At 38.2% G+C, this 288,358-nt stretch overlaps 1 protein-coding gene across 7 annotated transcripts; it reads left to right on the forward strand.

The window, feature by feature from the left end:
* Positions 1-55,165: 55,165 nt before the first annotated feature.
* Positions 55,166-195,276, forward strand: ADGRG6 (adhesion G protein-coupled receptor G6). 7 transcript variants are annotated; one of them, XM_066247791.1, is made up of 26 exons: positions 55,166-55,527; positions 63,407-63,507; positions 120,867-121,208; positions 123,482-124,108; positions 131,460-131,528; positions 133,859-133,945; positions 140,365-140,450; positions 143,546-143,598; positions 144,492-144,554; positions 147,710-147,852; positions 150,880-150,991; positions 152,058-152,122; positions 152,721-152,931; positions 153,917-154,088; positions 155,451-155,615; positions 157,756-157,875; positions 160,323-160,368; positions 161,697-161,803; positions 165,826-165,953; positions 167,061-167,329; positions 168,664-168,757; positions 172,537-172,820; positions 185,910-186,011; positions 186,618-186,770; positions 189,148-189,193; positions 192,019-192,144. In XM_066247791.1, coding segments are annotated over exons 1-25 (3,615 nt in total). In that variant the 5' UTR covers positions 55,166-55,525; the 3' UTR covers positions 189,162-189,193; positions 192,019-192,144. The 7 variants fall into 7 exon arrangements, with proteins under 7 accessions (XP_066103888.1, XP_066103889.1, XP_066103882.1 ...); XM_066247792.1 differs by having other exon boundaries at positions 133,862-133,945; XM_066247785.1 differs by lacking the exon at positions 189,148-189,193 and having other exon boundaries at positions 192,019-195,276.
* The last annotated feature ends 93,082 nt before the right edge of the window (positions 195,277-288,358 follow it).

The following is a 288,358-nucleotide window of genomic DNA, read 5'->3' on the forward strand; positions in this document are numbered from 1 at the left end:
CCTTTGCCTTAGTGTATCCCAAGGTTCTCTTTACCACGCCACAGTCGCAGAGCTCCAGGGAAAAGCAACCTGGTCTCATCTCTCCAGGCAGAGGAGAACAGAAGCTCCATCTCCACACATGCTGCAGATGGCTTTTCCATTCTACCTGAATCATTACCAGCTAGAAGCAGTGGTCATTGGGACTTGGACGTGAGCTGCAAAGTATAGAATTGTGACAACAATTCCAGTGCCATGAGGACTTTTCCTGGATGTGGACTTTTCCTGGACTCCTGCTCCTTGTGACAGCTCCTAACAGACTGACCTGGGGTTGGGTTGCATTTGCAGGGATTTGGAATGGTGTTGGTGCCAACTTGGACTTGGTGAACATGTTAAGGACACTACTCTTTTATGGATTCTTGCTATATTGGCCAAGAGTTTGCTTAAAGGCTTTAATCACTGTAAAAAAAAATAGAAGACTGGATATAGAAGATGTGGCACATATACACTATGGTATACTAATCAGCCATAAGAAATGATGACATCGGATCATTTACAACAAAATGGTGGGATCTTGATAACATTATACGGAGTGAAATAAGTAAATCAGAAAAAACCAAGAACTGAATGATTCCATACATTGGTGGGACATAAAAATGAGACTAAGAGACATGGACAAGAGTGTGGTGGTTATGGGGGGGGGGAGGACCAGGGGGAGGGGGAGGGGCACAAAGAAAACTAGATAGAAGGTGACAAAGGACAATCTGACTTTAGGTGAGGGGTATGCAACATAATTGAATGACAAGATAACCTGGACATGTTTTCTTTGAACATATGTACCCTGATTTATTGATTTCACCCCATTAAAATTAATAAAAATTTATTTACTAAAAAAAAAAAATGCTGTGCTTTCTGAGGCAGCCCAGAGACTAGATGCTAATAGATTGCCTTTAAACAAAGTCTAATATGAGAGCTAAATTTATTTAGTCAAAGAATTCAGTTAAATTCGATCTCCTTAAAGGAAGTGATCTTTAGTCACTTACACGTTAGTGTAGCCATGTCCAACAGACGAATTTTCTGTGGTGTAGGAAGTGTTTTGCATATAGTGAGACATCTGATTTGATAGCCTACTAGGTACATGTGGCTTTTGAGCACTTGAAATGGAGCTAGAAAAACCGAGCCACTGAATTTTAAATTGTATCTTATTTTACTTAATTTGAATTTAAATAGCTACGTGTGACTAGTAGCTCCCATGTTACAGGTCAGTGCAGTTGTGTGGGAATGGCTGATGAGTAAAAGGACAGCAGACAGGGTACTGACCTCACAGGAAAGGAGTGAGAGGTAACCCTGTGGATGAAAAGACAGGAGAGAATGTGTTTAGGACTCACTGTGAAAACTCATTCCCTAGAAAAAGTGGAAGGAGATTCTATGGCAACAGGTGGTTTTAGGAATGTCTGTCACTCTTAGGGACATGTTAAATGATGCTGAAGAAGGAATTTCTCAGGTGGTGACTGGCTATCAGGTGTCCTACCTCTCTTCTACAGGCCAGCAGACCTACAAATAGAAAAGCTCCTTTCTATTCAGGAGCCCTTGCCTTGTGTCATTACTAGGAAGGCAGCAAAGGGTAGTAGAAAGAATAAAGTCCCTGGAACCAGGCAACCTGGCTCTGCATCTCAGCTCTGCTCTTACAAGCTAAAAAAGTCACCTGGTAAGTCACTGTTTTTTCATTTATAAAGCACAAGTGATAATACACAAGGTTCTACTTGGCACCATTTACCATATCTGATTTTGTAAGACTAAATACACAACTGTAAATGGACTCTTTGACCCAGTGAAATATTATCATTGCAGTGCAGTGATCTGATCCCACTTAAATACCTCCCTTCCAAAGATATTTCATAAAGAACTTCCAGAGACACAAAGGGTATGGTGCTTAACAACATCAAGACCCCCCAAAAAAATATTCAAAGTATAAATTTGGGTCTTACAAGAGGCCAGTCAACCACACCCCACTACTTTTTTAACCCCTTTTTTTTCTCACACCAATAGAATTATTGAGACAAGTTTTATATACAAGTCCAACCCAGAGGGGATGGGGCGTATAAATGGGGATCTGGGAGAGGGCTTGATGGTACAAGTAGAACCCCCAAAAAGAGAGTGAAATAAATAAAGGAAGAGAGTGGAGGTTGGGGAAAGGACCCTAATAGGCTATCACTCAGTGATGATGTAATTGGAAACAGGGCTCAATTAAAATCCTAATTATTTATAGAGATATACAGGAAGTTACACGGGACCCAGGGAGGCCCACTCCACTATCCATGCTCCAAACAAGGGCAAAAAAAAAAAAAAAAAAGCCATATTTCCCTATGGGTGTTGGAGGAAGGTGAAGGTAGGTGCCTCCTGTTATGTTAATTTTTAAAACTGTGTTCTTTGCCTTCAGTCCAGAACTGGGGAGTTGACCACATCTGTCTCTTAACAAGAATTTTTTTTTAAGTTGACAATGTTCACAACAAATGGGTTCATCTAGTTAAACAATTCTGAGTTAAATAACTAGGTGGGAATATTTAGGTCTTATATCTAACCTCAAATCAATTTTATATTTTAATCATACCATTAAAAGATAGGCAAATTGAATATTTTTATGTTTTATTTGGTTAATGGTTCCAGAGAACCCTGGCATGCATTTTGACAGGAGAGTGAAAGAGATTCAGGAAAAATTAAAAACAGAGAAAAAAAAAGGTAAAAGTAACAATAAGACTTGAATAGAAGTGACAGTGTGACCATCTGCTACACAGAGTCTATATGACTGCCATTGACAATGCATCATAAAGCATTGTAAACACATCCTGAACTGTGGCTTGACCTCTAATTTATTCCTTCTAACTGTGACTGCATAGCAGTCCTTCTCTGCTTAGTCTCGCCAGCCTCGCCTTGTATGTGTAAGGCTGAGATAGAGACCAAGGATCTATGGAACTTCACACAGATTTCTAAAGTCCTTCATACAGGCAGTACCTTCTCACTTGTTCCTTCTGATTCTAGCCTCGTCCACAGCTTAGAACCCCCATCTCTGCTTCCTCAGCTCAGTGGGGCCAGAGTATTCCTCTTGTTTACATTCCACATCCTCATACCCTGGTCAGAAGTTTCATCAGGCACAGAGCCATGATGAAATAATGCTTATCTGGTGGTTCCCTTTTCTCTGAAATAGTTGACTCATATATTTTGTCTGGTTTTTTGAGTTTTATGTTTTTAATGGGTGGAATTAGAAGCCATTTTTGTATTCTGCTATCTTTAACAAACCATTGAAATGTTGTTTATAATAGGCATCAAAATATAATGAATGCATATAAATAAAGAAATAGAAAAAGATAGAACTGGAAAATACTACCAAGGAAAGCTAATGTAGCCTTTTTGATAAAATAGACATTCAAACAGCATAATAATGAAAAAAGAGGATTATTTATATGTTGCTAACAGGAAAAGTTTATGAGAAAATAGAGCAAAATTGAATGTGTGTGTACTTAAAAACATAGCATCCAAATGCAAAAACAATTTTTTGTGTGTATGTGTGAGACAGACAGCTAGAGACAGAGAGAGGAACAGATAAGAACAGACAGGAAGGGAGAGAGATTATAAGCATCAGTTCTTCATTGAGGCACCTTAGTTGTTCATTAATTACTTTCTCATATGTGCCTTGATAAGGGGGCTACAGGAGACCAAGTGATCCCTTACTCAAGCCAGCAACCTTGGACTCAAGCTACTGAGCTTTGCTCAAACCAGATGATCCCACACTCAAGCGGGCAACCTCAGGGTTTTGAACCTGGGTCCTCCGTGTCCCAGTCCAATGCTCTATCCAGTGCGCCACCACCTGGTCAGGCAAAAACAAAATATTTAATTAAATTAATTAAATACATAGAAAAAGTTATAAATATGTTGTCATTGTAAGACATTTTAGCTCGTCACTCAAGAAATGATTGATAAAGTAGACAATTGATTGATAAGAATATATATTTTTGAAGTACACAGTTGTTTTAGCTTTTTTATTTATTGATTAGTAAAAAGGAAATAAGAGAGAAAGAGAGAGAGAGAGAGAGAGAGAGAGAGAGAGAGAGAGAGGAACATTGTTCTGCTCCTGCATGTGCCCTGACCGGGAATCAAACAAACAACCTCTTTGCTTCCAAACGATGCTCTAACCAATTGAACTATTCAACCTGGGCTGTACACAATTAAATAGCTTTATCTAATAGACAGATGCAGAACTCTGTACCCAGCAATTGAGAATATACATCTTTATAAACACATGTGGAATGTAAATATTGAACATATAGTTCACAAAACAAGTTTTAGAAAATAATGAAGTTATGTATATGCAGTATTAATTATATACATAACAGTACTTTTAAAAGTTTAAAAACCTCTTCTAGATAATTTTGACTCTAAGAAAACACCATAATGTAAATCAGGAATTATTTAGAACAAAGCAACAATAATGGTACTATATTTGAAACTAAAAAATGCAGCTATAGTAGTATCCATAGATGAAGACATAGTCTTCAATACTAGCATGAACAGAAAGGTTGAAAACAATAAACAGTGAGTAACCAACACTTATATTTTAAGATAAAATTAAACTCAAAGTAGAAGAAAATATTGATGAGAGCAAAAAGTTATACTAGAAAACAAAATACTTAGGATTAACAAAACCAAAAATTATCTACTAAAATTAACAAACCTCTGTTCAGAATGGTCAGGAGGTAATAACCATTAATATACATGCTATTCAAAAAGCTAAAATTATACTAAATTTTTACAAGAAAATATCAGGCAGGTCTATAGAATATCCAACAGCATAGTCTAAGAGTAACTAAATGCAGAATAATCTAAATTGGCAAGAAATACTTGAAAGAAATGCTTATTTGAAAAAAAGAGTGCTTTAAAAAGCAGAATGATAACACTTTGTATCCATCAGACTAGTAAAACTGAATACAAGCTATAAAAATTTTTGTTGGCAGAATGAGGGGAAAGACCACATTGATGTATTTTTCAGTGGAAATATAGTATGTTAAAATTTTTCAAGGCAATCTGTCAAGATACACTAAAATTAAAAATAAATACATCCTTTTACCTAGCCATCCCTCTTTTGGGACCCTCTCCCAATGAAATAAAAGCACCAACATGTAGGAACAGATGTGTAAAGCTATTTGTTGTAATCATGTTTTAGTGGCAAGAAAATGTTAATAGAGGATCAGATGAATAAATTATGGAACACTTTTCCTTGTTCATGAATCATATGTATAAAATATTATTCAGTCATTAAAGAAGTATTGCTAGTCTACTTTACTTGGAGATATTCCTATGAAATAGTCTTCAACAGAAAAAATAAAAACCAAGATAAATATTGATATATATAATATATAATATGGTCTCAGTTTTCTAAAACAATTATTTTTTGAACCCTCTGCCTATATGTGCTTATATTATTTATAAAGAGAAAAGGAAAGTTGAGTTCTTCAGTTTATTCTTTTAGTCCAATAGTCTAGTTTAAATGAGAACTTGACATATTACAGATCAGAGGAGTGTTTCAGTAAGCATCACAGATCACTAGGAAAATGATAAATATTTAATTAATAGTTTTGGGACAATTAACTGTGGAGAAAAAGATGACATTTGACCTTTAGTTATCAAATATTAATAAAAATCCTGGAAAAAATCAGGACCAATAAAATATAAATAAAATTTATCTTGCATGAGCATGGAAAACATTGTTGTTAAATTGGATGAAAGATTTCCTCTTCAACAAAATGCACAATTTATACAGGAAAATAACAAAAATGTCTATTTGGAACTAGTAATTTCTATACACCAAGAGATAACAAAGAGTGGGTTAAAACAGGTCAAAGACTGGGAGAAAATATTTAAAACTTTATAAATTCATCAAATATAAGAAAACTACTAAATATTAATATAAAAAGATAACCTAACAGAAAAATAGGTAAAATATTTGTATTAGTCAAGGCAATGCTGCTAACTTCTCTAACAATACACCTCCAAATTTTATTGGATTAACATAAAAGTTAAATTTGCATTTATATAACAGTGTAAAGATGAGTATTGCTAGCTGATGGCCTCCTTTCCTCCACATGGTGACTCTGGGAACCAGACTCCTTCCATCTTGGAAAACTTTCTCTTTTCTTGGGTTTCAGAGACTTCTACATACCGAAAAAAGGGGGAAAATGAGTAGAAAATGCACACTCACTTTTTATCCATCTTGACCTTGGTGTAACATGTCATTTCTGCTCATATTTCATTGGGAAGAGCAAATCATATGGTCCTATCTTGATACCAGGGGTGTCTGAAAATATGATTTCTGGCTGATGTCACTTATCAGTAACAGGTTCAAAAAATCTTAGGGGAGCACAGGTCTTTGGCAACACTCCCTGCCACATGTCATGAACTAAAAAGTGACAGAAGAAAAAGAAAAGGTTTAGAAATAAATGAAAGAGGCTTAACCTCAGAATTCATAAAAAAAATTACTAATTAAAATAACAAGATACATAGAATTATTTTATCAAATGTAGGTAAATTTTAATAAATGCATAAATAAACCAGAGAATATAGAATTAACAAGGTTGGTGGGAACCCAATTTTTAACCACGTGGTTGACAGTTGCAAATGGTAGAAAGCACTTTGGAAAGAAACTTTTCTATCAAGTAAAAATTAAGATACCATTTCCTGTGGCACAGTAATTCCACATCTAAATGGGCTCTTACATTTACACAAGTGAACAATAGGAAGATGTCCATTTGCTGCACAGTTTACAGTATCCAAACTCTGTGAAAACTCAATAGGAAACTAGATATATAAATGGTGCTCTGCTTCATTCAGTATTTTGTATGCTAAATTAATTAAACAAGCATCTATATCGATCAATGTGAATAAACTAAAAAAACATATAGTGCTGATCAAGTTGCAAAAAATTGTGTTTGGCATGTCACCATTTACTCAACATTTTAAAGTATAAAAATCAATAGTACAGCCTGACCTGTGGTGGCGCAGTGGATAAAGCGTCAACCTGGAAACACTGAGGTTGCCGGTTCAAAACCCTGGGCTTTCCTGGTCAAGGCGCATATGGGAGTTGATGCTTCCTGCTCCTCCCCCTTCTCTCTCTCTCTCTCTCTCTCCTCTCTATAATGAATAAATAAAGTCTAAAAAAAAAAAAAAAAAAAAAAAAACAAAACAAAAATCAATAGTACATATTGTGTGTGAAGACATACAAATGCACTAAATGTATAAAAATGTTCATAGACTAAACATAAAAGTCCCAATTTTAAGATAGTGATTATCTCAGGCAAGTACGCTGGAAAAACAAATGTGGGTGGAAAAAATTATAGTTCACAGATCTGAAACAGATATGTCAAAATATTTATGTTTAGTATCAGTGCTCAGCATATTCATGTCATATTATTTTTTATGCTCTTCTTTGTGTTAGCGATTTAAATTACATTTTCAAAATTGAAAATTTACTTATAGTTAATGAAATAAAAGATTGGTCATCAGTCTATGGCAGACTTTTCAAAAGAGTTGTTAGGCAAAATTTTTGTAGTCCAAAGTCAGACAATAAAATACCAGATATCTTTAGAAACTTTTACAGGTAATTGGAAAAAATCGATATTTTGTAATGGAAGGTATTTCATATTTATTGTTTTTAAATAGCATACTCTTCCACTTATACTATACTACTTCATTGTAGAACAAATTACACTAATTTGCCACATATGCCCGTACTTGGAAGTTTAGATGCAAGAATCTCTGCTCATTAAATAGAAAATATTGAGAACAAAAATGCACGTTCTTTTAAAATACAAGACCATGAATTAAAAAAAAGGAAATTATTACTGCAACTGATTAACAAAATTGTTCATATCTATACTTACATTTTCATCTCTAAATATAACTTGATAAAATCTATAGTTTTAGCAAAAATATAAGATAGCAATCTCATTTTTACAACTAAAACTTAAATAACCAGAGGATTTAAGCAACAATGAATAAATGCTGAAATTGACTTGAATTTAGGTTTATCTTGTTTCTAATTCTTACACTTAAATACTAAACTACACTCTTGCTTTCCAGAGCTCTAACATAAAGATTAAATTGGAAAACCATTGAGAAAACGCATCACAAGTTTTCAAAGCAGGTGACTACCTTTGTTCTCTTTGACCAATTTATAGGGATTGTTCTTGTTCATAGTCTTGATAGAAGTGCACAAGCATGGACTCACTTCAATCTAATTTGGGCTGTTGGGCTGTTGAACAGAAAGATGAGCACATTCAAAGATACCAGTTTGTTATTGAAATTTTGTACTCAAGCTTTTTGTGTGTGAATGTAAAGTTTTTAGGTTAACTTCACTTCTTGAATACTAATAAGAGTATGATAAATTTCTTTAAAAGAGTTATTACAGAATGGAAGGTAGAAAACACTCCCTTATAAAACTTTAAATAATTCAGCTATATTCTCTCTTGTTTAATTGATTGAGAAGACCCACTCTCCACCTCCCATCTTGGCACACTTCATGTATAAGAATGTTGGATCTTGCAAATAGCTTTCTATTTTTCCATGAAGCACATCTGTCAAGGAGAACAGTTAATCTAAATTTAGAAAAAATTATGATTAATAAAATAAGACAGAGCAGTCAGAAAATTGTTATAAGAAAACAATATCAATGTATGGACTTTATACCAGATATTTCTCATATTTAAAAAGAGACAACAATTCACTGCCCCATTTTACTTCATAGTTTCATGTAAATAGTAATAAGCTGAACTTTGCAAAATTCTAGATTAAACAAATTTAAATTTTTACTACAGGACTTCTCAGAGCCTTTATTTTGTTAATCTGGTTTACTCTTCTTCAAGGAAGGAGTTTACAGGGCATGACTGAGTGATCCTCCATTTTATTCAGACTCTTAATTCATGGTTCCAGAAACATACTTTGAGGACTGCTGTCCCTGCAAGCTATGTCTTCCAATGTGCTGTCTTGCTTTTTATTCAGTAGACATTTGTTTATTGGATTGCTTCTCTGTTTGTTGTACTATGTTGGAGGCTGGAGTATTCATGAGGGTTAAAGTCTAGTTGGAAAAGCAGATATGCAAACGAATTTTAATATACTAAGCTTATTTCAAGTTTGGCTCTGGGTTAGAAATATACTAGAAGCTAGGGAGGAACAAACTTTTGCCTTAACATTGCAATAGGGAGTAAAGCATCCCAAGCACAGGTGGTCAGAGAAGTAAAAGTAGGATGGCTCCCCCACCAGACTGAGAAGTAGGGAGTTTACCTTTAGCATCTGCCATGACACTGAAACTTCATCAGGAAGGAATCTTGATTTTGCATTCTTTACAGCAAAATATTCAAAGAATCTAGTACAAACACTCAAATATTTGCTGAATTAATTACTGCATTAATGATTGTTCCCCACCTTAAGCCTACATCCCTGCTAGAACTCACCTACAATTCTCTTCTCTGGAGCTTGTGGTTCTAATCCTTTGTTTTCAGACTCAGTCTTCATATTCCAGGCTGGATAGTTCCTGAAGCTCTGTTTTTTCCATCTATGGTTGAAGATCTCTTTGCTGAATCAATTGAAAAAATGACTTCCTTTATTTTCTCCAGAAATTCATTTTTTATTCTATCTTTCAAAACCAGATTTCTTCTACCTTCCAAAGAAACAGTTACTAAGTATATATCTGATGTACTAATTCTTACTGATGTGCTAATGGAAGTGTGTGTTAGTTTTAGAACTCCAAGACACAGATGGGAATAGCAGTGCTGGAGATTTTGGGGTGAAATGCTTATGAAAGTTAACGGGAAGAAAATAGGAGAAGACAGGAGAAGCTTCAGTCCCAGTCCAGTCTGACATCTGTGAAGGAGAAGATGAACAAAACAGGACTGGAGAGAAGGGGTCTCCCATCCTAATTTCTTATATTTAATATGCACAACTCACAGAACACTCTCAGAATAACCACTCTCATCTTGACCACCAAAGTATAATTACTGAAAGAACTAAACGTTTTAGCAGCTCTTCTACCCCTTAATACCTCACTAAAACAACATGAATTCCTGTGTTTTAAAGTAATTTGAAATAATTGTACTTGATGTAGTTGTGGCACAATGCATATAAAGTATTGTAGATTCATATATTATTATTATTATTATTATGGGTATTTAAAAATTCTTTTTTAATTTAAATTTGTTTTATAATTATGTAAAATACATATATGCTTTAAATGCAAATCTACAAAAAGAAGACATATTCTTTTTTTTTTTTTCAGAGACAGAGAGAGAGAGTCAGAGAGAGGGATAGACAGGGACAGACAGAGAGGAATGGAGAGATGAGAAGCATCAATCATTAGTGTGTTTTTTTTTCGTTGCGCATTGCAACACCTTAGCTGTTCATTGATTGCTTTCTCATATGTGCCTTGACTGTGGACCTTCAGCAGACCGAGTAACCCCTTTGCTTGAGCCAGCGACCTTGGGCTTAAGCTGGTGAGCTTTTTGCTCAAACCAGATGAGTCCGTGCTCAAGCTGGGGACCTCAGGGTCTCGAACCTGGGTCTTCTGCATCCCAGTCCGGCGCTCTATCCACTGCGCTACCCCCTGGTCAGGCAAGAAGACATATTCTTAAAAATCTAGTTCCTATCCCTTTCCCTTTTATAGTATTCTTTATTTATTCTGTATTTATTGGGAATCATTTAAAATCCTTAAGGATATCCTTTTATTTTTCTTATTTCAGATAAGACATGAATATATATCTGTAGTCTCTCTCGTCTTTGCTAGATAAACAATAACAATCTATACTCATTTAACTTTGCTTTTTTGGCTTAAAACTTAGAGATTATTCCATAGTAGTATATATAGGTATGCTTCATTTATTTTTACATATGCATAATATATCATAGTGTTCTATGCTTTTTCCAACCACTCCCTTTGGATGGAAATTTAAGGTGTTTCCAGGATCTTGCTGTAACAACAGCTTGGAAAAAATTGCCTTGAACACAGAGTCCTTTTACATTTTTGACAATGTAGTTGTTGTATAAGTGCTGAAAGTTAGAGTTGCTAATTTAAATGATATATGCATATGTAAGCTTGTTAAGCTGCAAAATTGTCCTACATTGTAATTGTACTATTTTGCAATCCCACCAGAAGTGCATGAGAAGTTGCTCTTTCCCCATCTCCAGTCTACATGACAAACATTTGGAATTTCTAGTATAGTAGATGAGAACTTATGTCTCAGTATAGTTTTAATTTGCATGTCTCTTATAATGAAAAAGATCCTGTGTCTTTTTATATAGTTAAGAACCATTTTCTTTTTTTTTTTTTTTTTGGTGTAAGCTGTTCCTTTTATGAATCTCTTTGTCTATAGCAGCAGTCTTTTTCTTCTCTACTTTTAGAAACACTCTATATATTGGTAAACTTTTTTTATTGTATGAATGGAGCAAGAGGGGGATTCAGAGATATAAAGGAATATGAAGCAAATTATACTTTCGCTGTAAATGATGAATAAAGCCAAGAACAACTTTTTCAGTGTGGCCGGGGACTTCCATCAGACTATCTGCCAACCTAACACAAACAAATACTGAATTCTAAGCATTTGTCATTTTCTGAGTCCTATTGATGTCACTGATGTTTTTACTTAAATGGTGCAAATATTGAATTGAGTTTATTCTTATATTCCTCTTATTTTTATTATTTTATACCAGCTGGATAGACTATTTCCTACCAGGTTTCCTTCTCAACCTTTTCTAATCATCGCTCAAATAAACAATTACAATATTTCATAGCACTTTCAGGTAAATTGCAGGTATTTTGGGAATGTTTATATGGGTCTTGCTGAAATTATCTTTATATTATTAGTTATTATAAAAGCCAAATTATTAGAGATACTGTTAACTTGAAGTGATTTCATTCCTTCAATATGAGTTGAAGTGATAAAAATAGTATGACCTCTTGTTTTACTCATTAAAAAATTTACAGAAGTGGGCTTTTATTGGAGAAAATAATGTCTTTTCTTTCATTGATAAATGCAGTGTAAAAATTTGTTATGCTTAGTGACCAAAGAAGTTCAGTGCTGACACCTGGTGCTGCTCTTGCCTGTGGACATAGCTAAGCTTCCTTGGACAGACTAACTTCGATCTACAAGCCTTTGCCCGTGCACCGGGGATGTGAGTTCCTCCATGGCTCCCCAGTGGAGAAACTCAGTGGGCAGCACCATTCTCTGAGTCCAGGTACTAAGGGAGTTGTGCAGGCAGTAGATCACCCCTTTGATCATCTTAGTTCCCCAATCACATCCCTGAGGAAAGGCGAGTGCTAGGTGTGGCTCAACATGCTTGTCACCTGCAGGGTTAGCAAGATGCAGCATTGGAGCCTGTGCCGCTCATTAACCTCTTTAGAGCTCCGGACAAACCTGCTCTGGGCCAGCCACTCTGAAGGCTGAAAGGACCACTGTCCCCTGAGACACAGGTAACCCACACCAATTGAGAAAAACTGCTATCACGCATTCTGAGTAAAACACATAGGTTCAAATAGCTGGTTTTAAATGAAATGTTTGTGAAAATTTTTAAAAATTCAGAGGAAATCTTACTGTAGATTTATACTTACTCATTTAGGTGGAAAAGAGAGTTTTTGGGTAGAAAAAAAATGTATGTAAGAATTGTATTTCCTGGATTACTTTTCACATGGTCAACCAAGTGTACTTAAGTGGTTAGGGCCATCCCAATTGCCACCCTCAGATTGTGAAACTCATTGCTGCCTTGCCTAACATTCCATTCACTATAACTAAAACAGTGAAATATAAAAATGATAGACAAAGAGCATTACCTACGATGTTATAACCTTTGAAGAAGATATCTTATATAATCTTCAATTACATATATATTAAATTTAGCCTATAGTCATCCAAATTCTGACCATTGATTGAGGATTGCATGATATTATTCTTTTGCTTCTCTGGACAGATCTAAATAATGGTGCACAATAATGTAATAATTGTGTGTGTGCACACGCACACATGCACACTAAAGGGGGGCCACGTACTAAAGTGGGGCACAACGGGAGGAAAGGGGAAGTAAAGACACAGGGAAGGCTTGAGAGGCATTGAGAGGATAGAGATCGTTGTAGGCACAGAAGTCCCCATATTATGTCATCTTCCGTTAATTCCATAAACATTTCTCAAATGCCTACAATAATGGGAGCTAGATTACAACACTGGGCAAAACCATAAAACCCCTGCCATTCACAGTTTATATTCTAGCAGATTCTGTGGCACTGCTAAACCTAAGTGAGTAACCATTTTATAATATAGTCAGAAAAAGTTCCTATTCATAGAGCTTCTTGAGGGAAAGATGTACATTCTGTTTGGTTTCTAATCTCGATAAACATAAAAGAGGGTAAAGTATTACACAACCGTCTTAATTTCAGGAAATATGCTGATGTATTAAGTGTTTAAAAGAAACAAATCATTTGGTGAGAAGTTTTTAAAAGCAAAGTTGTACATTTCATTATTTCATGTATTTCCCTTTCTATATATTTTTTATTTTATTTATTCACTTTAGAAAGGAGAGAGAGAGAGGAGAGAGAGAGAGAGAGAGACAGAGAGAGAGAAGGGGGAGGAGCAGGAAGCATCAACTCCCATATGTGCCTTGACCAGGCAAGCCCAGGGTTTCGAACTGGCAACCTCAGCATTTCCAGGTCGATGCTTTATCTACTGCGCCACCACAGGTCAGGCCCCTTTCTGTATTTTAACAAGAGTTTTGTAAAGTCTGCATTTTTCTGGAATGGCTTTTTAGAGTGCTTATTGATCCCAATATGTGAAATCCTTTTGTAAGTTATAATGTTGTATGCAAAGGGGTCAGGACAGATTTTATTCCCTACTCGTCATATGTCAGGGAGCTCCCTACTCCCGAGGCCCTTACCCGCACCGATTAAGTAAAGAGAGCTGTCTTGTCACCCATAGTAAGCGGAGCAGCAGAGCTAGAGGGCTGTCGGCTTCGTGGCGGAAGCATCAGAGAAGCGCGCGGGCAAGGGAGAGGTCTGTGTGAAGCTGTTTTACAGAGTATTTCAGGATCAGTTTCTCTCGCTCTTTCCAGATACACACGAGACCTGGAAACACCTCTGACACACTCTTACAGCCTCATCAAAGGGAAAACCAGGTGGACCTGCCCAACGGTTAGCTCAAACTTAGAGGAAAAAGTGCAGCCCTGGGAAGAAGAAGGAAAAGAGAGTGGCTAGAGGAAAGGAGGACACTCTGAGGCCCACATACATTTACCAGTTTGCCCCAAGCTCTGGACTTCAGAAATAAAACTACTTTCTTACTGCTTTCAGCCAATAAGAACACGGTTAAGGAGTTTCTCAAATACTTAATAATAGTAATGATTATTACTGCTGTTGTAGTTGTTATGCAGACCGACTCTAAGCCCGCCTCTCTCTCACCTCACTCATACTGTCAGTGCCACCCCCAAGATGCCGACAGTAAGGGTCAGAGTGGATGTTGTATAGAAGGAGCCCATTCCCACCTTTGGGAATGAGAGGGGAACAGCAAAGCTGTGAGTGTCCAAGGATCCAACCCTTGTCTCTCTCGTCCCCTTGGGATTCTCAGCATGTCGCTTTACTTTGGTCCCACAGCCAGATTACAACAAAACTGGAGTAAAATAAGAACTACTGAAAGGACAAGGACAGAGTCATTGAAAAAGTACTCCATACCAGACTTTTCGCATTTAATCCTAACAGTAATCTGCATATTATTTTTTATTACCATGTCTTTACAAATGAGCAACGGAAGGCTGCGAAAAGTTAACTGAATTGTACCATGTCACATTGGCCAATAAGTAATGAAAACAAAACCTAGCACTAATTCTATCCAATTCTACAAACTATATATTTTGTACTATCTATCTTTAACATGCTGATTTAAAGGGCTCTGCGAAAACCCTCCATGTGCCTATAGCCGCCCTGCGTGCTGTGGGGGCCACAGGGAGTCACTGTTTTGTGTGCTTCGTAAACAGCTCTGACTTCTGGGTCACAGCTTAGCCATGCTCGTTTCACGCAAAGCAGGCACTGGACCAGCTGAGGTGAGGAGGTCTAAGCACTTACCTCCTGTGATGCTCTGAAGATTGTTGCTTGGAAAAGTATTTTTGGGCTTCTTCTTTTTTCCAGAACCTGGGGTTATTTTGAGGGGTATACTACAATATCAAAGTATATGAATCAAACTATGCCCTTTGAAGTCAGGCAGGATGTGGGTTCAAAATCTGGCTCTACCACTTTTCAACTATGTGATCTTAGCCTTGATTTTCTTATCTGTACAATGGGGATAATAACAATATCTACTCACAGAATAATTGAGGATTAATGAAATAATGTGCCTGAAATCATGACACAGTGTGGTACATAGTAACCAATGTAGCTGAGTAAGTCTACTTGGAACTGCATAGGCCTAAGCAAAAAAAAACAAAAAACATTATTTAAATCTTATTACTAAAGGCAGTCATAAAAACAAAAACTGTTTCCTACTCCTCTCTCTGTTTAAAAGGTCATAATCTCCCATAATTTTCCCATAATATTTTCTGTCTCTTCGGGGAAAAAATATTTCCTCACAAATAACAGCCATGCAAAGACTTGGTGCCATTCTAATCTTAGCCACGCTTATGCACACACACAACATATTTTTAGACAGTATAATAACTCTCCATCTCAATTTTCTGTAGTAAAAATTTTTGTTCCTTTTCTTCTTCAGCCAGGCCACCAAAACATAAAAGCTCTTAGATATATTTGTGGATCAATATGTGTCAGACACCCCTATAAAATATATTTGTCGAAAAAGTGTGACCCCCCTCCCGAATGCCAATGCGGAGGGAGAACTTCATTTTTAGTCAAGACAGTGTTTGGGGTGATGTTTTAAAACCGGCCACATCCTTCTTCTCTAAACATTTTGGCAAGCACGAAAGGATTTGTATGCAATTTCACTTAATTAAGAGATTTTTCACTGATAAATGGCAAAGTTTAGCTCTAAAGATGCCTTTTTGGGGTGGGAATTGGGACCCAGACATCAGTATTTCCGTGTGCTGTATAGAGACCTGAAGTAAGAAGGTGGTTGCCAGATGTTTAGAAAGTCAGCCTGCTGTGGGAGGGAAGCAAATCAGAGGTCTGCCTGCAACTCTTTTGCTCTAAAAAGCCAGAGGCGTCCCCTTTAAGAAGTTTCTAAGTCATATTTTTCATGTGTTGAATTCTAACAAGCGTATCTTTCTTCAACTCTTTTTTTTTTTTTTTTTGACAGAGACAGAGAGAGGGACAGATAGGGACAGACAGACAAGGGAGAGAGATGAGAAACATCAATTCTTCATTGCGGCACCTTAGTTGTTCATTGATTGCTTTCTCATATGTGTCTTGACTGGTGGACTCCAGCAGACCAAATGACCCCTTGCTCAAGCCAGCGACCTTGGGGTCAAGCTGGTGAGCTTTGCTCAAACCAGATGAGCCCCACACTCAAGCTGGTGACCTCAGGGTTTTGAACCTGGGTCCTCTGCGTTCTAGTTCAATACTCCACAGCACCACCACCTGGTCAGGCTCTTCCTTCAAATCTTTAGGTGGCAGAAAGAAGTCTATAATGTACACAGATATTTTATTGTTTGTCCTTGACTATTAGGGGTTTGGGAGGCCACATAGAAAGAGCAGGGGAAGGTAAGGATCTTTACTTCTTTTAATGAGGAAATTCCCAGGTAGGGCAAATTAGAGCATGACCCCTTGACCCAGAGGTGGACACAAAATAATCCCAACAGAACAAAACATCAATGGGGATCATGGATTTCATGTCCTTGTATCCAACTAGAACTAGACTTGGATGATTATCTAAATACAGATCATCATTCTTATTTTTAAAAGCAAATACATCCTTCTTTTTTCATCAGTATTTCATTCATTTGCCTGATTTACAAATTTAGCTCAATGACATTTTATGCTTTCTTCTACAATCTTTTGTTATTATTGTTTACATTTTAAGCAATACCACTAAAATCTCTGTTCTGTGGGAATGTTAAATTTAGTTTATTTTTGCAGTAGAAGCTCTCTGCTCAACAGGGTCTTTACATATTGTTATCTTTAAACATACACATAGTGTTTACCACAAGGAGCTTTCTAGGTTGCTCGAGTTCCCATTGTGAACACCGCATTGTACTCACCACCCACCAGTTCCTTGTTTTTCATGCATAATAAATTTTAAAACCACATTTCAGCCAGCATTTCTGGTAGAAACTCCTACTACAAGGGAGGAAAATTAGGTAGCTTTTTGATTTATTAAGCATAGGCATTTGAATACATGCAGAGAAACAAGAGCTGTGGTGAAGTCCAGGTGGCCAAAGAATAAAGTTTCCTGTAAACAAATAAAATGGAACAAAAAGATACCCAGAGGAGTCACATTTAGGGAAGGTGCAGTGGGTATATCTTCATTAGTCTCAAGTACAGAGACAGTACACAAATTTCTCTTGAAATTCTGGGCACTTATCAAAATATTTTCCTCACTTGGCATAAGCTAATTATGCATCTGCTGATATTCTGTGCCATTTGTTGAGGATTCTTACACATGTTGTAATTCTGTAGACAAGAAGAGTTGTAAAATAGCAGCTATATGAAAAGCTAGAGTATATGGCAGAATAGAGTGTTTATTAGCTTTATCACAATATCCACAATGAAGAATTATATTATATTATATAGGAACAGAAGTAGGCATTTCTACATGTTGCTTTTATTTTAGCTCAAATTAAAATATCTATATAAGGTCATAAAAAAATCCATCCATACCTTTCAAAATAAAATAAAATTTTCCCTCACTCAACCAATGGGATATTTTATGGAGGAATTTAATGATGACTTGGCAATGAGAACAATGCTGGACAGTTGTTGATTTAATATTCAGGTTTTTCAACAGTTCAAGATTCAAGTGTCCATGATTTACATTTGTACACACCTGAGGGGTACATAAATGATATTTTTCTTTGATGAAGTGTTTCCTGCAGTCACATTCCAAAGAAATCCATCTCAAGTAATTTTTTGACATCCTCTTAAAAATTATTGAGTTCTTATTGACATTAACATTGCACAATAATAAAGTGCTGCTCTGTTTTGATCTTTAAAAAGATGATCCCCCTACAAAACACATTCCAATGGCCACCATGATATTTTTCTAATTCTTGAACAATACTTAAATGTAGCTGTAAATTATGGGCTATGTAACACTAATAGAGCTGACTTCCCAGTTGCTGGCAAACCCCTTCTCCTAAAACTTACCTTTGCTAGTATTGTAAATTCTTGAAATTCTACCATTAGGTATTTATTATTTTTTTCTCCACATAATAAGCTACAAATTCCCATGGGGAAAGGTAGCTGTTGAGGAATAGAGGGAATATATAAAATGGATTCAATTTCAATAAGTTGCTAAAATCATGAATATTATGAAGCATGAGGCATGAGGAAATTATTCTGTTCTTGTTCTGACTAGCCTGTGAACTTCATCTTTTGAACTTTCCGGTCTTGCGTCAATGCCTGGATATATATCAGTTCATTGTGTCTCAATACTTGGACATAGACCAGACCTCCAGATAACCCTCTGATTGTTCCCTAAAGGACTGACATATGCAGACCAACTGGCATCCATTATCTAGACCACTGGACGTGACCAGACCTCCAGGTGCTCATCTTCCAAATCACCTGGCATCGATCACCCAGACACCTGACATGTGACTGATAACCCTGAACCAACTCTGCGGCTAAGAATAGAAGACTGACAATTCTAAAGTGCACTATTTAATACAAGAACTCTTAACTTTCCTTTCTTCTTTGGAACACATATGAATTTTTGCCTAGCTATGTTCCCAGGCTGTAAACTCTAAGACCCTTGAATAAATCTTTATCATTTGTATCTAGCCAAAGTCTCCAAGCTCTTTTTGAGTTCATTAGACACTGTAAAGCTGGTAGTTCTAACACTTATTTACAGATTGCTCAACATTTCAGTTGGCAGCAGATTTTTTTATGGGAGTAGAGAGCAAACAGAAAGACCATGAGGGAGCCCATGCCTGAGGGAGTGGGGGAGATGTTATAAGAGAAAGAAGAGGGAAAAAGAAGGAGGGTGCTTTATGGGGAGTAAGACCTGAAGGTTCACGTTTTTAAGAACCCATTCAATGTCACTTTCTGATGTCTTCCCCACTCGTCCCAGCAAGAAGCAAGAGGATGTCTCATTCCTATCAAATCTAGGATTTTTCAGCAGCAGTGTCATCATAGTCCCACCTACTCCCTTGTACTGTAGTTGTTTTTTACAAATATTTAATCTCTTGTTTTGTGTAAAGATGTATTTTATAAATTTCTTTTCCACTTTTTTATTTCTAATCCGTAATTGGGTTTGCCTAAACCTGGGTGGGACAAGTCACTCTATGCACGAGCTAATTCTGGAGTAAGGAAATGAAGAACAAAGACTATCTTTTTTTATGAGAACCAATGACAGTCACCTAATAACCTCAGCACCCTGTGGACAGATAGAGGTTGCCTTTGACTACAGAAAAAGCATGTTTTAAATCAGATAAGGCCCAGCTTAAGCAAATACTCTATGTGTGATTAGATTACATGCTGTTTGAATTACAAATTGCTTTTGCATAGGTCTTAATCTTCACTGTATTACAGCAATTTGGTAATCATATCAGGCATTTGTTAGCTTCCCCCTTTCTGTTTCAAATAGAGATGAGTGATCTAAAGCAAAGAGAAGTTAAATGACTTGCCTAAAGAGCAGAAAGTTCCAGTGGGCGCAGAGCACACTATATCGAGAAGGAAGAGTCGATCACATTAATAACATAAATGCCCACTGATCTTTATCTAGAGAAGAATACCTACACTTTTTTTTCTACCTCATTTTGGAGTTACTGTGCTTCTATTCATCCAGATACAAGCCTCAGAACCATTTCATCTCCTGCTTGACCCCCAGATTTCAAGAACTCTCCATTCTACTTTGGCAATGAACAATACATTCATTTTCTTGGAAAATATCTTAATATTGGTTTAACTGCCTATACTATTACAACGAAGATATAAATATTTTAAATAAATAACTATCCTATTTTCTACACTGCCAGAATGCTTTTCTTAAAGTATTGGATATTTGGCTACCTGATTCAACTATTCACTGATGGGTGTACAAGAAAATCCACATTATATTTAGCATGACCTTCAAAATGTGCATTTGAATAATTGATTCTCTTATTTCACATCTGATCATTCAGGAAAAGAAGAATCATGTTTTTCCCAAAACCTGTCTATTCTTTTCTAATTCTGTGCTTTCCCTCATTTTTTTCTCAACATAATATCTGTATCTAAAATTTTACTGATCTTGTTCCGTGTCCTGGGTTCTGTTTTAAGTAATGTGAATACATAATTTCACTTACTCCTCACAATACACCCATGAGATCAATTTCCTTTTTCCATTTTACACTTGTTGCTCAGATTTAAAAACCTTTCGGAGTTATAAAGTGAAAGCAGATTGTGAATACACATCTGACTTTAAAGTTGTACTCTTAATCTTTCTTGAACCCACTTACATGTTTCATCTCATATGCAAGCATTTTGTCCCCTTTCTTATATTCTTTGTGTCATGTTGTACTCAATTTGCTAATGTCATGAAGAATTTTTGCAACTAAGCGTATGAGTTTATAAGCATATGAGGAATATTTGTCTATAGTTTTTGGTCTTGTAATTTGTTTTCTTTATAATTTTTGTAGCAAAGGAATAACATCCTCATAAAATGAATTGTAAACATTCCCCTTTTTTTCTATTTTCTGATAGAATTTGTGTAGACGTGACATTTTTTTCTCTAATGTTTGATAACATTTACTGATCACACCACCCAGCTTGGAATTTTCTTTGTAGAAAGCATTATAATTAGAACATCAGCATTTTAATTGACATGAGGCAATTCAAATTTTGTTTCTTCTTCAGTCATATTTTTACGGTTTCTTTTAAAGTTTTCAATTTAATCTAAGTATTAAATTCGTTAGCATAAAGGTTTTCATAATATCCTTTCAATATCTACAGAATCCTCTCTTCCATTTTGTTATTTCTTTCTGAAGCTGGAAATGGGGAGAGATAGTCAGACAGACTCCCGCATGCGCCCCACCGGGATCCACCCAGCACGCCCACCAGGGGTGACGCTCTGCCCACCAGGGGGCGATGCTCTGCCCCTCCGGGGCGTTGCCCTGCCTCGACCAGAGCCACTCTAGCGCCTGGGGCAGAGGCCAAGGAGCCATCCCCAGCGTCCGGGCCATCCCCGCTCCAACGGAGCCCCGGCTGCAGGAGGGGAAGAGAGAGACAGAGAGACAGAGAGAAGCAAATGGGCGCTTCTCCTATGTGCCCTGGCCGGGAATCGAACCTGGGTCCCCCGCACACCAGGCCGACGCTCCACCGCTGAGCCAACCGGCCAGGGCCGATTTTGTTATTTCTGATATTGATAATTTGTATGTTTTCTTTTTTTTTATTGATCAGACTAGCAGGAGTTTTATCAATTTTATCAAACTTTTTAAGAAGCACCTTGTTTGTTTTATTGTCTCTACCGCTTTAGTCCTTGCTATTTCATTGATTTCCACTTTTTTTATTGGTTCATTCACTCTACTAAAATAAGGTTTTTGTAAGCTTCTCTCTTTAGTTTCTTAAATTGAAAGCTAGTATCATTGATTATAGATCTTTCTTCTTTTTTATGTAAGCACCAAATGCTATAAATTTTATTTTAAGCACCGCTTAAGTTTTATTTAACAAATTTTGATGTGTTCATTTTCATTCATCTCAAAATATTTTCTTATTCTTCTTTTAATTTCTTCTTTGGCCAGTGGGTTAATTTAATTTCCAAATATTTAACTTCAAAATTGTTTCATTTTTAAATATTTGGGAGAATGCCCAGAAATCTTTCTGTTTAAATTCTAGTTTAATTTTTTTTTTGTCAGAGAGCACACTTTGGGTCATTTCCATCTTTTACATTTATTTAGAATCTCTGTAAGACCAATGGTCTATATTGGCAAATGCTACATCTGCTTGAAAAGATTTTGTATCATGTTGTTATATGGTGTCTCCTATACATATATATTGGTTGGTTGATAGTGTTGTTCAAGTTTATTATACTATTTCTAATTTTCTGTCTACTTTTTCTACCAAATACTGAGAGAGGAGTATTGACATCTTCTACTATGATTTCAAATTTATCTCTTTCTGTTCTTCTAATTTGAAGAGCTTGCTATTAGGTGCAGACACATTTCTTCTTGTATTTCTTTGTATAGACTCTTTTAATTTCATGAAATGCTTTGATTTTATGAGAGTAATTTTCCTTGGCTAGAAGTTTACTTTGTATTGTGTTAATTTAACAACTCCAGTTGTCTTATGCTTACTGTGTGCATGTACTTTGTTTCTTACCCTTTTACTTTCAACCTACTTGTTTCTTTGTTAAAAGTACCTCTCTTTTAGGCAGCACAGAATAGTTTTGCTTTTTAAATGCAATTTCAGATTCTCTGCCTTTTATTTTGTGTGTTTAGTTAATTTGCATTTAATGAAATTATTTACACTGTGGATTTTAACTCTGCCATTTTGCTGTCATTTTTTTTCTTATTTCTGTTTTGTTCTTCTCTTTTCTTATTTTCTTTTTTGTTAAGTGAACCTATTGCATTATATTATTGTAAATCCTGTATTGACTTTTTAATATATATTTTTATAACATTAATGGTTGCCATTAGGATTATAGTTTAATGTTTCAAAATCTACTTAATTGGCATTGAATGACTTTCAGTTCAATATAGGTCATTTTCAATCTATATTGAAAGTTCAACAGTGTAATTTGTTTAATCTTCCCTTCTTTGACTGGCTGTCATAGATATGTGTGTATATATATTATAATTTCTATAATATAGTAGTATGAGTTTGAGTTTAATAGTCATACAGTTTTTCAAGAAGTCAATTAAAAAAGTGTGTGTGTGTATATATATATATACACTCACATATTATATATATATGTGTGTGTGTGTGTGTGTGTGTGTGTGTGTGTGTGTTCATTAATCCTTATAAATCTGAATTACCATTCGGTACAGTGTTCTTTCAGTCTGAAAAAAATTTCTATAGTATTTTTTTTTATTCAGTGAGAGGAGACTCCCACATGTGCCACACAAGATACACCAAGCAAGCCCACTAGGGGACGATGCTTTGCCCATCTGGGGCATTGCTCCATTGCTCAGCAACTGGGTTCTTCTTAGGGCCTGAGGTGAAGGCCATGGAGCCATTTTCAGCATCTGGGGCCAACTTACTCTAATTGAGCCATGGCTGCAAGAGGGGGAGAGAGAAAGAAAGAGAGGAAGAGAAGCGAGAGGGGGAGAGGAAGAGCAGCAGATTGGCACTTCTTCTGTGTGCCCTAACCAGCGAGGGCATCCACACACTGGGCCGATGCTCTATCACTGAGCCTACTGCCAGGGCTATATCTCATTTTAAATAGTATTATTCTAATAGCATTAATTTCTTTCAAGTATGTTACTTTAAAAATGTCTTTAGCATTAGTTTTGAAGAATAATTTCTCTGACAATAAATATCTTGACTAATATTTTATTTTTCTTTCCACATATTACCTACATAATTTTTAATATCTTTTAGCTTCCATTGCTTGTGATAAAAGTTCAAACATTAATCATACTATTATCTCTCTATATACTATCTAATGCAGGGGTCTCAAACTCGAGGCCCGCGGGCCGCATGCGGCCTGCCGAACAATTTTGTGCAGCCCACAGACTAATCCACGAAGTTCAAAATATTTTGGACAAAATTAAGTAAGCCTAGGGGCCTACTTGTATTTTTCATTTCTCTAGCATCCTAGCTAGATATTAGCTTAGTTAACAGCAGTTGTGATGCGAACTACAGTTTCTGGTCGTTTTGTGACACTGAGTAAACTGCATGTACGATTGTGCTTGTTGTACTGATTTTTTTTTGTTTTCAACTGCAGTGAGAAAAGTGTTGCGTAACAGTTGCCTTTTGTAGACCTAGTGCGGCCCGCCGAACGGCTGTGATCTTGCTCTGCGGCCCACATGTTGAGTTGAGTTTGAGACCCCTGATCTAATGTGTCATTTTTCTCTTGCTGCTCTGGTGAACCTTTAAAATAAAATAGCCAGTTATTTTACCAACAAAATTGAGTTTTCAAAAATGGCAGAAGAATTGTAATTGTAGACACGCAAGCTATGACAAACCATAGACAAGTCCCAAGAACAAAGGTAAAGATATTATAAAGAAAAATGAGAGAATTTGGAGGAGCTATTATAAACAAGATGCCCATTGGGGGGAAAAAATGAAATGTATTGGCTTCCTATTGACTTAGTCATGGCAGATTCTCATCGGTTAGATCTGTTTCCAGGAAAAGAGAAAATCTTTCTTACAATTAGGTAGTAGAATAAGCTTCTTTCTGCTTAGAAATATAAGGATATGCTTCTTCTTGTTGGAATCTTCACAGTGTGGTGAACTTTCTGACTCAGACTTTAAATAAGGTTTTTTCTATTCATTTTAAAGTTTACAAACTTTCTACTTATTTTTAGCTTTCATGAGATTGAATCTAATATATTTAAATATGATATCTTCTGTTTCTATTTTACTTACATTTCATAGGACTTCTTGTATTTGTAAGTTTAAGTTATTCAACAAATTTAGGAAACTTTAAGCCATTATTTCTTTAAACGTTTTTGGTTTACTCTCCATTTATTTCAGTCTTCTCCTCTGGAACTCTAATTACATGTGTACTGCACCACTTCATATTATGGCAAAATGTTTGCATTTTCTATAATCTTTTCATTTGTCAGATGGGATAATTTTTATTAATCTATAGGCAGTTTATTCTTGTGTCATCTAAGATTTTTAAGTTTATTGTCAGTTTTTCATTTCCTTGGTGTATGTTTTTGATCTAGAATTTTTAGTTACTTAAAATAATTTTCTTTTCTGTTTGTATCCCTAAATGTCTACTCAATAACATGATGGTTTTTTAAAAATTATCTGAGAACATTTTCTTTCATTATTTAAATGTATTTATAGTACTGTTTTAAAGTTTATAGATGTTAAATTTAACCCTTGGGCCAATTTTAAATGAGTTTCTATCTATAGCTTTGTTTCTTGTTATTTTTTTATATAACTTTTAAAATACACGTAATAAACTCTAGTTGAAAAGTATACAATAGTAGTGACTATGTAATTTGCTGCTCTGATGGTTATTAAGGTTTTTGTTTGTTATTTGTTTTCTAGTAGTTTGAAACTTGTTTGTGCTCAGGTTTTTGGTTGGAATTTGGCTTTGAGTTTTTTGTTTGATTACTTTTTTTTTTTGCTGGCATCTTGGAAGTCTCCCTAGCTCTAGAAGAAAAATTCATATGACAAAAAGGGGTGTGTATGTGACACGTCTTGATTTTGCTTGATGAAAATTCACAGTTGTAGGTCTATTACACACTAAGAATTTCTCCACCACTCTGCCATATCCATGCTCTGTTTCTTGCCAAGGTGCCATGTTTTTGCATATTCTCATTCGTTCTTGCCTCCCTTTCCAACACATGATGCTTTAGAGACCATCCAGTCTACCCCAGTCTAGTTGTCCCAAATAAACAAGTTGTTCATTTGACTTTTTAGTATTTTACTTACTTTGAAGAACTAAAATCTGCCAACATTGCCGTAGGTGTTCTCTTTCTGTTCTCTCCTACATGGTGGAGACTTTACTACACTTGGGGCCCTTCTTTATTCATTATAGTTCAACATCATAAGTACTTCCTACAATCATCAAAGACAAAATTGTTGAATTTCTTTTGACATCCTAAAACCAGAAATCCGAAAACAATGATAATCACATGAAAAAGATTAAAATAACAAATGTTGGTCCAACACTTTGCAATTTTTAAAGCATTGTCCCATTATTATCTAATGTGAAACATACACTATATTGAATATATATGTTTATAATTCCAATTTTACCAAAATTAGGCTAAAAATTCAGTGTCTTAAATAGCTGTTATGACACATAGCAGTTATGATGCATATTCACAAAATGCATTAGACAATCGCATTTTAATGTTTTCATAGACCAAACCATATTCTATTCAGGTTAGTTTTCCTGGACCTATGGCAAAAATCCATATTCATTTCCACTTCTTTTATTTATATACTGTTTCCAGGGGTGTACTATTCTTAAACCAATACAGATGATATAGAAAATGTTAATTTTAGAATTCAATTAACAATCCATTTTAAAAGTCAAACAATGAGAATATTCTTATACTGTAAACTTAGATTAAATTCAAAGCAGATGTTTACATATAATTACAAAGATAAAAATCACACTTATATTTATGTATTATATAATCAAGTTTAAGCCAAATTGTTCATTTTAGTCTATCCTTATTTGACATGTGAATATTAATGACAACATAGAAATAATTATGTTTTATAATACAGATAAAATAAAATATGAACAAAAAGGAAAAATATGTTATAAGTATATTAATAAATTACCTATAATGTCAGAAATTTAAGGTTAAGTTTGATTTGAAGGCAAAAAGCTTACCTTTTTAGTAAGAAATATAAATGTGTAAAAGTATAAATAATAAATTTATGGAGAGATTCAAGATGGTAGCAGAGTAGGTGGATGTTACATTCACCGCCTCCCACAACCAAACTGTAATTACATAGAAAAAATATAGAGCAATCAACCTGAATAACCAACTGAAGATTAGCTAAAGAGAAGTCTTATACTAGGATTTACAGGGGAAACCACATTGAGACTGGTAGGAAGGACAGAAAAGCAAAAAGGGCTGGCTATGTTCCCATGGGCTAAAGCTGAAATTCCTGAGGGATACCTCAGCAACAAATGTTCCCCCCTGAGGAGTGGTGGGTCTCAACCTCAAGCTGGGATCCCAGACCAGAGTGTCAAAGCCAGGAACAGGCGCCCACATGACATCTGGCTGTGAAAATCAGTGGGATTTCCATCCACCAGGGAGAGACAGAGGTTTTCTGGAGACACAGACATCCTCTTAAAAGACCAAAGCACAAAATCTTGTTCAAAGCCATTCACCCTGGGTTCAGGCAGAAAGAAAGCAGAGTGGACTAGAGTTGTGCAAGGAGACTCTGAGGTTTGTGGTTTTGGAGAAAGAGCTGAAGGAACAGACACTGGGGCTGCAGTGCTGAGTCACTCTTCATCACAGCAGATGCCAACTTTCTTGGATAGAGCACTTCTTCCCTCTGATATCATCAGCCTGGAGGAGTAAAATAGCCCCACCCTCTGGACTCTTTGTCACCTCTCACTGTGGAGCTTGTGCCCTGATGAGGATCAGTTTCCTGGAGCCAGCAGGGTGTCAGTGACAGAACTGTGTGGCTTTGGGGCATGAGTCATTCTTCCCACTTTCTCAGGAAAGCCACTGGAGCCTCATAGTCATGGGAGATCTTCTAGTCCTACTCCTGGTGGCTCTGCCCTATTGAGGTCTGTGCAGAATCCAGAACAGACTGAGTTGTGTGGCTCTGGGACAGAAGTCATCCCCCATCATCCTACAAACCTGTCCACCATCACTTGCTTTCCTGAATCCTGACACTCCTGCCCTGATGGGATCAAGCTACTGGAAGTATTTAAGATAAACTGAGGTATGTGGCTCTAGGACAGGAGAAAAGTTTCATTGTACACACAGCTAATACAGAGCTTTCTATTCACACTGCCAAATTTTGGTCTGTTTGGGTCTGATAAACTCTTCTGGCTTCACTTTGGCAACTCTCTGAGACCCTGACCCTTCACAAAGGCATGAGGGCACCTAGCAGGTGGCAGCTAGATTTGGTATACCCTGGAACATTTACTGAGTAGCTTATCCAGAACTGGCATTGAGTTTGAACCTGTGTAGATCTGGTGAACATTATTCACCCCTACTTGGAGTCACTGAGAACCTACCTTATGCAACTTGCATACTACCAGAGGCTCTTTCAATGACTGAGCTTAACAGACATTGATAGGTGGAGGCAGGTAGATGCGGATGTTGAGGTTCTGTGGGACATTTACTAACTTGCTCTTGGTCTCATTGCTGGTAAAAGCTAGCTTTGGTGCACAGCTTGATCCTTTCTTTCTTTCTTTCTTTCTTTCTTTCTTTCTTTCTTTCTTTCTTTCTTTAATTATTTATTTATTATTACTTTTATTTCTCTGAAGTGAGAAGTAGGGAGGCAGAGAGACAGACTCTCGTATGTACCTGACCAGGATCCACCCGGCATACCCATCAGGGGATGATGATGCTTGGTCCCTCTGGGGCATTGCTCTGCTGCAACCAGAGCCATTCTAGTGCCTGAGGTGGGGACCATGGAGCCATCCTCAACACCCAGGCCAACTTTGCTCCAATAGAGCTTTGGCTGCAAGAAGGAAAGAAAGAGATAGAAAGGAGAGGGGGAAGAGTGGAGAAGTAGATGGGCGCTTCCTCTGTGTGCCCTGGCAAGGACTTGAATCCAGGACTTTCACACTCTGGGCCAATCCTCTACCATTGAGCCAACTGGCCAGGGCCAGCTTGATCCTTCTTGTGCACACCCAGGCACAGCAGAGGCAGCTGCAAACTGTGAATCACTTTGTATTTTCAAACATGTTGCTAAGGGCCAGTCACAAGTAGAGTCTGATATTGGCCAGCACCAGAGGCCCTTCCAAGAGGCTTCAGAACCTGCAAACCAAGTGACCAGCTTCAGACAACATCTGACCAGGACTAAGTTAGGTTCTGAAGGAGCACATCCAAAGGGAGATCTCAGCAGGCACAAGACCCTGCTAAGACAAATTTCACTGTGTGAAACCCTACATAGCAGTTCATATACTCTGCTAGAAATTAATTCGCACAGTTAGTCAGACAGAGAAGGTTGACACCATGCACAGATAGATCAATGCAAGTCAAGATTCCATTTCAACAGAAAAGCCCTCATATGCACACAAGGAACATTCCTAGAGTGCCCAACTCAAGTGATTAAGGAGACAATGCCACTGGGTCCCACAGAACACCTGCTACATAAAGCCACCCTACCAAGACTGGGAGTCATAGAAAATCTACCTAATACGTAGAAACAAACCAAAAAAAGTAGTCAAAATGGGGAGACAAAAATACTTGCCCCAAATAAAAGAATAAGAGAAAGCTCTGAGAAAGAGGCAAATAAAATGAAAGCAAGCAGATATAAAGTTCAAAAGAACAGTAATAACAATGCTCAAGGAACTTAATGAGGACTACAAAAATTTTAGTAAGAACTACAACAGAATGAACAATTACATAGAAATCATAGAAAGAAACCAGTCAGAAATGAAGAATACACCAAAAGAAATCATCGGTAGGTTGGATGGAGCAGAAGATAAAAACAGTAATTTGGAAAACAAGGTAGCAGACCACCCCCAATCAGAGCAAAAAAACCACACAAAAAACCAAAAAATATTTAAATGTGGATAGTATAAGGGACCTTTGGAACAACATGAAGCACACCAACATACATATTATAGGGTTACCAGAAAGAGAAGAGAAAGAGCAAAGTATTAAGAATCTATTTAAAGAAATAATGACTGAAAACTTCCCTACCTGATGAAGGAAAATGACGATAAGTCCAGGAAGCACCAAGAGTCTCAAACAAAATGAACCCAAAAAAGGACCACACCAAGACACATCACAATTAAAATGCAAAGGTTAAAGACAAAGAGAGATTCTTAAAAGCAGTAAGAGAAAGACTGTTTGTCACCTACAAGTGAGTTCCTGTAAGACTGTCAGCTGACTTCTCAAGAGAAAGATTTCAAGCCAGAGGGATTGACGTGAAATATTCAAATTAATGAAAAGCAAGGATCTCAAACCAAGAATACTTTATTTAGCAAGACAATGATTTAAGATTGAAAAAGAAATAAAGAGTTTCCCAGACAAGAAAAAGCTAAAGGAATTTGTTACCACCAAACCAATATTCCAAGAAATATTAAAGGGCCTGCTTGAAGAAGATAAAGAAGAAATAGGAGGAGAGGACGAGGAGGAGGAAGAGGAAGAGGAGGAGAAGGCAGCAAAAGAACATAGTTAAAAGAATGAAATGACAACAAATACATACATATAACTAGTCACTTTAAATATAAATGATTTAAATATTTCAATTAAAAGGCATAGGGTAGCTGAATGAATAAGAAAACAAGACCCATATATATGCTATCTACATAAGACCCACATCAGAATGAAAGATACACATGGACTAAAAGTAAAGGGATGAGAAAAGATATTTCATGCAAATGGAAATGAAAAAAAAGGTGGGCTAGCAATACTTATATCTGACAAAATATACTTTAAAAGAAAGTCTATAGTAGGAGACAAAGTACACTACATAATAATAAAGGGAACAATCCAACAAGGGGATATAACCCTTGTAAACATTTACTCACCCTATGTAGAAGCACCTAAATATGTAAAGCAAATCTTGATGGACATAAAGGGAGAGATAGACAGCAATACAGTCATAGTAGGGCATTTTAACACCCCACTGACATTAATGAATAGATTGTCTAGAGAGAAAACAAACAAGGAAATGGCAGCCTTAAATGACACATTAGATCAGCTGGATCAGAGCATTTCTCTTCAAAGCAGCAGAATATATGTTCTTTTCAAGTGCACATGGCACATTTTCTAGGATAGACCACATGTTAGGACACAAAATAAGTCTCAATAAATTTAAGAAAATTGAAATTATATCAAGTATCTTTTCTGACCATAATGGTGTGATACTAGAAATCAATCACAAGAAAACAAATGGAAAGCACAATGAATGGGATAGCAATGAAATCAAGGAAGAAATCAAAATATACCCTGGTACGAACAGAAATGAGAATACAACAACACAAAATCTGTGAGACATGGTGAAAGCAGTCCTAAGAATAAAATTTATAACATTACAGGCTACCTCAACAAACAAGAAAAATCTTAAATAAACAATCAAACTTTACACTTAATAAAACTAGAAAAAAACAACAAATAAAGCCCAAAGTGAGTAGAAGGGAAAAAATACAGTGTGTCCGTAAAGTCATGGTGCACTTTTGACCGGTCACAGGAAAGCAACAAAAAACAATAGAAATGTGAAATCTGCACCAAATGAAAGGAAAACCCTCCCAGTTTCTGTAGGATGATGTGGCAGCATGTGCGCATGCGCAGATGACGAGTAACACCGTGTATACAGCAGAGCAGCCCACGGCCATGCCAGTCGAGATGTGGACGGCACAGAGGAAAGTTCAGTGTGTTCTGTGGCTCGCTAAATTCGAATCCATGACCAAAGTGCAACGTGAATATCGGTGCATTTATAACGAAGTGCCACCACATAGGAGTAACATTACTCGGTGGGATAAGCAGTTGAAGAAAACCGGCAGTTTGGTGGAGAAACCCCATTCTGGTAGGCCATTAGTAAGTGATGAATCTGTAGAGGCTATATGGGATAGCTACCTAAGGAGCCCTAAAAAATCTGTGCATGAGCCCACATCGAACTGCACTGAATAGGTATGAAACTGGGAGAGTTTTCCTTTTATTTGGTGCAGATTTCACATTTTTATCGTCTTTTGTTGCTTTCCTGACACCTGTCAGAAGTGCACCATGACTTTATGGACACACTGTAATAAATTACAGAGTAGAAATAAATAAATAAAAAGTCTACAAAAAATACAAAAGAACAATAAAACCTAGACCTGGTTCTTTGAAAAAAAGATTAACAGCATTGACAAATCTTTAACCAGACTCATAAAAAAAAATAGAACCCAAATAAATAATATCAACAATGAAAGAGGAGAAAGAAGAACTGACGCTACAGAGATGAAAAGGATGATGAGAAAATATATCATGAACAACTATATGCCAACAAATTGGACAACCTGGAGGAAATAGATAAATTTCTAGAAACATGTAACTTCCAAAACCAAATTAGAAGGAATCAGAAAATCTGAATAAACTGATTATAAGTAATGATATTGAAACAGTAATCAAAAACTTCCAACAAACAAAATTCATGTACCAGATAGCTTCACAGGTAAATTTTATCCAATATACTGTTCAGAAAAATTAGGGGATATTTCAAAATGAATATGAAGCTATAAAATATCCTCTAATTTTTGTGAGCAGTATATTTAAAAGAGAACTAACATCTATCTTTCTGAAGCTATTACAAAATTTCAAGAAGAGAGAAGACTCTCAAGCTTATTTGACAAGGTCAGCATTATTCTAATTGCAAACCCAGAAAAGGACACTACAAAGAAAGAAAATTATAGGCCAATATCCCTGATGAATATAGATGTTAAAGTCCTCAGCCCTGCCTGGTTAGCTCAGTCAGTTAAGAATGTCATCACAAAACAACACGTTTGCAGGTTCTAACCCCACTCAAGGCACACACAGGAAGCAACTAAAAAATGCATGACTAGGTGGAACAATATATGTTTCCTTTCCCCCTCCTCTCTCTCTCTCTTCTTCTCTCTATATCTCTAAAAATCAATAAAAATTGAGCTCTGACCAGATAGCTCAGTTGATTAGAGCATCATCCTGCGGCATGCAGGTTGCTGGGTTTGATTCTCTGGTCAGGACACATACAGTATCAGTTCAATGTTACTGTCTCTCTCTCTCCTTGCCCCTCTCTCCAAAAATAATCCTCAAAAAAATATTAGAAAACCACATCTAGCAATATAATTTTTAAAAAAGCATACACCATTATTGAGTGTGAATTATTCCTAGGATACAAGTTTGGTACAATATCTGCAAATCAAATAATGTGATATACCACATAAATGAAATGAAGAATAAAAATCACATAATCATATCAATAGATGAAGAAAAAGCATTTGATGAAATCCAGCACCCATTTATGATAAAAACTCTCAGCCAAGTTGAAATAGAGGAAACATACCTCAACATAATAAAAACCATATATGACAAACTCACAGCCAACATCATACTCAATAAAAAAAATTAAAAGCATTTCTTCTAATATCAGGAACGAGTCAGGGATACTGTATCTGTTTTCACCACACTTATTCAACATAGTAGAAGTCCTAGCCACAGCAACAAAATGAGAAAAGAAATAAAAAGACATCCCAATTAGAAAGGAGATTTAAAACTGTCATTATTTGCAGATAACATGCTATCGTATGTAGAAAACCAAAAACCTACTAAAATTGATAAATGAATTCAGTAAAGTAGCAGGATACAATATAAATATCCAGAAATCAGTTTCATACTTATACATTAATAATGAACTATCAGAAAGGGAAATTAAGAAACAATTCCTTTTATAATTGCATAAAAAATACCCAGGAATAAATTTAACCAAGGATGCTGGACTCAGAAAATTATAAGGCACTGACAAAAGAAATTGAAAAAATACAAATAAGTGGAGGCATATACCATGTTAGGAAGAATTAACATCATTAAAATGTTCACACTATCCACTACTCAAAGCAATCTATAGAGTCAATAAAATTTCTATCAAAATACCAATGGTGTATTTCACAAAACTAGAACAAGTAATCCAAAAAGTTATATGCAACCTCTAAAGACTCCAAATAAAAAACTGATCTTGAGAAAGAAGAACAAATTTGGAGGAATCACAGTAACAGATATCAAACTGTACTACAAGGCCATAGTAATCAAAACAGCATGGCACTGGCATAAAACATAAAGATCAATGGAGCAGAATAGAGAGCCCAGAAATAAATCCACACTTTTATGGTCAATTAATATTTGACAAAGGAAGCAAGAACATGCAGTGGGGTAAAGCCAGTCTACTTAATACATGGTGTTGGAAAAAATTGGGCAAATACTTGCAAAAGAAAGAAAGAAAGAAAGAAAGAAAGAAAGAAAGAAAGAAAGAAAGAAAGAAAGAAAGAAAGAAAGAAAGAAAGAAACTAGACCAACTTTTAATACAAGAATAACTCAAAATAGATTAAAGACTCAAATGTTAGATTCAAAACTGTTAAAAATCCCAGAAAAAAGAAACCATAGACAATAAGATCACGGACATTTCTCATAGCAGTATTTTTTTTCTGGTATCTTGGGCAAGAGAAACAAAAATAAATAAACAATGTGAATACATCAAACTAAAAATTTTTTGTACAGCAAAGGAAACCATTAACAAAATGAAAAGACAAACCACTGAATGGAAGAACATATTCACTAATGGTACATCTAATGAGAGGTTAAATCCAAAATTTATAAAGTACTGATTCAATTCAACACCCTCCCCAAAAATAATCCAAGTAAAAAATGGACAAGGATCTGAATAGACACTTCTGCAAAAAGGACAGACAGATGATCAATACATATATAAAAAGATGATTAATGTCACTAATCAGGAAAGAAATGCAAATTAAAAACACAATGAGTATCAACTCACACCTGTCAGAATGGTTATCATCAATAAATCTACAAACAACAAATGCTGGTGAGAATGTGGAGAAAGGGAACCCTTGTGCATTCTTGGTGGGAAAGCAGACTCGTGCAGCCACTCTAGAAAATAGTATGGAGTTTATTCAAAATATTAAAAATGTAACTGCCATATTATCCATCAATTTCACTTCTGGGAATATATCTCAAGAAATCTGAAACACTAATCTGAAAGAAATATGTACCTCTATGTTCATTGCAGTGCTATTTACAATAGCTAAGATTTGAAAGCAACCCAAGTGCTCATCAGGAGATGAGTGTATAAAAATGTTGTGATATAGTTACCCAGTGGAGTACTATTTGACTATATAAAAAAAAAATCTTACCTTTTGCAATAGCATAGATGGACCTGCAGAGTATTATTCTCAGTGAAATAAGCCAGTCAGAATACAACAAATACCATATGATTCCACTTACATGAGAAATCTAATGAATAAAATAAACCGACAAACAAAAATAGATGCATGGATACAGAGAACATCTGTCAGAGGGGAGGAGATTGGGGGTGGGGTAAAAAAAGAAAAGGGATTAATAAAAATGGAAAAGAAATGTATGAAAACATACTAGCCTATTTTTTATTTTGATGACAGGCACTTGAAATTGTTTTAATGACAAATGAATACTACAAAAAGAAAAAGAATACTTTTGTTAACAATAATAGTTACTGTAATTTGTTGAATACATGCTCTGTAATAGGCTGCACAATTAGTAGATGTTTTATATTTACTACTCCTTTGGGGTGAATTAAAAAAACTTTATAGCATTGTTCAAATTATGATTAATACATTTAAAAATTGGCTATAAATATGAGCACACATATAAAAAGCTGAATTTATTGTATCTGACAACTGCATGGAAACTTTTAGTTTGTTCATGTTCCTGGCATCTCAAATATAAAATACAATTTTGTTCCTCAATTAAAAACCTATACTCTGAAAAGTGATTATGTAACTTTTTAATAATTTAACCATCGTATGTAGGATATCTTAAAAATCTTTACCAAGTAAGATACTAGCTTTATATTTTTAAATCTCTGCATAAAAATGAAAAAAAAAACACAAATTAAGGCATACCAATTTTATTTTGTTCTATATTTTTAAATACCATTCTATGTTTCCTTTAAAAGATTTTTATCTATTGCAATTTATTTTGAAGTTCAATTCCCCATTTAAGACATTATCTTTTCTACTTTTATAATGATCCATTGAAAGGGTGAATGTCTGCTTTAAGAAACAGTGCCAGCCCTGGCCAGTTGGCTCAGTGGTAGAGTGTTGGCCTGATGTGTGGAAGCCTTGGGTGCAATTCCTGGCCAGGGCACACAGGAGAAGCACTCATATGCTTCTCCACCCTTCACCCTCTCCTTTCTATCTCTCTCTTCTCCTCTTGCAGGGAAGGCTTCATTGGAACAAAGTTGGCCCAGGCACTGAGGATGGCTCCATAGCTTCCACCTCAGGCACTAGAATGGCTCCAGTTGCAATTGAGCAAGGGCCCTAAATGGGCAGAGCATCGCCCCATAGTGGGCATGCTGGGTGGATTCTGGTTCGGCGCATGCAGGAGTCTGTCTCTCTGCCTCTCGCTTCTCACTTCAGAAAAATTTTTTTAAAAATTAAATAAATAGAAAAGAAAAGAAAGAAACAGTGCCAATTCAAGTAGTCTGAAGAGCAAATTTAGTTATTTTAAAATACAACTCTGTAATGTGTTCATCTGTGTTAATGTGATGAAAAAGACTGAAGACGAAACAATGTCTAACAGGAATAGATTAATAGTTCTCTTGAGCTCCATTGAAATCAGTTCCTACCCAAAGCAATGACCTATGCCTTAATTATAAGAGTAAAAGTTTGTTGAGTCTAACTGAGCTAGGAAAGCAAGAACCATGATTCAGGTTCACTTAGGGAAACCATAAAAACGAGCATGTGCTCACAGATATGACTCATTAATTTTGGCAGTGTTTCCAATAAAATCAATGGCCATATATAAAAATAGCAATATGTACACTAACAGTGCAACTCCATAGATCGTAGGTAGCATTTGGCATTTGAACTGTAGCTACATTAAATTTAACATACTCATTTGGGGATGCTGATAAAAACAAGAAAATAATTGTGATATGAATGATAATATTTTTTGTTACCAGCCATACTTTCTTAAATGGACAAGAAGAAATTAATAATAAATATCTTAATATGGTACAGAAATTATTAAGAAAAAATCATTGTGGCAATGGTTGAGTGTAGTCATTAAAATATTTTCAATGAAATTCATTTTTAAAAATATTTTATTGGTTGAATCAGTTTGGATTCTAGACCTAGTTGCCCATGCCCAAATGTACTAGCATTTTCCATGTCAAAATATTTTTTTTCCCCAAACTACCTAACTATTAGCAGCTGTCTATGTGAGAATAGAGGGAGGATTGTTTTCACTTCACTCAAAGATTAATGATATTTTACAGCTTCAAAAGAAGTTTTCAATTCTGGAGTTAAGACAGGAACCTCCTTCTTGTCTTTTTAAATTTTATTGACACTTTTTTTTCGACATAATTATTTATCCTGTGGCATATCATAGCAGTCTACAAAGCAAAAGTTTTTATTGGAAATAAGATTTTGCTTGCTGTTAAATCTGCAGAAGTACACTGCTCTCTTTCTCTCATTTACCAGGTAGCATTGTAATTATTTCAATCATTTCTTTTTGATTTTGCTAAATATTTAATGCTGGTTAATAGAGACATGGAAAGTGGCTGAAAGAAAGGAGTTGAATTTGTTTTATTTTCTTCCTAGTTGTATATATATATTTTGATTCTCAAAAAAAAAATGTAGCAAAATTTCAATGATATAAACTAAGTTGTCAAACAGTGAAATTATTGCCCACATCCACAGTACTCTGGTCTGTTATCAGTGCTGGAACTAGGGTTGTGTGAAGTTCATAAAGCTTTGTGGGAAATCAACATGACTTTCACCAGGACGGTCACTCACTTTCATTCCACTTCAAAATTCTTGTGTTTACTCATCACTTTTTAAAAAATGTTTATTTATTAATTTTAACAAGAAAGGAGGGGAAAGAGAGAGAGAGAGATACAGGAACATCAATCTATTCCTGTATGTACCCTGACCAGGGACTGAACTGGCAACCTTTGCACTTCTGGACAGTGCTCTAACCAACAGGGTTATCCAGCCAGTGTGACTGGTCACTTTTTAACCTTGTGTGTAAATCCAGCAGAACAACCTCCAAATCCTGAAAATTAAATTTTAAAAAATATGTGTAACACCCAATCAAAATATCAGCAAATTATTTTGTGAATATTGAAAAACCCATTCTAAAATTATGGAGAGGCAGAATTCCCTATCTAGCTAACACAATATTGAAGGAGAAGACAGTCAGAGGTCTGACACTATCTAACTTCAAGACATCCTTTAACATTCCAGTAATTAAGATAATGTGGTTTTAGCAAAAGAACAGATGAATAAGTCAATGGAATAAAATAGAGAGTCCAGAAATATAGTAACTGAACTTTGACAAAGTTCAGTTTTCAATGAATGGTGCTGGAACAAATGGACATCCACATACAAAGGAAAGTAAGGAAGGAAGGAAGGCAGGAAGGAAAAAAGAAAGAAAGAATCTAGACACAGACCTTACATCTTTCACAGAAATTAATCGATTAAAGACCTAAATGTAAACTGCAAGACATCAAACTCCTAGAGTATAATACAAGAGTGCCTAGGTCACCTTGGACATGGTGATGACATTTCAGACATAACACCAAAGACACAACCCAGGTTACAAGTAATTGATAAGATGGATTTCATTAAATTAAAATTTTTTACTCTGCAAAAGACAATGCCAAGAAAATGAGAAGACAAGTCATAGACTAGAAGAAAATACGTGCCAAAGATATATCTGATAAAGGACAGTTATCCAAAATAGTCAAAGAACTCTTAAAACTCAATAATAAAAAAACAAACAACAAAATTAAAAAATGGGCCAAAGTCACCTCACCAAAGAAGATATACAGATATCAAATAAGCTTATGAAGAGATACTTCATATCATATTTTATCAGGGAAATGCAGATCAAAACAGTGAGATACCACTGCACACCTATTATAATGACTAAAACATGGAACACTGATAACACCAGATCTGGCGAGAATGTAGAAAAACAGGGAATCTTACTCAGTTTGGTGGGACTGAAAAATGGTATAGCCACTTTGGAAGACAGTTGGCTGGTTCCTTACAAAAAAACTCTTACTATACAACTCTGCAATTCCATTCTTGGTTTTTTTCAAAAGAAGTTACAAACTTATGTCTATCCCCAAACTGCACACAGATATGTATAGCCATTTTATTGATATTAGCCAAAACCTAGAAGCCACCAAGATACCTATCAGTATGTGAATGGGTAAACAAACTGTGGTACATTCAGACAATGGATTAGTAGTCAATGCTGGAAAGAAATGAGCAATCAAGTCATGAAAGGATATGGAGGAACCTTAATGCATGTTATTGAGTGAAAGAAGCTAATATGAAAAAGAATCATATACTGTATGATTCCAACTATATGACATTCCGGAAAAGACAAAACTATGGCGACTATAAAAATATTAGTATTTGTTAGGGATTGTAAGAAGGAAGGGTTAAATAGGCAGAAACCAGAGGATTTTTAGGGCAATGAACATATTCTGCATAATACTCTAACGGTGGATACATGCCTACACATTTGTCCAAACTCATGCAAAGTATAACACCAAGAGTGAACCTTAACAGAAGCTATGGACTTTGAGTGATTATTACGTGTTAACGTAGGTTTATTAATTGCAACAAATGTACCACTGTGATGGAGGATGTTGGTAATGGTAGAGGCTTCATAGGTGTAGGGGCAGGGGTTATATGGGAGATCACTTCACCTTCTGCCCAATTTTGCTATGAAATGAACTAAAACTCCTCTAAAAAATAAAGTTTATTTTAAAAGTTTAACAAAAATAAATTATTTCTTTGGAAGAAAAAAAGGTGACACGACCTTAAAAAGAAATGAAATTATTATATATTACAACATAGATGAAACTTGACATTATGCTAAATGAAATAAGCCAGACACAAAAGGAAAAACATATGAGTTATGTAGACTAGTTGAATTCATAGAAATAAAAACAATAAATCATACCAGAGGCTGGAGTGGGGTGGAAGAGGAGAGTGGGGGGTTTTATGTCGTGTGTATAGAATTTTAGTTTGGGAAGACGGACAAATTCTGGAAATGAAGATGAAGATGGAAAAGTTGCATAACAATGTGAATGTGGTTAATGCTATGGCACTGTATCCCTAAAAATTGTTAAAATGGTAAGTTTATGTTATTTATATTTGACTAAAATTTAAAAAGTAGGTCCTTGTTGGTTGCTCAGTATATAGAGTATTGGCTCAGCGTATGGACGTCCTGGGTTCAATTTCCAGTCAGGGCATACAAAAGAAGCAACCATTTGCTTCTCTCCCCCTCTGTCTCCCTCTTTTCTCTCTCATCCCCTCCTGCAGCCAATGGCTCGATTGGTTTTGAGCATTAGCCCAAGGTGCTGAGAATAGCTGTTAGTCCTAACATGTCAGCCTCAAGCACTAAAAATAACTCAGTACTCAAACATCGGCCTCAGACAGGGTTGCAGGATGTATCCTGAGTGGTTGCATGCAGAAGTCTGCCTCAGTATCTCCCCTCCTCTCACGTAAGAAAAAAAAAAGTCAATAAAGAGCAATACATTATTTTAACTGAAATTTAGAAAAGTATTTTGGAATGCAACTAATATGAAATTACAAAAATTCTATGTAATACTAAAAATTCTAAGCAAACATATACAAATGGCACTTTAGAGACATTACAAGAACAAGTCTTATTGTAATTCTCTTATCAATTAGAAAATAGGACTCATTTATACAGAACTCAAAAATGGTAGTTTTTGGTGACAGTATATTGTGCACACTGTTACTCTATTTTAAAAGTTTTATTCTTCTGGGCTGAATACAAGAGCTTACCTGGCTTGCATATTTGCACTATAAATATGAAACACCAAGCAGTCTTCAGTGATCACATTATTCCTCCACAATCTATAATCTGTGCCCTTACTCCATGGGGGGTCAGCCAGACCATGAACATTTGAGATGGCAGAAACTATTATACCGCAATTCAAGGAATGTAGATTACAAAGTATATCCAAGATAAGAACACACAGACACTAGACAGTCACAGAATCCAATATGGAATGGATTAACAATCAATTTTGGCTATTTATTCTGTTAGTGAATCTTGCCTTCTTCATGAGGGGATCATACACACATACACACACACACAGAGAAAAAATCTGATTCTACTGTGGAATTAATATTAATAATAATAGCTTCTCTCATCTTTAAGCTCCAACTCTGCGAGACATTTTACAAATACTATCTCTAAGCAAGTAACAATTAACTAAGCTAGGCATCATTGATTCCCACTTTTGAGTGTGAAATGAGGCTTAGAAGTCAATCTTTGCTGAAGGTTACCTCATGAGTGAACAGCAGAGCCTGGGTTTGCATCCCTGCTTTTGTGGCTCCCAAGTGAGTGTTTTTCCCTTGTGCTCTGCCTTCTACTAAAGCCCCAAGTTCATTGCTCCTTCTGTGGGATTCAGGGTCTAGAACCTGATGGTTACTTACTCTTTGAGAGCTTTGTTCCAAGGTTAAGTTCCATCAGTAGCTATTCTCTGTGATCCACTTTAAACAAACGTAATTCCCCATTCCTTTTCCAACAGTTCTCATTTATAGTCTAACAGGCACATCTTAGTTTTAGCTGTATCTTTTGGTCTGGGATTGTGTTTTTCTTTGTTCCTAATTGTTCTGACTCTACTACACAATTTCTAACAATGAAATTAACTTTTTCAAGACCAGCAGAGAGAAGACGATTAAACTCTGGCAATATTTTATACCAAATGGCATAACAAATATCAAATGACTAACCAATAACCCAGCTGGAATTTAGGCATAACCTCTTAGAAAGAAATACGTGCAAGAATTTACCACATGTGAATAGATATCTTTGCCTAAAAAGTAATTTATATAAATTTATATGATGTCAACTCGGTCCTTTCAAAGAGTTAAAAAAAACTAGCCAACATTCTGCTGAAGATGATATGGATTTAAAAATCTTGTCAACTTCTTTTCTTAAAAACTGAACAAAGCTGACTACATATGCAGTCTAATACCTGTACTAATTGTTTTTTCATCTGTGATATTTGTAAGTGTTTCTAGAAACATAAGAGTTATGCTGGTTTTGTTTGTTGTTTGTTTTACATTTTCTGGAGTAAAACTCAGCACAAGACTTGGTTATTTCAGAATCATTTAGTAGTAATACAATAAGACTTATTTTGTAAAAGCTAGAATCAGAAATGCTGGCTAGGCAAAAGCCAAGAAGGGACTAAATGAAACTAGGTAAGGGATTATCCCCAAATTATATATACATAACTCATAGACACAGTCAACACTGTGTTAACAGCCAGAGGGAAGGGGAGGGTGAGGGCTAGGTGGAAGTGGGCCAAAGGGGAGAAGGGGACAGAAAGAGACATTATTACAGGCAGAGGATACATGATGCAGTGGACAGATGTTGAATTGTTCATTTGAAAACTGCATGGCTTTGCAAACCAATGTCATCCCAATAAATTATATTTAAAAAGAGAAAGAAAGAAAATGAAAATGGAGCATCGGCCTGGCGTGCAGAAGTCCCGGGTTCGATTCCCGGCCAGGGCACATAGGAGAAGCGTCCATCTGCTTCTCCACCCCTCCCCCTCTCCTTCCTCTCTGTCTCTCTCTTCCCCTCCCGCAGCCAAGGCTCCATTGGAGCAAAGATGGCCCGGGCGCTGGGGATGGCTCCTTGGCCTCTGCCCCAGGCGCTAGAGTGGCTCTGGTCACAACAGAGCGACGCCCCGGAGGGGCAGAGCATCACCCCCTGGTGGGCAGAGCGTCGCCCCCTGGTGGGCAGAGCGTTACCGCCTGGTGAGTGTGCCGGGTGGACCCCGGTCGGGCGCATGCGGGAGTCTGTCTGACTGTCTCTCCCCGTTTCCAGCTTCAGAAAAATTAAAAAAAAAAAAAAAAAAAAGAAAGAAAATGAAAATGGAAGCAGGATGACAGAGAGAGAGAGAGAGAGAGAGACATTTTCCCATAAGAAGATATTTCTGCTCCCCCTTTGGGGACCTTGAAAACTACACAGGAGGAACACACTCAGTGCCAGCCTTTTCCCAAAGAAAGACAAGGTGACTGGCTAGGCATTGGCCTTTCTCATTTTTGTATCTTCATCTAAGGCTGCTAATATCTCAAGTTAGCTGTTTAATTTTTTCATATTTGCATTTAAATAAAAAGTAAAATTCTGACATAGTTGTCTTACTGTAGAAAAAAAAAGAAATGGTGGCTACCATCACAACGGACATCTCATATATTTGTGTATAAACTGGGACAAGATTATAGTATACAGATATTCTAAGAAAAATTGGAATTAAATCCACCAATGGTAAGAAGTTACACTTAATTTAAAGTTATTGTATGGTAAAGACATTTGTTTAAGAATATACTGTAAGTTCAATTAGCTCAAAATAATAAGATGACAGATTTTGAAAATTCAATTGTAACTCGGTTTTTAAGCATTGTCTTTGGAAAACCAGAACAAACGCACTTAAGCTCCAACAGTCCTATCAATTTATTCTTAATAAATGTGCTCAAGGTTAAAAGTATTCTTCAATTCTTAAGTGATTATTTTCACCAGTTAATCCACCATTTGTTTTTCATGATCTATTGATCTAGCTTCAAACACACTGCCTTTTCAATGAGAGTTGGAGCTATCTATAACTCTGAAGATCAGTACATGAACCTGGAAAGCTAATGGATGAAAGGGTAATACTTTAGCACATGGAAGTCAAGCCTAAATGTTTACCCAGCCTGCGGTGGCACAGTGGATAGAGTGTTGACCTGGAATGTTGATGTCTCTGGTTTGAAACCTGGGCTTTCCTGGTCAAGGCATGTACAACAAACAAGCAATGAACAACTAAAATAAAGCAAATATGAATTGATACTTCTTGCTCCACCCTCCTTTCTTTAAATTCAATGAATAAAAGCTTAAAAAAAATACCAAAACCTAATATTTGCTGAGATGGAGACCAAAGATAAGCAAGTAGAATGGACCTTATCTAAAAATGTTCAAAATTGAAGGCATGAAATTGCTCTGGTGTCAGAGGTGAGATGGGCAACTGCTTGGGAATCTACATAAGGAGTAAGTAGGCCTGAGGACCTGTGCTCACAAGTTAGGCAATCACCCTTCTCACCTGGCAGGTGGAGGATATTCTCTGGACAAACTAAATCAAAGAGGCTCTGGGCATCAGCCTCCAGGCCCAGGGGAGGGCAGGGGAACTGAAAATAATAGAATACCAGAAAAAATTTGAATTATAGTGAAAAATTCTTCAGGCCATTTCCTCTACCTCCCAGTTCCTGAAAGCCCAATATAAGATTATTTTAAAAGATCAACAATAACAACAAAAACTATTCAGGCAATTAGTGTATTTGATATTCATAACAAAGTAAATGAATACTCGGGATTCCTGTTTGGTGCTCAACATAATAAGAACCTGAGAAAGTCTAACCTGAGTAAAAGTTCCCTTAATGAATTATCAGTGAAGAATATTTGTGAAGGCATTAATTATCCCGGGATTCTTTCGTAGTGTACTGCAAAGTTGTCCCTAGATTTGATTCTCAGGTGCATTTTAACTAGAATTGCTACGGTGACATGGGAAAGACTCTGCCTTCTTTGCCATTTTCATAGGTCATTTCGAACATCTTACTTTATAGTCATCGTGTCATTCCCAATCAGGCTAGGAAACAAATGGTCACTGATTAAGGTCACATGGATAAAATCTGAAACCAATGTTTATTATATACTTCCTGCACTTCCATCTCACTTGCTTTTTCATATGAATTCTAACAATTTTTTTAAATGATGACTGATTTTTAACAGACTATTCCAGACTGTTGGACTGGAGCCTGTCAGTTCCACTAAGCATTCACTTTCTTACTTGGTGTTGGTGATCCATCAATATAATCACTATCATGAAGATCCCATTCTTGGATAGTGTGGTGGGATCTATTAGGTCAAGTTCTTCACATGCATTCTGTATTTTTCCACTATTTCCTTCTGTTTCTCAAGGACATCATTTCTGCAATGACCCTCCACCCTTACTGTCATCAGTTTCCTTTTTCTTGAATCATTTATATCAACCTACAAACATACTTTGGCATCTTCATTTGGAGGGAAAAACATGTTTGCCATACTCTTTTTCAAGAACACCATGTCCCATTGTTCTGCTCCACTTCAGAACAAAATTACTTGAAAAATTTGAATAGTGCCAATGACTCATTTTCTATTCTTCTTCCAGGCCCTTTCATTATGGTTTCTGATCTCACCAGTCGACTAATACTACCCCTGTGAGTTACTGGGGAATTCTATATTGCCACTTACAAGAATCTCACTTTCATCAACTATGTTTACATATCTGAGCTCTTCTTCCTTCTTGAAACATGTTCTTCTTTTGGTTTCTCTGAAAACACATTTTCCTGCCTTTGTTTTATATTATTAGCCACGCCTTCTTTGTCTTCTTGGTTGGTCCCTCTTTCTCTTTAAACTGTGGTGTGTCCCAGGACATGGTTTCAGATCCCTTTTCTTCTCTGTGTGTCTCCCTAGATAGTACTCTGACTCATTCTAAGACTGTGAAATGCCACTAGTTTGTTGAAGATTCTCAAATATGTCCCTTAAATTCCAGATATATATGCCAATGTCTATGTGATATCACTACAGTGTATCTACAGACATCTCAAACTTACTATGTTCCCTTTCCTCCAGAACTATTCCTTCTACAGTGTCAACCTTCACCCACCACCATCCATGCAGCTGTTCAAGCCTACAACTGAGGTGTCTCCTTCATCCTCAGCTTCTTGTATATAAATCATTATAAGTCATGTGACCTCAATCTCCAACATTTGTCCTGAATCTGTCTACTTCTATCCCCATCTTTACTTACCAACACCCCAGTCCAAGCCAACATTACCTCCCACTGCAGACTACAGCAATACTCTCCTAAGGAGTCACCAAGCTTCTATGATTGTCCTCTTTAATCTAGTCTCAACCAATTGGCAAGTCCTTCATCTAAATCCCTTAATAGCATACCATAGTACTTAAAAAAAAAGTCCCACTCTGTACCCTGACTTACAAGACTTTATTATCTGGCCCCTGCTTAAATCTCTGTCCTCATTTCCTGTTCTCCCCACCTTACCAGCTATACCTGCTTTGTTTTCCCCCCTTACACATGTTAAATGGTTACTTTCTTAGACTTTTTTTTTCTTTTTTTCATTTTTCCAAAGCTGGAAACGGGGAGGCAGTCAGACTCCCGCATGCGCCTAACCAGGATTCACCCGGCACGCCCACCAGGGGGCGATGCTTTGCCCCTCTGGGGGGTCGCTCTGTTGCATCCAGAGCCATTCTAGCACCTGAGGCAGAGGCCACAGAGCCATCCTCAGCGCCCGGGGCCATCTTTGCTCCAATGGAGCCTTGGCTGAGGGAGGGAAGAGAGAGACAGAGAGGAAGGAGAGGGGGAGGGGTGGAGAAGAAAATGGGCCCCTCTCCTGTGTGCCCTGGCTGGGAATCAAACCCGGGACTCCTGCATGCCAGGCCGACACTCTACCACTGAGCCAACCGGCCAGGGCCCTTTCTTAGACTTTTGAGGTCGCTATACCCCTTTGCTGTGCCTAGCATAGCTGGCTCACTAGCTTGCTCCATTTTGTCAATCAGGTCTTGTCTTTTCTTTTTATTCTTAGTTTTTTTTTACTGTGTTGTGTGGTCACCACCCAAAGCCAAGTTCCACTCTACCAACATCCATCCATCCTCCAACCTCTGCAATTTCTCCCCACCCCCATTTCCCTCTTGTAATCACCATACTGTTATTTGTGTCTATGAGTCTTTTTGTCTATGAGTCTTTTTTTCATCTTAAATTTCACCTTCTCTGAGGTGCCTTCTATGGGCGCCCAATCTAAATTAGATCATCTTATTCCCAGAATTATTTCTTCATTTTTAAAATAATAGCAGCTGCTTAGGTTATACCTCTGTGAGTTCCCACTACATTTTCCTTATAAGAAAATAATTGAAATGTGTTCTGTCAAAAAATAAAAAGATAAAAGTAAAAAAAGGAAAAGAAATACAGAGTTGGGCAGTAAAATGGTAAAAGCGGATTTTAAAGAAGAATTACTATAATAAGGGACAAAGAGATCTCAGTATAGATCTGAACCCAATTCCTAATGCAGCAAGAAAAAGTGGAGATTTTTCCTAGGCAAGGAGCAGAGCTGGTGGGGGGAGAGGTAGATGAAAAATTACTAGGAGGAAACATCTGGGTTAAAGAGAGATATCCAATTAACCAACTTGACAGGATCCTTGCTGACGTTACTCTAGGAAGGTGAGATATCACCTGAGACATGGTGGGGATGAGGCATTAGTTCAGATATCAAGGGTAAGGAGTCTGGCTACTGACTTGGCAGGATTCTTGCTAAAGTTGAGATCTTCAGGCATAAGGACGGGGCCTAGTCAGACTCAGAGGAGCCTGTATAGAGTTTGGCTAGTGGAGAGTCGTTGTCAGTTGTAATACAGTTGACTCTTGAACAATTTCAGCACAGCTGAACATCTCCATATTTTAGATTCCAAAAAGCTAACTATAATCATTCCTCAGTATTCACAGGAGATTGGTTCCAGGACTCCCACAGTTACCCAAATCTGCAGATGTTCACGTTTCTTATATAAAATGGTGTGGAACAGCACAATGAGTCAGCCCTCTGCATCCACGATTCCTATCCATAGACTGAACAGAATGTTTGATGAGAGACCCAGGGATATGGAGGGCTGATAGTATATTTATCGAAATAAATCTGCATATAAGTAGACCCGTACAGTTCAAGCCCATGTTGCTCAAGGGTCAACTGTATATCTATAATGTAAAATTGGTTGTTTGTTTACCTCTATAATTATTTTGGCTGTGTAGTTCTAAATGAAATTACATGATGTTCTTTGTGTTAAGGAACATGGTCATTCCTTGAATTAATTTGCTTTTTAAATTAATAAACTTTTTCTCTAATTATAGACTAGTGTCTTAGATATTAAACCTGACCAATAAAGGGAGATGTTAACATCGGTTTAACAACATGTGGACTTCTAGTCCCTTTTTGTCCTCCCATGGAAAATTTAATTTTTTCCCCCTCTTATGCACATACTTTCCACTTTGTATTTTTTAAAAGCAGATCACAAAACTTGTATAGAGTCAATTCATGAAAGCAAAACATAATGAAAACTAATTACTGCTTGTTTATGTTTATCTCTTTTTGGTGAGACTTATAAGTAACACTATACTTCAAGTGATGTACTTGTTGTTCAATACTTTGAAATGGAAAAATAAGATACCCCATAAAGTAGGTCCCTTTTAATTTATTTAAAGATCTCTAATTTAGTTTCATTGTATATTGTTTTCTCAATTCTTTAGATAAGTTATTGTATCAGTCAGAATCAGCTAGATTATATCCTGATAACAAATAACCCCAAATCTTGGTGACATTAGGAGCAAAGCTTATCTGTCCCTCCAACTCCGTCCTGCAGGGGCGCCAGAGTAGCTGCCCCGCATCATCCTTTTTATCTGGAACCCAGGTTGATGGACTCTCCATTGTTTTATAATATTGCCAGTTGCTGTGTCAGGAGGAAGAAACAGTGACACATTGCCTCTACTTTTTTTTTTTTTTTTTTGTATCTTTCCGAAGCCGGAAACGGGGAGAGACAGACAGACTCCCGCATGCGCCAGTCCGGGATCCACCCGGCACGCCCACCAGGGGGCGACGCTCTGCACCCCGGGGCATCACTCTGTTGCGACCAGAGCCACACTAGCGCCTGGGGCAGAGGCCAAGGAGCCATCCCCAGCGCCCGGGCCATCTTTGCTCCAATGGAGCCTTGGCTGCGGGAGGGGAAGAGAGAGACAGAGAGGAAGGAGGGGGGTGGGGGGTGGAGAAGCAAATGGGCGCTTCTCCTGTGTGCCCTGGCCAGGAATCGAACCCGGGACTTTTGCACGCCAGGCCGACACTCTACCACTGAGCCAACCGGCCAGGGCTGCCTCTACTTTTTAAAAACTTCTTCCCTGAAGTGACACACATGTTTTAACCACATCTCATTTCCCAAAGTGAGTATCATGGCAGCGCTCAATATTCAAGGAAAAGGAAACCAACCACCCTAGTACACAGCCCTAACGACACCTACAACAATAGCATATATGATACAATTAGCAAAGGATTGAGTATAGTAGTATAAATTAGCAATACTCCAGGCAATCATACTTTGCCTGCATGATCTCAAACATCAAAGAGCTTAAATATCTGTTATGTAGGTTTAGACTAAGTGTAGTAGATCAAAATATAAAACTATGTGAATTTTTTCTGTGATAATTTGGGGGCTCCAGTTGGAGATAGTGTACTGGATGAAAGTTAGGCAACGTAGACTAATTGGTTCAAAATGTGTGCCTTCCAATGTTGATCATCAGCAGACCCACATTACTAGGAAGCAGATCCCACAGGAATTCCACAGGGGCTTTGTTTGGGTCAATAATTATCATATATTATATACAGTGTGTTCGTAAAGTCATGGTGCACTTTTTACCGGTCACAGGAAAGCAACAAAAGATGATAGAAATGTGAAATCTGCACCAAATAAAAGGAAAACTCTCCCAGTTTTATACCTATTCAGTGCAGTTTGATGTGGGCTCACGCACAGATTCTTTAGGGCTCCTTAGGTAGCTATCCCGTATAGCCTCTACAGACTCGTCACTGACTGATGGCCTACCAGAACGGGGTTTCTCCACCAAACTGCCGGTTTCCTTCAACTGCTTATCCCATCGAGTAATGTTATTCCTATGTGGTGGCGCTTTGTTATAAACGTGCTGATATTCACGTTTCACTTTGGTCATGGATTCGAATTTAGCGAGCCACAGAACACACTGAACTTTCCTCTGTGTCGTCCACATCTCGACTGGCATGGCCGTGGGCTGCTCCGCTGTATACATGGTGTTATGTCATCATCTGTGCATGCGCACATGCTGCTACATCATCCTATAGAAACTGGGAGGGTTCTCCTTTTATTTGGTGCAGATTTCACATTTCTATTGTCTTTTGTTGCTTTCCTGTGACCGGTCAGAAGTGCACCCTGACTTCACGGACACACTGTATGTATATATATATTTAAATATACAAAACAGAATTATTAATTTGGCATGTGGCAAACACATGCAAAAGATCAGCAAGATTAATGAAGGTATCAACTTTCAAGCTGGATTTCTACAAACAGATATACTGGTTTGACTGCAACAGAATAAAATGTGCTGGGCTCCCTGATCAGGGATTCAGGACAGGCAAGATGGGCTTTCTGACTTGGTGACTGCTCATGTGAAAAGACTTGAGGCCAACAGTGAGGAAAACACCTGTGGGAAAAGTATAATATCAGAAGTCACTCTGACTGGGGTGTGGGTGCAGCTTCCCCTTACTGCATGATCTTGAGGAAGTTGCTTCACCATTTTGAACTTCTTATTTTTAAATGGGTATAATAATCAATTGCAAAAAAAAAAAGTAAATTTGTAAAGGCATATGGCTCTGTGAAATTTATTTTTATTTTTCTTTTCCTCTCTATTCAGTTTTTTTTATTCATTTTTAGAGAGGAGAGGGAAAGACAGAGAGAGAGAGAGAGAGAGACAGAGAGAGACAGAGAGAGAGAGACAGAGAAGAGGGGGAGGAGCTGGAAGCATCAACTCCCATATGTGCCTTGACCAGGCAAGCCCAGGGTTTCGAACTGGCGACCTCAGCATTTCCAGGTCGACGCTTTATCCACTGCGCCACCACAAGTCAGGCTCTATTCAGTTCTTTTCCTTCCTATTCAAGCATCTAGCTGATGTATGTTGATAGTTTCTGGAAACTATGGGTCAGAGGAAAAAAGACAAAAGGCTTCAGGATGTCTGGATTTGTTTTTCATAACCTTAGCAATAAAAATACTGATGGGAGTTGGGGTACAGATAAAATACTGAGACACAGCAGAGAAAGAGAAGCTATTGCAATATATCTTCTTTCTCAAGATAGAAGGGAAGGAAGAGAGATGGGTGTTGGGGGAGGCGATACATTGAAAGCAAGAGCTGAATGGTCTCCCTTACCCTACCTTCCAGATAGACGTTCAGACAGGAGTCAAGGTCCCTCAGAGAGACCTGTTTGGGACTAGGCTGAAGGACAATGATGGTCCCTCCACGAGTCAATAGAGAGCCATGAACCTGGAGAAGCCTTATGACAAGACTGAGAACTCCTGTGTGGACCAATAACCAGAGACCAGACAGCTTGCTAGCTACAGACACATTTAAGTCAAGGACCACAGTTTTACCCTCCCGTCCCCCCCCCCCCACTATCCCTCACTGCTGAAGAAAGCAGCAAGCCTGATGAGAGACAAGGAACTGAATTGATTAAAGCAGAATGAGAGGCTGAAACAGAAATTGGGTTTAAATATTTACAAATTAAGATATATGTCCTGAACAACTTGATTTGTAGAATAAAAATTATACACTCCTTGGCACATAGTAGAAGATCAATATAACAAAAGCTACTCTTATTTCTACTATAAATATTTTATGTGGCTGTTCAAAAGGTCCATATTAACTATTATGTACACAAGAGTAATATCTAGTTTAGGAAAGGTAAGGATCCCACTGTTACCAGGGAAGAGGTGTGGAATTCACTTTGAGTATATTGTCAAGAGGGCTGATAATGACTCATGTTGACACGAAAGGGTGAATCATATGTGTGGAGAGGAGCCAGGCACTGAATAGTTAAAATAATTAGGGCTGTGAAAACTGAATCAGGAAAGGCTGAGAAGAGAGATGATAGCTGTCTTCGGATATCTGAAAGGCTTTTTGTGGAAGATAGAATGTCCTTGTTCTGAATAGAAGTGGATGGCATGAATGTCTGATTCAATCAACAGAAAAAGGAAGTTTCTCATAGTTGAGGGTTCATCAATGTTAAGGATTCAAACAGATGTTCAATATTCGTTTTGTCTGGAATGCTGTCAGAGGATTCCTGTATGTAGAGGAATGTGGTCCTGGCACTTTCAGTTTTAGAATGATGTATGGGGCAGGCGGAGGCAACCAACAGTACCAAATTCCAGGAAATATGTTGAGAGCTCTGTATCATTAGCTCATCGGGTGGCCCTATGAGTTGAACATTAGTAAGAATTATTACAAATCAGATTATATGGTTTACATAGTAAAATGCCAGCATGCATAGTGCTGGTTAATTATAGGAACAAGTTTTGAGCCCAGGTTGTTGCATTAAAGAACCATGTAGTTTTCTCCGTACACTCTATTTCCCTAACATACTCTTTCAAAGAAATAGCACAAATCCTTAGTTCAAAAACAGAAGTCTCAAAATACATAGGTTTTTACTAATGTAACGATCAATGACAATGCTGACCCCTTGAAATATTTTAGCTACGACTTTTGGAATTGTATAGAAACATCAATCCATAAACTTATGAACATTTAAAATACAATAACATAGGTAAGTATATTATACTTATCTTCTAGATAGATGTACATTTATTTCAATTACTGTGATGGCTACCTTTATGTGTCCACTTGGCTGGGCCAGTGTCCAGATATTCAGTCAAACATTATTCTGGATGTCTCCATGAAAGTGTTTCTGAATGAGATTAACATTTAAATTGGTGGACTCTGAATGAAGCAGATTGCTTTCCATTATGTGGTTAGCTTCATTCAATCAATTGAAGATCTTAATAGAACAAAGAGTGACTTCCTTCAAGCAGGAAGGAATTCTGCCAGCTGACTGCCTTTGGACTTGGACTACAGCTCTTCCCTAGGTTTCCAGCCTGCCGGCCCACTCTGCAGATTTTGGACTTGCACTCTCGTGAGTCGATTCCTTCAAGCTTTCTCACCACATATAAATATACACACACCCCATTGGTTCTGTTTCTTTGGAGAACCTTGAATGATACGGTATTTCTATTTCTTTGTTACTTGTAAGTTTCCTGGTATCTCCCATTATTAAAATTTTGTGAGTGGAACAGACTACACTATGAACTTGGAAGCAGATGACTCCCCAGTCAAGCTTTCAGATAAGACCACAGAATTGGCCGACACCTGCTTTGCAGTCTTGTGAGAGACACTGCCCTAAGCTGTGCCCAGATTCCTGAACCTAAGTACTGTGAAATAATAAATGTGTTTGCTTTAAAAACAGTTCTATGAGTGGCACTTAAATTTTCTTGAGACAATAGAGACTGGTTTGAATTGCAAGTTTTAAGTAGTCTGTGCAGATCTCACTTCTTTGAGTCTCATTTCCCTCTCTGTAATATGAGAGGGCTGGACACAGGAATTTCAGTTTCCCTTAAGTGCTACAATTCAATGTCTCTATTAATTATACCAAGGGTAGTCAACCTTTTTATACCTACCGCCCACTTTTGTATCTCTGTTAGTAGTAAAATTTTCTAACCGCCCACCAGTTCCACAGTAATGGTGATTTATAAAGTAGGGAAGTAACTTTATAAAATTTATAAAAGAGTTACAGCAAGTTAAAGTATTCAATATATAATGATAATTACTTACCAAGTACTTTATGTCGGATTTTCGCTAAGTTTGGCAGAATAAATCTTTATAAAACAACTTACTATAGTTAAATCTTTTTATTTATACTTTGGTTGCTCCACTACCACCCACCATGAAAGCTGGAACGCCCACTAGTGGGCGGTAGGGACCAGGTTGACTACCACTGAATTATACTGTATACCGATAAAAGTCATAAGAAGAACACACCCTGGATTTTCAAGGCTCTCGATTGGTGGCAATGTTCCAGCTTCCTTTCTGCCCAAAGCTGTCTGTGCTCAAGTCCTGCTCTACCTCTTCTGTTCCACCCCAACAGTTCTGTCACTAGCCTATCAATGTTATATCATTTTTGGCAATTTTGTGCGCGGCCTGTTTGTGGATGCGTGTGCACATGTTCCCAGTTAAAGCGAGGTTGCTCTGGCTCTGAATGTGCAAGCTGTTCTGGCATTCGAAGTCATATCTGTAGCATTTTGTGGATGAACTGGAGCAGCACGCAAGGGGAGAAGAACTTCTCTCCAAGCGCGCGTTCTTTTTCTCCCTTCTCATCTTCAGGGAGGTGTGTCCAGATCCCTCTGCCAAACAGCTAATTTAGACGAGCTCTGGAGTCAGGCAGTGGACTTTCCTCAATGAGTAACTAGATTTGCATTTGCAAATCAATCGTGCTGAATAAAATATTACAGGAACATCTTTCCAGCCCCTTGTTAATATCCCTTCATTTTTTTTATGATGCAAATTTTAAAAGAAAGTATGACTTATGGAGCCTTATCCTCGAGTCCCAGAGAAGCAGCAGAGTGTGCAGGCAGTAGGGTCCCAGGCCAAAGTGTGGCCCCGGCAGTGTGTCACTGGTCCTGCCAAGTTTGGCTTTCCCACTCTCAGACCCTTGTCCTTGCGGCTGTTTCCACATCACCGCCCGTCTCCCGCCCAGCCCCACAAATAGTTCTTTCTAGCAGGGATTTCAATAAGTCAAACCAAGGGCAATGGCAATTACTTAAAGCATTTCCACTCTCTGGGGGGATTTAGATGCGTTTAAACAGAAGACATCATTATAAACCAAAAGTATGAACCTTTCTTTGCGCAACTATCAATACATATAGGTGTCAGTCAACAAATCAGTGGGTCTATTTCTGTGGTGGGCACGGTGGTGGGCGCAGATTTACTGAAACTGCCGCCTGCTCAGCCACCTCTGAAAGCTGGTCTTGGTCTTTGGTTGGCAAAGGGCGTGTTGGGGTTTTTAACCCCTCTGTCCCCTGTCCCCACCTATCCCTGAGAGACCAAGGGATGTGGTTATGGTATAGGGTGGCTGAGTGTATTCTGAGGACAGATGGACTCTTAGGTCTGATTATGAGGTGCGGGGGGGGGGGGACGAGAAGGAGGGGGAGTAAGAAAGAGGGGGAGAGAGAAAAGCAAAAGGAAGAAAAGGGAAGGGAAGGAAAGGCAGAAAAATAAAAGAGAAGAAAAGAGAAACAGTGGAATGGCCTGGGGTTTGACGGAGGGGTTCCACGCCGGCCCGGGTGGGCTAGTTGCTCGGAGCCCCAGCGAGCAGGGAGGAGATGCACCCCTCGCCGCCTGCACAGTTTTCGGGGCCCACCGGGTCCCCTCCCGCGCCTGGGAGCTGAGCCTGGAGCCCCTCTCCCAGCCCTACGGCCCCGCAGCGCTCTCCTCGCCCCCGTCCGGGGAGCGCCCTCCCACCCCGGAGCGAGACTCGTCGCTTTCGGGCGCTCCCGGGGTCTGGCAGCTGCGCCTGGGGCCGCCCCGGGGTGGGGGGCTCGGCCAGACGCCGCGCCGCGCCCGGGCAGCCGCACCTGAGCCCCCGCGCCCGCCGAGCCCCGGCGCCGGAAGCGCGGGCGGAGCGGCTCTGCCCGGGGAGCTGCGAGAGCAGCCCGCCCGCCCGCGGGGGGTGGGGGCCGCGAGCCACGGCCGGGTGACCACGTGCCGCCTCACGCCGGCGGGGGCGAGGACCTGCCGGGCGCGCCCCTCCGCCCACCCGCCCACCTCCGCCCACCTCCGCGGGCCAGCGCACGCAGCGCCCGCCGCCTCCACCTTCTCGCCCAAACTTTCCTGCAACTTCTCGGTGCGGAGGAACCTGCCGCGCCGCCCGCCCCCTGGCCGCGCCGCACCGAGCCGCACTTGAACTCTGCCGCGCGGCCTTCCACCTTGCGCCGCCCCGAGCCAGCGCGGGCGAGGAGCTGCTGCCCGGGGCCCCGATGAACTCCCCGGAAAAAGTGTGAACAGGGGTCCGATCGCCAGGCGCGGCCCGGGCGCTAGGGGTCTCCTTTGGGGAACTGAGAACAGCAGAGCCAGGGAAAGACCGGAGTATGACCGTGCGGCCCTTGGGGACCTCAGCGCAGTAATGCCAACATGTAAGTCTCACCTTTCCGCTCAGAATTCCGTCACACCTTTACCTGTATACCCCCACCCAGACCCCCTCACCTAAATGATTTTGTAAGGACTTCGTCTGTATTGACAAAATAAACCGGTTTGCCTTCAGTTTGCCCCCAGGCACTGAGGAATGAGCTGGTACTGCCAGACGGAGCTGTGACATGTGTGTGTGTGTGCCTTGCTTTTTTTTCCAGGGAGAGGTAAACCTCACATTTGGGCGGCGTAAAGCATAATAAAAAAGGGCAGGGCTTCAAGAATGGGGAAACCGTGTTTTCGATTCAAATTAAACAAGGAATAACAGGCCAGGCTCCTGCATCCAGGGGCCTTGTCCTGCCAAGAAAGAGCTCTCCCGGATCAGCACCTGGGGGCTTGGAAGGTACTGGTATGCTGAGAAAATGTTGACTTTACACATTGTCACCCTTGACTGTAGAAGTTGTTCTTGGATCTTTGGGTTATTAGAATGGTTTGAAATAAAAGCAGGCAGAAGAGGTTCTTGGTCATTTATGTGATGGAACCTATGAGGTGGGGAACTTTATAGGATTAGAAGTGAAGGAAGGGTATATAGGACAAAGTTTAGGAAAACCTAATAATAGGTTTTGCTTCTATGCAATTGTCATGTAAGTGGTGAGGTGCCTCAGAGCAACCCCGCAAAAGGGCCACCGAGTACCACCTGGCCTTCCAGAATGGAAAAAAAAAAAAAAAAAAAGAAGTTTGTTTTCAAAAGAGCCAAAGCTATTTTTGTGGCCAACTCTGAAGTTACTTTTTCTTGTAATATGTAATTTTACCTCTGGTGTTTTATTTATTGTTGGGCAGACACCCTGATAGACATTTCTCTCCCTTCCACTGACTAATATACAAGAGTTTCTGGAAATTGATAGTCACCCTCTCTCTCCCAACTACTGAATCCTTACGTTTCTATTTAAATTCCCTCTTTCATTTACTACCTGGGAAAAGACAGACATACCCCTCCGGCCCTGTCTTTCCCTTCCTTGTGCTTATACCCCCCCCCCCCCCATGCCACCAGTACATGTTTTTTAAAAAGGAAGAAGAGTAATGCCCACAAGCCTAGGACGCTGTACCTCTGTTCCTGGTAGTGACCAGTATAATTGGAAAGGAACCACTTATTTTTATTAAAACTGCATGTGAAGTCATTCCACACCTGTGAGTTTTAAAGTTTCATTTCTGCCAGTGGACTCCTTAAGGTAGAGCCCGAAATCATTTATTTTGGGATATAGCCAACAGTCCCATATACGAGTTCTCCTAAAAACCAACACGTTTTTAATGATTATGTATTTGTTTCAAATTTCAGTTTTTCCTGAAAAAATAGTCGGGTTTTTAATAGCAGATATTTGTCTAGCTTATTTTCAGCTTTCTTAAGTAAATACTTCTGTCTTCTTGAAAAAGTTATAATGAATAACATAAACTATATTACCTTTTATATTTTAATAGATTCAGGTATACACACAAAGTGTATTTTCTGCCTACTGCTTGCGCAGAAAGAGTGTTTATATGTCATTGCACTCAAGTTCTGAAATTACAGACTTTTATAAATATATTTTGCAGTTGTAGTGACTGTGTATATTTCATACCCTAAGATATTTAGTAGGTTTAACAAGACTTGCATTAATTGGTCTCAAGCTGCATGAAGCTACTGTTCCATTTATGGCTTATATAAATTACATGACATTGTGCTTTTCCAGTGTGAATGGTGAATGAGGCTATTGTCTCTTGGTTTATGGGAAATATTAGAAGCTTGTAGTTTTACTGCCTAACTGAACACGTCACTCTGATTTCTGGAAATAATGATTTCTAAGAGAATCAGTTTATATATTAAAAATAAACTTATAACCACTTCCTTAAACCTGACCATTTTTTTTTAACTCCCCATACCCTCCAGAGTTTATATTTCTGGTGTGATGATTTAAAGCTTCTAAAGAGTATTTAGATTTTAGACTAAATATAAAAAGGCTTTGTCCAATGTATGTGGTATGCTTGGGCCAAAATGATCTTTTTATTTTCATTTCTAATGTTACATTATCTACATTGGATGCATACTGAGGCTATAACATTTAAAAAACATTAATATTATAACTAAAAATGCCAATAAAACTTGAGTGGAGCTACCTGAATATCATCCTACTTTCTTTTATAAGCATCACTCTGGATGGTATTATTCAGTTTTCTTCAAGGAAATCAAGATTACTTCAAAATGATTGTATTTAAAACATTAATAGCAAGTATGACAAAGGTTTAACATTTAATATAGAATTGTTTAAAAAGTCACAAATCAGTAAGAAAGCCATCTATATTGTAATAGAACACTCCACAAATAACTTGAACATGCCAGTCTAAATAAAGGAAATCCAAATGAGACACTACTTCTATCAAACTGGCAATTATTAAAGCAATAACACTCAACAACAATGAATGTATCATAAGATGAACAATGTTGCATTTCAGTGTAAATGCATACCTGTGTATTTAACTTCATTTAGAGATAATTTTAAATGTACAGAAAAGTTGCAAGAATAGTACAGAGAACACCTGTACACTCATATACAAAATCACTTACTATAAATATTTATGTCATTTATTAAATAATTTTTTCCCTCTTTTTTTTTCCTTCACCCTGTACACATGTGTGTGCGCACACAGAGACAATTTTTTTTCTGGAACATCTGAGAGAAGTTACATAAATCAGAGATTTAGTGTTTACTTTTATAATTGAACAGTTTATTGAGATATTTGTAGATTCACATGCAGCTATAAAAAACAGTGCAAAGAGATCCTGGGTACCCTTTACCCAGTTTCTCCCAATGGTAACATTTTTTCAAAACTCTAGCCTAGTATCCCAACTGCATGTACTTGTGTATGTCTGTGTGTATGTGTACTCAAAGTTGCCCACTTAGAGTACAAGCCAGTTACACGTTATAGCTCAAGTATGGGTCAAGATTTGTGCAGATTAAGACTCTGGTTGGGTTTCTCAGTTGGCTAGAGAGCATCATCCAAGGTTGTGGGTTTAATCACTGGACAGAGCACATACAAGAATCAGCCAATTAATACATAAATAACTGGAACAACAAATAGATGTCTCTCTACCGCTCTCTCTAAAATCAGTAGATTAAAGAAAGATTTATACGGATATGAAGAATAAACCTTTCTGACTTTTTTTTTAACTCTGGTGATCTCAACTTAATAAAAGAACTCGAGTGATAGAATAGCACTTTCCCTTTTCATTCATTCCTGAAGCTCCATAACATGATCTTTAACCAGAAGAGATATTCGATTATAAGCCGACTTGAATAAACCAACTTGCTATTGTTTTCACTCTGGAAGAATTAAGGTATACTCTGTGCCACGCCTCATGTCACTTTGTGAAAGTTTGCCACAGAAATGCAGTGGGGACATGGAGAACGAAGTTATTTCTAATAATTACTGGCATTACTTGAACTGATAGCATATCAATTTTTCCACTAATTTAAAATTTTCTTCACTAATTTCTCTTTAAACTGATGTTTAGGGGAGCCAGTGGAAGGAAAGAGATGAGAGATGATAGATTTTTCAGATTATTGCAGGGATGCGTTTGGATCAAATCATACCCATAAAGGGTTATAACCACATTTTAAACAATTCCTATAAAAGGGTTGTGTTTTCAAGCTTCTGGAGCCAAGACTCAAGCATATTTATTTTTAGCCTGTACAGATTGAGAAGGAGAAGTGAGTTTGCAATCCAGCTAGCTTGAGTCTCAAAAGGACAGGTGAGTTGGAAGCCAGGTGACAGAGAGGGAGAAGGTCTTTTGGCTCTGTCTCCCCTGATTATATGCTCTTGGGCAAGTGATTTAGCATCATGGGTTTTTCATCTGTGAGGTGATAGGTTTTATTATGTAATTTTTAGATTCTTTTCAAACTATAAAGTCTGTGATTATGTTTTACTGAAAAATATTCTTGCTCTCTTCAATAGAACTTTGAAGCCACAGCCCAAGTGACACAAGACTGTACTATCCTTTTTTGTAGTTCTTGCTTAGACCCCTAGTAACCCTGCTCAGGATTTTCCATTCTTGTGAGAAAGTTGTTTTAAATCTCAAGGATGAGTCTTTTCTAAGCAATCCCCTGAGAAGTCACACAGTGCTTTCCTTCCTCTGTTCTATTCTTAATTTATTTGTTTCTGTTCTTCAGTAAACAGTAAAGTGGATGAAAGTTGGCGTGTCATATGGCTTATGTTTGGTTACACGTGCTTGCCCTGTCCTGCATTCATTTTCTGTGCAAACTGATGGAGTCTTCAGGACTGGAATGCATCAAGCCCTCGGGCTGTCTGATAGGACTGCCAGCAGCTTTTGTAAAACAGCTCCAGGTTTGGGTATGAAATCTGTAAAATATCAGAACTTTTTATACCTAAAGAGAGTGGTGTGAGCCCATGAAATAAACAGTATTAAGTGTTGCCATGCTAATGAATGTCATTCACTGAAAACAGTTTAGACAGCTTGTGAACTTAAAAGAGAGCCAATTAGTCACATATTGAAAAAGAAGAATTGTCAAGTGCCACAAAGATTAAGAAGCTGGGTGTTCTCTTGGGTTGATCTTTCCTTCTGTTAATGTCTGTAAGGCTGGTGGGTCAGGTTTGATTGGTCTGCTGCTTTATTTCTCTGAGAGGAGGCTTCAGTCTCCTCCTATGTGGAATGAGGAGATTAGGCTTCATCTTTGGTCTTCTCAGATATTATAAACATTTTTGACTGTATAATAGTGCTTCTGTCTTAGAAACATACTTATTTATCTTCAGCATGAATGGGAAACACCTCCTTCATCCAGCATTATTGGGAAATGGACGCATTCATACAAATGAGTGACTTTTCCATGGGACAGAAGTTTGTTGTTTACCCTTTTTAAAGTCCTTTACTAAAGTAGCAGGCTGTGTCATCTCTAGTTCTTTTTAGTGGATAATATCTTATTTACAGAAGAGAAAAATACACTTATACTTTTGCTTCCCACGTCACACAGCAGAGGCACCTGAACGTCCCTGCTACTCCAGAGTTCACATACATTATTTTGATGATGACTGACTATAGCAGATGCTTCTCATAAGCTGCAACACTGCTCTTAATTTAAAATATTTTGGATGGACATATTTGTAAACATACCTTTTATACAAAAAAAAAATATATATATATATATATCGCTTCAGACTTTAACATTTCCCTGGTTTAGCATTTCCATTAGGAGTTTCATGATGCTGGAACTCCTATTTTGGTGAATATAAAAACATGGAATGAATATTAAGTACTACTTTGTCAAACACATGATTTATTCTCTGTCTGTTCCCAGGTGATCCCAGAAGTGGCCGCAAAGTCAGTTCATTGGTTTTGGCTTCTGACATTAATCCTGTCGTCCATTCTTGTTTAAGACCGTTATTTGATTTCACTGTTGACAGAATAACCACACTTATATTAGAATGCCTGGGCTGATGGTAATAGTAATAACTAATATTTATTAAGTGCTTACTGAGTGGCTGTCACTGTTCTTAAAAAATGTGGTCCTATTTAATAATCCAACAACTCTGTGAACCAGGTCCCATCGCTGCTCTTAATGTACAGGTGAAAAATAGAAATCACAAGGTGGTCAAGTAAATTTCCCATGGGTTGCAGAGTTTATAAATAGCAAGCCCAGTACTTCTGACTCTAGGGTATGTTCTCTTTGCTACTCAGATGAGCTCTAACAGTAAAATACAGATTGAAAATGCAGGCTTGAGGCAAGCACAGCAATCATTCGATGTCTGTTTTTGCTTGAGTATTTCCCTTCCCACTTTTCTGGTTTTCTGTTTAGTATTATATATTTTACTCTAGATGAGTCATCCTCAGGTAAGAAAGGTGTTACAGTTGACCTTTGAATAACACAGGTTTGAACTGCTCTGGCCCACTTATATGTGGGAATTTTTTTTTTATATTTTTTATAATTATTTATTTTAGAGAGGGGTGAGTGAGAGAGAGAAAGAGAGAGAGAAGGGGAAAGGAGCAGAAAGCATCAACTCCAACATGTGCCGTGACCAAGCAAGCCTGGGGTTTTAAACTGGCGCCCTCACTGTTCTTAGGTCCACACTTGATCCACTACACCATCACAGGTGGGGCCTTTTTTTTTTTTTTTTTTTTTTTAAATAAACTAGCCCTTTGTATCCCTGGGTTTCCCATCTGAGGATGCACCCAACTTCAGATCCAAAAGTATATTCGATCTAAGGTTGGGTATCCGAAAATGCAGAAGGCCAACTACAGGCATTGTTCTGCACCAATTTGTATAAGGAACTTGAGCATCTGTGGATGTTTGTATCCTTACAGGGTCCTGGAACCAATTCCCTGCAGATACGAAGAGACAACTGTAGTTTAAGGGTTTTTGGAGTCTTACAGTATGCATGGATTTTCAACTGCACAGCAAGCAGCATCCTTAACCCCTGGGTTGTTCAAGGATCAACTGTACTGTGACCCTAAAGTATCTTATTACAATAGTTGCCCCTCTTTTTAGAAGTGAAGTGACCCTCAGTTTCCATTTATAACCAAAGTAACTAACTCCCTTTGGGGATTTAAGGTCTGGAGATTTCTTACTGATACTATTGCTTTGTGACTCTCTTGTCACCAGTCCATTTAGGGTCCAAGGTGACTGACTTTTATACTTGCTGCCTCTTCACTGGCTGGCCTCTTGCTAGCGTTGAGTCAATGAAAGGTACCAAATCACTGTTTTGAGCCAAGCTAATATGGCTGTCCTGTCTAAATCATTATTAAGTATGATTTTGAGTTTAAGGATAAGACTGTTAGTTATACAGAGAATTATTTGAAAGTTTTCAAAGCACCATCCCTCTCATTCCATTTACTAATTTCTATAATATTTGGTGTTTATTAGCCATATAAAATCTTTGATAGCTAGATAAAGAAATTAATCTTTTTTTTTTTTTTTTGCATTTTTCTGAAGCTGGAAACAGGGAGAGACAGTCAGACAGACTCCCGCATGCTCCCGACCGGGATCCACCCGGCACGCCCACCATGGGGCCACACTCTGCCCACCAGGGGGCGATGCTCTGCCCATCCTGGGCGTCGCCATGTTGCGACCAGAGCCACTCTAGCGCCTGAGGCAGAGGCCACAGAGCCATCCCCAGCGCCCGGGCCATCTTTGCTCCAATGGAGCCTTGGCTGTGGGAGGGGAAGAGAGAGACAGAGAGGAAGGCGCGGCGGAGGGGTGGAGAAGCAAATGGGTGCTTCTCCTGTGTGCCCTGGCCAGGAATCGAACCCGGGTCCTCCGCACGCTAGGCCGACGCTCTACCGCTGAGCCAACCGGCCAGAGCGAAATTAATCTTTTTGGATGTTAATGCTTCAATGCGTAAGTTTAGGGGTCATTTAATTTAATTTTAATTATCTCCATTTGTGAAGCAGCAGATGTTATAAAATGAAAATAGTTCCTTAAAGTCTAAATTGCTAGAAGGTTATAAGGGATGTTCATATAATCATTCTCTGGCCACCCACATGGGCATTGGAGTGGTGATGCTAAACGCTGAAGCTGAAATTGCTTTATTTTTTTTAATAAAAAACAATCCTTGAATTATATGAATTATTTCCCCATCTTCTTGCAGAGATCACCTATTATATACTCTCTGATAAGGAATGTGCCACCAGGTGGCAAGTAAGATGAATGAATTGTTTTTTGTGTTTTTTTTGCCTAATTAGCCTAAAGGAGGTGATAGTTCATCCTTTTTTTTTAGGAGCAAGACTGAAAGAGCGCTCTACTTCCAGGCTGCTGCTGGAAGCCTATACACCTGCCGTTGCTGTCCTAATGGTGTACTGTATTGAGTTCTAAGTGTCCTGATTGTTGCTTTCTTCCATTGCAGGATGTTTCATTCAGGTCGAATGTGGAGCTGTCATTGGAAGTGGAAGCCAAGTTCCCTTTTGTTCTTATTTGCTTTATGTATTGTCTGTGTTCCACACTCAGGTAAGACTTTTTTTCTTTTTGAAGCCTCCAAGTTAATAATGATTATACTGTCTTCAGTTTAAGTGTGTTATTTGTGTAAGGAACCTCAAATTTACTTGTGGTCATTCTTCTCTGCTTCTGTCCTTACAGACTTTTTCTGTCCATGGCCTCTCATTCCTCGCTGAATTCTGTTTGAATACTGTTGCTTTGATCATTGTTTTATCTTCTGATGAGTACATTTCTTTAATCTTTGCTGCATTTCTTTTAGCTTTATTTATTTATCTAGCTTGTGTTGAGTGATGAGATAGCTACGTATCTGACATAAAAAAATGTACTAGCTGTTCTTCTACTATTGAATAAATATACAGTACTAAATTTTTCTCTTTTCAGTTTTTATATGCTTATTTATGAAAAGGAAAATACAGACTTTGCTGGTTTTATTTATCTTGATTTATTGCGATGTATAAGGCAGGGATTTGAAACTAAATTTTTAGACTGTGAAATTTATTTAAATTCAGTGAAAATGGTATTAAAAAGTTAATATTAATTGTAGCATTTTTGGAATTAAAATAGCTAATTTTTACAATTACCATTCTTTCCCTTAAATTTGAAAAAAAAGATTCTTTTAGTTATTAGTGAAAACTAAATTTTTCATAAACAGCTAATTATATGAATAAACTAATCAGGACCTGAGGAATGTGAGTAATGTTTAAGAGTAAACTTCTTTATTATTTGGTTTTGTTACTGAGCGAATTGCATTTCTTTTATGTTCATTTTAAGTTTACTGCTTTATTCAGTTTATATTTTCCTTTAGAATAAAATCATTACTCATGAAGTTTTATGTATTTATTACTTGGGATTTAACCAAAATTTTATACATTCCATATTTATAGTACATCTGTATGTTGTTAGAAAGAATGCATTTAATGAAGCACAGAAATAGAGTATCTGCTAAGACTGCTTATTTATGGATCAAGAAATGCAACTTGTATTTAATATATAAATGCTGATTTCCCAAGCCATCAGGTATTTTAAGAGTTTCAACTACTTACTTGGAAAATCCCTGGCACTTATCTAATGGCTTCAAAACAAAACTGATCTTTGAGTGACTATTTTGTGTATTTGTTTCAATTTCATTATAAAGTCATTCCTCGGTTGCTTGTCTTGGCAGAAAGAGGAAGCAAACTTATAAAGGGCTGTGAAAATGACATATACATTGGATTCTTTTGATGGACAGTGTTGGAAAATTTCTTAACTTTCTAAAGTGATACGCTACATGATAGAAGATTGTGAGATTAAAATTAGTTGAGGTTTGTTTAGTTTCATTTTTGTTAAGTCATGGCGTTTGTAAATTTCCAAGCCCTCTTCACACTTCAAATTGGGATATTTTTATTTCATATGTTAAAATGTTAATTGATATATGTACATTCATTATTTTAATTATTTGAATTAATGAAGTAAAATACATCATTTTAGACTAATAATCAAGAAAAGTCAACTGTGCTGGAACCGGGAGAGAAGGAAAGAGACAGAAGGAAGAAAGGGTTCAGAATTTAAGGAGGCACTCATTCTCAAGGTCATAGGAATCAAAGTACTTGTGCATGCTTTTAAGTTACTGTTTCACACAATAAACTTCTCTTTAAAAATTTCTTTCATTACCCAACACTTTATGTGCTCCCAGTAATAAGGCTTTGTGACAGGTGCTATCTTTACTCGTGAAGTTAGAACGTTTTGTATAAATCTATCTGTAAGTATGATTTATTTGCTATGCCACCACCTCATGCATGAATATCCCAACTCAAAAAATATCTTAGGGGGTCATTATTGCAATTTTAATATACATTTTTGTCTTAAAAGTAACTCAATATAGTTAAAATGTAACAGATTAAAACTTTAGATATATCTAATTCTCAAAGGCCTATCTTTAAATCATAGTGTGATGCCACTATATATTTGAGAACATTTAGTGCTTAACTGTGATGGTATATCTCTATATGCACTCTGACTTTCTTCACTTCTCCAGATGACCCCTAGGTGATTTTACTGTGCCTCGTGGCTATAAATGGCATCTTGATGTCAATGTCTACCAAATCCATATCATTAGCCCTGGCCCCTTCCTAGACTCTGCAGTCACCTCTTGGGTTGCTTAACCTCATCTATACTTGAATATATAATAGGCTTCAAACTTCACATGTGTGAACAAATTTCTTGATTCTCACCTCTTATCTGCTTCATTCTCAATTATTACAATCCATTCTACTATCATGCAATTGTCTCCTACCCTCACTATTTTCTAGACACGTTGGCCTTTCTATTCCTTAACCATGACTTCTAGTATCCTCTTCTTCCTAATCTACACACACCTGAGTTCTTTTTTATTCTTTTTGATACTCAGATCCTAATTATTATTTGTTCAGATAAGCCTTCCTATCCCCTAATTTAAAGTAGACCAATTATCACTATTGTATTATTCTTTAGTGATAGTCTGCAGATTTTGATTGTTTCCCTGATTGTTAGAGTTTTGTTAATTTGACTGTGATATCTAGGTTGGAAGATTCACAAAACTTTTTTGAATTGTTAAGATGGATACTTAGTTCAGGTGATTAAAAATTAGAATCCTGTTGTTTAATTCGGATAATATCCATAGTTTATTTCATAGGACACAACTGCAGTGTTAACTCTCCTGGTAGGTAAGTTAACATTTGTACTTTCACAAGGCATTTACAGAGCAAATAGTATTCAAGGTTTATGTCCTATTTTAAAGAGAACTGTAGAAAAAGTATGTGGTGTTCTTGACAAGTGATTACTATAATTTTTAGTGAGAGCTACAATAAAATAACAGCTGAGTATTTCAGCTGGCCCCATGGAAGTGCAAATTACACAACCTGGTTGTTTTGTTTCCCAATAGCGTAACAATATTTAGAAAGCATCTAGTATCATCAGAGTTGCTGGGAAAAGGGCACACACTAACACTGTTGATTTTGTCTTTTGGGAAAGTAATTGGACAGCAATTTTTAAAAAAATAAGAGTATGTTTCTCTTTGACATCCCGCATGTGGGTCTCTATCCTATAGAAATAAAAAGACACAATAATTAGGTAGAGAAAGATGTGCTGGTATTTTAATTGTAGCATTGTAGTAGCAAGCCATTGATAAACACTAATTATTTATCAACAAGGACATGGTTATATAAAATTTTGTACATTAATAGCATGATATGCTGTGCAGCCATTCAAGCCAGTGTGGTCAAATTGTGTATATTGGCTTGGAAAGATGTTTATAATAATGTTAAGTTAAAAAGAAAATTGCAAAATAGTATGAGACTAACCCAGATTTTTCACGGGTTATGTTACAAAACGGATATGTTTTGCATATATATGCTTCAATAAGACATAAATATATTAATAAAGCATGGTATAATACACAACAGGCTTTAATATGGGTTATGTCATGGACATAAGATGGGTGAGCTCAGGATTAGAGTGAGAAGGGGGAAGGTAATGGAATGTTGTGCAACTCTGAGTTATTTGCCCTGTAACAGTGAGCATGCATCACTTCAGTACTTTGGAGAACCAAAAAAAAAAAAAAGAAGAATAAAATTCTTGGATTTAAAGAAAGAAGCTACATTAAAAAAAAATGGCCAGAGAGATTATTGAAGTATATGCGTATTATACTTTCCTGTTAGTCACTGAACCATTTCTCTGGCTATGTCTTCACTTGATAAGAATGTTTAAAAGGTGTTTCAAATAATAACCACTTTTTATGTAGCATGACACTCCATGACTTTGAAGATGAATGACGATATCTCAAGCAGACAGAGGTTGTGGCTTCAAGTAGAGTGGGAAACAAGGAGCCAGGAGCCAATGAATTCCTAAGCAACCAGGAGCCTGTTTCCACACAGATAACCTTAGTCATGAGTACTGAGGGGAGGAACTGCCTTTCTCGCCTGCAAAGTGATGAGCTCAGCAGATTATTTCAAAGCTCAGTGTTCTTCTGATATCTGTGGTACATAACTAAAAGGGGAAATGTTTCCTGAAAGTACAATCTGGCTTGAATCGTGACCTTCTTCACCCAGAGCACAGCACAGTTCTGGAAGACACTTAATTGGGCAATAGGAATCTTGTGTTTTTATTTTCTCTCTATTATAAAATGAGCAGTTATACTGTAGTATCAATTCCATTGCAATCTGTAAGTATTAGACATATCATTTTATACATGTTTATATTTGATCAAAAAGCTTTCAAATGCATGGAAAAATTATCCTTTTATCAATATACTGGTTTTTAAAACCATTTTAGTTTTTAGGTGTGCTTAAATTAATAAATAAATGCACCTGAAAGGTCAGAAGTAAGATATAGTTATGCAAACTATTCTTATCAACTGAAAAAAGAACCAGAATAATGATTGACTAACAGAAAATTTTAATATATACTAATAATTATTTTTTTCAGTCAGGGTCAAAGTGCTCCAGATTTTACTGTCTGAAGGTTTCAGCTGAAGAGCTGTTGTACATGTGTTTGAATAAACAATTCCTAGAAAGTTGTAGTAAAAGTTTTGTGGGCATCTTCCCCATAACAGTATATCTTTGAGATGCCCTGAATTTGATGTAAGGAAATATTAAGTTCTCTACCATGTTCACCAACTCAAGTACATCACAGTGGATTAGGGATGACGGATCTAGTTTACCACAGTGACAATTTCTAGTGACTAAGCAGTATGATGGGGTTACAGGTGAAGCTGAAACCCTCACATGGGATTAGGAAGAGAGGGTATCAGCACAGAGCCCTAGCTTTCACTGGTCAGGTCACATGCAACTTCAGCATGGCTGTCAAGCTCTAGAGGTTTCATGACAGAGCAGATCTTGGCAGGTGGATGGGCAGGTTATGGGCGTCGAGTAACCTGAGGACTGTTTCAGGACAGCTCTGTCTACACTGTGTTATGTGAAGCCTCTTGGGTGGACGGGCTGCAGCTGTGGGCGCATGTCCTTTGTGTCAGCCACAACCCTGTTGCTTTTGCGTACAGTTTTATTTTTCTTTTTAAGAGTAAAGATCCTGCTGAATCAAAAAAAAAAATTAGAGAAATAGTATATTTCGGAGTAGCGAAGTCAGTAGGAATAACATAGTGGTCGTTAGAAATGTGAAGAGTGGTCATTTGGAAGAACAGACTTATCCTGAGTACCTCAAAGAACAGAGAGATAAAACAATTGAGTCAATGCTGCGAGTAGCTAGTGACTCTCCTGTAACTGGTTGCCAATAAAATAAAACCAGCTGTTCTTTAAATTCCTCCTCATCACTGCGCTCAGGACATGAAATGGAATCTTAATAATGAAGAGGAATTTGTACTAAAACGGTTGAAGCCTTTCTTAGCCTACAGTTAAATCATAGAGTGTGTGTGTGTTATATTGTGTTTTTCAGTGTATACAGAATGCCATGTTATGTATATTTTACTCAATAATTTTACCTTAAAAGATTCTTCTTTGTTCATTTTCTTTCAATTTTGGCAGATAGTTTTTATACTTAATTAGGGATTGGGCAGGTAACTTTCTTGGACAAGATACATCTGAGGAACTATAGTATTTGGCAGGTATAAAATTTTCTGCCACTTTCAAACTAATAAGGAATTGTTCTTTTATTTTCAGCAAGTAGAATATGTGGTGACAAGAAAACAAGATCATTTGTCAGTAGATGGGTGGGGCTAACACCAGGTCAGCTTAACTGTTTTAACCATTTTCTGAAAAAAAAAGCAAAAACCCCAAAATTTTAGAAAAAGAATAAAGTAGTTCAATGGGGACTGTGTTGCCACCATATTTCCATTGTTAAAACTATCTTGATTAAAAAAAATTAAAATATTTATAGCCAATTAAAACTTTTAGATAAGTTTCTTTCTCAGGAAAATAGTTTGAATTATGATGGATTGTCTATTAAAATATCTTAGTGTACAGTCATTCGTAAACCAGCTTCACCCTTAACTTGTGGTTTACAAATGATACACTTTTTTAAAAATTACAAAATTTTCAATAAATCAACTGTTGTGAATCAGAAAAGAGGTCTCCTGCTAATATATTCTGCTCCAAGCTTGATGTTGCTAGTTTAGATAAAGAAAGAAAGTGCTCACACTAGGTCTCAGATAATGGGTTGTGTTAACACACTTAAAATTCAGAATTGTTTTTCTCTTTATTTTTAAAATTACACTAATTACTATTATTAGTCTGGGCAAATCTACCAGAATGAGCTAATGCTTATAATTTTAGCAAGTCCCCAAGCAGAAGGATCTTTTTAGAAGATTCTTTACCTGGTCAAAGTTTTAAAGAATATTGTTAAAAGTAAAATCAGATCCAAAGAAAGAAAATACTCTCAATGAGAATATTAATCACTGCTTTTAAACACATTCACAATTCCTTCCTTCATTTATTTTTTTCTTTAAATATATGCATGGAAATATGGCATAAAAAGTATGGATACTGGCCCCTAATGAGCATCAATAACAGTTTTGCTGGATTTTTTTGCTTAATTACTGGTTTTATTAATCAGAATTGTAAGTCAAAGGATGAGAATTTTCTGGTCATAGTGATTTCAATGGCTTCAGTCATAGTAAAAAGGGAGAAAACGCTGGATTTTTGGAGATATTTTGTCCAGTGCTCAAGTGTTTAAGAGAGAATGAGCTCCAGTATACCCACTAAGGCACGGTGGAACATGGCCTCCCCTCTTCCTGACCTCTCTTGTACAGACTGTGCACAGCAATTGTGTCCTAGATGGCTCATCAGAGGTCAATACTAGCTTTTTACTTAGACTGCTAATCACACTTCTTTTTAGAATGGTAGCCTGATAATCTGTTATTTGTAGGAAGTTCATGACCACAAATACTGTTACAGTACTGATGAGGTACAAATATTTCAGTGAATGATAGGGTTCGTGGTTCTTTTCTTAGAGCCTTTCCTATCTGGACATGGGACTTTTTCCTTCCAGTTCAGTAGTCCTGATATTTTCCATGGTGTTTGGTTAGGAATCTCATTATTTCTCATCATCTGACATGTTTACATCTGTCTCTTCCTCTCTCTCTCTCTCTCTTTCTCTCTCTCTCACACACACACACACCAATGCTACAGAGTTTGTCTCTTTTAATAACTATTTCCGAAAGAAGTTCTTTTTGAATTTGTATGCATTTTTTAAAATTTGAGATAAAATTGACGTATAGCATTATAGTATGCAACCATTTCTTTTCTTTTCTTTTTTTTCTCAAGTGAGAGTCAGGGAGGCAGACAAACTCCCACGAGCACCCCGACCGGGATCCACTTGGCAACCCTCGTCTGGGGCTGATGTTCTGCCCATCTGGGACCGCTGCTCTGTTGCTCAACAACTGAACTATTTTATTGCCTGAGGGAGGCCATGGAGCCATTTTAGCACCTGGGGCCAACTTGCTCATTCGAGCCATAGCTGCAGGGGAGGAAACAGGGAGGCGGTGGAGAAGCAGATGGTAAATTCTCCTGTGTTCCCTGACCAGAAATTGAACCTGGGACTTTCACATGCTGGGCCAACACTCTACCACTGAGCCAACCAGCCAGGGTCACAATCATTTTTTATATTTAAAGTGGTGTTTATTTCCAACATGATACTATTGATGATTGTGCTAACACAGAAGAGGTTTTCAGTAAATGTTTAGTGAATTAATTAAATTGCTTGCCTTCTGTGGCTTTGGGTTTTCTTTAGCCAGATAAATCTAGCAGATCTGAGGGTTAGGTAATCTTAATCAAAACTTTCCCCCCAATATTATTAAAGTAAGTTAAACATTTGTGGAAGGCTTATAATACCTAAAGGAGTTACAGAGAACATAGAGTTAGCATTGCTACTCTTAGACACATTTAAAAGCTTAGGCTATGTCATAACAATATAGTAATGTTTGAGCATTGTGCGTGTATTAAATTTTTCACATCCATGTCAGCTTCTTTTCCGAGTCTTGGCTATGCAGAGCTAAGTCATGGTCCTTAGTGCAAGGAAACTGACAGGAGAGACATAGGAAGCACTGCGACATGTGGTCTGGTAGAATTGCAGAGGGGTTATCAAGGGATAGCAAGCACTCTCAGAAAAGTTTTCATGGAGGAGATGATGTTTAAACTGCATTTTCTAGCAGAGGTGATGAGAAAACACAGAATGGTATGGCTGTAGCATTGACCATTTGGAGAGATGTTCCTGCAATCAGATTCAATTTAAAAACTAACGCAGCCTGACCTGTGGTGGTGCGGTGGATAAGCGTCGACCTGGAATACTGAGGTTGCTGGTTCAAAACCCTGGACTTCCCTGGTTCAGGCACAAATGAGAAGCAAGTACTACGAGTTGATGGGTACCGCTCTTCCTTCCCTCTCCTCTCTCTCTCTCTCTCCTTTCTCTAAAATCAATGAATAAAATCATAAAAAACAAAAACAAAAAAAACGAATGCAGCTGTGAGAGTAGTTTGTACCCACAGAGTGTCAGCCTTGATAATAACAGAAAGCAAGAAGATGGAACATGGGATTGGAAATGAAAAAGGGCAAACTAGGCCGAAGAGGAGGCAAGGGCAAGTGCACAAATACATTGAAAATGGTTTTGTGGACGGATAAATATAGAAGCATAATGTCATTTCCTCCAATGTCTCTGTGTTAGGATGTTGATGAGCTGCCGTAGGAACTGAACTCTCTTTCATATCAATTAGACTGTGGTAAAATTGGTTTTGCTATGCATCCCTTCACTTAAAGTCACAGAACTATGAACGATGTTAAGTGAAGACTTCCTGTACTTCCTGTTATGAGAATGAAAGGTCTCTGCAGAAGAGAGTAAGGAATGAAGTTAGACAAGTAAGTGGGAGGCCAGACTGGGGAGGATGTTACCTGAGGAACTACGCTAACAAGACCTACCGAATAGGCTTGTCCCCTGCTAGAGCTACATACAGTTCAGTAAGATACCTGCCTTCAGAAATACACGCTGAAGAGAACAGTAAGAACTTCCCCAGGGTCATAGTTAGGGAAATAAGGGGCAGAATGGCTTTTTGTTAATTGAACCTGTAGTTTGTGCTTTCCCCTGTCATACCATTTTGCCTTGGAAATGGCAGACTTACCGGCGTCATTGGTGAACAGCTTTGGTGTATATATTGAAAAGCTGAAGATATTAATAGAACTTCAGGCACCCATAAAGCCTCCTCTTTCTTGCTCAAATCCGTATTTAGATGTGACCAAAAGTTGCTGAATCTAGATCGGAAATGTCTTCTTAATCTTTACACCTCAGAGTGTCATCTCTACCAGGCGCATTGTACGCACTCTTTACTCATCTCCCTGCATCCATTGTTTCTGTTGGAATCATGCCTCTGCCTGTGTAAGTTCCCTTGAAGATTCTCATTGACCAAGGCAGCCCTGAATTTCTGTAATGTCATTGCTACCTATCTTTGTAATGCCTTATCAAGTACCTGCCAAATAGTAGAATAGATATTAAATATTGAGTAAACACAGAAATGAAAGAATCAGTGTATTTCTGCTAAATAAAACTAAGATTTGGCCATGGGTGTTCAATTATTTAACTGAAGAAATTTATACTTAGCATAAATCTAGGTTGAGTTTTAAAAACTATGAGTTTGACATTCTTATCTTTGTGAAAGGCCAGCTATTTGAGAGAGGACATTTCATAAAATTTTACAATAATTATTTGTGCCAAAAGAAGAAAACAGTCACCCTAAATGAGTAAAATAACAAGAATAATACATTTATCTTTACTTATTCCAAGGGCTGAGTTTCTCATGGCAACACATTGTATAAGTGCCGAACTAATCCCAACAACAGTTAAAAAAATAACTAGTTTGTTGAAAATATAAAAAAGTGATTCTTTTGTAAATTTTTTTCAGTTATTACTCTCTTTCCTCCTAAGAGACCATCCTCCAAATTATCTTCACTTTCACCTACCTATATCTTAAACTTTTCATCTTGGTCTACACCTTCCCCAGCTCAGTTTACAAACATATTCAGAACAAAAATTATTTTCAAAACTAACAAAAATTTTCCACCTCCTCCAAATGCATTTGTTCATCGAGGCAAATTTTCATTAGCCTTTCCTTTTGTTTCTGAGTGTCTTGAAAAGTATAGCCTACATTTGGATTTTTTATTTCACCATCCTTAAAAAATAGGTTATTCTATTTGGATGATGCACTGATAAGTATCAACGTATTTGTGTGTGTGTGTGTGTGTGTGTGTGTAAACAATTATGTTAGTTTTCCAAAGATCTCCCAAGCAGCCTGAACTTCTCCAAAGACTTTTATTAAAAACTTTAATAGACAGAAAACATTTGCTATAATAATTTGTTATTAAGTGGGCAAGAAAACACTTTGTTCATAATTTGTTTTAGAATAAGAATTTAGTGTATTCACATTTCACTTTTAGAATATATCTTTTTGTACCAAGATTTTTGTATTCTTCAAATTGTTCCTGTAGCTGCCTCTGACTTCTTAGAAGCTTATATCACTTCTTTGGTTTTTTTTACTTCTCATTTAAATCAGATTTGCATACAAATTTCCCTAGTGGGATCTATTTCCCGTTTCTATTTCTTTCCTTTTGAATACTTTTTAATATTCATATCATATCTTACAAATTTCTATAAGACAGTTGTTAGGATATTTATTTCAAAGTGGTTGGTTGAAGCAAAACGGAAAGATTTCTCTTTGTTGCCTCTCTAGTGTTTGTGCTGGCTTGACTGTACAACAGCTGTTATCTTTGCTATTATTATATTTGAAAACAACCTAGAACTGGGGATTTTTGGAAAATTTACATTTAGAACCCACATTGGTGGGAAGCAGAGATACATAAGATATAAAAATTTAGTGCTGTAAGTCACAAGTTATCACTGTTTGGTCAGAACATACATTTAACAAGCTTTGTTAAAATGGATGTCTTTTAGCTTTTAGGACAGAATATATAAACTAAACCAAATTTGTTATTGATATAGAAGCCAAAAGTTAGATTTAAAATTAATAATAAAATTGATCATGTATAATTTTGTTTTCGCCATTACTAAGGAAATTTAACATTTTTAAAAATGTAAGACCATAGTTACTTCCAAGTAGTTTAAATTTTAGTAATCCTAGTCAGAAATGAGATCAGAAAGTATATTATGGGCTATTTAAGGTTAAAAACACAAGTGAATCCTGTATTGTTTGAAAAGTATTTAAAACAACTTAAACCTCTGTTGAATTTTATTTACACTTTAACTGCACATAAGAGGATCCAGGAATTTTTGATGCATTTGCACTAAGGATGAGGGTGAAAAAGTTGGTTTGATATGAGGGTTGCTGCCAACTTGACTCTGAGTAACTTGATCCATTAATAAACTGAGTTAAATGCTGACTCCGAAATAAAATTTCTCAAAAACATTCTTTTACCATCAGAAATACCTTCTCAGTGTATATTGGAGCTTTGTTCCTTGTGGGCTCCAGGAAGAGACAGTTAATGCACCTGGTGAAAGCTGTTTGCCTGATCTTTTAGATCCTATTTCTGGCAAAACCAGGTAGAGGATGGTTAGAAGTGGTTACACTAGAGAGATGATTTCTATATTTTCTGATCAGAAATTAACTTCAGTTCTCATTTATTCAATAGATGAATGTGGCGTATCTCCATTTGAAATTTTTTAATAAACTGAGAAAGGCTCTTGTAAATTTGATCTGTTACTCTGTATTCTTTTCTTTCTGTAAATTTAATATATAGATTTATATCATATTAGCATGGTAGGTTTTAAAAAAACTAATACATTTTATAATAACTATCAAGCGGTTTCAAACTCTGACCAGGAGGAGCCTGTGAGTAACAACACAAAGGATTTTCATTGCAGAAATGGTTACAGTAAATATTAAGACAACCTAAATAGCGAAGAATAGTAGATTTGGTCAGTTATGGTATGTGTATATAGTACACATTGGTTATATATATATATATTTATATATATATATATTTGTAAAATTTATATATATATTTGTAAAATCCACTAATATCAATTCTAGTTGTTAACATTTTCTGCATAAGAAAACTGGTTCAATAGTGGTAATCTCATCCCGAAAACCGGAAATCACCTCTTCGTCTCTGCCTGGTTTCCTAGAATTAAAAAAACTGAAAAATGCGTATGTTGGTGAGGATGGCGATCCACTGGAACTTTCACACACTGCTGGAGCAAGTGAAAAATCATACAGCCACCTTGGAAAACAGTTCAGTAGTTTCTTAATAGTTGTTTCATAAAAGTATATGATTTACTAATTACATTATTATTTATTCAAAAGAAATGAAAACAATTATCCACAGAATGACTCTATTTTCAGGGGAAAAAACACCACTGTCTGCAACATATAAATGGATAAACAGATTTTGGTGTATTGATCAAATAGAACACTACTCTGCAAAACAAGAAGTAAGGAACTCTTGATGTATGCAGCAACATGAATAGGGATCTCTAAAACATGTCGAACAATGGAAAGAGATAAAGAACGTAGTTTATGATTTTATTTATATGGAATTCTGGAATAAGCAAAACTAAGCTATAATGATAGATATCAGAATAGTTGTTACCTCCAGGGAGCAACTGAGTGGAAAGAGACAGAATAACATAAACTCGGTTGATGGAAATGCTCCAAAATTTGGTTGAAATATAGTTACATGGGGGTATACACCTATCAAAATGCATTGAACAGCACACGTAAAATCTTTGTATTTTATTGTATGTCAATTATACCTCCAAAAAAAACCCCCCTCAGTTCATTGGAAAAATACCATTAATAGTTCGCGGACACAATAAGTAGAATTACAATGCCCCCAAAAGTTACAGGATTTTACTAGCCATATCAAGAATTAAGGTTAACTTCGAAAAACACAACTTCTTTGTTGTATTTGCTGAGTTTTTTTTCTGTTTTGGTCATCAGGAAAAGAACATTCACCTTTCCTGCATATAGTTTAGTTATGTTTATTGAAATATTTTCAGTACTTAATATTTGTGGGGGCGAGGAGGGAAGAGATTTCTGCAAATAATATAAATTTCACTTAGATCAAGTGTAAGCTTCCATTTCATCCTTCTTTAACCTCTACACAGATTCAAAAGTTCAAGTTATTAAACCTTTGCCTGGCAACTTTTTTTCTTTGAGAGTTCATTTCCTTCATTTAATAAAAGTGCATGCAATGATCATTGTATCATTTTTTCCTATTAGTCATATTTCCCAGACATATATTGGGTTTTGTTTTTTAATTAAGATCTTACTGGAGACTTATTGATAGTTTTGGCTTGTTACCATTAATAAAAAGAAAAGATAAAAAAGGGTGGTCCAGGAAAACTCTCTCCATATATTGTCCTGGTCATAAGCATTTTTTTGCTGTTCATTTTGTTTTCATTTTAAACAGAGCTTCTTATCATTTGCTATAAAGCGATTTGTACTCCTCACAAACACGTGATATTTTTGGAAGAACTTCACAAATCTTTTTGTAAATTTGATGCTTGGCAAATATAAAAGCATGAATCGAAAAGTAAATTTTAATCAAACACTTGAAAATTCCAACCGAGGGTAGACTCAGCACCTGGAGAGAGGGGCTGTTTGTTCTGCCCTGGTCACTGACTTGAGAGGTTTACTTGGGTAAATAGTGAGTTGAAAGCATCCGTCAAGACAGTCTCATTTCTGAAGAAGCACCTGCTGTGACTGCATCCGTGGATAAAGGTCACTATTTGCCTAACAAGGGTGTAATGAGAATGTGGCCATTGATGGAAGCAGAGTAATGGGACCTATAATCATCAACTGTTAATATGAAGGTCCCAGATGATGCAGATTATACAAGAACATCTTGTAAAAGGGAGATGGTATTCTTATTGGATGGGTAAGTTAAAGAAGCACTATGTGAAATTCAGTATATTCATTAAAAATGGTATAATTTCACTCTTCAATAAGTATTACAGAAGGGTGAAGCTCAATATCCATCTTAAAGTCTAATATCATTTCTGAATTTTGTACAAGTTTAACAGTAAGCTGATAGAGCAGATGTTTTGGTGCAGAACCTGTGCTAATAGTTATCACCGGCTGTGGCCATTAAGAAGGACAGCACTTTATTTTCTTAAAAATCTTTATATATTGTATAGATACCTTGAAGCCAGGTCTATATCATAATAGAGTAGGGGAAATTTTATGGCTCTTCTATCTTGTGAAGCCACTGCTGTGTTTCTGGGTGCCAGTTACCTATGCAATGGCTTAGAAAGTGCCGTCGCACAGAGCTGTAGGACTCACCACAGGTGTTTCTTTTCTCTCAGGGACCAGAGATTGGTTCAATGTCTGAAAACAGTTGCTGCATGTATTTTGTCCACCTATATTTTTGTTTATGCTAGAAGTGAAATGATACACTAGTTGTTATTTCCTCAAGGCCGGGGCCAGAAGTCTCTACCATTTTATTTGAACTTTTTTGTAGGCTTACATTAAAAAACCTATACCAGTTTTTGTTTGTTTGTTTGTTTGATTTTTATAGAGAGTTAAGTTCTTTTCTTTGAGGAAAGATCTGCTGATTGGAACTCAATGTTGTCTCTCTTGAATAAATCATGCCCAGACTTTCTCATCAGTGATTTTTAGTTTTCATTTTTTTTTACAGTGAAGGGAGATTGCTTATGAAGTGATCTGAACTTTGACTCCTTATTTTTACTACCAGTCAGCTATTTTTACTTACTTTTATAAAAACTCCCTACCCATCCAGCTATGTTTTCATAAGCCCATATATCCTTTTATAGTCACATTTTATTGGTTCACGTGAAATGTAATAATTTTTATAATAGAATATGAAGTACAAATAGTAAAAATATCATCTGGGAATAAACAACCTAATAAGCATAACTCAGCTCGTGGGAGCAGCTGTTCACAGGACTATGAGCTTTGACTATTTGGTTTACTGTATCATTGAGTGTATTTTAAGAGGAGAGTCATGAGAGTAGGTTAATCTGGGGAATCAGTAAAGTGCAGATGGTTTAGGAGAGCTTGTCAGGGGCCTCTGTGCAGCAGTCTAAGCTCTACAATCTAAGCTCTTTTTTTCTGGTTTCATTGGATCACTAATATCATCATTTGTCTTCCTTTCAGAATCAGAATTCTAGACTTAGCTTTGACTCTTCCTTAGCAACACTTCTCTGGGATCTAATCCATTGCTAAGCTGTGGAGCATCTCTTGACTCTCTGTTTCTGATTTTGTTTTGAATGCTCTTCATTCTAATGCAGACCCTTATTGCCTCTTGCCTAGTGTTTGTAATAATAAGGAAACCCGATGCTATTGTTTTCTTTCTATGTAATCTAGTAATAAACCACTTTCAGATAAACATTTCTCAAAGTGTAATTTGTTCAGGCAACTTGAAGAGTTCAGTTGCTTAATTAAGTACTGCCTTGTCCTACGGACACTCAAGGTTCTTCACCGTGTCTCCTCAACCAGTGTTTTCTAAGCTATTTCTAAGTTTTCTTACTCATGATCTAAGAAATGAATGAATTGGACAACAGAATTTTCTCAATGTTTGGTGTGCCTCCCTGCCTTCAAGTCTTTCTTTATACCATTTCCTCAACCCAAATTCTCTCTTTTTGCTGCTTAATAAAGTGCTTCCCCACCTTAAGAGCTATGTAAAAAACCTCTTCTTGGAAGGAGCTTTTAAAAGGAATCTGGTAAGACGAGTAGTTTTTTCCTTAATTTTCATGTATGTATATACTCATGTACCTACCCCCTTATTGGATAGCATTTATAGGTAGAAATGGAGCAGTAGAGTATTTTCCAAATCTTCAGTCTTTCTTCCATCTCTTCCTTAGGATCCTATAACAATTTGTACTTATTCTATATTTTGTTACCACAGTTGCACTTTATGGTTATTAATGTTTGTATTTTTACTTTATTATGACTGCCTAAAAGGTAGGGGGCATGTCTTCTTTATTTTTATATTCTGTCCAAAACTGAGAGAATGTAGGTCCTGAAATGCAAAGGAATTAGGGACATTATTTAAAGGGAGACACTTGAGATTAGAGTAACCCATCCACTCTACAGGTGTGATGTCAGTGAAAGGCATCGGAGCTATAGTGTGGAAAAAGTAGAGAAGGTACACCATGATTTTTAGTTTCATACCAGAGCATATTTACTTGAATTATTCAGAGTGCTGCATACCTTGGTGGCTTATTTTCCATGTCAACCATTTTGACTGTTGGTGTAGACACAGAATTACATACTACCTAAAAAGAAGTTGGGAACTTAAGAACCTTGGACTTAACAAAACAATATGGTGTAAAGGACAGTCTCATGAAGTTTACCTCTTCCTGGCTTTATATGGCGGAACTACCCGTGTGCTAGGATGCTGGAACATCCTCCATTGTCACCTGCCTTCCTCCCCTCTTCCATAGACGAGGAGGAGAGGGACTATGCTTCTACATAGCTCCACCTTCATTTTGTTTGTAAATTTTCATTGATTTGAGAGAGACAGAGGAAGGAAGAGAAAAGGGGTATGAAGGAGAGAGAGAGAAAGATAGGGGAGAGAGAGAAACATCGATTCATTTTACTTAGTTGTGCCATTTAGTTGTGCACTCATTCATTGCTTCTCATACACATGACCTCTGGTGCACCGGCTCAATGCTTGATGCACTGAACCACCAAACCAGGACCCACTTCATATTTTTACATCTTCCCCAAGGCTCAGTGCTTAGCAGAATCTTGGGCTGAGGCTCTAGTATTAGATGGGCTTGGGATTCTGGGCTGCTGTTAATTTTGTTTTAGCTTTGTTATGAATTGGTCTGGAATTTCAACTGAATTTTCTAATGTTATTTCCATGGGAAAATGAATTATAAAATCTAAACAAACAACTAGTAAGTTAATTTTTACAATATAACAAATTAGTACATTTGGGACTTGGTATTTTTGACTTTTTAAGGCCAAATATTTTAAAGTTCATTATTTCTTTGCCATATTCTTGTAAATAAAATTGAACTATTATCATTATGAATTATTTAGAAACATGATATGCCACTGCTTTAAATGTTTATCAATATATCTAATATGCATCTCATTTGAATGAATATTTATATATTTTAAAAAGGATTTATCTCTCTTATAATTGGTGGGTTTATTTTGCTGAAATTAAATGTAGATGTTTGAGTCTTAAAAATAGTCCATACTGGATTCATTTAGGAAGATGATGTTGTACCTTCCAATTAATTACTGGGAGATTTACCAAAGAGAATAATTTAAGAGAAATAAAAGCTTCACAAATGAAGGTGGTCATTTAACACTATCTATAATAATAGTAATAAAAAAAGAACCACCTAAAATTTAATTAATACAAAATAACTTATGAATTATTTTAAATGATTACAATTACATTGTTGAAATACATATAGGGTTTAGAACAATAAAATATCAGTACTAAATATTAGCTATGTCATATTTGCAAAACATACATGCATATATATGACTAGGGTGTGGTATCTAAATATTAAAATAGTGAAAAGAGTTAAAATATTAGCTCTTTTGAAAAATGTGTCTTCAAAATAATTCTATTTGATTTTAAACAAGTTGCTTCTGGAACAGAAATGCAGGCTGATTTGAAGCAGTGTACATCAGGACAAACTCAGAGCTATAATACTTTTGTTTCTCTGTACTTCCTCCTAATAAGAAAAATTATTGTTAATAAGTGATTCCTTACAGTGCTTGTTGTGGTCCTGTTGTCCTACCATGCTTCAAAATTTGTGAGTTTTCACAATTCCCATACAAAAATAAATGGGAATTCAAAATGAACTAGAAGTTTAGAAAGATAATTGGCATATCTCATTAGGCTTAATTATTTTTAATGTGCGATATTATGATTTTTCAGACTCTTGGTTTTTTTTTTGTTTTTTGGGGGGGTCTTGAATGTGGTTCAGGATGAGTGTCACACTGAATTCTAACTCCTTGTCCAGAACAGAGTTGTTTTGTTCTTATGTACCTCTTGACTCTTCACTGTTCTTTTAAATTAATGATGCAGGGACAAACTCATTCTATGAGACTGAGATCATCTGTTATCAAAACTCAGTTATTAGGTGGAGACAGAGAGACCTCAGGGCTGAAGTGATCCCAGAAGCATCTGTGGAAAGGGCCATGCAGTCGAGTTGTGTGAGAGTTAAGGGAGTGTGGATGTATGTGTTGGGACGTCAGTGGTTACTTGGCTGTGAACCTCTTTTCTAGACTTACAGAATTTTTATTCTTGTACATTCTTGAAGTAAAAAACCTTTTCATGTCAGGAATCCTTTTTAGATAAGTTGACATAGATCATTCTTTCAGAAACTGATAGCATCGTGAGAAATCTTAGTACATTATTTAATGATTCAGTACCAAATCATGGATATTGTGTAAGTATAATTTCTCATCTTGGTTTGATTATGAAAGAACTGGTATCCTATCTTGCTATAATAACTTTGTTGGGGTATTTATTTTTTATTAAGTCATTTTCAGATGTAATGCAATTGTCAATGGGATATATTATTTTTTTTGAATGTTTAATTTTAGTGCCTCATAAAATAAAGGATGAGGCAAATGAACTACAGCTTTACTTAAAGTAATGGTAGGTAGAGAAGGAGGAAAAAAGAGGAATTTGGGTTAAAAAAAGAAAAATCTTTAAGGACTAGGAGGAACCAAAAATAACATAACAGCAATTTTTGGTATACAGTGGAAAATTCTCTGATTCAAAGTTATAGTTGAAGTCCACCTTTTTTATTAGGAAATATTATTTCAGACTACATTATAAAAATCAGTGCTAGTAAGAAACAGATTTTATCAGTAGAGACAGAATAAACTTCTGAGGCTGAACACTTTGACTTAATTCAATTTAATCTGAACTATTAGATATTTTTATGAAATATATACTTTCTTGATAAGTGTCTTAACAGCAGAACTCCGACCAGTGCCTGGTGGTAAATGTAGGGACTGTTTACCTATCCCCTTTCTCTCTGTTTCTGTTCTTTATCCTCAAGAGGATTGTTCATTTTATAGAAGCCAGGTTATGTTTATAGAAAGCAAGGTAAACTCTTTTTTTATTTCCCCACTGAATTCTCTTCCATTGTTTAACTACTTAGGAAATTTCTGAGTTAAAATATGTTCTAATCATGAATCATTATAATGGTCAATGGTCATAAACTGCTATAAAATTTAATTATTTCTAAAGAAAACATTTTGAGATGAAATCAAATTTAATCAGAATTACAGTAATGCTACTTCATTATGTGTATTGTTCCTTGGTGTATAAAATATGTTTATTCAATTACTTCATCAGAGTCTTACAGTGTTTCCCCCTCTCCAAAAAAACACACACACAAAAAACAAGGGAATTATTATTCCTGTGGACCAGAAGAGAAAACTGATTTTAAGAACAGTTCAGTCCAACTATGTAAAATAAGAATCAGAAAGTAGTTCTTTTGGCTCTAAGTCCAAGTTCTCTTCATTTGTTAGAAGTAAATCGCCTGAGGGTCTGCTCATAACAAACAAGCAAAAACTATGAAGCTTTACAAATGCTCGCGTGCTTGTTCTTCTCCACTTAAATTTACTTCATCTACTATAACCAGGAGTCAGGAAATGTGTTTTATCCCCGAATTACTCACTACTTAACAAAATTTCTTCCTCTGTGCTTCTGTTGTGTCACCAGAAGGACACTGGTTTATACCAGTGGTCGACAAACTCATTAGTCAACAGAGCCAAATATCAACAGTACAACGATTGAAATTTCTTTTGAGAGCCAAATTTTTTAACCTTAAACTATATAGGTAGGTACATTCCTTATCGAGGTAGCGCCCGCACGTGGTATTTTGTGGAAGAGCCACACTCAAGGGGCCAAAGAGCTGTGTGAGCTCGTGAGCAGCTCGTGAGCCACGGTTTGCCGACCACTAGTTTATACCAATGGTTCTCAAAGTTTGATACAGTCTTGGGACCAATACTTTCAATATTTCCAGGGAACTTGGTAGAAATGCAAATTCTCGGGCCCATCACAACACTGCTGACTCAAAACTCTTTAGACGAGGCCCAGTAGTCTGTGTTTTAATAAGGCCTCTAATGATTTCGATACAAGCTAAAATTGAGATCCATTATTTTCAGCTCTTATTCAGTACAGTTGGAAATCAGGTTAATTTTTTATTTCTACCCCCTGAGATATATAAGAATCATATCCAACAGTTATGATCCTTCTCAAATTTCTGTCTGCCTCCCTTAAGTTGGCAATTTGAGGTTAGGAGTATAATGGCTCAGCCCATGGGCTCCAAAGACCAACTATGAGTTGGAATGTTGGTACTGTTGCTTGTAAGTTATGTGGCTTCAGGAGAAGTTGCTTCTCTGTGAAGTGAGGTCAGGATGGTTCCTACTTCCTAGGGTTGTTGTGACGAATAAGGGGGTCTAGGTAATATATCTAGCAGAGCCTGACCCCTTTAGTGGAAGCACCGATACAATGTTAGGTATAATTAGTTTTCAGTCCAGTGATTTTTCACAGTGAAAAATTATTCACCAAGTAAATATTATTTTGGAAAATAATATTTTGTTTCAACCAAAGATCTTAAAAATGGTCTTTTGGAGAAAACAATTTAGAAGACTTTCCAGGGGTAGCACAATTATATGCATGTCTCATTAGCTCGGGGTTTTTTCTTCTAGAAGTTGTTTGCAGTTTCATCTTAAACAATTTATTAATAACTAAAAATAAGCCAAAAGAGAATGTTTATTCCAAAAAAAGCATTTGAAGGTAATATTACTCATTTTTTTTCCTCTAATATTTTCACTTTTGAAAGGGAAATAAAGAATTACATAAGCATCCGGCTTCTGGGCGGCAGCCATCTGCTGCAACCTTGAGTATTTACTTTTGTTAATCCATGAGATTTTCATAATCCTTACTAAAAGACACTTCCAATGCAGTGAACGTAATCTGCAACCTAGCATGTCCTCCTTTCAGTGAATAATCATTATTTGTAGAAAACGATTTCGATCTACACAAAGGGTGGATGGAGGGACCTGTAAGGGATGGAAAGGTGTCCTTACGCTGACGGTTTCTTTTCATTAAACATTGGTGCTTAAATACTTGGGTGGCTAAGGCATTCCCAGTTTACTGTCTAAGACTTCTTGTTCTTCCCACAAGTTGGCCATGATCAGGGACCTGTCAGGGAGGTGCCACCTAGAACAAGAAGCGGTAAAAAGGAGATGGAAGGAAAAAGGCTGCTATGGAAAGGTTAGGGATGGGAACGCTCCTCTTGAGCTTCACTCTTCACTGCAGCCCAAAGCCAGCATCGCCATGCGCCTTCGTTTCAGTCTTTAACAGCCTGTGGCAAGGAAATAAAATGTTCTCCTGGAAGAAAGTTTTTAATTTGCCATTGCTAGTTTTTTTTTAATAGCAGCAAAACAGGGTAAGGGAGAGGTTACGAATTAGGTAGTGAAACATTTTCTTCTTCGTGGTACCCTCAAGCCAGAGGGGGTTTATGCAAGCTAGAGAGATGTGGGAGAAAAGATGTTAATGTCATTCATTAATCATGAAAACCTTACTAAGGAAAGGGCTTCCCCTAAACCTCAGTGGCATATACGAGGTCACCAGATCCATTTTGGGACTTAGAGTTTTCTGTACTCTGTTCAGAATCAAGAAATGTTTGACAGTTTACTTTTCCCTTCAGGAAAAGAAAGAAAATATACTTTAGAACAAGACAGATTTGGTTTACTATAAGCTTGTAGTATTGAATGTGTTCAGTGGTCAGAAGTTGAAAATAGTTTATGTGCCTTCTTCCCTAATGGTCATGAATTTGGGGTTTGGAGGAGGAGGAATTACAACTTACTCTTTCCATTTTCACTACGAGAGCATAAAAACATGCTCTATCTTGAAAAGTTGATTTGCAATTTATTATATATCAGAGGAACTGCAGCACAGTATTTTTAAAGGATAGAAGTGCTGCCCATGTAAAACATGGCAGAATTGTTTTTGCAAAAGGGTTTTTAAGTTTCATGTCTGTAACGGGCTTGGTCACCAATTTTGTCTACAGGAGTTCAGAAGCAAAACTTGCCTTTGCATGGAAGTTGCCGATGAGGTCCCGAGAGGTCCTGTTGCCCTCGGAGTTGAGGGCAGAGATGCCTCTGAATGACGTGGTTACTCAGACTAAAGCAAGAAAAGAGTTAAAGAAGTAGCTAGCAAACTAGTGTTTCTCAGTTGTCTTGGAGTTTTTTTTGTTTCCCGACGCCTCTAGTTCTGAGAAGATGTCCTGCCTCTACTCCCTCTTCCTTTGTCACTGCCCCTCCCCCACCTCCAGTCTCATGGTTCCTGAGTTCAAAGCAAAGCCGCAGTGAAAAGGGCTGTGTCTTTTTAGACCCATTGAAACATGTCCTGCAGCCCATGGGCTTTGTGTGAGGTTTTCTGTGATCTCATCTTGTAGGGTCAGAAGCGAAAAGAGATTCCTCTGTTCTGGGTTTGCTGCGATGAAAATGCATTGGGAATCCAACAATGACAGGACCCTCTGAAAAGGATGCTAAAAGAAAACTTTTTAGAAATGTCGTTAGCTTGACCCTGTTTTATTTTCATGGAAAATAATTCTAAAATGCACTGATATTCACAGCCTGTAGATCTAAATGGTATATTAAAAAAAAAATTTAGAGCAACCATATTTATTGATGAACACTACTGCCAGGTTTAATGAAGCAGAATAGTCAATGAAATCAATTGCCCTCTGTTTTATTTTATTTTATTTTTGAAATCGCCCTCTTTTTTAGTGTACTCATGACGAAGGAGGAAAATATGTGTCACTCCTTCTCTCATCCCCTCCCCATTAACTAACCAACTTAACTTACAGCTTGTGGAATTTGGCATGTTTTCATGTTTGTTTTTTTATCTAGTATATTAAGTCATCTTTTAATGAGATGTGAAGAAATATTGTTATCTCAAGAAAGTTAACTGCATCATGACAATTCAGGACTATATTGATATCTTATGTTAACAAGAACTTGACAATAAAAAAATTAATGATCTTTAGTTTTTTAGAATAAATACTGTCATCGCTACATTTTATAAAGAGAAAGCAAATATAAATCCAGGGATGACACACAATTTTTCTTAAAAAAGATGTAACAGAATTTAATATCAAAATATGAGTAGGTTATCCCTTGTTGATTGCCTTAAAATGGCTATATTTCCAGAATATCTAATAGGTTCCCATCCTTCCTTGCAGAAGGTTTGGATACAGAACTCTTGCAGCAGAGAGGCTGTACTTGCTAGCATAGTGATGAGTAGGTAGCATGTCCTGGAATATTAATGCTAATTTCTTCTAATTCAATTCACAAAGAAATTTAAGTGTATGTATTAGGTGACATTTCATAGAAATGGGAAGTGGGTTTTTTGGTTTGTTTTTAATAAAAGTAAATTACGTAAATATTGGCTTGATGATCTTTCTCTGTTCTTCACTAAACTAAAATGTTTTTAACCAGGATGTTTTTTTGCCTCATTTGTGAAGGAAGTCTGGGTTAAGCAGAGTTGACATTCTGCTGGCTTAGATAATGAGCCACCTCATTCCAAGGCAGTTTCTCTAGGAAATGGTTTCCTTTCCTTATAAATCTTGCAGGGAGGCTGAGATATTGTGTGGACCTAAAACATTATTATTTACCAAGTCAAGAAATGATAGCTTTGCGAGAGAGATAAAGATAGACTATTTTATATACATCTCTCTTGTTTACCTTTGAGGTTTTACCAAGATCTACCTCTTCTGTAAATTATTTTATGTAAATTAGTGAGAAAACCCATGAGTCCCCTTTTCTCTCACAACAGAGACACAAAGAGCCACAATATGAGCTGAACCATCATGTCAGTGGGAACAGGTCAGCAGGCATTCTTGAACCTTCAGGGAAGGGCTTCTGTCCAGATGCCTGGGAAGCTAAGCATATGGCAGAGCCACTGTGCTGTCTACTTATCATCCTAGCCTAGCTACATTAGGAAGTCTACTGAGCATAAAAACAGCCTGCCACCGTACTGACTCAGACGTGTTTGAACTGTCTCAAGAGCTGGAGAGGAGATAGTTTCAGCTTTCATTATTCAAATGGTGATAATATGGGAAGGAATGATCCTGTCATTTACCTCAAGTTTCACAGCAAAGAAAATATGTGATATAAGACTTGAGACACCATTCAATAATTTCCCTGCTTGATTTTGTCAGTTAATCAGTGTCTCAGTGATCAAATCCACCTGGGGAACAGCTCTGGACAGAATGGGAGACCCAGATGGTTAGTAAAGGAGCTGTGTATGTTGACTCATTTGTTTTAATTCATCACTAAACATATTTAATGCTGGTTTTTCAGGGGTAAAATAATAATATTTTATTATTTCCTAATTATTTGCATATGTCATTAGAATCGTGAAATATGATAGACCTTAAGTATCAGTGAATTCTTCCTCATATGTGTAGTGTACTCAAGAGTGGGTGTTGGAGTCAAGTGATTAATTAACCTTCTTCACCTTTAAACCTCAGGCTCTGTGAACTTAGAAACAGTACTTAATGTTCTGAACCTTTGAGGGTAGGATTAAGAAATACCTGTGCCATTCTATGAGTCTGTCCTTTATTATTATTTAGGGATGAGGAAATTGAGTTGCAGAAAAGTTCATAGATTTGTCCATCATCACATTAGAACTGAATGGTAGGGCTGGGCTTCAGATCAGTTCCTCTGTCTCTAGACCTGTGTGCTGTCCAATTACCATTCCTCTTAGTTAAAATGGATTTTGGTGAATAAAATCTCTTTCGATGCACAGGATATAGGTAAGCTAGTGTGTTCGCTGAAGGAGAGCTGGTATTTCAGTGACCAACAGTTAATGGTTATCAGACTGTGGACAAGAGGAGGAAGGTAGGTTTTTCAATAACTCTCAAGGAATTGGATGTGGCAGTCTGTGCTGTGGTAATTTCAGGATATTTCTAAGGTGAGTTCAAAGACTGATGTCTCATCTTGAAATTCTAGAAATAAAACATGGTCATTAGAGGAAATACAAAATTCCTAGCAAAAAAAGAAAGAAAGAAAAATAGATGAACTAATCCAAGGAGGAAGCTAGAAAGAACATTTCATGTAAGAACCAGGGAATCAAATCAGTGAGTTTGGCTAAAGGAAGGAAGATAAGAAGGGAAAGACATAACTACTCAGCATTACCAGATATTGTAGACATATAGTACCCTGGTTAGCAGCTAGAGGATCCAGACAGCCTGCGCATTTTGTGCCCCATAAGATAATATGGTCCATTTGCTAGCATGAGCAGATTGTAGTTGTCTCATTACCTAACTCTCCAGAAATAACAGAAACCCAAGTGTTTGTAGCACTAGAGCTGGGAGTAATGAGGAAAAATTACCAGGAAGTGTGTCTTGGCCCAGAGTAAGGAAGAAAGTTCTATCAATAAGAGCTGCCAACAATGGAATGTCCTATTCCCCAAAGGAATAGCTTCCTCTCACTGGAGAGTAGGCAGCAGCTAAGAACATTGTCAGGCAGGGGTGCCAGCACGGGTTCCCGCATTGGGTCACAGTTTGAATCAGATGAGCCCGAAGCTTCCTTGCCAAGATTCTGTGATTCTATGACTGTTTTGGTTACACCTTATTTTCTTTCACACTCAAGAGTTTTACTGTTTTTTATAAATATTCCATAATATATACCAAGAGGGATTTGGGCTTATGAAATGAGATTAGTTGTGACAATTCTTTAGAAAGAAGTAATTACTGAAATCCAAAAAAAAAAAAAAAAAAAAAAAAAGTATGTTAGAGGGAAATAACTAGAATATGAGAATCTTTTGAAAGACATATTGTATAAAGCTCATGGGAGAGATGATACATCCAAACAGAATGAATAAAGGAGATTTGCTGTGGCCAGACACATCGAAGAAAGTTTATAAGCTGCATTTAGTATTATTCTGGTAGAGGAAAAATGTGTTTAAGGAACACCAGGCCAACGTTTCCCTTTAGTGTCACTGATTAGAGGACAGGATCGAGGAAAAAAACTCCGAAATAATGTCAGTTATTTCAGGCTCAGGTGTTTGGCCTTTTCTGGACTATCTGATAAAGTTTTATTGGTTTTTTTTTAAATACAGTTAGACATGATATGAGTTTGTTTCACAGATGCTAATTTGGTGGTGGTAGGAAAGAAGGTTTAGAGAGGAGAATCGGAAGGGAGGGATAGGACATCAAGGTGAGACAAATTGAAGGTTAGAACAGAAGTAGTGGGAATTTGACTCTTGGGAGGACAAAGATGCCCTTCATTGAAATGGGAAACCACAGAGAGAAAAGGTGTCAGAGGGTATCGGTGTGAAGGCACACTTTCTTGTGCAGCTGATGTGTTGATGGCCACAGTTGTGCAACTGATGCACGGGCCAGGGGTCAGGGATTGAGACACAGATTTGGGATTTACTTACATAGAGGACAGGACTGAAATGATCAAATCTGGTGAAACTCCAAAGGGAGAAACTATCAGGGGAAAAGAGAGACCTCTGAGCTGAACTTTGGGAAATAGCAAAATATAGAGAATGAGAAGGAAAAACCATCATATTTTAAAGAATGAGAGAATAGTTCATGAATAAGGAGAAAAACTGAGAAAGTAATTTTTGGAAGATAGAAGAGAATTTCAAGAAACTGTGGTTCGGTAGAGCGTCGGCCTAGCGTGCGGAGGACCCGGGTTCGATTCCCGGCCAGGGCACACAGGAGAAGCGCCCATTTGCTTCTCCACCCCTCCGCCGCGCTTTCCTCTCTGTCTCTCTCTTCCCTTCCCACAGCCAAGGCTCCACTGGAGCAAAGATGGCCCGGGCGCTGGGGATGGCTCTGTGGCCTCTACCTCAGGCGCTAGAGTGGCTCTGGTCGCAACATGGCGACGCCCAGGATGGGCAGAGCATCGCCATCGCCCCCTGGTGGGCAGAGCGTCGCCCCTGGTGGGCGTGCCGGGTGGATCCCGGTGGGGCGCATGCGGGAGTCTGTCTGACTGTCTCTCCCCGTTTCCAGCTTCAGAAAAATACAAAAAAAAAAAAAAAAGAAACTGTGGTTAGGAACCAGCTGAGAAACCAGAAAGAGGGGAGGGGGTTAAGGAGACTTCTGAGGAGGAAGATTCCACAGGGGATTCTAACCACTCCTCAAAGCTTGGGAACTGGGTTGACCGTATCATTTTGTAAATGCGAAGGAATGAAAAGCAGCCGAATTAGAAGTTAGTCAAAGTTGCATTTGTAACTCGAAGCACTTTTCATGATGTCTTTTTTCCTCCCGCTTCTGGGTGATAACAATGTCTCTGCCTGCCTGTGTGAAGAGGGTGCACCTTTTCCATACTGAAGCTTGCGTTTCTCTCAAGTCAAACTTCATTTGTGATTCCGGGTCAAGCTCCTTTGGAGGATGGTGTTGCTCCTGTTTGTTTCCCCCTTTGGGGGGAAGTAGACAGTTGGGGCACACTAGCATGGAACTTCCACTTAGCTCTGAAGTACTGTCCTGCCTTTGATATAGCCTCATTGTAAGACTGACTTTGGTTTAAATATAGTTTGGAGGGGACAGATCCCTACTCAACTAATTTCAGTATAAATACAGATAAGACTATCATTGAGGAGTACGGAGAGTTTCCTTTTTTCTTTTGGTTTGTTTTGCTATATGATGTGAATATAAATAACTGCTTTAGTTGAAACCTCGGTCCTTGATTTAAATAACCTATTACATTGTACAATAGCAACTATAGCATATGCTACTGATAGTCATATAAGCTAATTCTATTAATATAAACACTAACAACCACCACAGATTGTATTAAGGTGTGTGCTAAGGTACTGTGCTAGACATTATATACATATATATAACTATACGTAGGTACACATATACACATACGTATCTGTATTATCTTCTTTTTTCATTAATAATTTTTATTTGTTGATTTTACAGAGAGGGGGAGGAGCGAGAAGTATCATCTCATAGTTGCTTAAGTTAGTTGTTCATTGCTTGCCTGTTGTATGTGCCTTGACTGGGCAAGCCCAGGGTTTCAAACTGATGACCTCAGCATTCCAGGTCGACGCACTATCCGCTGCACCACCACAGGTCAGGCTATATTGTTATTTTTTTATGACAGTCACCTCAGAGGTGTGTTATTATTGTCATTAGACAGATGAGCAAATTGATTTTGTGAGAGAATTTGTAACTGCCTGCACTCAGATGGATATAAGAATTGAGCTGAGAAATGGCCCTTGGACAATCTGTTGGCAATTCTTATGCTCTCCATCCCTGAGTCAGGCTGTATTTCCTAGGAGCAGAGACCACCCAAGAACTTTCCTTAGAGGTATGAGAGGGAGGGAGCTGAAATGCAGAGAGGTCACCACAGGGTGCTTCTTAGGAGCATTTTTTTCTCCTTTTGAATAAATGTCAAAGATCATTCTATTCAATATTTGCCTTCAGAATTTCTTGCCACTTAGCATTCTTTAAGATAATATCTTTTCATTTTATTATACTATTATGTGTCCTCAAGAATTTCATGTGATTTGGTATTCTTTTTGACTTTGGAACTATGTATTGCCAAAAACAAAACAAAACAAAACAAAAAAAAAAACTGAGGCTCATAGGATGAATAAAGTTTCCTCCTACCTGAAGTATTTGAATGGCATCAGAATTTAAGAAGAATTTTGCACTTTGTCTTTTGGAAGTTTAATTAAAATATTAAAACAGTGAAACTGTTTTAGTCTTATATAGACTGATTTAGGGAATGCTGCAATATGACTTAAGCAAAAGCCAGAACAAACCAGGAAAGTGGCAACAGTGCTTGTTAGGGATGAACTTATCCTTTCTTTTGATGGTTCCTCCCTAGATAGGGAGCTTCAAGCTGACTATTCCTGGAGAGACTTAAACGGGAATTTGTAGAAGACATAACAGGGAATGCTCAGCCTGACTCTGCCCTGCTATGTGCAGGTTAGCTGGCCACCCGATGGAGGAGGCATTTTATGGCATTCTAGAGCATCTCCACAGGGGCCTCTGGACAGATATGAAACGAATATTATTAGAGAATAGTTCATATCTGATCATTTAGATACATGTCTGATACTGAATTTAAATACAGGGTGGGGCAAAAGTATGTTTACTGTTGTATGTGAAAGTTTATTCTTATACTATATTTATTGTATTTTCTATATGAACAACTGTAAACCTACTTTTGCCCCACCCTATACGTCTTATGTTGAAAATGAACAAATCTGACAAATTTTTAATGCCTGTGCCTTTGACACTATATTGAAATTAAGGAGGTAAATCTTTGATTTTAAGGATATTAAAGTTTTTTAAACTATGTTGAGAATGTATACTTTTCTTTGGTTGTAATTCAATAATTTAATTCTTAATTTATTCTTATGGCAAACATTTATTATATTCCATAAATTTAAAATTTTAAAACAAATACTTGTTTCAATAATGGCTTATAGATTCATACTGATATATCATCAAAGTCATCTTGGCCATAAAACTTTAAAATATCCAGATTAGTTCTCTTTTATATCACTTTAATATGATCTCAGCAAAAATATTACTAAGGTAATTACCATTTATTAAATAGTTATACTAGAGTTAGCATTACTAGATTTACATATTCTAATTCTATAAATGAATACTCAATAAGAAACTAAGTATAATTCATCATTTCATCTGCTATGTCATTGAACAGTTTTAATGATTTTTTTCTAATTCAGATGGTAATAGCTATTATTCATCCATCCATCCATCCATCCACCTACTCTCACAACCATGCACACACACAAACTTGGAACAACCCAAATAAATGGACTTTTCTCTCAATGGCTAAAAATTATTCTAGAAATTTGTCACACAACCCCCCTCCGCAGACACAAACACAATCTTCATCCCCATTGGATGTGAAAGACATTGTTTTAATTCTCTAAATTAATGTAAGAATTTTGAAGGTTAATACACCACTTAGAGCTCGTGCAAGGACCAGCCAGGTAGACAATTTCTTTTACACTGTAAGATGCCCATTGATATTGGAGACAACAATGCAGACGCCTCCAAAAAGTCTGCAAACCAGGAGACAGTAAAAATTGGCACGAGGCACTGAAACTACGGTTTTGATTTGGGAACTATCAAGCATGGTTGTATCAGGGCTGATTCAGAGCTTTCTAAACCGCACGAAAATTAGAACCCCTCCTTTCCCTCTCCAGTGCCAAGAACGAGTTCTGATGCAAAGTTTGGCCCTTTCTTTTTCTCTGCTTTGCTCGCTGGGCTTTGCTAGCCCAGATTTGTCATTTGTTGTTACTGATTTTGTCTTATGTCAAAAAATAATAATAATAATCCTTTTGCGATATCAAACGCTAGGTTCGAGCAATGCTGTGTCACACTTGGCAATGGTGAGAGGCCTTCTGTAAGACCATCCATGCTCTGAGGATGTTTTGGATAATTATGTACCTTATTAGGAGAATAAAAACTGCTATGGTAATTATATACCTCACTAGAAGAATATAAATTACCATGAAATTTCCTATTTAATCTTTTCATTTCAACTCTCTGTATTTAATGCCAAATAATTGTTTCTGGATTAGTTTATATCACTGAAACTTTAGAAACCAAGTCATTTTTTGTTTTATTCTAGTGTATGACTCTTTAACATAATCGGGTAAGTATTCCCATCTGTATTGCATTGTTATTTCTGCATGTGTTTCGCAGGTGTGGTTGGCATTGTAAATTCTGGCTTCTGATCTACAGACAAATGTAGATGCAGAATGAGGTGGTACTAAGGCACTCTTGTTTAATAAATTTAACCTCTTATTTTCTCTTCTTAGAGATAAGTGTTGCATTAACATGACTTAAATGTGTAGCGGGGCCTGGCTGCCTTTCCTGTATGTGTGAACCTCACATCTGTGGGAAGAGGAACATTAGAAGTGGGTGTCAGATTAACAAGTGCTGTTCTGCTGATAGATCAGCTGTTGCTACAAGTAATTTTTCAAGGAAGACAGTGTGGAATGCAGATGTATTCCCAAGAATAAATGTTCACCTATGTCCATTTATACATTGCCAAGTATTTATTAACTATCTGCTATCTACATACAGGTCTCCCTGTTCATAAATAACCCTGCATTTATTCAATTTGCAATACATGTGTTCAGCTCACTATAGGAGGTTTTTATGATAGTAAGGTCACTTGTAAGAATTCAGAAGTTTATAGATATTCTTTTTTTAAAAAAATATTTTATTTATTGATTTTTTTAGAGAGAGGGAAGAGGGGGGGGGGAGCAGGAAGCATCAACTCCCGTATGTGCCTTGACCAGGCAAGCCCAAGGTTTCGAACCAGCAACCTCAGTGTTCCAAGTCGACGCTTTATCCCACTGCACCACCACAGGTCAGGCAGTTTATAGATATTCTTATGGTTAGAGATCATATAATCATAATCGCTCTTATGTACATCAGGTGAAACAAAACTTAGATGTCCTAAGAAAAATATTCAGAAGAATATATCCTTACTCTTGAGTTAAGAGTAAAATAAAGAGATGAAGGTATTTTCATTCTTTTTGGAGTCTTAGGCCCTTTGAGTTGTGGACTTTTCCAAAAAGAGAAACATCCTTGTTGCCCTGCCCATTCCAAGTGGAATCAGAGAAATCTTGAACTCTTCATCTGTGAGATTGCTGAGTTGAAAGTGGCTAACCTTTACAGGCCTAGAGCATTTATTTGCAGCCTATATATACATGATGTATGTTTCTGTTACCATAAGGTCTCCAGGGACACCATCATATGAATTTAAGGGATTTAAGTGAATAGAGTATTTCCCCACTACATTATTTTCTCTGGTCATCTTGGACTTTGAGGAATAGCAGGGTGACTTGGGTTGTAACATTTTGAATATTTACAGAAAAACAGTAGTCTAATAAAATGGAAGGGTAGAAATTGCTTTAGGAAATCATTGTGAAAAGGTGTCCTTAATAAAAATGAAAAGGAGTTGATAGAGTCATTAGTACATTTTAAGAATGAAAGAAGTCTTCAAACAGGAAAGTGACGACCTAGAACTGACTTTTATATTTGAAGGCAATTAACAATGTTGCTCCCCTGGATGATGAGGAGGCCCTGGAGCCAAATCCTTGAGTTTGAATCCTGATTCTGCCACTTTCAAGCATTGTGATTTAGCAGTTACTTAATTCTCTTTAAGACTTAGTTTTATTGCCAGGTGGTGGCGCACTGGATAGTGTTGGGCTGGGATGCGGAGGACTCAGGTTCGAAACCCCGAGGTCGCTGGCTTGAGTGTAGGCTCATCTGGTTTACGCAAGGCTCACCAGCTTGTGCCCAAGGACGCTGGCTTGAGCGTGGGGTCACTTGGTCTGCTGTAGCCCCCCAGTCAAGGCACATATGAGAAGCAATCAATGAATGGCTAAGGTGCCACAACAAAGAATTGATGCTTCTCATCTCTCACTCTTCCTGTCTGTATGTCCCTATTTGTCCCTCTCTGTCTCTCTCTGTCTTTGTCACAAAAAAAGAAAAAAAGACTTAGTTTTATTAATTATCCAGTAGTGTTATCAACAGTATCTGCCTCAGTGGGCTGCCTAACATATTGTACAAGAACTTAATATTTTTTTATGTAATATCAAGATCTTGGTTTATTGTTTGCTTGGAAATATGAATGGAAAACTCATTGGAAAGCTTGATTCTAATAATAGTTATGCCACTAACTATGTGACCATGAATACGTTGCACTCTCCTCCTCCTTCCTCCTCTTTCCTCTCCCTCCTTTCCTCCTTCTCTTTCTGAATTATAAAACGAAGCCATGTACTATATTATGCTTTTTAATTCTATTCCAATTAGAATTTATAATTCTAATTTAGAAATACCAATTTTTTCTAAAACTCCATTACCGGAACTTGACTAATTGAAATGCCCCCAAAACGGTTTTATTTTGTGGATGTCAAATGTGAAAACTGGAGTCAGACCCCACGCTTAGAATGCTTTCCATTTTAGGGTCAATGTAGAAAACATTTTTTTTGGTAAAGTTCACCTCTTAAGATGCCCGTAGCGCCGGCGTTTGGTGACTCAACTGATTATACGAGCCTGTGCTGTAAGGAGCAGTGTGCAAAGAGAGAATAGGCAGAGTGGAAGGGAAGCCGGGCAGTGGGAGTTCTGAAGAGATGTAGCAAGTGGTAAAGAGGCAAAGTATAACTGAATGGAAAAACAATTCTCCAGAGGCCAGAGAAAATTGTTGGAAGGAAAAACATTAGGAAACTAAGTTTATCTCAGGGATTTATTCCAAAAATCAAGTTCCAGAGGAGACCTATTTCCACATACTTTCCCAATCCATATTTATGGATAGTGTAGTGATCATTATTATTCAAAATGAGAAATTATAAATATCTTTAATAATCAAGGGCAAATAGCATGACTTTATTGTTCCATGACGCACATTATATTCTTTTAAAGAGAATTTTAAGAGAAACAATTTCTACCATTAACTTGAATATATTTGTTATGAAACCTCTAATTTCCTGCGCATTCTTTTTTTTTTTTTTTTTTTTTTTTGTATTTTTCTGAAGTTGGAAATGGGCAGGCAGACAGCGCCCAACCTGGATCCACCCGGCATGCCCACCAGGTGGTGTTGCTCTGCCCATCTGGGGCATTGTTCTGTTGCAACCAGAGCCATTCTAGTGCCTGAGGCAGAGACCACAGAGCCATCCTCAGCGCCCAGGCCAACTTTGCTCCAATGGAGCCTTGGCTGCGGGAGGGAAAGAGAGAGACAGAGAGGAAGGAGAGGGGGAGGGGTGGAGAAGCAGATGGGCGCCTCTCCTGTGTGCCCTAACCAGGAATCGAACCTGGGACTCCTGCACGCCAGGCTGACGCTCTACCACTGAGCCAACCAGCCAGAGCTGACTGCACATTCTTATTGAAACTTAAAAGCAATTTTTAAAAATTATCAAGATTCTTTAACAAAGCTAATCACACATTAGAAAAATGAAAGAAATTAGATGTATTCATACTCATCTGGCATAAATTATCATCTCCCCATAGTAAATATGCATTAAACAATTTAAAAGAAGAAAATCAATAGAAAAGATTCAATTTTATTTAAAAATATATTTAGATAAGTTAAATTTATGCTGAGGATACAGAAGACATTGTGAGTTCTCAATTACTCATGTACCATTACATTTATATGTATCCCAACATGACTCCCATGTAAATGAGTGGGGTTTTTTATATTAGGTGAAAATTTAAATATTTGTCTATAAATGTATTTTTATATTTTCTGTAAAATGAGGTATGTCTTTTTGACAATTATATAAAATTCATTTCCTATGTTTTCTTTCAACAATTTTAATAAAACCTGAATAAATGCAGGTATATTATTCATATTCATGAAGAAGTTAACTAATATTTACCTGGCTATTTGGAATAAAGAGTGTACTTAGAAGTAAGAAAATAATGTACCTTTTTAACAATTTAATAACCACAGATAATCATCTTTAAGCAAATAAATAAATTCTAATTTTAAAATAATATTTAGAAAAAAATTATATTTATTACTTTTAATGAAAATGAGGATAACAGAATCTTTGACTAAAAATTTTTATTTATTTATATTGAATTAGGCTTTTTTTTCTCATAATTTCACTTTAGTAAAATTGTCCTATGAAAGATAAAAAGGTCAAGTTTTTAGAGATACATATTTTTATTATATGCAACTTTAGGTTTTTCCTGAAGTTGTAAAAATATAAATTTTAAATTATGAATTTTTAAATTTGAACAATATAGTTTTAATATTTTAATTACCATTGAAGAACAGTGCAAGAGTCAACCACTTTGGGAAATACATTTCGTTTTCAAACATAATAACTAATTACCTATAACTTTTAGACTCACCAAATCCAAAGACATGACAATTTGCTCTTCACTTATTTATTTTAATATATTACAAAACATCAAGAAATTTTGTTTGAAATATCTGGCTAAAGAAAACAAAATTCAAGAAAGGGAAATTCTCAATTTATGTTCTCTTGGGTTAAAACACTAGCACTAACCATCATGTTGTAATTTGGTACCCTTCACTAATAGTTGAAATTTATGGCACTAAATTCCTGTTTCTAAAAGTTTATCTAAATGCTAGATGAAATGCACCTCTGTTGAACAATAGCTACAGTTCTTACTGGATTTTTTTTTTTTTTTTTGGTGGAAGACTGAAGTTCAGAGAGAAGTCAGAAAGATCTAGCTTACATGCTAACCCATGATTTATTATTCTGGATTTATTACTCTGTGAAATGTGAAAAGAAGCCTTCTCTAGATGGTGTCACTGATTGTTTTGTTTCCAAAGTATTAGTGATAAGAAAAATATTACATGAGCTCAAAATTCTAAAAGAAATACATACTTGAAAAGAAACCATCTGACAATGTGATCAGTATAAGTAAGTTTTTCCTTATACTATAACTTCATAGTCAAAGGGTATCTGAAATGCTTTATTAATATATTCTGAATATTTTACATGGGCTTTAGCAGATTACAGGGAGTTATCCTTGGTCATATCTATAGTACACTAAAAAATATCTCCTCTTAAAAGTTATGATATTTTTCCTTTGGATGTGTTTAAAATTAACTTGGCATTTACAAATATATTTTAGAGAAAATAGTGAAGAAGAATATTTAAAAGGTTCTCAGAGGAAGGAAATTTCTGAGATTAAACAATCTTAATTACTGTACTTTTCAATGAACTAATTAAATGATGTTTTCTATAAACATTTGATACTGTGAGAGACATTAAAGTACTGCCTTCTCCAAAAACTTTTGGTAATGTATCTGTGTGTCTTAAAACTGTATATAAAAAGCTTCTGTTTTCATTCTATTTTAGGCGATAATTAAAAGGTAAGATTTAACGGAAAGAATACATAGAGGAGCTACATGCATGTACATGCTACTTCGAACATGTAATATATTCAACACGAGTCTAGAATTAGTTATCAAGTTGTCTTTCTCATAAAATAGCTTGATGACTACAAGAATATTTGAAAATCCCTCTAGATGATGGGGTTACTAGGAAATGAACTGATTCTATTCCCATTTCAATAATTTCTGGTACCTGAGTTGAGAACATAGGAGAACTAAGATTCAAATCAGCTTAACTAAAAGTTAGAATTATAGAGCATTAATAATTACATTGTAGCCCTGGCTGGTTGGCTCAGTGGTAGAGCGTTGGCCTGGCGTGCAGGGGACCCAGGTTCGATTCCCGGCCAGGGCACATAGGAGAGGCGCCCATTTGCTCCTCCACTCCCCCTCCTTCCTTTCTGTCTCTCTCTTCCCCTCCCACAGCCGAGGCTCCATTGGAGCAAAGATGGCCCGGGTGCTGGGGATGGCTCCTTGGCCTCTGCCCCAGGCGCTAGAGTGGCTCTGGTCGCAGCAGAGCGACGCCCCGGAGGGGCAGAGCATCACCCCCTGGTGGGCAGAGCATCGCCCCTGGTGGGCATGCCGGGTGGATCCCGGTTGGGCAAATGCGGGAGTCTGTCTGTCTCTCCCCATTTCCAGCTTCAGGAAAAGAAAAATAAAATAAAATAATTATATTGTAAAATATTGTCAATTATATAGTTAGAACAGATGTGGAATATTTATTTTGCATTTTAAAAGCTCTGGATAACAAATTTTCTACAGAGTGGCAAAGAAGAAAAAAAATATGTGCTACAGTTTTTGATATAAAAGTACAGTTGTCCCTAATTTTATTTTGGTTTTTGATTAAGAACTTGACTAGGGGGAAATGTTCATACCTTGAAAAAATATCTTAGTGTCCTTGGCAGCCACATGAAGGCTGTTCTGCTCATACTTGTTGGCTGATCACTATAAACATCATATAGATAATGAAAATACTAAGCAAAAGTTTTGTTTGTAAATATAAAATTAAACACTCTGCTTTTTTGGTTAGAAATCTTTTGCACATCATGATCAACTGTGTTTGAATTCAAAATAGTCTTTCTGGTTTACATGTCAGTTAAATGCATGGATTTTTAGTGGGTGTTTCTGATATGCAAAAGGGAAGAAGATAGAACATCCTAAGAATCAGCACCACCCACATGTTCTGGGCATACCATCTAAGATGGTAGGTATATTCAATGTTTCATGTAAAATTATGCTCAAATAATATCACCAACTAAAAATGTGTTTTTCCCAATGACAACATGACTAATAATTTGAGGCTAAAGCAAAACAAATCAAAAAAGGAAGTTTTGTTATTACATTAATGAAGTTACTTTTAATAAAGTTGTAAGTACTACTCAGACCAGAAATTCTGGCAGAATTGGCTTATTATCTTAATCCATTAAATTAGTTGTTTGTCTTAGATTTGTGTGGAGATTCAAAGAATGTAAAGTTGTTTTCCTGTATTGGTAATCTCACTGTGGATTATGCGGAGGAAGGTACCCATAGTGTCTGTAGGGCTGGGTCAGGGTAGGAGCCTGCCCATGGGAAGGAAGGCTGCTAAAACTGTTTCTCAGGGAAGGCTACATCTTGCCTTGGTGAACTGGTATGACCCTCCATCTTGAAAGCTCAGAAATTTGACTTTGAACCCACTCTAAAAATGGGTCTGTCTTTTAAAGGTCTGTCTTTTATCTGAGCTAATGTTTGTTCACTCATATGTTTGTTTATTCACTTGTTCATTCATTCGTTTATTCATTCATTCTCTGGGCCTGAGGTTATACTAGGTTTTGGAGATAGAGTGGTAAATAAGACAATCCCTGTGCTCAAAGAACTCACAGTATAGGAAGGGAGAAAAATGTTAGTCAGGAAAGTGAAACTTTACTTTCAGGTAGAAGGAAGTACAGAAATCTCACAGAATTTATATTCAGCTTTTCTTTTTTTTAATGGCTAGAATCTACTCTAATTGGTTAGGGCCTACATCCTAATTATGATTTTTTAAAATATAACCCCATTTCCATCACTGTTATGGGGCTATTTCTCTACTTGAGAAACCAGATTTTAATGAGCCAATTTCTTGATATATAATAAATAATAGCTATCAGAGTGGCTGGATCACTCACCTACATAAGAAACTAAAAAATGGTTTGAGAATAAATTAGAAGATTGGAATGAATCTAGTTTTAACCCTATTAGTCCAATGAGCATTGTATGTCCACCTCATGAGAAGTTTGATCGTATTGGCGGCATGAGAACACTGGGCCATTTTCTAGAATTTTCTTGCTGGCCCAGTACAGTCCTTAGGATAGGCACTATCATTGAATTCTTATATTTTCCTTTTATTATACTCACCATATTTCTCCAGATTCATTCTAATAACAGTCAGGTCTTATTCAGAGTCTCTTTTTCTAGGATGACTATGTCTGTTTGTATCAATGCAAAAGAATTAAAGTTTAACGCTTTAAAGAACAATCTGATTTCTTAATTCCCTGGAAACTCTTCATCATAGATCCCAAGTACTGACAAGAGTTTGTATTTAAATAAAGTAGATAAATATTCTCCTGGACTCATATGTTAGGTTTTTTTTTTATATTCTGGACCAAACTACCATGTTTTTTCTGGCCAACAGGTTTAAAGTCTAAACATAAAGGTTTATTTTTCATAAATATGTTTTGAATTTGACCTTCACAGGGAACATTTTAAGTGTCATAATCAACGAGGTTTCAGGTACCTCTTTACAGAGAACTACTGTGATTATGTTTTTGTGGTTGGATTTTTCTGAACCCATTAGCTACATGGTAATGGAGTGGTGGAATTAAGGTTTTTAGAATCATCACACCACCCGCTTACCAGAAATTCAATAAAAAACAAAGATGACTGATCGGTTTATGTTCTAGTACAGTGTATTTTTAAAATGGTGTTTGTTAAACCCTCTAGAGGATACATGAAAAGGAATATGAAAATCCAGCTTTAATCAACCAAGCCTTCTTGTACTTAGACTCTGCATTAAATGTTACAAGATCAAATGGAAGAGGCAAATTTAGATATAGGCATGAGATAGGTCATTTTTCCAGTGGGAACAACGTGTCTCTTTGGATTGGTAAAAATAGAATAGTAGGAAAATGTCGTTTTCTAATTCGCTACATTATTTAAAAGTCCCCCTCCTCAGTGTATTCCTAACATCATTTGAAAGCATCTGCTACTTCAGTATGAATACAAAATACACTTCAGTAACTAAACTTCCTGTGCTTTAAAAAATTCATGAGTCATGGGCAAAGAGAAAGTTAATCATGAAGTTTTCTTGTGAGATATTTAGAGTTCATAGATACAAAAGAACTAGTTACCCAAAATTTACTTTTAGTCTTAATGGTAATATAGACAATTTAACTTATCTAAAATATTCTTTGATTAATAATCCACAATAAATTATTTAATATGTGTACATTTGGTTAGATTAATCTGCAAAGTTTTGCATTCCAGGTCTGTTAAGAAAAACATCACAATCTTTAAATTAGTCATCTTGGGTCTGTTTTGGGATTCAATGAAATATAATTATTGATTTTTTTCAATAGATGTAAATTTTTTCCTGGCCTGGTAGAAATACCAGGACCTAAATGGAGAACGAAAATGAGGGGAACTAAAGCTGAGATATTAAATAAACAACCCAACATGCCTAGCTTGTGACTTCAGTATTTTTCTACTGCAGTCTGAATGGTGATTTCTTTTCTGAGCATCCTCAATGCCTGTTGTTTCATTCAAGCATTAGTCAAAGACACGACCAGATATTGCAGGTCGAGTTCCTGTGACTCAAACTCTGAGATGAAGAGTAGCATGTAGGTTTATCAGGGAGTACTGTATTCTTCAATCAACACCCGGGGGGAAATGAAGGAAGAACAGGGAAGAAGTAGAGGTTAGACTTTGACATAGTTGCTATAGTCACCTTCGCAGATACTGCAGAAAGGGCATATTACCCCTATTTTTGTCAGTCACTGGATGGGGGCCACCCCAGTAAGGTATGACTTTGGGTGAGGTATCTCCAATCAGCTGACAGCAGTCTTCTGAGGGAGACCCAACTGTGGGCTGTCCGTCCCTCGTGTCTCAGCAGAGAGAATGAATACAGTGTTGAAGGGGGATCTGGTCAGTGCTCTGCAGCGTTTTTTGTATGTGTCATGTGCAGTCGAGTCAGCTCTGACTGCTGGTGAGTCTATGAATTAGTGATGTTCACAGTGTCCTAACTTTATCAGCCCCACTCACCTCCTGAAGGTCTCATACCTATGGCTTTTTTTATGGAGTCATTCCATCTCATGCTTGGTTTTCCTTTTTTCCTGCTGCCTTCTATTTTTCCAGCATTATTGTCTTTTCCAAAGAATTCTGCCTTCTATGCTATGCCCCAAATAGGACTTCAGTTCTATCTTTTTTTTTTTTTTTGCCTCCAACAGTGTTTCAGGCTTAGTTTGCTAACCCACTTGTTTGTCTTTCTAGTGGTCTAGGGTATATGTAGAGCTCTCCTCCAACACCGTATTTCAAATGAATCTTTTCTTTTTCTTATCAGCCTTCTTCACTGGCCAACTTTCACATCTATACATAGTAGTTGGGAATGCAAAGGTGTGGGAGACCTTAGCCTCAGTCTCTAATGATATCTTTGCTCTTGACGATCTTTCCTTATTTTTCTATTACTTCCCTTCTGAGTCTCAGCCTTTTCTTGATTTCATGGCTACAGGCTTTGTTTGAATTGATGACTGACCCAAATTGGACCACCAGTAATCAAATGACTATACTGTTGTCAGCTATTGTATAAGGCGCTTCCTATAAGGTTGTCTTAATCCATGCAGTAGCCACACAAAAAAAAGGAACTGATGTTATCTTTTTTCTAAGAAGAAGCAGAGGCTTAAAGAGGTTGAATAACTTGCCTAAGATCACGTGCAAATGTCAAGTCTCCCTCCTCTAAAGCTCATGATTTTTTCATGTTGCGTCTTCTTACAGTAAGAAAGATGGTAAAGTGAATAATCTAAACTCTAAAATCCCTTAAAGTACTTAGGTTCTGGAGAAAATTTAAAGATTAAATTAATTTTTATTATTAATACTCTAATCACCCATATATACTGCCACCATTAGAAATAGATTTAGCATGTAATTATTTACCATGTAATTATTATTGATCCAAGTTATATGTGATCCCAGACCACCAGAAATAGACTAGAATATATGAGCAAGGTAATGTGTTAAACTGATATACAGCTTTGGCCCTGGCCTATTGGCTCAGCAGTAGAGAATTGGCCCTGCGTGTAGAAGTCCCAGGTTTGATTCCCAGCCAGGGCACACAGGAGAAGTGCCCATCTGTTTCTCCACCCCTCCCCCTCTCCTTCTTCTCTGTCTCTCTCTTCCCCTCCCACAGCCACGGCTCCATTGGAGCAAAGTTGGCCCAGGCGCCAAGGATGGCTCCATGACATCAGCCTTAGGCTCTAGAATGGCTCTGGCCACAATGAAGCAATGCCCGAGATAGGCAGAGCATCACCCCCTGGTGGGCATGCTGGGTGGATCCCGGTTGGGCACATGTGGGAGTCTGTTACTGCCTCCCCGCTTCTAACTTCGGAAAAAGACAAAATATACATATATATAAACAGTTTTCTAATCAATAAAATAGTGGTAACACTATGATTTGTGAGGTTGATTTAATTTAATTATACATGACTTGAGACACCTTAGGCTGTCTAAAATTTACTTGCTCTGCTTTAATTTAGTATAAGCACAAACATAGGGAATATTCTATTTACCATAGTTGGGAAACAGAAATGATTCTCATTTTGATTTTAATTTTTAATTCAGGGTGTTTTCTTGAGTGAGTCAGTTGGTATCTCGGGCATATCAGGTAATAACCCTGGGACTTAGTGTCCATATCTGCAAAATTAGGGGCATGAAGTGGGTGAAATAGAAGATTTCTACAAGCAAGCAATAATATTCTACTCAATGGTATTGATGACAGAGATCCAGGTGGTTCAAGATCAAACAATGTAGATATAAAGTCAATGACTGGCCTTAAGTACAGTGACCATCTTGTGTCAGAAGTGTTGGCACCTCAGCTGTGGCTTCTTGTTTTCTCTGAACTAAATAGTTTCCTCTTTAGTACTTATAATGTGTACCTTATACATAGTATGTGCTTAGAGTGTATAGATTGACTAGAGTGAAGCAAGCATGCTGTATGAAATCAAATATGATCTCAGTTTAGGATAGAAGTCAGTGTAACTTGAATCATGACCAGAAGAAACAAACGACTTAATGTTGTTCTACCATGTAGAAGTCCTGATTATTTAAAATAATTATCTTGAAATATATACATTTAAAACAGGGGTTGGGAACCTATGGCTTGCAAGCCAGATGTGGCTCTTTAATAAAAAAAAATAACATTAAAAATATAAAACGTTCTCATGTATTACAATCCATTCATTTCCTACCGCTCATGTTCATAGTTGTGGGTGGCTAGAGCCAATCATAACTGTCCTCTGGGACAACACCAAATTCTTATTGGATAATGCGTAAAGTACATGGGTTGTTGTATGGCTCTCATGGAATTACATTTTAAAATATGTGGTGTTCATGGCTCTCTCAGCAAAAAAGGTTCCCAACCCCTGATTTAAAATATATATAAATTTATACATATTAATGTTGTGTATATCTTGAAGTGTGTGTGTGTGTATGTGTATGTGTGTGTGTGTGTGCGCGCGCACACGCGCACGCACACGCCCTTTTTTCTCAGTTTCTGGGTATTTGAGTGATAACTCCTTGCCATGAGTACCACTGCTTGCTAGTGAATTAGAAGTCAATCAAGTAGACAGTGCTGCCTGACCTCATGGAAACTGCCCATACATATATCATATATGCATCCAGAAGGCACACATATTATGTATATGCATGTAGAACTCCATGCACATATGGGCCTATTTTTATTTTTTACTTATTTTTTTTAGCCTGACCCATCTTATGAATTTTTGTATTTAATTGAGAAAAAATAACTCTCAAAGAAAGCAAGGAAATCAAATTTGATGAAGAGCCAAGGAAAATAGTCTTAAATTTCAGAGGGTGCATTACAAGATCTTCACGTCTCCACGCCCATGACCACAGAAAAAAAAGAAGAAGAAGAAAAAAAAAAAGAACAAACACCACCCAGACCTTTTTCTACGTGGGAGAAAGGAAGTCTGTAACTTTGTGTACTGGCATTACACAATGTCAAAGTCTGAACTCAAGATAAGTGGGTCATCTTAGTGATATCTGCACTTTTTTTTCTCTCTACTTCCATTTTTATTGGATATAACCCAAAGAATCAAAGAGGAAGCAGACGACAGCACAGGGCTTCCACCCAAGCTATGTCCAAAATGTATTTTATTTTACTCTTCTGAGTTTCTTATCATCACTTATCAAAAGAGGTCGAGAGGAGAATGGGAAAGTTTAATCTGCCATCGTGCTATTACAATCATATCTAACATGCTGATTTAATCACAACTCCTATCAAACATTCTTGGTGTTGAATGTTTCCTCCCAGCCTTTCCCTACAACCCTGGATCAAATTCACTGAGTATTGGAATTATCTTTGCTTTTAAATTTTTTTCTTAATCCACCAAAGGTAGTGAAGAATCAGCACCTGAGTATTAATTGGGATTTGTCCCAAATTGAGAACAATTTGATAATACTTTTTTTTGTTAAAATTTCATTAACACGAAAATTTTCCTTTGTTAATGATTTTGATAGAACAATTATACTATCGTATGAGATGTTGTAACCAAAGCCCTTCTTTTTTTTTTATTCCTGAAAAGAGTAGACCCCAGGAGGTAGATGTGCATGTTTTTACATGGCTTCTGCATCACTCAAGTTCATGTTAAAAAATAAAAATCAAGCAGAGAATTGAAAGGCTGTACCTAAAAATGATGTCATGAAGCAAATCGATAGAGCCAAGCAGGGTATAGTGCCGCCTTTGTCTCTGGCTTCAGCGGCCCAGATCTAATTGTTGAATAATGTGCTTGGGAGGACAGTGGGCTCTTTCACTGCAAAGCTGCGTGGAGCTCCAGCCGTGCCGTGTGCTATTTCCAGTCAAGTGTATGGGGGGTTTACATACTGAGAGCAGCTGTAAATATGTTGGCATTGGAGCAACTCTGAAGCCAGTTCAAGTAGAAACTTCGATTTGTGTCCAAAAAGCTTCTAGACCGGCAGGTGCTTCATTTTCAGCTCTCCTGTGAGCGAGTGTCTAAACAGAATAAATGGAAATAATAAGATAGCCTCTCCTTTAAGGTTTGCTGTTCTCGTATTTTGTGTGGGGGGCGGGGGTGGGGTTTGCTGTGTCTGAGTTGGTCATGACCAGCTATGACCCTCACTTTGTCAGCTATACAGTAAGTCTTACGATCACTTAGAACATTCTCTTTTACGTTTTTGACAAGAGCTTTGGCCTGCGTTTTAAGTTCAGTGTCAAACATACATTTCTTATTGACTGTGTTTATTATAAGACAAATAGTGAGCAAGGAATTTCATCTGCATTGCCCTCTTTGGAATCATGACTTAGTTTTATAGTAAATGTAAATCATAAAATAAGATCCATAAAAGTGATGTATTAGGGGAAAATACTTTCGGTAATTTAAAAAAACTATTCCTTTCTGGCAAAATCACACACACACATATAAACTATTAACATCATTTTATAAACAAATATTAACTCCTTTTAATATTTCAATGAACTTTGTTTTCTGGCCCATTTTGCACAGTGAGGCCAGCAGCAGGCTTTCTGTTAGAACAGTGCCACATTGGCTCCGTCCTGCAGAAAAATGCCGAATGCCTTGCTCATCCTAAAAACTGAAAGTCAGCTGATTATATTGGAGGGAGAAGAAAGTCACTTGGATTGCCGAGTAGCAATTCAACTCACATTATCTTAGCAAATACCTTTCAGAAAGATCTGTTCTCCAGAGATTTTCTACTTACCATAATTCATTATTAAATAACCCCAAAACCTAGTTTCTCATCTTTTCTTAGCAGAGATTTTATGTCAAAATGGTACATACTTTTCCCATCATAAACCCTTCCCTAGGAAAAGGGATATATGTAGCTAAAGCTGTCTCTTTATACTGACTCCCAAAGGAGTTTCCCCTTTCCATTTTTCTGTAAGATGGACCTCCCTATGTAATTTCAGGATGCACTGGGGCTCAGTATGCCTCTTCATCAGCTTTATTTTGATGAAGAGTGGGATGACCACACTGTGTGTTATACAGCTTGTATTGGACCAGAATAGAATTATATTGATTATTCTTTCAAAATCACTTCTTAGATAATGCCCTGCAAAACTTCCCTATTTGATGTGCTAACTGGGATCATGAAAGGAGTCAGTATGTTAAAATAATAGTTCTCTTTCTCTCAAACGCTGCAAAGCAGAATGGTAATCAAGAGCATAGAAATACTTCTACAGAAATTTCAAATCCTCGTCCACTCCCCCAGCAGTGATGGGAGCCGAGGTGTGTCTCCTGAGCAGCTCCCCTGGCCAGTGGCAGTCAGGCCGGCCCCAACTCAGACTTCTCGGACAGACCCTGGTGAACTTCTGTTCTCTGGGCTGTGCCTCCAGCTGGGACCTGCCGCATTGTGGGCCCCGCAGGCCACCCAGCCCAGCCCCCTTTGGTGGTTTGGCCCTCTCCCAGGTTGGCCTGCAGGTGTGACCTCATTCACCCACCTACCCACCTATAACAAGCCACTCTCCCATTTTTTTCAAGGTTAAAAATAGAACTGGCTGAGAGGAGACAGTAAGCAAGTTGAGTTTTATACCGTCCTGGAAACTTATAATTATGAAGTTCGGTGAACTTCGTGAACTTTTTCAAGTGTGTTTTTGCCGCAGGCTTGTGATTGATGTGGAGGATCCCTGGGGCAGAGGTGAGACTGTTTCAATGCGCAGGAGCTGATCGAGGTGCCCGGATCTATGTAACCTACCAGAGTTAGCACCTGCATCGCCTCGTCCCCAACCCAGTGCAGCTGGAAATTACATAAACATTTTAGCAATGGCATAGCAAGCCAGCATTCAACCTTGCTTCTCAATAGGTGTTAACTTTATAAAAGCCAACTGTTTTTTCTTTTGTAAAGTAAGCTGGTAGGCATCAGCTAAAGCAGCTACATTAAGTAGAAAGAAGGTGATTTTCTTTTCCTGTTGTAACCACACTCTAAATCTTAACAATCTGCCACAGCTTGCTCTATAATTCTAAGCCAGCAATATTCAAAATAGCACAATAAGGACTGTTAGCAAGATGTGGAAATTTTCTTGAGCAGTCGGAATATATCCCAGAAGCCAGGATGTTTGCTGACCATTAGCTCTAATTTCATTCAATCTGTACTGGCTGACTGATGGTCCCAAAGCGGACAAATGAACACAAACAGGCTGAGATTCATGACTGCAGAAAGACCCTCCTGTCGTATAGGCTTGTGAACTATACATCAGTACACACTTTTCCTTAGGGAAGCATCAGCTATCTTTAAGGACTCTCTTGGAAGCTTCTTCCTAGTAAAGGGAGCAATTGAAGCTCTTATGTGTAAGGACCTGGATCTATCTCCCATATTAGGGTTTTAGAACCAAAACAGACATTTCTTTCAGATGTGGAAACCCAAGCCTCAATGCCCAGTGACAAGCTCCGAGTCACATGGTTAATGGAAGAGCCAAGACCAGAACCCACTGTGATCCACTTGTAATATGGCCAGATATTCACATAAACATGGCTATTTTAAGAGGAAGGCAATTTATCCTGCTCTTGTCCGGCACAAAGTAATTACTCTCACTAAATACTACTTGTAATTGCTGTTGTTATTATTTTTATTTCACCCCCTCTCTCTATTGTTAACAATATGTTTTATAAGTTTATATGGCTTGTATACAAATTTTAAAGGAAATACCTTAAAAGACTTAATTTTAGATTTGGGAAGGATCTTGACAGAGCGCCTGGTTCAGCTTTATAAGTACACTGTCCTTGCCATAATGACTTTATTTATTTTTTTTGCAATAATAACAAAATATTTTTACCAGCCTAGATGATAAATATGTTATGATTTAGATAGAAAAGAGTTAGGAGAAATCTTTTTAAAGTTGAATTTCAGAGTTTGCAGAAAAAAAAACTTAAGGTTATCTATTTCTCTTTCTCTGTTATACACTAATATATTCTACTTGAGATCTACATGTAAACATACACATATTTTAACATTATATACCTTTTAACATTATATAAATCTTTTGAAAAGTAATTCTAGGGATGAATTAACTTAAGGCAATTAGGCAGCATAGTTAAACAAGCTGTTCATGCAATTATGGCAAGTTTTACTGAGAAAATATTTTTATTTTTAAAAATCTATATTATGGAAATCTTATATCAGCCCTTCTTATTACTAAGTTGTTAACATAAAAAAAAGTGTTTCTTAAAGGGACGACATTATGCCAGTTGGAGCTATAATTTGCTGTGCTCCAAACCTTGACTATTTAAACTGCTTCCATTTCTGTGTACAAACCTGAGTGGGTTTTTTTTTAATGCCCTCAAATTAAAGGCTTATTTGGAAAATTTGAGCTAAGATGCACACTTACCCTGTTACTGCCATTTTCGCCTCAATATATTCTCTCAACCTATTTGGGAGGGCAAGTTTTTAAAACCAAAACTTGTTCTAGCTATTAATTTCAGGTTCTTCACCTGCACCACATAACATGGAGTAAATTGGAAGCAATAACCTTCACTGACTTTTCAAATTTGTATGACTGCTCCCTCCTGCCCTCACCTTCTGGCAATCATATGTGGAGACATCTAGAGGAAAACGGAAAATGAATGGAAGTAGGGACCCACAAAATTAAACGAATGAATACACAAAGTGAATGAGTGAACAAACCGAAATATGGCTAACATGGTCTACTATTAGATAACAACCATACTCACAACAACACTCAAAGCTAATTTTCTTTGGAGCATCTTACTGTAAGCCGAGAATAGTCCTAGTACTTTATATGCATCGCTCATGTGCTCAGAAAGTTAGTAATGCACTGTTTAGCCAATAATGACATCACTGCCTTCATGGGTATTAGAACTATAATTAGCTTTTATTAGGCTAAGACATTCTCCACTTATGTTGGTAATATTTAGCAATATTTCTATGGTTAATGCCAACAAAAACTAGTTTTACTCTCCAGTGTTGCCTAGATAATCCGTATGGAAAGATTTTCTGTGACATTCTCAAGTGGAGTAAACATTAGGTGAGTGGGGGTTTTTTTGTTTTTGTTTTTTTTTTTGATAGTTTCCTCAGTTTTTCTTTAGGGATAATAAAACATTTGAGATCAAAGTAAGACAGGTCTTCACTGAACTCTAGTTTGGTCACTTTGTTGCTTTTCTGTTTCACCCATCAACAGTTCGGCTGTGCTTCAGTGGTTCTTGTAAATTAATCTTCCCTACCACGGTGACAGCTATTTTCTTTCCACAAACAAGCTGTCATGGTAGCTTGCTGTCTTTTGTCTTTCTTCTTGTCATCTTTGAAGTCCTTTGCATTAAGCTGCAGTGATTCTTACAAGGGTCTTTGTTCACTGGTAGTTTTGCGTTATTTATGTGTAAAAAAGGTGAAGTTTAAAAAAAATACCTGTGCTAAACACAAATCTTACTATTTTACTTTCCCTGATTAAAATATTTTTTTTTACTATTGCTCTTATTATAATTTTTTTAGCATGGTTTGCAAAACCCTACAGAACCTCATTTTATTTCCCTTGTCATCTTTGTGTCTTATTTCTCCCCACTTTGTACACTGAGCTTCAGCTAAACGGACTAGTAGATTGATTGAACAATCCATCCGCTCACCCTACTACCCTGAACACTCTCTCCTCTTTCTCCTCTGTCTCCCTCTTTGACCCACTTCTGTGCTGCATATTTAGGTCTCAGTTTCTGTCTCATCTGTTAGAAATGGTCCCATATCTGTGGAGTCTAAAACTAGATTATCACACTCATCTACCTGTTCTATCAGCAGTTTTCACAGTGTATTATCACTTTCTACTTATTTATCTGTATTTGCAATAATGTGCACATTCCAGATCATATCTTTTGTTTGTTTGTTTGTTTGTTGGTTTTTTTTGTTTTTGTTTTTTGTATTTTTCTGAAGCTGGAAACGGGGAGAGACAGTCAGACAGACTCCCGCATGCGCCCGACCGGGATCCACCCGGCACACCCACCAGGGGCGGTGCTCTGCCCACCAGGGGGCGATGCTCTGCTCCTCTGGGGCGTCGCTCTGCCGCGACCAGAGCCACTCCAGCGCCTGGGGCAGAGGCCAAGGAGCCATCCCCATTGCCCGGGCCATCCTTGCTCCAATGGAGCCTCGGCTGCGGGAGGGGAAGAGAGAGACAGAGAGGAAGGAGGGGGTGGGGTGGAGAAGCAAATGGGCGCTTCTCCTGTGTGCCCTGGCCGGGAATCGAACCCGGGTCCCCCACACGCCAGGCCGACGCTCTACTGCTGAGCCAACTGGCCAGGGCCCAGATCATATCTTGACCATGACTGTATTCCCTGTACTCATTACCATACCAAGCATATAGATGCTTAATAAGTATTTATTGAGTGAATAGATGTGAGGGATGGTAAAGAGATGAGTTAGAAAGGATGAAGAGGGCAAATCTGGAGTCCTGTATGTGTCATTCAGAGGAGCTTATCTTGCTGAATCCCAGTGAAGAGTTGGAGTTACAGAAAATATATTTTTAGACTTGTATTTGCATTTTTCATAGATGTCTTATAGTGATGTGGAGGATGAATTGGAGGTAACAAGACTATTCACAGGGAGGCTAGTTACTGGGCTTTTTGTATGAGAACCTTAAACTAAGTGGCCATAAAAATGAGATGAGGGAATAAATAAAATAACCATGAATAAAATAACTGTCATACCCATTGACAAACTATTTGAAATGGTGTGGGAGAAGGAAGAAAAAAAGGATATTCAGACTGCTAGCTTAATTATTCTCATACTGTTGTCAGTTACAAAGTCTATAAAACAAATTATTTGAGTACTGGTGTTTGGATTGAAGGGGTCTATGGGATATCCAAGAGGAGATGTTGAGCTGACATTCACAAGTGTGGGTGTGGTGCTCAGTAGAACATGTATGTCATCAGTGTTTGGACTGTGTTTGAATGAGCTCAGCCAGATAGAATGTGTGTAGATAGAGGAGAGCTGAAGAGAGAGGAGAGCCCCCAAAACTATGAGCTTGAAGCACATGTAGTTGTAAGGAACAGAAACACACTACAGCTGGATCAAGTCAAGAAGTGGGAAGGTAAGTATAATAAGAGTTCCTGTCATAGAATCCAAAGACAAGCTATAAAGAACAGGTCCTCCCATTGCTTACTAGACTTGGAATGTCTAGAATTAAAGTCTTTGTTTCCCAGAGCTCTGTTTCCTCTCATCTCTGTTCTGCACATCACTTGCTCTCTCTGTCTTTTTGTCTGCCAATCACTGTCCTTTGCAAGTCTCCAAAGATCTGCTATGCTTAAATTTATATAATTCCATCATTCCATCATTCACCATTCTCTGAATAAATTACCTGTGTTTCTGATTTCCAGTTCTCAAAGAGAGAATCTGACTGAGTAATCCGATTCATGGTATAAATGTGACAGCAGGAGATTGTGGGAAGAGCATATCTCTTTGGGAGAAGATGTATGCATGGGGACTGAATAGCTTCTATAGTATGTTGTTATTTAAAGGAGCAATTCCCAGATTATAATGTGCTCATGAATCATCAAAGAATCTTTACTGAAATAAATTTTGGATAGTAGGTCTTGGTGCCTTTGCATGTTCACCAAGCTCCCAACAGGTGACGCTGCAGCTGCTACTGATGGTCTAAGGACCAAACTTGGAAGAGTTAAGATTTAAGGACAAGCAGAGTTCTGGCAATTCTCAGAGTGGGCAGAGTAAGGGCAGGAGGAGAAAAAGAAGGTAGGAACTATGAGGGCAAACTAAAACATCAGGGAGTGTTCAGAGGCATTGAATGTTGTAGAGAGTAAATGAGATAAAACTGGAAGCCCCTTTAGTATAAATAATGTCCACAATTTCATGACTTCTTTTCAGTAGTGCTCAGAAGCTTGTGCATTAGACAACAAGGAGATCCATGTCTGGATTAATACAGAGTTGGTGGGTGTTACAGCACAGGAAAATGGAAGAGGATAAAAGACTTGAATATTTTAACCACAAGGCAGATTAAATGATAGACCAAGCAGTTCAGGTTGTTTTAAATTATGCATTGCCTTGGATTTTTTTTTCTTTTTTAATACTAGAGAAAGACTCAACTACTTACTGCTTAAGAGAGAACAGTTTCCCATGAAAATGTGTGTGGGCGTGTGCCTATGCGCGCACATGTGCTTGTGTATTTAAGCCTCTTGCAAGGGATATATATCAATATAATATGCTGACTCTAGACAGATTTACAATGTTTCACTTGTTTGGATCTTCCAAAATTATTACCTTTGCCATTACATATGGAATGTTCTCATGCCAAGCTGATTATGGAAAGACAGGACTCAAAGTCTAAACATTAACAATCTTACAGAAGATAGAAATGAATTTGAGGGTGTGGTGCATGTAAATTTCTTTGGAGATTCCCGAAATTGTCAAGTTAAAGGTGCCTCATCAAGGAATCTTTAATTGAACTTCTTGTTAGTTTTCTAGCTATGCCAAATTTTATTGAAGTGACTGAAGTCAAGTGGTAACTTCATATTCATGTTGCTTCCAAAGAACATTTTGAGGTGGAAACATACAGAGGGAAATCAAACCACCTTCTGGTTCGCTCTGGGGAAACCAAAGTTTCGGGAATTAACTGATATACTTGCTACTTTCAAGGAGAGTGCTTAAAGAGGAGTTGTGAGGGGGAGGGTAGGGATACTTGCCAAGTCTATCACATTAACAGAATCACAGATTTGTTGTGAATTGCAAATTCACAGGCAGATTGCCTTCAGATTCTTTGCCATCCTGAAATAATTTGCAGAGAGGCCTGAAATCACTTAAATATAAATAGTCACTTTGATGAAGTTGTTCAGTCCTGTATATTATCAGTCATTTAATACCTTCCAGCATCTAAAGTATTATTTATATTTTACATTTCAGTGAAGATACATCTGGCAGAATTTCATTTGATCTAGAAAATTGACGTGTGGCTGTCCTGGTTTTGTCGTGACTTAGGCATTAGAATTGGTCCTAGAACTCTCAACTGCTGGTCTTTAATTTTAATTTTTAGAAACAGTTAAACCTGCTAAATATTGTAAACCTGTTAAAGCAACTAACGGGCTTTTCATTCAACAGAATTTAATATAGTCATGCAGGTAGTTCCAAAAGGACTTTAAATAGATGCAAGCTGTGCAGGCAACAAGCTAAATTTTCTCCAAATGATTTTCACTGTCTAGTTTTTCTAACAAGTTCATTAGTGCTCTTTCACAGACATTCAAATAAAGAGCGAGATTTAATTCGAATGCATTCATTTCGTTCACTTTTTAACACAGTATAGGAAAAACAGTTCTTTCATCTACAAATCTGTGTTGGAAGCAGCTAAAATTGATCTCTTTGTTTATCTCTTGGGGTCTGAAACTCGTGATTTTGAAAGATGTTAGAGAACATCGTATTAGATTTACAGAGAAATAGTTGCAGTGAGAGTGGAGTAAAAATTCAGATGTCTGAGAACAAAACAAAACAGTAAGATAATGCTTGTTGAATCTATATCTAAATATTGTTTATAAATTAAGATAAGCTTTGGCACGACTGGAAGATTTCCCATTGTAGGTTTAAAAAATAAAGTTTTGTAAAAGTATGTATGAGTAAATTATTGCCAAACATTCACAAGGCAAGAACTGAGTGTGGAATTCATTTTGTTGTTTTTTTAGATTACCTGAAAACTTTGCTTTTGTAAATTATAGGTGTGAATATGTTACGGTATCTGTCTTCGAGAATATCTTGAACAAGATGTTTTGAGTTGGGTAGCTTTTAGAAGTTATATTAACTATGGTTTCCCGAGGCTTCATTCAGTAGCTACTTCCCTAGCTATCTTTCTATGTATCCCCTGCCTTTAAAGAGAACATATTAATTTCTTTTTTATTTTATTTTTTTTTTAAATAAATTTTTATTAATGGTAATGGGATGACATTAATAAATCAGGGTACATATATTCAAAGAAAACATGTCTAGGTTATTTTGTCATTAAATTATGTTGCGTACCCCTCGCCCAAAGTCAGATTGTCCTCCGCCACCCTCTATCTAGTTCTCTGTGCCCCTCCCCCTCCCCCTAACTCTCTCCCTCCCTCCCTCCCATGTCCTCCCTCCCCCCACCCCTGGTAACCACCACACTCTTGTCCATGTCTCTTAGTCTCATTTTTATGTTCCACCAATGTATGGAATCATGTAGTTCTTGTTTTTTTCTGATTTACTTATTTCACTCCTTATAATGTTATCAAGATCCCACCATTTTGCTGTAAATGATCTGATGTCATCATTTCTTATGGCTGAGTAGTATTCCATAGTGTATATGTGCCACATCTTCTTTATCCAGTCTTCTATTGAAGGGCTTTTTGGTTGTTTCCATGTCTTGGCCACTGTGAACAGTGCTGCAACGAACATGGGGCTACATGTGTCTTCACGTATCAATGTTTCTGAGGTTTTGGGGTATATACCCAGTAGAGGGATTGCTGGGTCATAAGGTAGTTCTATTTGCAGTTTTTTGAGGAACCACCATACTTTCCTTCATAATGGTTGTACTACTTTACAGTCCCACCAACAGTGAATGAGGGTTCCTTTCTCTCCACAGCCTCTCCAACATTTGCTATTACCTGTCTTGTTGATAATAGCTAATCTAACAGGGGTGAGGTGGTATCTCATTGTAGTTTTGATTTGCATTTCTCTAATAACTAATGAAGCTGAGCATCTTTTCATATATCTGTTGGCCATTTGTATCTCTTCCTGGGAGAAGTGTCTGTTCATGTCCTCTTCCCATTTTTTTATGGGATTGTTTGTTTGTTTGTTGTTGAGTTTTATGAGTTCTTTGTAAATTTTGGATATTAGGCCCTTATCTGAGCTGTTGTTTGAAAATATCATTTCCCATTTAGGAGAACATATTAATTTCTTAATAAACTGACTCATAGTGTAGGAATCAATTAGCAGTAACATTAGATTTCTACAAATTAGAAAATCCAAAGAACTATATTTTAGACTTTTTAACATTCTTTACCAAAATATTTCAAAATTAGTCTCTTAACACTAATTTTAGGATGATTACACTATGTTTAAGAAATTACCCATTAAAAACATGGTCTCTTAAAACAATATGTGGGCTTCTCACATTGCTATGTCTTTTGATAGAAAGACACTACACTTCAAAAGTGCTGGTTTAACTCTTGCTCTTGCTATCAATTAGATGTACAATTTTGGGCAAATTATGTAATCTTTATTAGCCTTGTTTGTTTCATCTGAAGATGAAAGGGGAACTAATTCTCAGGGTTATTATGATGTCAAATGAGAGAATATATGCAGAAGCTCTTTAATGTGAATTGATCTATAAATATAATGAACATGATACTATGCCTAGTTTCATTGACATTTAAACCAATTAAGATAATCACTATTTAGTAGCACTGTCTCTAATGCTGTCTGTCTACTGCAGATGAGAATCATAGAGAAGAATGCTTTAAATGTTTTTTAATGAATATTTTGGGAGTCTTCTCTTTTCTTTTTTTTTTTTTTTTGTGTGTGTGTGTGACAGAGAGAGAGAGACAGAGAGAGGGACAGATAGGGACAGACAGGCAGGCAGGGAGAGAGATGAGAAGCATTAGTTCTTCATTGTGGCACCTTAGTTGTTCATTGACTGCTTTCTCATATGTGCCTTGACCGGGGGACTACAGCAGACCGAGTGACCCTGTGCTCAAGCCTTGATCACACCAGATGAGCCCGCGCTCAAGCGGGCATCCTCATATTTCGAACCTGGGTCCTCTGCGTCCCAGTCTGATGCTCTATCTACTGCGCCACCTCCTGGTCAGGCTCTTTCTCTTTTCTATCCCAATGAGTGCCTAAGGGGAAAAGAGGTGCTACTAAGGTGGGGTGCTAGTTTTCTTCTCTTAAATGATTGATGCACAGATTTTGTGTTATATTAACAAGTAATAGTAGCCAACACTAAAATAGTGCTAACTGTGCACCTATAAAGCTCCCAGACTTCATGATATCAACCGATCTAATCTACCCAATATCCTTAGGAGGCAGGTGCTGTTATTACTGCCATTGTGAAGTTGGTGAACGTGAGGCACAGAAAGATGAACTTGTTCAAAATTACATAGTGTTATCAATCAAACTGATTTTCCTGTACCTTTAATTCAACTCTTAGGAAAGGATTGGCAGAATAATATACTATGAGAAAGGGCATCGTGAACAATTTCTTGGTTCTTGGATATAGGAAATGACACCTCTTTTTGGAAAAATGATGCTGTCTGCACAGAGAGTATATCTTATTTTACTTTCTGTTTTTCTTTTTAAATTGTTGGTGTGTATTACTGGATAGATTGGTATTAATTTACTAGGATTACTTCTTTATCCTGAGCCCAAGGTATGGTAATAGGAATCTAACCTTAGAGAGATCCAGTCATCTCAGTCCCATGCTATGACTGAACTAATTGAAAGACTTTAACAGCATAACATATATGTCCTTAAATATATCACTGTATTTGTTCTAACTGCCATTTTCAAGAAAAGTTACTGTATTTTCATGCTACTCAATTCCATGAAAAAGAGAGGAACACAAGAAATGTAGTGATTTATAATAACATGTTGAACGTACTTTATTGTTGGAAAACTTGTCAGTTTTATGGCAACTTCTTTATCCAGAATGTTAGATAAATGAGATTACTGCCTACATTTTATACAAATATTTAAAAACGGTGAATATTAATTGCAAAAGCATTACTAGACGGGAAGACAGTTGATCTTGGTTGCAGGTTATAATCCAGAGCCTGGATAATATTAATTGAGAAATAATCAATTGCTTTACTTTTTTCATCTACCTCTTATTACCATTTGTCATTATATTATTTATTTATCTGTGAGTCCAAAACTGACATGTAATAATCATTCAGAGATTTCATCTTCCCTGTTCATTGGTGTCTACTCTTTACAATACTGCCCGGCATATAGCATGCACTCAATAAATACTTCCCAAATGAATGCATAAAGAGATAATCACACAAGTATGTAACTACATACTATGAACAAATGTGATAAAAGATAGTATTTTCAAAACTATAAATATTCCACACATGCAAGGTGATACTATTTATTTGAGTTTTAGAGAAAATACAATCTACCAGAAGATAACCTGTTTTTATTGTGTGGTTTTTTTTATTGGTTCCTTTCTCTCTTTTTAAAAAATTTTAAATTACAATTGACATTCAATATAATATTAATTTCATGTGTATAGCACAGTGGGTAGACATTTAAATCATTTACGAAGTAATACTCCCAATAATTGTAGTGCTTACCTGGCACCATGAATAGTTATTACAATATTATTGAGCATATTCCCTATGCTAGACTTTACATCCCTTGATTATTTTGTAACTACCAATTTGTATTTCTTCGTCCCTGCACCTTTTTCACTGAGCACCTTTCCTCATCAGGCAACCCTGTTTGTTCTCTGTATCAGTGAGTCTGTTTCTTTTTTGTTTATTTTGTTCATTAAATTTCACATATAAGTGAAATCATATGGTATTTTGTATTTCTCTGTTTGATTTATTTCACTTAGCATTATACCCTCTAGGTCCATCCATGTTTTCACAGATGGTAAGATTTCATTCTTTTTTATGGCTGTGTAATACTCCATTGTATAGATGCACATCTTCTTTATCTAATTGTCTATTGATGAAGAAAGGGGAAACCTGGCTAGCTGTTGGTGAGAATGCAAATTGGTGCAGTCACTATGGAAAACAGTACAGAGTTTCCTTCAAAGAAAATTAGAAATAGAACTACCTTATATCCCAGCAATTCCACTTCTGGTTGCTTTCCCTTTAAACATTTGCTTCCTAAGTGTTTCTCTTCTTTTATGTCTATGGTTTGTAAATCTTTATGGTTCAGTGACCCCTCAGACCCAGTTCAATTACTCTGTAAAATAGAGATTCTTAACTAAGATCACTGAAGCTTTGTGAAATATATACATAGTTTCCTCTTGAGGCCTCATGTGCTCCCTAGAAATCTGTGCCTAGTGTAGGACCCTGTGCATTTCACTGGAAGAATTTCTATAACTTCTATGAGATTCTCAGAGTATATGACCCTCTCCCCCAAATTTAAGAATAATTGCTCTAAAATTGCATATTTTTCTTTTAATTTTGTTGTTTTATTGGTACTTATTTTTCCTTGAGATGGTTAGATTTTACTTTTAATTTTCATAATTACATTTTGGTATTTAAAAATGTGTACTGTTTGTCTCCAGTATGGGGTATTCTTGGACTAGTGTGTGCCTCTGCGCCCAGCCATACTCACTGTCTCTCTTTTGTCTGGCCAACAGTGTGGGGATGTGCCAACTGCAGGGTTGTCCTGTCCAGCCCCTCTGGGACCTTCACTTCTCCGTGCTACCCGAACGACTACCCTAACAGCCAGGCTTGCATGTGGACCCTCCGGGCCCCCACCGGCTATATCATTCAGATAACGTTTAATGACTTTGACATTGAAGAAGCTCCCAATTGCATTTATGACTCATTATCCCTTGATAATGGAGAGAGCCAGACTAAATTTTGTGGAGCAACTGCCAAAGGCCTATCGTTTAATTCAAGTGCGAATGAGATGCATGTGTCCTTTTCAAGTGACTTTAGCATCCAGAAGAAAGGTTTCAATGCCAGCTACATCAGAGGTATGTAAACCAAAAAACAGTGCCAACCTTCTGCTTTCATTTAACATGTTCTACAGTAAACACAGGACCAGGAGACAGACTTATGTTCTTTAATGCGAATGTGAATGATTAGGATTAGAATTTAAGGGCAAGAATTCGTTAATACTCTCTGAATATTCTCATTAGCAATGTATAGCTACCAGATCCAACGTCTGGTTACAGTAGAGCTGAATTCTTTTATATTGTTTGTATGCAGAACATTTAAAGGCTGTTTGGAAGACACGAGATATTCCACAGCTAATAATTAAAATCTCTTAATTTTAACATCCCTCCATGAAATGTTTAAAACATTCCTATTTAGAAATCATTTTGTTTTAGGCTTTTAAGATGTTGCCCTCTTAAGGAACTATGCTAGGGGACAAACATAGAAAATTAACATATAATACAATTTTAAAAGAGCTATTTATAACTTAAAACTAGTAAACAACACAACCTGAGGAAAGCTTCGTGAAAAATGGTGGCTGAATGAAAGGAAAAAATATTTTTATCAAATATCTTTCCCAGATTCTGGCATATCTCAGCATTTAAATAATTTTATTTTTTCTAAAATCTGTCTCCAGTAAATTGCTTAAGGACAATGCCAGCTTCAAAATTATGAGATGTAGTTACACAGTTACATCTTAAGTAGATGCCTTGTGTGAGGAAAAGAAACAAAATAGAAAGTCACCCCCATGAATCTGACTCTCATGATTATAAATTGTGTTTTTGGTGGCAGGGTTATTTACTGTTTATAATTGACAATGGAGATATGTGTGGTTAATGGTTGAAACCCATGTTTTAATTTTTTAAATAATGTTTTAAAAAGGGTAAAATATTATAGGAAATTTGGAATAATAAAGGAGGCAAATTGTAATTACCTATTTGTATACCTCCAGCCATAACCACTATTAAAATGTTAATGGACATGTTTCCTTCCAGCCTTTTTATTTAAACAACATATGCAGAACACTGGGTTCATATTGCCTAAGATCCCTTTGGGTAAACAAACCTGTAACCTGCTTTCTGTTTAAAAAGTAATCTAAAGTCCATAGTGCTATTAAATTTCATAATGAATTTTTTAACTAGACTATTTATATTACAGTAATATTTCTACCATAGACCTTTTCATGGTGTATAATAATATATTCAAACTAGCATTCCATTGTCACCAGTATTAAACTGTATTTTTGAGGAGAGCTGCTTCACTCTTAAATCAGTTCATGTTTCACAATGTCTAGTATATTAGCATAGGGCTACATTGTATTATTATTTAGATGTATTATTTAATATTTTTAGACAGGTCACAGAAGGACTAGGGCAGCGGTTCTCAACCTGTGGGATGCGACCCCGGCGGAGGTCAAATGACCAAAACACAGGGATCGCGTAAAGCCATCGGAAATACATACACAGGTTGAGAACCGCTGGACTGGGGTGATGTATTTTTATTTTTAATTTATTAAGCATATAATAAAAGTAATCTATTATTATTCTGTTAGTAACCAGTACTAGCAATGGATTGACTATGGCACAAGCACTACACTAGTGCTTTGCAGGTATGAACTTACTTCATTTTGTAGATGAGAAGACTAGAGCAGAGCAAAGTGAATAACGTGTCCAAGGTCACAAAGCACTACGGAAGTGCTGGGATAGGGAGCTCCATTGTCTGTCCCTTGAACCACTTCTCCTTATATCCCTCACTAACTATTTCAAATGTAAAGGAAATATAGCTTAAAATTCCATTTTTGCTTGTTTTACTAGACTCCCTGTCCTCAATGGAATTGTCTTGGCCTTTGTTCCTGAAATGCTGTCGTAATGGGATGTCTGAAGGGGAGAAAGGCAACTGTTAATGAAAAATAGAACTGTTAGTTCTTATGTTTAGAAATTATTTGAAAGCAACATTTTCAAAAATCTTGGATATAAATGGAACTTTTCTGAAACTGATAGTTTTTAAATTATGGGGTTTTTTTTTTCCTTTCTGTTCAGGGATTAAGAAAAATACTTGTTATTAACGTAAGGTTTAAGTACAAGGTCCAATCATAATCAGAGTTTAAATCGGTGGGATTTCCATTGCTATTACTGTTACTGGTATAAGGTAATGAGTTGGTGATAGAGGATAGATGGACAGAGAAAGAGGGGAGAATGGGGCAAAAGTCAGTTAGTAGAGTGATGGAGGGGTGGGTATAGCAGACATTTTTCATCTCATTAATCCATATCTGAAGTTGACATGCTTTATCTGTTGCTATGTTTTGTCCTAGTTGCTGTGTCCTTAAGGAATCAAAAGGTCATTTTACCCCCGACACTGGATGTGTACCAGGTATCTGTTGCAAAAAGTGTCTCTATTCCGGAGCTCAGTGCTTTCACACTCTGTTTTGAAGCAACCAAAACTGGCAAGGAAGACAGTGAGTGGATGGCTTTCTCCTACTCCAATGCATCCTTCACACAATTACTCAGTTTTGGAAAGGACAAGAGTGGCTACCTTTTTATAGCTATAGCTGGCTCAAAATGCTTACTGAACAGCGTGCTACCTGAAAAGGATAAAGAAGACATTTTCACAGAAAGCTTTGAGCAGCTCTGCATCCTTTGGAATAATTCCTTGGGCTCCGTTGGTGTAAATTTCAAAAGAAACTATGAAGCAGTTCCATGCGATTCTACCATTAATAAAGTTATTTCTGGGAATGGGAAATTGTTGTTGGGCTCCAATCAAAATGAAATTGCCTCTCTAAAAGGGGACATTTATAACTTTCGACTTTGGAATTTTACCATGAATTCCAAAATCCTCTCCAACCTCAGCTGTAATGTGAAAGGGAATGTGGTCGACTGGCAAAATGACTTTTGGAATATCCCAACCCAAGCTCTGAAAGCTGAAAGCAACCTAAGCTGTGGTAAGTCTGTGGTATATTAATCCTTTCTTTAAAGCGTTTCTCTATGACTATGTGTGTCAACAAAAAAATGTACATATCATACATACATGTATAATTACATATATATGTACACACATATAATACATACATGCATGTATAATAAGTACATATACATACACATATGTAGCATTAATGAGCTCTTTTAATTTTTAAAATGTTATCTGCTTAGATATTCAAATTATGCATTTGATTATAAGCCATGTGTTTTCAATCAAAGCATTTGGTTCTACCATTTTTTAAGCTTTCTTCATTTCATAAAATATCACACAGTTTATCACTAATAAACAATAGTTATAATTATCATGTCTCAAATAGAAACGTTAACACAAGATCTAAACACAAGAAATTAATCACATAGATGATACAGTATAAAGCTGATTTTTATCATCCTGGAATGAAATTTCTATATTGTTATTTAAACAACCACCTGAAAGTATGATATTTACACAGTCAGTATTAAATATCACAACTGTCTGTTTAAGAAAAATCTTTGATAATTAAAAAGTATTGTTGTTTTCTTTGAACTCTTTTTCTATTTATTTGAAAATGAGATTTGTACTTGTTTCAGACACTCTTCTCTTTTTGATTGCTTTTTGAAAGACTTTAAATATGATATTGGAAGTAGCTAAATGCAAAATGCTCAGAAAAATAAATCTATATAACAAAATTGTATTAAAATATACTTCTATCAAATATTCTCTAAGTATATAAATTAATTTTGGAAGTTCTTACTCTATTATAGCACTAATCAAATGCAAAATGTGAAGGTTTCATTATCGTTTTTGAATGTTATATGACTAAATCTAAGGTGTTGATAATATATACTTTCAAGTCAGAGAATTCTCATTAAATGAAAGAAGAAGGTGCCTAATATTAAAAAGTAATTTGTATGTGACTTTGGAGGGGATTCTGTAAGAAATCTGTTCCCAATACTTCCAACAAATTAAGACCCATTGTCAAGTCCTGAGGCCACCTCCCCAAGTTTCCGTGACCCGTGTTTGCCCTTCTGGGGAACTCCTGTCACCTACCCCTCTGTGTGGGTAACCCATCTCTCCATGTGGTCATGGCACTCCTGCAGATGTTGGGCGGCTATTAAGTGATGTCATTGGAGAGTTATTTCCTTGTGGGTTGTTGGAAAGAGGATAAACCACGACCCTGTTTCAGGAGACTGAGGAACTTTGCAAGAGTTAATGGGGTTCCCCAGCTTCCCTCAGTGTGATTAGCTACAGAGCACCTTCAGGGATTCCTGAGGAGTTTTTTACTCAGTGAGGAAATTGGGACGATCCTGTGTGTGTTTGGTGTGGGTGCTGAACAGGAGGAGAGGGCAGTGATACACTTCTTACATCCTTAGTTGAGGTGTCTGTTTTCACCATATCCCCAGTCTTAAATAAAAGTCGTAATACAGACCATTCAACATTGTCTTTTTGTGCAGCTATATTTGAAGGATCTGACAACGAAAGAAAGAAAGAAAGGAAAAAAAGAAAGAAAGGGAGAGAGGGAGGGAGGGAAAGAAAAGAAAGAATAAAAGAGAATTTGGCTCGGTATATTGATAATTACATATACTTGATTTATACTTAAATTGAATACATATGTTATGTTCTAGGTACTTTTCAGCACTTCACACGTTAACTCATTTTCTATAACATAGAGCTCATGATGTGGGTTTTATTATTAACCTCGTTTTGAAGAAGAGAAATCTGCGACCCCAGAAGATTAGGAAGTAAACCAGTATCGGTTCATTTATAAGTGGCCAAGCCAGGAATTTAATCCAGAAAGTTTGGTTTTAGAACGATGCATACATTCTTAATTAGTATACGTTGCACTGTCCTTCAGAATAAGCAGGACTAGAAAATGGGACATAGTACTAGCATAGGTGAACTACTTCTTACCCAGGTGAGTACGATGAAGGTCCAGGGACCAGCCCTTCTGGCCAGAGCATCTTCCTGTATGAAAACACTGGCTTTCCAGGGATTAGTTAATGGTATTTATGAGCTTTCATTCCTGAAATTCTTCTTGGACACCTTAATATAATAAAATGTGATGGATATAGTGTACAAGAATTCCTAATTCCTCTAAGAAATCCCATAGACCAGGGATTGACAAACTAAGAGGGCCTGTGGCAGTCCATCTGTTTTCTTAAAGTTTTATTGCAACACAGCTATCAGCTATGCCCATGGAGGTTTTTAACTGTCTTTAACAGTGTCCCTAAAACTCCTTTACCAAGCCTTAAGACTACCAGAACACATCAGATACATGCTCATGTAGCATAGTTATCTATAAATTTTCAAAATGATTTCATTCAAAGGTGTGGTGCAAGTTTACCTAATCAGTGGTTTGAATTCCTTTAATTTTTATAGTGGTCATCTTGACATTCCAAGATGACACTAACCACTCACATTTCGTAGATTCAGATATCCTGGACTGAGTTTCAGGAATCATAACAGGAGAGGGAGAGGGAGTTTCCTGCCGTTTAATCATCAGCTTTGGGAGTTGAAGAACCAAGTCACTTATTAACTGACAGGAAATACCTGTAGCACAGATTATATCTAAGTTTATTAGCTAAGCAAAACTTCCATAAATGAAAAAAAAAAAAGTGCTTCCTTAACATTTTGACTCCATTTCACTAGAATGCAGTGGCTTGCTGTTTATGGTACTAGTATATTCCAAAACTGAATGACCAGTACAGTAACCAGTGGGAAAATAGAGTTTCATGCCTAACATTTAATTGGCCTGATAATGTTTGTTAAATATGAACATTTATTTCAGAATCAACTTGTGATAGAAAATAAATATTTCGTAAGGTGTATTTCTAAGTAAATTTTCCTATAAAGATAAGATAATACAGTAGCATGGAAGAACTAACTACATTTAAGTGTCCTGTCATTTGTTTCAAATATGAAATATTCTAGCCTTAAAATGTTTTTCTTAAAAATATGGTTAAACTTGTCAGACTTTTTAGAAGTAAATGCTTTACATAGCAGCAATTCTTGTTATTTTGCAGCATCATTCTTTTTTCATAGAACAATTTTATTAAACATATTCAGTTTTATGACCTGTATAGATAACAACTTTCTTCGCCGACTCTTTAATTATAGGTGCAAGTATTTGCCTGTGTTGTGATTCAAGCTTAGGTACTGGCCAGCGTCCATCAATTTTCACAAAGAACAGACAGTGCCTTCTCTACCAGTTTTATTTATTTTACTGCTGACTGCTCTTTCCTGAGGTGTTGTACAGTACAACTCAATGAATAGTCTGAGTTCAAACAGATTACGTTTATTTAACTAGCATTAATAAGCACTTCCATTTATTAGTCACTGTGGTTATAAAGATAAGACGCATTTCTTCAGTACCCAACTTTGTTGTTATTCTTTTCTAGAAATGTTTGAATTTGTACCAACTTTTGTTTCCATTTTGAAAATTTTGCACTTAATTACCAAGGCGTCATCAACTCTTGTATTCCTACCCCTCAATTATTACAGTTCTGTTCACCATGGTCTTAAAACTCTCACTGTTGGCTCTTTCCTTTCATCCCTAACAAGATTTGATGAGAATTTTAGATTACTTAAAAAATATATAAATAATGAAGATAAAATCACCTTATTTTTACAAAGGACTTTATTAGTTGGAGATGCTTAAACTCTCTATGAGTATAAATGGCTTTCAGAAATAATTTTACTTGCAATCTATTTATTTATGGAAAAATTATAAAATTCAACTTAATAGTGCTGCAAAGTAGGAAATGAATTCTTTTTTCCCATTTCAACTCATGCTATGGGTTCATTGCTATCTACTAGTATTTTTATTATTATTAAATAAAGTATGAGATGAATGGCTACACATAATTTATTTTTACCACAATTCATGTAAATAGTGACTCCTTTCAGTAGCATAATTTTGAAAAAACAACAGATAGAGAAGAAAGATTTATAGTTTCTCATCAACTGCCCATTTTCAGTGATTTCATTTTTTAAAGAAAGTTGGCTCTCAGTTTTGAAGTTAATGTTAAGTAAACACCTTCAAACACCTTAGCTGTATCTATAAATATCAGGGAACATGCATAGTTACATTATGAAAATAATTCCTTGATGATATATTATCACTACCCAAGAGAGCAAATTGTCTCACCTTGCTTAACAATTTTCTGGTTTGTGGATATGTTGGCCTATAAAATTGATAGCTATAGTGACTTTTTATTCAGATATGCTGAACATGGAACTGGTTAGAAAGAAAAAAAAATTTGCATGCACTTTTTATATTTCATGTATTTATATAATTTGGTATTTTGTAATGTAAGATTTTATTACCAGTATAATTTTCTTCTAATAGAACTCATCACTTGTATTTATACTGTTTTCCTTCCCAAATCATCAGATTTATTATCTATTGCTATATCGAATCATTATAAAATAGTATTTATTGATTATTGATAAAGCAGTGTCAGTTTGTTAAACTTCAAGTGCCTAACAGGACAACTTAAGTACTGAGAAGTAGATATTATAATTTCCCATGAAGAGGTTGTCATGTATTAAAATGTATACTTGTTACTGTACAATGACATTGATAAAGTGTTGAAGAAAATAATCCAATATCGTACTATAAATCATCACTCTTCTGGCTTCCTTTCCTTTTCCCACCTCTGAAGTCTTTAATAAACTGCAATGGAAATGTAGTTAGCCTTGAACTTCTTTCTCACAACAAAGTCCCCTTATCTTCCTTTGTCCCCCAGAGATACTGTATCAGTGCCAGAAGTGGCCTGGGGAGCCCTTGGCTGCCAACATTGTGTGTAATTTGAGAAGTGCAGGAACTCCATCAGGGGTCTCCGCTCTTGCCTGTAGTGGGGCTATTTCCTCAGTCATTTTAAGTTTTGAAGGCTTTATTTTTTAGATGTTTCTTACTAACATATAAGTACCTAAAGGAGAAATGAGGCCTTGCAAGAAGGGGCCTAAGTTAAGTATGATGGGAAAGATAATGGACAGAAAACTTTCAGAATGAAATTCTCCCTCAGAGCTGTCTGAGGCTCGGCTTCCTCAATTGATCTTTTTCCATGGTACCCTAGTGCAAGCTTCCAGTCTTTGAGACTCCCCCTCCCTATCTGCTTCCTTTCAGAGCCAAGCTTCCTCTTTTTGCATTCACCCCTCAGTCAAACATTGGCAGTCTAGAGGTCATCGTTCCCACGCTCCTGAAACTAATTTCTACAGAGCTGCCACCAACACCCCAGTGTAGTTCAAGACCCTTTCGGTCTTTATCATTCTTGACCTTTCTGGTGCACTTGACAGTGTCATGCCTTCCATGAAACGTTCTTCACTTTAACTCTGTAAAACCACCTTCTACAGCAGCAAAGTTTGCCTTCTCAGATCGATAACCCTGTAAAAAAATATCTGATCTTTTAAATACGTACAGGAATATCTATGGTCACCTTCTGTTCTCTTCTGAGACGTGCACTCTAGCTGCAGCGGTTCCACACACTCTAGCTTCTGTTGAGTGTTGCCTGGCTAGAACTCTTACAAAATCATGTACACCAGCAATGTGTCCAGATGTCTCCTAGGTGCATCAGTTTCCTTGACGACTTACTAGTTAGCCCACCTCACCTGAGTTTGCTGTTTTTGGTATGTCCTGTCTCCTTTTTACTCATGATAGCAGCTCTGAATCATTAGTATAAGTCATGCTTCTTGTATCTCCCCTCTTTTAATTGGTTATAGAGCCTCAAAGGTGTTTATAAACTTACAATTAATTTTCTCACTGAATTTTCCTTTTATTTTTTTTTCCATTTCCCTTAAGAAAGAGTTCAACCTGTGAGCAGTTATGTGTAGCGCATTCAGGAATTTACACAGTAAAGCTTAGCACCCACCTGCTACTTGATCAAGTCAGATTCTCTGCGCTCTTGTGCCTACATTCTACCAGGCCCTCATTTGTACCTGTATATCTGGTCGTTCCTACAAAATGTTTTACGAATATCTTGTAATGCCACATCGCTTGGGTTCCCAGATCTTTTCACTGCCATCTTGCTGTATGTTTCAGTAATTCTTTCTGCTCGAAATATCCATTTCTAGTCTCTTATCCTATAAGCGGTATAGTGACTTCTCACATTCTTCACAATTCTGCTTTCTAATGGATTGCACCCTCTTCCTTCTTACTAAGCTGTTGGTCACATCCTCCTTTGGAATATTAATCGCTTAACACCATTCAGAAAACTGTAAAGCCATTTCCCATTTATGCCTCTCTGAAGAGAAGTGATGTTATCAGAAGTATTATTCTAGACTCTGTGCCTCATACACTATAAACAGTTAATTTTTGTTCGATGAACATGTAAAGGTCTGGGATGAGAGCTTTGAACCAGTTAACATGACAGATTTGCCCAGAGGGTTGGGCCTTTCCAGGGTAGCACGATTCTTTCCTTGGGCCAGGTGCCTGACGCAATCGAGGATGATGAAACCATGACTCCTGAGATGCTATTAAAGTGGGGATGTTTTCTGTTTCTGCACACCGTTTACCTGGATGTCTTTTGTTAGCTCATCTTTCTGCACCTCGGCTACCTACATGTACTGTTCCCACAGGGAGGTTTGGAAAATCTTTAAACATTAGAATGGAATCACTATTATAGAAATATCCTTTCTAAAATTGAATATATGTATTTATGTGTGTATTTGTATTTATTTTTCTGTCTCCATTCATAGTGCAATATGCTGTGTAATAAGTTTAACCCATCTTCCCTCACCTCAGCCTGTTCATAAAAGTCTGTTAATTATCAAAGGGATTTAGTGCAACAGAGAAAACCCACTATTCCTACTAGAAAATCAGCTCAACATGTGTTTCCTAGTGAGGATGAGTCAGTAAAAGCTTGAAATAAAAAGACACAGAGACCAACTGGAAATCACAGAAATGTCTTTCTGTACTTGCAAATAGGATATGTTAGTGCCTAGGAACTGAAAATGTGCATTTTATGAGTATTAATAGCCAGGTTTACTTTTGAAACTTATCTTTGATGTTTATGTTATTTTATTTATATGGATTTCCACCAGAGCTATATAATTTATTATGTGGAAAGGCCCTGAACTTTTTACACAAACTTTTCCTTTCATGTGTGGATGGCCAATACATTGAGTTAAGGATTTTGAGGGATATTTCAATAACCTGATTATCCATTTGCAGAAATTCAGACGCAAAGACTTTAAGAGATTCTCATAATATTGGAATGTTACTGGTGAACTCTTCTAGGGCTGCTCCTGTTACACCAAACATATGATTCATGATTATTTCTCTGGATAATATTAAATCTGAAGTCAAACTTGTACAATCCTCTGTGTTGTTCAAGGTTCCTACCTGATCCCGCTCCCGGCAGCAGAACTAGCCAGCTGTGCAGACTTGGGCAGCCTCTGCCAAGGTAGGGAGCCAGCGTCATCCCTGGAGTCTCTCGGCTTTCTACTTGCTATTTTGAATAATGTCACTTTTATTGTTTTGGTTTTTATCTTAATTTTTTTCTCGATAACTCAGAAGCCAGCACAACAGAAGAATTTCTGGGTGTGTTTTCATAGCGTGGGTGCACAGTCCGTACAGTGTGGAGAAAGAATGCATTCACGTACTGGATGACCACATCTCCATAAAGCACTGAGTTTTTTAGATGTGAATGATTATATACTACTAACCAAGGGTTGGTTTCAACTTTTCCCTCGATGTCTTCTCAAGAATATTGCAAACGTCCAGTGTAAATACAGTCATACAGTATTTTGAAAAAGTATTCATGTCTGAAAATGAAGGGGGAAAATCAAGTTGAATAGTCACTTAAGCTTAAGATGAGGCCATCAGGCAATTTATGATGTGCAGTACAACAGATATTAAGATAAAAGGTTATACTAAACTAATATTAATGTAATTTATTAATTATAATGCATAATGACTGTATTATGGTCAGCCTTCTAATTATATATTATGGACTAAACAGCTGCATGCTAAATAATATGTAATTACAGTATCATGAATTTTAAAATGATGATATATTTTGCCTTAATTTTATTATTGCTCTTCCTAATTTCCCATGACCCATTTCCCTCCATTTATTCTATTAGATGCTTTTTTGTGAAGTAGCATGTTCTATCCATCACATTAAGAATCATGATCATGCCTTTTCTAAAAGCTGGATCTCTTATTAGGAGGAACATACCATGAAAATGACAGGGGCTAGAAGTGTGACTAAATGAATAGAAACTGAAGGTCTCTTCTGGGGTTCAGTGTAGGAATAGGGCTGTAATTCATTATTGTTTCCTTTCTGAGACATTATCCTTGAGATTATTATCAATGAATATCTTATGAAAATAAAATTATTAAGTAGTTTCCATGAACTCAGTGTAGTTTAAAAGTAATTATATGAAATAGGTAAAAAAAAAACCCCACAATTTTGCGTAGTTTAAGATCTATATACTTTCTTTTAAATCTTTTTCTCTTTTAATCTGAGACACCCGTAGCACTGATTCCTTGGGTCAGAGGACCTGATGCCTGGCTGTTTTTTTTCTTTTGTGTCCTACATGATCATAAAACCATTTTCCTGTTTATTGATGTATTTTACTTTAAGATAACTATAACTGACTGTTCATAATTTAAAAAAATACCTTGAAAGAATCCTTATTCCAAGTAGTATATATTACTATAGAATGGAATATTTTTCTAATTAATGCATGCTTTGAATCAAGGGATTAACTGTTTTGTAAAGACTCTTTAGAAGATAATTCTTTGTGTAATCACTTAAATGTTTTAAATTTAGGTAATATTAAAACATTGAGACACGTAACAAGTGGTTATTGTACATATGGATGTACATTTAATACAAATGGACTCCTAGGAAAAACTAAAGGAAAATTATAGATGTATCGTTATTTTACTACTTGTAAAGGGTGGAACAAAAGTAAGTTTACCGTTGCTTGTACGGAAAAAGACATGCAGGCTGTGATTATTACAACAGTTTTATTAACTGTGTGTTTCACCTACTCACAACAGTAAGCTTACTTTTGCTCCACCCTGTATCACTCCTTTAGAATTCCTTAGAAAAATGTTATCAAACCGTTATATAATGATTTACTACTTAAGAGTTTTAATATCAAAAGCATATCTATGACATAATGCTTTGAAAATGTCTCCCCTTAAGGCTTGTCCTTATGAAATCCATTTGTCCATCAATGTTTAGTCAAGTTATTGGTATCTGTAAATGATTGATTTAGTCTGTTTTTTTATTCTTTTATTTTACTTTATACTTATCTTCTCAAGGAAATATATGTGTTCCTCTGACATTTTGTGTATCCTCAGTGTATCAGGAAGACTGACTTAGATTAGATCATTTTTAAGCTGATAGGTGCTGTATAGACTGCCTTTTTATACAAACTTAGGAAGCTGAGTTCTGGGAAGGGTTAGTGGGCAGTACGGTCTTTAGCCTGTTGATGGCAGACCTACCTAGGTCTAGAATCTAAATGTTATTTCTCCATTTCCTTTGTGCCAGATCCAGACCTCGCAACATGGTACCAAAGACCGTGTGAACTGATTCTTAATGTGCCATAGAAAGCATTGCTTTATTTTATGCATTATAACCTTAGAGTCTGCTGTAGTTAGTGGCAAGGAGTGGTTCCCATTCCTTCTCCATATTGTGTCATGAATTAATTATAAATCGCTTGTCCAAATTAACTGTCATTGCGCCTTGCAAAATTACATCTTTCTCATCTCTATTAGCAGCTACTGTAAGCTCTCCTAGTCCTACACCACCTCCTGTCACCCCTAACATGCCTGTTACTAACAGAACCGATAAACAGAGCAATGGTAAGAAATTATTACCTTTTATATTTGTACTGTGTCTGATGTGATAAAAAAAATTGTATTCTAATGTTTCAACAAAGTTTCTGTTATTGGAATTAATTGGTACATTTGTAAGACTAGTAAAATAAGTTAATATCACTTGGTTCCCTTGTGTTCCTTGTTCGAAGACCAGTGGGATGAGTTCGTTTCCAGTACCACTCCTCTGTATTTTTAGCTAAAATTTCTTTCAAAGGAAGTTTTCTGGGAAAGGCATTTAATTAAAAGAAATAAGTTTATATTATGTTAGAGATCTCAGAAAAAATTATTCATAGTATTTTGTGAGATTATTCTCTTTAGGAAACTACTTTCTAAAGGATTTTATAATTTTGTTTATATTGGTTCCAAATTTTAATAATCTTGTTAACTATTAGCATAAAATTGCACATATATCTTCTTTATGCAGTGGTGCCTTTTTAAAGCTAGTTTTAGTAATTTAACTTCTTCCTAAAGCCAACATTATGTTTAAATATTTGTGACATTTAAATCACTTTGTATGATAATAATTTGCTCTCTGTTTTTATTTGTTGAAGAACAGTGGTAGAATGTGATTGTCTATCAACTAAATCATAAATTGATTTTGAGCAAAACAACTTCAAGTAATTACCAATACTTCTTGCCTTTCTTCTTCATATATACTTTTCTATTTATGTTATTTATAAGTTGTAACTATACTGGTTATATAAGATAAGAAATGAGCAGGGGAAATGCCTGCTAAATTGAGCTATTTGTAATCTGTTGCCTATATGGACCACATACATAGTTTTTTGGTTAATTCAGAATAAGTTTATTCAGTTTCTCCTGAAAAAGAGAAATTCCAATCAGGTGACCACACCATTGCTTCAAATACAGTAATATTCTCAAATATGAGGTATTAGAAACAAAGGAATTTTCTTAACTCCAATCATTTAGGTTGTGAGGCCAAAACATCTGTAAAATATCACCAGGGACCAAAACCCAGAGAAAAGAAACCCACATAGTTCATTTTTTCTTTTGGCTTTGGGGTTACATCAACTTCCTCTGTAAGGACATTTAAATTGAAAGTATGGAATATTTTACATAAAATGTAAAGGGTTATAAAGACATCGATTCAGGGAAGTGTTTACGGTTATTCTGGTATTACACCAAGGAGATTTATGATGGAGCAAAAATTCCAGCAACCCCCAAGAAGGCAGCAGCAGCTGAAGTTTCCAGTGCATATTTCACATGGACGCCAGCCAGTAGATGGGAATATTATAATTCTAACTAAGTATTTCGCTCTTTGTATGTTCATACAAAGAGCCTCTGTGGCATTCTCCCTCCAGGACTGGCACATCCTCTGCTGCCCAAGAACGTTTATGTGGTGCTGCAGAGCCCTTGCCTTGGTGGAGTGGAGCTGTATTCACTCAATCATGTCATTTCTGACATTCTTGAAGAGAGCCTTGTTTAGTCCATCTCTCTCTGCGTCATAACCTTCATGGGTTTTCAACAAAGCAGGCAAATGTTAGAACCAGTTGAGATGGTTTGACTTGCCCACATTAAAGAAAAAAGAAATTTAATTCAAATGAGTCTTGATAAAAATATAATCCTAGCATTTAAAAATATTTTTAAATATTCATAGGTTATCATGTAATAGAAATAGTCTCAGAATTGTGCACTCAAATCTGTGTGTTTTTTTACCACCTCCTTGAACCATCTCTACTACTACTTCTCTCTTAGGTCTTTTTTTTTTTTCTTAACTTGACTCACTTTTATAACTTAAACATTTTATTTGTATGGGAAAATTAATATCACTATTGTAAAATAAAACCGTAACCACTTGTTTTGAAATAGAAGTGAAAAGAAATATAATGAAAACAATGTTATTGGGTTCTTCATTCTGTTGCCTTCTCACATTTCAGTGTCCAAAGCCTTTGTTATCTTTTTAAAAAGGGAGAATAGTAACAAAGTGTTAGAGATAGAGTATAATCTAAATACGTTTTTATTCTTTGAAATAGTCAAATTTGGAATAATTGAAAAGAGAATTACTGGTTCACCTTGTAAATAAGAGGGATTTAATATCCTGTGTTATGCTATCTAAGATTATTCACACACTGTCAACAATTTCAGATACACTTTTATTCCTTGGGAAACTGATATAATAAACAATCTCAGGCCTATGATCTGATATACAGGGTGGGGCCACAGTAGGTTTACAGTTGTTCATATGGAAAATAATACAGTAATTAATAAGCAATACTACCAGAATAAACTCTGTATTTCATGTATTCTCAACTTTAAAACTATTTTGGCCTTCCCTGTATTAGAGAATCTATTTTGTTCACTGTAAAAAAAGATAGACACAACTATCAAATCTTTTTCTTTTTTATCTGGTTTTTTCATCTCCGGCCTATCAAAGAGTTGGAGAGGGATTAAAATTGGTTGACAGTCAGATATGTTTTTTTAATATATCAATTGAATGTGATTTCCCAACTTTTGTGAAATGTTCCTATTTATCTGCGTCAGATTCTTTTTGTTATTTTCAATAGAATTTTTATCTGATATCTCAGATTTTGTACTAAGATAATTATATCTTTCAAACTAGTTTTTACAAACAGACGTTCTCAGGCTCTTTGATCAATTATTGTTTACATTCAAAATTATAAATATATATATTTGAGAGAGAGAGGGAGGGAGGAAAGGGCAGACAGGGACAAACAGGACGGGAGAGAGATGAATAAACTCATAGTTGTGGCACCTTTTTTGTTCACTGATTGCTTTTTCATATCAAAATTATATTTTCTTTCTATGCTCGAATCATCACTCTGGTGCGACTGAATATTAAACTTTTGTGATGTCAGCAACCCAAACAAGGAGCTTTCTTAGCCTTTATTATTTTATTGTTATAAAAACCTAGCTTACAAGTACAAATTTTAACACTGCTTTTAATTTCTCTCATACATTTAGCTATGCAAATAAAAAATTTTCTCTCAGCATATTTGTATGGCTCCAATAATCAGTCTATTTATATACCAGGAATCTTAAAGAAATTGTGTGTGAGGTGAACAGGACTCCAGCCATATTATAAATGCCACTGCTATATCAATCTATCTCATCACTAGCTCAAAGAAATAATTGCGCATCTAAAATAATATTTATTTTATTTTTTAACATGTCTTTTCAAATATGTATTTTAAAATCTACCTTTCACATGTATGTTTCACAGCCTTGACTATAGAGTAGATGAGTCATGTCTGTATCTTCCAAGGAACTCCAAGCAGAATGTTAGAAGGGGAAAAGGAACAATTAATCAGAGGAAGAACTCCAGACAGGAATGAGGTTTTTTAATACCACATGTGTAATGGCTAGTAATAAGTTCTACTTCAAAGTTCTGTGCGGCTGGAAGAGTTATCTAATTGGGAAATGGGTATATTCTGAAATACATTTTTTCCCCCAAAGAAATGTTTATCATGAATCATTCTGGCCTGGTCAGGCCGTTATTAGGACAATATATTCATCTTTTGAAGTCTCTGGAGCATATGAAGCTTTGTGAATAGCCCGTCTGTTGAGACACTGTGGGAGCTGTAACTTTATGTGTGATGGCCAGGAGGAGCCGCCTCGCTGTGCCCTCGGTGTGCAGTATCTGCACCTGGCAGTGCTTGCCAATTATTTTGATGAAATTCAAATCTCTTTTTACCAACCCATTAGTGGACGTTTTATTTTGCTTTGACAGTTCACTCTTGGACATTTCTCATGATTACTTGTTGACTACATTATTCAAAAAGTATAATGAGTAACCTCCGGTGAGTAGTTAACTATGAAAATATCACATCTTGAGACTTTTGAGGAGGGACTGCTTGATAATGATTCATAGCACAAGAGAATCTGTAACACAAGATGCTGGGTTTTTGGTATGTTCATATATTTTATTTGCTTTAAGGAATATAAATCTAAGGACAGTACTATGTTTATAAATTGATTTAGGCTGCTTCTGATATTGGATGTCTTTCTTATTTGTAAAAACAGTGAATAGAAAGAGAGACAGGAAATATCTTAAATTTAAGGAAAAATATCTTAAGTAGTTAGATGCTTCCATAAAATTTTAGAAGTGTCAGTGATTAAAAATACTGATTTTTAGTATTTTGCAATGTTTTCCTGAGAGGGACCCAAGACTACTGTTTAACAAACACATGCTTTAGGTCTCCATCTAGTGGTAGCTTTTCAGTTTCTCTATCGGCATCAGTCAACATTCACAGAGTATCCCTAGGACCCTGAAGTGAATGGAGTCTCCTGGACCTCTGCAGTTTGAATTGCTCTCAAGCATTGGGAATGCCCCTGATTTGATATAATGAGATCTAGAGTGTAAAACATCTTTTGTCCAAATTACTAGTATTTGGTTTACATATTTTTTTCTAAATACTTTTCATTCAGAATATATATTTTTAAATATAAATTCAAGATCATTAAAATACTTGAAGAATTTCAGAACACAAAATTAAAATCTGCATAAATTAAACTCATTTGGATGTGTACCAATTTTATACATTTATATTACATACTAGAGTGGTGATTTATTTTTTAGCATGAGATTCTGACCCAGATACTAGAAAAGCATTCCTTGAGTAGTTGGACCACAATTTGCATTTTGGTAGCTTTGCAAATTTCCAGAGGCATACTTTCTTCTACTATTTTTTGTACTGCCTCCCCAAAATATTCATTAAATCTATTTTTAATCATTGTTTTAATTATATATTTCTACATTTTCTGTGAGTATTTTACTTAAGACATACCAAAACATAAGCATGAAGAAGGATGATTGAAAAGAATGGGGATTCAATTTTGTTTTTTTATCTCAGTAACCTACTGTATATTAGTAAGGTGCCTATAACATGCATCTAGAGCAGGGGTCGGGAACCTATGGCTCATGAGCCAGATGTGGCTCTTTTGATGGCTGCATCTGGCTCGCAGACAAATCTTTAATAAAAAAAAAATAATAACGTTAAAAATATAAAACAGGCCCTGGCCGGTTGGCTCAGCGGTAGAGCGTCGGCCTGGCATGCGGGGGAGACGCGGGTTCAATTCCCAGCCAGGGCACGTAGGAGAAGCGCCCATTTGCTTCTCCACCCCACCTCCTTCCTCTCTGTCTCTCTCTTCCCCTCCCGCAGCAGCCGAGGCTCCATTGGAGCAAAGATGGCTCAGGCGCTGGGGATGGCTCCTTGGTCTCTGCCCCAGGCGCTAGAGTGGCTCTGGTCGCGGCAGAGCGACACCCCGGAGGGGCAGAGCATCGCCCCCTGGTGGGCAGAGCGTCGCCCCTGGTGGGCGTGCTGGGTGGATCCCGGTCGGGCGCATGCTGGAGTCTGTCTGTCTCTCCCAGTTTCCAGCTTCAGAAAAATACAAAAAAAAAAAAAAAAAAAAAAAATTATATATATATATATATATATATATATATATATATATATATATATATATATATATACACATTCTCATGTATTACAATCCATTCATTTCCTACTGCTCATGTTCATGGTTGCGGGTGGCTGGAGCCAATCACAACTGTCCTCTGGGACACCACCAGATTTTTATTGGATAATGCAGAATGTACACAGGTCGTTGTATGGCTCTCATGGAATTACATTTTAAAATATGTGGCATTCATGACTCTCTCAGCCAAAAAGATTCTCGACTCCTGATCTAGAGAGATTTAGCAAATCCTGTCCGGTGAGTTTGATTGTGTGTGTGTGTGTGTGTGTGTGTGTGTACACAGTTTAAAGATTGTTTTCAACAGAACTTTCTCTGACATTGCTTTCTTTTTAAAGCAAGCTAGTGCAACTAAAATTCTATCTGCAAATACTATTTTTCCTGTCTACTTTGGGACAAATGACTACATTTATGGTATTTTGATGACAAATCTAGTGAAATCTAACCCAATAGCTTAGTAGAAGTAAATGCTTTATTGGGGAAGGGAAAGAAGGAAAATGAGAGTAAGGAGTTGAGTGCAGTAAATATGCAGGAGCCTGTGCTTTTTCACGTGACCACCTGCCCATCATCTCATTCGTTTTCACATGCCAAACTCTTTATAATGTACAAAATAGAGGGTAATTTCTTGCTAAGAGAAACCAAAGTGTACATGAGAAAAACGACCACTTTGCAGACCATAGATATCAGAAATGTATAGAATTTAAAAACAGGAAGAAATGTGCAGGTGATAATTTAGGAGCAATGAATGAATGATTTATGAATAAACTAATCAATAACTCTAAGAAGTTGGAAAGATCAATGAGCATAAAGTCAAAATATCTCAGCAGCTTTCTGTACCGATGTAGGCATTTCTTTTAAATTGTATGCAATTATATGATTATAGATTTACATTCACAATTATATGACTTTAAAACATAATTAATGGGGTAAATCCTATTTCCAATGGACAGATGGAATTGTCTATAGGATTTCCATAGTGATTCAAAACATCCTTCGTCACCCTGAGGTAAAAGTGCAGAGCAAGGTGGCAGAATGGGTAAGTGAACTTGTCATTTTTTGTTTGTTTTTATACTGTTAAACTCTAGAAATTCGGAAAAGACCCTACTGTTTGGGTAACTCAATCCAGAGATCATTCTGATTCATGGTTACTGTTCATTATAAATATATATATATATAAATCAATAAGTAAGTGAGGTATTGTGCTTATGCATAGAGAGGTGCACTTGAAAAACAAAAGGACAAGAAACTGAGCCTAATAGACTCAGCTTAATGTCTAAATAAGAAAATGCAGCACAAATGGTAATGTATGTTAGTAAGCATCATCATTTACTCTTATGTGCATACATTTTTAGGAGTGTTTTTAAAATATATTTCCTGTTTTATTATTTAATTATTTCTGAATCAAAAAACAAAAAGTATAAGAAGATACACAACAGGTCCTCAGATAATGCCATTTAATTCAATGTCATTTTGTTATAATGTTGACGAGATACCGTAGGTACTTAATTCTGATTTACATCAATTAGCCTACAGTGAAATGAGTTTCATTATACATCATTTTCCTTAAAGTTGCAGAAGCTATTGATGGCTTTAACTGAGGACTTACTGTATCATGAAAAGCTTCCACGCATCCTTGTAGCTTCTCTGCCTGGAGATGAACCTAGAAATCACTATAACCTGTTCTTGTTTTTGTGCCCCAGAATTTGTGCATATAAAAGAAAGTAAGACTATTTTATCTTTTTCACACTAGAAGAAGCATGTTCTTCATTCCATTCAGCACTGTACTTATTTTAGTTATTGCCAGATTTGTAACATTAGTACACAAATACCTTCTTTATCTTTTTTAAACACCGTATATGGTTCCATTAAGTAGCAGTCTTCCACTGATGGATATTTAACTTTTAATTTATTTAACCTGTATTATATTGATGAAAATGTTTGTAATTTCCAATTAAAAAAAGACTTTAACATTTTCCTTAAAAAATATAACACATTGGCCCTGTCTGGTTGGCTCAGCGGTAGAGCATCGACCTGGCGTGCGGGGGACCTGGGTTCGATTCCCGGCCAGGGCACATAGGAGAAGTGCCCATTTGCTTCTCCACCCCCACCCCCTCCTTCCTCTCTGTCTCTCTCTTCCCCTCCCGAAGCCAAGGCTCCATTGGAGCAAAGATGGCCCGGGCACTGGGGATGGCTCCTTGGCCTCTGCCCCAGGCGCTAGAGTGGCTCTGGTCGCTGCAGAGCGATGCCCCAGAGGGGCAGAGCATCGCCCCCTGGTGGGCGTGCCGGGAGGATCCCGGTCAGGCGCATGTGGGAATCTGTCTGTCTATCCCCGTTTCCAGCTTCAGAAAAATACACACACAAAAAAAGTACAACACATGGATAGTTTTTGTTTTTTCTTTCTCATAACAGTGTCATACATTTTTTCACAAGTTTTCATCATTTATTTGTTTTTTTCTACCTTGACATACTATGAGACATACATTTTATATATAATACTGTTACATTTCAAACAGTTGTTGTGAATAAGGTCACTTGGGTTTACATTCTGAAGTAAGAAAAACTGGATTTTTTTTTTCAGTGGCTAATGTGACCTTGGTGGCAAAAGAAAGTCAAACCATACCTTGAGACATAGTGGTGACAATATTTTATATGCATATAACATATTTGAATGACGGAAGAGGTAATCTCATTTTTAAAGGCAAGCCCCTTTAAAACAAGTTGACCGCAGGAAACAATATAGTATGGAATTAAAACTCTTTTGCAAAATTGGAGGTAAAAGTGAGATTCTGTAATAGAAGTCAAAGAAAAAGTGTGCTGTTGACTTTTTAGAATGACACATTAACTTTAGTAATAAATTTAAACCTTGAGATGTTTCATTTTTAAATGAAGAGTGCCCTTTACAAAAGGAGCATATAATTGTATCCCATTTTCTTTTCAGCATTGTCCTTTTTGTTTATTTTTAAAGTGAGAATATTTTCAAAAGATGAAACTCTTTATTTTCATTCCCAAATGAACTACACTTAATGTCATGAATCTTAAAAATTAGCACTTACTGGACAGTGTGCTTTAGAGAGGTATTATTTTGCATTTATACTAATTTCATGCATGCTTTACAACATAGGATCATTCTCATCTGACGCTAAATTTTACCGGACACTATAATTTTAAGAAGCAAGATATCAAAGCAGATACTTGATAACAGAAAATTTAAATGGTGTCTCTAATTCATATTACTACTATTTACAATTTAAAATAGTTTAACACTTTTTTAACAGAATTTCTTAGAACTTACATGCAATTTTAGAGTGCTTGCAGTAGAGCTAAAAATGTCTGTGAAACAGGACTTTAAAATGCCTTTGGAAGTGATATAGAAGAGAATTTCACACCAGGAAGGAAATCCTGTTTCGTGATTGTATTGGACAATGCATCATGAAAATTTATTATTTCTATTGAGACAAATCCATTCCTTCATTAAAAAGTTTGGTATTGAGATCTAAAAGGACTTAAATAATAATTACCACAATTCCCAGTAATGTTGAATTTATTATTTGTTTACTTTAAAGGTTTATTTTGTTGACTTATAATTTTTCTTATTGCTAATATTTTTATGAGATGATAATTACTAGAAAAGCATGTGTTCTTGACCTTGGTGTCTGTTGAATAAAGACTATGGAAGGTGTTTATTATGATAATCTTCCCTATGAACCCTCTTGCAGCTATGTTCTCAGTGTTACAACTTGGCAGTCCGTTATAATACGAGCTAGAGAGGAAAGTAGTGTTTCCAGACCGACTTGCGTTCTCACCTGGGATGTGCTCATTCTTAGTTGGGTAACCTTGGGCAAGTCATCCCATCTCTGAGAAGCTCAGTTGCTTCATTTAAAGGACAGCAGAGCAGATAATACCTATCTCCTTAGTTGCTTTGGGATGAAAAGAAATAACATTTGTAAAGTTCTTGGCATACAGTGATCCAGTAACTGTTATCTTTACCTTTCTTTCACTCCTCTAACTCGCTGGGATTTTCCCAGGGTCTTATTCCAAAACCAACTTATCTTTTGGGAGGGAAGAAACTTGATTCAGATTTTTTTTTAAAACCTATTACCAAAACTCACCCTTTTCCATTGTGTTTTTCAGCTCAATTCAACCTTCCAGAATTGGAACTACACTGTTTATGTGGTTAACATCAGGTAAATGACAGAATAAATTATTTGAAAAATAAAAAGTAGTATCTAAATTTATATTACCCTAGCTTTCTTTGATTATACCTACAGGTATAATCACACACAAGCACACACATACACATGTACCATTTTCATAATCTTTCTGAAACAACTCTGTATTATGTCATTTCTTTGCACAAGAGTTTCAGTGTCACAGCAGTAGTTTTAAAAAATATGTTGATCTTGGATCCTGATCATTTTATTTTAAATGTAGCCTGTACTACCCAAATATATTTGTGATTTTAAGTGCATCATATATATGTATGTATGTATTACTTAAGAAATATATTGTATGCTATAATGTATCAGAAGTTAAAAGAGGATAATTAAATATAAAGAGAAGTTTTGTTGGTTTATTCTCATACACCAGGATGTCATCGAAAATGCTCTTTGGGTTGCATGCACCCTGGTGGTTTAGAGAACATTTTTAACAAGATAAGACACCTACAGTCTGATTGCAACCTAGCATTTCAAGATTATCTTTCACTATTCTATTTAAATACTTCACTGTATACCCAAGAGATGTAATAACATAAAGGGATCAAGTGATCAAATGAGTTCAGTAAGTACATTGTCAAACAAACTGAAGCAGCTTTCTATAAATCAGAACATCTTAAATACTTTAGTATGCTAAAATGTGTTGTGAATCTTGAAAAGAGAGCAAGGGCACATGGTTGTGGAGCTTTGTTGATTGTGCTGTTAGTTTGTCTCCCGCATATGAGAAAACTAGAACCTGAGAACATGTTTGGAAAATACTAGTTTAGAATGTACATTCTGCCTCTTTCTTTCACCTCCTCAATTTTTGTTGTAGTTGGAATGGCAGATAGGTTGATAACGAATCTACATATTTTTATTTATAGTTTTCACCTGAACACTGGAGAGGACAAGATTAAAGTCAAGAGAAGCATTGGGAATGAGCAAAGGTAACACTGAGAAAGTCTTACAGAAAATATAGTCTTATACCCTTTCTCTTGCTCTGTTTTGACTCTCTGGTAGAGAAATTAAAATAATGAGGTAGGAGAGAAACATTTTAATCACAAAACACATTCACATTTCTTTAATACTGATTCACCCTATAGCAGACTGGATACAAATGTACATATGATGAAAAATAATTCAGAAGTAGGACATTTGAAATAGATGAATTATTAGTGTTAGTATTTCCAGTTTATTTTTGATAATGTGTTATCTCTCATTTCAAAGAGAACTTCAAAGAAAAATAAATTGTTCTAGCTTTTGTAAAGTAAGGTATTTATGTATGATAGCATATAATAATATGGATAATAGGTGTCATATTTTCTGCATTTAAAGCCACCAGTTAATTTTCTGAAGTATTTATTTTAAACATATCAAGATCCTGAGTTAAGTAGGCAGATAATATAATGGACATGTCCACTATATATAATCAGTTGGCATATAGAAGACAGCTTTAGAGTGACATATACTGAAAAACAATCTAAAATTCTAAATGCACTAAATTTAGTCTTTTTATGTACTATATTGCCTCTCCATAGAATAAAAAGAATTACCGGAAGAGCAAAAGTTGACATAAGTCTTGCACAGTTTCAATTGACTGGATTGAAATTATGGATTTACAACCATAGTGATGGGATACACTTCTTTTGGAGTGAGATACTCTTATTTTGATAAAATAAAAATAAAGTTTTATGTGACAATTAACCAGAGAATGTTTTCCTTACTTTTTAATATATTCAACATTAGAAAAATATATCTTTAAAGTTATATTTGAAGCTTATCATTTCCATATATATTCAACAGACTGGATCAAGCCATCTGTTTAGGGAGTTTTCATTTTGTCATTACTTCTTGTCATTTATGAGCTGAAGAATAGAGTAATATATTTCAATACTATATTCTGGATGGACATTTCTTCTTTATTTAGCCAAATAATTTCTTCTCCAACCTTTACTGCTAGATCATATTGAGCCTTGAGTAACAAATCAGCAGTGACCAGGATCCCTATGCTGGACACAGTCTAGCACCTGGGGCAGCCCTAGTTTGGGGTATCACCATTTTCGTTTACTTACTGTGATTCTTCTATGACCTGACAGGACTACAGGCCAACATGGTGCATGTCAGTACCTCAGGAAGTCTTGCCTGAAAGACATTTAAAATCATGGAATCTTGGTTTCCTGTCTGTCAAACCACTGGGTAACTTCACAGAAAATTATAAGGAGAGTGAACTAAGACAATCTATATCGGAAAACCCCCACATTTAGCTTTTCTTTCATATGAACTCTTAACGTTGTTTGAAAATTTATTTATATAGTATTTTCTGCCTTCTCTTTTTTCTTATTTTCTAATGCTCTTGATAAACCTTTATCATCTCTCATCGTTTTTCTTAACACCATAGGCTACTAGTTTTACACACATTCTTGTTTCCAAACTTTTCTTTCAATTTGATTGTAACACTTAACACAGACCATAGCTTCGGATAATGCAATCACACTCTATCACCTAGACAGACAAGAAACCAAAGCCACAGAAACTGGTTTATTCAAATAAAGAATGATTGATGGTAACAACAGATAGAACTTTACTTGGTAGAACTATAAAATAGTTTTAGTTTTCAGGATGAGAGGAGAAAACAATCCAGATAAGACCTGTGACAATGCATGGTTGTTCTTGAATTGCTGAATTGGGTATTCAGTATCACCCACAAAACGTTGTGCTAATGATGTTCTCAATATTCAAGAGAAGTAAAAGGTCACAATCCCAACTCTAAGTCTTAAGTAATTGGAGTGTCAAAGCTTTCAGTGATAATTTAATTTATTGTTGCCTTTTCATAGGCCACGTTAAAAATTGTTATCACAGTTGACCATTATATTCATATCGATGTTTGTCTTATCTTGAAATATGGCTTATATGTGAACATTATGAAGTAGATCATTTTAGAGCTAAATAGCTTTGCACAGTGAATTATAAAATCAGTAGAGCATTTTGTCCTTGAGATTAGTATAAACGTTTAGGTGAAAAACAGAACAATTTTTTAATTTTATCTAACCTTCAATAGCAAATATTTTATTTATTCTTTCTCTTCTTTTTAGCATTTTTATTGATACCCAGCAGTGTTATAAATAAAATATGCAATGCTGCCCCACTGAGTGCTGTATTGTTATTTCCTTAGCATGTGGACAGTAACTGATATTGATAATATAATGACGTTATATTATCCATTTCTCCTCAGAATATGAAGCTAAAAGTTCTGTTGTAACCTAGAGCTTTTACATAGAAAGGAAATATTTCACCTCTACTTGGCAAAATAATGTCATTTAATTTTACCTCAATATTGAGTTAATCATTGTGATTTCTGCTATTGACTATAGCTGTGATTATGGTCAGCCAAAAATTATATTATTTTAAATTTTAGAGCTAAAAGTTTGCGTATAGCTTTTAGGATACATCTCTGCTTCTCGTAGACATATATACGTTTTAAAAAATCTATATTTCTTTGGTAATACGCTGGTCAATGACTAAGTATATTTTGAGTAATTACTGTGTAAATTTTCACCATGCAAAATATTTGCAGATGTTTCGTGGAGATGGAAAATCATTTATCACAATTTTGGAGAAATTTTAACACATTTGTAAACAACACTAAAGAATTTCAAAAGTCAAATGATCAGTTTAGTCAGATAGTTATAATTTAATTTTTAGAATAAACTTTATTCTTAGCTATAAAGAAACAGTAGAATTGACCGTAAATATGTCCCTTTCTTGCATGTATGCAGTAAAATATTTCTTAAAATGTTTTAAAAAGAAGTGGGGTGTTGAAAAATAAAATTTCAATGATCTTAAATGATAAAATATAGGACAATGTGATATATGATAGAATTATGCATGCAATATCCTATAAAATCTATTCACACTGAGATATTTTTGACATTATTATTTATGAAACAACAGAAATTTATGTGTGCCTTGGTATAGTATTTTAGGGTCAATTCTTCAAAGTCATCCCTCTTACTACCATATTCAAATGTTTTATTTATCTTGCCAATAATAATAATAATAATAATAACAACTAACAACAGTTCTGTCTACAATGTTTCCCTAGGTTGGCAATTTGGGCTCTTCTAGTTTATAATGCTACCAACAATCTCAGTTTAGAAGAAAAAGTCATTCAACAGAAGATCTTAAAAAATAATGAATCCCTAGATGAGGGTCTGAGGCTGTTCACAGTGAATGTGAATAATGTGGGTAAGTGCCTTTAATATTTTTATAGTATGCATTTTATATGACTATATATTCCAATTTAATTAAAACAACAAAAATAGTCTTCCTATGCGTGGTGTTTGTTTATTTAAAGCCATTTTTTTCTTGTAATGAAGTTCATCATGGTGGTGACATTGTAACAAATGGATGACATGGTTAACATAAAAGCTGTCCACTCAATGCTTATGAATCTTAGGGCAGAGGAGAATTTATACTCTCTTTTAAGGATATATTATGAAACTACTAAGAGTATAAGAAGGATTGACCAGAATTGGCTCCAACTGTAGGAATAAAGAGAGTGTGTATATGTTCATATGAGATCATGAATGAGGTAAATCAAATAAAAGGCAATTTCTTATTATAAAGCTTTCCCTTTTCTTTTGCCTTCTGTCTCCATTGGTGATGCCACTGCCTTCACAGGAACAGGCCAGAATTCAGGGGGTGATCCAGGACCTAGACTCAGTTCTCTCCTCGACGCCACTCACGCCCTAAGCTCCAGCCACACTCATGGCACTGCTTGCTCTTCCCCCACATGCTGCGTTCTCTTACGCCTCCTTTCTTTGTCTTTGTTCACGCTGCTCTTCTCTGCTCTCACCATCCACCTGCTCATGGCCGGCATAGTTTTAACGCCAGCCTGGAATCCTCTCTTCGGTAAAGCCTGTTCTGCTGCCATCCATCTTTAACTAGATGCCACTGCCTCTGAGCCAGCACTCCATGCTGTCCAGATACCCACAGCACGGAAGACATTAGAAGACCATAGTATTTAGCTGGAGTTATGTGTTCTCACACATATTTCCTTTAAAGAGGAATTTCCTCTGGCTTGAGAACACATCTTATTTTCCTTTGACGTCCCACCTCGCTCCAGCACCCAGCACATTGCCCAGCACCTAAATACTCAAATACATAAGTGAGCGAGGTTGGGTGGGAATATTTTAGAAAAGCAAGTGATCAAAACTATGGACAACAGAAAGTAAAGTTATTGTTCTAGTGTTTTCTATGATTGCAACTATATTTTGATTAGGTACATTAGTGAAGATCAAAAGAAATCTTGGACACTTGGCCTTATACACACACACAGGAGACTGAAGTGAGGGACTTTGTCCTTAAGGCTGTGGTTATGACTGAGGCCAGAATCACAGCGTAATGAAGAAGCAAGCATCTTCCCTTCTAAGAGGAACCACCCATCTCTAATGTGTCAACTTACACAAATTACAGAGAACTTCTAGAGTTGGAAGAATTCAAATTGTCATCATCCACAGTTTCTGAGCCTCTATGGGAAAATGCTTGCTAATTTACAAACAAGCCTGCTTGCAGGTGGGGTGTGTGTAGATACTGCCTTTTCACACATAGGAGTCTCCACAAAGAAGTAGTTTGACAAATGGTGGTTTATATATTGATACTACTGGTGGTTTATATATTGATACTACTCACAAAAATTAGGGAATATTTCAAAATGAATATGAAGCGATAAAAAGAAAGAAGCATTTGATTTTTTTATTAAACAAGAACATTAGAAAAACAAGTGACAAGTCAAAGAAAGTTGTTTGATTATGCAAATGAGATGCAAAACTAGTGTTTATTTTATTGGTGAAAATGCACTGTACAAAAGGCTTAAAGTACTGGAGTATCTGCATGTTCCCCGATCCCCTAATTTTTCTGGGCAGTGTTTATGATAAAGGAACGCTGTGAGGACAGACCTTTCTCTGTCCTCAAAGGCTGGAGAATCCCAGAACCAACTCTCTTGGGAAATCTAGACATGTAATTTATACCACTTAATTTAAATCCTGCAGTTGACTGTTTTTCTGTAAGTGAGTCTGTGAATAGAAGTTTCTACTAATTGAAAAAAAAAAATAGTGGGTCTAAATCTTGACAATTTTAAGGCTCAGAATGTAGATAAGTCATTGAAATGTTCAATTGGTGACTGCAGTAGTCTGGTATAACTTGCAATTAATTTTTAGTGCTGACATACAAGATTTTGTTTTTGTCATTGTGGTTTATATATTGATTTTATTTTGACCTTTCTTGTAAAATGTGAATTCTTTGTGGTGTGACGCTTACTGAGAGCATTTTCAAACAGTGGGTGGGATGAGTTGAGGATGAAGGTGTGTGTGTGAGATGCATGGCCCTGGTCACAGGTCTCCTCTTAGTATTCCCTAACCAAGCTTCCGGGCAGAAGATGCTTTCAGAGCAACTGGAGCTTTTTCCAAAAAATATCCTAGCAACTCAGTGACAACACTATTGTATAGGTTATCTTCTTTGAAAAAAGATCAGAGGGGAATTTACATTTTGAAGTTTTCAGGACTGTTTTCATTTTATGTACTGTTTATTTATTTATTTATTTATTTTTACAGAGACAGAGAGAGAGTCAGAGACAGGGATAGATAGGGACAGACAGACAGGAATGGAGAGAGATGAGAAGCATCAATCATCAGCTTTTCGTAGCGACACCTTAGTTGTCCATTGATTGCTTTCTCATATGTGCCTTGACCGCGGGCTTTCAGCAGACCGAGTAACCCCTTGCTCAAGCCAGTGACCTTGGGTCCAAGCTGGTGAGCTTTGCTTAAACCAGATGAGCCCTCACTCAAGCTGGTGACCCCGGGATCTCGAACCTGGGTCCTTCGCATTACAGTCTGACGCTCTATCCACTGCGCCACCGCCTAGCCAGGCTGTACTGTTTATTTTTTGAATAGACCTTTATTGTACTCACTGTACTTGCTAATGATTTGCTTTAGAATGATATTTTCGCCTAAGTGTGTGTTTTTATTTGATTGTTTTGTAAGCTGTAATAATTTATCTGTAAGCTGTAAAAATGTACCTGGAATGTAGTAAATGGCTATTTTTTCTAATTTCTAATTTCAGGTTTTTAAAAATGCTGACCATAAAATAACTAGTATTTTAGTAGTGCATGAAATAAATAGCTAATGAGAAGCACTGTTGTTTCGGTGTCCTCTTACGCCTCTAACTTCAAAGAATAGACGAACATTTCTCGTGTTGGTCCTTGTGTTCATACAGGTTACTGTTTCGAGGAGGAGAAACCTGAAGGCTATAGATGGCCAACTGTTCAACCTAATAACGCCATACTGCCCTGTCTAGGGAAGCCGCACTTGATTGCTTCACGGACATGGTAATACTTTCACTGACTCTTGCCAGCAGTGTCCACATCCTCTACCTTCCCAGGATGCCAATCTGCACCATGGTTCCCTGGCATTGCAGATTGTTTAGAAAGGAGGGCAGGAGTTTCTGTGTGTGTCTAAATCATAATCTCCATGAGGGGTAAAATGAAACTGGTAGGTTATCAATGAAACCATTTTTACTCCAGGCAATGTGTTATGTTAGCCCTCTCCAAATAACGATGGAGAAAATTTGAAACCGGAGGGTGATGGTCAAGAAAAATACTTCTTATATGGATGAGCCCAAGCCAACTCACAGTTTTTGAACACGCACCTGAAGTTCCAAGAATGTTAAACTCTTGGAGTGGCTATTGTTGGAGGGGGGGGAGACAGGGTCCCAGTTAGGGCGGTCTGCTACCAGAAGCGGTCGGGGTAGAGAGTTTCTTAAGATGTTTAACAGAAGCCATGGACGCGCCCACGGTAAGTCAAATCCAGTCCTTCACCCTCCACCCCACCTCCAGTGAGGGTGTTCTTGGTGGAGGAATTCAGAAACAAAAACTTGGCTCCTACTACCGAGTTTGACATGGGGGAGGGAGGACAGAAGCGGGCTGTAGAGACGGGCAGGCCTGAGAGTGAAGCATGGCTCTACCTGTGCCCGGCTAGAGATCTTGGAAAGTTCCTTGACTTATTTTAGTCTGTGTCTTCATCTGTAAAATGTGGACTATAATCTGTTTTACAGAAGCATGTAAAATCAATGTCAGATTTTCCCTAGAAGGTTCTTAAAGCAATTCTTGACCCATGTTACCGGATGTGACTTTACCCTTAATAACCTGATGCCTCCTTTGTTAGGTAGGCTCCAGGCTCTTGCTAGTATTTTGTTTCCACAATTCATATTCTTGACTTTTTTTTCCAATAAAAATTTTTAATATGAGTTTAATTTCAATGTGTTACAGATTTTATTTGCAAATGAAACTTACATAGAATTCAAGACAAATACTAAAACCTTTTATTAACTAATTTTGTCTGTTATAATGACATGTATGCCAAATATTTATAACAGTGCTTTTGTTTGTTTCATAGTTATCGTGACCCTTCCAACCCATTGTCAATCTTCTGGAAGGAGCCTGATCTCTCCAATTGTTCAAGTAAGTGAATAATTTTCTTTAGTTCTCAAAGACAAATTGAAATGACTGCATACTTCATCGTTTTCAACCTCTTCAGACATGTTCTTCTGCTGTGTGATACCATTGTAATATGAAAATCTGGCAAATGATCTTTTTACTTAAGGTAGAAAATACCATTTTCCCTTATTCTGATGTTCTGTTGTATTCATTCTGAAGGAGATTAAAAATAGTTTAAAATTTTTAAAGAACACTTAAAAATAATGTACAAATTGACATTTTTATCAGTTTTATAGTTTTTTTTTATTATTTTAAGTAACAAATACACAGTTATTCTGGGTGCACTTCTAATAGATCTAGAAATGAATATCTGTCTCTCCAAGTTATTTAACTAAGTCGCATAAGGGTACAATTCACATATTACTAAAGAGAGCAGTTAGTCTCTATTTGTGAAGAAGTATTATTGCCTTGTGAAGATTGTGATAAGGGGTTATACACAGAAAAACTTGATTTGCTGCTTAAACTATGAAGTTAAATTTCATACTTTGTCAATCCTGGAAATGATAAAAAAAAAAACAAGTAATACTTTGTATGTTGTTTCTTCTGCCTTTTTTTTTTTTAGAGGAAGCAAATGAAGTTGCCAATCAAATTTTAAATTTAACTAGTGACGGGCATTCCTTAAACTCAGACAACATTACCAGCATTGTTAAAGAGGTCAAAAAGATTGTGAATAATGAAGCAAACATTGATGAAACTCTTGGCTCAACTTTAATGAATATATTTTCTAATATCTTAACCAGTCCAGATGAAGACTTGCTTGAGTCTTCTTCTGAGTAAGTATTTTTTTTTCTTTTGGTGAGTAAAATTTATTGGATATAGGTGTTGTTATATAATTTCTTACAGATTTGAATGCCTTTTACCAAAATTTCATAATTTAAATTTCTAAAATATCAATTGTTATTTCTCAAGATCATTCATAAAGTGAACTTTTAAGTTCACTATTTTTTTTGAGATATATTATATACAAAATAATGAGACATGTCATCTGGCAAGATATTATATAGTCCCAGAAAAGCATCATCAGTATTTTATTTGCATCTGAAAAATGGTAACTGGGGTTAATTTAGAAGATGAACAGATTATCACAATATTTACTTATGATCTTTTTTTTTCCCTTGCAATGGAGATACTTAGCAAACTCACAGCTTATAGGCATAACTTGGTTACTGCATGTAAGTCATTGTCCTATGAACTGTGGTATGCAATTGCCACAGCTATGTTATTGTGCTTCTGAAATGGAAAGATCTAAAACAGGAAGAAAATGTACCTTTTTTATTCAATTCAGTTTGTTTTTAATTATTTTTAATATGTTACTATTAAGGTGTTTTTTTCTATTTCCTTTCAACAAAATTTCTTTGATGAAAATTTTATATTTTTGGATAAGGTAATCTATAAACTATATTTTACAGTGTCTTGTAGTTCAAAAAATACTTTTACACATTATTTACTTTGATTTTTTCTCAGTTATGAGTACATAAGCATATTTTTCATATGAAGAAAGAAAGACTAAGATAGGTTAAAAATAGTATTTGTTTAAGATGATTTAATTGTCGATCTTTCTTAAAACATTTTTATCTCTTGAGAATGTATTTACCACTATGATTTTATATATTAACTGCTATTGTAGTTTGGCTAATTTTCTGAAATCAGACAATTTATACACAATTTTATTTGGTTCGTATACTGTCTTGTACCAAATCCTGTGTGTACAAGTACCTAAAACATGTTACTTAATGATGATATTTGTCATTTCTTTAGAGCTTTGAAAACAATTGATGAATTGGCCTTCAAGATAAACTTAAACAGCATCTCACGTGTGAATATTTCAACTCGGAATTTGGCTCTTGGAGTATCATCTCTATCTCCGGAGACTAGTGAAATTTTAAATTTTAGCATCAGTCTTCCAAGAAATAACGAATCCCGTTTCCAGGTATGAGCTAGTAGTTTCTTTAACTTTAACTAGACAGATAAAAACTTTCTGCCCACCTACCAGTTGCTCTTCAAGAAGATATTGGTCTGAGGGATGGCAGGCAGGTCAGAATGCCAAGTAAGGTTAGTAGTAGGTATGGGGACACATAGAGGAGATATATATATATATATACTTTCAGAACCTAGGTGATAGGGGTGGGCAGCTTACTTTCTACAAGGTGACTGTGTGTGAAAGTGTGAGTCTACCCTGTTGGGAGTGGGAGTTGGGATAAATTCGTTTAGAAGAATGAATTTTATTAAGGGCCCCGAGGTAGGAAGCAGCATGGTGTGTCCTCTCTGCCAGGGCTTTCCTAGGTGAGGGTGACAATCACACATCTGGAGAATTGAACAGCTTGAAGGATCCCATTCCCAAGGTTTCTAATTGAATCAGGCCATGGTGGATCTCCAAAATTTGCCGTTTCAATGAATTCCCAGGTGTGGCTGATATTGCTGGCCAGAGGCTCAGACTGGGAGAACCAGTGATGTAGAAGGCTGGGAATGGCAGGTGACGGTGAGGCTGGGCAGGAAAACTGGGGCCAGGATAATGGAGAACCTCTCTGACCTGTTCAGGTGACACTTCAGAAAATAATTTTTAGATTTCCGCTATGTGGTAGATAGTGTTAGCCACATGGGCAAATGATAGAAACATTGTCCTTCACATGGGAGAACACACAAGGGTCATGTAACACTTCTTAACTGTGGAGAGAAGCCAAGATGAAATATTTAAAGATTGGAATATATGGAAGCACTTTATTCAGTGTTAGACTCTGGGCTCTTTGGGGTAATTCTTTGTGCCCCTTTGAGAGTGAAAAGTTAGTCAGCCTCAGTCTCATTTCAAGTGCATTTGTAGGAAGAGGCTCTTTGGCCTGATCTGTGGGTTCAGGAAAAATGGCATCCTTGTGTGTTCATATCATTTCAGCTGCATCCTCTATGCAGAGATAATGTATCTTAGCAATGAAACAAATTAACTTGTCATTTTCTTTGTTAGTTATTTTTCATTGCATGTTTTGAGAAAAGCTCAAAATTTATTAATTGTAAATCTAATTCTTAATGTTTGAAAACGTTAACTGATTTGTAGATTTGTCAATTGCCTTAGTTAAAATCAGTGCATTTCCTGTTTGGCCGTATTTACAAAGCTGGTTGAGATCCACACCTTTGTCTGGAGGGGATTCACCAGTAGGGCAGTGACTGATAGAGGGGAAAGATAGCGCTGGTCCCAGCCAAGGGGATGCTTGCAGCTGTTTGCCTTACTCACTGTGCGGAGTCAAGTTGCCATTGCAATTTCATTGTGATTACTCGGCCGATGTGTCTCTGTGTGCGACAGATGGATTTTGAGAGTGGACAAGTGGACCCGTTGGCTTCTGTAATTTTGCCCCCCAGCTTACTTGAGAACTTAAGTCAGGAACCTGAGAACTTAAGTCAAGAATATCCTGTAATGGTGAAAAGAAGAGCACAGTTTACTTTCTTCTATAAAACCGGACTTTTCCATGTAAGTGTTCATTACATTATTTTTCAATGGCAAATTGAGGGGTTTTTTGGCTCAAAACAAAAATAAGAGCTCAACTCTTGGAAATATTTCTATATCAAGAGGTAGAAAAAATAGCCTACTGTATTTTGTGAAAAGTGAAAAATTTTAACATCATTGTTTCAATATCTTATTATAGATAATTATGTACTAATGAACAGATGTGTTTATTTAAATATTTTTTAATGAATCAGATATTAAATTAAGACTTGCATGATACAATTGTAAATGGAATTTGTGGAGAAGCTACGACTTCTTATTCCCTTTGTTAAATACTTTCTGCTCCCCAGCAGTTTAGATCTTCAGAGTTACAGAAATTGTGCGTCAAAGGAAAGGTTTGGTTTTGTCTTGTCTTGTTTTAATTCAGTGGGAAGCACTGTTTACATAATGAGCAGCATTCTTGGCTTTAATCAGTTTTCCCATTAGGATTTCAAGTGCCCTTTGGCCTTCACACATTCCCAGAGTGGGGTGGCATTGTGCTAAGCACATATTATCATTTTTGTTGGCATCATTTCTAGATACTAGAAGTCCACTGCCAGCAAACACTGGTGACCTCCGGTTGCCTTTGAAAGTACAACCCCATCTAGAGCAGCTATACTCAACCCTTAAAAAAGAGTAAGTGTTATCTATAAAATAGAAGAGACCAGTATATATATTAAACAATGAGACCTATATAAGAGAAAGTGGCCAGTCTCAGGGAAGGTCGGGTGGTTCCTAACAGACCTGCCCTGTGCGTCACACGTGGAGGAATGGCAAAGTAGGCCACAGGTAAGAAAAAGGAATACCATGGAATTATTTACAGTAACTAATTTACAAAACTTTACCATTTTTATCAGCAAAAGTGTTAAGAAGAAGCGCTATAAAAAGTTTGAGTAAATTAAGAATGTAATTACATGTAATTATTCTAAAGGACTTAATAGCTATGAACACATCAAACTGCCTTTGTGAAAATTATTTAAGGCTTACAGTAATGTCCGCTTTAAAAACAATCCCGGAGAGAGGCAGTAGGTGTCACTCAGTAGGAATCATGGTGCAGACAGGGGGTGTCCATTTAGAGGAGAGGTGGAGCCCAGCGGGAAGGGTAGAGGACAACTCTAAGAGTTGTAAGAAGCTGTCTTTATTTCATTTCGAGTCTAACCTTCTCCACACCATCTTTTTCTTCTCCTTTGATACTTCCCAGTCACTGTTGTTATTAGGGACCATATATTCAGTTTTTAAAGTAAATGCATAGCAAAGCAACACAAATTTAAGGGTTCTATAGTTCTCGCTTTACATAGTGAACAAATTAGTATTTTGTTAAGTAAAGGCTGAATATCCCCAAGCCATAGCCGACTTTATTGAGAGTGACCACACAAAAAGTTATAAAAAGCTGTATTTGTTTAGAGGAAATCCTGCTATCATTCCAATTAATATAAGCTTCATAAGCTGTAACAGAGACATGCAGGAGGTTTGACAAAGGGAAGGATGTAGAAATGTCTCACTGGAGAGAGACAGTCTGAGTCCCAGTCACCTTGCAAACAGGTTCACCAATTTGGTTTTCTGACAGTCTGGTCTCTGAAGTGGAAGCTACAGCAAGTCTGCATACAACCAGGGCCGGTAGACGTTCTGGAAGGGGCTTTAATCCACTGCATCCCATGTAAACTAGTAAACGTGTCAGGCTTTTGGCGTGGGTGTGAGAGATGAATTTTCATTTTTTTCACAACGTATTTTCTTTATACTTCTCCAAAGGAAAACGACTTCATCTATTTTCTAGGGCCGGGAAGTGATCTAATTGTTTCATAGCCTTCTATGAGTTTATATTATTTATGAGTTTGCATTGTTTCAGATGTTAACTGGCTGGCATCAGCCACAGCAATCAAGATGAAGTTTTATGAACATCAACTTGCTACACTGGCTAATATGTTCTCTCCGTGTATTCAGTACAGTGAGAGAAATAGCCAGGCTCTGGCAGGAAAGCCAGAGATTTGAGCTTATAAACAGGATGTTCTCTACTTCAAGATCTTAAGTGTAAAACCTGCTGACCGTTTGCTTATTTTGGAGCAGCAAAATAAAGTAAAAGTGTGTACTTCTGACTAATACACAAGTTTTTTTTTTTCTATTAAAGGATGTGGAGACCAAGAAAGGCACCTTAGCGAGTTATGTGATGGCGTGCAGCATTGGAAACGTCACTATCCAGAATCTGAAGGATCCAGTTCGAATTAAAATCAAACATACGAAAAACCAGGTAAGAAAACCCTCCAAGTGACAATGGAATAGAAGCAGAATATTTTAGAGAAATATAGGGTCTTTTTTTTTTTCCTCCATGGAAAGAAGTATTATTTTTTGAGGAGAGCGTTTTTCCTACCGGGGGCGGGGGGGGGGGGGGCAGGGAACAGCTCATCAGGGAAAGGCCTAATGCTGTGGCAAATGATGGCTACTGGTGGAAATTAGTCTTACCTAGAATTCAGTAATTGGAAGGAGAATGGGAAGAAAGAAAGAGGTCGTTATTTCTAAATACTGACATCTATTACTTGAGAAAATTAGACGCTGATGCAGATGAGCAATCCTGCCATTAAAGGTTTTGGTTGTTTTATATTTTTAATTTTAATGATTTCTAACTTTGCAATTACAGTTACATACAATATTATGTTAGTTTCAGAGATACAACCCAGTGGTTAAACATTTATATAACTCAGAAAGTGATCGCCCTGATAAATCTAGTACCTATCTGACCCCATACACAGTTCTTGCAGTATCATTGACTGTTTTCCCTAGACTGTACGTTACAGCCCGGTGACTGTTCTGTCACTGCCAGTTTGTACTTCTGGGTCCCTTCACCTTTGTCACCCAGCTCCCCCTCCCAGCCCACCTGTCATGTTGGTTGTTTGGGGTCTTTTTAACGTCAAGAGCACTGCTACAGGAAAAGCACGGGGGGAACAGGGTTGATTTATTTTTTGAGAGGTTAACGGTTGTCTGAAATCTTGGCAAATGCTCTTTTAATTGCTTCATTACCCTGGCTATCATCTGCTTATCTGATAAAATTACCAGGGGACTCGTATTGCCCCAGATGGCCCAGCACAGGCTTTTTTTCCCCCTTTTATGGAGGGTCCCAGTCACGATTCTACCATTTATTAGGCGGGCAGGAAGGCGGGCGGGAAGTGAGCTGGCGATAAGGACCGAGGCTTGGAAGTTAAGTCATCTAAGAACTAGCTCTGCTTTGTCACAGAACCCTCAGTCCTCCTTCTTTTACCCTTCGTCCTCCTTTGTTTGAGCTCTCAGCTTCTTCATCCAGAACGAATTTTTTTTATTGTGATAAAACATGCATAAGAAAATTTCCCATTTTTTCTTTTCTATGGAATTTATTGGAGTGACATGGGTTAATAAAGTGACATAGGCTTCAGGTGTACAGTTCTGTGCACACCATCCGTGTATTGTACTGTGTGTTCACCGCCCCAAGTCAGGTCTCCTGCGTCACCATTACTTCCTCTCCAGCCTCTCCTGTAGTCACCGTGCTGTTGTCTGTGTCTGTGTGTTTTGGTTTTTGTTTGTTTGTTTCATCCCTTTATCTTTTTCACCCAGCCCCCCAGCACAGCCCCTCTGACAGCCGTCACTCTGTTCTCTGTATCTCTGAGTCTGTTTCTGTTTTGTTTGTTAGTTCATTTTGTTCATTAGATTCCACAGATGAGTGAAATCATATGGCACTTGTCTATCTCTGACTATATTATGTCACTGAGCATAATGCTCTCCAGGCCCGGCGATGCTGCTGCAAAGGGTAAAGTTTCCTTCTTTTACATGGCCGTGTACTCCATTGTGTAAATGAACCACAGCTTCTTTATCCACTCATCTACTGATGGACCAGAATTTATTATTTTTATGGGCACAGTTCAGTGACGTTGAGTACATTCACAGTGTTTGGCAACCATCACCTCATCCATCTCCAGAACTGTTTCCTGTTCCCCAACTGAAACTATGGGTACCCCTGAAACAACTCCTCATTATCTCCTCCTCCAGCCCCTGACAACCACCATTCTCCCCCATCTCTTTGAATTTAACTACTTTAGGTACCTTGTGTAAGTGGAATCTTTCAGTATATATCCTTTGGGGACTGGCTTATTTCACTTAAAATAATATTGTTAAGGTTCATCAATATTATAGCATGTATTAGGATTTCCTTCCTTTTAAGGCTGGATAATATTTCATTGCATAATATATATATCCCACATTTTGTTTATGCATCAATCAGTGGACACTTTGCTGCCACCTTTTGGCTACTGTGAATAATATTGCTGTAAACATGGGTGTGCAAATACTTGAGTCCTCACTTTCAAGTACTTTGGGCATATATATGTCCTAGACATGAGGGAGGATTTTAAAGATGAGGCATAGTTACAGTGTAAAGAGCTTTGCTAAAGTCTAAACAGCATTTTAAGATGGGACATGGATACTAACCTTCAGATAAATGAGGAACACAATTCCTCATGAAGTTCTAGTTAATTTCTACTTGAAGTCCTTGTGCAAGGAGATTCCCCCTACCTAGACTGTCTCCCATTCTTAAGTCATATTGGTATGACTAACACAGATCCATTTCTTTGTGAAATCCTTATCATTCTACTCTGTTCCCATATCCAATTCATATGATCTTTCCATTTATTTCAAATATGACTTCGGGTGTTTATTCTTATGTTCATATAGACAAGGCCGAATGTCACCTGTGCCTTCTGGGATCTGAACAAAAATGGTAAGTTTTCAACCATAAAAATACAGCTGTATTTTAAACATTAGACACTTCCAGTTTTAAAAGTTTTACCCCAGATCAGAGTGAGTCCCAATGTAAGTATGACAGCAACTGAACTGTAAATTTTAGTCTGGGTAGCCTGGGAAATAGATTCTAATTTCTGCAACTCCTTATTCATTGCAAGAGGAAGTAGGCAGGTTTGGCGTTTTTTTGTAAACCAGACAACCTGATTTCAGTTACTTATAAAACAGAGTATGCATTTTTATTGCCATTTTAGATGAACATAGATGTGCACTTTATTTTTAGGACACTTCTGAGGAGGTGTTTTGATGTGCATAAGGCATAAAATTAGAAACCCAGCTTGCTGACCTCAGATTATGGGAGAAAGCACACTCAAGGACTGCAAATATAGGAACGGTTATTACGTGGTTATATAAAACTTTAAATAAATGGATTGCCTCCAAAATGACCTTTGATAATTAGGAGAGAAAGGCAAAAATAAGGGTCTGATCACTAGCTGTAAGGTGTGGAGAGCTCTTTTACGGGAAGTACAAAGGATGGACTTCCCACTTTGGGGTTCCCCGGTAGGATTATCCTGATTTCAAGTAACACTGTAATCTGAAGAGGTCCAATGCTCTTTCTTGATACTCTTTTCCATAGCTGGACAGTTTTTTTGTTACTGTTGTTTGGTTTTTAGTTACACAGTTTTGAGAAGATCCTGATTTACTAGATACATAGTTTAAAGTATTAACTTCCAGTCTTAAAACATTCTTCAAACAAATGAGTTCTTCATATTCCACACCACCATAAAAGTCAGAACAGATGTATTAAAGGCATTTATCATAAATTGCCACCATGCATGACTGCTGTGTACATAATAACATGTTCCAAGAAAGACCTTCTTTGTTCTCATATCTTCACAGAAACATAGACTGACCCAAGGGGAAAAAATGTGTTGATCTCCAGAGACTTCATTAGTATATAACATATTTAAAAGAAGGCATTCTTTTTGTGAAAGTTTATCTTACGATATATTAGAAGTTAAACTTGCATCAAACTTTTGCAGAACCGCAGAGGCACTTCAGTGGATCACAGTTGGAAACCACTGACAAGATCATCTCTAGTTGCCCACCCAGCACGAATGAATGTTTTGTGATTCCAGGAATCTGAAGTATTCTGACTGTTGGCAGCTTTAAAAATAGTATTTGTTTTAGATAAACCTTGAGGTAGAAAATATTGAGGCTTATTTCTCTAAAGAAAGCATCATCCATTATAGAGAAGGAACTGACCTACTGTTGTTTTCATACTGTTCTTTGGACCTCTCCTTGCAGAAAGTTCTGGATTTTGGAACACATCGGGATGCGTTGCACACAGGGACTCAGACGCGGACGAGACAGTCTGCCTGTGTAACCACCTCACACACTTTGGAGTTCTGATGGTAGGGGAGGATTTTTAAACTTTTTGAAATGATGTAATTTTGGAAGACATACCTTTTTTGTGTGTGTCAGCTTCTATTGCTTATGTTTATGGGGAATTATTTTCTGATCAATTTCATCTGTACCCTGAATCTTGATTCTTAATGAGAAATCTAATTAACAGAGATCATATATTAAAAATATACAGCCTGACCAGGCCGTGATGCTGTGGATAGAGCGTTGGACTGGGATGCAGAGGACCCAGGTTCGAGACCCCGAGGTCGCCAGCTTGAGTGTGGGCTCATGGGCTCATTTGGTTTGAGCAAAAAGCTCACCAGCTTGGACCCAAGGTCACTGGCTTGAGCAAGGGGTTACTCGGTCTGCTGAAGGCCCACGGTCAAGGCACATATGAGAAAGCAATCAATGAACAACTAAGGTGTCGCAACAAGAAACTAATGATTGATGCTTCTAATCTCTTTCCATTCCTGTCTTTCCCTATTTATCCCTCTCTCTGACTCTCTCTGTCTCTGTAAAAAAAAAAAAAAAAAAAATACACACACACACAGAAGTAATTACAGAAAAGGATCCTATTTTTTCCCATATCATTAACAATGATGATACGTTTTCCTAGAAACAAGAATATCACCATGAGACTTTTGAATTATAAGAGAAACAGAAGGAGACAGAGAGAAAGGAAGGGAGGGAGAGAGAAGGTAAAAAGGAAGAAAAGGTTGGGTTTTACTAACATAGAAGGGAACTGGGAGAAGTTTGATCAACAATTTTCTCTCTTTTACTCTGTTAATACTCAGCCCGTGTGCGCGTTACTTTGTACCAGGCGCTGTTCTGGGAGAGCCTGCCGGAGTTATGTCTGGTAGGACCTCGAGTGAATGATAGAGCGTAGCATGAGCAGATCTGCAAGAAAGACGATGGGTGTGACTTCTTCTCACTTCTAGGCCCTCTTATCATTCTTATCTTTCTTCTTTTCCATGGCACTGTTTGTGTCTCATTAGCCAGCCTATCAAATGGTTTTGAACAAAAATTAGATTGCATCGTTATGTTTTTTCTTCATCCCACCACGTTTTCAAGAGCTGCTCTACATCCAGTGACTTGTTTAAATTCATGCACAAACTCAGACCTTCACCGTGTGTCTGATATACTCATGTTTTTGCAGATACTTTTCTGGTGCCCAGGGCACCCTTCAGATCCTAGCACAGCCATTCTTTCTGTACAGTTTCCATTCAGGGATCAAAGGACATTTGTTTTTTAATTGCAGATGGGAGTAATGTGTACTGAGGCAATAAAACTCTATGAATGCAAATCACAGACATCAGGTTATGTTTATCCCCTCCCTGAAATCTTACACCCACTTCCTGTGGGACTGGGAGGAAGCAATGAGGACCGTGTGATGTAGCATTTGGCTCATGAATCCACTTGGCCAATGTAAATGGCCATTGTCCTATGGCAATCCTGCAAGTTGTAATTTTCCTGACAACTCAGTACATAAATGCTCTGAAGGTTAAGAACAAGTCATGTAAAAGGGCGGAAATCATAGAAAATAACTTTTAAACTTTCTCAAAATATAAATATTTTTTTCTTTATGGCAGTGCATGAAAATGAACAATGAAACTGTAGCATGTTTTCACTAAGTGGTTTTTTTTTTGAAATGCTGTTTTTTCCCATGTTCTCTTTCCTCCCAAAATGAGAACGGACATACTTTCAGAAAACACTTTATGCATTATTATTTATTACACACAAAATACATGGTTACTTAAGTATTATTAGCTTTAGCTTAATTGATTTAACAAGTTCCAACTGTTTTTGTGTGTATGTGTGTGTGTGCGTTTAAGTGTAATTGTGTTGTAAGTCTCTAATATTAGATAAATAGATAACTAACACAATTCACTCTTCAAAGTGATCATTTATATGTAACAAAGTTTGGCTTCTCATTACTTTAAATAGTATTTTCTTCAAAATTGTTTAGATCTTATTATGAGTTTGTAATTATGTATTACTTTTTCTGTTTTAATGTGATAAATAAGTAGCTTTACATGTTGATAGCTATACACATTTTATTTTATTTATTTTCTAGTGCTTTTTTTTTTACCGTGGCTATTAACAGTGGGCTTTGAAACTCCTGGAAGGAAATTTTTTAGAATTTATCCTTTCTGGCGATGTGCCCATATCCTTCCCACTTTCCAGACCACCAAGGTTTTGTTCAGAGACTTTCTTGATTTACAAACTATTTACTCTCTTATACAAGATTTCCCCAGAATCTACATTGCTCTGTGACACATTTACCATATGAAAAGTTTTAAAGATGTACCTCAGATCCAAAATTATACCTTCAAATATACAAATATATGAAGAATTTAATGTCTCTGCTCTATTTCTTTGTAGTTAAACTGATTTTTATATTTTTAACATCAGTACATTTTCATGTTGGCTGGTTCAGGGGAATAAATATATGTATGTTCCTCATTCTCTAAAAATATAAAACAATATCGGAATTGTGTGTATAAATGAGCATCACCAGTAAACACCATTATTTTATTTAATTCATATTTTAAATTGTGGCTCTGTGGTTGGCAGCTCCATTGCCTGACCTAGAAAGGAGCCATAGGTTTTTCAAGCAGTAATGACCAGTCACTTGGAAATTCCACAAGACCACCTCTCTGCCCTAATAAAGTCTTGGAGTAACTAAAATAATCGGTTGAGGTTGCCTATTGATGAGGCAAGTGGCACTAACTCAAACACCATTCTGTGTGCCATGCACATTCCTATGTCTACCCAGTGTTTTGAGAAATCTCTAGAGAGGATAAAGAAAGTCTCCTCCAATCCTGAGTCCATACACCTGCTGAATTTTATCTCTTTGTGCCTTTCTTGGTGTCACAGAGATACTGTTCCCGCTCCTTACTGCATCAGACTAACCTGGAACTAAGCTCCATGAATTCATTTCACACATATACACATACAGCAAACACCACCCACTGGAGGCCTTTGTGTGAGTAGCAGGTTTAATTGATCTTTTGGTGAACAATAAGGAAAATTAATAGAAAATAGAATTAAAAACTTGTAACACTATTTTTTTTCATAATTTAATACCTAAAAGTTTAAACCAGTTATTCTTTTTGGGAGTATGTCCCTTCTCCAAGAAGTTTCCATTTTCAAACATCTGCAACATGGGGGCACCTTCCTTGTCCAACCTGGAAGAGTGGTTGGTCTTAACTCAAGGTGCATCCCTATCCCAATTCTCCAATGAAGGAAGAAAAGAAAAATCTTCCACCCATCCCACATTTTGAAAGTCTGCCTCAACAAAATGAACTTAATACTTCTTATTGGTGTTATACAAACTGTGTACTTCTTCCACTCCATAGAAACCTCTAGCATTTTAAATGGTGCCTTTTCAGGTCCACAGAGATTAAACAAACAAAAACAACTATGACTCAAAACTCTTAGTAGCTTCTCATTTATTAAAGAAAGGAAAAGACCACCCTGGCCCACACACACCAGGCTGTGGGATGACCTGTTCAGAGCCTCCGCACCACGCTCAGCTCAACAACCACAGTGCATACACCAGCCTTGGCTGGCCGCTGCTGAGCCCCACCCAGCAGGCAGAGAACTCAGGGTCCACCCAAGGGCTTGGCTATGAGGGCCACTGTGGCTTCCACTTGAACGTGTGCCCCCAACCCTGAAAATGTTAGGAATGGGCTTGATAATTTATTATGCAAGGCAAAGACCTCTTCTCCAGTTTCCCCTGGGGAACCCAGCAGTTTTGCTCTTCAAGATGTACTGCTGTGCGAAGAACTTGGGTAACAAGGTAATCGATAAAATTTTAATATGTAACTCCCTCCATAATGCTACATTTGTGTTCCATGGAGTGGCCCAGGAGAGTGTAATAAATGGAAATTTCAACTCTGATTTACACTGTTGTTTTTTAACCCCTACAGTTGAGCTGAGAGTCTAAGTGCTAGCAATGGACTTTCTAATAAAACAAAGGGATTCGTATGAAAGAGAATCTTACAGCTGCTTCCCATGTTTTGCATAGGACCTTGAAATAAATGCCTCCCAGATAGATGCAACAAACGCTCAATTACTCACCATCATCACCTATATTGGGTGTGGAATATCTGCTATATGTTCAGCAGCAACTCTCCTGACATACGTTGCTTTTGAGTAAGTAATTTTGTATCTGCTAAACCTAGTGCTGAGTGTTCTAAAATGTAAATAAGAAAATTATCTTCACTTTTAAAAAATTCTATGCACTTTGTGGATCATATAGGGCAGTCCAGTTTTAATGTCCAGGATTCTTGTAAGATCTCTCAGACACTCTGACTTTTCCAGCTGTAGAATCTTGTTTTATAGCCAGTGTATTTTTATTGATGAAATGCATATAAACGTCTTAGAGATGATGAAAATGTAAGTAAATAAAAATTGTATTTAGTGTTTTCTACATGGTAAAAGATGAAAACATTTGCTTCACGCAGCTTATAAAATTAGTCCTGAGGCCCTGGCCGGTTGGCTCAGTGGTAGAGCGTCGGCCTGGCATGTGGAAGTCCCAGGTTCGATTCTCGGCCAGGGCACACAGGAGAGGCGCCCATCTGCTTCTCCACCCCTCCCCCTCTCCTTCTTCTCCGTCTCTCTCTTCCCCTCCCGCAGCCGAGGCTCCATTGGAGCAAATGATGGCCCGGGCGCTAGGGATGGCTCCTTGGCCTCTGCCCCAGGCGCTAGAGTGGCTCTGGTCGTGACAGAGCGACGCCCCAGAGGGGCAGAGCATCGCCCCCTGGTGGGCATGCTGGGTGGATCCCGGTCGGGCACATGCGAGAGTCTGTCTGACTGCCTCCCCGTTTCCAGCTTCCATTGTTCAGAAAAATACAAAAAATACAAAAAAAAAAAAAATTAGTCCTGAAACAGGAAGTTTTGTTTTCATAATAATCTTTACTTTATGAAAAATCAAGAAATGTTGAAATATTTTTAAGGAAATGGATTTTTTTAACCAAAAAAAAAATGTCATTTTTCCTGGATTAAAAGAAAAATCAAGATGTTGAAACCAACTGGCCATTTTGTAAACAATTGGAGACCATTTGGAAATAAAATTAATATTGAAAAGAAACCTTCCCCATATGCCGAATGCTCACAGATACCAATAACCCACCCGCCAAGCGGAACCATGTCACACAGGTGGTGCTGCGTTACCTGCTGCTGAGCTGTGGCACATCGCAGTTTACTGCCTGTGCTTAAAGATTAGTTCTCCTATACCTGTCTTTTATCTATTTTTTTTAGAAAATTACGAAGGGATTATCCCTCCAAAATCTTGATGAACCTGAGCACAGCGCTGCTGTTCCTGAACCTCAGCTTCCTGCTGAACAGCTGGGTCACATCGTTTCACCTGGAAGGCCTCTGCACCGCCATGGCCGCCCTGCTGCACTTCTTCCTGCTCGCCACCTTTACCTGGATGGGGCTGGAAGCCATTCACATGTACATCGCGCTGGTCAAAGTCTTTAACACGTACATTCGCCGATACATCCTGAAATTCTGCATCGTTGGCTGGGGTGAGCCTCCTCCAGATCTGTGGTTTGGTTCTCAGGGTCAGGGAAATTGCCACGTTCTCCTGGGAAAAGGCTGTTTGGAAAGAGTAGCATCGCTAAGAGAAACTTCAGCTGTACCGAGGGTGTGGATTGGATATGCGTACCCTAAGGAAGGGGCTTCCTCAGAGCAGTATTTTTTAAAGCTGTTCACAACAGGCCTCTCTAAATGCAAGAGTGAAGGAAAAACCCCTCGCCCCTGAGTCACCACTCACTCATTTCCTGTGCCCAGAGCCAGCCCATCCAGGTCTGAAGAGGCAGCTGGCAGACAGTGTGGTGCATTTCCATGATGTTTCAAAATATAAAGGCCGGTTCAGACTCCTAGCTTTACTCCCCCTTACACACATGCCCATGTCCTAGAAACCAGATTCAGAAGCTTATTTTTGCGTGTGCAGCCAGAATGTTGACAGAGCACTTGCCTTGAACTCCTTAACGTGATTCCTCAGCCAGATGTGGATGGGTCTATTAGCCAGTTCGGTATCTCCTAAATGGACTCCTCTCTTTATCTGGGTTTTATATCAAACCAGGCAGTTTGGAGCTTTCTCCCAAATCCCTTTTTCAGATGGCACTGTAGAAATATGAGCTATTTCCAAGGTGTTCACTATTTTAGGAAGCATCTTTCAGGGAATCGGCGTGATGTGGGTTTCCCCGATGAAATATATATAGAATTACTTTACTTATTGAGTCTCTGGAGAGAAAAATGAAGGCTGTAAGGACTTTAAAATCTCAGTATTTCTCCCCAACTTTTTCTAAAGACTTCTTTTATATAGAAAGGGGCAAAATAAGCTGTAATTCCCTGCCTGCCTGTATGCTGGTGGTCTCACAGACATGGGTACTGAAACCACAATTGCCAGCCCTACATTCCGTATAAATCAGTCTCTGGCTCTCCAGTGAGTACCAGTAAGCAAACAAATACTTACATATCTGTCATGTAAGAGAAGTTTTTGACTGCTGCCTGTTAAAGTTGGATGAGCCACACCAAAGAGGATTTTATTGTTTTTAAACAAACTGCCAGTTCTAGGAAATTTGATTCTGTGATATAGAGTGTTTTCTTCTTTTCTTTTTTCCTTGCCATTATTAGTCATACAGAGCAGTTCCAGCTGCTTCAGAAAAGATGCTCATGGCTTTCTTCTATTTATTTATTTATTCATTTTAGAGGAGAGAGAGAGAGAGAGAGAGAGAGAGAGAGAGAAAAGGAGGGAGGAGCAGGAAGCATCAACTCCCATATGTGCCTTGACCAGGCAAGCCCAGGGTTTTGAACCGGCAACCTCAGTGTTCACGGCTTTCTTTCTTTATAACAGGTTTACCTGCTTTCATTGTGTCCATTGTTCTAGCAAGCAGAAACCGAAATGAAGTCTACAGAGAACAAAGTTATGGAAGAGAAGGTGATAATCTGTAAGTAATAAAAACTTCAATTTATGGTGAGTGTACATCCTTTGTTTCCTAAGGTTTAGTGTAAGTTTCCATGCCAACAGTGAGTCCCTTATTTTAGAAGGTTGAAGTGCTTATGCATTCCTTTACGAAGATCTCTGCTACACCACCAATGAATTCAATTGAATGCCTGAACTGTGCAAGCTGCTTTTTCCATGTTAACATTGTTTTCTGTCAGTGGGGGGGGGGGCAGGTAGGGGGGCACAGAAGTCTAAGATGCTATCTTCTAGGCTCAGAAGACTCATTCTATTTGAGTAGATTTCATAGTATTCTCAGCCCCTTATCTTTAAGTGAGTTAAAGAATAGTGTCAGACAGTGATGCTGATGACTCAATGCTAATATGAGTGTTACGTAACAATGGAGAGAATGGAGACACCACTGAGTTCTTGAAGAATTTGGAAAATTTTCTTCAGACTGTGAGGTCATGGAGGCTAAGGTTTTTATATTGCCCACTTTTGGCAGTTACTGCTTCACATTTTATGCAGCACATAGTAGATACTCAATAAGTATTTGGTGAGTAGGTGAATAACTGGATGCTTAGAAAGCTTACTCCTGACTGTGATGCCACATTACGCAGCTCATTTCATGAACAGGTAAAATTTATATCCAATCAGCAGTAATCCTATTTCATTTCCTCAAAGTCTTCCCTTATTTTATATTTCCATAGTAATACCTAAAAGACCCCCATGATAACCAGCATAAAACAAAGATTCTAGGTCAGGAATTTCAGGATTCTATGGGGATTGCCATATATAAAGAATTATTAGCTTCAGGAATAAGACATATCATATTAGGGATCTTTATAAAATAGATTTATTTATTTAATTTTATTTAGAAATCAAATTTAATGGGATAACATTTATCCACAGGAACACATAGGTTTCAAGTATACATCTCATATATAATATTTGAAGTCAAGTCAGTACATAAATTTTAAAGTATTTTTTCTTTGGTATTGTTTTTTAGACTTTTAATTATTTCTGCTCTGATCTTTAGTATTTCCTTCCTTCTTTTTACTTTGGGCTTTGTTTGTTTGTTCTTTTTCAAGTTCCTTTAAAGTATAAAGTTAGACTGTTCATTTGAGATTTTTCTTGTTTCTTGAGGTAGGCCTGTAATGCTATGAATTTCCCTCTGAGGGTTGCTTTCACTGTGTCCCATAGATTTGGGGTTGTTGTATTCTCATTTTCATTTGTTTCAAGGTATCTTGATTTCTTCCTTGATCTCATTGTTTATCCATCCATTATTTAGTAACATGTTATTTAGCCTCCGTGTCTTTGTTTTTCAGTTTTGTTCTTGTGATTGATTTCTAGTTTTACATCATTATGGTCAGAGAGGATGCTTGATATGATTTCAATCTTCTTAAATTTATTAAGACTTGTTTTGTGTCCTAACATGTGGTCTATCCTAGAAAATGTGCCATGTGCACTTGAAAAGAACATATGTTGTGCTGCTTTGAAGAGAAATGCTCTGAATATATCAATTAAACCCAGCAGATCTAATGTATCATTTAAGGCTGTCATTTTCTTGTTGATTTTCTGTCTAAATGATCTATCCATTGATGTGAATGGGGTGTTAAAATCCCCTACTATGATTGTATTGCTGTCTGTCTCTCCCTTTATGTTCATTAAAAATCTGTTTTATATATTTAGGTGAGTAAATATTTATATGTTGAGTGAGTAAATATTTACAATGGTTATATCCTCCTGTTGGCTTGCTTCCTTTATCATTTTATAGTGACTTCTTTGTCTCTTACTATAGCCTTTGTTTTAAAGGCTGTTTTGTCAGATGTAAGTATTGTTACCTCGGCTTTTATTTCTTTTCATTTCCATTTTCATGAAATATCTTTTTTTATCTTTTTTACTTTTAGTGTGTATCTTTCATTCTGAGGTGGATCTTTTGTAGACAGCATATATATGGGTATTACTTTCTTGTCCATTCAGCTACCCTATTCTTTTGATTAGAGCATTTAAGCCATTTACATTTAAAGTGATTATTGATAGGTATGTATTCATTGCCATTTTATTTTTTAAGTATGTTTCTCTGTTTTCTCTCTCTCTCTCTCTCTTTCTCATTTCTGTCTTTTTCTTAAAGCAGGCTCTTTCACATGTCTTGTAATACTGGTTTGGTGGTAACAAACTTGAGCTTTTTCTTGTCTGATGAGCTCTTTATTTCTTCTTCAATTTTAAATGATAGCCTTGCTGAGCAAAGTAGTCTTGGTTGTAGGCCCTTGTATTTCATAACTTTGAATATTTTATGCCAATCTCTTCTGGCCTGAAATGTTTCTTTCTGTTCAGAAGTCAGCTGTCATTTTAATGGAAGTTTCCCTGTAAGTAACTAGTTGCTTTTCTCCTGCTGCTTTTATGATTTTCTCTTTGTCTTTAGCATTTCACATTTTAATTAATGATGTGGACCTCTCTGGGTCTGTCTTGTTTGAGACTGTCTGTGCTTCCTGGACTTGTGTGTCTTTTCTTCTCATCAGGTTAGGGAAACTTTCGGCCATTATTTCTTCAAATAGGTTCTCGATCCCTGGCTTTCTGTCTTCGCCTCCGGTGCCCCTGTGCTATGGATGTTGTTGTTTGTGTTTCCCAAAGGTCTCTTAAACTCTCCTCATTCTTCTGAATTTTTAATTTTTGCTGCTCTGATTGGGTGGTTTTTTTTTTTTACGTTGTCTTCCGAATCACTGATTCAATCTTCTGCTTCATTCAAACTCCTGTTAAATACTTTAAATAATAGATCCAATTTCTGAGATACCTAAGAACTTCCATAGTATTATTATTAGGACCAGAGGCATCTGCAGCTTCTAGTCTTTGTTAACTTTACTTATAGAGCACTTTACACACAGTACAGTTTTGAAAAACTATCATTCGTTTTCAGCTCTATATATCATTTTGACCATCCAGTGTACCTTTCCTCATTTCGTAAGAACACTGTAAAGACAAATATAAGCTTTTAATTGTGCATGAGGAGTGTGACTGTAAGAATACCATAGCTTTGCCAAAGGGTCTTGCCTCAGATAGATCAGTTATAATAGGGTTTCTTTTGTTGGCAGTATGGAATTCACAATTAGGTGTGTCATAATTAAGGAGAGATTTACTCTTCTCACGTGACAAAAAACATTAGAAATAAGCAATGTGCTGGCATTCAGTTCACGGCTTAAATGTCTGGACCAAGAACGCTGCCACTGGCTCGGTTTTTCTCTCATGGTACACGGTGATTGCTGTACCTCCAAGGTTCGCTCTCACATTTGAGGCGAACCAAGTGAACAAGGGCCTTGCCAGTTGATTCTGTCAAGAAAAGTTCTCCCAGACTTTGCTTCTGTATCATTTTGTAGGATAATGTCCCCATGACCACCCCTTAAATACAGAAGATACTGAGAACATGAGTACTCAAACTCTCCTTTCCCTGGTGTGCAGCCCGTAAAAGAGCGGAGCAGGTTAGCAGGGTGGTGGGTGACCCAATCAAGGGTCTCTTCACGCCAGGTCAGAACTCGAGTAGCCACTTTGTCTTCTTCTCAACTCTTGACTTAAATAAGTAGACATTAAGATGAAAGCACTCCAAAATAAACAACCACCACAAAAACTATAAACACATCAGAAAGGAAACTGAGGCTCAAGCAAATGAGGTGTGTGAGGAAGGCCCAGCTGTGAAACCCGCAGAAGCCCAAACTAAGCCCGGAGAAATCGTAGGGAAACAGGCGTGGTAATACATTTCTTTTTTCTTTCTTGTTATTTTTCTTCTGTAAGCTGTTGGATTAAGGACAGGATGGTATTTTACGTGACCGTCGTCGGGTACTTTGGAGTTGTGTTTTTCCTGAACGTCGCCATGTTCATCGTGGTGATGGTGCAGATCTGCGGCCGGAACGGCAAGAGGAGCAACCGGACCCTGCGCGAGGAGGTCCTGAGGAACCTGCGCAGTGTGGTCAGCCTGACGTTTCTGCTGGGCATGACCTGGGGCTTCGCTTTCTTCAACTGGGGGCCCTTACGCATCCCGTCCATGTACCTCTTCTCCATCTTCAACTCACTGCAAGGTAAGAGCACTGGCAGCGGAACAGTTTCCACTCTCTCCTTTTGTCCTGTTTGCAGACAGCTTCCCGGTCGGGCAGATGCCACACTAAGTTGCTACGTCACCCTTCCAAGTGCAGAGCGTGGTTTCGGCCACAGGGTGGGGACACATGAGAGAAGTCTGGAATGGAGAATCGAGGTAGAATGTCCGTTTGTTTGTTTGTTTGTTTGTTTGTTTGTTTGTTTTCAGTAGTGTATCCCCAGGACCAAGGGCAGTGCCTGGCAGATAGTAGATGCTCAATAAACAAACGCTGTTGCATGACTGGAAGTGGGCAGGGGGGTGCCCATCAGGAGGTTGAAAGAGATGTTCAGGCAGCTTTCACCTCTCACACTTTTCTTGACTGCTGGTGCTGCTCCTTGTAGAACCTCTTCCCAGGTAGTGGACTATTCTTGACCTGAAGAATTGTTAGACTCTATGTGGAGACAGAGCAATTCACCTCGATTCCCTGGCTGCTTGGATTTCAAAATAAATACCTATACTCTAGTTCAGAAATGCTCATATTTTCATGATACATGCAAATTAGTTCAACAATTTAACAAACACTTGCCAATGGCCTGCTTTGTACAAATATACAAGGCTTCCTTCAAAGAGCTTCCTGTCATACTTCCAATTCCATAATGCATACCCTAGTGTACATATGATGAATGTAACTTTAAACTTAAATGAATACAGATTTGTTTTTAATTGAATGACATTCGTGAAGACATTGCATATACCCTGTTTTGATAAACTCCCTAATGTTTAGAAGCACCACACTCCAAAAGAAATGAGGTGACAAAGTTTGGAATCTTTTCGAGCAGGGCAGTGCTACCCGCCTACCTGAAATGACCAGTGTGTCCTTGTAGGTGTGTGGGGAAGAAAGCGCTGTCCGCAGCAAGCTGGACAGATCTGTGCTGGGGTGGGCAGCGTGGTGGGCATGTTTGTGCTGCTCACCAAGTGAGATGCCCAGGCAGCTGCTCCCTACAGGTGTGCTCTCAGAGAAGTCTGCATTTACCTGCAGGGGGCTGTTTGTTCTTTGTATTAGATTATACGGGTCTGATTTGCTTTTCCTTGTCGGTTTCCCACTAGCTCGTGAGTGCCTACAAAAAAATCGGTCATGTACTTGGTGCTTAACAACTGTTTGTTAAATGAATAAATGGATTGCTGGATAAAGAACGGGAGGGTCTTGGGGGATAGCCTAAATCCACCCTGAGACTCCTCTGGCATAAATCCGCATCAATTAGTTCAGCAGATTTTATTCAGGCTCACTCTCCCATAACGGAGGAAATATGTGGGCTCATTATCTTCAGTAAATAGAATAATAAGCCTCAAGTGCACCTTGAAAACTGAAGAGGTAACAGATACATACATCTTCATTGGGACCTAGCTTCGTAAAGTGACTTTTTCTCTATTTAACCTGTTCTGTAACATATAACATAAATGTGCTTAGACAAATATTGACAAGAATGGCCCTTAACATTAGAAACCCGATGGTTTTATATTTCAGGAATGGATGTGAAAGGCACATTAATCTGCCAGCCCAACCTTGTTTTTTTGCTTTTAGAATTTCCTGGCAGTTCTGTAACCTCCAACAGCTACAGTTGTCTGCTCAGCTCTGTTTCCATTAATGAGAAACAAGATGTTTTATTTTTCCCAGCATAGGTCTCCGATGTCAGGAGGGGAAAATGTTATAAACCATCATCAAGTTATAGCTTTCATAAATCACTGGATTTTAAGACTAAATTTAAATTATACAATTCAGAACAGATTTCTGTACATCCAATGATATGAAAAATACCTCCCTAAAAGGAAATTTCAATTAAAAGATAGTGATACAGAGCGCATGAGCCTACCAGCAATTGCTCATTGGCCAAGTTTGTACAAAAACTTCTCAAGACACCGTGGAAAGCCATTTAATGGTTTTTATGAGTCATTTTCTGAAACTTCCAAGAGTGGTTTGTTGTTAAAAGTATATGATTTATTAAAAGAGACATGTAGAATTTAGATAGTTTAATAACTCTTTGGGTAGTGGGTTTTTTTTCATTCTCGCTGACCACTGGGAGTGAGTTTTTTTTTTCAAAAAATGAAATTAGTTCCAGTTACAGTTTTATTAACTTAAAATCATGTTTGCTTAATAACCAATTTATGGAAACAAGAAGAACATGCATTTGTATTTTTTAATGTTGCCTTAGACATTTTTAAAGTAAATCAATTATACTCTGGATGCTCAGGAGGCACGAGGACGTACATGAACTTTCATACTACTCAAGGGTTAAAGAAATAATCCAGTGAATACAAAATGAACTCAGACAATACTTATGTCTTTATATTTGTAATATTCTTTATTCCAGCGAAAATACAACACATAAAAAAAACCCTAAAAATTTGACTTAAACCTTTTGCCTCATAGAATTTATATTCTAGTAGGAGAGACTGACATGAACCAAGTGTGTCATCTGATAAAAGTACCTGGTGATTTTAGGAGGAAATGACAAAAGACATGAATCCTAAGCTGAAATCTAAAAGATCAATGGGAGTTACCTAGACTAAATTAGTCACCTATTAGGTGAAAGGTGGGAGCAGAAGTGGGGAAAAGAATATTTCAGGTAGAGGGCACTTCATGAGCAAAAATTGTGTTATACTGTATGTCCTCACTTAATGTGGTCAGTAGGTTCTACGACTTTCAGCAAAACGATGTGTGAGGAAACCAATTTTACTGTAGACTGATATAAACAAGAGTTAAGCTCCTATGGCATCTCATCAGTATTATAATGAAATGAGGATCTACTGTAGTTGGTGATAATAACATCTGCTCAAGGAATTAATAGAATGCTCTTATGACCTGAGAACGGAAAAAGAGAGGAAGAATGACACAGTGGTATGGCACTAAGGGAGGTGGGCTAGACCGGAAGGCCCTGCATTTTGATCTTTATGAGAGCAGTGCAGAGCCTTTGAAAAGTATTAGGTCTGCGAAATGACATGGTCAGTTGTGCATCTTGTAAAGGTGAAGCTGGACTAATATATAGAATGGATTAGAGCAGTCCGGTAGCATCAGTAGGGAAAGGAGATAAGAGGCTATTGCAATGATCTGGGTAAGATAACATGGCACAGTGTTTTAGACCAGTGGTCAGCAGACTCATCAGTCAACAGAGCCAAATCTCAACAGTACAACCATTGAAATTTCTTTTGAGAGCCAAATTTTTTAAACTTAAACTATACGTAATAGGTAGGTACATTCCTTATCGAGGTAGTGCCCACGTGTGGTATTTTATGGAAGAGCCACACTCAAGGGGCCAAAGAGCCACATGTGGCTCACGAGCCGCAGTTTGCCAACCAGGGTTTTAGACTGTATTGGGAATGGGGGGCTGAAGAGATGTAAGCAGGAGTCAAGAGAAATTTAAGAAGTATGCTACTATAAAACACTCATCATTAATTTGGTCATTAAAGTAAACTCTTATTTTTCTAATGATTTGAGTAAACTATCTTATTTAATGGACTGTTGCAGTTCATTGAAGCCTATTGCTATAAGACTTAGCATTGGCCAAAAACAGAGTGTAATAATACAATAGTCTGAAAACTAAAACCATGCTGAACAAACTTCAGTCTTCTCAGATTTAGCTCATAGTTGAGCATATGAAAGTCAGCAGGGTTTCATTATGAATGCCACAAGTTATGAACTGATTATAAATGCCTGTAGTATTATATACATGGGACCTGCAGAAGAAACAGTATTTGAACTGAATCTACACTGATGTCATGTCATGTATTTCACAGAGGTAGCTCCTGCTAGCAAATTTCTTTTTACTTTTGTGTATGTCTTCAAATATTTGGTTATAACACATTAAAATTTAATAAATGTGTATATTTATTCAGTTAAAACATGCTGAAATTTTTAGAAATAAATGTATACATTTTAAATGTATGTATGTGCTTGTATACAAATACATATGTCCATGTGTAATTATATGGTTACTCAAAAATTTACATAGTCTCTATATTAAAATTTTATAAATGCTTTATTTTTATTTTATATGCTTTATTTTTATATTTATTTTTCATTTTTTTAACTTTTATCATTTAATTTTTATTTTTATATACACTTGTAACTGTACATTTAATAGCCAAAAACCATGTTAAATGGATATTAGAAAATTATAATCAGTGCGGCTATAACTAAGCCTACTTGAATAAGCAAATGAAATCATGAATTGAAACAAAGCTGGAACCAAGTTTATTATTTTTTTCATTTTTACAGTAAATTGCTTTGTTCTTTTTATTTTGCCTACTTCAACTTGTTATACATCATTTCATTGAAATTTTTTCTCTAAGATAAAAGAATAAATGTATCTTAACATGGTGAAATTCTTTATCTATCTGCTTTTTACTCTTTGCTGCTTTTCCAAGATAAAACTAGCAGATCATTGTATCAGAAATTTAATTTTTTTCTAAAGAATGGAACTTGAGAACAATTATATGGCATACAAATTGCTATTTAAAAGAGAACAGATGTTTGACAAAGGTATATCATAATTTACATGCCTGAGAACATTAGCCTTCATTTCAACAAATATGTCATTCATCCTACAGAAATCAAAGGCAACTCCCTGGCTGCTGAGAAGCTCTTGGCCAGAATCCTGATGGCATCCCTATCCCTTGGCAATATCTGCACTTGCAGGATTGAATGATTCCTCTGTGCCCATAGCTGCTTGTTATATAAGTGATGAGCAGTATTGTTGACTATATTTCTTTCCATTAACTATACAAAAGTATTTAACACTCTCAGTTAGATTGGGCTTCATCAGTATACAGGGAAGTTTAGTTCTTCTAGCATGTTCCTCGGGATCTAATGTCTAACCTCATACCAAAAGCTTGGTCTTCAACTTTCCTTTTCCTTTATATGAAACAACATTGAGTAGTAGTCTCCGGTGTCATCAGCCCACCTTCTGTACATATATGTGTCAATATGATACAAGGCAGCATGTGCTTCCACAAATAGAAACTCTGATGGCAAACACAGAAGGGCATTATTACTCAGATACAATGTTTGCTGTTAATTAACATGGTAACATTGAGATACCCAGAGCAATAGAAACAACTTATATTTGTATAGTGCATTGTGGTTTACAGAGCACTTGCACATAACATCTAACATCTGATGTGATGTCATTCTTGCAGCAAATCTGCGAGGTAGGTATCCAAGAGTATATTTTCTCCACTTTAGGGAATGAGAAACAAGCTCAAGAGAGTCGGTGACTTTCCCAAGATCATTCTGAATCTGACAGTGCGATATTTACATTGTAGCATGTATATGAAAATGGAAAGGCACAGTATTAGGGGCCAGAGCATAAGGAGGAATATAAAACAAAGCACTGTGTTTTTCATTTTTGATTTCAAAGTTTCTAGGAAGTGAACACTTATTTAGGTAAAAAATCATTAAGGGAAATATATTTATTATTTTCATCCTATTGGTAAACTAAGAAAATTAAACCAAATTCTCTAACCCATGGTTTGAAACCTCCTGACAGTTAAGTTGTGCCTTGATCGCATCTGCAACACAGAGTGAATTGGCACCAAGGTAACGAACATCTGAAATGACATCGTTTTGGCTGGGACATTGCACACAGCAAGGAAATAAATTACTCATCTGCTGGCGTGGAATTTTGCTAAAGGGCACCTTGGTAGTATGAAAGGAGCATTCAAGAGATTCCCAAAGAGCTTCCTAAAGCTGAAAGATCCCAGCCCAGCAGCCAGCGGGCGATGCCTGTGTAACAACAGAACGCCGGAGCTGCTCGGAGACTTGGACTCACGCTAGCTAGAAAGCTCAGAGATCATCTAGGACATTTTGGTCAAAAGTTAGTTTTATAGAGCACATAGCTTCTTCTGCCCAAACACCTGCTTTGATTCATTCTTGACTGATTTTCCTACGAAACCTCCAGAGCCAGGTATGCCAATGGGCCTGATGAAGACCTCATTCACTCAGGAATATTACCCATTCCGACTCCTTCCCCCATCCCTGGGGGGTTATCTGTATCTGCAGTCTTCCCCTTCCCTTGGTTTCTGGGGCGTTCTTATCCAGGGTAAGAAAAAGTCCACGGAGGCCGTTTGTCAGAGTTTGTTGATGACAGTCTCACTTAAAGTGTCAGTGGCTTTCACCTGGTCGAGAACTCATTAGGAGATGAGGACCCAAGGTTTTCTTTTCTTTTGTTTTTTAATTCACCAGATTTCTTGAAAGTGGTCTTTGAGAGCAGTAAGAGAATGACAAAATGCGCTGCCTCGAATTTTGCTGTGTAGCGTTTGATTTCATATGCAAGGAAAACAGTTTTTTTGATAATCAGGCTAAAGATCTGAGAACATCCCCCTGGCCACTCATTTACGTCTGTCCCAGAAAGCTACGTGTCTTTGCCTGAATCGACCAAAGGGAATGAGTTCTATGTGGGAGCCAGAATCCTCACTAAAATATCGAGGCTAAGATGCTCCTTTTCCTCCCTAGATAAATAGGTAAACAGCTCTTCCAAAGATGAAGACGGAACCCAAGCCCGTGAATATAATGCCAATACTTCAAAGTAGGCTCTCCTCCCCCCCCAAACATGCTGCTGGAATGTGTCCACAGATAGATGAAGGGGCGAGCTATGAAAATACAAATCCAGCGTTTGAGATCTTGCAGGCTGTTTGTCGCTCTGGGTTTAGAGCGCTCGGATGGCCCTTCGCCTTGCTTGCTGACCCCGCCTTGGCTTGCGGTCTGCTTCTCTCCGAGGCTTTGAGAAAGCAGGTTCCCTGGGTTTTCCTCCCTCACAGCACCCATGGGCCAGCTGCTTTCTCACACACTTTAAATACCCTTCCTCCATCACAACTGAAAAAGTCTTTATTTTAAATGAGGAAGTTGCAAAATTTACCAAGAATTAAGACATCATGAATCCACCTATTTCTCTCTTTTCTTTTAAGTGAGCAGATACTTCTAGTTGTTGAAAGGTGGAGGGAAAGGAAGAGAAGGCTGGAGGAAGGTCAGGACGAGCAGAGTAGGACGGGGCAGCAGTCGGTTCCTTTAAAGTAGGTTTAAGTGTTTGTTTTCCTTCTCATCCAGCGTAGAGTCTGAGTTCCTATAGGTAAAATAAAGAGCCCAGGCAGTTATCAATCTAAAGAAACTGTTGCTAAGGAACTTTGGCTTAGAGTCATCAGACTGGTGGTTTTTCAGGCTGTGAGTTCCCACAAAGGACCATCATGAGCTCTGTTTTGTGAGTTATAAAGGTTTCATGAGACTAGTGAGACTTTGACCTGTCAAGATGAAGTAAAGGCTTTAACTCTGAATTCAGTCTTGTGAGCCATTTTAGCATCCAGCTTTTATGGGCAGTGTTCCTTACTCCCTGGTCAGGGAAGTAAAAAGCTGTGAGACATGATGCAGAGTGGAGGCTGGCTGTTACGGTCCCCAGACACAGCGAAGACAGCTAGAAGAGCATGTTTGTCCAGGTGTTACGAAGAGCCTCTGAGGTGCCATGTGGTTGGTATGAAGGTTCTCAAAGGAAAGGCATTTGACAGAAAGAGGCCAGAGATGGGGGTGAGAAATCAAACATAATCCCTTGGAGGTCAACATAGAACTCGTAGGATTTTAGATCCACTTCTGTATCCTAATTTGGAAGTAGATGGGGGAGGAGAGCCATCAGAATTGAAGAGGGATTAACACTGTTTTCTCACTCTGGCCCCAACTGCCTCGGATCTCCTGCTGTATTTTCTACTTCTTCCTGGAGAGGTAGGATTTCTTCCCATACCGCGTACATGTGCTCTTCCAGACGCATACTTACCGTGTTTCCCATGGCGGAACTCAACAAGGCCTGATTTGTCCTGAAAGAATTTTGGTATACTTATTGCCAAACTCACTTAAATCTGGGTGAAAAGGGCTAGTTATTGCAAATGGTAAAATAACCTAGCACGAGAATCCTCTTGTGACAAAATAAAAATATGTCTCATGATAAAAAAAAAAAATTTCACTTCATACTATCTTGAAATTTTAAAATATATCTGTTCCTAAGAATTCTAACTTCTTATGCCTATTATCTAATTGTGTCCCACTGTGTTACAGTTCAGAGGCAATGTATCAGGTTTTGAATTTAATTTATATGCGAGTGTCTCTTAAACTTGTTGGATGCCTATATATTTCCAGGCAAACGTGTTTGCTTAAAAATAGAAATGTCATCTAATGATACATAGTTAATTATGCTTTACAGCTGTACTACACAATCTAAAAAATGGTTTTGTGAAGTCTGTTTTATCTTACATTTAACCTCCTCCTTCGTGACTGTGGTCAGCATGAGATCCTCAAAATAGTTCACTTTTTAGCATCCCAGTCAGAACAGAATAGCAATCCTGAGAACTGGTTCTCTTCCAGGGACCTCAAAAAACCTCTGAAGTTTTTTTCCTGCTGGTTGTTTGACATTGATAAGAAGGACTGAGAGTTCAGGGCAGCCACATGTAGCAAACCGCACCTTCTCCCCTGGCCTTTAAGAAGAGCATCTGCTTGGGGCGAGGCCTGGACTGAGCCACGCCTGCACGGATGCCTAGGGACGCAGGTCCTCCATTTGTTTATCATCTCTCCCTCTACTCTCAACTGTGACTGTAAACGTTGGTTTAGGCACACATGGTTACCAATATTTTCAGCTGTGTGATAAAAATACTTCCAGGAACAAGTTCTGCACATTCTGCCCTGGCTGACAAACAGTCGCCCTAAGGCAGGGCGGGCTCGACCCCTCTCCGCAGCCTCCTTCACCTGTGGCCTGTTGTGCCCTGACCTCAGGCTTCCTCATGATGCTCTCTTTGTAACTGCCACCGCCTCCTAAAAATGTGGAAGGAGAGGCCCTGGCCTGTTGGCTCAGCGGTAGAGCGTCGGCCTAGCGTGCAGGGGACCCGGGTTCGATTCCCGGCCAGGGCACATAGGAGAAGTGCCCATTTGCTTCTCCACCCCCCCCTCCTTCCTCTCTGTCTCTCTCTTCCCCTCCCGCAGCCAAGGCTCCATTGGAGCAAAGATGGCCCGGGCACTGAGGATGGCTCCTTGGCCTCTGCCCCAGGCGCTAGAGTGGCTCTGGTCGCAGCAGAGCGACGCCCCGGATGGGCAGAGCATCGCCCCCTGGTGGGCAGAGCTTCACCCCTGGTGGGCGTGCCGGGTGGATCCTGGTCGGGCGCATGCGGGAGTCTGTCTGACTGTCTCTCCCCGTTTCCAGCTTCAGAAAAATACAAAAAAAAAAACAAAACCCAAAAAACCGTGGGAGGAGATTGTACCAATTGAGAGTATTGCTACTCTTTGGTGACTCACACTGGTGGTGATATGATACAAAGCACTTTTACGCGGTGAAAGGATTGTCTGTATCAGCCGACATCTGTAGGTGTCGAAGGCTCTGGAAAGAAGTGGGATTCGGTCAGAGGGCGGAGATGAAGCTTCTCCCCACGCTCTGGGAGGGGTCAGCCTGCGGTCCTGGTGCGGAGGGGCTCTGAGGGTGGGAGAAAATCGTTCCCCTACTCTGAGACTCAGCACGTCCTCTGCGCTCCCCCCTCAACCCAGCGCCCCCCCTCCCCTGTCCACCGCACAGGGTCCTTCAGGAGGGGCCTGTCTGTGTTCCGAATGATTGCAACTTGATTCATGTGTCCTAGCACTTTCTTTCAAAAGTACAGCCTTCCTTTCAGATAAATAACTAGGTCACTAGGATGTATTTCTACCACTAATTATTACTAATAATGCATTAGTAGCAAATAAGATAATAATAAGTAAAATATTAGTACTTTAAATATAAATACATACTGTATGACCAGCAGTCACGGCCATCACAGCTGCCAGACAGATGCAGGTTCCCATTAGATTCAGACAGTAAAGAAACAGTGGAACCAAAAGCTGCTGGGCCGTGCCCTTACTCTCCCCTCACAGCCAGCTGGTGAGTAAAAACACACGGAACCAGAACCCACTCACATGTTCTCTGGTTCCACAACCAGGAGAATCTTTTCCAGTTTTTCCTAGAATCAAAGGCCCCACTAGTCTCAGTCACCTCTGGTTCCCCATCTGCACATCTCCCTCCTCCACAAACTGGCTTCTTCAGCACCCTGCCATCTTGCCTGCTTCTTTTCCTCAGCACACTTCCTCCCTGCTCTCACTCTGCAAAAACATGGCTTCCTTCTTCCTCCTTCTTCTTCTCTCAAAACTTTTTGGTGCAAAAACCCCTCCTCCAGTAACATTACCATAACAATGGCCTTTCCCAAGCAGGGAGGTAATTAGCAATCTCACCTGGGCAGTGACCATTTTTAACAATAAAAGTGAGCAAAATCAAATAACACAAATTTTACAAACTTTATTTGTCCAACACATATAGAATGACATAATAGTAATAATATGAAATAAAATGAAAATAGTACTGATTACTAATACTGTTCCCCTTAGGTCATTGAATGCTTTATTTATACTTCTCAGTGAGAACTTTGTTTGGATTTTCCAGGAATTCTTTAACAGGCTAGTTGTCTATTTGGAATCAGTGACCAGAGTTTAATTATTGTTTTCATAAGGCATTTCTTTGCAAGTCAAAATATGTAATCATTTTCAACCAGTAATTTGGGTGGGAATTTACAAGGCACCTGCTCAGTGTCAGAGCCAGGGGAGGAGACGCAGCGTGACCACCTCGCTGTCAGAGCCCGTCCTGGAGGAATCCAGCTCCGTCCTTCTCTAAAGATTCAAAGTGATCTAACTTATTTTGGAGTAAAATTAGGGGCCATTTTGAGTAAAGATATTGAAAAAAAAAACAAAAATATATAACCATAACTTTATACCTAGTTTCAAATATAACTATATATATTAAAAAACGCTTTTGATGTAATACTTTGTTCCCGCTTTTCAAATTGTATGTGCTATAATGTAAATAGTTATTTTAATGGACCCTCCGTACTCAAAAAGAACAGGTAAGTCTTACTGTCTCTTAAATGGACTGTAATAATTCTTTCTTATAGGTCTTTCCATGGTAGACCCTTCCCTCCATGAAAGCAATGATTGTCTGCCTGGTTCACCTTTGAACGTCCAACTCCTAAAGACAGTTCCCCGCACTCAGCAGTGCTTAGCAGTCACTGAATGGATTCCCCTTCTTGGAAATTCCCCTTACTTCCCTACACAGCGTGTTCTTTGGGTTTAGTTCAAGCCTTGCATCCTCTAAAAAAAACCCTCTAATGTTGACATTTGGCTTAGTATAGTATATTATACTAAGGCTGTAGTCCTTAGCAAATTTGTGTGCTTTTCAGAAACTTTTGGCTTAAATGTATTTTCATTGTTTGTTATTGCCTATTGTTTTGTGATGTACTGATTCCTATTTTTAAACCCTCATCTTCAAATATATATAACATATTAACATGTGTATGTAAGTATTTAATTAACACATGTAAAATAGATGATTCATTTAAAAAACATTCTTGGAGTTTCTGCTTAGTTCCTGCCATCTCTCTGGGAAAGGCCAGCACAGCATTGGACAGACACACATTCCTATACCCCTGGAGCTTACTCCCTACCAACAAGAGGCAGTCAAACAAACAAACAAAGAAATGAATAAATGATGAATGCAAGAATATTAGTACTGATCAGTACCATGAAAAAAAAATAAGTATGTGCAAGGGTATGACTAGAGGCTAAAACATAAAAAATAAAAGTTAGCATTGGATGATTGCCTCTTTCGAAAGTTAACAATTACTCTGAGCTCTGAATGGACAGGTAAGAAGGAACCCGTAATGAAAAGATATGAAAGAAGAACTGTGGAAGTGTCATTGGGCAGGAATGGGCTTGATACGTTAGTTTGAGGGTAGTACTAAAGAGAGCTCTGTTTAGAGCATCAAGGGTTTAAGATGCTGCTCAATGGAGATACAGCCAAGGGATGGTATCTTGTAGTTAGCATATGGTACTTGCACAAGTAGCTGTAGAAGAGATAGACACCCAACACTGAGTTATGGATGTTTCAATATTTAAAATTATAGCTGAGGATCATGGTAAGGAGACCAGAAAAAAAATCAAGAAGAAATCTATCACAAAATGACATGAAGGATGCATTTCAAAAGTGAGTGAATGGTCAATTGTGTTGATTGCTGTTGAGAGGTCTGGTAAAATGGGAATGAAAACTATTGTAAATAAGCGACATGGTAACCTGAACAAGAGCAGTTGTAGTGACATCATGGATTCGGTTCAGACGAGAAGAATGAGAAACCGTAGAGACAGCAAAGGTTAACCATTTCAAGAAGTCATATTGGGAAAGGGAACGAAGAGGTTGAAGTTGGAAGAAGATTGGGGGTTAAAGGAGAAATTTTTGTTTGTTTTTAAGAGAGTTACTAGAATGTGCTTGTTCAGAAGTGGAAATGACCAATTATAGAGAAAGAAATTGGTGAGACAGCAAAGACAGGTTAAAATGCAGAAACAAACTCCTTGAGAAGTTAGAAGGTGTTGGCTTCCAAAGCCCAAATAATACAGTTAGCTTTTGACAGGTGCAGGGAATGACTTTAATATGAAGGCTGTTTGATAACAGAAATATTTCTGCAGAAAATGTTGAGAAACTAAATCAGATCAGGTAAAAACACAAATTTGCTGATTTTTGGCCATTTGTTACCTATAAAAATACCATTTTTTTCCTATGGCCCAAACTTATAATAATATACATACATAAAATAACTTAAGTGCAGAAATGTAAATAGATGAATAGAAAATGTTTTCAGTTTTCTCGTTTTTTTTCCTAAATGTTGTGAAATGTTTTCACACAATTTTAAAACAAAGATAAGGGTTTGTATTCACTCTCTGTTAATCTGAATATCGCCTTAATCATTAGGTTGTAAGGAATGCAGAATAGAATAGGCAAAACAGAATCAGATACAAAGCACAATTCTGGTTTTATCTGAACCACTGTGTTCTTTTCTAAAGGATTAAAACCTCTACCACATACTTAAGATTCCTTAGTATCGTTTCTTTTTAGTGACTAAGATGTACAAAAAAATCAAATTAAAATTAACCCATGTGTTTCATAAGATTTATCATTAAAAACGCACACATTGCCTTAAATGTTTATGTTTTCTTTTGCCCCAGGCTTATTTATATTTATTTTCCACTGTGCTATGAAGGAGAATGTTCAGAAACAGTGGAGGCGGCACCTCTGCTGTGGCAAGTTCCGATTAGCAGACAACTCGGGTAAGGGCCATGCTGGGAATTGGCTTTGACATCTCAGAGTGGTAGTGGCAAGCCTTTGTCTTTGGGTCTTTCATTGCCAGAGAAACCCGTTCCCAGTAGTAGCAAATTGTAAATGTGGGGGGTATGTGACGATGCTTCTTTGGATTCTTGGGATATTAGGAAGGCAAGAGATCGGAGGACGATTTGCAAAGAAGAAGCGTAAAGTACACACAGGTTAAGAGAGTTACCCAAGGTTTTATGTCTAATTTACCAACTCAGATAGCCAGAGGTGCCACTGTGCTATTGGCACTGTTACACATCTTTGAGGCCATCCATTGCATTATTAGGTCAAGAGATTTTTCTTAATACTATAAAAAAAAATACCTGAAGAAAAGTATTACTTTTTTTTTTATTACCATCATGGTTACTTCTCACCCTTAGCATATTTAAGTAAGGTTTTAAACAATATTTTACACAGGCTCAAAGTAAGAAACTTGCCTGTTTCTTTAGTTTAATATTGTGTACATGTAATGCTCCCAAAGTGTTACTTAAAGTGTGGTTAAGATTCTTCAGGCCGGAACATATTCCCCCTCCAGCAGATTCACAGAGAGATGTCCTTTCTTTCAGACTGGAGTAAGACAGCTACCAATACCATCAAGAAAAGTTCCGATAATTTAGGAAAATCGTTGTCCTCAAGCTCCATTGGTTCCAACTCAACCTACCTTACATCCAAATCAAAGTCCAGCTCTACCACCTTCTTCAAAAGGAACAGTCACACCGGTGAGTCCCTCTGGTCATGGTGTTCTCTGATACAGTTCTCATGTTTTCCTTACAAAAATTGACTTATCATGAAGATTGGTAAATCACAGTGCCCGTTAGGGTGCTTGTTTTATATTTATATAAATCGAAATCTGCTTGAGGACCTTATCCAGACCCTTTGTAGATATTCTGTCCTTTTTTAAAATTTTCTTAAAAAAATATTTTATCTTGTCTAACAAGTTATATGTCTTATTTTAAAATAGAGGGTGGGGTAAAAGTAGGTTTACAGATGTGAGTATGCAAAATACAGAGTTTATTCTTGTATGATTCTTTATCAATTATTATATTACTTTCCATAAAAACAACTGTAAACCTACTTTTACCCCCTCCTCCATATATAAAACTTAAGTTGTAGATAGATCACTTCAGCATAGTATAAAAGTTACTTGGCAAGTTTGCATAGGAACAGAAAGAAACACCATCCAGGATGTATCTTCCCTTTGGAATTCAATCCTTAACCATTGAAAGCGTGTTATTGGCAGTTGCTGTTTAATTCACTGATTAAACAAACAAACAAAAAGTATGAGAGAGTAGAGGACATTATATTTAGAAAGGGATACATGCAGACGTCCCCAAATTAGGGCCCGTGGGCCGCATGTGGCCCCCTGAGGCCATTTATCCAGCCCCCACCGCACTTCCGGTAAGGGCACCTCTTTCATTGGTGGTCAGTGAGAGGAGCACTGTATGTGGCGGCCCTCCAACGGTCTGTGGGACAGTGAACTGGCCCCCTGTGTAAAAAGTTTTGGACCCCTGGTGGTGAGAAACACTCTATGTCCATTTCCTGTATCTTCATGTTTACAATGACCACACATTCTAGCACTAAGCATGTGATGAACAATCCTGAAGACAGCAAGCAAATAAAGATTATTTCACAGAACTTAGATGAGGGCCACTGACTGGTGGGAAAAGGTGTAATCTTTCAATAATTTCAAAGGAAAATAGCAGAATAGCTACTTTTAAATACTAATTAAACTTCAAGCAAACAGTTGTCAACATGATCACCTAGCCCTTACTAATTAAAGATGCTTCTAGAAGGACAATGGAAATAACTTTTTATACCTTTTGAATTTGTTTAACTATTGAACATAAATTTAGGTGAATGGCACAGACAAGATTCATCTTTGGCTTTTTTGCAAATAAGGATTATAGTGTGTGGGGTGTAAATGCTCACACTCAAACACTTGAATTTCACAAGACCCTTGTATAGAATTGTATTCTACCACCTGTCCTGCTTCCACACTCTGTGCCCACTACCAGAGTGGCCACTGCCCGGGATTCAAGCTGGCACTGTGGAAAAGTGTTTGAGTGTACAGAGAGTTTGTCAGTTCCAAAATTAATTAAAGACATATTTGAAAATTTGGAAAAGTTTCAGCGACTCTTAGAGTCAAGGGTATTTGGGGGAATTTAATCAAAGCTATAAACTCTCTTCCAGAATAAGGTGCAGCCTTTGATTTCTCTACACAGACAGTTTTGCCTAAAATGAAAAGGTCTGTGCACCCTTGCTTGATATCTGTGTAAGAAAATTAACAACATGTAGTATTTGAAACAGTCTAAGAAATTTCTGGCAGTCTGGCGCTAGTCCATGGACTGGCGATTAAAAAAAAAAACCACACAAACAAAAAAAGAGCACTAGTCTAAGATAGATTATTATAACTAATTGGTAGTTTCCTGGCACAAAGTATATTTTATTTGTAATGAATGAATTTTTCACTTAATATATCAATCTTAAAATTAGGTACTCATTTTGCATTCCCTTCTAAAATACAAATAGTTTATATATTCTAAGCCAGTTAGGAATGAATAGAAATTAGACCTATTAAATCGTTTTCCTCTTAACACAGCTGAGAATATGAGAATAGCTAGCCTCAAGAAATACTACTATAAAAATGGGAGAGAAGATAACAAGGTAGATAATTTGGAATAGGGGGCATTTTGTAAGTATTGAGGATCCAGGGTAAAATCACTAAGAGATGAAAAGAAATGCAAAAATGAAGGTACCAATGAAAAACTTGACTATTTCAAAACATTCTGTATATTTCTTTAAAGAGTGCATTAATGTTTTTCTGTTGACCATAATAAAACTGTTGGTGTTAAATGATTTCTTGTAAACTGGCATAAGGATATATTCAGCTATATGACATACTTCTATAATATAATAAATTCTGGCCTCCCATCAACTGATATATAAGTGGCCTTCTGCTACCTAGCCAGTTCTCAGTGAGACCGTTGCTACGCTAGGGTCACTTGGAGTGTGCAAGGAGTCACTGCGTATCATCATGGATGTCTAGTTGGTTTAATTCTTGAAATTGATCTAGAAATTCATATGTTTATGGTGTAGATAATGTCTTCTAAGAGCATTTCTTCAACAAAAGTGGATCATTCAGGTAAACATTTATTACTTTTTTTGAATGCATGAATTTTTTGCAAGGTCATAAGAGAATATTTGCATGATTTAAACTTAAGACTCTTGCTGCACCAGCAAAAATGCTTGTCCTTTACAGTACTTCTCAGCTAGCACAATGACATTCCTGCACTGAGCTGGAATTTTTGAAATTTCAAATGGTTGTTTGCTGTGTTGGCTCTTGTCTGCATGGGTCTATCTGCAAGCCACTCCTTCTAGGAAATGTGCCATGCTCTGGAGTTAGTCACATATCAAGTAAAGTAACAACAATAACAAAAGCAGTACTTGAGAAGTTTGTATTAGAAAGATGGAAAGTGAATTTTTTTACTTTTTCACTGCTGTTACTAATAACTCGATATGTCATGGTACATTCATAGAAGTCACAAAAGAGAAATTGTCAATTCCAAGCCTGCTTTTTTGAGGCTTTTTATCTGCTTAAAATTTCAGCCTAGGTCAAATATAGTTCATCTCCCTAGCCCCTGGTTTTCAAACTTGCAGCTATAATCAAAATGTATATTGCCCATAAGGTGCTAATCTAACCAGAGAATGGGGCATAGCATATATATTGAAATACAGACCATGCTCAGAATTTTACTTTTTTAGACTGTGAAGACCCAAAAAGTTGGATCATACTGGGAATGGAGCTGGTCAAAAATCTCTAGAAGGTACATGCTCCTGGAAGTTGTCAATGAAGCAGAGTGAATATTTCCTTCAAGTTTCTTTGAGGATGTGCAGTTTTCAAAAACCATCAAGCAAAATGGTGTGTTATTGATATTTAAATCAATAGAGGAAAACCCCAACAGAAAACCAATGGCTAGTGAATGTATGAACTGAAGGAAAGCACAGAATCAATCAGCTTGCCCAGAGCTATAAAGGGGAGGGCCTTTATACAATGAATACCTTGAGCCTTTTGCTCACCCATCCTGCCACGTGATCATTCTGCCAAGCTTCAGTCTGCCTATTCTTCCCATAAACCATCCATTCTCTCTTGCTTCCTTTAGTGTGGGATGGATGCACCACTTCCTATTTCAGCCTTTATTTATTTATTTTTATTTTTTTAGTGTCCGTTCCAACACAAGGTAATATTTGAGCAATTTGAGTCATTTCCAAAGATGATAGATGTAGCGATGATAGCCTTCCCCAACTATTGAAAGGTTTTTAATGTTGTCTCACATACTGAGTCCAACTTATTAAAAAAAAATCTGCTAGAAATGAAGATTTCCACTGCTGAAGCCATGATTCCTTAGAAGCAGTTATTTATGATAGATTTTCTGCCTCCTCCGCAGTGACTAGAGAAGAATCAGCTGTAGGAAACCAATAGAAGGTCACATTTACTCCTCCACCGATGTGAAATCTCTGTGGTTAATTTTAAGGTAGAATTTTTCTCCAAAATCTGTTGGGAGAGGGAGCAAGAAAGGTATATAGAAGATACTCATAAGTTGCATGAAGACAGCTGTATGCAATTGTCAGTAATAAAGCTTAATTGAGTTTCAGAGCACTATACAAGCCAGTTTTAGAAGCTTTGGGTCTAGGGGAAAAACACTTAAATATATATATGCAAGATTTAGAATGAAAATTAATACTTAGCCATTATTATCAATTGCTCTGCTATTGCTGTCAGCAATAAAGTAATTCTGAGACTGTAGCACAGTTAATGAAAGCACATGTGTAAAATAGTTCTGACAATTTTTAATTTTTATAATTTAAAAATAATAAAATATTTTTTTCTATATTTCAATCTCTTTACAAGGTAAAAGCCATTGGAAAATGTGTTTAAAATAGCCTTTTATGTTTATTTTTATTCACTTTTAGCCTCGACTATCCTTTAAATTAAACACTGTTCACAAAATTAGGGGATATTTCAAAATGAATATGAAGTGTTGACATATCCCCTAATTTATGTAAGCAGTATATTTTATAAAGATTTTTGTTATGAAAAGTGTCAAATATATATAAAAAGTGGAGAGGATAGAATAATGAATCCCTTTGTACCTATCAAGTCATAGTCGCCTGCTCATTTCCCCCTTTCTGTATTTTGAAAACATATCTTAGACATCATGTCATTTCTTTCATAAATATTTCAGCATCTTTTAACCCATCGGTTATATAATCTGTCACTTCTTCTTTTGAACCTTTGCCACATTATTTTTTCTTCGCAGCAATTTTCTGATTATTTTATTCATTAGCTCTTTGGAAAATGCCACTGCAGGAACATTTCTTAAAATAAACTCCAACACAAATTACTAGAAGGCAAATTAACATTGATTTATCCATAGGAATGCATTTTGAAGATGAAATACATTAAATATCAGTGTTGCCGTCTGACCGGGAAGTGGCACAGTGGATAGAACGTCAGACTGGGATGTGGAGAACCCAGGTTCGAGACCCCGAGGTTGCCAGCTTGAGCGCGGGCTCATCCGGTTTGAGCAAAGCTCACCAGCTTGGACCCAAGGTCGCTGGCTCGAGCAAGGGGTTACTCGATCTGCTGTAACCTCATGGTCAAGGCACATATGAGAAAGCAATCAATGAACAACTAAGGTGTCGTAACGAAAAACTGATGATTGATGCTTCTCATCTCTTTCTGTTCCTGCCTGTCTGTCCCTCTCTATGACTCTTTCCTTGTCTCTGTAAAAAATAAATGAAAAGAAAAAAATATCAGTGTTGCCTATTTTCTAACCTAAGAAAGAACCAGAGCTCCATCTCCTCTATTTACTTTTTTAATGTGCAGAGCACAGTGTCCAGTGCAGTGTTCCTTAGGCATGTCACCAGCTCCTCCTGCAGCCTGATTTATTGTATCATTTCTTACAGACAATGCTTCCATGGACAAGTCGTCATCAAAATTGACCCATGCTGATGGAGAACAAACATCAATCATCCCTGTCCATCAGGTCATTGATAAGGTCAAGGGTTATTGCAATGCTCATTCAGATAACTTCTATAAAAATATCATCATGTCAGACACCTTCAGCCATAGCACAAAGTTTTAACGTCTTTCATATAAGAAACAGGAATCAATCTGCAGAAACGTGATCTGTAAGCAGTGAAAACTGACTAGCAGATGTAAACATGCTATTACTTAGGTAACAGCATGTGTATAAGGAATGTATTTTGTTGAAAAGGCTTTTGTGAAATTCAGAGTTTGTCTTTTCAGTGTATTTCTTCCAAGGGGCAGTTTCCATCATCACTAGAACCTCAGTACTGAGAGCAACATGACTCAATAGCACAGGAAATATAAAATTTTAAAATATATAATTGAATTAGAGTAATTAGAATTCAGAGGGGAGGGTGTCTTTAAATTTGGGGACAAAGGAGAGGCCGAGCTTAGGGAGAAAACCTAGTTTAGAGCTCATTCACACCCCACCCAATGGTTAGGTTTAAATGTGGCCATTTGCTTTATCAAAATCTTTCTCAACAATCAAAAACATACTGACATTGTGAACTATTTTGGATGCCCACAAATCCCATCTCAGTACTCATTTCCATGAATGCAGTATCATATTTGCTCTTTTCCAGTGAAATTTTAACCAAAGATACAAAAGAATATCTGACCTAAAGATTAGATAGGTTTTTTTTCTTTTCACACCAAATATTTAACTTTTGGAACATGACATGCTTAAGAAAGAAAGAATTTGGCCCTGTCTGGTTGGCTCAGTGGTAGAGCATCAAATGGGTATGTGGATGTTCCAGGTTCGATTCCTGGTCAAGGCACACAAGAGAAGCGACCCTCTGCTTCTCCACCCTTCCCCCTCACCTTCTCTCTCTCCCTCTTTCCTCCTCCTGCAACCATGGAAGTTGGCCACTGGTGCTGAGATGAGTCAGGGAGCCTCTGCCTCAGGCACTAAAAATAGCTCAGTTGCTGAACAACATCTCTAAATGGGCAGAGCATCCCAGTAGGGGGCTTGTGCAGTGGATCCCTATTGGGGCACATGTGGGAGTCTGTCTCTCTGCCTCCCTTCCTGTCACTTAATAAAAATTAAAAAAAAGAAAGAATTCCCCAAATTTTGACCTAGTTAATATAAGGCCATGTAAATTTATGCTATTTCACCTATCCTATTCAAAACAGAAGGCTTAAGCATCATCGTTAATTATCACTTAACCTCATACGTTTAAATCAAGTTTAGTGTTGACGATCCATTAATGTGGATCTTCCAGTAGTTGTTGAAGAATAAATTCCTTACACCTCTGCTTTTGATCCTGTACTGCATATTGAACCCATGGGCTCATGGGAGGATGAGAATTTCCACTAGGCATGCTGTGTGCAGTAGTCTCTCCCTTTTAGGAAATGCAATGGTTGAGATTCTCTGGCCCTACCCTTGTTCTGCAGACTTTAAGACATTTGCAATTGCACAAATGAAAATCTCTTCCCCTTTTAAGAGATTTGTTCCAAGGAATATAAACGGAGACAAATGGGTGACTTATCATAATCAAAATAATTTATAAACATGTGGGTCTACAATTGCTAGTCTAAAAACTATTTGTACATAAGTCCTCTGATTATAAGAGCCAGAGGAGGTCTGGCAAGATAGATCGTGTGTTATTTATGGATTAGGTTTCTGCATACAAGCCATGGATAATATTAAGCAGTTTACCTAACTTTCAAACTATTCTGAGTAATATGCTTGCTAGTGAATGTTTAGGAGACCACATTTTAATTGTTCTTAAGTGATGGATTTGTCTCCAGTTTCTTACAAATCAGTGTGAGTACATGCTGTACTCTTACATCTGCTCTGGGTTATCTGGGAAGTATCAGATTCTGGGAGGTGGCAGCCCAAGTGTTGGGAAGTTGAGATGTTCCGGAGCCAATCTGTTTAAAGGCAGAAGCCAGAACTGAGCACCTGAGGGCCTTCCCCTCCGTGCAGAAAGCAGGTAGCTCTCTCAGTCTGAGACGTTGGAGAGCATTCGAGCTATGCAGCTACCATGGGGCCTCTCCTTCTGCTGATCTTCCATCGTGAAGCTATTTGCCAAACTCGAGCAGGTGGTCAGATAATGTGGTGGTGGATTACTATTGTTTTTTGCAGCAGCATGGACCACTGTCCTGAGTGGCATGAGCACTGCCCAGCTTGACTCTCACAAGGGATGGGTGTATGTAGTAGGGAAAGATAATCTTAAAATCGCTAAGATTCACTACAGTAGAGCCAAATTCTTTTCCATAGGCATACATTAACAGGCCGCTTGTTCCGGCAGAGGTTACATATACATGAAAATTAATCTTAAATAGTCAGTGAATCTTCATATACTTTCCCCAACCCTTAGTGACCCGTGGTAGAATTTCATTAGCTTTCCACTGTGAGATTTCTTCCTGAAGTGCTTACTGAGTTAATAGTGATTAAGAGATAACTACAAACGTGACTCTGATTTCCACTCATATTTACCTAGATCTGGGAACATATTTTTTTAGTTTTTTGTATTTGACAACATCAGCTCCATCTTAGAAATGTCCAATGACCAGGTAAAGAAAAGTGAAGAAACAGCTGAATAGAATCATTTGCAAGTGGATTTAAAGATTTAGCCAAGTTCTACCCTGAGTTCTAAGCATACAGTTCTCACCTTCATTTAAACCCCCTCAGACCAGAATTACCAGAATATTGCTATGGAGGTCAAATTTAGTTTATTTAGCCTGACTTTGAGAATATCAACTCAGTCTCGAGATTTGTTTTCTTCTTTATCCCCCCCCCCCTTTTTTTTTAAACTCCACTGTGTTAGAGTCTTACTTAGTCTTGGGTCCTGAGATATTTTCCCTGTTACTGTAAAGCTTTTCTTTGTTCACCATTGTCATAGACTCTTTTGTACATATTATTTATTTGTGTTTATAAATGCCAGCTTGTTTTATATCTTAGCTTTGTTATCACCTGGCTTTTTTTATTTTAATTAACGTTCTGTTGAAGAGACTGTATATATGTTTTTTTCTAAATACATTGTGAAATAGATTTCTTTAAATATGATGAATAAAAGTGACTGTGAGTGAACATTGGAATTAGTAGTCAGACGCTACTATAGCTGATTTGCCATTGTACTGAAATGGAAATGTTTTCCCAATAAACCTTATGTTGTTTGTGTTCCAAATTATTCAGTTCCTTTACGAGTGAATGTTTTTATTTCTGACTCTTAACTAGGAGAAGATTATTTGACAACTGGAAAATAACCTGCCTCCAATTAAGCTGGTCCACGGGCCGCTTTGCCAGAACACTGAGAGTGAATATGTTACAAAGATCCAGTTTACTAGGGATTAATGCATTTTGAGTTCTTAGATTTGAAGATGACTGATGCGATGCCAAGCTCTGTGGCAGGTTACAAATAATATAGGTTTCTTTTTGGGGAAGTCTTTAGCATCCCCAAAAAAGGAACTGAGTTGGTTAAGATTATGTAGAAGTTAAGTTCTAGGCTGTTTTCTCACATTCAGAGTTGCTATTTTCATGGTGGGAGGCTTAAAAAAACGGACAGCATTCAGCCAACTTCACTTACGTGATTAGAGCAGAACGCCCGCACTTCCTCTCGCTGGCTGGGGTTGTTTAGGATAACTCTTCTGCAGAAGGCGGAGGGCCAGCTTGGCTCAGGGCCCTGCTCAGTGCTAAGTTGGGCGGTGCATTTGTTGGTGAGTGCTCCATCAGGTCTTAGGAGCCAATGTTCACAACCCCTGGCCAAGCCAGGTTAAAAAAAAACACAGGCAAACAGTTGCTTAAGATTCATCTGTGAGCAGGTTACTTCAGAAAGCTTGGAGAAAATGGGAACAAACCACTTATTTGATTTTCAGGCTGACCTGTGTTTGCGGTATTTTGAAATTGGGCTTTATAAATTAAGCGTTTTGGAAGCCCTTCTGTATTTTCAGTTGAACAACATTCTACTTTTCTCGTATAAAAGCACTGAATATCTCCCCCTTTCTCTTTCCCTTCTCCCCTCTAACTTTCCATTTTTTCCTTTTTCTTTTTCTCCCTTCTTCCTCCCTCCCTTCCTCCTTCTTCATTTCAAGGAGGAGTTTCCTTTTTCTGCTTCCCTAGAAAAGAATAAGAATAAATATGAAATACTGAAATGTTTGCATTTATATTCTATAGCCTGTCCATAAAATGGGGGGGAAATAACATGTTTTATTACCACAGGCAGCTTCAGCCCAAAGTAAGTAATTGGGACTTGATAGGAAAAAAAAAAAAAATCAAATCTATAAACATGATTGGGTGCCCGATATGTCTTTGCTATCTCTTGTCATTTTCATCACAACTTTGTGGAGGGGAAATGTTATTCAATATTCCATTTGGGAGAAGTGAGGACTAAAACTGGTAAGTAAGCTTCCCCCACAGAGAGAGTCGGAGGAGTCGTCAGACCTAAGTGTATGGGCCTTTGTGTTGAGTCTTCCATGTCAAGGGACCTAGAGGCCCCTTCAGAGAACCTGCGGACTTGAGGAAGGTAATTCCGGGGTAGGATCAATGTTGCAAGAGTTAGATAAAAGCCTCTAGAACTTCAGACAGAAAGCTCTGAACTAGCAAAACCTTAGTGAGTATTTAGTCTTTGAAGTTGTGACAGATGCTGAGGGGCCTCCCCTGGGAGTGAGGAAAGTCATCCCAGGGGCGGAGCTCGGGAAGTCGGGGCAGTGAGTGGAACATAGCTGAGGTCTGCTTGCCGGGGGGTGCGTGGGAGAAGGCTGTGCAACCACGAAGAAGCCCAAACCAGGCCACAGTGTAAGGATCTGAGCATCTAGCTGGGGGAGTTTGACCTGTCAGCAGGCACAAGGGGGGCATAAAGGCTCTCAGACCCAGGCCCAGCGGGAAGGTGTCTGAGGAAGGATAATAGAAGGCAGAATGACTGCTCGGGGACCAGCGTGAGGAAGCCTCTGGAAAAGCTGACTGAACAGCAAGGCAGTGTGAGGACTGATGGCTGGCAGGGGGTCGCAGGCCTCAGAGGAGGGGTGGCCCCTGCGACAAGGCTTTCAAGGCTGCAGCGAGGCGCCCTTTGGTAGATGCTGCTCTCCTGGCTTAGCTAGTGCACATTGTTTCCAGGTGCTTGGGGGTTGGAGAACCTAGGAAACCCAGCAAGCCTCTCAAGAGGATAGAAAGGAAGGAGGGAGGGAGGGAGGGAAGGGAGAGAAGGAAGGAAAGAAGGGAGGTAGGGAGGGAAGAAAAAAGGGAAGGGAGGGAAGAGGGAGGGTGGGAGGTAAGGAAGGAGGGAGGGATGGAGGGAGGGAAGGAAAGAAGGGAGGGAGGGAGGAAAAGAAAGGAAGGGAAGAGAAGGGAAGGGAAGGGAAGAGAAGGGAAAGGATGAGCACAGCTTCCTTCTGATGTTGAAAAGCAGAGCATTAGATGGGATAAGGAGGAATAAAGGCACAGATAGTGAGGAAAACTTGAGTTTCATGATCTTTTACAGTTAAATCATTTCACCTGCTGAGTGTCAAGAAGGAAGTGGTATCAGGATAGGGATCTGAGTAAAATTTGAAAGATTTGAAGCAAACTTACAGGGAGTGCAAATCCTTAGCGAAACTTAAATTAATGAAAGGCATCTGCCATTAGATTAACTTTTCCAAGTATATTCCCCAAATTGTCTCATTCATTTTTTTTTATTTGGTGTGTGTTGAAAAACTAGATTATTTCAAGGTCATAATCAAAAGCTTAATATTCTAGAGTCTCAACACTTACTGATTAGGGATTTTATCTAAACACTTGTGAATAATTGAATGATGAGTAATTTCAGACACATTTCAAAATCTTCTGAATTTTTTAATTACATATTCTAATTTTGACATTTTTATTCTGAATTAATCAAAATTTTTATAAATTCAGGATGTCAAAAAGGATAAAATATTTGATAGTCACATTAAATATATTGTTGATTCCTATAGAGTTTAGTTACACTGTATGAGAAAAATAACAATCAAATAAAAAGTTTACATACTCTAGGACAGGGGTAGTCAACCTTTTTATACCTACCACCCACTCTTGTATCTCTGTTAGTAGTAACATTTTCTAACCGCCCACCGGTTCCACAGTAATGGTAATTTATAAAGTAGGGAAGTAACTTTACTTTATAAAATTTATAAAGCAGAGTTACAGCAAGTTAAAGCATATAATAATAATTACTTACCAAGTACTTTATGTCGGATTTTCGCTAAGTTTGGCAGAATAAATCTTTATAAAACAACTTACTATAGTTAAATCTATCTTTTTATTTATACTTTGGTTGCTCCGCTACCGCCCACCACGAGAGCTGGAACGCCCACTAGGGGGCGGTAGGGACCAGGTTGACTACCATTGGTCTAGGAGAAAGAGGAAGACCTTTACAAAAGCACTCTGGTATCTTCCTGTTTTGTTGTCCTAAAGCTCAGTCAATCAGTGTACTTTGTGACTAAGACCCTGTGCTAAATTATGGGGAAGATGCAAAATGAACACAGAACCTTCCTCCAAGGGTTTCACTGGCCAGAAGAGCTAACATAACTGATATATTTAAAACTATTTTAACTCAATGAATAATTGCTTTATTTGTAAAGATGTGAAATGTTATTGTTACTGCCAAATTAGAGCTAATTAACAGCAATAAATATTAAGTACCTACAATGTCTAGAGCACTTAAACTTGTCACTTTATATTGCTACTATTTTTTGTTTTTCTTTCTTTTTTTTTTTAATTTTATATGTGTGTGGCTTTTTTACCAAATGATGTTAATACTAAGGTCTGGTGCACTGGATTGTGTTTGGACCCATCATTCACAGAGGCAATAGCAAGTCATGTGAGAGGGGTTTGGTTAAAGCTATGGGCTTAAATTGAAATTTGTATGTTATTTTTCTGGTTCATTTGCATTTTATATTTTGGAAAGTAGACCTCAAAGTACCTCAGATTTTGGTAGGTTTGCCAGAATATGGACTTGAAATACAAAGCAAAGTGGAAAAAGACATATTAACCTTCTTCTATTCAAGACCCTTGAGTCCAAATGTTATATGTCATTTATGTTCAGGCAAATCGGATAAGAACAAAAAAGACATCAGTTTGATATTAATTCTAATCTTTTTTTAATGGCATTGGAAAGGGCACTAAATTCAACTCAGGCCTGAGATGAGTAAGCACATAAATCTACTTTTGAGCAATTATCTTGGGAGCTGTTTTATGGCTCAGACTGGCTGTGATATTAGGGAATTCACTGTAAGAGCACAGAGGGTCCTCACAGAGCCTGGCAGCCGCGTGGGCAGCCAGACTTCGGGGAACTTGGGACCAAGGAATGATGGTCTTGGACATCAAGCAGTTATTGTGTCTGCAATGTAACAATTGTTTTGTTTTTCATGACTGTAGTTTTTAGAACAGTTTTATGTTCACAGCAAAGTTGAGAGGAAGATATTTTCTTTTATTAAAAAAAAATTTTATTGATTTAAAGAGAGAGACAGGAACATTGATCTGTTCCTGTATGTGCCCTGACTGGGGATTGAACCAGCAACCTCTGTGCTTCAGGGTGATGCTCCAACCAACTGAGCTATCTGGCCAGGATGAGAGGAAGGGATTTTCTATATACCCTATCCCCTAACACCCCCATTATAAGCATCCTTCATGACAGTGCTACATTTATCACATTTCATGAACCTACTTGAGCACATCATTATCACCAAAGTTAATAGTTTATTTTAAGGTTCACTTTTAGTGTGGTAAGTTCTACAGGTTTAGACAAAAGTGTAATGGTATCTCTCCATCATTATAGTATCATACAGAGACTTCACTGCCCTAAAACTTCTCTGTGCTCACCTACTTACCCCTCTCTACCCAACCCCTAACAACCACTGATTTCTTACTGTCTCCATAGTTTAACCTCTTCCAGAATGTTATAGAGTGGGAATCATCCAGTATGTAGACTTTTCAGATTGGCTTCTTTCACTTTGTAGTATGCACTTAAGTTTCCTCCATGTCTTTTCATGGCTTGATACCTCATTTTTTTTTTTTAGTGCTGAATAATGTTCCATTGTCTGGATGTACCACAGTTAATTATCCATTCATCTACTGAAGGGCATCTTGGTTGTTTTCAAGTTTTAGAAATTATGAATAACGCTACTATACACATCCTTGTGTAGGTTTTTTGGTGGCTGTAAATTTTCAACTCCTTTGGGTAACTACCAAGGAACACGATGGCTGGGTTATATTGTAAGAGTATGTTTAGTTTTGTAAGAAACTGCCAGTCTGTGTTCTAAAATGGTGATGCTATTGTGTTTCCTCTTTGCTTGCTTCTCTAGGTCTGCAGACGACTCACTTCCTCTCCCAGACCTTTATTTTCTGTTTCCTCATAGCTTTGCTTTACACAAAATGACCATGGCACCAGTTCAACATTATCTTGCAACTTTAGTTCTCAATCCACACAGCCATGATTTGAGCAGCTCTTGTTTCAACTCTTGAGCAAGAGTTCCTGATCGCGTCAGCTTCGTTCAAGCATCTACACCTTGTCTAAGAACATCTGGTATGAGCGTGGCTGCACAGACTCACCCTTCAACAGAAGCTGTGGGGGGTGGGGTGGGAGGAGGCAAACTTGCTGATTCTAACAGGGTTCTTCGAGTATGTTCGGTTAGAACAATAGGGTTATTTTTTAAAATGCGATATATTAAAGGTGTTAGCTCATTGTGTCAGGTTGGGTCATCCAGGAAGCAGAACATTTTTAGAAATTCAAACAATTTACTGGAAATAACACCTATGAAATATAAAGGAGAGAGAAGGAGTAGGTGAGGTGAACCTGTGGGTGGCACACTTGCAAAAGGAGAGTCAAAAAAAGGAGGATTGGGAAGAAAGGAGGAGGATCTGGTAGGAAGAGCCTCAGTGCAGTAGACTGAGAAAGTATTCCCAGCCCCACCCAGAGCTCCAGCACAAAGACCTCCCATTGAGAAGTGCTGGGTTCTGCAGAGACTGTCAGGCCAGGCTCCACCCACTGTGCTCAGCTATTGGCTGGGACTCCTTAGGAAGACCCTGCTAAATTGTAAACCAGCAGCAGACCTCAAAGAGCTGTACCTGGAGGCTGTTAGCTGACTCCACTAGCTGCAGCAAATTCTCTTTTGAAAGGTCCAAGTGTCATACCCCATGGCTATTCCTCCATATTCACAAAACCCAGTATGGTAAGAGAGACTCCCTTGCAGGTTGTATAACCAGGAGCAATACCGAGTCATCCTACTGGATTGCTCCCAGGTACTGTCCCCGGATTTCTAAGTACAGCCCTGGCAAACACCAAGCACAAGACGCCAGTGGGCAGTACTTTCACCTAGGGATTTAGAAAGAGAAAATATTTTAATAATAAAAAGTGGGGTGCAGAGATTACCTGTGACTCCTAATTATTCATATTTTTCTCTATCTACTTTTACTGTGTTGACTCAAGAGATGTTATAGACGTGAGGCTGAATCAGGCAGTTAAAAATTATTTCTTTTTATCCCCATTGGGTAAATATCTCTGTTTCCTTGAATAGCTGTTAAGTTGCTAGGATAGCAGTGGTAATTTGGCTAACAAAAATCCAGTATTTGTTAGACTTGTTTTGTATGAATCCTGGTCAATATGTTTTTGTTCTGAATAAGTTGTTGTAAGATTCCCTAGCCTGTGTTCTATTACTCTCTATCATGCAGTATCTGTAAGTGAGAAAACCATGTGCTACAGCTAGCCTTCAATAAGGCTGGTAAACTCTGATAACTCTTACCTGGTGGGGATTAAGAAGAACTAGAGAATGAAGCCATTACTACTGTTTAAGGGTTAGAATAGCTGATCCCATTTTGCTAAAACCAAATGATTTCTTCATTCTGACGGAATCATTTAATGTAGAAGAAAGGCCACTGGTTTAATTCTTAGGAAATGTTTACTCGGCTAATAGTGGTCTGGGCCTTGTGACATTCGTATGTCACTCGTCTGCTCTGAGCCTCAGTTTATTTATCTGGTAAATAAAATAGGCTGATTAAGTGCTAAAATATTTTCATCCCAATATATAATTAAATATGAAAATGTTAGTGTCCCTTCTTGGCCCTTTGGCTGACATCAAGTGTAGTATGTATAAATATAAAAATGCTAGTAGTTTCCAGTTAGACACAGAATCCAAAGCCTTAAAATGGAAATGTCTAGCAAGATCTTGTTCAGTCTGAATTTTTCTAGAGAATATATGTAGTTTATGTCTTTTTATTTTCAAAATGGATGCCTGTCTGTGCACATACTTTAATATTTTCAGAGCAGTAATGAACTCTTTCAAGGATAAAATTAACAGAAAGATGGTCTCACAAATACGAAAGAGAAGGTGGCACAGTGGTAAGGCCCAGCAGGAGTCATTGTGAACATCAGAGATGAAACCCCAGTTTGCTATTAGTAAATATATATATGTGGGATTAATGACCCCCCACATGGGGACACAAACTTCCTTTCTTCCCCCCTGCCGCTTTCCAGCACAGTGCACAGTCCACAGGGGGAAAGAAGAACACCGATCAACAGAACATCTGACAACAGCAAGCCAAACAGATTCTACAGTTCCCAAGAATTGTCCTTAGGCCTAACCAGGCGGTGGTGCAGTCGATAGAGTGTCAGACCCCGTGGTCACCAGCTTGAGTGCGGGCTCATCTGGTTTAAGCAAAGCTCACCAGCTTGGACCCAAGGTCACTGGCTTGAGCAAGGGTTTACTCGGTCTGCTGAAGGCCCGCGGTCAAAGCACATATAAGAAAGCAATCAAGGAACAACTAAGGTGTCGCAACGAAAAACTGATGATTGATGTTTCTCATCTCTCTCCGTTCCTGTCTGTCTGTTTCTATCTATCCCTCTCTCTGACTCTCTCTCTGTCCCCCCACCCAAAATAGAATTGTCCTTAGATGGGCAATCCAGGGTCTCCTGCTGGGTGAGACAGGAAGGCAAACCCCAATAAGCCCCATTTGTGAACACACAGGGACATACCCCGTGGCACAGAGGAGCGTCTCTACCTTCACCCTGGGTTGCCTAGGCCACGTTTGCATGCCAACTAGAGCAAGCCAGGGCATGTTATGGAGGACAGTTCTTAGCCCCCAACTCATTGTAAAAGATCCAATAAGCACTTTAAAGAGATACTATTTCCTGTGATCCCCTTTCAAGGGCCCCCGAGAGCCTCCTACGTGGTATTAAACGTGAATTCACAGACATGCCAACGGGCAGTCATCTATGGCAGTGCAGATAATGTCGGGCAGAGCAAGAGGGATGCTTCAACGTCTGGCAAGTCAATACCAGTACAGCACTGGTATCTTCATGTTTAAAAAAAGTAACAGGTAGACTTCTGCAAACAGAAATGATCTCTACCTTGATTGGCCCACTTCCAGTTAACATTTTAACCCGAAGCTGATAGAAACTTCTTCCGTCAATATTTTGTGCAGATACCGTAACTATATATGTCAATGTGTTGCCACATATCCATGGACTGTTTTCTAAATAAAGTACTCAGAATTGTAAAAGGAACATATTCGTTTCAGGAACAATTCCAAGCGAGGTCTCCAAACATAAGCATTAGAAAATGTTGTGCTAGACCTTTGCCACAGTTACAGAGAAATCAGTTTATAGTTACAAAGTGTTGGCCACCCCTCACCCCCCTTCTCCACAAAAGCTACAAGAGATTGCTAACATAGTTGTGGCTTTCATTCTTCCAAATCATTCCCAATTCACTTGGAAACATTTTTTTTTTCCTTCAAAGGATCTTTTTTTTTTTTTTTTAACATTTGTTCTGTTACTTTGCGTCCTCAGCGTTTCCTCAGTAAAAGCCCTTGAAGTTGAAGCATTCTTTCCCGAACCCCTCAGTCCGTGTTCCCGTATCTCACTTAGCATGGATGTGGGATGACAGTGGCCATGAGAAGCCCGGAGTCACCGTGAGGAAGTGTTCTCATTTTCCATTGCCTCTTTTACGTCCACTGACCTTACCAGTGTGAGTGACCCCAGCACCTCTGAGCACTTCCTGAAATAATTATGATGTGCAAAGCATACGGCTTTCTCCATAGTCACAACAGAGCAGCAAACAAGTCCGCAGTCCCCGTGTCCCGCCCTCCTCCTAAATCCTTGTTAGCACATATCTCTGTAAGTCAGGCGAGGGGTGGGCAGGAATCCAGAATCTAACGTTTCCTGCACAATAATAGTGTTATTTCCTAAAATTCATGAAAATGAGCTGTTATGTTTCATGAAACATTCCTACTCTTAAAGATTGCTCCATATGGTCCAGGCCAATGAAAATGGTCTCCTAAGGCCTAGAAGGCCCATTGAGTCCCTATGTGTGTCTTTCACACCAAAGAAAGAAACACTAGGGTGCAACTGAAATGATTGACTTCTCTCTTGAACCCTAAAACTCCAAACCAGGAGACAACCAGTGTGTGGCTGGCATCTTCTTAGAAGGATGCTCTGGTCACTTAGTAGGCTAGTTTTAGTTTGGCACTGGAGAGGTAGAGCTCATTCATTTCAATGGTGGATTGAGTAAAAAAATATATATCTGTGTGTGTGTGTGTGTGTGTGTATGTCTATTATGTACACGCATATGCTATAGACCCGTGATGGTGAACCTTTTTATAAAAACCACCCATTTTTCAATGCTGGTCAACCTGGTCCCTCCCGCCCACTACTGGGCATTCCAGCTTTCATGATGGGCCAATCGTGGCACCATTTGGTTGCTCCGCTACCGCCCACCATGAAAGCTGGAATGCCCACTAGTGGGCGGGAGGGACCAGGTTGACCAGCATTGCAAAAGTGGGCGGCTTTTATAAAAAGGTTCACCATCACAGCTATAGACTATACAATATATTTGACATTATTGATTATTCAGGCTTCTCCAGAGAAACAAAACCAACAGGATGTGTGTACATAGAGAGATATATTTCAAGGAGTTGGCCAATGCAAGCGAGGCTGGCAAGTCCAAAACTCAGTGAGATCAGCTGGCAGACTTGAGATCAAGGAAACATTGAAGTTTAAGTCCAAACGCAGTCTGCAGGCAAAATTTCTTCTTGTTGTGGGTGAGGGGGTAGGAAGAGTGGGGATCAGTTTGTTCTGTTAAGGTCTTCAACTGATTGGACGAGATGCCCCCCATTATGGAAGGCAATGTGCTTTATTCAAAGTCCATCAATTTAAATGTTAATCTCACCCAGAAAGAACATTCACAGGTTCATAGAAACACCCAGAATATTGTTTGCCCAATTTCTAGGTCACTGTGTCTCTGCCAAGTTGACACATAAACTTAACTATCTCCATTCCATTAAGACATAGGGACATTGTGGGAGATGCTTTTTGCAGGACAGAGTGATAGTAACCACTGGTATGTCAGTTCTTTTTCTTAGCCCTACATAAGGTCAAGGCATTTTCAGAAGAAAATACTTTAGTACTTCCTGGGGTTTCCAGGGGTAATGCTAAGGTCACGTCTTTGGAAACTCTCTCAAAAGGTTAAGATAATGGGAACAAAAGGAGGTGATGCGGCCCAGTCACCAACTCACAGCTTCTCTGGACCATATTTCTTCTTTATCCTATCTTTCCCTTCATTTGACGTACATGATACTCACCAAATCTCTAGGAAAATGATACAAATGTATCATTTGTATGTCATCAATGTCAAATAAAATTGCTGATAATATTGATGGTTCTAGTTTTCCCCTGAGTGTGATTTCCTTAAGTCAGAGGAGAAGAGCATGATGTTGTGGAAACAGCAAAGAAATATCTTTTGCAGTCCCAACTGTCACTTCCTGGGAATTAGCTTTATCTTTCCAAGCTTCAATTATCTCATCTCTGAAGTGGGGATGATTTTGATGATGTTAACTCATTCACTCGTTTGTGAGGATCAATGAAGATAAAATATATGTGCAAAAGTATTTTGTAAATGATAAAGCATTATGGTCTTCATTAGTATAACCGATTTTCCATTAAGGCAAATTCTCAGAGTTATAGAATCCTGGGCCCCATTCATGGTCCCAGCAGTCTGACCCTGTCTGTGGAAACCATGATTACTAAAGAAGGCATCTCTTGTATGTACGTGAGGTTACCAAATTATCACACAGGAATTTGACCTTACACTCAGCAGGGGAGACTTCTACCTAATGTGTCTGTGGACCTTGCAAACCTACTGTCTCCTTTTTTGGAGATGCTGATATGTTTGGAAATATGCTGAATTTCCTACTGATGAATTGCTTTTTCATTAAGAAATGCTTTCCTCTTCCAAGCCAGCCAGTCATCTCTGCATTTGTTGCAACACTCTCAGAAAAGTATTAAAATGGACCTTCTGTCTCGCCTGGATGAAACTAAATGCAGAAATGTGAGGTAGCGTTAGAGTGTGTCACTCCTCATGAGAACTAGGGTCCATGATGCCAGTGACAGTGGCACGCTGCCAAAGCCCAGGCTCTCGAAACCAGTGTAAATATATATCATCCCTGTGACATTCTGCAGATGTTGTCAGCTTATTAGTGGGGAAAAAAATCCCAACTGCACAATGTCTCCAAAGTTTATGATGTGTTTCTGTCAGAATACAGATTTTTAGCTGGGCTCAAATTCTCCAACTCTTATGAGGACTTCCTTTTCACCATCGCTAGTCTATCTGACATGTTTCCGTCTTACTAGGGCATTTCCCTACTTCACTAAGATTCGTTACCCTATGCTACCCTGACCATGTCCCAAAATACTTATCACCTAGACAATGGGGAAATAGCCGCTCTGTATCCCGCACCTACATTTCTATTAATTTGTAAAATCACCCACATTCCCATTAGTTTCTGTCACAAGCATGTATACTATACAGCATAACAGTGCTAAGAATTGATGAAACTTTGTTACTGTTTCATCAACCTTCCCAAAGAACTATTATGTATTCCATTCTTTTCTTTGTTTTTACTTCTGATTTTGTAAAGCCATATGTTATGCAGTTTATTTAACCAACTCCCATTGAACACACTATGCAGTGCGTGCACCAAACCATTCTACACAGCAGAATCCGATTAATTGTCCTAAATTCAAACTCAATTGAGTCTGAGGTCTTTTCCTAGCATCCTAGGTTTTCTGTACTATTCGGATCCCATGACCCAACTGAGCCGTTCCCCAAATATATCCTACCCCTTCCTACCCATTCACTTCTGCCTTGAAATATTTTCTTCTATGCTCTGGCCACTTCAAATGGTTCCCGTTTTCAGTGTCTCCTGTTACATGAAGTCTCCCCTACCACCAAACAAATGTTGTTTTTCCATTCATAAAACATCCATAGCCCTTTTCTGTCTTCCTCATTTCCCTCGGTACAGTAGTCATTCGTGAGCTGCGCCAGTCTCCTCTGACAAGACTGTCACGCCTCTGTAAGGCAAGAACCACGTCTTAGCCACAGAAGGTGTTCAACAAATGTGTGTTACATTTATTAATTTTTATTAAACTGTGAATTTTAGATATATTTTTTAAAAATCTATAAAATATGGTATTTGGAACTTGTCCTATCAGTAATAAGCACTTTCTGAGGAAAAGTTAATCATTTATTTTTCAGTTGACTTCTTTTGTCTCCTTACACATTGCTTGGTTCTAAAAAACAGTAACTTACATGAATGGTTGAAAAATAGTGGTGTGAGCAAAGAACTCAGTGTATTATTTTAGAATCACAGACTACCTTTTGGATAGGCAGGACTCTCTAAGACACTGGTTAAAATTATTTTCTGTATATGGGCCTAAGGAGTTTGATAATTTCCTTAAACCAGTTTACAAATATTTTTGTGTAATAATTTTTCAGGGGAGCAAGTTTATCGATTTTATCTGAATCTCATAGGATTACATGACCACATGTCCCCCAACTAAGAAAGAACAAGTTGCACCCAAGCAATCTCTTTAGCTTTGAGTCACACACCTTATGACCCAGTGTCTTGTTTTTAGAATCCTGTCCTGGATTGCTCCAGGAGAGAATTTGAAGGTTAGGGGAGATATTTTCCAAGACTATTTTAGGCTCTGCAGGCCAGAGGATAAAGTTTTTATTGCAACTACTCAACTCTGCCATTGTAGCATGAAAGCAGCATTAGAAAGTATGTATATAAATGAATGAGCACGGCTCTGTTTCAATGACACTGTATGCACTAAAACAGGTAACTTGTCAGATTGGGCTGGCTGGAGTTTTCTGACCTGTGAACTTTTTAAAAATAACTTAGACACACACACACACACACACACACACTTTTTGAGACTGTGATTGGTGATGCATTAAATTTATAAATAAGTTTTGACAATTGACATTTTAAAAATATTGAGTTTTCCAAGCTGTGAGCAACATATGTCTCTCCATATATTTACATCATTAATTTTTTCAGCCATGCTTCATTTTTTTTCCGGTATACAGGCCATTTATATCATTTGTCAGATTTATTATTAAGTATTTCATATTGTTGATGCCATTATAAATTGAATTTTTAAATAGTTAACTTTTTGTTCTTTATTGCCAGAATATGCAAACACAATTAGTTTGTATCTTACAACGTTTCTAAAGTCACTTATGAGTTCTGTTAGGTATTTTATAGATTCCATTGGAATATATATATATATACACATTTATGTCATCCAAGAGAGAAAAGATGATTTAAATTCTTTCCAATTTGGATGTTTTTAAATTTTTTCTTGTTTTATTGCACTTGCTCAAATGCTAAGTAGAAGTGGTTGGTAACCAAGATGGGTTTTCTTGTTTTTTGTTTGTTTGTTTGTTTGTTTTTTGTGAGAGAGACAGAGAGAGGGACAAATAGGGACTGGCAGACAGGAAGGGAGAGAGATGAGAAGCATCAATTCTTTGTTATGGCACCTTAGTTGTTCATTGATTGCTTTCTCATATGTGCATTGACCAGGGGACCATAATAGCAATCCGAGTGACCCCTTGCTCGAGCCAGAGACCTTGGCTCATCAAACCAGATGAGCCCATGCTCAAGCTGACGACCTCGGGGTCTCGAACCTGGGTCCTTTGCATCCCAGTCCAATGCTCTATCCACTGTGCTACCACCTGGTCAGGCAGGCACCAAGATGGGTTTAATTTTAGACAATTACTGTGGTGTAAACAGAATCAAGTAGAAAAGCCATACGATAATCTTGATAAATATAGAAAAGTTTGTTTTATCATGAATACCTCTTGGCAAACTAGGAATAAATGGAAACTTCATTAATCTGATAAAGATACCTACAAAAGGAAAACAACTGTAAATATCTTATTTAATATTGCAATATTAAAATTTTTCCCTGCATTTGGAAACAAGACAAGAAAGCATGCCAATAACACATCTATTTAATAAGCTTTAGCAGGGCAATAATAAAGAAAACAATAGAAATTCTATAAAGAAAAAATGTGTAACACATAGAGAATATAATTCCGTACATAAAATAATCAAAAAGGTTTATAAATTAGTTATTAGAATTAGTAAGTAAATTTAATAAGGTTATTGAATGAAATTTTCAATAAAACCAAATGTATCTTTGTATATTTTGTGTATTTCTATACATATATAAGTACTCTATAAATTTCTATACATAAGCAACAAGTTAGGTGAAAATAAAATTATAAAAAGTGCCATTTGCAGTAGCATGAAAATCATACATGCAGAGGAAAAATGTGCAAGATCTCTACACTGAAAACTATAAAGCATTATTAAGAAAAACTGAAGATGACCTGAATAAAATGAAAACATATATCATGTTCCTAGATTTAAAAAGTCAATAATATAAAAGTATCAGTTCTCCTTAAATTGATATATATATATATATATATATATATTCAACTTAACCCTATTTAAAATCCCAGAAGAGGTTTACTTTTTTTGTTTGTTTGTTTGTTTGTTTATTTATTTTACAGAGACAGAGAGAGAGTCAGAGACAGGGATAGATAGGGACAGACAGGCAGGAACAGAGAGATGAGAAGCATCAATTATTAGCTTTTTCGTTGCGACACCTTAGTTGTTCATTGATTGCTTTCTCATATGTGCCTTGACCAAGGGCCTTCAGCAGACCGAGCAACCCACTGCTTGAGCCAGCGACCTTGGGTCCAAGCTGGTGAGCTTTGCTCAAACCAGATGAGCCCACGCTCAAGCTGGAGACCTCAGGGTCTCAAACCTGGGTCCTTCCACATCCCAGTCCAATGCTCTACCCACTGCGCCACCGCCTGGTCAGGCAGGTTTATTTTTTTTAATGTGTAGATATTGACAAGCTAATACTAAAGTTTTATGGAAAAATGAAGAGCCAATAGCAACTAAGGGAATCTTATGGATTTATGTTGGAAGACTTACATTGCCATGTATCAAGATGTATTATAAAGTACAGTAATTAAGACAGTGTGATATTGATGTGGTGACGTGACAAATACAGATATTAAATAGAGAGTGCACAAAGAGACCCACACATTTATTATGGTGTCTTGACTTATGACAAAACAGCCTTTGGAATATAGTTTTTTCAATAAATAATGTACAGTCAATTGAACACCCATATGGAAAAGAATAGAATTTGACTCTTACTGAATGCAAAAGAAAAAAGAAAAAGAAAATCAAGCCTAGGTGACTGGTAAGTCTGAATATAAAAGATAAAACAATATCACTTCTATACAATAATGTGCAAGATAATCCTTGTAACCTTGAGGTAAGTAAATATTTATTAAATAAACCACACTAAAGTATTGTTAATTTTTTGTTATTTTGTTTTAAATGGAAAACTTCTGTTCATCAAAAATATCATTTAAGAGATTGATAGTGCACATTATAAAATATTGAAATACATATATCCTACAAGAGACTCACACCCAGAATAATTTTTAAATTCCCACATTAAAGAAAAATGTCAGGTTGCCTTATAACAGAGACATAGCCAGAAGACTTGAAAAGGTACTTCACGAAATGAAAATGAAAATCACACTGAGATATACCACACACTTTATAGTGGCTAAAATGAACAAACTATCATTATCAAAAGTACCTCGAGCTCATGCCTTCTTGGTGAGAATATAAATGGTTATAACCATTCAGAAATCTGTGTGGTCATAATTCCTGAAGCTGAAGCAAACACACACCTTGTGCCCCGCCAGCCTATTGTTACATCTATAACTAACAGAAATACAAATATAGGTGTGCCAAAAATACACTTAAGAATGTTTATAACAGCACTGTGCATAATCCCAAACTGGAAACAACGTCCGTAAACAGGGCACTGGATAAATAAACTGCAAAACAAGCACATAATGCTTGTTTTCAGTCAGGAAAATGAAGAAACGACAGTCACAAAGCTCAAGAACATAAAGCTGAGTGAAAGAAACTAGACAGGAAAGAATATTGTTGATTTCATTTACATCCGGTTTAAAACGAGGAAGTCCAGGTACAGGTAACTTTTGGCAGTAGGTGACGACTGTGAAAAGTCTGGGCGGTCCCCCTGGGGTGCTAGGAATGCTCTATTTCTTGACGGACCGCGTTACAAGGGAACATTCACTTTTTCAAAATTCAACAAGCTGCTGTTATAATTTGTGAGCTTCTCTCTATGTGTTTTTATAAAAATAAAACAACATGATGCTGCTAGAGAAGCAGCTGTGAGAGTTCCCCTTGGGTTTCCTGTAGAACCGTACCTGCAATTTCGTAGAGAAAAATCTGTGGAAAATTTGATTTGAGACACATATCCGCTACGGTTATGGGAGTGGTTTCTGAATCATGCCTATCCCATAAACTAAAGTATACGTGCAATGAGAGGCCATCTCACTGTGTAATGTGTTAGTTTCTTATGGGCGCTGGGACAAATGACCATGGATCTGGGTGGCTCAAAACAACACAAGCTTATTTTCTTCACTCTCTGGAGACCGGAAGTCCCAAATAGTTTCACTGGGCTATAAAGTCAAGGCGTCGGCTGGGCTCTGTCTTCCTGAGACTCTAGAGGGGAAGCTACTTTCTTGCCTTTTCCAACATCTAGGGCTGTGCTCCCTGCATTCTTGGCCTGTGCACCCTTCCTGATCTCTACAGCCGAGCCTCTGCTTCAGACACATTGAGTTGCTATCTGTGTGCATAACTCTCTCTACTAAGGATGCTTGCGATTATGTTTAGGGCCACAGAATTAATCCAGGGTAATCTCTCCATCTCAATGTCCTTAATTTAATATCCTTTGCAAAGTTCACTTTGCCATATGAGGTAACACTCACGGGTTTCAGGAATAAGGACCTGGAGATTTTTAGAAGCATCATGTCTCCCTACCACAGTGAACAAGTTGAGTGAAACCTCCAGTCGTACCCAGGAACCCTATCACACCATAGCCTTTGAAGGGTTTCATTTTTCTTTCCCTGCAGCTAATGTTTGTGTGTGTGTGTGTGGGGGGGGGATGACAGCCATCCTTGCTCAATCTCAACTCAGAAACTAAATGACATTTTACATTAAATATTAATCATCCCATTCTAATTCTCCTGGCTTCTGGCACTCTCTGGGTTAGGCTATTACTCTCGCCACCTACAGTTTTGACACATGAGTTATAACGGTGGTGTTTTGCTTTCTCCCCATCCTCTCTGTTGCTGCACATGTCAGCTCTCGAAGCAGCTGCCGCTCATGAAGAATATAGGGTGGTTCGCGGTAGCTGTTTCCAGGGTTTGAATCTGCTCTCTGCTAATCACCCGTTGGATGACATTGATCAATTACTGATCTCCAAATTTCAGTTTGGCCAACTATATGATAATACTACCTATATCACAAAGCTGTCATAACAGTTAAAATTTAAGCTATGCATGAAACAGCTGTTGCACATTGACTGTAGTTATAATGCGGTGTCTTTCTGACGCGGTATATACAATCATTATAGTGAAGTGGGATTTTCAGAAATTTCCCATCAAAGCCATCAGAGAAGTGAGTCATTTCAATTTAACCTGATTTCATCAAGCATCTACTCTATGCTAGGATCCGGGCACTTGGACACATTGCAGAATACACTCACACTTCCCCTTAACAAGCTTGTCCAGTGGGGAAAGCAGGTGTTAAACAGGTGATGACAATACACGGTGATTAGAGTTACAAAATCAAGAAAATTTGAATATAAAATTGGATTATACTAGGCAGAATTATTACATTTTTGAAGTTTTGAAATAATATGATCATTATGCAAAAAACCTTATTGATTAAAGATATGCACAGTATTTTCTATTGTTGATGTAACAAATTGCCACAAAACTTTTCGATGGAAACAACCCAAAGTTGTTCTCTGAAAGCACTAGAGGTGAGGATTCTGACATGAGTCCCTCCCGTAGCTGAAACCAAGGTGTCAGCCCGGCTGGTTCCTTCCGGAGTCTCCAAGGAGAATCCATTCTTCGTCTCTTCCAGATGGTGGCCGTATCACTCCAACCTGTTTCTGTTGTCCGGCAGCCTTCTCTGACTGGTCTTCTTCTCCCTCTTATGAGGACCCTTGTGATTACCTTGGGTCAACCTGAATAACCCAGGATAATCCTCCCATCGGAAGATCCTTCATTTAATTACTTCTGCAAAGTCCCATTTTCACGTTAAGTTGCCATATTCACAGGCGCTGCATCCTAGAGAGGGGATGGATGGGGGAACAGTTTTTTTTAATCAGGAAAGCTGAAATGGTCTTCAGAGTTAATGGTTTCTAAAAGGCTGTAATGCCCTCAGAGTTCTTCTAGAACAAACTGTGTTTCACAGAACAAAATTGGGGGCCCGGAGAAACCCCACATGACAACAACCTACCCTGGCTATTTATTACAAATAAGAGACAAATTTTGCTCACGTGGGTTTATTTTTAAATGGTAGGAAGGACTTGGACATGCCGATGAAGATTTTTACTTCAAAAGGGCCAGGCCTGATAGCACAGGACGTTTGGATTTTTTTAGGGATTCAGAAACCTCACAATTAATTTTAAATTCTCTAAGAAAAGATCTTCACATCATTAACGGAGCCTAACCTCATCCCTTCATTCTAGTTAGGGATCTAGAAGTCCACAGGGGGGCGCCCTCACCATACCTTCCCCCCACTCGCCAGGTGTAGTCTTTTCCCAGGCTTGCTTAGATTTCTCAGCATAGGTGAGGATACATGTTTTGTCATTTTGGACAGAAAATGAAAGGTTTCTGTTCTACAGAGATATTTTTTTATTATAAAATACATAAAATGTTCCCACAATATTTTCTCTAAACGCTGTTACAGCTATATAAAAACAACAAAGGAAAAAGTCTCTCAAGTTTTTTTTTAATGGATACCAGTGTAATTATTCATATTGCCAGAAGATGGCACCACACCATTAATAATAATTGAAAGTCCATTAGAACAGGGAGGCTGGTAAATCTGCATACAAAACAAGTGTTTTATGGATCTCCTACTGAGGGCAAGGTTGTGATTCAGACTCTGAATTGTACTATCTAACAAAGCAGACACAACTCTGCCTTACGGGAGATACTCCGCGTGAAATAACAGGTGCAAGCAAGACAGACCTGGCCCAAACTTGTCTTGTAAAATTTTGTCTCACCTATCTCCACCTTGTTGAAATTCACATTTCTGAGAGAAAATTTTATAGTGAAAAGAAGAAAAGCAAATGCCGATGAAAACATTTTATAGGTGAGAAGGCTTATGAAAGGTAAATAATTAGCCTAAATAATAGTTAAATACAAGTCGTTGACCCAACATTTTATCTGCTGTTTTACCATATTGATTCTCAAGGCACATTCGGGGCTCGTGAGTTCTAGTTCTTGTCCTGTCAATGACTTTTTATGGGTTCTTAAGCAAATCATTTCATCTCTCTGGGCCTCAGCATACTTTTCTGTAAAAATTAGGCATTGGACTTAATTACCTTATTTAATAAGGTCATTTTTACCAGTGTTGATTCTTTTTTTAAAAAATCTTCTCCAAAACTTCAATACATAGAGTAAGGAAAGTGTTTGAATTGAAGGAGACCCGTTCCTCTTGAGCCTTCATCTTTCTTGCCTTGAATCTTCAAGCTCCTCAGAGAGTAATTTGAAAACTACCAGTGATTTTGCAAATACCTTCCATCTCCAAATACTAGTCATATTCCTTATATGCAATGAACTAAGTGGGAGATAGTAATAATCTCCAAAAGTGCTCACTGCTTAGTAAAAACAAACAAACAAACAAAAAAACAAACAACAACACTACATCCTGACGGTGATAAAGAAACTGGTGCACTCAGTCCTTAAGAACAAAGAGAAACTGCCTGACCTGTAGTGGCCCAGTGGATAAAGCGTCGACCTGGAAATGCTGAGGTCGCCAGTTCGAAACCCTGGGCTTGCCTGGTCAAGGCACATATGGGAGTTGATGCTTCCAGCTCCTCCCCCCCTTCTCTCTCTCTGTCTCTCCCCTCTCTCTCTCTTCTCTCTCTCACTCTCTCTCTCTCTCTCTCCCTCTCCTCTCTAAAAAATTGAATAAATAAAAAATAAATAAAAATTAAAAAAAAAGAACAAAGAGAAACTGACACTGAAAGCATTTTTGATATTTTCAACGCAGTTTCTTCTGCGTAATGACATTATCCTCACGCTTCCCAGTGCGCGTAGGCACTCTCAGCCGGGCTGCAGCTGTGAGCGTGCTCTGGCACGCCCCTCCAAGGAGACAGTGTGGCCCTCGGAGAGTGCTGGCTCCCCTGCACTTAGGCATCCAACACACCGGTTTTTGGCTGTAAGAAATGCCAAACGCCCAACGTGCTGCGGCTTACTGCTGAGTTGCGGTGCCTCGGGCCAGAGAATTCTGGAAACCGCTCAACCACATAGCTGTAGGCAGTGGTGAGAAGGGCAACTTAAGGTCAAGGGACTAGGGGACAGTGGTTAAGACAGGCTTGAACATTACTCCTCCTGCGATTACGTCCGAGCCCCATCCTCTTGGATGACTTTCTTTGGTTCCTAAATGTCAATTATAGAGAATAACAGTTATTCCTTCATTGGAATAAGACCTCAGAAGGCGAATTACAGTACTGTGTGGATACCGAATGGAAGCTTCAATTGCCTTTCTCTGGACTCATGCAAATGCCTCCAGACTGGGGTCCTCGCTGCTCCTCTTGCACCTTCCAAGCTGTTCTCCACACAACAGACTGCATGACCTTTAAATTATATGTCGGGTTGCCTCCCTTCTGCTTTGAAAACCCTTCAGCGATTCTCCCTGGCACTTGAAAGAAAATCTGAACTCCTCACGCTGACCTCCGGGCCCTGCATGGTCCTCCTGTCTGCTCTCCACCTTAATTTGCCTCTTGCTGACCACGTTCCAGCCGCACTGGCCTTCAGACAGTTCCGGGAACAGCCCAAGCCTTTCCCGCTTGTTAGAAATCCTATGTTTACTACGACTTTTCCCAGAAAACACTGGCATTTCCTGAAGTTTCAGCTAAAATGTTTCGCCTCAGAGAGGTCTTCTCTGATCGCTTTATCTAAAGCAGTCAGAATAAACTGTGCTTTATTTCTGAGCACATGGGTTGGAAAATTTTGACCCCTGAGCCCACCCTCTGCTTTTTTCTATAAAGTTTTATTGCAACACAGTTGCACTCATTCATTTCTGCATTACCTATATCGGCATTGGTGCTACAATGGCCAAGTTGAACAGATGCAATTGCAAAGACTAAAATACTTACTATCTGACCCTTTTTATAAAAAGTGTTCCCGCCCCTGGCCTCTAGTAGTTATCATAGTTTCCCCCTTCATGACATAATCACCTGGGTGCTGTTTCACCTGTTTGCTTGTTCATTGTCCATGCCTCTACTTTTCTCCTTGAGGCCAAAGACCCCTTCTGTCTTATTGTGTCAGATCTAGTATAATTTACAAATCTGTTGCTATTGTGAATGACATCGAAGAAACAATATTTATTTGAGAATAATAATAGAATCTAGAATCTCCATAACTCACCATATCCTGGAGATGACCCAGAAAGACTAAAAAACAAAACAAAACAAAAAAAAAAACCAAACAAACAGAAAACAGAATATATTCTCCAGAGAAAAGAAAGAGAAGATGTTGCATCTTGGCTTTTTTGTTTACCTATATGACATGTGAGAAACAAACAAATTTTATGAAGTACGTGTGCTTGAAGTCATGGCTCATGGTGGCCAATAAAAGTACGAGTGAAATGTAACTGGAAGGAAAGCGGAAACTGAGAAAGCAGCATGCTTCTTTGTGGGGTCGGAGCGTCCTACCTCAGTCTACAAAACTTCTTCAAAGCTGATACCTCACGGAGGAGATGAAATTCACAGACGGGACCGAATCCGAACTCGTTTCTCAGGCAGCTGCTCTGGTTTCGGTCCAGATCTCTTGCCTTTGCTGAGCTGTGTGGAGGCGGTTCCCCCTGAGCTTCAGGACTCAGAGCTGTGGGTAGTCAGGGTGGGGGATGCCGTCTCTGGCTCCTTCCTTGCCTTCTAGAACCTCCTCACACTTTCCAGCTTTCATGCTTTCCCAGTTTCTCATTTCTGGGGTTCCCTGCCAGAAAGACCCCAGGGTTTTCTGCCATCTGCAGTCAGCACTGTGCTTAGTTGGAATTTCACTCAGCCCTCAGTCCGGAAGCTGGAAGCTGGAAGCTGGATACAGGGGTTCACCCATAGAACTCTTCCTACCCTTCCTTTAAGTGAGAGTGCACTCCCCACCTGTCTTTGTCTCTGTTCATTATCCAGCACCTTCAGGGGGTTCCTTTTCCTTTTTTTTTACATCTAAGTTTTATGGTTGTTTTCTTCAGGGTGGGTCATTCTGTGGAGTCTTATTCCACTGAACCCAGAAGCCAATCTTGGGCCAGAAAAGAAAGAAGGAAAGGGAAGTGGATGAGAGAGAGAGAGAGAGAGAGGTAGAGAGAGAGAGAGAGAGCGCGCTCCTATCAGCCCTGGTTCTTGGGAGCCATTGATTGTACCTGGCTGGGACAGTTTCTAAGATTGCATAGTGCCAGCTGATGCTCATAAACAGTTACCTGAAGTCCGATCACAACCTGGCTGCCCGGAAGAGAATGCAGTTCACTGAGAACCAGTCTGGTGGTTAAACTCGAGTTCCATTCCTCTTGTCCTCATACCACCCTAAAAAGTGACCTCTATTCCAAAGACAGGTCGCCATGAGATGGACCCACAAAGACAGTGGTGCACTGCCCGTTAGAGCACGATATTGTGAGGGACTTGTTAAGAATTAATGCTGCCGCGGGGCTGGGCAAGCAGCAAACGAAACTGTGCAGGCTCTTAGCATGACTCAGACACTTACTTTGTGGTCTCTGTTCAGTGTTAGAACTCTGGAAGAATACCAAGTACCACAAAGTTCACAAGTTCCTTTTCTAGGGACAATTTCTTTATTAACTAGTGCCAACGACAAGCTGAAATAAAGTCTTTTATCTAATAGCTTTTGACATCTCTGTTCCTGAAAGAGTAACTCGAAGGCACATAGAGAGATTTCTTCCTCCCCGCCTGTCTCCCTCTCCTGCAGATGTACAGCCCACACCAGGTGCTCCAGAGCATATCACAGTGTGGTGAGTTCCATTCACAGAGGCACGCGTGAGGGTGGGTAGAAGGGAAGGGATGTCACATTGATTAATGACTTGGTGGACAGAGTAATTCTAGGTGCTCGCGTCTAAAGAGATCTTCAGGCCCTGGCCGGTTGGCTCAGCGGTAGAGCATCGGCCTGGCGTGCAGGAGTCCCGGGTTTGATTCCCGGCCAGGGCACACAGGAGAAGCGCCCATCTGCTTCTCCACCCCTCCCCCTCTCCTTCCTTTCTGTCTCTCTCTTCCCCTCCCGCAGCCAAGGCTCCATTGGAGCAAAGATGGCCCAGGCGCTGGGGATGGCTCTGTGGCCTCTGCCTCAGGCACTAGAATGGCTCTGGATGCAACAGAGCGACGCCCCAGAGGGGCAGAACATCGTCTCCTGGTGGGCATGCCAGGTGGATCCCACTCGGGCGCATGCAGGAGTCTGTCTGACTACCTCCCCGTTTACAGCTTCGGAAAAATGAAAGAAAAAAAAAACTTCATAATGTACAGTAAAAAATTTCTGGATTCATCCTGTGTTGAAGTTTCAAAGACTTTATGGTGGAGGGGTCATGACATCATTTCTGAGAAGTTAGTTGCTTTCTGTTTCCACTTTCTTTCAAGCAATATTTCGTTAAGTCATTCATTGGCTATTTGGATGCATAGCTTCAGGAGCACACACATCAGAAAAATTAGTTTTTCGCATCACAACTCACAGACAGACAAAGATGGCAGCATGTAATAGCTCCTTAAATACAGTTAAGCCAAATGTTTCAGGGAAATAACCACTGGTCTAGAGTTAAAGAGTTGTATCTACAAGAACTCCATTCTAAACACTAAATCTACCCTAAACCCAACTGTTTTGAGTATTCAGGACAGGCTTCATGAGAAAGGATCACGGATTTTGCCTTTCAATGCATCTCACTTCCAATCCCAGCTCTAGACAAGGTCACTGTGGGACCCTGAGCAAGCGCCTTACCTCAAAGAGTCTCAGTTACCTAGTCTACAAAACGGGACTAACAACAACTAGTTGTTGGAATATTTTATTAGACTTAGAAGCAGTGCATATAAAGTATCTTGCACATCCAAACTCTTAGCAAAGGTAGCACCTGTTGTAGTTATTACTGCATGAGACTGTGACTTACCTGTTGGCAATTTCCAAGAAAAGAGGATTTTTTTAAATATTCTTTAATCCAACTGATAAAAAGAGTTGCAATCAAATGAAAAAAGAAGAAAAGAAAAAAAGAAGGAAGGAAGGAAGGAAGGAAGGAAGGAAGGAAGGAAGGAAGGAAGGGAAGGAGGGAGGGAGGAAGAGGGGAGAGAAAGAAAGAAAGAAAGAAAGAAAGAAAGAAAGAAAGAAAGAAAGAAAGAAAGACAAGTATTTAAGGAATAGCCTATTAGAATACAATGGAGACCTGGGGTCCATTCCCAAAGGAAATTTAGACATAGTCCCTCAAGCTGTCAATCTCCCTTTCTACAAAATGAGGGCATCTTTTGTCTGGGGATGAGGTTTGGGAGACAGCAGTCCCTGGGTGTCTGCTTGACAGGGAAAGCATTTGTTACCCCTGTAAGCTGAGTGGTCAGCAGTGGGTCTGTGACAGATTACTGGCCAAAAAATACTAAAGTGATTTTTGTTAGAATGGTAGGATAATGAAATTTTCCATTTTCTCTATTTTTTTAAATTCCCTTTATAAAATTATATCACTTTTAGATAAAACCATATGCTTATTTCTTAAAGCACCAGTAATCAGTAGAACTATATTTATGTTTTTGATTTAGACTAAAGTTGAGTAAACTGATTTGTTTTTGAAGAAGACATTCATAGACTTCTACCCCCTTCCCCCAAACATAAGAATTCAAGAGTCTGGTTTCTGGCTGGAGGTGCTAGTCAGGGGCCCCCAAACTTTTTACATAGGGGGCCAGTTCACTGTCCCTCAGACCATTGGAGGGCTGCCACATACAGTGCTCTTCTCACTGACCACCAATAAAAAAGGTGCCCCTTCCGGAGGTGTGGCAGGGGGGCGGATAAATGGCCTCAGGGGGCCTCATGCGGCCCATGGGCTGTAGTTTAGGGACACCTGTCAGCTAGGTCCTACCCTTATAAGTGTCCTCTTTTTCCAAATCAAAATCCTGTACTATCTTCTCCCACTTGGGCATGGGAAGGATTGTTGAAACCATCAGGATCAGGAAAGCTGCTTCTATTACCAAACAGGTCAACCCCCAGCTTTTTTCCGTAAGCATTCGGAGGGCCACAGGAATAGCTGAGGGGCTGCGATGGGACAGGCCAGATGCTCTGCAGCACTAAATGGGCAATAAGGGGCCTCAGGGCCTAGATAACTCAGCCAAGTTGATCGCTGACCTACCTTCTAATCACTCATCATACTGCAGAAACTTACACAGTGCCTTTGGTTCAGTAACACATCTGACATCAGTTGTATCCTTTTATGGGAGACAAAGCCTTCTGGCTCGTCAACATCTTCCCACCCTTTCTGTATGGGGACATCTCCTCCCGTATGGGCTAGGAAGATGGAACAAACTCCCATTTAGAAAGTGAAAAGCTATGTGTGCTCTCTGGGGGCACTTTACTGATCAGACCCACCTAGCCGAAATTCTGAATCTGGAGACTGAGATGCAGAGAAGTAGGCAGTGTGAGAAGCTAGGCCTTCCTGGGGCAGCAGCAGCACCAGGCACTCAGAAGGGTGGGCAAGGACAGAGGCGCTGGTCATGTCTGGGGACATCTCCAGGTGGGCTCTAGGTGGTGGTTCAGGAGACCTCAGCCGAGGCCCTCCACATCACTGCTTTCTCCCACACAGCTGTCTCCATCACCTCCGTGAGCTACATTAACCACAGTCATTTCTTGGCTCTTGCTTCTAATAACCCAACCAGTTCATACTTCCAGCTCTTAGTTTGAAGAGTTCATTCCCAAACCCCTTCCAGTAGTGACCTTGACCTCACCTGCACCTCATCCCGCCACGATCAGGTATGTCAGTCAACACAGGTGATGACCCTTCCAGCTGGTGATGCCTTCCGTTATTAGACATCTGGCTTAGAAACCTTATCACGTCTCCCAACACGAACGGGTAATGGTAATAATAGCAGCTCATAGTGAGTGTACCATCTGCCAGATACTTTCAGACATTATATCAGATAACATTAAGGGGAAATAAAATATGAACATCTTCTTATTGTAATACTGGTTTTAGTGATTAGGAAATAAGCCCAGAGTGATTACCCAACTGTCCAGTGGGCACCAGCCAGTGTGTGCGGCAGCGATGGGGGTTGCAGCCCAGTCTGTCCAATTTCAGCTCCTGAATTCAAACCACGTCATCACGCTTGCCTCTCTGGGGAATCCGACCAACTCTTCTTCTTTACTTCAGCCCCGCAAACTGGGTCAGGCTACAAATCAATCAGCATAGAAACAGTTCATTTACATTTCAAAACTCAAATAACTCAAAGTTACCTGAATCTGAAAGATTTGTTGAACCATTTTCTAAAATGATTAAAATATATATATATTTTTTATTCTTAGAGGGGGAGGAAAATACTGGTATAATTCACATTCCTTCGTAGTTTTAAATTTGAGAAAATGAGAACTTTAAAGAAAAAAGTGTCTCTTGCTGTGGGTATCCTAGGTCCTCTTTTCAATATTTCCAGTAGGCAAAGTGACTTCACCGGTTTAATTTACACCAGTTTCTATAAATTAAAAGTTCACATTGCATCAGAACTAACCTTTGATTATTTTAAACTAGCTTTAACCCCTCCTCATTCTGAGGAGAACAGGATTCTCTTTTAACCCTAGCTGCTCTAGGTTGGAACATTTAAAGGGGACAACTGGGATTGAATAATCCAGATTGAACCACTTACAATGTAACAGTTTCCCTAATTCCTGGGAACCTTGATTTTCTTATCATTTCTCATAGGATGGCTCATACTATGCAAAATACTAAAGTAGACCGTAGGCACTTGAGTTTTGGAAAATTAGGCTTTCTAAAAATTAATATACCTGTTTCAACTAATGAATATTTTTATAACAAGTATAACCTGTACACACACACACACACACACACAAATACATATATTTACCACTCACAAAGCTATTGTTATGTAAAGTACGAGAAAAAAATTTTAATGGCTTCTCTGGGGTGGAGAGGGTGTGAAATGTAGTGCAAATGAAAAGAAACGAGGATTTTTAAAAAAGACTTGTTTTAGTGCTACATTAGGTTTATAACAAAGTTGAGAAGAAATAAGGATTTGACGTATTATGTTTTCTAAGGGCAAATATATCAAGCATAGGCTGATGTTTCATAGATGAAGATCTTCAGGCTAAAGTATATCATCGACAATTACTCTCTGCCCCCACTAACATACTGAGTCCCAACTGACCAATTAATAGCGTGCACACTACAACTACTGAACAAATATAGCTCAAAGAGAGAGCATCTGGCTCTTTGGCAAGCGGTGGATATAGTTAAGTGTGGTGGGAAATTATTCAGGGAACTGCAGAGAAACTAAGCTGCATTGTTCTTTGTTAAGCAAGCTACATGTAATCATGCAAAAAAAGTACTGGACTACAATCACCCCTTCTTCCTAATACAAACTTCAATTTTATTCAGTTTCATAGTAGGACGCTTACGATGCGAACCTACTATATTGTGTTGGCTCTTTGATTGAGATTTTTGGCACTAGAAAGATGCACAGACTTTGGGGACAGACAGAGTCACAGTCCAGCTCCCTCACTAACTCGTTTTGTTTTCTTTTGTTTTTGTTTTTTGGAAAATTTGATCATTCCCTCAAAACAGACAGCCAGGAGGGTGGTATTTATAGACAGGCAAATGGACGGACATTCATGGTGATGAGATAACAATAATAAAAAATGGTTGCATGATGATTGGCAATTTACTAAATACATTTTATATGATATTTTGTTGTTTTGATAGACTAAAGAGACTTTCCTTTCTTCTTTCTACACGATGAATGATTAAAGATGTTCTATTGTTAAATAGCTTTTAACTATAAATAGCTTTTAAATAGCTTTTAACCATTAGCCATGAAATGAGGACTTTTACTGAAATGGGGGCTGACACATAGCATGACTTCATCTGGCCGTACTTGGTTCTGATCATAGTTGTAGGAAGCAATACAATTTTAGCAATAATCAGACATGAAGAAACAATAAAGCTTTTAGCAATGTGTGGGAGTCCATGAGCAATTAGTCTAAATACAATTCACTGTGGAGACACTGTGGAGGTGTGTGACCGCATCCAGCTCTCTCAGAAGCTAAAAAATACCTACCCAGGAACGAGTGGGAAGTCCAGCTCTTTTTGGAATTTTCTTTTGAAAAAGACAGTTCTTCCATTTAACCTATTAATGTTTAACAAAAAATAAAATAAATGCAATTATAAAATAAACTTTCCAAGAGTCGTTTTTACCTTTTAAAATGCATTCTGTAACTTACTCTAACAAGGCACACACACAATTTGAGATCAAATTACCATGTAATCAGCTGCACATATTTCAATGTATAATTTAAAATTTTTGTACAATTCTGTACAGAAAAAAGTACTGTTTTAAAGTTGCAACGTGTATATAACTGAGCAATCACCTCCACCAAGTAGACAATGAATATATGCCTGACCTTCCGAGCTTCTGTCATCTTTGCTGCCCGCCCATCCCGAGCTTCACTTCCCCATCAGCAAGCAACCTCTGATTTTCTTGCATTTACTTGCAATTGTGGGAATTGTATAGAAATGACATCTTATAGTACATTTGTTATTCCTGACTTCTCTCACTTAACAGAATTATTTTGTGATTGAAATGTCATTGCACGTGTCAACAGTTAATTTTTTTATTACTGAGTAGTTTTCTATTGCATGGATATAACCACAATTTATTTATTCATCTGTAGATGGCCATTGGAGTTATTTCCAGGTTTGAGCTATCTGATATTGGACTGCTATAAGCATATGTGTATAACTCTATATGAACAATGCTTTTCTTTTCACAGATAAATGTGAGAGGAATTGCTGGATCATATAGAAGATGTCTATTTACCTGTTTAAGAAACTGAAGAACTTTTTCCTGCAAGTCATAACATTTTGTTTTCGCACCATCCGTGAATTCTTCCATATCCTTGCCAATGCTTAGTATGGTGTCTTCTTAATGTTTGCCTTTCTAATAGGAATATAATTATGCTTAAAATTTGCATTTCCCTAGGCCCTGGCCGGTTGGCGCAGTGGTAGAGCGTCGGCCTGGTGTGCAGGAATCCCGGGTTCAATTCCTAGCCAGGGCACACAGGAGAAGCGCCCATCTGCTTCTCCACTCCTCCCCCTCTCCTTCCTCTCTGTCTTTCTCTTCCCCTCCCGCAGCTGAGGCTCTATTGGAGCAAAGTTGGCCCGGGCGCTGGGGATGGCTCCATTGCCTCTGCCTCGGCGCTAGAATGGCTCTGGTTGCAACAGAGCAACGCCCCAGATGGGTGGAGCATTGCCCCGTGGTGGGCATGCCGGGTGGATCCCGGTCGGACACATATGGGAGTCTGTCTGACTGCCTCCCCATTTCCAACTTCAGAAAAATACAAAGTAAATAAATAAAATAAAATAAAATAAAATAAAATAAAATTTGCATTTCCCTAATGACTAAAGTTGCTGAGTGTCTCTCCATATGCTTATGTGCTACTCCTATGTCTTTGGTAAAATATCTGGTCAAATATTTTTATCATTTTTTAAAAATTGGTTTTTTTTTCCTTATTACTGAGTTTTAAAGATTTTATATAAAACAATTTCTTTATCATAGATATCCTTCCAAATATTTTTGCTAGGTTGTCTTTTCACTTTCTTAACATTTTGAAGACCTAAGTGTTTCAATTTTGATAAAGCCCACTTACCATTTTTTCTTTTATGTTTAGTGTTCCTTGAATGGAATGAAAAAAATCTTTGCCTAATCCAAGGTCACAATAATTTCACCTGTTTTCTTTTTTTTATGTTTATTTATTGGTTTCAGCAAGAGAGAAAGGGAGACTGAGAGAGACAGGAACATCAACCTGTTCCTGTACGTGCCCTGACCAGGGATCAAACGGGCAACCTCTGTGATTCGGGGTGATGCTCCAGCCAACTGAGCTACCCAGTCAGGAATCATCGGTTTTCTTCAGAAAGTTTTATTATTTTAGGTGTTACATCTATTTCTATAATTCACTTTGACCTGATTTTTGTATATTTTTCTGGACAAAGGAGCATGTGGATGTCCAATTATTTCACCATTGTTTGTTGAAAAGACTATTTTTTCTAATTGAATCTCTGCACCTTTGTCAGGTATCAATCATCCGTAAATATGTCATCTAGTTCTGGATTCTCTATTCTGTTCCCTTTATCTAGATCTATTTTTATGCTGATACTAAACTGTGTTGACTACTATTACTTTATAATAGATCTTGAAAGAGGTAGTACAAGTTGCTCAATTTGTTTTTTTTTCAAATTTGTTTTTATTCTTGTTTTTTTTTATTTGCATATGAACTTTAGATTCATAGTTTCAATCATTACAAAACTGCTTCCTGAAATTTTGATTGGGCTTGTTTGGGATCTGTAGGTCAACTTTGAGAGAATTAACATTTTAAAAATACTGAGCCTTCTAACCCATGAACTTGATATATATCTATGTAAATATTTACCAATTTCCTAATAATGCCCTTAAAAGCAACCACATCCACTTCAATCCGGTATTCAATCTCAGGATTGTATGTTACATTTGTGTGTGTGTGTGTGTGTGTGTGTGTGTGCATGTATAGTCGCTTTTACTTTGTAACTGTTCCTCAGCCTTTCATTGGTTTTTATGACATGGACATTTTTAAAGATTGCACATCAATTGTTTAGCGGAATTTGGATTTCTATTTCCTTTCTTCATGATTAAATTCAGGTTCCATGTTATTGGCAGAAATATAGCATTGCATTTAGTAACATTGCGCATATATATATATATATATATATATATATATATATCATAACCTCACATTAGCTGGCTTATCTTCCCAATTGTACCTGACCCCATGCTCACTCTGCCCACCTACCACAGTTCCTTCCTCCCACAGAGCTTTGCAGTTTGGGTTCTCTCCATCTGGCTACTTCGTCTTAAGGCTAGCTCCTTCAAATGGCTTGACTATCCTTTCAGGTAAGTATATACTGACAAAAATACAAAGTAGGACCCACCTTCCCCTACTCCTGTGCCCAACAGTTACTTTCTCTCTTTTACCCAGTTATGGCATTTCTCATGTTTGAAATGATTATGTTCAGGTGTGTTACTTCTTCATTTCCTGTATCCCCCACATAAGAAGTCATTTCGGGGCATCTAAAACTCTTCTGTTTTATCAGCTTCTCAGTTTCCAGTATCTGGAATGAAGGAAAAAGTTGTGAATTCCTCTTTCTCCTGCGCTTGGCTGTCAGTTCAATTTCAGACATGAAATGAGGACGGGCAGCACACTACTGAAGCAGGGTTTAGATGTTGATGCTTAAAGTTTAAAGCACAGAGCAAGACCACAAAGCTGTCGACATGACCAAGGTTGAATTTCCATGCCATGTTTGCTCATCTAAAAGTTCCTGAGCAGTAGAAGTGGCCGAGGACAACTTTCTGTTATTCTGTGCCATAATGACTGGACACTTGGCCTTGGAAATAAGACAATAATTTCTTAGCCTTTCTCAATTCCTTTACAAATAAGTAGTTTTGAAAAGCAGGTACGTTATACAGCCCCATTACTTACCTCCATCACTGAATTTGTTAGAAATTAATCATTAATTTTAAACAATGAAATGTTTTCTCAATGATAAGTTTGAACATTCGTTTACTTTAAAGACCAGAATATTTTGTTCCTCTTTCAAGATAAAAATCATGCCATTTAATCATTTTGTGGACCTGAAATGTCCTTGATAATTTCTTTAGAGATTTTGCTATCAAATACAGAATAGCAAGCAGAGAACATTACAAAACTTCTCAGTTGGAATCATTCTGGAAACCAACATTGAACATGATAGAGTCAGTCTCAGGTGCTAAATATATATATATAAGGTTTAAAAATATATTGGAATAACATCATTACAGAAAATTTCCAAACGCTATGTTCAAATGGTCATTTATGAAAAGAAAGAAAATCTGGAGAGAGACTCATTTAAAATAATCATTCCAATACAATAATTTCAGGGATCATTTCTACAGTTCATTAATATTCTCATTCCAAAAAGATGTACTTTGATTAACATTATTCCTTATTCTTTTATTTATTGTTGCCTTCATCCATTTGTTTCCTAAAATCACTGTATAAAACTCATCGATTCTCTTGAGGTGCTTGGGCACTCTCCTGAGCATTTTTCATTTCATATGTAAGTGTTTCTACATTGCTGCCTTTGAAAGATAACTGAACTAAAAAGTTGCCTCAAATTTTTTAGCTCTAAGACGCAATTCTTTATTCACACATGAAAGTGAAAAGATGTTATGGAAAATCTCTTTGAGGTGATTAGATGATGCTGTCTACTCTTAAACTTGTAAACTTGTTTCTAATTTTTTTTTTGCCTCTTTACACAAAGAAAGGCAACTTAAAAAAAATTTTTTTTAATTTAGCCAATCATTCAAGAACATGCAGTGAGTGTCTCCTAGGTTATACAGATAGTCTTTAACCTATTAAACTCCGAGTGCAGCAGAGTTCAGACCTGCACACAGCACGGCAGTGACTGTAACAGAGCGAGGCTTGAGTTACTCTGGGAAGTCAGGAAAATGGGTGGAGCTAACTGAGGCTGAGTCAATAGGAAAACCATCAAAGAAGATGTAACATTGGAGCTGAGCCGTGGAGAAGACGCATATGTTCATCAGAAGGGAATGTGAGTGAAGAGTAGTTCTGGACGACTGGACGTATGAGAACAAAAGGGTTTGAAAGGCCATCAGTGGTCCTGCCAATCACGTGAAATTAGAGAGCCAATAGACTGAAAGATATAAGGTCAGTCAGTTCAACTTTAAACCGTTGTTTCATGCCTGCTCACTGGAAACTCTGGGCTGCCTGCTGGATGTGGGAGAATAAACAGTTCCTTTCCTCTAGTTTACAATCTAATTAGGAATAGAAAACATAGCTACCTTAAATATAAGGACAATGGTCTAATGCAATAATAAACTCTGAAAAGTTTAGGAAGATGAGACTTTATTACTTTGAGCAGTTGGTTCTCAAGTTCTTCCTTACTCATTCCTACCAGTAACAAGGGTTTGAGTACACATGCCTCCACATTTTATTTATTTAGAAACAATGCACTTATACTGTTGTCCAATCAAATAAAACTGGCAACATTTAACTTTTTTAGATAAAAGAAAATGGAAAGAGAAATCTAATATCTCTTCCACACCTCAGTGGACTGCCTTGTACAATTCTTTGGGTGCACGCAGCTAGGAGGAAGACCACAACTTTGAGCATTTAGAAAGAATTGCACAGACAGAATATTTTTTCTCTTTCACAGCGTGGCCTAGATTTGGTCCACAAATAAATGGCATTTTTAAGAAAGAGTGAAAATGGGAACAAGATGTGTTCTAGAAACTGCAGGAAGAATATATTACCTAGATCTTTGATTAAAGGAGCTATACATCAGGGCTCGTAAAATCTATATCTTACTAGGGTTTCTCAAGTGCAGGTGTGAATAGCTTGTAAACAAATGATTTGGGGGCTCCTTGTGCTAAATATTGACCCCTGGGTCTCACGCAAGATTCACTGAATCAGAAGATTTGAAAATGAGGATAAGGAATCTGTGAAAAGATAATTCTTTTCATCACTAAAGTTTAAAAACAAGTAATATAACAACAGAGACTGCGAGTAGTCTAAACTAAATTTTAGTTATGAAATTTCAAAGAGTCACAAGGATCCCAGATATGTAAAACAAATCTGATAGAGAATCCATAGGTTACAAACAATATAGAATATGTAAAAACAAACAAACAAACAAACAAATAAATAAGACTTCCTTTCATTGTTCAGTGTTGCCAAGTAGAGAAAGATCTGCTATTCTAATCCCCAAACAAACAAACAAAAAAAAATGCTTTCTTTGAGAGTGGAAAATCCATTTACAATTAAAGTTATATTTCTTTTTTGCAACAGAGTACATGACATATTATTCAGAAAAGTGGTTTTGAGTCTTTGAAGCAAATTGCTTTACACACAGATGAGTCTAAACAAATAATGATGCCTAATAAACAGTTCTTTGCAATGATCATTAGTAAGGCTTAAACTTTGGTTTATAGCTCTCATCTTATTTTGGGAGTTCTGAAACAACTATCTTATTCTTCTCTAAGGCTAACCATGTTTAAGATAACTAAATTAAAGCCAAACTTTCTGATTGGCTTGTTTCATCAGTACATTTATTTACATTTTGTAACTTCCACTCAATAGTACAAACTGATCTTTTATCTTAAATTGGGAAGAAACCAAATATTGATTTACAGTGCTATTCATGATGCAGTTCGAGTTTGTACTCAAATGTCCCCTGATTGAATTGGAGCATAGAGCTTGTTTGTTTCTGAATGACCTCATATTTAGATATAGCTTTTGTTAGGTTCGGAAAAACTGAGGGGAGTTTTCTCTCTCTCTCTAAAATAGCTATATGTACTATCTCTTGAGTGTCAATCATTTATCAGGCATTGTACTATCTAATTTCAAAGACAGTAAAATTCCGTGGAGATCATGGCTGAATTCCTCATTTTGAATAAGATAAAAGACTGTAGAAGGAGAGATAGTATTTCTTGCCCCACAAGACACAGTTACAAAGCCATTCCCAAATCTTTCATCTCCAAAGCTTGTTTCCTCCAATGAACTACTTTGTGTTCTTTGCTCCTTTCAATCCAAAGTTCTCCCTTTGGTTAGCAAAAAAAGGTGCCGTGTCAGGCTATGGTCAGTTGGCTCAGTGGATAGAGTGTCAGGCTCACATGCAGACGTCTCAAGTTCAATCCCCGATCAGGCATACAAAAAAAGTGACTACAGTATCTGCATCTCCTCCTCCCTCTTGCCTTCCCACAGCCAGTAGCTGTGTTGGTTTGAGTGATGACCCCAGGCGAGATTTGCCAGGTGGACCCCAGTTAGGGCACATGCAGGAGTCTCACTATCTCCCCTCATTTTACTTAAAAAAAACAAAAAGGTGCCATATCGGAACATTTATTATCCATAAGGTCCCATAACTCTTCCGTGCTCTGTTCTTAATTTTCAATGTTGAAGAAGTTCTGCAAAACTTTTAGTTTGCACCTCTTTTCCTTTGACTAGGATTAATATTTTCTCAATTAGCTGGACATCCAACATCTAATTAAATTAGTAATTTTGTTCTACTCTGTTTTTCCCTTTCTGATGCTTATTCCCGTATGTTTATAATTCTGTGCTCTCCACATAAATGTACACATCCTTCTCATCCTCTTGTCTTATTTCTAAAAATCATTTTCCTGCTGAGACTTCCCTTTTTGCATTTCTTTATCCCATACACACCGGCATTCTCCTTGGCATCGGTAGTAATGAAAACATACCGAGCAAGACAAACTGACAGCCTGCTTCCTGTCACCTGGGCCTTAGAGAAGTCCACACAGTTGCTTAATCAAAGTCCACTCTGTGGCTGAGGGAACACAGGCCATGAACAATAGTTCAAACCAGTGCCAGCTACACATCTAAAATGAGTTGTTATTTTTCCAAAAGGATTGAAATTGTGCTTAACATTCTTCTCACAGAGAAGAATTTTACTGAATTCTCTCTTCTCTGATTGTGACCAAGAAGAAATAAGAAAAAAAAAAAAAGCTTGCTATTTTAGTGCTGGTGGAGGCTATATTTAGGGAAGAAGCTTGTGTTCTGTTGGAAGCTAATTTTGGAGATTACCATGGAAATTAAGGATAACCAAGATGGAGGGCACTGGGTGAATAGAGTTGAAAATGTTACTTTTTCCTAGACCAGTCAAATTGGGAAATGCTACCACCTGTTAGGTGACACTGCTTTGATGCTCTTTGGCAGTACTGCCAATTACGTACTGAAGTCACAGTGCACTCACCAGTTTAAACCTTCCCTTCCCCCAACGGAAAAGCCTAAGCCTACTCTTTGAACACTGTGCTTGCCTTAGAGAAAATGAAATACTCTGAGATGATAAATGAATAATAATTTACCACCTGAAGAAACAGTCACATTTGCCATCAAGCATTTTTTAGGATAGGCAGGACACCCACTGATCATGGCTATTTACTCCTGACCTACCCAGACCACCTGTAAATTTCTTGGTCTGGAGTGGAAAATAAAAAATGTTCGCCACACCATTCCACTCCTCCAAAATGAATGCAAACGGTGTATGAACAGCATTTTGCTTCAGAAGAGATTTCACACTGAACTTAATGGCTTTTGCCGTGAGAGGAGGAGGAAAATGTTCTCTGTGAAGGATGTTAGAGATGGAAAACTATGGGCCATGTGGGTATAATGCTGATGGTAGAAGTTGATGGAATACATAGTAAATTTTTTTCTTAATTAAAATAACATTTAAAAACCAAAATTAATTTTTTCATTGCAAAGAAAACTAGAAGATTTAGATAAAAAAACACACATACCTATGATTCCAACATAGAGAAAATTATGTGATAGATACTTTTACTTTGATAAACATTCTTCCAGAAATGTTTTCAATGAATAAATCTATATCTTTTAATAAAAATAATATATATATGATTTGTAAACTATTTCACTTAAATACATATCATAAATAGGTTTTCGTGTCATTAAATATGACTATTGCTTTGCTCATAATTTCAATGGATGTATCAAATTTAATAAATACTTTAATCTATTTTACTCTTGTAAATTAACAAGTATGTAATTCAATCTTTTTGATTTGAGAAATATTCTCCTTAATGGAATTTCCAAAGCAATTAATCAAAATATTAAAATTTGAGAGTTCCTCTTTTTAATGTGAAGTTATTTTTTGAAGTGGACAGTTCCATAAATGGCAGCTGCAACCCCCTGACAACAGAGAAGTAAGTCGAGGGTGAGGGTAGCGAAAGGCGGGAGTTAAGGAAGACTGTAGTTTCTAGTAGAAGCCATGAGGGAATTGGATGCCATTAATGAAGGAGCAGGTTTGGTGGTTCAGAGGAAGATGGGTTCTATTTTCAATTTCAAGCACTGTGTGATGCTTAAGTGGAGATTTCTGCTGGGCAGCTGAAAATACAGGTGTTGAATTCAAATGAGAGGTCTGATCTGAACATAGCCATCACCATATTGGCGGGCATCAATATAGATGATAAGTAAACGTGTGTGGATATAACTAAATAGGCAATATGTGCAATCAAAAGAGCCTGCCAAGGATCAACCCAGAAATACACCAACATTTTAAGAATGGGTAGTGGGTGCTGAACCTGTAAAGGACATTGGTAAGGAGTAAAAATATTCAGAATTCTTTTCTGAGTACTATTTTTTAGTGCCATCAAAGCCAAGGAGAGATGGTCATCAGAGGGAATTCAGTGTCAGATTCTGCATGAGTCCTTACTTAAATATATTAGTCAGGGAAGAAAACAGAAACCACTGCAGGTATTTCGAGCAAAAAGAGGCTGAATTCACTGAATTAGCTGCTTATAAAAGCATTAGAAGGGTTGAAGCAGTAGGTTTTAGGCTAGGCTTTCTGTTCGATGCAGAACTGGTCATGTCTCTTTACTCTTACTCTTTCCAGGCAACTGATGACAGCTCTACCATCTGGAGTGCCTCTGGGCAGAAAGAAGAGGGGAACAAGGACACAGCAAGCACTGTTTCCAAAAGCTCCTGTTCAGAAATGGAGTATGTTATATCTACCTATATTTTATTGGACAAAGTGAGTCTAACAGTGACATCTATCTTCAGGCAGCAGAAGCATGTGGTCCCACTAGGTGGCCAGAAAGAGGAAATTGTCTTAATGCTGAACAGACCTATTAGCTCCAACAAGCAAGTTAATCAACTTTCTGTACCTCCCTTTAGTCATTTGTAATAATTTTATTGTATTCATCTCAGGGTTGTTGGATGAGTAAATGAACTAATGTATACAAGATTCTGTAAACAGTGATTGATCTAGTAGTAAATTCCAAATAACTTTTAGGCATTATTTTGTTTCCCTGTTCCTTTTCCTTAGCTTCCCCCCCGCCCCCCGTGCCTCCCTTTTGGTCCTGGGTGTGCTCCATCCAGCCTGCATTTTGCTGTGGTCTGCCATTGCATTGACTCCCCAAAGGGGAACAGCCTATCTCTCCATCCCTCTCCCTACAAATCCACTGCTAGAAAAAGGAGAACAGAACATTCTTCTTTCTTCTTAAATCAGATTTCTCTTTTAAAATATGACAACTTAGGGAGATTATAAAATTATACCTGGGAAGCTTCCCACTACCCTCTGCTTCTCCTAATATCCTATCTGCAACAAGCACTAAAAACTAATTTGAAGCAAATTGATTCTTTAGTTCTTTGATCAGCTGCTATGGGTACTTTCACTTCTAATCAACCCTGAATGCCTTGGAATTGCATACTTCAGGGCAGCACCTCAGAGAGGGAAGGATGGGTGTGGACAATCTCTCCTCTGGCTGTGAGCTCTCTCTCTAAAGCTGGGTATTGGGTGCCTTTAGTAACTCGTTTCTGTTCTCTCCCTGAGAGCAACAGGATCCATCACCGCTGAATGAGAAAGCGTCCTGAGTACAAACAACTGCCTCTGCTCCTCCGCAGGAGAAATGCTGAGGAGTGTATAGAGCCACACATGGTCAAGGCAGCGATTTCTCTGAGCCTGAGACCCTCTTTGCTTCCCCCTTTCCCCCAAGCCCCATCCTTTTTCTGGATCTCAGCTCCATAGCAATCTAAGGCACAGTGGGTGGTCCTCTGCTTCATTAAGGCTTTCGTCCTTCCTCCTAGCTTTGCGATCAAGATATCCTTCTGAGAATTCATGACATTAATGAAAAACTAAACAACTCTTCTTGTTTATGAGCTAGCATTCTTTTTTTTTTAGGTGAGAGGAGGGAATATAGTGAGGCAGACTCCTGCATGTGCCCAATCAAGATTCACCCAGCAAAATTTCAAAGGCTGATGCTCGAGTACCAAGCTATTTTTAGCACCTGCAGCTGATGCTCTCCAATGGAACTATCTTCAAGGTCCAGGGCCACACTGGAGCCAATCAAGCCACTTGATGTGGGATGGAAAGAGGGAAAGAAAGGGGAGTTGGAGGGAGAGATGGGAAGGGAGAAGCAGATGGTCGCTTCTTCTGTGTTCCCTGAATGGGAATCGAACTGGGGATGTCCATAAGCCAAACTGAGGCTCCATCTACTGAGCCACCAGCTAGAGCCAGGTCTTGTATTCTTAAAGAAGGAAGGAAGGTGATATTTTTCTCTATACTTAACATCACCAATCAGGAATGCATTGCCTGGGATGTCTGAACTCACCTACTCCTTTTCTTCAAGTGCTTTAGAATAAATGAAGCTATTTGTAGTAAAACTGTCACCTGCCAATCTTGCCCACACTTGCCCTGCAAGCCTGAGCACTCTACCAGGTTGTATCATCCATGAGATCTGGTTCTCAACAGCATTCTAATGGCTAATCAAATATCTTACAGTCCATTGGGTTACTATGTACTATATCCCAAGCATGCCCCAGATGCTGAGAACATGGAGCAGATATGATACTTATCTGTTTATAAATTAAATTTTTAATTATGAAATAATTTAAATTAGTACAACAATTAAAATAACACTAAATAGATATAATATCAACATTTTTCCAAATCTTTTGCTGTTAAATATAGATCTGCAATGTGTGTGAGAATTTCTCTAGGGCAGTGTTTTTCAACCTTGTTTTGACAAGGACCTACACTGGACTATATTTTATTTTATTATCCACAAGCCGTGGTATTGAGCACATATAAATATACATACATGCATTTAAATAAAATAAAATGAAGGCGCATTCTAATATTTCTATTCTATTCTATTCTATTCTGTTCTATTCTATTCTATTCTATTCTATTCTATTCTATTCTATTCTATTCTATTCTATTCTATTTCATTCCATCTTATCCCATCCATTACATCCCATTCTATCTCATTCTGTTCCTGTTTAAATTCTGAGATTCACAATGTAAATTGATTCTATGTCCCAATGAGAAGTAAAGGCATAAGGTTTGAAGAACACCGGCTTAAAGTATATGTTAGGGAGTAGAATTGCCAAGTCAGAGGGTATGGGCATCTTCAACTATATTAGATATAGCCAAATTGTTCTATCAAAAGTAGGATGTATCCAAATTTAGTGATAATAAAATGTAAAAAAATGTACATTTTTTATAATCTACGTTGTGCGATACCCTGGATACTTATTACTTGTTCATTGTATAATTTTCCAAAAATTTCTTTATTTGTCCCTTTTTTATATGTATTTTAGTGTGCAGGAGTTTTTAATTTTAATGTGGGCAAATGAATTTATTTTTTTTCCAAATGGCTTATTTATTTAGGCTTTAAGGTGTTCTTACTTTCTGTCAGAAAGATAGTCTTCATCGTTTTTCTAAAATTTCTGCAGTTTTGATTTTTAAATTTTAGGCTTTAATCCACTTGGGTATGATATTTTGTTTTGGTGTGACATAAGGATTAATGGAAATAATCAATTATCAAAAAAAAAAACTTTTTTGAGTAATCCATTCTTTCTCCATTGGTTTTGAATGACATCTTTGTTATACACCAAGTACCCCAAATATGTGAGTTTGTTCTTGGGAATTCCAGTTTTTTTCAGTTGATCCATTTATTTATTTTTGCAACAATATAACATTATTATTTACTAAGGATTTATTTTTGAAATCTTTTATTAGTCTTGGCCAGAAAGTTTCGTTGGTTAGAGTATCATCTCAAAGCTCACATATTGCTGCTGGTTTGGCCTTCTATCAGCTCACATATAGGAACAGAGAGATATTCTTGTCTCTTTCTCTCTCTCATTCCCTCTCTCTCTAAAGTCAATAAATTAAAAAAAATACATACAATTTCCCTGATAAAATAAAAAATAAAAATATCCTATTAAATCGTGTTGGGTTATCTTGACCATTTATTTTCTAACAATTTTTTAAAATCAGCTTTTCTAATTCCATGAAAATCCATGCTGAAAATTTTATTGTAATTACATTAAAATTGTAGACATAATTATCATATTTTAACTATTTATTTCTCCATATATGAATGTAATATATCACCTTATGCATTTATTTATTCTTTTATACCATAAAGTTTTTATAAATACCTCCATTAAGTCTTGCTTCTCTTTGCTATACTTTTTCTACATACCTTAAATATTTTTTTGTTTTAAATGATATCTCATTTTATGAATATTACATTTTCAAATTGATTGATGCAGGTGAATAAAAATATTATGTAGGTTTATATTTTGATTTCTTATACAGCAAAATTGCTGAATTATATATTTGGTTTTAATAGTTGGGATGTACATTGACTCATTATCTGTGAAAAAAAAAGACAATTTACTTTAGTCATTCCAAATCTTTAACCTCATTTTCTGCTTTAAAGTTGTCTTAATTGCTCTCACTAGGTTTCCATTACTAATATTAAAAATGTCTTGTGCATTGGACATACTGAACTTCATGGCCTGATGCATTAAGAGGGACACGACCTTATTTCTGTGTTATTCTTTCCAAAAATGCATGACCTCAGTCCAATGATAAGAAAACAGCCAACGAATCCAAATTGAAGGTCATTCAACAATCTAACTGGTCAACACTTGCATGTGTCAAGGTCATGAAAGTCAAGGAAACAGTGGGGAACCATTAGAAATCACTGGGGACAGTCATATCTAAACAAGGAAATGCAAACAAAAATCTTCTGTAGGAAACTAGCACAGGAAAAAGATATCAGTGGCAAACTGGTGGCATGTGAATAAGGTTTTCAGTTGGAAGTATTGTAGGAATATGAATTTTCTGGTTTGATAACTTGCTATGATCATATAAAATGTTAACATTTGGAGAAGCTGGGTAGGAGATATGAAGGAACTCTCCATATGATTCTTTTCTATTTGTAAGTTTAAAATTAGTTCAAAATAAAAAGTTAAAAACAATTAATTTGCAAATATGCATTCTTGTGCACTTGGGACTTTGCAGAAACACCCTTACCATTTAACTCAGAGTAAATCATTCACTGTAAAGTCAATATTCTTCACCAATTGAAGGGGCTCCTTTCTTATTCATTGTAAGCTGTGTGTGTGTGTGTACATCTGGATGTTGAGTTTTATCTAATACTTTTTCTACATCAACTAAAATAGTCAAGTGCTTTGTTTCCCCCTTTTCCCTTTTAAAATGTGTTTGCTATACATTTCTGCTTTTATTACATTTCCTAATATTAATCCATGCTTATATTTCTGAGATGACCCCTCCATTGGCACATTTATTTATTTATTTTTTCGGCATATTTATTTTTAAGACAAATTTTTTTAGTGATTTTTAGATTTATAGCAAAATTGAAAGGTACAAAGATTTGCATATACATTCTGCCCCCACACATTCACAGCTTGCCCCGTTATTAACATTCCCTCCATAGTGGCACATATGTTACACTTGAACCTGTATTGACACATTGTTATCACCCAGAGGCTGCAGTTTACATTAGGGTGTTATCCTATGGGTTTGAACAAATATATTTACCCATTAATTTAGTTCCATAGAGAGTAGTTTCACTGGCCTAAGAAGCCTATTTATCTCTCTTCCCTCATCTCAGTTTTTAACAGACATTGTTACATTTGGTCTGCTAATGTGTAATTCATTGTTATTATACCTATGTTCTTTAGATGAGGTTGCTAATAATTTTACTTTATACAATTTCTATTGCTTTGTGTTCCTCCCCTTTCTTTTCCTGGGTTTGATTTTACTTCTTAAATTATGGCTATTGTATCGCTAGTGACTCATTCTCTTACTTTTTTTGCAATTTAGCTTTTTTTCACCCTCCTTCTTGAATGCTAGATCACTTGAAGTAGAATTCTAGTTGACTGTAATTTTCCTGTAGTCCTTAAAAGGTATTATTCCATTGCCTTTTGGCCATTACTCTTACTGATGAAAAGAAGTTTGTTGCCAGTCTGCTATTTCTTTACAGATAACTTCTTTTTGGGAAGCTATTTTACTTTTTAAGATTTTTTTGTTTTTGATGTTCTGCAGCCTATTGAACATCTGGGAAATTTAGGAGATTATGAATTTTCTAAATTCTAGGAATTTATCAGCCATTATTTTTTTAAATATTGCCTCACTTACATTAATTCTTTTTCTCTTCTCTGAATTATTTTGGATCTATGTCATATTTTCTTCTTCAATTCTATGCCCCTTATTCAGCCATATATGTATGTCTTCATCTGCTTGTGTTTCTTCCTGTGCACTTCCACCAGCTTCCTCTCCCAATGTACTGATTTTTTCTTTGGCTATGTCTAATCAATTGCTCAACCAACTTATTGTTTGCTAATTTTAATAACTATATTTATGAAAATATATATTTTCTTTCTATATAGAATATCTATGTTCTCTTTTCCAAGTCCACATTATTTATTCTCCCATCTTTCCTTTTATTTTCTCTTTCTTCTTTTATGCCTTAAATATTTCAGTTCCTATTTCATAGTAAATTCTTTTTATAATTTCAAATCCTTGGGTTATTTTTTATTATTTCAAATTTCTGTTCCTCACTGTTGTGCTTGCTATTTCTTCTTCATGGTAGATCATTTCCTGTGTCCCCTGTAATTCTTTTCACTGTGAGCTAATCTTCAGATGTGTTTGTCCATATATTTTTGTTGAGGTCCTATGTACCTTGATTGGAAGAGATTGTTCTGGTGAGAGAGTTAATAATTTGCTTTTATGTAGCACTGTAAATATTTTGTTACTCTGGGAAAAAATGTTATATTTATGTCTTGATGTGAGACCCAGAAATAAAGGCTTTGTTCATTCCATGCACCATGGAGAGCTTAGCATATCTTTAGCCTTCATTAAATGTAAACATCAATAAGAGTGTCATGAAGATTACCTAATAGGGGAGTAAACAGAAAGGCAAGAGTGGACAATTGTCAAATGGGTATACTCACTTCTTCTCCAAACTCATGACTCTAGAAGGTATCTATTTTCTCAACATTTTTAACTCTGTCATTACTAGAGACAAGTGCAAATGTGAACAGATTTCAAAAACCATTTTTTTAAAGAATTTATCCGGAATTTAAACCATTTTTACTGCAGTAGCTTTTCCAAAAATCATAAAACAACATTTGTTCTTTCACAACCTCCAAGGCTAGCAATACCCATATCGGTAGGAATAGTGCATACAGACTCCATTTTCCTTTTCCCCCCCTGTCAGGAAAGGATCCAATGTGTGGGTGCCAAATGACTGTGCCTCCCCTCTTCCGCCTAAAGCAAAACCAGGGAAATAGCAGAAAAAAGCACAGGATCCAGCTACTAAACACCTTGTCTCCATCAACAGTTCTGGCTGGATCAGCTGCTTTCTGATTCTAATTAAGTCTTCCCCCGAAATTGTGTATGTCAGCAGAAGTGAGAGAAATAAAGGAAGCATTTTTCCTTGGCAATGGTGAAACTTTTCTTTGGCTAGAAATTATGTGAATGAAGTAATCTTTTAAGATGTTATGGTTTTTGTTAATATGAGTCTAATAAATTAAAATCGGGCATATTTTTTTGCCATACTCACAAGATCCTATCAATCACCAAGTTGCTTCATTTTCCTCCTACCTTGAATCCCATGGGGGAGATAGCTGGCCAGCTCTGGGGCATAGTTGAGACCAACCATATTATTAGTAAAGAAATGGAGCTCCTGCTCAAGGATGTTTGCTAGCTTCAGGTTAACTTTTTAAATGTGCAAAAGGAACAGGGATATTTTTGAAGAGGGGGAGATAAAGAAAAACAAAGAAAACCTTTGGAATCTTCAAAGTTAGTGTTTGTTGGCATCTGAGCTAAGGGTCAGCACAAAAGCCCCAAAGACACAGAGATGAGAGAAATGAATTAATATCATTCTCGAATCTACATCCTTCCATTTGAATGGTGGATAGCACCGCTCAGGCTTAGAAATAGGTGTTCTTTGCGGGTAATTATGAAAAACCTTTTAAAACTTTAAAATTTACATTCTAGTCAATTCACGAAACTGTTTTTTTCTTTTTTTCTCCCAGATATCTCCTTAGGCTACAATATCATTAACCTGTTCGAATATAAGTTAAATATAATATAGACTATAGCCTTGACTTCTTGTTTTTATTTAAAGAGACAGAAAATTTGGAACATTGGGACATTAAGCACTAGAACTGACAAATCATGAAACTCAGAACATTGTAAGAAATTATTAGACCTAGGCCAGGGCTCATAAACAGAAATGGGTACAGATCTTAAGTGAGTGCTGCACGGTCAGTGTAAAGCATTGGGGTGTGAAGAGGATTATGGCAGAGTGTAGAGTTCAGTGTCAGATAAGTAAATAATATTTTAGAAAACACATTGAAAATAAAGAAAGATTTATCTGAAAAATCTCTGGCTTTCAATTTGCAAACTTTCATTTATATAATAGGATGGTAGAATTTCTGACCATTTTCAGATTTCTTATCAGAAAGGCCATTTTCCTAGAAGATGGGTAAATTTTTTTAATGCCAACGTGCCTTTTGTAGCCTCATCTGCTTGTCTTTACAGTTCACATGTATCTTGATGCTGATGCATCAACCAAAAGAAAAGATTTCTTTACTCTTCTGGCTAACATAAAATCTTTTGTTACAAAAGTTCCGCCACCCCTAAGAAATTCAGAATTGTTTACTATACTAAAGGGAAGCATTTATATCCTAATAACACTGCAACTGCTCCATAGGAAACCAGAATCCAGAGCCCAGACTTCCCATTTGAGTTCTACAAACTACATTGCATGAAGCAATGACTTCGCTTTCGGTGTGCATATATGGCCAATGTTGCAACATTGAACACTTAATGATGCACACTTGGTGGAAAGAACATTGACTGTGAATAGGATGAATATGAGTTCAAATTCTGACTCTGCTTATGTCCAGTGAGCATGTGACTTAGTCTACCTAAATTTTCCTGTATTTGAGAACATAATGGAATCCTCCACCCCACTGAATATGGAGCCAGGGCTATTGAATTGTCTTACATGGGATTGGTCCTTGTCTGGGGAAGGTATGAGTCTCCAGAAGAGAAGAGCCCTGATGGAGCATTTCGGACACAAGCTAGTAAAGGCCTGGGGATGAAGCGGGAGCTGTTCTTGCAGGACTTTAACAGGAACGTGTTTCCTGTCTACTTAACAGTTGACGTTGCTTCTGCTTATAAATGCATTGCATAAAATCTTACTTAAAGAGCTCTCTTTGCTATGTAAGATCTAATTACTTGTATTTTAATAAATATTTATTTTGATTTCATTGTATTTGTAAATTAATTCAATAACCCTGATAATTCAAATTAGAAAGCATACTTTATCCCTAAGGGAAAATTATAATTTGCTTATTAGAAAAGGAAAAAAGAAATCTTCAGCATAGCTGTGTGGGCTATGGTTTAACTTTCCTTTGCTCCTCAAAACCCACCCTCTAACTTTTTTCATACAGCTCTCACCTTAGGAGGCTAACCGTGATGGAATGAATACAGGACTATGTTAACCTCTGGTTTCCGGTTTGATTTTACCAAGGGGAGGCCCCAGCAGATCACAGGATGGAAGGGCCATGCGATGAGGTCTTCCAGGGCTGGACCTGGTGCTTCTGCTAGAATCCCTGCAATCTGTCAGCTTGGGGTTTTTTTTCTCTCTTAACTCTTGTTTCAGTTTCTTCCTCTTGTCTCCTCAGGTCTGGAAGTGGTGACTGCAAACCCTCTTTTGCTTTCTTAAACCTTTCCTCTCTTTTTGTAAACTACCTGGTCCAGGTTTGGCTGCTAGGAAGCAGACTCCAAGATGGAGGTTACTAAGGAAAGCTCCTGTAAGAAGAAGACAGGACAGGAAGCAAGAAAGGTCAGAGGAGGAGGTGGGGCCAGCCCAAAGCAGCTGGGAGCTCTGACGCTGGGAAGCACCTTCATTCAGAGTTGTCCTGTTGAAGCAATGGATAAGGCCTCGTACGCCTATGTTGACAAGTTATTGGAAACAGGCTGCCCCAACAAAGGAGCATGAAGTTGGATGACTGTCTTCAGCCCACGGGAAGTAAGCTCTTAGCCAACGGAAACCTGAGCAGTGCAGTGTCGCACCAGGGACCACCCACCCTCTGTGCTTCTTGCACCCACTTCTTCCTGTTTGGTAGGGGAGGCTCCGCCACTATACCAGTCGGCATCTTTTCTTCATAAAACCTTTAAAAAGAAAGCTAGTTGGCAATAACATTTCAGTTCAGCTGGTCTCGAGGTCACACTGTCCCTTAGTGCCTTCCTCCTGTATGTTCTAGAATTCCCAGTCTCTTGGTTAGAACTTCTGGTCCTCCAGTTGGCTGGTGGGGTGACCTCGATTCTCATTCTTGAGGCATCAAAGGCACTCATTACTATGCCTTTACCAGGTTGAGGCTGTTGTGTTTGTCTACTTATTATCAAGATTGGGAGAGGGAATTCCAGGGGACACCCAATGAATTAGCCAGTGCCAAGCATATTCCTGTACTCCCATTGTGTAAGGCAGTCTTGTCTCCTTCTGAAGATCAGGGCCAACTACCCCAATAGAACAAAGATTCCTCTTCTTGACTACTAGTCCCTTGATGTGGGGGATCTGCTTTTTCCAGGTGGCAGCCTTTGCTTAATATTTAATTGAATGTTATACATGCTAATGTACATGCTTTTGGAGGAGCATATCTCCTTTGGGCACAAGGACCTCTAAACCCACAGAGCCCAGGCACAAATTCCCTAAGTCAATTGTACTGATATCAAATGAGGCTATTACCTCTTTCACCCCTTGGTTCACAGGCACATATACATTTTGCCTGTTGGGGACATAGCGCCATATAATAGTTGTTTATTCAATATGTATATTACACCTGGGAGGATGGTGCTCCATTCTTACAAAATAATGTTTCCAACCACATATCTGTGCTATGGCTTCAACAGATCTTTTCATCACTCTGTTATTCTGGCCACTTCTGGATGGTGCAGTATGCAGCAGGACCCATGGAGCCCGCAGTTCTTGCCCATCCTTGCACCCCCTTCACTGTAAAGTGAGTCACTAGTTTTTATGGAATGCTATGTGAGATGCCATGTTAATGGATCAGTCACCTCAAGCCATCACATACTGGTCCCAGTTGAGGCCCTGCAAGCAGGAAAGGTAAACTCAAACTAGAATTATGAATCTACTTTTTGAAGGTAGAAGATATTAACACAGTCAATTTTCTGCAAAGTGGCTTATTGGTCTCAAGATATAATGTCACCCCCAGAGATGAGAGGTCAGCAACAAGGGATCTGTGTTATTGGTAGGTTGGATATTTGTCAGTACCAGGGCTAAGATGAATGCATGTTGCTGGACCCATGCACAATCTTCATTCCTGCCACCAGGGCTCCTCCATTCAGGCATCATTGTTTGAGTGTCGGCATCTGAAGACAGAGGCTGGCTAATGTCAACTGGCCAAGTTACTCTGTCCTATTGACTTGGTGATAGAGTGGTGGATATTCTTTGGTGACAGATGCTTTCTGGTAACCATTATCATGAAATAATAGGATCTTCACATTACATTCTCATCTTCCCGTCTTTATTGACTAACTGGCAAAGCCTTTTGCTTGTCCATTAACCTGTTGTATTCTCATCTGGATGAAGAAGGGAAGGTGAAAAATGGATGAAGGGAGAAAAAGAGACAGGAAGAGGAAAAATGGTTAAAGTACTGGATAGTCACTTCACGAGAATGAACACCTGTGCAACCAGAACTCTGTGGCAGGTATTGCATATTCCCAAATTGCTCCTACTGAGGGCTCTGAAGACTCTAAAGACAAATATTTCATTTCATATTTAAAATATTTCACAGGACAAATAATGCTGATATTTAAGTTACTTCAAACCTGACTATTTGACACATCCATAAATCATTTTCTTCTCTGAAATTTTCAGCAAATTAAAAACAGGCAGATAGAAACAGCTTTCAGAATGAGGTAATTACAAGTAAATTTACATAAATTCAAGAAAGCAAGCATGCTTCTTTCTGTATAAAATGCTAAGGCAGAGAGGAGGGGAGGGAAGAGGGGTGGCCAGGGAACCTGCCAGGTTTCTCTTGCTGGGCTCCTGTCTTCAGCTCACATTTTTTTTTTTTTTGTATTTTTCTGAAGCTGGAAACCGGGAGAGACAGTCAGACAGACTCCCGCATGCACCCGACCGGGATCCACCGGGCACACCCACCAGGGGCGACGCTCTGCCCACCAGGGGGCGATGCTCTGCCCCTCCGGGGCGTTGCTCTGCGGCGACCAGAGCCACTCTAGTGCCTGGGGCAGAGGCCAAGGAGCCATCCCCAGCGCCCGGGCCATCTTTGCTCCAATGGAGCCTTGGCTGCGGGAGGGGAAGAGAGAGACAGAGAGGAAGGAGGGGGTAGGGGGGAGAAGCAAATGGGCGCTTCTCCTATGTGTCCTGGCTGGGAATTGAACCCGGGTCCCCCACACGCCAGGCCGACGCTCTACCGCTGAGCCAACCGGCCAGGGCCCAGCTCACATTTTTGAGGAAGGAGGACACAGGGAACTGCCACTTCCTTCTCAGGTCCAAACATCTTGAACAGCTCAGGGCTTTTCCCACAATGTTCCCCCTGGCATTTTCAGCCTTCTTCCAGAACTATCATGGCTTCCCCTTCTTACATCAAAGCTTCCATTCATGTTAAAAAGCAAGTACTTTAGGTAGGAGGCATAAAGCTTTACTGTCCTTTTTGTCATTTATTACTCACATTCTTTAAAACTTTTGGTTCAATGTTCATAACATGATAGGCTCTGGGCATATGTGGATGAAAAAAAAAGAAAAAGACACAGACTGAGTCCAAGTATAACAACATACCCTGCTTGTAATGATAAGAGAAGGAAAGGGGATAATGAAAACAAATATCGGGGCGCTTGTTCCAGTCTGGTGGGCAGATAGGGGCGGAGTCAAAGACCTGACATCCAATCTGAGTCCTGAAGGGCCCTTTGGAGTAAGAGCAGAAGAAAGTGTTAGTCATGGTGGATGAAGAGCAGAGAGGAGGGCATCGAGGAGGCGGCAAGTAGATCATAAAAAGCTGACGTCTCTGCCAGAGCCAGCAGGAAGCCCCTGATGGGTTTCAGGCAGCTTTGTTTCCCCCTTCTCTCTTCTCCCTCTTCTCTCCCTCCTTTCTTGCCTTTCTTCCATCTCATTTATTTAATATTTTTTGAATTTTTTGGAAGACAGCTCTGAGGGCCCTATTAAAATGAAAGAAATGCATAGATTCAAGAGCTTCTCTAAAGGCGAACTGAACAGAAATTGGTACCAATGGCTGTTGGGGTACGAGACAGGCAATTACAAGAGAGAAAACCCTGGTTTCTCACATTGCCTGTGAGCAGATGATGGACTGGATGAGCAAGGCTGGGGCAGAGGAGGAGAAGCAGGTTCCCTGTCTGTCCCCCAATCACAGACATACACATGTCCTCCATATCGCAGACTCAGGTATACATGGCAGGCTTAAGAAAGGGCCCTGTAGTTCCCACTATAATATAAACTCCATGAGGGCTGGGACCTATGTATGTTTTGTTCTTTGATGAGCCTTGAATTATTCCTAACACATGACAGATGCTCAAAAGTCTTTGTTGAATGAACGAATGCCCTCTTTCTGCTAATAGTGCCATGCAGCCAATGGTATACTACTATACGACTGTTCACAAATATTTTGTATTCCCAACTGCAAAGAGTTTCAGTTATACCCACGAGAATTATTTAGCCAGTGAAACGAGTGGAAGAAATATGTGCGATATTTGGTCAAAAGTTTGAAATACCAGCACGTGGTTTGCTACTCCCTCTTTTCACTACCTCTGCGTGGTGAATGCATGTGGTGAGATGAGCCCTTCTCTATCCCAGATTCCTGAGTGTCTATGATGAGAAGAACCCTCTGGCCAGATCATGATGAACATGCTGTTTACTGAAAATGAACTTCGATATTATGCCTATTCTGGTAAGATACGGAAACAATGTCTGGGAGGCTCATAAAGTTCAGCGTTGGATGGTTGGGATGCATTGTACTCTGTTCACATTTCTGAGAGTCAGGCTTTTACAGTTAAGCTCACAGGAGATCAGTGAGTCACACAGGCCTTTAGACTCTCCGGTGCTTGGAATGCAGGTGAGAAAAGGTGTTACATATTTTCGTTGTCTCCTGAAACATCAGAGACAGGGAGACAGCATAGTGCTGGAAGAACTGCAGCGACAGTTGAGTTCCCAAGGCAACGTGCACACAGCAGCCGGGAGAAAGGTAAAGCAGATGTAGCAGATATAAGCACTCACAGTGTGACTAAAACTCGCATGGATTGAAGACAAGGGGTCATCAAGGCAATTCAGGTCTCTTCACGATGACACTTGTAGTCCATCTGCTGAGCATCGTTCTCCTGTTAGTGTTTCACAACATACATATCCAAGAGGGACACTGAATCTTCAGTAAAAACAGAAATGGCCAATCTCTCATTGCTTCGCGGGCAGTGGAGATGTTCTTAAAGCCTATGAAGAGCTCAACTCAAGAAATTTAGAAGCAGGGAGACTAGTTGGGCCCTGAATGGTTATAACTCCAGACCAATTGCCTCTAGTTCTGTTAAACTTTATCCTATTAGCCCAAGGATTGATGTAAATATTTTATTTTTTAAATGCATGCTGTGGGCTGAAAAATATCAGAAATCACTGCAATGTGGTAAGTGACAGAGGAATGTAAGGAGCTATGGAAGCCACAGGAGCAGCTCACTTCTACAGCGGCTTTGGAATTCAGCCAACTACTTGGAGAGGGGTGTGTCTGGGGGTGGGGGCGGGGCAGTCTCGCTTCATTCCTTTCCTTGCAGTCAGAGCTAGTCCACAGAACATTCTTCCCACACACACACAATAGCTTGTGCTGAATGCCTTACACTTCAAGGACTACTATTCAACCATGTATTTTTGTTTTAAAAGATCACATTTATTCAAGTGTTATATTGTTGAAATCTTTTCTACGCTTCATGGGTCTCTGTACATATTCTCTCCGGCGTAGTTAGAGCGCGTCTGTCCTTCCAATTTCCTTAAGAAATGATCTCTGGTGGTGGAGCGTCGGTCTGGTGTGCAGGGGTCCCGGTTCAATTCCCGGCCAGGGCACACAGGAGAAGCGCCCATCTGCTTCTCCACCCCTCCCCCTCTCCTTCCTCTCTGTCTCTCTCTTCCCCTCCCGCAGCGAGGCTCCATTGGAGCAAAGATGGCCCGGGAGCTGGGGATGGCTCCTTGGCCTCTGCCTCAGGCGCTGGAGTGGCTCTGGTCGCAACAGAGCGACCCCCCGGAGGGGCAGAGCATCGCCCCCTGGTGGGCTTGCCGGGTGGATCCCGGTCGGGCGCATGCGGGAGTCTGTCTGACTGTCTCTCTCCGTTTCCAGCTTCGGAAAAATACAAAAAAAAAAAAAAAAAGAAAGGAAAAGAAAAAAAGAAATGATCTCTGCGGGGCACTGTAGATGATTTTGGCGACTCATTACCCTCTTCCTGTGGTGGGTAATCTGTGAGGCGGGTGCTGAGAGAGAGCAGTCCTGCATACGGGCATGTGCGAACCCATGCATGCACATACACACACGCACATACACACACGCACATACACACACGCAACGTACCTACATGCACACACATGCACGTGTAACCTAAGCACACACACATAGTACATACACATCCATGCATGCACACACACAGTGCACACACACCCGATGTTTTAAGGATAATGCAGCCTTTTAATATGTAATCCCACTTCTGAATTTAAAGCATATGGTTAAGTTCTGATTTTTTTTTAAGCCAATTTGTATGCTTGCTGCACGCAACACTGGTTCGACTTAGCTTGACTTTTTCCAGCTAAAGACTTTTCTCAGTTACTGCCATCAATGGAAAACAGATTAAGAGACAAATTTCAGATGAACTCTTGAAGCCTTTTCCCGAGAGCGGGGAAACAGAACGGGGGTGCTTCGCGGGGGCTGGTCTGAGCCAGGCTCGCTGTCATCAGTACTGCCCTGCTCTTCGGCGCTCACAGCTGAAAACGTGCCGGGCTGCGAAAACGCGCCCACCCGTTGAACATGTCAGGGTCACATCGTTTACTGGTACACAATCAGACTTTCTGCACAGAAATTACCTATGTGTCTTTAGATTAAATGCACCACCCCCCAATTCCAAATCATTATTGAATTGTCATTTCATCCACTTAACCTGAAATTTCCATCCAGTCCGTATTACTCCTGTGACCCACGGCTTCAAAAGACTAAATCATTTTTTACTGTAACTTTTTTCTTTTTCAATACTAGGCCAAGGATAAATGCGGTTTACATTGATTTTTCACAAATGAGCCTCAAACCCCTGATTTAAAATGAGAAAAACACTGTTCACGATCATTTTCAGTCCGAGGTACATTTAATTGGTTTTAAAGAAAGGTTGCCAACTCATTTGCAAAACAACTTTTGAGCTCTGTCTTGTTTCCAATAACCCTAAAGAACTTTATTGACCATGAACTAACCTCCCCTGCTTGGCTGATTTCATTGACTGCGCCCTCATGGTAGTTTCTCTAACAGACTGAACGCCCCGACCTCCTGTCGCTGTCCCCTCTGCATTGCCTTGTCAGCTGTGGCCCGGCATCCTTCACATATGAGCCTTGATTCAAATGGTCATAGGCTTGCCTGACCTGTGGTGGCGCAGTGGATAAAGCATCGACCTGGAAATGCTGAGGTCGCTGGTTCGAAACCCTGGGCTTGCCTGGTCAAGGCACATATGGGAGTTGATGCTTCCAGCTCCTCCCCCCTTCTCTCCTCTCCTCTCCTCTCCTCTCCTCTCCTCTCCTCTCCTCTCCTCTCCTCTCCTCTCCTCTCCTCTCCTCTCTCTTTCTCTCTCTCTCCCTCCCTCCCTCTCTCTCTCCTCTCTAAAAATGAATAAAAACAAACAAACAAACAAACAAAAAAAACCCCCAAAAAACCCCACAAATGGTCACAGGCCTGACTTTAGACTTACACAGTGAAGTCCACTCCTCGGGCTCTGAGGGTGCGAGTAACAGAAGCTCTCTTTCCAAGGCCCTTTAATTTAGAGCATAGCTATCAAAAATGAGTCCATCAGCTATAACCAGCCTTGCTCCACAAAAGATGACTTTGCCTTTGCCTCACTCATGTCGCCATCTGTCCCGGGCACTGTGTGCTTGCCTCTCAGGTCCACACGCCTGCCCTGTGCCCAGTGCCGGCGGAGGCCACCCTAGGTCTGCTCCCGAGGCTTCTCTGCCTCCTGGCTTCCGGTGGCTTCAGCCCTGGAGGCACTGGTGGGAGACTGGCGGGAGACCGGAGTGAGGAAGGAAAGCAGGAGCTGGTGGCTGTTTCGAGGGGGGGTGGGGGAGCCCTGCTGAGTCATCACTAGGATCGCTGGAGGTGTTTTCTTCCCTGTTTGTTTACTGAAGTCTGCAGATCTCCTTACAACTCACTACAGTACCTTCTCCAGGTTCTGTTCCCTTTTCCCTCTCTTTGTCGCTCAGACCTAGGGGTGCTGGTGTCATGCCAGCATGCTTCTTAAAAAGCCCCACCCCTTTAATTCTACCAATTCCTTTATAAAACTCATGTGCTCTTCTAGTGAACTCTGTCGCTGATTAGGACAAGTACTGATACATCACCTTAACCAAAAGCCCAGTCCTTTCCCCACACCTTCCCCCAAATACAGACTGAAGGATACATTGCCCACTGAGAACCAAGGTCCTCAGTCACTTACGGATACAGAACCCGATAGGAACCCGTGCATGTGTAAGGTAAACAAAGGGAAACACAAACCATGAGGCCAACTCTGTGGCATTTCACGTGATCTACCGGAGGACCCCTTGGGCTAGCTGCTGAACTCTCTTTAATGCTATTTCCACATTTGCTCCTTGTCGGAGGCACCAGGAATAAAGCTTGCTTATTTTTCTGACTGCATTAGCATTCTTTCAAAGATGATTAAAAGTCAATTATTAATTTAATAGATAGACATCAATGAATTTGAAGTTACACATTTGAAAGAGTATAACTGATCTGATAGACATGAAAGGAATACTAATCACCTCGGGCCTCTGCTCTGAAAGGGGAAAGGATGAGACAGACGTGTTCGGAGGCGGATTGCTCAGTGTGATCTACAGATGGAAGCAAGGGACTCCGAACTGAGAGTGAGGTTTGAGAACCAGATCATCTGGGTTTAGGTCCCACACCTGATAACCGTACTATTTCCAGCAAATTAATTTCAGAGAGAAGAGATGAGAAGCTGGCTTTTATGACACAGTGCTGCTGTCCAGTATTTTGCTAAGAACTAACCTCCCTTCATTCAAACATTAGGATCTTAATCTCTGGGTTCCCTATTCTATCTATATCATAGCTACTAAAACATTGGCTTTGATTCCTGTAATTTAAACTAATAATATTATGGTTTTAATTTTTTTTCTAAAGTAGATAGCCTAAATTCCAAGTTTTAAAATTATTTCTTGAATAAATAGGAGTCTTTTCCAATTAACAAATCTCAAATCCACTGAGGCATACAGCCAAACATAAATTCATAAACTCAGCATTTCTTATTTTCAATATATACAAACCTTCGTCTCCTCACACTGATATTTAATCTGACATTTCCTCTTCACTAGATCAGGTGTCCATTCCTCTTCAGATTTCTGTCTTTATTCTCTCCTCACACAAGTACATTGACAAGGACTTTTGAGGGACAAACCTAAGCCCTCCTTGCTACCCATTTCCCTCACTTTTTAGAAAATATGGATCCCCAGACTTCTAATCCTTAATTTCTTTTACACTTTCACATTCCACTCTGGAAAAACTCTGAAACCTCAATATTCTTGCAATGGCCTATTTCAGGTCATTGATTTTCTTCGTTAATGACAGTTGAATCTAATTGAAGACCCTTAGGAGGGACTTGGACACATGCTCACTGCTTATTGGTCCTCTCCTTGATTGCTCGCGTGCTCTTTGAAACACATTATAAACCCAGAATGTCATTCTACGGTCATCAATTTGCCTCCTGAGCACTTCCACTTGGGTTTTCTGACAATGCTGTTAATTTAGTGTAACCAAGACCAATTTGTTACTCACAATATAATTTTCTCCCCAATTTCTTTATTTCTCGTTGACATCCTCATTGTCTTGATATTCCAGGATGGGTTGCCTTTCTCATATTCCTATATTTCATCCAGAAATTGATTCAATGACTAGTTCTTACATTCTTACAATCAATAAAAAGTTCTTCAAAATATTTATCATATTATTGCTGACAAAAGATTTGATGCAAAGAAACTATCATTTTAAGAGGCAATGAGCAACAATACCATTCTGAAAACGGTTTTTTTCAAGAACAGAATTCCAAAATCTTTAAAAAATAAATACCGCCTGGTAACATAGTAACATGCATGCGACGTCTTGATAAAATAATTTTGGTTTTTTTTTGTATTTTTCCGAAGCTGGAAACAGGGAGAGACAGACTCCCGCACGCACCTGACCGGGATCCCCCCCCCCCCGGCACGCCCACCAGGGGGCGACGCTCTGCCCACCAGGGGGCGATGCTCTGCCCCTCCGGGGTGTCGCTCTGTCTCGACCAGAGCCACTCTAGCGCCTGGGGCAGAGGCCAAGGAGCCATCCCCAGCGCCCGGGCCATCTTTGCTCCAATGGAGCCTCGCTGCGGGAAGGGAAGAGAGAGACAGAGAGGAAGAAGAGGGGGAGAGGTGGAGAAGCAGATGGGCGCTTCTCCTGTGTGCCCTGGCCGGGAATCGAACCCAGGACTCCTGCACGCCAGGCCGACGCTCTACCACTGAGCCAACCGGCCAGGGTCTTGATAAAATAATTTTAAATCAATATATATTAAGGTGTTATATCTCCTTCTATATCCTGAAGAATTGTATTTTTGTCAATGGTTTTTCTTAAGCTATTGTGCAGCCTCATTTTACTTCTTCCAGCTTGTTTAGGAGGCTGGTTCACTGTCCTATAAGCCCTGGCGGTTCTTTTTTTCTTTTTCATAATGCAGGTGTCTGAATTAAGCTTTGATTGCCAAACTAGTCACTTCAAACAGGCGTCCACTTGAAAGATTTCAAGCACTGCCAGCCACACCACTAGATAAAGACCCAGGCCAGCCTCCCACCCCGAAGTGCCTTGGTTTTAGACCTTGGTTGAAACTGACTATTTAGGCCCCTTGTGTTTTCTTTTCCACTTTAAATTCCCAGTCTTATCTTTTAAATTCACCAATAAAGAGTGAGCCCACAAACCTCTAGACCTTACCCTTGAACCCAATAAAAGACTGTTTTCTCTTTCTTTTCCTCTCTACCTGTGTGTGGCCCCAGGTGTGCTGTGTAATTTTCAGGACCCATAAATAATGAACCTTTATTTTTTCAGAGTTCCCTGATGGTTATTGCTGAAGGGCATCTTGCATTCCTAACAAGAACCACAAGGGCTAGTCAAGCCACAATGTTGGTTATTGATAGGCTGAGACAGACACACAATACTCAGTGTATGATCCCTGCCCCTGGGGAAATACAGGGAGAGTACACGTCATTCGAAAGAAGGGGGTTTTATACAAGCATACCTCACTTTACTGCGCTTCACAGACAGGCGTTTTCATCAACGTCGAGACAAAGACTCTTCCCTGAGCAAAAACTTTCTAAAAGTTTAGGTGATGGCTAGCATTTTTGCAGTAAAGTATTTTTTCAATTAAAGTGTATGCATTGCTCTTCAGACATAATGCTATTGCGCACTGAATAGACTACAGTATATTAAAAATGTAACTTTTACATGCACTGGGAAACCGAACAGTTTGTGTGACTGGGTTATAATTGTGGTGGTCTGGAACCCAACCTGCGATATCCCCAAGGTGTTTCTTTAATCATTGGCTTGTGGTACAATGAAGCGTAATGGGAACTGTAGCCTCACTTACACTACCTCCCTCTTCCCGAAGTGCTCTAAACTGGCTGACAATGAAGTTCAGAAGTAGCATTCATTTGTACCTATGTAAACTGCCCACTTGTGACCCCTACTTTTTATAACTTATTCTAATCCTATATATGCTCTAAGTATCAATAAAGAGGAGTTGTAAGAGGAAAAATATTCCCCAGTTTTTTATTAAAGAGAAAAATCATTGGACAAATACCTTGTTATCTTGCATTTCTGTAATAAAATAACCTCTCAGCTATTCCTAAGCTTTTAGATCATTTAGATTCAGTTTTTCATAAACATTTTGACCCCTGATCCCTGTGCCCTAGCATTGAAAGTTCAAGTGCTGGTGTCTGGGTGTGAAGGCCTGTCACAATCCAGACTCACCCCACTTGACCTTGTTCCTACTGCTTTTCGGCCCTGTGTTTGTCAGCCACCCTCCTACGTGCCCTCTCCTCCCACCGTAAATCATAGCCCTGATTTTTTTTAATGCCACTGCCGGATTGTTCCCCTTCCTTACATCCCTCCATTATTCTTCTCTCCCAAGTCCTCTAGTCCTCATGCCCACTCCTCATGACCCTGCCTGCCTTCATTTCCCTCGCGCTCTCCCGGACTTCTTGGTTTCTTCCAGACGGTAGCATGTGATTTAACATCCAGCTTAGCATCCCGGTACTGTTCCTGCATTAATGTGCGGTGTGCTAGCCTGGTTTCTTCATGTTGACTGCTATCCGGGACTGTGAGGAAAGTTATTTGTTTAGCTATATCTGTGTGTGAGAATAAGTGTTTTAACATATGTTGTGTGCAAAAATAATTTTGGTCTTTTCAAAGGAGGCTAAGTGATTTAACTCATTCACCGAGCACCAGACCTGAAGATTGGGAGACTGGAGTTGCAAAAGCTGTTCTATGTGGGCACGGAGTATATAAAACTACCCAGGAATTTGGGGTGGGATGGGGGTGTCTCACATGAGAGCAGAAATCTCAGAGCAAGGGAGGGCAGCTCCAGGAAATCATCACTTCCGAGCAGGAGCGTAGATCTAGGAGGAGGGATTTTAGGTTCTCCCACAAGAGGGAACCAACTGTTTTTGCTCCATAAGCAAAACAAGGGGAATAGAAGTTATTTGAATGTTAAATGATATTCATTTATGATGTTCATAAGGGCTTGAATCATTTGGAACAGAGGATATTTTTAAACATGCTATATAATAATGAGTGGCAGAAAGGGAATTTAGTCCAAATTAATTGATTACATATCTTACAAAGAGATGGTATCTGACAGGTTTACTCTGAGTTGTATATGTGAGCGTCGGCATGAGGGGTCTGAGAGTGAAAGCCCAGCTGTGGGAGATAAAGAGCTGATGGAAGCAGAGAGGACTAAGAGAGCGTAATGACGGCTGGGAGGCAGCAGACAGGTAGGCTGGGAGGCAGCAGACAGATAGGCTGGGAGGAGGCAGACAGGTAGGCTGGGAGGAGGCAGCAGACAGGTAGGCTGGGAGGCAGCAGACAGGTAGGCTGGGAGGCAGCAGGAGGAAGGTTTGGCAGCAAGTAGCAGGTAGGTACCTACTTATAAGAGTGAAGCTAAGCCTGACCAGGTGGTGGTGCAGTGGATAGAGCATCGGACTGGGATGCGGAAGGACCCAGGTTCGAGACCCCGAGGTCGCCAGCTTGAGCGCGGGCTCATCTGGCTTGAGCAAAGAGCTCACCAGCTTGGACCCAAGGTCGCTGGCTCCAGCAGGGGGTTACTCGGTCTGCTGAAGGCCCACGGTCAAGGCACATGTGAGAAAGCAATCAATGAACAACTAAGAAGTCGCAACACGCAAGGAGAAACTGATGACTGATGCTTCTCATCTCTCTCCGTTCCTGTCTGTCTGTCCCTGTCTATCTCTGCCTCTGTAAAAAAAAAAAAAAAAAGAGTGAAGCTAAGAGGCAAAATGCAGTTTCCCAAGAAGCAGGCTGTTTTCAGACATAGCTAGCAATCAAGGCAAGAATCTGCTTACTCTCTTTCAGAGCAGGAGATCAGGTTTAATGTGTTAACTGAAGGATGGACGGCCTGTCACTGACTGAGGGCTCCTCTGTGCTCAGTTAAGGAGGAGGATAACCTGTCGGGTGACAAGAGAGCACACTGGTGCAAAGACAATTATGATGACCACTTATTTGGATTTGTCTTTAGATATTATTATCACTTACAGCGTTTAAGGTTGACCAGACAACGTATTTTATATTTAAGACATTGTGTGGCACCTTGGCTTGGCGTTTCCCCAGGGGGCGCTTTCTTGCTTGCCCCCAAAACATCTGCCTTCCCTTCTGTGCTCTCTTCTCCTGTTTAGAAGAGAATACCCTTCCCCCTAGAAGTCAGAGATGGGGAAAGGACAGCATTCAGAAGAAAAACTATGGTGCCCCGCCAAGACTGGGGTCAGCCCTCTTGTCCTGGCGAAGTCGCGGGGGCCCCTCCGCACGTTGTCACTGAAAGGAGCCCTCTCCCTGACCCGACTGGGCTGCACACCTGGCGCGGACTCTGGAAGCACTCGCAGGGGTTAGATCGCGCCATGTAAATGTGAAAAGATAATCTCATTTGCAAAGTTTACTTGCAGGAGCTGCGTTCACTGAATACAAAATGTTGCCCTGATTGCAAGAACTAAAATATTACGATTTTCTTTCAGAGGTAGACATTTTATTTTAAATCAGCATGCATTATTCATTTGGCTTTAACTCTGTGCTGCTCGCCCCCAAATTCCACAGCCCTGCAACGCGGCAGGGTCTCAAGGGACTTCCAGGACACAGTGTGCTGTTCCAAACAACATAAAACCTCAGACATCCCCATTTGCTGCTAGCTACTGGGGGACACTTCACAGACTCCATAAACGCACCCCGCCACTGGCCGAGGAGATAAATCTGCCGGCACAGCTCTGAGCGGAGAGCACGTTCCATCCCTGAAAACACACGTTTAAATATTTAATAAAAGCACGAATTTGAAGAACTTCTAGCAGCTGTAGACAGAACAGCTGAATAGAAGTAAAAACAGTCTTCATTTGAGGCGATTAAGAGAGTAAAAGAAATAGCTAGGAGGGTATTAGACATCTTTATGGTAAACGAATACTCTGGGCAAAAAGGAAAGGGAAAAAATATGCATAGCATGCTTGTCCTGTGAAAGGAAATGAACACAGCACAGAATATTCTGGAGGTTCAAATCTAAAGTGCAATCCACGCTCTGACAGCTCCGAGCACTGTCTGCAGGCTCGCCGTAAATCAGACGGGCCCTGGGGAAGACAGATGGCTCAGTACATCACACTTACGTAACCGCAGCCTGAGCAGAGCCCGGCCGCCAGGAGCAGGGGAACAAGGCTGCCTCAGAGAACAGATAAACTGTGCTCTCTCTAAAACCCACTGGGACTGCTCTCCCTGGCAACCAGGGGGCAGCAGGGGGCACTGGGATCTTCCAACACACAGGCAGCCAGCTGTACAGCCTTGGCAAAGCTGCCCGAACCACAGCCAGGCAGCTGTGTGTCATTAGCGCCAGCCTCCCCACCCCAAGGTGGCTCCCAGGTCCCCCAGGCTGTTGGCGGGCGTGGCGAGAGAGGCCTTCTGAAGGTTTAGAGAAGTGGGCGTTCCAGGGCCTGGGGGCTGGGAATGACCGTCCACCTTCCTGAGCAGGACAGTACCAGCCCTGCACATTCCCCATGTGTAAATATGTGATCCAAGTGCGACACAGGTTGTCACTTCTGCCCGGGCTATAGGCAGCGCTGGGGTTTCTGTTTCCAAGAAAGTCGGAATGAAATACCAGAGTATTGACAGAAACTGTGGATTCTCAAAGCCAGGCAAAATCCGGGACAATCAAGAATGGTAACCCCGATCACCACTCCTTAGTGCAAGCATCTCACAGACAAGGCGTTCACTTCTGTGAGATTCATCGATTCAACTTGTTTCGTGATGAATGCAAGCTCTAGACCTTGTGCAGGAAGAAAATGTGTGTTATAGTTGGAGTTAAAATGAGTATTTTTTAAAAGTGCAACATGTTAGGAAATAGGTAAAAGAATGTCCTAAGATAAATGGGGGAGTCTGGATATTTCTTTTTCCAAAATACTGGCAAAGGCCACCCCACAGAGATGGGACAAGACAGACCCTTTTCCTCCAAGTCTGTATATTGAGACTCCTGCCCCCAAGTTCAGATTTAAGTTTGTTACATAGTCTTATGATATGGATACATTCTCTGTTACCCAGAATTTTATAGCTTGGGTGGGAACGTACCTACCACACATAAGAACTGTCTTCCGAGAAAGCCTTTCCAAGGTCTCACACCTCCAAATTGATAAAATAAACTTTTGGAAAGCAATGTTTGTAAATTGGGCGCAACCTATATAATCTATAATATACCTGTATATCATTTGCAGTGGATAAACAGAACATATGCATTCTAGAATAGAGATATTCCCGAAATTTCGTACTCCACCTCATCTGCCATTTCATAGTTTACTGGATACTCACAAGATACTGCGTATTCAGATGTGCATAAGACATGGTTCCAGATATTAAGGAGTTCGGGTTCTTAAAAGAAGCAATCCCCGTATGCTGTGGGAAGAATGTGATGGAAGTGAGAACAAGACGCTTCTCAAGGATACCCCTTCTCAAGGATTCAAACAGAAAACATTTAGGAAAAAATGACTCTAGACTTGCATCTTAAAGGACAAGTACATTAAATATCTCCTGAACAACATCCTCATATTATAGTGTACACAGGGTGTTGGCTTGAGTCCATTTTTTCACGACCATTTAAAGCAATTACCCAGACAACACCATCTAGCTGCCTTCCCCCAGCTTCCCTCCGAGGCACCATGGCCAGTGGACCACTTGATTTTTTTTTTTTTTTGTATTTTTCTGAAGCTGGAAATGGGGGAGACAGTCAGACAGACTCCCGCATGCACCCGACCGGGATCCACCCAGCACGCCCACCAGGGGGCGATGCTCTGCCCACCAGGGGGCGATGCTCTGCCCCTCCGGGGCATCGCTATGTTGCGACCAGAGCCACTCTAGTGCCTGGGGCAGAGGCCAAGGAGCCATCCCCAGCGCCCGGGCCATCTCCGCTCCAATGGAGCCTCGGCTGCGAGAGGGGAAGAGAGAGACAGAGAGGAAGGAGAGGGGGAGGGGTGGAGAAGCAGATGGGCACCCCTCCTGTGTGCCCTGGCTGGGAATCGAACCCGGGACTTCTGCACGCCAGGCCGATGCTCTACCACTGAGCCAACCAACCAGGGACTAAGGACCACTTGATTTGCTTTTGGATTTGACTAGGACTTACATTACTGGAGATAACTAAGTAGAAATAGTCCTACCAAACTCCTGGGTAGTCTCAACACAGTGAGTCCACGGTTTAAAGACATTTGGTAGTAATGAACCCTTGACACCCTGACATTTTTTTGTGTGACCGATTCCTCCTTTTCCTTCACCTCTATGTGTTTCTGAGGTTAATTGACCAGTCGGAAACAATCAATGAAGTGAGCATGTTATTGAATATTTCAAAGCATTTCTTAATTTAGGGGATATTTCAAATATACAGGCATAGACCTCTGTCAGTAGGTACACACGTGGTTCCCCAGGGGAAGTCGTTCGGATCCGCACTCCTCCAGTGGCAGGTTGTGCAGGGCTGTGCGTGAGCGTGCTGTCCACATGCCGAACACTGCTTTCCTCAGCCTTCTGGCAGCCATGTGGGAGGCAGAATTGCCAAAGTTCCTGGACTAGTGGCCTCAAGCCAAGGACATCTTTATCCATTTATCCAAACATCATACCATTTTCTCATTTTTGCAAGATTGGAGAAAATGATTGGGAAGCCTGAGTTTGTACTCTAAGCTTGTTGTGGTCCTTCAGTCCTACCACTTGTAAGCAATACGTATCAATTGTGTTTGGTGATGATGATGGTGAAGACAAAGCTGCAGTTGTGTTTGATGATGATAGCGAAGTCTAGACTCCTCACTCACACACTCATCTGAGGCGGCGAAGTTGAATCAGCTGCAGTCCACTCCATACTCTTTCATTGGCCTCAACCCTCACCCCTGCCAGCTCACTTTTTTTTCTTACAAAAGCAATTAAAAAAACAAGTTCCTGCCATAAGTACACAACTTTGATTTGTTCTGACTTGTTAGCAATCAAATAAAAGTTTAGGAAACTACACGATGACAAATAAAAAGATAAGGTTTATATACATCTGAGCCTGACGCAGTGTTTAAGCTGAGGTTTAATGAACCAATGAGAACATCGGTTGTCACAGTCCTCCCAGTAAAGGGAAAGAAATGTGGTGATGCTGTTCAGTGTAAACACATGTTGCTGGTGATGGTAATGGCTCTGTGACAGCGTCTGGGGCCCCTGTCATGACAAAGAATTGAAATCTCACTGAGCCTATGAGCCTGAAAGACCACACTGCTGGCATGTCACCACTGTCATCCCCCTCCTTCCACTGGCACTTTGGATAACTGGCATCCTCTTGCTACCGAGCCAAGAAGTGTGAGGGACAGTGGGAGAGTGGGCATATGGAAGCTATCTCATCTCAGCCATTTTTACCACCTGTGCCCTTTATTTCAGACTGAGGAGCTGCTCCAGCCAAACAGCTCAGAACCGGAGTTCTCCTCAGTGTATGTGACAGGCAGGTTGTACCTCCAAAGTGAGAGAACACTGACTCAGAATGCACTGGGGTCACCGCCATATGACCACACTCAGGGAGGCTGTCTCCACAGCCTGGCCATAGTCTTGCCTGGAGACAGATGTTGTAATGACAAGGGAATGAACCTATGCTTTCAAAAGACGTACATCTGTACATTATATATCCCTAGATTGATGGGGAGAATATTTTCCTAGGTTTTTAAAGGTAACAGCGTATAGGAATTTTCCTGGGGTTGAGCCTAAATGGTCTGAGCTGTGAGATGACAGCTGACACTTCAAAGCAATTTCTCAGAAAATGCTCATGAGTATTTGTTCTGAGTGACACTGATGAATATTTTGAAATGTAGGATGGACACAGAGCTGAACAAGACACAAGACAAATCAAAGGTTTAATAACAGTGACTTGCTTCCATTGGAAATACATAGAATGTCGGTACAGATGTCAAGTACATTTACTCTACATCTATCCCATAGGTACATGTGATATATATGTGTATGTAATCTATCTATATATCCTATATGCATATACACATGTATGTATATATAGCATTCACATATATATGGGATCATGGGGTCATTTCACCTACAAAAGGAATAGTCATAAGAAAAAGCATCATTACTTTTTACATACATAGATGTGCATGAGTGTGTGTATGTGTGTGCGCATTCATTATAGTATATGTATCTATACGTGTTCATTTATCTGTAAAACACAAGAAGAAACTTTTTCATTTCTTCTGGAAAAAGAGAAACCTTTACACTTATTTAAAAATGCAAAGAAAATACAGTTCAATTGTATCAATACTTCAAACAACTGCTAAAATAAAAATTTACGAAAACTGAAGAGAAGTCATATTTGTGAACTATAAATGTTGTTACCTGACTTCTTGAAGACAACATTGATTTTTAATTAATTTGCATAACCTATTAGATATTCAGTACAGAATTTTCTCAGACCATTTTTACATGTGATATTTCTGAAAATAAGCAGAAAATTAAGTTACATCAACTGAAGGCCAAAAGTAGAAAAAAATCAACAGTCCTTCATTGTTCTCGCACAATTGACACTGCTTGTCTGGAGGCAGCCCCTTAGAGGGCCGAGCACAGGCTGAGGAGTCAGACAGAGTGGGCTGGAATGACGGCTTCATCATTTACTAGCTGGATGTTTCTTAAGTATATTGAGCCTCAACTGATTGATGTTACAGATTATTACCTCGCAGAATTATTGTAAAAATTTGATAAGGTAATATAAATTTATATATATAAGGTCTACCGGAAAGTTCTGTTCGTTTCTATCACAACAAGTTTCGACACGTAAGCACATGTTTATTTGGCGCATGTGTGCCTATTTTTATCACTTAATGTATACATACTGACGTAGCAAATTAACTAAAACAAAGTTGATTCACATTAGTCTTATGTGTGAAGCGATAGTGTACCCATGGCTACTGATAAAGTTCATTTACGCCGCTGTAATTTTTACGAGTTTCAACAAGGAAGAAATGCTACAGAAGCATGTCTGTCGCATCCACCATATTCCCCGGACTTAGCACCCTCCGACTATCACTTGTTTTCATCCTTACAAAATTTTTTGAAGGGCAAAAAAATTCAAAAATAAAGAAGATATCAAACAAGCACTGGTTTAATTTTTCACATCAAAAGATAAAACATTTTTCAAAAATGGGATATACAAATTGCCCTCACGCTGGCAAGAAATCATTAATAATAATGGTAATTATATTATTTAATAAAGTTTATTGATGGTAAGAAAAATTTGTATTTTGTTTTATTCCAAAAATGGATAGAACTTTCTGGTAAACTATATATATATATATATATATATATATATATATATATATATATATATATATATATATATATATATAAAAATTCAATAAATGTTCTTTTTTTCTGAAATTATTCACTCCCAAATAATATAGATACATTGGTCTTTGTCCAAGTACCCCAAACAGTGTATGGAAATATCTTAGGTCAGCATTAAGAAGTAAACTAAATGCTTTTCCAACTTTAACAACGTATAATACAATTCAGTACTTGCTTTAGTGCTGTACATCTTCTTGTTCCATTTTATAGAAAAGTAAGCTGAAACTCTGAAAGGCTATATAGTCAACAGCTAGGTCACTGTGATCACAAAGCTTTCTTCCCACATATCAAGCTATCCTGACTCTTCTGTTGAGAACAAAGTTCATAGCAGCAGTATTTTCAACAGCTGTGGAAAGCGTCTGCTGTTTTAAGCTGGAGTATCATCGCCCTAGATGTAAACAGCCCTCCCCAGACTCTGCTCAGGCTAAGCATTCCTTTGGCATCCACTCAATTGATATTTATTGAGCGCGTTCTATACGCCAGACACTGTCATAAACACTGAAAAACTGAGAGACATCCCTGAAGATACTTAGAGATACAAGTAGCTTGGGACCCAGATCTTTAATTTTCTTATATTTACTGCTATCCTCCACAAGCACAGTGGTAGCTTTTCTGTTAAGCATGGGACCTTTCCATGATTAAGCATGGCCACACACCATGAGGCTCTAATGTTCCCTTGAGCTTCTATGAACGCCATGTAATAGCGAATACGCTTATTTCAGGTACCACCTTGAAAACTGCAATTCAGACTCCTAAAAAGAGATTAGTCTTTTCTATAGTCTAATAAGTTCCAAGTGACAATCACATCTATATGGGCTTAGTACAAGTGGTTAGCTTAACATGTGTTCCTCCTTCCTACAAATGCAGCATCTGGTTATATGGAGACCATTAGAAACAAAGCAGACATCAAACAGCAATGCAACATTGCATTTTTTTTAAATTAAATTAAGTGGAGAGGCAGAGACAGACTCCTGCATGTGCCCCGACTAGGATACACCCAGCAAGCCCCTACCAGGCGATGCTTTGCCCAGCTGTGCTGCAGTTCTGTTGCTTGGCAACCAAGCAATTTTAGTGCCTGAAGTAAAGCCATGGAGCCATCCTTAGTGTCCGGGGCCAACTTTGCTCAAACCATTGGAGCCATGGCTGTGGGAGGGAAAGGGGGGAAGGGGTAGAGAAACCGGTGGTCACTTCTCCTGTGTGTCCAGACTAGAAATCAAACCCAGGACTTCCACACACCAGGCTGAAGTTCTACCGCTGAGCCAACCAGCGAGGGCCAACATTGCAATTTTTGACCATCTATCTGAAACATAAAAATGTAGCAGAGAATTCAGTAAGAAACTACCAGAGGTATTACTCATAGTAGAAAGCAAAAGCATAACTCAAAGTATCTTCCTTCAGAGTAAGACTCAAAAGGCACTTCTTATACTCCCCTACAATTCCAAGCTACCCTTACGGTAATGTCGGTGTTACATTGCTAGGGTTAGAGTGATTGCAGAATTTATAGTGACTCAAAGCTATGTTGGGAAGCATTTTCTAGGCTGAGAGTCTTTTGGCCAAATGAAATAGCCTAAACACCCTTTTCTCTCTATGGAATTGCACCAGTATCCTAAAGTTCCTGGATTACTTATGGTTCCCTCAAACCACACTACTTCAAAGAAGCTCTCTTCTCTCCTACTAATGGAAATGAGTTCCCCTGATGGCTGTTATTCTCAGTCTACTGGGCTTTGTGGCATAAACTTCCGCCTAGTAGCCCAACATGCCCGCTAGCCCAGGAGGGAGTGTTGGAAGCAGGAAGATCAGGGATGATAGAGAACCTCCACAAACATTCGGTGAGCAGGATTCTTTAATCTGAGTCTCAGAAGCATTCCTCATCAGTTATCTCATCACTCATTTAATTTTATGGATTCTTCAAGCATTGACCCCTTTGTTCCAAATTCTATTCCTGAAAGCTGTCTGACATGGTACATAATTTCTTCCATTTGTTGGATTAGTGTGCATCACATAAACCCACATATGCAACTGTGGGAAATGAACAGGAAAATGATGTCACAAAGCAAAGGAAGTAAGGCTGCAAACCACAAGTCAATACAGAAGCATCAGCTAACCATTTAGGATCACTCATTAGTTTCTATCTCCTAGTGGAGCAGATAAGATTTGAAAAAAACCTATTCTCTTCCTGTCTATGAATCAAATTACCTTGATTGACATTTTTGGAGGGGAGGAAAATAACATTTTTTAAAAATGAGCAATAAATCCTCTTTTTCTGTTTAATTTTCTTTAGGTGGTCTCTCTGTGACTCTTCATAACCAGAAATAATGCTTTCTTTGAGGCCAGAGAGTTGTGTTGTGCAGACGACAACAGGAGCTCTCTCAAATACCCAAGGAATATTTAGAAATGTCTCCGACACAGGGAAGGTATGCTGTGATGATTCTTCATTCACTTCTCTGGAGCTGATGAAGGAGACTGGATGTAGAATGAGAGCGTCAGGGGGCAATGGCTCCTCTACACACACACACACACACACACACACACACACACACACACACGCACACACACACCAGAGGTATAGTCAGGAAACTTCTGTAGTCCTCTGAGTAGTTTCACACTTACATCACCAACTAAAAAGATTCTTTTGGGACAAAGAAGAGGTCAATAGAGCAATATTTTCCCATGTACAAACTTTTGTCATTCTCACAATGTGACCATAGAGGTCCTGAAATTCATTTGAAGTGATACTTTTGCAAACATTTTAATAATAATAATTTAAAAACTGTTGTATTGGAGGTGGCAAGCATAATATGTTGACAAAGAAAGGGCTGCTTGGTCTCAATCAGCATTTTGAGTCACAAAGTAATCCCACAGAGAACATCTTCAGGAGACTTGCAGAACAACTCCAAGGACAATCCAATGCTGAGGGACAGAGTGGAGCACGCCAGGGCAGCCAGAGAACTGCCTAGGGTTTGGAGGATAGCCGCTTCTTGAAAAGAGAGGGCAGTTCCATCATTTTATGAAAAAAAAGAAAAAAGAAAAAAGAAAAGCCTGTCTCCCCTGCGAGTCCCTATTGTTATCTTGCTTACTATTTCCCATCAAGCTCTCCATCCCAACCCCAAACTGGCTGAGGCTCCCAAGGCTTTCTAGATTTAGGGACACTTTTCAAAAGTCAGAATAACAAATACAAAAAAAAAAAAAGGCCTAAAATATTGTGTCCTATACAGGAAGCTCAATACTTGGTTCCTGACAGGGCCTGGAGAGAAAGATGGGGCTCAATTAAGAATGCAAACCTTTGGGGCAGGCTCACTGCCGAATCGTGGGGTGTGGCTTTCTGGCACAATCGATGGAGCACTCACAGAGCCTGTAGCCAAATAGAACTGGGTTGGTTCCTTGTTCTTTTAATTTTCAGCTATGCAACCTTAGGTAATTTTGATTACCTTATTTGCAAATTGAGAATAAGAAAATCTGTTCTCTTGGATTGCTGTACAGGTTTGGTTAAATAATAACTGGAAAATACTTTCATGTAACGGGTACTCGACAGATGATAATAACCACTTAAACAACAGTACTTTTGGTGTTTCTCAACATGCTGGATGAAAAATCCTAATGACTACATTTTGTTATCTTAACTCATATAGGTGTAGAATTATAATAATAGTTGCACTTTACTTAGTGTTTTCTCTGTTCCAGGTACTTACTAGTCAGCAATTTGCGTATGTTGTCATTTATCCTTTCCTACATGTAACTATTCTTACTCTCATTGCCATTTAAATATAAATAAATGAAGTCAAAGAGAGTTTTATGTAACTTGTACAAGGTCCCATAGTCACTGGTACAGTGGAGACCAGGTACCAGTTTGGTAGCTTGACTCTAGAGTCAGGACTTGGAGCAATTTCACTTCACTGCCTCTCAGCATACCCAAAGGTTTTTAATAAAAGGCTATTTATTACTTTCAGATCCATCAATTATAGCTACCCATAGATGTGTCTAATTCTGATCCTTGGATTTTTTTTTTTTTTTTTGGTATTTTTCTGAAGCTAGAAACGGGGAGAGACAGTCAGACAGACTCCCGCATGCACCCGACCGGGATCCACCCGGCACGCCCACCAGGGGGCGACGCTCTGCCCACCAGGGGGCGATGCTCTGCCCCTCCGGGGCGTCACTCTGCCGTGACCAGAGTCACTCTAGCGCCTGGGGCAGAGGCCAAGGAGCCATCCCCAGCGCCCGGGCCATCTTTGCTCCAATGGAGCCTTGGCTGCGGGAAGGGAAGAGAGAGACAGAGAGGAAGGAGAGGGGGAGGGGTGGAGAAGCAGATGGGCACTTCTCCTGTGTGCCCTGGCCGGGAATCGAACCCAGGACTTCTACATGCCAGGCCGACGCTCTACCACTGAGCCAACCAGCCAGGGCTGATCCTTGAATTTATAAACTTATTCCAGCTCCAGCTTTCTTAATTCATCTTATACACAAATATATACAAATAGTTCATCTTCTTAGCAACCATCCTTGAAGACTTCAAACAACCATGTAGAACCAAACAAAACAGAGTCACGTATATCACAAACACAATGGAGCTGGTCGACGCAAATGCTTAAAGAAATTTACCTTTCCAGGATTTACAGTTCTTACCGGAAGTCAGCAGAAGATACCAGCCGATCTTCAAACACCAAGTTTGTTTACGCCCCTTCTGGATTTTCTTGCTCCCTCAACTCAGCAACTCAGATCCAAATAAGAGAGAAAACCACTAGGCAACCAATGAGCTGAAAAGCCAAATTATTTCTGCATTTACCCCATAAAAATCCCTTTGTGAGCAACTTGAAACTCATTGCTCCCATAACCTTGAGTTTCCAGCTTGCAGGTGGAAAACCTCAAAATAAACTGATGTTTCTGCGTTATTTTATTCAGTGTGCAGAGTTTGATTTTTGACAGCTACCGCAGTAAAGCTCACTTAAAAAAAAAAAAAAGTCCTACCCAAATGTATGACCACTTTTCTGATAGTGATGGAAATCCTAACGCTAGGCGTTCTCCCTCTCCCCTGCTCCCTCTCCCTCTTTCTGTTTTTCTCCTGTGTAATCTCTGTGATTATCTTGCCTATATGAATAGATTTAGATGTTATAACATGACACCAGAACATTCAGAAACAATCAATTCTTAAGCCTGAAAAAGAATCAGTCTAAGGTATGGTGACCGCTGTTTTGAATATTATTGGGGCCCAGGGCCGTCTGCCCCAAGACATTCCCCAGTGACATATTAATTATTTCAGATGAAAACCGTCCAAGAAGTAGCAAGAGTGGGAAGAGCTCTCTGATTGTCCTCCATCCCCCTAAAAGCAGGGCATAAACTTCCTTGATAAGTAACCTCCCCGCTGACAAAGGACTGAGAGTCAGTCATTCTTGTCAGGACACTCGCTATCCATAGGCAGAAAAGCGTGTGTAAACAAACTTTCTAGCATCCTTACTCATTTCCTATCCAAGCCCAAACATTGTTTAGATTTCTCACTCATGAATACCCAAATCTGCTTAGATTCTTGTCTAAGGAGCACTTTCTTTGTCTTGTCAATTTCTTATAAATGTGTCATTTCTTTGTCTAAAAAGGATAAAAATGTGCCTCATTTCATCATTTTTTTGGCCTCATTTTATGATCTGAGCATCATACTATGATTCTCCTATGTCTTTTAAATTGGTTTTTATTGTCCTGTTAGTCTTGTCTTTTGTCAATTTTACTACAAAGAACTAAAGAGTAGAGTGGGGGGAATTATACTCAACAAAACTAAAGCATTTTTTTTCTTTTTTAAAATTTTATTTAGACAATTAAATTTAGCAGGGTGACATTGGTCAACCAGAGTACATAGATTTGGAGAAAACATCTCCACATCATTTGGACAGTCGATTATACTGTATACCCATCACCCAAAGTCAAATCATCTTCTCTCACCCTATATTTTGTTTCTCTTTAAGCCCCTCCCCTTCCTCCATCCCCCTCTTTCTCCACCCTTCCCTTCCCCCTGGTAACCACTGTACTTTTGTCTATGTCCATGAGTCTTAATTTTGTGTCCCACCTATGTATGGAATCATACAGTTCTTAGCTTTTTCTCTTTTACTTATTTCACTCAGTATAATGTTATCAAGGTTCATCCATGTTGTTGTAAATGATACTATGTCATCATTTCTTATGGCTGAGTAGTACTCCATTGTATATATGTACCATATCTTCTTTATCCAATCCTCTATTGCAGGGCATTCCGGCTGTTTCCATGTCTTGGCCACTGTGAACAATGCTGCAGGGACTAGCTTTTGCCTGGGTCTTCCTGGAAGAGGGCCCTGCTACTATCTTTGCCAGGAAACAGAGTGCCCCAAGATGAACACTGAAGGTCCGCCCAGTGTCTACGGAGGAGTCTTGTGGACTAAATCCTCTATTGATGGATGACTAAGATCCTACCTGGTTAGATGCTACTTTTCTTTCTACTTGCATTAATTCCTGTGGTAGGTTTGGATTATGACAATTTAGCTAACCTAGCACTACATTTCCCAGAATTCCCATCACTGGGTAGTTCTGGATTAGTGTGAGCCCATGAGATATTTTGTATGAGTCCTGGAAGGCACAAATGAAGCAACAACCATAATTTATATTTTTAGAAAGTTGGTGCAGAGCATGAAACATTGTTAATGCTCAGTATTTGGCGGGTCACCTACTTCACTTGGAACATAGCCAGACCCAAGGCCCCTTGAGCTTGACCATATCTCCTTCTTCAACTTCTGCGACTCCTGGAACAAGTGCCTTGTTAGCTCCATTACAAAGGATGCCAGATCCCCCTTGGTCACTCCATTATCAAAGTTGATGTCCTAGGCATGGTGAGAGCCCAGCAGAGGACAAGGAGACAGTCAAGAGCACAGAAACGAAGCTACAGCTTTAATGACAGGGGATCTCTGTATCCTGAAACCCATCCTGACTTTTAATTTAGATGCTCTGTTTCTTTCATTGAGAACTGAGGTAGAGAGCCTTACTGATACATTCATTCCATGTGGAGGTCGTGGATATCTAACCTCAGTGCCAGACACAACAATGGTTCTCAGTCCCAAACAGGGCCCATCAGAATCCTTTACATGAGCGGGTGAGAGTGGTAGGGGAGGGACAGAGATTCAGCCAAAAAGAAAATAATGTCTTGCTTTATATAGAGTCCACCTATATTTGCCGTAGGCCTGGATGTCATCTTTTGCAACTTTGTGATGAGAACTTACAGGAGATCAAGCCAACAAGTTTTTTTACATAAAACTGAGAGATAAAAAGAGAAAATTCTTGTTGACATCATTTGAGTAACTGCATTTTTATCCTATTCTAGGATTATATACCCTTGCATTTTGAAGATTTATAAGCAAAAGTTTCTCATATTCTACTTTAATTAAAGTTGGGTTTCTATTTATTGCAACCTAAGGTGTTCTGATGAATGTATATTATTTTCAAGATAGCTCTGCTTAAATGCAAACATTGGGTTGGGCAAGAGAACATTTATAGTGTGAGTGCACAGAACACAGAGTTTATTCTTGTATTATTATTTATTCATTATTGTATTACTTTCCATGTGAACAGCCATAAAACTAATTTGCCTCACGCTGCATATTCGTTAAGATGACTCCTCAGAGTCCGTTGGTACAGTGACTTTACCCAATAGTTGCCTAACAGTGCTCATGGAGGCAAAATGGATATGCCCTGCCTGCCAAGCAGCTCTACTTGTACTGTTTTATGTTCCAACGTCTGCCTGAAATGCTATTTGAAGAGAGTATTCCATTACTAAAAGTATTTGAAAATCACTAGTTTGTCAGATTTAGTAGAAGACAGTGAGACAAAAAGGCAGTGGGGATGCATAATAGTCTGTTTTCCAAGAGAAGTTCTGTAGACTTTCTCCTGGAAGAGACAGAGCAGTACTGGCTTGGACCATCAGAGGGCAATCTAGAGACGTGGGAGACCTGGGCAGACGACAAAAAGGTAGGCTGGAGGGCACTGGGAAAAAGCTGGCTCAGAAGGCTTGTCTCAGTATTTTTTTTTTTACCCCTTAATTTTATTATTATTTATTACTTCTCCTTCCCTATGGTGATTGTCTGTAGTGAAAATAGATACCAGAGTATTTTCCACTGCCTTTGCTGTTAGTCATGTTTCTTGGCATACATTTGCCAACTCGATTTATGTACTTTTTGTTTGTTTGTTTTCTGTTTTACTAAATCATTCTGACAGAAGGGCACTCGCCCCTATACCTTTATGTTGTTTTTTTTAAAACTATTCACCAGATTTCATAAGTTTGCCCAAACCCATTTCCTGCCATGACCCATATTGAATAACGAACCACCCTGGGTTCTTCTAATAATGGGGACCACAGAATTGATCTCTCAGCTGTTCTAACCTAAGCTCCAAATTCAGCTCAGGCTGAAGCCAAGGTTTTAAGACTTCTTATAAATCCAGGCAACTTTTCCCCTGGATGTTCTTCACAGCCTTGGAAACGTGAATTCAGCTGGAATGGTTTCTGCATAAGTGAATAAAAGTCTGTGATGAGAACACTAATCTCCCAGTCACCTGGCTCTCCCTTGTGTCACAAGGTCTTCCAGCCGAACAAACATTCTTGGTCTAACGACTGACAGGAGTATGATGCTTTCCCTTGGCTCCCCCAAAATCTCCATTAGTCATTTCCTCATTGAGACCATTTGCTAAAATTCTCCATGGCTTCAAAGTGGAGGCTATTCTTGCTGCTTAATAGGCCATCTTATGATCTGGTTTTCTTTTCAAAAGCTTTTTATGTTCCCTCTTCTCAAAATCATTTCCACTTTGCCAAGTGATACTATTTTGAATAACAGTAAGAGCATTCTAGAAGTAATTTATGATTCTAAAACTGGCTTCCTCAAAATAGAAGCAGATAAAAAAAATTTTTTTCATGGATCTAATTCAAAGGACCTGAGCCAATGAGGAGAGCAGAAATCAATTGAATTTACAGAACTGCAATTCTCAGAGAGGACCACCTGCTTCAGAATCACTTATACCACTGGTTAGACATGCGAAGTTCTGGGCCCAACATCCAACTTTTTAAAATTGGAAGTGCTGGGAACAGGGCCTAGACATCTGCATTTAACTCCAGAGGCAGAGATGCATGCCCACAACATTTGAGAACTTCCACTCTAACACCTGGGCCCATGCCTGCTGAACCGTCGTTGTGTGGCCTTTACTATCACTTGGATGAGTTCCCTCACTTACGAGGCCAAACACAAGACTCTGAGTCCTTGTTACCTTATACTGTTCTGTGACCACAGACTATGCCCAAGGTGTTGAGAAATTCTATTTCAAGAAGGACCAAGCAAGAAGGTATTATGATGTGTCAGATCAAATCCATCTCTGCTATTGTACAGACTATGCCAGAAGATCTCTTCCTGATTGTAAGGCACAGATATCATGAGAGAACAGCACAAAGTGGGCTGCACAGTTCAGCACAATACTGTGTATGTAAGGGAGACTAAACAGTACTTCTCTCAGTTCTAACATATACCTTCAAGGGATCATCCCCCATAAATGTCTGAATGAACCAACATCGCTTGGAGCCTCTTATCTTCTTAGACCTCTGTTACTGCATATAGTAGAGGTGTTCCTGAAGAATGTTATACAAAGGTGTTTTTGTGTTGTTGTTTTTTCATTTTGTTCTTGTTATGTCAATCAAATTATCCTCCATTAACTCAAAATTTTATAGAATCTTGAAAAAGGTGTATTTCAACAATGATCTCTTCTAACTTCTTATATAACAAGTTAGAAGATTGAGTTCTTCCTAGCTCTCGAATGCTATAATTCTAGTTGTCTTTGATCTTCAATTACTGAAATTTTTTTAGAGACTGAGTCCCTTTTTCACCAATATGTGGGTTTAGCTTCTTATTTAGCTATCCCTTGATTTTAAGCTATCTTTTATGAACTGTACCCTTGAGAAAGTCTCTTAAAAGGTCAAATTTAAGACAAAGGGAGAACATGCTTAAATCCTACCTTTTTCTCCTTTCCAATATTCCAATATTAACATAGAAACCTTCACTATTTTAAGACCTTAGGCTTTTTCTTTTCTAAAGGTAATTTGCCCACATGCAAAATGTCTCTTTGATTTGATTTATTTTGGTGAACAGGCTCAATAGTTCAATATATATCAATTTTTTTTATTCTAAAATTAGGAGTGAATTCTTCTGCCTAATCAATTTTCTCCTCCAAATTACCATTCCCACTTCAGTCTGGAATCACCTTTCATTGTGCCCACAATGAAAAATCCAAAGTTCCACAGTTCCGTTTCTCTTCAGCCTGTTAAGTGGGAAAAGCAAAGGAGATAGGCTCAATGGAGAAGCAGGAGAGGAGAAGAGAAGTGTGATTAGAGGTGTAGTGACTTCAGTAGTTAACATCTAGGGCAGCTGATGGTATTAGTGTAAAGACTTCTTGAACTCTGCAACTACAACCTTATCCATTTCATGCAATTTATGAAACAATACTCGCTCCCAAAATACTTCCATGCCTTGCACCTGTTGGAGCACAAGTAGTAGCCATCAGTGTCTCAAATGGCTCATTGTCTTTTTTTCTTACAAGTGAAACATACAAGTAGTAAAACAAAGGGTTGAGTGACATTTCAGGGTTTTTAAGAAAGAAATTTGGAAGCTAAGAAAGAACACTTTTTCTCAGGAAGAGATCCGTTTATTTTATTTCAAAAAATGAATAATGTACAGGAAGTGTTTCGAGATTTTTTACATGGTACCCATTTCAGAGTGGAATATAACAATTGATTGATATGGTTAAATATTAGGTAACTGAGAAGGTTGTAGCAATTGCCACTGTTTAGTCAGGAGGCAATAGAAGAGGGCTGATATCAGGTAGAAGAGGATAATGGAAATTGAAGTATATGAAAATACAAGAGAAAATAAACGTTCAAGCCAATTAAGGGATTCCATTATGCATAAAAAGGTCTAGATTTTTAAGAATTAATAACATGTGTTATATTCTTCTATATCTCAAGATATTGCATCAGATTCTTTATACAGCAGTCTTTGTCTGCCATTAAGAAGTAGAATCTTGAAAGAATGGATAATGAGTTTTTAAAAAATAGATTCTGGCCCTGGCCGGTTGGCTCAGCGGTAGAGCGTCGGCCTGGCGTGTAGGGGACCCGGGTTCGATTCCTAGCCAGGGCACATAGGAGAAGCGCCCATTTGCTTCTCCACCCCCCCCCCCCTTTCCTCTCTGTCTCTCTCTTCCCCTCCCGCAGCCAAGGCTCCATTGGAGCAAAGATGGCCCGGGAGCTGGGGATGGCTTCTTGGCCTCTGCCCCAGGCGCTAGAGTGGCTCTGGTCGCGGCAGAGCGACCCTCCGGAGGGGCAGAGCATCGCCCCCTGGTGGGCAGAGCGTCGCTGCTGGTGGGCGTGCCGGGTGGATCCCGGTCGGGTGCATGCGGGAGTCTGTCTGACTGTCTCTCCCCGTTTCCAGCTTCAGAAAAATACAAAAAAAAAAAAAAATAGATTCTGCTCTTTAGGGACTATGGTAAATCAGTAGGTGAAGTCTGTCACCCTAAAATGCATTACAATAGCTTGTGAATGAGTGACTAAAGGGTTGCTTGTAATCAAACAAGCAGCAGTTTTATTTTTGGCTATGTATGGAGACATTTTTATTGTCATCGCTGAGTAAGGCGGGCAGGAGGTGCTACTGGCATCTAGTGGGTGGAAGCCAGGGATGTTGGAAAACACCCTACAATGGATGGGGCTGTCCCCACAAGAAAGATTAATCCAGCCCAAGGTATTGATAGTGTCGAGGTTAAGAAACTCTGCTCAAGAGTTTAACTTAAGTACTGTGGCACTGGGATACAATCTGTGAAATATGCGTGTTTATAAATTTTGAAAAAAGTTGCCACTAGCAGATAACCTGCATGAAACATAGGAAAAGGGGTTGCATCAGAATTTTGTCAAAAAATGTATTCAGAGCTCCCTAAGTGAAAATATTCTTGGCCATTGGAGTATAAGCGACTTATCTCATGGGCAAGGTTGTCTCTGTCTCAGCTGAAGCACTCTTTATGAGATTATCTGAATTCCTTTTTGACTTGATCTCTGTGTTCACCAAAGAAGCCTTTTGATTATGATCTTGCTTCTTAAGTAACTTAGCATCCCTGAGGTAATGCTGAAAGTCTTCCTTTTGCATTCTGGGAGAAGGCTTCTATCTTCATTTTTAGGTAACAACATGTTATTCTCCCTTTGATTCATAAAATGCTCCATGGCTTCTTTAATAAGAAGGCTACATAGCATTAAATTCTAATTTGGGGGCTGCGCTTCATTTCTTTTTTTTTTCCCTGAGAGTCTGCTTCTGACTCATCAAGGGGTGTGATATAGAGCTGTGGGGGAGAAGAGATAACAGGCTCTGATCAAACAACAAGCATCACAGTTTCTGGAAATTCACAGGAAACGCGTAATGAGGCATCACCTTACACACTCTTCACAACCTGAATCTACCCAGAAGTACCAAATGGCAAGTTAACCTCCCGTAGAAACTCCTGCCTTATAGGCTGCCGCAAGCTCTGACACTACCTAGAATGTGATCATCTGAGCTACAACTGAATAGCGTTCTTGTGTGCGTTTCTATTTATCTAAATTAAGATCTGCCATCCGGTATCTATCTCAAGTTCAAAACCTTTGGATGAATATCTAAATTGCTGATGAGATATTCTTCTGATCCTGCTCATTCTTGAGCAAATGGCACGATGTTAAATGCTGGGACAGCAGGATTTGGTTTCCAAAGGCCTGTCCTCGCAGAACAGGAAAGGGCTGGGAAAATCCGAGCCGCTGAATGATAAGCAAAGAAGCCTTTGTTCGTTTTTGCACACCACACTGCCGAGTGGAAGGCCTTTCGGGTTACTTCCCACACCTGAGAGATCACTGAGGCTAAGCCATTTCCTTCTCTCCTTCTCTGTGAAGTGGTTTTAGACTGTCATTTTGCTGTTCTGAAATTCACATCCTATTATTCTTTTCCCAAACCACATTCATTCATGCTTTCCTCCACTCATTCTCCCCAGAAACACCTACTCTCATGTCGGGTTTGCATAGGCGAGTTTAGATCCTTACACAACAGATAGGAAACAAATTAAACTGGGAGGAAAAGTACCTTTCCAAATGAAATACAGCTTATTTTGCCAGTTTTCTGATCTTTGCCAGCATGATGGCCAACCAAAGCAAATGACGTTGTGATAAATGTTGTCAATCCTGTTGCATTTTCTTTAAACTAAGTACATTGAAGGAAGTTGACAACTTAACTCGCTTCACTGGGATGCTTACCTGAAACTCACCCCACACATTCCAATTACTAAAGCACATGACAAGTTTTGACTGGTTTATAGTGTTCTCCTGAGTTTTGAAGGGTAGAAAAACCTGGTATTTAACTTTGTGGCTTGTTAGGGATTTAAATTTCTGTTGCTATTGCAGCTGTCTTAGTATTGCTAATCCCAAAGCAAAGAATGATGCAAAAAAAATCATGCTCATTTTGAAAGTGTTAGAGAAATTTTTTTTGAATGTTGACTTCTCGAATTCTATAGGAAATGATGTCATTCAGTTCAAACAAACACTACTTTCCACAGAGCCGCTAGTCAAAGGCACATGCTGTTCTATGTTCTTGGAACTCACCAGGCTGGTGTTATGAGAGGTGAACAAGGCCACTAATAAATAATAGCAAAGAGGAAGTTTTAAAGAATTTAGAGATGGATGACTTCTTGAGTAATTACTTAATTCATTCCATTAACCTCAAACATTTCTATGGGTAAACCATCCTTGATCAGTGCCTTTTGTTGATCAAGGCACAAATCTTAAATAATTTTAAGATTTTCCTTTCAGGTTAGATAAAATTGGTAAATAATCAACCTGCAGATGGGCACTAAACAGGAGCAAATATATCCGTTTTCATACCTGTGAGCAAATCCTAGATTTGACTACATCTCTTTACAGTCAAGAACATGTAAATAAATGTTTAGAAAAATGATACTGAATTATAAGAGAATATAAACATAGTCCCAGATATTCAGAGAAAAATTTTGTCTTCCTCTTTTTTCTCTCTCCCTTCTTCTCTATAAAAAGCAATAAATAGATTTAAAAGAAACAAAAAAATATTTTAAGAAAAAAATTATAGATTATATTTTTTAATGTCATTAAAAGAAGCAAGACTACATGGTAACTACAGAAAAGTAATAAGAAATTACAGGAAAAAATTCATTAAGACAACAACCGAGATCTAGAAAGAAAACTTTGAAACAGAAAAATAAGGAAAATCTTCTAATGAAGAACCAAATTTAATATCTAAATTGGAGGCATTAATAAATAGAATTGATAAAATAAATTAGTCTTGTGGAATATCAACTTAGAAGTTTCCAAGAGTGTCCAAAAAAAGTTTAAAATATTGAGAATGAAGATGTTTGATGATAAACATGGTGGCCCAGATAAAGAATAATGAAATGATAGATGTTCCAGAAAAAGATATGTGACTCACAGAAATAAACCAAAATCAAAGATTTAATAAAACACAATAAATATCAAGAAAGGTCAAAAAAGAGAACATAAAACAAAATAACAGAAGAAGAAGCAAATAAATGAGTCAAGACAATAATAAAAGTAAACAGAAAAAATTCCTTTCTAAAGGGCAAATACCCAGGATAAACATGAGGCTATCCAGTGGACTAGGTTCCTCATATAGTATGAATCAAAATAACAGAGAAATATTAACTATTAAAGAATAAAGGGTATTAGGCAAACATTATGCATAAAAAAGACCAGGGTTATGGTATTTCCATTGAGATGAGGTAAAATTATAATTACAGTGAGAAAGGGAATCTTTTCATTAATCTGTGAAAGTTATAATCAATAACAAAACTAAAGCAATCAGGGACATGTACATGGTCTATGTCAGTGGTAGTCAACCTGGTCCCTACCGCCCACTAGTGGGCATTCCAGCTTTCATGATGGGTGGTAGCGGAGCAACCAAAGTATAAATAAAAAGATAGATTTAACTATCAATATAGTAAGTTGTTTTATAAAGATTTATTCTGCCAAATTTAGCGAAAATGCGACATACTTGGTAAGTAATTATTATTATATGCTTTAACTTGCTGTAACTCTGCTTTATAAATTTTATAAAGTAAAGTGATTTCCCTACTTTATAAATCACCATTACTGTGGAACCGGTGGGTGGTTAGAAAATTTTACTACTAACAGAGATACAAAAGTGGGCGGTAGGTACAAAAAGGTTGACTACCCCTGGTCTATGTGCCAAAAAGCAAGATCTCAAATCTCCACAGAATGACAGTTTTGCAGTTTTTTATTTTTATATGTTTGAAATTAAGGGAGGAATGTTAGGGAGATTGCATGAAGGAGGAAGAAAGCAGGGTACAGGCTAGGTAAGAAGATTAATGCTTCCTTGAGGGTAGTTACTCCTTCTAGAGGTCTGGCAAAGAGGACTGCTCCTCATATTTCAAAGGGATGTTAACTTAAATGCACAAGAACAATGGACAGGGTTGGCTTTAAAACTTTTTAGAAAAGAAATTTAGGCCTGAAGTGTGACTATGCACCATGACCTGCCCAGTTAGGAATTTATAATCAGATCATCTTGTGGGGTTACTTTTGGCCACTGAAATTGTACCTGTTCCCTTTTTATGTCTACAATATTGAAATACAGAAAGCAGAAATTTTAAACAATTAAAGAATAAAAAAACAAAACCCAAACCCAAATTTATTTTATAATGGCATACTGAGAAAAATAATAACCATCTATTAATTAACTTCTGTAATATCCTTTTTAAAATTTATTAATTTCTATGAGAGACAAAGAGAGAGAGGGGGGAAAAACTGACCTGTTCCTACATGTGCACTGACCAAGGAATTGAACCAGCAATCTCTGTGCTTTGGGACAATCCTCTAACCAACCAAGCTATCTGGCCAAGGCTGACTTCTGTACTTTAAAACAGTCTCCCAATAAATAAGCACACTTATGTTCAAGGATCTCCTAAGCCAGGGGTCCCCAAACTATGGCCCGTGGGCCACATGCGGCCCCCTGAGGCCATTTATCTGGCCCCTGCTGCACTTCCAGAAGGGGCACCTCTTTCATTGGTGGTCAGTGAGAGGAGCATAGTTCCCATTGAAATACTGGTCAGTTGGTTGATTTAAATTTACTTGTTCTTTATTTTAAATATTGCATTTGTTCCCATTTTGTTTTTGTTTTTTTTTACTTTAAAATAAGATCTGTGCAGTGTGCATAGGGATTTGTTCATAGTTTTTTTTATAGTCTGGCCCTCCAATGGTCAGAGGGACAGTGAACTGGCCCCCTGTGTAAAAAGTTTGGGAACCCCTGTCCTAAGCCTTCAATCATTCATGGTACTTGGGTTGCTGGAAACTTCAGGTTGGCCCCCTCCAACCTTGAACACCTTTTGCTGGGAATTCTCAGGAATGGCCTAAACAGAGTGCAGTCTGACAGCATGGTCCACGGTCCCTGACACCAACAAATGCCAGAGCACCATCTCTTCTCTGTACCACAACACACTGAGCAAGCTCAAATAAATACAGTACTCTACTACTCAGGCATTAGATTCATCTGCAGAGAGACCACTGCCACCTGTTATGGACAATGGGCCATGCAACTGGGGAGGAGTTCTCGTACCAGTGCCCAAGGAACAGGATGGGCAGCTGAGATCGTGGCTGAAAGTTAAGGAAGATGAGCAGGAACACACCTAGGCAGGAGCCCTTAGACTCCGCTGTCATATATTTTGGATACTCCCAGGCCTTTCAAACCAGCAGCTAGCAGCAGAATGACTATTCTAGCAAGGCATGCACAATCTGCAGATTAAAGCTTCACTGTTACTGTTAAATATTGATATTAAAATGTTAATTATATATAAACCCATTTACCTTATTATAATTTATTTCAAGAATGCATTAATTGGGGAAATACTATTTTAACTGCTATAAAATTTTGGGTAGCTCTTTTTTTTTTAAATTTAAATTTGTTATCTATTTGTGTAAACCAAGTTTAGTCAATGGTAATGATAAATTACTTGAAGAAATTATCCTTAAAAAGGCCATGGCTAGCAATTGTGTACATATTCAATTAGATAATTTGGGGATATATTAATCTTAAAGTATTACACCAAATCAGCATTTATTTTATTTTACAATGTTGGCATTCTATTTTACTTATGGAAATTATATAATATGAAGAAACATATAATCTTTTCATCAAATATGTATAAAATTACTTCCATATTCCCTCAAGGTTACCCCAATATGTCATATAAATATTTCTTTTTCCAGTATATCAATTTGTGTAAAAATTGACAATACCCTAATGAATAATCTTTTGACATATTTTTTTCTGACAACTATCAACATCTAAAATTATATACATAAATAACTTAGTTACTGATTACTGCATGTCCACCTCTGTGAGAACAGAAACTTTGTCATTGCAGGAACCATCTCAATAGGGTTCATTACTATAAACAGAGTCTATGACAGTACCACAAGTTTGGTAAGTAAAATGCAATCGCTGTTTTGTAGGCTCAAGTTCTTCTATGCAGTTTCTTTCTCTTGTATGTTGATTATTGCTTCTACTTCATCATCCACCCTTCTTCCTTTAGAGAAAACAAAATAAACAATATAAATGGATCACTATTGTGTTTTTCCTCTGTGATTATAATCTCTCAATGTAGTATTTTCATCATAGTTCACTATCTGGAAATGTTTCACGATAATCCTCTGCTGTATATTGCTGTATTAGTCTATTCAGGCTGTATATAACATTCACTGCTCACCATCCTAGAGGCTTCAAGTCCAAGACCAGGGTGCCAGCATGGTTGTGTGAAAGCCCTTTTCCAGGTTTCAGACTTTTAGTTGTCTCCTCACATGGAATAAGGGTTGATGGAATCTCTCTGGAGCCTCTTTCATAAAGGCACTAGTCCCATTTATAAGGGTTCTGTTGCCATGACCTAATCACCTCCCAAAGCCCTCACTTTCTGATACTATGACCTATAAGGGTTAGGATTCATCAGTGAACTATAAGTGCACACATTCAGACCATAGCCATTACTGATTCCTTTCCTTGTATTCCTAATTTTTCTCGTCACTGCTTCAAACGCATAAACTTGGCTTTGCTACGGCATTTGGAGTGTCCTTGCATTCCTAATTTTATCGGCGCCTCCTACGTTTCCATGATTGCTGTGATCTCATCCTTTATCTTAACTCATTTTCTCTTTATTAGTCATTGTTTTCCTGTCACAGTTGCCATGCCTTCTTTTCTTTTTGAAGACACTGAGCACATATCACAGCAACGCAGTATTTTTAACAGGGCATGTGGGTTAATATGAGATTTTAAATCACATATGCTTATCCTGTGTCTTGTCTGTATCAAAAATCTATGCAAACAACTAAATAATTTCAAAGCTTCCTTTAAAATTTTGGTTAATAGACTAGTGACTTATGTCAGATAAACCTTCCCACAGAAAGAAAAAAGTATATGCTTTAGATAAAACATTGTGTGTGTGTGTGTATGTGTGTGTATGTGACAAAGACAGAGAGAGAGAGACAGGCAGGAAGGGAGAGAGATGAGAAGCATCAATTCTTCTTTACAGCTCCTTAGTTGTTCATTGGTTGCTTTCTCATATGTACTTTGGTGGTGGTGGTGGGGCTACAGCAGAGCAAGTGACCCCTTGCTCAAGCCAGTGACCTTGGACTGAAGCCAGTGAATTGGGCTTCAAGCCAGCGACCTTTGGGCTCAAGCCAGCAACCATGAGATCATGTCTATGATTTCATACTCAAGCCAGTGAACCCACGCTCAAGCTGGTGAGCCTGTGCTCAAGCCAATAAGCCCGTGCTCAAGCTGGAGGCCTTGGGTTTTCGAACCTGGGTCCCCTGCATCCCAGTCTGACACTCTATCCATTGCGCCACTGCCTGGTCAGGCTAGATAAAACATTTAAAAACTAAATCACTGAAGTTACTGTATAACAAACAGAACCAGGCAGGACCTGGAGGAGGCTTGAATCATGAAAGATGGGAATTGTACTAGGGGAAAGTTATGTTTATATGGCTTTTCTCCTGAGGGACTTCCCAGCTTACACAGTGCAGAGATATCGGGTACTAGAGCCTTGTCTTTAGTGGCTTGAAGAGTCAAAGAGCAGGGCTCAGGAACACCAGTGCAGCTGGAAAATATGAGGACAATTCCAGAAATAAAAGTAGTAGAGAAGAGGGGACCACAAAATCTGAGCATAAGCACTCTTCAATTCTGTGGCTGAACCCTTATTCATGCACATGTCCGACTGAGAGCTGATTTCAGCTACTGCTCACTCCAGGAGAGGAAGTTCTAATGGGTTTGCAGCCAAGATGACTGCTTTTTAAAACAGTAACAACAAATCAACATTTTTCAAAGAAGGTAGCAGAACTAAGAGTTCTAAAACGTAGGTTAATAAAACTCAAACAAAAGGTGTTTGGAGATGAGAAATGGAAGAATAGACTAAATGGTTAGAAGGCCAGATGAAGCAAACTTAAAAGAGCTGAGATTGTAAGGCAATGAGGTGTCTATATGGGAATTCAGTTAGTAGTATAGGAAGTAAATTGATAACATGCCATGTAAATCAATGTATTCCTAATAGGGAATACCTTCAAGACTAGCCTTCATAGTCTGAAAAATCAGTAGGATGTCGAGACATTAAACCTCTAGTATGTGCCCACTACGGTGGCAGGCTCTTGAGATACAGTGGTGAGTTAACCAGGCACTGGCACTGTATGGAGGGAAAAGATATTAGACAAATGGTCCAACAAATGAAGGGTGAAATAGCAACTGTGAAAAATGCTTCAAAATAAAAAGTCTGTGAGCCTGACCTGTAGTGGCACAATGGATAAAGCGCCGACCTGCAATACTGAGGTCACAGGTTGAAACCCCAGGCTTGCCGGGTCAAGGCATATATGAGAAACGATCAATAAACAACAAAAGTGAAGCAACTGTGAGTTGATACTACTCCTTCCCTCCCTCTTTCTCCCTCCTCTTTTTCTAAAAAATCAATAAATAAAATCTTTAAGAAAATAAAAGCATGTGACACTCATTGAGAATATTTCATAAGGAATCGATCTAATCAGGAAGTTCTTTCTAGGAATGTGACCAATTGAAATAAGTAGTGGGAGTTAGCTAACTATTCAGAAAACAGAGGAAAGGCGTACCAGGCAGGAGGACTGGCCCGTGCAAATCCACGTGTTGGGAGGGAACTCGGCAAATGTGAGTTTTCTATTTGCTGCCCTAACAAATTACCATAAATATCATGACTTAAAACATCATGGATTTATTACGTTATGGTTCTTGAGGTCAGATGTCTATAGTGGATCTAACAGGGATAAAAATCAAGGTGTGAGTGTCACTGTTTTCCTTCCCAAAGGCTCTAGGGAGGAATCCACTGGCTTGCCTTTTCCAGTCCCCAGAGGCTGCCTGCTCCAAAGGCTCTAGGGAGGAATCCACTGGCTTGCCTTTTCCAGTCCCCAGAGGCTGCCTGCTCCAAAGGCTCTAGGGAGGAATCCACCGGCTTGCCTTTTCCAGTCTCCAGAGGCTGCCTGCTCCAAAGGCTCTAGGGAGGAATCCACCGGCTTGCCTTTTCCAGTCCCCAGAGGCTGCCTGCTCCAAAGGCTCTAGGGAGGAATCCACCGGCTTGCCTTTTCCAGTCCCCAGAGGCTGCCTGCTCCAAAGGCTCTAGGGAGGAATCCACCGGCTTGCCTTTTCCAGTCTCCAGAGGCTGCCTGCTCCAAAGGCTCTAGGGAGGAATCCACTGGCTTGCCTTTTCCAGTCTCCAGAGGCTGCCTGCTTTCTTTGGCTCATGGCCCCCTTCCTCCATCTTGGAAGTCAGAAATGGCAGTCAAGTCCTTATCACACTATATCTCACTTACCTGGTCTCCTGCCTCCTTCCTATACTTTTAAGGACTCATGTGATTTTTATTGAGCTCATCTGGATGCTCTAAGATAATCTCTGTATTTCAAAGGCAATTGATGAGAAACCTAATTCCATCTGAAACCTTCATTCCCTTTGACATGTAACCTAACATGGTTCTAGGTTCCAGGTTCCAGTAATTAAGCGATGGGCATCATTTGGAGACCACTATTCTGTCTCCTGTAGTAAGTTTAATGGTTATCAATAAAGGCAGTGTGGTTAAAGCCCAGAGGGGAAGGAGAAAGTGGACAAAAAACACCCCACAGCGCAGAGGCAAACACTGGGACTATGTCATTACTAATACAACATCATCAGTTATTAGACGACAGGGAGTATATTCCCCACTCTACCAAACCTACTTCTCACACTGTTTTCCACAAAGCACCTGGAAAAAGAATGATATTATCTAAAAACTAGTTGGAAATGTTATATGTCTAGCTGAACAGTAGGATATGCAAAAACAATGAAGGCTAGAAACACCTAAAATGGGAAGACTTACTTTTCTCCTTAAAGAGGAGCAGAGTGTCAGAGGAGAGGGGAGGGTGGTGAGAAGGGAGAAAGATGATCAAGAAACACAGATCACCTGCAGGATCTTTAAGAAGAAATATGTGTAACAGACTTTTGCTAAAGAAATGTAAATACCTAACTTTTGGTCAAGTTTTCTATGCATAAGAATACCCTGTGAATAGATTTGCTGTAGAAATCAATAATATTGGCTGCATGCCTCTCTGGGAAAAACCATGGAAGAGATGAATAAAAATTGTAAGATACAAAACTGAAAATAATGATTCATTAGGGGCAAAAATCCAAACCAGAGATTATCATGAGATGGCACAATTTCTTCCCCAGAAATTCACAGAATCTTGGGAAACTATTCAAGGCCAACTTACCCAGATCTTTTAAGAGACTTGAAAACCCCAAGTTGACGTATAAACTACACATCTACTTTCTTTCCCTAAAACCACATTTTAAAAAAGGTACTGGTTTTCAGTAGCATTTCAAATTCTCCATTGCTTTGCAGCTTCTTTGTCTTGCCAAGATCACTTTTCCATAATTTTAATACAAAATAGCTCTTTGAGTAAATAGGTATTGAGAAAATGGTGGAAGAAGAAAGAACGTGTTTGCAAGTACAAATGAGAACTGTAATGAGAAATAGCGTTTGGATCTCCAGAAGAAATCTCTCAGGGCAGCGGGTGAGGACAACATGCAAGATGGCAGACACTGAGTCTGACCGTATTAAGGTTCCAATTACTTCTAAAGCCATTGTTTGAATTTTCTTTTCTGAAATGAGTAGTCAAACTGAGTTCAATTGCTCTGTTCGGGACAGAAACTTTTACAAAGCAATTCGTATTTCAGTTTCTTAAACTGTTAGCCAAATTGAAATCACTTTGGTGTCTGACACCTCGTTTTTCCTGAAGTTTGGAAATGAGATGTAGTGAGAGGAGACGAGTCTCCAAGTTAGAAAGACTTCACAGCTCTGGAGAGAGCAAAGAGAAGCCAACCACCAGCACCCCAGAAAGGAAATGCTTCCCAACACCTACAGATTAAAAAAAAAAAAAGAAAGTTGCATTTTGCATGTTATTTATTCTATTTTAAATATAAACAGCCTGAAAAACTCTGCAGTATTGTGTACTACAGCTTTCTTTCTGATTTCTCAGGACCAAATTTCTCCTTCCATCTTCAAATCTATTTATTTTAAGTCAGAGCAATCACTCCCTTAATATTATCAGCATTCCAAAAATTTCAAGTACCTCCAACAAAATGGGCAGAGGAATAGTGTAGGCTTTGTACTTTGCTTCGATTTTAGCAGAGACCTCTATAGTGAACACCCAAGTACCCAGAGTTGAAATAGTACACATCTTGCTGTTTAAGACTGCCTTTCAAGTTATATGAAAACATAATTTAATGACCAAAAAAAAAGGATTATGGGCTGAGGTGAGGTGTCATATGACCTGGTATGTCCATAAATGAATCAGTTGTTAAACTGAGGAAGAGTGGTCAATTTTGTTGTCTGTCAAATCATTTTAAAGACAGAGTTTGTGTACAACATTTAGCATCTCATATATTACTGTTATTTCTGTACTAAGACTCTCACTGAAAACAAGATCTGATCTAGACCATATGGAAAGGAAACAGTTCTTTCTAAGATATTTGTTTGCGCTTATAGGTCTTTGGTTGTTCTCATGTTTTAATCTTGCTTTCAGGAATTAACATATTTTCCCAGAAATAAATTTATCTTGGATTCACAGTTATTATATCAAGAGTCTGCTGTTTTAAAATTCACTAGCACCTCCCTTTTTTTTTTTTTGCTAAAAACTTACAGTGTTTATTTTGTAAAGTAAGAAATGGAAAGATGATCAATAATATTCTTGGTTTTGAAACCAGGACTGAGAGTTTCTGTTTTGTGTAACCTATGCTATTTTCTGAGTCTTTGCAGTAAGAGGGCAGATTGAAGTTTAGAAATAGCTGTGCCCTAACCCTCCCCACCCCTCCCCCTCACCCAAGCCTTTCTACCCCTCTGCCCCCAAAAGTTTGATGTAAAAGATAGCAAAAAATGGCCTTGGGACTTTTATGACTAACCAAAACTGTGAGGAAGAAAGCAGTATGAAGGTAAAATAAGAATGAGACTAAATAAAAAACTTAGAGATGCTTTTGTAAATCATGCAGGTGATTTCCAATTGAGAGATGACTCTTTATAAGGGAAATAAACACACTTAAGAGCCTACAGTGTTCTCTCGTTTAATTTTCAAAGAGTCACATCCATTTTTATGGATAAGAAAGCAGCTTAGAGAGTTTAGGTATTGTCTAAAATAAAACTACAAAAATAAGTAATGGAGTCAGTATTGACTCCACAACCATCTGACTCCAGCATCCATCTTCTTTTCATTAAAACACTTGTGGATGTGACTTGTTTATGAATTCATAGAGGGAAAATGAGGCAGAATTGAAGCTAAAAAGCGATGAATGCAACGGGAGAGAGAGGCTCTGGTCGGAATGCAGTATCTCCAAAATAGTTAAGAATGTTTAAGCACGGGGGCCAAGAGACAATACCAAGTTGGATGTCAGGACGCCAAGAGGAAACTAATATAGGTTTATTTATTTAGTTAGTTAGTTATGACTTTGCCTGAAATTGAAGGGCCACCTCAACCCAGCACTCAATGCTTTCTGCTTTGGAGACCACTCTATCATACTTATTCCTCCAGTCATACTGTAAGTTCATACTCTGTCTCTCTACAGATGTCTTTGCATCATCACTTAAATATCTTTATGTCACTTTCTATAACACCTTCTTCTCTGCTCTATCTCTCCCTTCAGCTAACACTGTATTTTTTTCCCATTTCTTCTCAAGCAAACATATTGAATGTATTGTTTTTACCTCCTCATGCCCTATTCATTTCCCAACTTGTTTTCTGCCCTATCAAAACTCATTATCAGCATTTCATCGCCAAGGAACATTTATAGACCTTTGTCTTGCTTGCTCTTTCAGCAGAATTTGGTACCTTTATCATCGTTTGGTTCTTATGACATTAATCTTGGTCTTCTTTCTATCTCTTTATCTTCAATATCCTTTGTAGTGTTGTCTACTTCTACATGTCGTTTAGGTACTGGTGATCCTCAGAGTTCTGCCCTCAGCTCCATGCCTTTCCTACTCTAATCCCTCTCCCAGGGTGTCCTTACCCATGCCCATGGCTTTAGTTATGAGTCATATGCTGATTACTCTTCAGTAACTAGTCTAGTAGTAACTAGACTCCCCTGTCCAGTTTTGACTCATGAGTTCCACAATCATATTTCCCACTATCTACTGAACATGTAGACTTGGATATTTCATGGACACTTACAACCAAGCATCTCTAAATCTAAATATATCACATTATTCTCTGAACCAGATGTTTCTACATCAACAAATCACTCCACTCTCTTCTTAGTTGTGCCAGGTGAATGCCTGGAACTCATCTCATGACTTGCTCCCTCCTTCACCAACTCATTCCAACTGCATCTAATCAATTACCCAATGAACTTTACCTCCCAAAGACTTAAGTCGATCTACCTTGTTCCCTTCTATCCTAACCCAACCAACATAATTTCTCATCCTCATAATCACCTTTAATCTTATCTGGCCTCTCCACTTGTAGCTTTGTGTCATCCTTCACACATTCTCCACACTGTTTTCAGAGTCTGTCATGTCACTCTTTTTCTTAAAATATTTTAATGAATTTCCATCATGTTTTACATAAACTTCAAACTTTAAAATAGATTATAGACCTTGATGATCAGTTCTGTTACTCTCTCTCCTATCTCATCTTCGACACCCTCTCCTCCCATTCTACCCTGCAGCGACAAAACTTACTCGAATGCTGTTCCTTCCACTATATCCCCTTTCCTTTTCAGCCTAAATATTTTTTTATCTTTTCTTTTTCAGAGAGATTTCCTTGGCTCCCACAGAAGGTTAAGTTTTGCACTCCCATGACATCATTTTTTAATATATAATAATATTCATCATTCATTGTGTTAACTTATCATTGGATTATCTTCCCAACAGTACTGTGAGCTCTAGGAGGACAGGGCCCATGGAAGTATAATTATTATTGTACGTGCAAAGTGGTGTGTCTGACACATAGTCAGTTTTCAATAAACACTGGTTGAATAAAAGAACCCAACCTCAAAAAGTAGTCATATAAAACCAGAAAGTCACTAGGAAATCTAAGTTGGTCAGATATAATGTGGTACCTTTAATTCCATAATGCTGACACCATTGTTTATTCTTTGTTACATCAATTTCAAGGACATTGAGTACATGGTATATACAGTATGATCAGAGACTCATGAAATATATTGATGGAGAATAGAATTTTCAAATTCCAAAAAGAAAATCTAATATGGAGATGTCTTGAAGAAACTGCTTGCCATCATCTCATTGATGTACTAAGAAATAAACACAAGCTAATAGTTTCTTGTCCAATTCATAATAAGTATTAATCTAAAAATAGATTAAGCAAAAATAACAAAATAAAAATCTAAAGTATTATGCTGGCTTATAAATTTTATTACTGTCAAAATATTTATGGAGACATAAAACATATTTTTTTATTATTATGCAGTGGGAGGAAGGGAGGCAGAGAGATAGACTCTCACATGTGCCTTGATTGGAATTGACCCAGAAAGCCCACTAGGGGGCGAGGCTCTGCCCATCTTGGGGCATTGCAACATTGCTCAGCAACTGAACTATTTTAGCCCCTAAAGTGAGGCCATGGAGCCATCCTCAGCATCCAGGGCCAACTCTATCCAATCAAGCCATGGCTGTAGGAGGAAAGGGAGAGAAGCAAGAGT

The sequence above is a fragment of the Saccopteryx bilineata genome, chromosome 12 (assembly GCF_036850765.1).
Source record: "Saccopteryx bilineata isolate mSacBil1 chromosome 12, mSacBil1_pri_phased_curated, whole genome shotgun sequence".
Lineage (NCBI taxonomy): Eukaryota > Metazoa > Chordata > Mammalia > Chiroptera > Emballonuridae > Saccopteryx > Saccopteryx bilineata.

What these genes read in the sequence shown, in the direction of transcription:
- ADGRG6 (XM_066247785.1), top strand. An exon ending in CACACTTTGGAGTTCTGATG is followed by an intron (nt 161,804 to 165,825) that starts GTAGGGGAGGAT and finishes TGTTTTGCATAG; the next exon opens with GACCTTGAAATAAATGCCTC. An exon ending in CATCTTCAACTCACTGCAAG is followed by an intron (nt 172,821 to 185,909) that starts GTAAGAGCACTG and finishes CTTTTGCCCCAG; the next exon opens with GCTTATTTATATTTATTTTC.